This window comes from Periplaneta americana, chromosome 4, assembly GCF_040183065.1.
Source record: "Periplaneta americana isolate PAMFEO1 chromosome 4, P.americana_PAMFEO1_priV1, whole genome shotgun sequence".
Lineage (NCBI taxonomy): Eukaryota > Metazoa > Arthropoda > Insecta > Blattodea > Blattidae > Periplaneta > Periplaneta americana.
The window spans coordinates 14977-293139 of NC_091120.1; the positions used below are offsets into that span (position 1 = coordinate 14977).

Sequence of the window (278163 nt, forward strand, 5' to 3'; positions counted from 1 at the left end):
ACCTAACCTAACCTAACCTAACCTAACCTAACCTAACCTAACCTAACCTAACCTAACCTAACCTAACCTAACCTAACCTAACCTAACCTAACCTAACCTAACCTAACCTAACCTAACCTAACCTAACCTAACCTAACCTAACCTAACCTAACCTAACCTAACCTAACCTAACCTAACCTAACCTAACCTAACCTAACCTAACCTAACCTAACCTAACCTAACCTAACCTAACCTAACCTAACCTAACCTAACCTAACCTAACCTAACCTAACCTAACCTAACCTAACCTAACCTAACCTAACCTAACCTAACCTAACCTAACCTAACCTAACCTAACCTAACCTAACCTAACCTAACCTAACCTAACCTAACCTAACCTAACCTAACCTAACCTAACCTAACCTAACCTAACCTAACCTAACCTAACCTAACCTAACCTAACCTAACCTAACCTAACCTAACCTAACCTAACCTAACCTAACCTAACCTAACCTAACCTAACCTAACCTAACCTAACCTAACCTAACCTAACCTAACCTAACCTAACCTAACCTAACCTAACCTAACCTAACCTAACCTAACCTAACCTAACCTAACCTAACCTAACCTAACCTAACCTAACCTAACCTAACCTAACCTAACCTAACCTAACCTAACCTAACCTAACCTAACCTAACCTAACCTAACCTAACCTAACCTAACCTAACCTAACCTAACCTAACCTAACCTAACCTAACCTAACCTAACCTAACCTAACCTAACCTAACCTAACCTAACCTAACCTAACCTAACCTAACCTAACCTAACCTAACCTAACCTAACCTAACCTAACCTAACCTAACCTAACCTAACCTAACCTAACCTAACCTAACCTAACCTAACCTAACCTAACCTAACCTAACCTAACCTAACCTAACCTAACCTAACCTAACCTAACCTAACCTAACCTAACCTAACCTAACCTAACCTAACCTAACCTAACCTAACCTAACCTAACCTAACCTAACCTAACCTAACCTAACCTAACCTAACCTAACCTAACCTAACCTAACCTAACCTAACCTAACCTAACCTAACCTAACCTAACCTAACCTAACCTAACCTAACCTAACCTAACCTAACCTAACCTAACCTAACCTAACCTAACCTAACCTAACCTAACCTAACCTAACCTAACCTAACCTAACCTAACCTAACCTAACCTAACCTAACCTAACCTAACCTAACCTAACCTAACCTAACCTAACCTAACCTAACCTAACCTAACCTAACCTAACCTAACCTAACCTAACCTAACCTAACCTAACCTAACCTAACCTAACCTAACCTAACCTAACCTAACCTAACCTAACCTAACCTAACCTAACCTAACCTAACCTAACCTAACCTAACCTAACCTAACCTAACCTAACCTAACCTAACCTAACCTAACCTAACCTAACCTAACCTAACCTAACCTAACCTAACCTAACCTAACCTAACCTAACCTAACCTAACCTAACCTAACCTAACCTAACCTAACCTAACCTAACCTAACCTAACCTAACCTAACCTAACCTAACCTAACCTAACCTAACCTAACCTAACCTAACCTAACCTAACCTAACCTAACCTAACCTAACCTAACCTAACCTAACCTAACCTAACCTAACCTAACCTAACCTAACCTAACCTAACCTAACCTAACCTAACCTAACCTAACCTAACCTAACCTAACCTAACCTAACCTAACCTAACCTAACCTAACCTAACCTAACCTAACCTAACCTAACCTAACCTAACCTAACCTAACCTAACCTAACCTAACCTAACCTAACCTAACCTAACCTAACCTAACCTAACCTAACCTAACCTAACCTAACCTAACCTAACCTAACCTAACCTAACCTAACCTAACCTAACCTAACCTAACCTAACCTAACCTAACCTAACCTAACCTAACCTAACCTAACCTAACCTAACCTAACCTAACCTAACCTAACCTAACCTAACCTAACCTAACCTAACCTAACCTAACCTAACCTAACCTAACCTAACCTAACCTAACCTAACCTAACCTAACCTAACCTAACCTAACCTAACCTAACCTAACCTAACCTAACCTAACCTAACCTAACCTAACCTAACCTAACCTAACCTAACCTAACCTAACCTAACCTAACCTAACCTAACCTAACCTAACCTAACCTAACCTAACCTAACCTAACCTAACCTAACCTAACCTAACCTAACCTAACCTAACCTAACCTAACCTAACCTAACCTAACCTAACCTAACCTAACCTAACCTAACCTAACCTAACCTAACCTAACCTAACCTAACCTAACCTAACCTAACCTAACCTAACCTAACCTAACCTAACCTAACCTAACCTAACCTAACCTAACCTAACCTAACCTAACCTAACCTAACCTAACCTAACCTAACCTAACCTAACCTAACCTAACCTAACCTAACCTAACCTAACCTAACCTAACCTAACCTAACCTAACCTAACCTAACCTAACCTAACCTAACCTAACCTAACCTAACCTAACCCAAGACCCAGACCCAGACCCGGACACAGACCCCCGGCCCCGACCAGACCCATACCCAGACCCGACCCGGACCCCGACCCCGACCAGACCTAACCTCACCTGGCCAGGCCCGGCCCGACTGCACTGTTGCAGTTATTAACTAATTACATATATTAATACTAAGTATATACTATAATACGTTAAAAGGATTTGCAATAGATTTGGGATCCTCCACTTTATTATCTTCGGTTTTTATGAGACAATTTCATAGGATGTCTACAAGTTTAACTTTAATAATATTACGAATAGGTTTAATTGCATTATCTGAATTTTGTACTTTTCTATTCAAATATATTCCATTTACCAATTTTTTATAAATTACACTGTGCTTCCTGCAGTATTTATTAACATGAGGATCTTTACATTGCAACTCATTACATATAGTCTCTTCTTTTTACTACACGAGATTTTGAATGTCCCTGCGTTATCTACATGTTTTTACTTTTCAATTTTTTTCACAACATTGAGTGGAGAACATCCACTGAAATGATTATGAAATTAACTGATAAATGCAATACATTTACTCTTAATATCAGTAATACTAGTATCATATATATTTTTCCAACATTCATTTTGTAGACATTAATGTAAATAATCACTAGATACAGCTTTTATGATCCTTTCTTAGTTTTTAAATTAATATTTTGAAATTGTTCAGTGATATTGGGAACACTTAGGATTTGTTTATCATGTTCTGACAAGCCATTGATTATAGGTTCTGTCGAATAGGAATTCAGTCTAATTCTGTGTACAAAACATTTTTCATTGGCTGTGCTACTTCAGCTTAGATTTAATTTGATTAGTTCCGCAACTATCTGCCTTCCTATTATATCCTGTTATTTAGATATTTAATTTAGGGTTGATTTATTAATTCTTACTATGGAAGATACCTCTTATTTCAATTATACTATATCACGTTAAATAGCCATTGTCTACACTGAAGTATTATCGTCATCCCTCACTTCTCATCGTAATGGCGAACCGACGTGGCATGAGACAGCGAGTTATAGCTTTAGTTGAGCTGGACATGGGGCTACATCTCCTGGCCGTTTGGTCAGTGTTCCTGGAAGTACAGCCGCGAGGTAGGTTCGTTACCAAAATTTAGGGGAGGTCGAAAATCGCCCTATTCCTGGGCGTCCGCGGATTTCTTCATTGGAAGAGGATGCTCTCTTATTCCAGACAGTTCGATACGACCCCTTTCTGACTGCTAACGCAATAATAACAGCATCTAACTTTTCCGACTCTTCACAGACTCTGATCAGCAGGTTTAGGAACCGCAGTATTAGGTGCCGGAGGGCTGTGCAAATGGAAATATTGGGGGAGGCATAAGCTGTCGACCGTCTCGCCTTTGCTACAAATCGAGTAGATTTCGATTGGACGAAACTACCATCTCGATTGATTACGAAGGTCCTGTCCGTGTCTATCGCGAGGATGGTCTCCGACATGACCAGCGCTATGTGCACCGACGTGTAAGATCGGGGCGCTTTACCATATCGTGTTGGGGGTGGATGTCTTACGATGGACCTAGCGTTATAGAACGCATCGATGGCCGGTTTAATGCGGGAACTTACGAGCACATTCTGGAAAATATATTCCTTCCCTCAGCCAGGCAACGTTTTCCCCAATGAACATTGCAGTTCCAGCAGGATTACCATCCCGTGCACTATACTGCAAGCATTCAATAATGGTTTCAAAGGAGACCCGAGATCCAAGTCATTAATTAACCTCCAAAGTCACCTGATTTGAATGTCATCGAAAATTTATGGGCGGAATTGACAAAGAGAAGGATAGTCACCTATGCCCACCGACGCCATCGAAATCGAGACGAATTGTGGCATCAAGTTGACACCTGGGAAGATCTCGCCGGGGATCAGAACTTATTCAACAATCTCGTGACATCCATGCCGGATCGACTTAGAGCTGTAATAGAAGCTGATGGCATGTGGACAAGATTTTAAGTTAACAGGTCTCTCTGTTTCTTATGATTTTTGTCAGAAATTGGGCATAAATTATTCCATATTTTTTCGACAAATTAGACAGTCGAGGAAATCTGAACTAATTAATGACACCTCAATAAAAAAAAAGTTTTACCCGGGATCGAACACGAGACGTTTCGGTTATACAGTGGATCCAACACGCTGCTATATGATCTACAGAGACAGGACAGTGACAGCAGCAGTCCAGAATGTAGATCCCTTAGCAGGCATTTCCCATTCAGTACAGTTAAGCAATGATATTTTGTGACTCGAGCTATGTTGTGAAATCCTGGTCTTAAATGGCAGTCTTCTTCGTGATCCTTATTCTGGTCCTTGTAAGAATTCTTGACTATTTGTCATGGTATGTATCGTTACGTCGATATCGAGTGTACCGCACTGTAGAACTTTAACTTCCAACGACCAAGAATCATCTCATTCTTTTTAGGGGTAACTGTACATCTTGTAATTTAATTTATATTCGAATATTTTTTACCCCTTGACCCCTGTTCGCCTGTTTATATCACAATAAGTTTTTTAAATATGACTTTAGAAATTGTATCTCAGAAATTAAGAACATATTATATTATATCTTATTTTGGATACAATATGATACAATATATAAATTCCCAATAAGTCACTTTTTAACATATAATAATATTGTGGGATACATATATTTTTGAAAATAAGACATTGTTCTTTCCTCAATGCTTAATTGATTGGCAACGTGATTTTATAGTTAGAATCTCGCAGTAACACATTTTCGGACATGAACAACAATATTTATGGAGACCTATAATTTAGAATTATTACAATTTTATTTTCACTGGGCTTACGTACATTCACATACTACCATTAGTAACATAACAAAAATATCACTGAGTTGCTTTTTGGTATGTGTAAAATGCTTTGTTTTCCCCTCCTTTGCATAAATATATGTATATAAAATATGTATAGGTGTGCCCACTCGAAGGCAAGCTGCATAGTTGGGAATGTGAAAAACACGGAGTTGAGCAACTGTCCCTAAGCTTTGTTTTAATACGGCCATTACAAATGCTAGTACCACTGAAATAAAATAGCAGTTGCAAGTTAGTAGGTATCATAGGAATATGTGAAGTAAAAACATCTTTTGTTTTACCACTTAATATTGTCACATATTACTTTTTTTTTCTCGCACCAATTCTTGTTCCATTGCATAATTTTGGCATGTAAATATTTTGCAATAATTCCGGTACTATTGGTGATTCAATTTTTAGTAGGCTATTAAATTATGTGGTTTCAAAGAATTCAAGAATTCATTTGGATAAAATACAGCTTGCTCACTATCTACAACTGTTTATTTAGAATAAAATAGCACTATTCACTAGTGTTTCTCACTGTATCCACCGATGCTTATTTACAATCAAATTCACTACAGTTTCTCACTGTATCCACTGATCTTTATTTAGATTAATATAGCACTATTCACTGCTGTTTCTCACTGTATCCACTGATGCTTATTTCGAATAAAATAGCACTATTCACTACAGTTTCTCACTGTATCCACTGATCTTTATTTAGATTAAAATAGCACTATTCACTGGTGTTTCTCACTGTATCCACTGATGCTTATTTCGAATAAAATAGCACTATTCACTATAGTTTCTCACTGTATCCACTGATCTTTATTTACAATAAAATAGCACTATTCACTGGTGTTTCTCACTGTATCCACTGATGTTTATTTCGTATAATATAGCACTATTCACTATAGTTTCTCACTGTATCCACTGATCTTTATTTAGAATAAAATAGCACTATTCACTGGTGTTTCTCACTGTATCCACTGATGGTTATTTAGAATAAAATAGCACTATTCAATATAGTTTCTCACTGTATCCTCTGATGCTTATTTACAATAAAATAGCACTATTCACTATAGTTTCTCACTGTATCCACTGATGTTTATTTAGAATAATATAGCACTATTCACTGGTGTTTCTCACTGTATCCACTGATCTTTATTTTGTATAAAATAGAACTATTCACTATAGTTTCTCACTGTATCCACTGATCTTTATTTACAATAAAATAGCACTATTCCCTGGTGTTTCTCACTGTATCCACTGATGTTTATTTAGAATAAAATATCACTATTCACTATAGTTTCTCACTGTATCCACTGATCTTTATTTAGATTAAAATAGCACTATTCACTGCTGTTTCTCACTGTATCCACTGATGCTTATTTCGAATAAAATAGCACTATTCACTATAGTTTCTCACTGTATCCACTGATCTTTATTTAGAATAAAATAGCACTATTCACTGGTGTTTCTCACTGTATCCACTGATGTTTATTTCGTATAATATAGCACTATTCACTATAGTTTCTCACTGTATCCACTGATCTTTATTTAGAATAAAATAGCACTATTCACTGGTGTTTCTCACTGTATCCACTGATGGTTATTTAGAATAAAATAGCACTATTCAATATAGTTTCTCACTGTATCCTCTGATGCTTATTTACAATAAAATAGCACTATTCACTATAGTTTCTCACTGTAATCCACTTATGCTTATTTAGAATGAAATGGCACTATGCACTATAATATACCACTGTTTCCACTGATGCTTATTTACAATCAAATAGCAATATTCACCATAACATCTCACTGTATCACTGATGCTTATGTAGAATCTACTGATACATTAACAAGAAATTAGATAGGCTCCAAAACTAGACACGATTAGGATTTTACAGCTTGGAGAGCACAGCAGCCTACTTTTTTTTAACTTGGAACACTTGCAATGGGTTTCATTCTTAACCTTCAGTGCCTGCTTTTCATTTTGGACCTTTAGTAATTATTAATGAATATGTTGGCCAATACCTTGCTGCTAATAACTCATACTCCTTGTAAGGTTTCAACTTTCGTAGGAAAACTTAATTAATTTGGAAATGAAAATGGAAATTTAGGCTATCTTCTCTGATAACGAAATAACAACGACTTTGTTTGGTGGGGTCAAATGTTCACGGTGGATGCTTCTTGTCCACTTACAGTATATCTTAAATCTTTATCTTTCGGAAAAAAACAATACATGTACAGTTGTAAAAAAAAAAAGTGGCCACACTCGTGAACAGCGAATATTTTCTAAGTCCACTTCGGGTCACGGTGATGTTACACGATGCATGTGCTTTTAGAAGCAGTTCCGGAACTATGAAATCATTCCATATCTGCGCCTTGTAGACCAGCGGTAGAGAGTTCGCTTAATGATTTGAAGGTTGTGAGTTCGGGCCTTGTTCTGGTTTTCATTTTATTTTTAATTGTTCTTTAGCGATAGGTATAAATACTGCATTATTCAAATTATCATTTATATTCTGTTATCGTTCTTTATCGATATCAATAATATTCAAGTTATTTATATTTTTTCGTTCCTTTAGCGATATATATAATATTCAAGTTATATTTTGTTATATTGTTATCGTTCTTTAGCGACGTGAATAATATTCAAATTATCATTTGTATTCTGTTATCGTTCGTTAGTGATATAATATAAATTTAATGTTAGGTTTAGAACAATACAGCTGCCTAATACGAGTGTTAGTTTTTTCTTCTTATACCGTTATATTATTACTTTATACTATCCTGTAACATAATAAATTGGAAAGGTGTCACGAGCCTGATACGTTGACATTTCAATTCCCAATTTCGCGACGTCCGACATTCCTACGTTCTTCTGACTGGGCTATATCATTTACCTGGTATTAACGTAATTCAGCGCATTGTCAGAAACACTACAACTGAACATTCATTTAGATTATATTCTGAATATTTAATAATGATATGAAAAGATTACGTTTGTGACAATAATATTTGTAGTTGTAATACCAACTGCAACAGCAGCAGTGTTAACAGCAGCAATGATTAAGGACGTATTGCGTGGATACAGTTCAATACAGATTTTTCGAAAACAAATTACGCCCCTGAGGTCGAGATTATAAAATAATTATATTCTTCTTAACTCTGTGGACTTCATGTTTGAAAATGATACAGTTATTAATAAGACTAACAAGTATTTATATTTTTATTTCCTAATTGAAGAATATATATTTTTAGTATAATGAATGTTTTGCTGTTATTTTAAGACCTAGGTAGACGCTAATTCTCTGAGGAAACCACGACGCCATTTCAGCCTGCGACTTTGACTGACATGACTCCACATAGAGGTGCAGGAACGAATGAAAGTATAATACGTGCTGTGGTTCATCTTGGTTTTTCGGCATCCGAGACAGGTAGGCGTTTCAACGTTTCAGAAAGGACAGCCCGGAGATGGGTGCAAAATTATTAACGCTCGGCAATTTTTGGCCGAAAAGCTGGAAGTGGTAGAACGAAAATTTCAACACCACAACAGGACGCCTGATTAGTGGCAGAGCTTGAAAGGAATCCCTGTCATACCGCTGCTATTTTGAAGGCAGTTGTTAATTTCCCTGGCCACGACCAGACCGTGAGAAATCGTTTAAGGGCCGCCAATTTGAGATCTCGACATGCCATTCCTACGAAAGTTCATAAGGAAGAGGATATAGGGGAGCGTTTAGTCTTTGCAGTGGGAAATGGTGATCGTGATTGGAAAAGAGTAATCTTTTCTGATGAAGTCACCTTTTCTACTGCAAAGGAAGGACCCACTCTTGTATATCGTACTCCTGGTATCCGATTCGACCACAGATACACTGCTACGCGTGCCCGCAATGGTAGAGTATCTGTGTCATGTTGGAATTCTTCAGTTTCAGCAGGATAATCATCCAGTCCACACATCTCATTTGATTCGGGACTAGTTTGCGAGGAGACAGGATATTGAATTGATAGACTGGCCTCGTCGTTCTCCGAACTTGAACCCTTTAGAGTATATGTGGGGTCAAGTAAAGAAGCATATGCGGAAAAATTGGCCCAATCCCCCTCCAAGAATCCCTGATGATTTGTGGAAACTCGTCCGTGGTCCCTGGGATGCCTTGTCTGAGAACAGTCGTATTTGAAAACTCTAGTCGATTCCATACCCACTTAACTGCAAGATGTGATCGAGATGGGAGGAAGATGGACTAAATACTGATTCGTGGCTTTTTTTTTAAGGCAGATGCCTGTAAGTTTGTTTTGTTTATGCCACGAAAGATATTTTTGTTGAGAATATAATCTTTCTTTCAGTGGCGGCTCCTGCATATTTCTTAAGACGAGGAAAGAAATTAACAGCACTAAATGACACCTTCTTGAATGAAACATGCTACAAATTAGTCTACATGCATACATGTAAGACCAGATAGAGTTGGGGTTGGCCTTCCCTTCTTTATAGCAATAATCTGTTGTTGTAAACTGAGTTTCCTAAATTGTTCAAAATATATTATGATTTCACTTCCATTCATTGTTGAATAATTGCACAAATTAACAATTACAAGGAAATTCACAACCTCGTAGCATTTTTCGAGCACACTACAGCATCACACGTGTTGGAAGAGACTAGCTACTAACTCATAACCGGAACCGTTTTACAGAAATGGATATGGGAAATAATCTGAGGAAAGTAAGAACATCGCACCCACCCACGTGGTCTGTGTTGCCACATGTGCATTTTACAAGTTCAGTATCACATGCTTTTGAAGAATGTCAGTTCTTGTAAAGTCATACTATCATTATTGTTCAAAGCTGCCAGTGGCCGATTAATTTTTTAAGTTAAAAATAATGTAGTTTGGAGTACCTACTTTCAGTTTCAAATATATTTGTACAAAACTGACAACTTGGCTGTTGCCCTGTCTAGTAAACAATGAATATAAGTGAATTTCAGGGGCCAACTACGTAAAACTATTTCCTCTTTGCCTTACATAAACCCGATTAACTTTCAAATATCCACGATAGTTTCAAACCATGAATAGTAGCCTATATAAAGTGCAATGAATAATATTTTTTATTTTTAATTTTAAAAAAAGTTTACTTGGTGTCTTTCATAGCATTGCATTAAAACTGTTTTTGTTGTGCCTCCTCCTAGATGTGTTATAGTCCAGTTGAATGCAACATCGTTAGGTGGCAGTGGTAGCGAGCTTGCTGCACAACCAGTCAGTTTCTATTTCCCGCCCATGACTGATTCAGAGGAGGATCTCCTCCCTCTCCGTTCATTTACTTGCTTTAAAACTCAGCTTCCTTCTCTCGCCGCTAGTGCGCTGTTGTCTGTGTGTGTTAACTGCAGTAGAGGAGGAATGGAGTGCCTTTCCTCCACACAGACAATCTCGCTTCTTTCTCAGTTTTCTAGCGGCACATGAGTGCGCGTCGTTTAAAACTCAATCAACCGAGTTTTTCTTATAGCTCTGAACTTAAAAATTATCGAATCTTCCTCGAATTTCAAGGCACATATTTTATTTGGTATTTACTTTCAAAAGAAGAAAATGTGAGGAGGACGTTCCTCCCTTCCCTCCCCCGAGGAACCGCCACTGCTTTCTTTCCATTTGCAGCCATAATGTCATAATAAATAATGACAGAGTCATGGCATAATACATTCATGAACCTGATGTTAATTACTAAAACAAGTCATAACAGAAACAGAAACAATTATATTTTCTCCTCTCCTAAACAAAACAAAGAGCATTAGGTTGTGTTGGAACGCATGACCTTACAAACACTTGCTGAAAACGCTTCCATTACGCTACAGATTAACACGCATAATCTTTCATTCTGACTGTAGATATCAGGCCACGTGGTCCAACAACATGTAACATCACCTATCTCCGAATTGTAGCAGAGATACCCGAAGGGAACTTTGTTTCTAGAGAGCGGCCACTTTTTCTTTTGACAACTGTACCAACGGACTTTCTTAATGATAATTCCATTTACAATCTGGGACATTACACGTCCGAAGCATTTCAATGTTTAGTCTAGTAATAACATAACTCTTTCTTCACTACCAAAAACAATAATACCAAATATAAGGTTGCAATTCTGTTATTATATGCTAACTTATAAACCTCTCAACAATTACACTAGAAGTCAATGATACAAGAAACAAACAGTTACATCAAGTAAACATGCCTCCACAATTATTGCGATACCTGCTACACTGTCAAACATTCTAATCACTTCCGCTTCCAGTAGCAGTTCCGGTACTATTTAGAAGGTCCTGCTATCACCATCCTGTCAAGATCTGTTAACCTTAGCGAATAAAAAATATTTTGCACTGTAAAAGCACAAACCATTATTTGTATGTAAGACTGCTAGAAAACGAAATGTGAAAAAATCTGTAATTACTGAAGAAAAATATTTTTTATGGACCCAATAGTGAATAAAAATTAACTATCCAAAAAATTAAATTATGCAACAAAAATATTGACATTACAACTCTATTTCGTTGTCTCTTATCTGGCAGAATATAATTTTTGAACATAAATAGAGTTTTTAATAGAGTTTAAGTTTGCAAAAACGAATAAGACATGTAGATAACGCATTTTCCAAATACATGGTGATACTTTAAACCTTGATTATTACCAGACATCGGATTCTAGGGCAAATGCCTATTTTGTTTCTTTAGGAGAAAAGTAAAAATAATTATTAATATTTGTGTTTCATGGAAATTGCAGGGTATTCAAAGAGTTTTATAGTGCCCTAAAATGCCCTAAAACGGTTATTAGAGCCTAATTTATTAATATTCGCCTAAAAATGCCTAACTCACTGTAAAGTTTCGCATTTTACTCTTACTTTTTATAATTTATACATGCATTCACTGCGAAATTTAAGGCATTTAAAAAGTGGAAAGTTTGCTTCACACCGGCCATGAAACCATTGATAAAGGAAACAAAATGTTTTGAATCTCACGACACTCGCAATAGATTTCACCGAATTTAACATGTTTGGAGGCATAAATGCCGACAAAGAACCAACCTTATTTTTGAAGCAGGCAACAATCACAACATGTGCTGCTACTGATTCAGAGATATACTATACTATAAAAATGACTGTTTTCCGTCTGAAACCGATTAGCTGTACTGCCCTTCAGAGTCTCATAAAATCACAATTTTTGGAGGAAGAGTGTTTTTGAAATATTTATGAATAGTCATAAAACTGCGAATTAGTAGGGTAAACCGTTACAAATTATATTTAAAAGAATGGCCCTCCTAGTGTTAACACTACCAGGAAATGCAACAATAAGTGGAACTTTGTATTTTTGTCCAATTGAATCTCAATAACAACGGTTCATATGAATGCTCGTTAACAGTTGCTCTTTCCCTCACCTTATTTGTGTTGAGAAGTTTTGAGCGGTAGGACGTTTTCCTGTGAAGTTTAACGCGATAATGCGGAAAAATATAAGTGCAAAATCTACATTGATCCGGCAATGGCTAACAGAATATTCAGAATTCACTTATGATGGAAAAATAATATTCTGCAAGATTTGTAGCATACAGGTATGTAACAATAGTTGAAATATATAAATTCTATTAATTTCAATGAGTAGGCCTATAATATTTATACATTGACTGAGCTATCCTGAGGTATAATTCTTTTTAAGACCACTACACTTTAACCTCTTAAATTCCGATAGTTAAAGTATTTGCAGGTCATTAAAATTTTGATTGTTCGAACCCACTAACTTTGTGATAGAAATACGGCAATACAACAATTAGGATTTTATTTTAATTCAGTTTACTTCACATTTTTAGATTTCGCAAGAAACGAAGTGCCACCTAAAGCAGCATGTGCAAGGAGCGGCTCATAAGGCTAAAGCTCAGCAGAAAAATCAACTGCAACAAACTTTACTAACACAGCCTACTTCATCCAATCTCAGCAGCAATTTCTATGCTGATTTAACCAGAGCGTTTGTTGCTGCTAACATTCCCTGGAATGCAATTGAAAATCCGGTTTTAAGACAGTTTTTACAAAAATACTGCAAACAAAATATCCCATCTGAGTCGACCCTAAGAAAAAATTACTTACACAGAATATACAATGAAACTTTAGCTTCCATTCGGGAGGATATAGGTGATTCTTACATATGGGTCTCTGTGGATGAAACCTCAGATCCTATGAATAGGTATATAGCAAATATGGTAGTAGGAAAACTTAGTCCAGATGGACCTTCGATTCCAACCTCGTATGTGTTAAGGAACTTTCGAAAGTGAATAGCCAAGCCATTGCTTATTTTGTAAATAAAGGCCTACAGTCTTTATACTCAGGTAATATAGACGATTCTAAAGTTCTTTTGTTTTGTACTGATGCTGCCTCATACATGGTTGCTGCAGCTCCACTTCTTAAAACATTTTATCCTAACCTCACGCATGTAACCTGTCTAGCACATGGCCTTCACAGGGTTTCTGAAACAATCCGGAATGAATTTCCTCTTGTCAATTCGTTTATTTCTAACACAAAAAAATGTTTTGTAAAGCCCCATCCAGGATTTCAATATTCAGAGAGAACTTTCCAGATATCCCACTCCCACCTCAGCCGGTTGTTACACGATGGGGAACCTGGATTCAGTCAGTGGTGTATTATTCTAAGTACTTTAAAGAAGTGGTCACAGTTATTGATAAATTACCTGAAACTGATAGTGCAGCGTGTGTGAAAGCAGTGAAAGATTGTCTGAATGACTCACGAGTGAAAAACGATATTGCCTACATAACATCAAACTTTTCTTTCATACCTGCAAGCATTGAACAATTAGAACGTGAAAAACAATCTCTTTGTAGCCAAATAGCAATAGTAAAGGAAGCTCAAGTGAACATACATTCTGCTTTGGGCGAAACTGGGAAAAAAGTTAAAAATAAGTGGGACAACGTATTAAATAAGAATGTAGGATTTTCATTGTTGGAAAAAGTATCAAGAGTGATATCGGGGGAAAGTGTAAATGTTCCAGTAAGTATTGATGTTTCTATTGTACCTAATTTAAAATTTGCGCCTCTCACATCAGTTTCGGTTGAAAGAAGTTTTTCTGCTTTCAAAATGATTCTCAGTGACAAAAGGCAAAGGTTAACTGTGGAGAATTTAGAAAAAATTCTGGTGGTGTACTGTGCAGATAATTATAATAAAGTCTGAGCATGGAACTGAATTTCAATAACTTAGAATGAGTAATCTTGATATCAATAATCATTATTTCATTAGTTTCAATATATTAAATTTGTGCAGCTCTGTTTATAAATATAATACAGTATTCTTTTTTAATGTTTAAACATACTTTTTTGTGCGTATTTTAGTGTATAACTAAAAATTTCAGTGAAAGAAATAAGTATGATACCTTGATGTGCCTAAAATGCCTATTTTCATTAAAATAGAGCCTAATTTTACAAATTTTAAGCTTATTTTAGGTGCCTAAAACTGCAATTTTTTGAGCCTAAAAATCCGATGTCTAATTATTACTAAAGGTAATTCTTATTCACAACAATGATAAATGCATTCGGTCAAAACTCATAACTGCCATGTCACGCTTGAACAACTACATCTCTCTGGTCAATTGTGGACTCCTCCATACCTGAACTTGTTGAAAGGTTGTGTGGTCCAGGGGTAGGTGTGCAGCTACAGCATGCAATCCTCCGTGACAGAGGCGTGGCTATTTATGCAGAGCACAGCCTGCAGGTTCGATGCGGAGGCCAGCCCCAGTCACGCAGCAACCACTTCAAACGGATGCACCTCATGTTCCCCAGGTAGAAGCTCTGAAGCTTGCTTCGGCAATCTGGATGGCTTGGAGCAGTCGCGTTCCTCCTGCTAGGGCAACGGACATACGTAAGGGTCTAGGCACCAGAGAATATACTAAACCCAATGTAGGAGTCAATGGGCTCTAATAAATGAACGGAAGAAAGACATCTATAAACTCCAGTTTAACTGAACATAGTGGGCTGCGAGTTCATAAGGGCTCTTTCAACAAAGTGACTAGAATAATAATGTCCTGCGAGATGTCTTTAATACTGTTAATTGCATCTTATCCATACATTTCAAGCTTGGAAGAGTCTTTGCATAAAGAAGTGTACATTAGGTACATCTATAAATTTTGAAAATGAGTTAAGCGATGATAGTTCAGATTCTGAACCAACAGCTGTAATGGTTATGTTTCTTAGTCCGAATTGTCTATAATTTCAATATTATGTCTACTTCATTTTAATTCGTATCCTTAATTGGTATTTATTATTTCAATTCACTAATTTATAATTGTAACACTTTACTATTTCAAGATTTGGTGAAACTAGCATTGAGCGGCTTCCGCCGATTTTGGAAGTCACCGACGCACTTGAACTCCCAACATAGAAAACAAAAAGTCACACTCAATCGCTTTCACCTTCATCTTGACGGGATAATAAAAGCCTAAACTAACCTAACCTAAGTGTGTCGGTGTCTATTCCAAAATCGGCAGAAGTCGCTCAACACTCGTTTAACCCTAAATTTTACTTTAGCCCCAACCTCTACCATTTCTTACATATTAAAAACTAACCTTTTTGCTTCACACAATTGAACTTCGGCAATTCTGACATCCATCGTTATTGTCTATTTCAATAAACAGATGCATTAGTCCCTCTAGCCCCTGCCATCGTGATCTAGACCAGGCCGTAATGCAGGATGTGTGACGTCACTCGATAGGTCGGGCTTTTCTATTTGAGTATACGGAGCTGAGTGAAATATATTACTTTAATGCGTGTCGGTGCTCAATTTTATTTAGTGTAAAGTGTGTATAAGATATCTTCATTTCTTATTGCATAATATGTTGCAGAAATTATTACAAAACTGTGTTATTTTAATGTGAACGGAGTTTTACATGTTAACATAACCTGTTTGCATCAACATTTTAAGTTTGGAATGGAAGCTATTTTGAGATTTAATAAAGAAGAATTATTTATATTGTGATTTTAATTTAGCACCTCTATCTTCCTTACTTGTAGGTAGAAAAATTTACCACAGTCCCTCCTATGACATTAGTGTAGGTACGTACAGTTGTGTGTTACTTCATCTGGTAGGTTAGATAAATAGAATTAAATACGACCCAGTATAGTAGGGAACAAATAAATAAAACAATTAAATTGTTATTCAATGTAATGTGTGCATAAGTTCCATTTATTTGTTGTATAATGTGGCAGGATTATAAAACTGTGTTATTTTTATGTGAAGAGAATTCAGCATGTTAACATAACCTATTTGCGTCAACATTTTAAGTTGAGAACGAAAGCTATTTTGAGATTTAATAAAGAAGAATACATTTAGGATAAACTTCAGAACACGGTTATCTTCCTTACTTAAGAGTAGAAAATTCACCACACTCCTTCCTATGAAATGTACATACGGTTATATTACTTACTAGCGCTGAGGTATAGTTCCGGTAATTTCTGAACTGAAAACAGTTGAATTTATTTTTTGTGGAGATGCATTTAATCCTCTAAGCAAGGCATAATAAAATCATGAACTAACCGAACTAATTAGTATATGCAAGGTGTATGAATACGAAGGGAACTACCTCAGCGCTAGTTCAGGCCTGGTAACATATTAAACTAATCAGACTGGAGTACCGTATGAAACGAATAAACACAATTGAAATGTAGACAAATTGCATTTACAAGTTATACGTAGTGTTATGCTTAATTATGATGCATAATTGCGAATCTATATTAATAATAAATCTGTAGCCGAAATTTTTCTGGTAATTTTCGATTTTCCAAAAATAATTGGTCCTAACATATATAATTAACCACCCTGAAGCCGAAAATCGCATTTTTTTAATTTTTGTTTGTATGTCTGTCTGTTACCTTTTCAGGCGATAATGGCTGGACCGATTTATATGAGAATTGGAATATAAATTAAGTTCGTTGTAACTTAGATTTTAGGCTATATGGCATTCAAAATACTTTATTTAAAAGGGGGGGTTATAAGGGGGCCTGAATTAAATAAATCGAAATATCTCGCTTATTATTGATTTTTGTGAAAAATGTTACATAACAAAAGTTTCTTTAAAAATGATTTCCGATATGTTTTATTCTTTACAAAATTTTGATAGGACTGATATTTAATGAGATAAATGAGTTTTAAAATTAAAATAACGCCATCTGAGATAGTGCAATGAATTAAGAACAAATGACTTCGTCTATAAGGGGCCTTGGACAAAAACAATCGAAACAGGGGCCTTGGACATCAACAATCGAAAGCTATTAAACATAGCCTACAGAGAATGTTTCTGTGTTTGTATGAAGTAATATCAGAAGTTAAATTAACCGATTTGTATAGTTAATTATTATTTCGCCATTGGAAAGTGTAGTTTCTCTAGATGGACATAATGTTATTACAGTAACGTTTGAGTATATCAAGGACATGTAAGATTAAAATAGTTTCTTATGCACAAAAAATTTGATAGGCAATTTTGTACATTCGTTTTCTGTATTTCTTAAAATAATATTTATGTACACTCATTTTAATCTCAGAGAATTAACAAACAACGAGAGTATATTGATTTAGTATGCAGTAATAGTACGTTAGCTTAGCAATCCATTATTTTATAATTCAAATTTTAACTATGCTCAATTGAAACGTGTTAAAATACATATGCAATAAATGCAATGCAAAAAAAATTGGGTAATGAGCGACACAGATTATCTTGCGCTGTTGTAAAAGTTGTTCCCTGGATCAAACATCCTATTTTAATTATGTATTTACTTTATATTTATTTCTAACAGGTGCAGCGGAGCGCACGGGCACGGCTAGTATAGAAATAAGGAAAGTACTGATAGAGTAAACATAACCTATATTTTCAACACATCAAAATATGCGTGCGATGCAACTGAAAATTGTTGAAACATGCTTAAATGAATGTGCAAGAATTTCGTTATGAAGTGAGCATGCTTTAGTTCAATTAATTACAATACTAGATACTGTAACAATAATGAAAACTATAAAGTATAATTTTTCACAATATACTGTATGTATCTCGCTTTTAGTTCAAATTGTGTATATTATCTAACTTCGTATTATTTATAATGTAGATTATTTACACATAAAAAGGGCGCTATAATTTAAATTTAATAAAACAAATACGGTAAACTAACAATAATGGATTAGACCGACGAGAGTAACATCAGTAACGCTGCACTTGTACTTAGGCCTAATCATAATTTACTTTACATCCGAGTCAATGTTTCACTTTCACGTGTATATTATTACACTTATTTACTAACACCAAAAATTCACTTAACCACATAAGGGCGCAATGTTTAATCGAAATAAAGGCAGGTATTACACATACGAACTTTGCCTGCAACAACGTAATTTTTACTCCAAAAATAATATTATACCTTACGTTGCAAATGAATTGTGTCTCACAATCACTGTTTAAAATTTTACTGACGCAATTACACGCATTTCAGAGAAATATATGTTATTTTTCATGTACTGCAACTAATTGACATGGTTGAAAGACCACCCTTCGTGATCAGCTGTTAAGCGAGTCACGTGGTCTGCCTTACGGCCTGTATTAGATCACGATGGCAGTGCTCTAGCACACATGAAACAGTTGACTCTAATCTGAGGACGTTGAGAAAGCGATCAAATTTGCAGTACACTCAAAGACAGCATTTTCAAATCCAGTGTTGCCAATTGCATGTTGCATAAATATTACAAGTTTCCAATACATTACACGCAAAATGAACGTGTTTTATGAAAGCAACAATTTTGTCTCAAGTTTACTTTATTACATTCTAGATGGCACTCCAATGTGCATGCGATTATCGACATTAAAATTGATGCACAAAAACTATTCCACTTCTGCAATAGGACTAATATATTTCGTATCCTTGAAGAAAAAAAAAAAAAGCAAACATCGCAATCCAGAATACCTTGTAAAACTTCGGAACAACTCTGATCCATTGAGCTAATGTTGAGATCACTTCTCCGATCTAAACAATGGCTCCATCTATCAGAGTCTTTAGACATCATTACGCTCGCTATAGTAGCGCCGCCAGTCCATCTATTCCGAATTTGGCCAGGTAATTTATGCTCGGAACAGTAAAATAAATTCAGGAAAACTATCTCACAAGAATATATTTTTCCATTTCAATAATTAGTTTCTTCCTTTTGAAGTCTTGCGAATAATTTTTAAATGTTACAATTATTCGTGAGGTGAAATTGGTTACATCACTACACTTCCATATACATCTTTTGAGCAATCTCCAGCGACTCGCAGGTTGGTTCAGTTGGTTGCGGCGCTGTACTACTAATCCCAACTTCGCAGGTTCGAATCTCGCCCAGGTAAGGTATTAAAATTAATTCAATAAATGTACAACAATTGTAGTAGTAGAAAATATAGAATAAAGAAAGCCCAAGGGCAAATTATATAGAGTGTTTATGCGGGGCGGGATATGGGGGGGTAAACAAATCACATAGGGGAGAGAATCGCAATTTTTACGTCAACCGAACTCACTCTCTTCATGCATAAAAAATGAGAAGGAAGCGTAGACGGTATGATTCTATTTTAGAAGCAAACTTTCAAAACCTGATTTGTACATTTTCAGAAGATTCTACAAATTCTCTAAAAATTGACAGGTTTTCAAAGTTTGCCCCTCACACGAATGCTTCCTTCACTATTAAGGGTGTACAGTCAACATCCAATTAATTATTTCACTGTTTAACATAATAAGAATTGGAAATTTTTCGTTCTTAAGAGTGGAAAAATTCAAATATCAACAATAACATATAAATGACACTCGAGAGGAAATTAGACGCAAAATAAATATGGGATACATTAAAAAGAAATACATGTCTTATACCAATAACGTATGTCTCCATGCCCGCCTCTAGATATTCCGTTAAAGGTAAACCAACATATCAGTTCTTACAATCAATCGTTCTAATAGAAAAAAAAAGTTAAGAATAGAACATGGGTCATTCCATAGTGACACACGTAACATTTTTAAGGACCTAACTATCATCTTCACAGGATATTTAATTAAATACTTAGTAAGTCATGAAAAAGACATTACTGTCTTTTAACATAAGTATTCCTAAATATAAACAAAAATTCTTAATGAAAAAGGAATAATTAATAATGCAAAAAATATTAAATATTGTATGGTGTGACACACGAACATTTTCTTGCCACTAGATTTATTACCAAAATGGAAAATGTTCATATTATTGTGCCAAATGACATTAATGCATTCAGTTGTTTTCCAAATAATTAAGACACTTGTGTAGTACGTGTAACTGCTAAATCACGAACTTAAAAAAAAATTAACAGTGCCATTAGGAAACAAAATATTGAAAATGTGTTGTGACACACGAACATTTCTGTCATGTTGGTTACTAATTGTTTTAAATGCACTATAAATACATCACTTCTTGTGGAAGACATACACTATGCCTACAGTTCTTACAATACATAAAACCACTAAAATACACTTTTAAATTTAAAATATCCACGGTTGTTTACAACCATATGTGGTGATATTTTCTGTGTAATGTCATGTGACGAATATGCCAATATGTCAACCATTCCCTTCCTTGGACATCACAGATACTTTAAATTCTTCGCTATCACAAGATTTTGTAACTTCATATGTAGCCTATATTTGACATCTTTTTTTTACTTGGTCATTTAACGACACTGTATCAACCACTAGGTTATTTAGTGTCAATGGGATTGGTGATAGCGAAATGGTATTTGGCGAGATGAGGCCGAGAATTCGCCATAGATTACCTGACATTCGCCTTATGGTTGGAGAAAACCTCGGAAAAAACCCAACCAAGGAATCAGCCCAACTCAAATTCTTGAAAATACTATCAAAAAATGTTCAAAATGTATTAATATTTATATCAATAGAAAAACTAATATAGATTTTAAAAGGCCTAACTTTTAGAATTGCTACATGATACCTAGGGTATATTAATTAATGTTATTAAATAAAATTATTTTAAATTAATATCAGAAATTTAGTACCATTTACCTAATGTGCAACTAATTACACCAATTTATTTATACACAGCTCTAGTATGGTGGCTACCTGTTTACGATATAAATGTACTGCATAAGCTTGTTTTTAATATGAAATAAATTAACATAAACCAATTTTTTAAGTTTTTAATTCAAGGAATTAAAAAAATAATAAATATTTTATACGAACTTCAGGCATAAATTGTCTTATGCTAATTTTAGACCTACACACTATATTTTTACAACAGTTGTTGTTTAGTCTGTCCAAAGACAGGTGTCAACCTCACAATTGATACCAAGAAGGCACCACTTATGAGGCAACTAGGCCAGGAGATAATGGAATAGCGTGGCCAGTTCCTTTCCACCTTATAACAGTGTTATGGAACACATATTTTCAAGAGTGTTTAACTTACAGTTTATTTACATTGAAAAAAACGTATACAGGTGCGTGTGCACGCACACACAATTATCTAAATCAACAATAAGTATTTGAAATTCCACTACTAATTATGTTTAAGCGTAAAAACTTCCAATAATAACAAAATTTGTAACTGGATTTTAGGATAAACTTCAGTGACACACGAACATAACATTTTTGTTCGTGTGTCACAGTCATTGTGTTACATGTGTCATGTTTTTTTCTTGTAGAATACGTACATAAATCAAAATGTTGTCCATATAAGAAGTTGATTGTTATGTGATTTTTCTCACTTTTACATTTATGAAACATGAAAAAATTAAATGGTTTTGAAGAAATATAAACAAATGTCCATTTGAGCGTGACACACGAACTCTCAACCTTTCCTTGTTATAATTGCAATCAAGCACGAAATAATCATTGTATTACGGTTTCTATGCATTGTAATTATTAACAAAGGTCCGCACTTCATTATTAATTGCATTTAACATACCGAAGTAATGATTTATTTGCCTTAAAAATTCAAATATGTGATTTCTAATAGGTAATTTCGCGCTCTTAAACCACAGAGTTCTTGGTGCTTTTTCTCCCACATACGTGTTGTTACACAATCAGTGTTATCAGATTCAAAAAATTCGGATCATAACGAAAAAAATTACATATAACAAGCAGAGTTTCGTGAGATTTTTATTTTTCGTGAAAATGTCGCATTTTCGTGGAATTACCCACATGCAATAACTAAAACATTTCTACACAATGGTTAGTACAATAATCAAGTTAAACAAATCAATCTAGAGAATATTAAAACTCTACTGCGATTTAATTGATTATTACACGATTAGAAGACAGTATGCTGGCATAAAGAGCACCTTCACCAAAACGTTTCAACGGAGCCGCCATATTCAGTTGGCAGTCTATGCTCTAAACAAATAACGATCCCAAAGCATGTTTTATAGTACCGTAAGGAATTTGCAGTTTAAAATTTTGGCAAAAGAAAAACAAGGCTAGGTCAGTGATCAATTAAACAAATGCTAGGGAAGTGATAAAATTATGCGATATAACGTCTATTAAACTATAAGTCGGCTTCACTTCAAATTGGGTATAACTGAGTCAATTTACCACAGAATGACAGACATCAAATATATGAATTTTAATACTTGTGCAGCCCTGTATACCTGAACTTGTTGAAGGGCTCTATGCTCCAGAGGCAGCACGCAGTGATGGAGGCAGGTCAGAGCAGAGCACGCAGCTTCCACTTCAGACGGATTGCACCTCATCAAGCCCAGATAGAAGCTCTGGGCCGACTGAACATGATGGAGCACTCCTGTTCGTCCTGCGAGGCAAATAGATACAGGTACTCACTCAATAAGGGTCTAGGTGCCGAAGAATATATTAAACTCAAAACAGGAGTCAATGGGCTCTGAAAAATTAAAGGGATAAAAGACATCTAAAAATACAGTACCATAGAACCTGGTTTATACCTAATTGCAGTTTTACAGAACATTGTAGGCTGGGAACCCAAAAGGGCTCTTTTAACTCGTCTAAATTCGTTTTAAGCATTACAAAGTGACTATCGAAGAATGTTATTTCCTTTTGGAGTTTTTTAGTTTTATTAGGCCTAGTTGTTTCTGAAGTGGAATAACTATGTGCATATAGGTTTGGTCCTTCGATAATATTCAACAAATTTCAACTGTCGATATAAATTCATCGTTTCATGTAGGCTAACAGAGTTTTATTACTTCAAAACAGCACATTGGCAATTCAATGAAGACAGCAAATCAGATATAAGAAGAGTACTAAACTTAACATTACCTATATTTGTGTATTAATGCTTTCTCTACCTGCAAAGACGATAGCCATTGATATGGCCGGCGGTTTATAGCGGGAGGCAAACCCTCCGCTGCCTCCCCAAAATACCTTCGCCATAACCTTTCTACATTATTCCTGAACTGTCAAAAACCAGCATAATGTATGTATAACAAACATGATAACAGTATCAGAGTTAACAGTAATGCCTACGTGATGTAAGAGTACTTAAAAAGTGGCAATATGAACAGCTGGCGTCTTCTGCGCAATTACCATACCCCCGCTCCGGTGTTGTGCACGCCGAAAACAGAACTACCGGTATTATAGATACAGTGATAATTCAGGTCTACAATTTTCTTGATCTCTGTCAGTCTCGCAAATGTCGGGTTTAACGTCAGTGCGATCCAAAGAAGTTTTATAGTTTAACGATCTAAGGCTAGACTACAGTGTGTTTACGAATAGTACAATACAACATACTTACGGAATTACGGAATCTATGTAGCAAACACCGGTAGGCCTACATGGAATCCATCAGTTTGCGCTAAGATCCCAAAGCTCTGATCTGTTATATAGACTACATGTTGATTAAATAGAGAATTAATAGTGTCTTCCGAATGTTTCCTGCATTTCAATAAATGGCCTTTAATTGTGCAATTTATTTTGAGGGAATGTGCGTAACTGTATTAAAGTTTACTTGTTGCATTGTGAGATAATTTCAGTGTAGTTAATGCTATTTCAGGGGTATGTGTGGAGACTTCTTTCTTATTAACATTATCTTTATTCCAATTCCCATTTTTTTCAAAAGATGTATTAGATTAAGTCAGATTTGAATTATTTAGTTCTAAGCACGCCATTATTCTTTCAGACGCCAGAGACAAAACTCCCCGTGGAAACGAGCTCGTGAAGGTAAACTATTAAAGAAAAGTGTTTGTTGTCAGTATTTATATAGCACAAAATGAAGAAAAATTAACGGAAATCGGAAGTTATAATTACCTATATCAACTTACGTTCACCAGGTCTTGATGCGTCTATAGAACACGTCCAACTCATGTGACGCTACATTTCAAATGACGGAGTGACGCCTGTATCCGGTAACGTCTGCAATCTACAACGGTCGTCTTCTAATGACGTAATTTGGGCGTGTTCTAAAGATGACCGATACATCTCAATCTGATAAGCGAGGGCTTGATGTCAAAGAACACTAACTCCATTCTATCAGTCTGACATATGGCCTCTCTGTAAACCAACTCATGACCTCGGCACATGTGTGAACACAACGATTATCCTGTTGGGATACGATCTCAGCATCATCAGGATATATCATCCGTACAGAGGGAAGCAAAACATTTTCCAATACGATCTTATATTGTTGGGCATTAAGATTTCCGTCGAGTCGCCATAGAACACCCAGGCCATCACTGGACATCCAGCCCCAACATGGAACAGATACATGGCCACTGCAAATGTGAGTTGCCACATGCATAGGATCGTATCGGGATCCCCATGAACGGTAGACTATTTGCCGCCCATACTTGACAGAGGAAAAAGTAACTTCGTCTGAACATATTACCTTATTCCAATCGAAATTAACATTTTCTTCTGCAAATGCAAGGCGGAATAATCTGTGATCATCAGTAATGCACCCTTTCATTGTTGCCACTCTTGGATAACGTCCTACGTCCCGTAGACGCCTTATGACAGTGCGAGAAGATCCAGGGAAACGGGCATTTGCTTTAATTGAAGAAGCAGATTGATGCGGGTTTGCTTCTACTTCTGCAACTAAAGCAGCGTCCTGTGCAGGAGTTGAAATACGTATTCTACCAGAACCTGGTTGACGATGTTCAATTCCTTCCCTGGATAATCTCACCCATCTTCTAGCTGTGGAATCGTGCACTCCTAGTCGCCTACCTGCCTCAGTAGCAGAAAATCCGGCCTCCCTCACAAGAGAAAGAAGAGCTTGGCTACACGTATCTGGCCTATGTCTTCTGTCAACCATGTTACCCCTGATAATGACAAGCAGTGTTGCCAACTCCATTGTTAAAAACTCGCTATGAGACCGTGCAGAAACCACTAAATTGCTATTTTATCAATGTAAAATTAGATTATTTTGCCGCTTTGAGTGCTAAAAATGCCCGCTAAATCCCTATATCAGCAATATAAATTTCATAAATTTTACCCGCTAAACTAACACTGAAAAACGCTAGATCTAGCGGAAAAACCGCTGAATTGGCAACACTGATGACAAGAGAGAATGGTTGTTTCATGTTTAATATGCGCAGTTATATGTGCGCAGAACTATGTTTTCAGTTCCAGATGTCTCTGAATAAAATACACATCAATATAGAAATAAACATCTGACGTCCTTATGGGGTACACGACCTTGAATCGCCTAGACAAGAAGCAAGGTTGTTACATAGCAGAGCAGATATGTAACGGCACTATTTAGGAGTGTAGCCTATATCTGGAAATCACTGGTCTCGTCTTTAACATTATTCATCTCGTTTTTGCAACACTATTAAAATTATGATGATGATGATGATTATTATTATTATTATTATTATTATTATTATTATTATTATTATTACTGCTACTACTACTACTACTACTACTAATACTAATTTTAGTAACTGAACAATACTCCTTATGGAGAAGGGAAAAGATCCAAGAACTGAGCATCTATTTTAATTGAATGGTAATTAGGAAGAAGTCTCCGATATTACTGAATGTTTTTATTTAATTTTTCAACTAATCCAAACTCCTGTGCACGTTAATAAATGTATCATTTTTTATAGCTAGAGAAAAAATAAAACGAAACAAATATATAAGAAGGCAGATAGGAACCCGGGTTTTCTGCGTGCGAAGCAGAGTTTTACCACGGAGCTATGACACACACACAGTTCAAACCGTTGTTTGTCGATATAAGAGTATGTTCTTGGATCTCGCTGGTTTCGTCCTTACTATTCTGACTTTAGTCTTTGTATCAGGTGCACAGCCGAACGGAACTTAGACAAATTTACGCTTCAAGAGTTCGGTCATTTTTTTTGTCTAAGAATGTACTAATTTATTTTGAAAATTTTTAGATTTATAAAAAAATTGTAATTTTGAATTTTTTTTTAATTTTTGAGAAATTTTGAAGTTTTTTTAAGTTTTTGAAAATTTTTAAGTTTGTTAAAATTTTTTTTAATTTTACATTTTTTTTAATTTTGCAAAATTTTAAAAATAATTTAATTTTCTTTTAATGTTGAAGAATTTTGAAAAAATTTGAAAATTTGAAAATTTTTTTTTAATTTTGAAAAATATTGAAACTTTTGAAAATTTTGAAAAATGTTGAAATTCTTTTGAATTAAAAAAATTCAAAATGTTGAAATTTTTGGATTTTAAGGATTTTTTTAAATTTTGATAGTTTTTGAATTTTGAAAAATTTTGAAATTTTTTTGAATCTTGAAAATTTTTAAATCTTTTGTTTTGTTTGGGTTGTTAAAGATTTAACCGTCAAAAACAGCATCCAGTCTCAGACGCTGTGTTTTATGCCATTTATGAGAAATAAATAAACCCTGTCTTACTTCAGAAGGCAGGTCAAAAATTCAGTGGGAAAAGCTACATAACTCACACTTGTATGAGACTCGGAAGGTTCCAGTCTTTACACGACTATCCTGCCGCATCAAATAATTTCAAGACTGCCTAATCACATGGCACATGATTTGAACACTATCGTAGTTTATTTATTTATATTTTTCGATCGGTTGCCTTTTTTCGGTAGACTCAGTCTCGAAGTCTCCCCTAACGCTACGCCACTGGTTCCTACATGGATATTTAGGCTATCTTCTCTGATAACGAAATCATGATCAAAATATTTTATACAAAACAACGAACTTGTTTGGTGCGGTAAAATGTTCACGGTGGATGTTTCTTATCCACTTATATCTTAAACCTTTATCACGCTTGTACAATTACATCTCTCTGGTCAATTGTGGAGTCCTCCATACCTGAACTTGTTGAAAGGCTGTGTGGTCCAGGGGTAGGTGAGCAGCTACAGCATGACTCCTCCGTGATAGAAGCGTGGCCACTCAGGCAGAGTAGAGCCTGCGAGTTCGATGCGGAGCCCAGCCCCCAGTCACGCAGCAACCACTTCAGACGGATGCACCTCATGTTCCCCAGGTAGAAGCTCTGAAGCTTGCTTCGGCAATCTGGATGGCTTGGAGCAGTCGCGTTCCTCCTGCTAGGGCAACGGACATACGTAAGGGTCTAGGCACCAGAGAATATACTAAACCCAATGTAGGAGTCATTGGGCTCTAATAAGTAAACGGAAGAAAGACATCTAACAACTCCAGTTTAACTCAACATAGTGGGCTGGGAGCTCATAAGGGCTCTTTCAACAAAGTGACTAGAATATTAATGGCTCGCGAGTAGACTAATCAAGATGTCTTTAATACTGTTAATTGCATCTGATTCATACATTTCAAGCATGGAACAATCTTTGCATAAAGAAGTGTACATTAGGTACATCTATAGGCCTAATTTTGAAAATGAGTTAAGCGATGATAGTTCAGATTCTGACTGACAACTGTAATGGTTGTTTCTTAGTCCGAATTGTCTATGATTTCAACATTGTCTACTTCATTGTAATTCGTATCCTTAATTGGTATTTATTATTTCAATTCACTCATTTATAATTGTAACACTTACTATTTCAAGATTTGACGTTAGCCCCAATCTCTACCATTACTTATATATTAAAACTAACCTTTTTGCTTCGTACAATTGAACTTCGGCAATTCTGACATCCGTCGTCATTGTATATTTCAATAAACAGATACATTAGTCCCCTTGCCTCTAGCACACATGAAACAGTTGACTGTAATCTGAGGGCTTTCAGAAAGCGATCAAATTCGAAAGCATTTTCAAATGCACTGTTGCCAATAGCATATATGTCATGTTGCATAAATATTACAAGTTTCCAATATATTACACGCAAAATGAACGTTCTTATGAAAGCAACATTTTTGTCTCAAGTTTACTTTATTACATTCTAGATGGCACTGAAATGTGCATGCGATTATCGACTTCTACATTGAAATTGTTGCACAAAAGCACTGCCATCGTGATCTAATACAGGCCGTAAGGTAGACCACGTGACCTGCTTAACAGCTGATCGCGAAGGGCGGCCTTTCAACCATATGAATTAGTTGGAGTGCATGAAGAATAACATATATTTCTCTGAAATGTAGTGTAATTGCATCAGTAAAATTTTAAACAGTGATTGTAAGACACTTGAGACATAATTCACTTGCAACTTAAGGTATAATATTATTTTTGGTGTAAAAATTACGTTGTTCCAGGCAAAGTTCGTATGTGTAATACCTGCCTTTATTTCGATTAAATATTGCGCCCTTTGTGGTTAAGTGAATTTTTGGTGGTATTTTTGTGAAATTAATATTATTTTCTCCCTCCTAGTTTTCAATAAATTTTCACATCGGAGATGTGTATTCGACAAAACATGTTTCTAAAAATAGTTTCACACGACGTAATGTGTATGTTACAATGTTGCCTAAATGTTTAATGATATATTACCAATGAATCGGACTACAGATCTGAAAACTAATAAAAACAGCTTATAATCAAAATTGCAGTTACATCAGTGTTCCACTCACAGTTTCTGATGCGCATTTTCCCGGCACAAAATACCCTTTCCTACTTATATATGGCTTCCCAGCATTCCTTAAGGCTTTATTCTTATTATACTTCCATTCATGAATGTTTATTTTGCGCTTCCGGCCGTTATTTAATTGTTTTTAGCACTAATACTCACAGCTTGTTTCACTACTTCACTTCCGGGTTAACGACACTTCTGCCTACTTAAAAGGCTACTGTGTCATAATTTCAATATAAAATAGCTCCTAGTTTAATATCGTAGTGCTTAATACTATTGAAAATATTTAAATACTTAAAAATTCCTAACAGTATTGTTAAAAGTATAATAAATTGAAAATAATCTAATGTAGTATTGTTCCCCACCCGCACTTCACCGAAACGGACAAGGGAATGGTTTCACTACTTGCGCCATTTTAGAACAAATAGATCACTATTCGCCGGAATACCAATATTGAAACAAAAAAAACTAGCCTTTGAGAGAGAAATTATGTCACTTTACGTCCGCTAGGCGGTGACATTTCTTCGATAGATCACTATTCCACTAAGAACTCAACTTTCGATTTTTTGTTGGTTAGATCCAAAGAGTTTGTAATATATAACTAGAGACACCAACGGCGCTAGTTTCGCGTACAAAATTGAACCGCTCTTCGGCCGCCATTAAAGGGAGTTGATGCTTCGCCGGGAGTGCAAGCAGTTCATGCTTATTGAGGAGTACGAATAAATATAAGTACACTTGAAGGGAAATAATAAGAAAATGGTGAAATACTGCGCCGCAAATATTTGTTCGAACATAGCTATTATTATAGGATGCCCAGGAAAGCATGCATATCTTAATATTTGGAAGAATGTTCCAAATGCAGTTCCTCCTTTGAATGTGTTTACAGAATGTCGGAATATTTCATGGATAAAAGTTTTTCCAGAAACACATTAATCAGGTTTATAAGACTGATTTCAACAATGTATGTAAGGGTTAGGTGCCATCACATTACAGTGGATTATAATAGCAGAGTGCATAAGAAAATCCACACACTATATCTGTCTAAAACTGTTTTGTTTCACAATAAATTAATTAATCATGTAATTTCCGTTTTGTACAGCATGTACTTCTAATTTTTGGTTATATTAAGTGCAAAGAAATTAGTAAAAATATAGCTGATGGCCTAGCTAGGCCTATTATTACCACTGCTACTAGGTCTACTATGGCCACTAATAGGCCTACTATTACCACTACTACTAGGTCTATTATTACCACTAGCACTGACTAGGTCTCACTACTACTAGGCCTACTATTACCACTACTACTAGGCCTATTATTACGACTACTACTAGGCCTACTATCCTTGCGTTTTTTTTAAAGCGCTGCAGTAAAGTGCTTCATGCCTTTGCTGCAGCAAAATGAGGGTCGAAAAAAAACGTAAGTAGGTCAACTGGCTGCAAAATGGTGGACATTTAATATTGGCTTCTATTTCTGCCGTAATAAATTTAACCCTAAAAGAACCGAACATGTTAAATAATTTCGACTTCCATGATAATGACATGGAATTATTATTACTAGACGATTTTGACAATAATAAACGTTGCAAAAGACCAAAACACACATTCCGCCATGATCGATCGTGCAGCAAACTCGGAAAGCGAAGTTTTGATTTGCTGCACGCTTGCTACAGCGCTGCTGCAGCGACGGTGAAGCAAATGTAATAAAAGAACGGTCTTGCTGCAGCGCTTTACGTCTTGCTTTAAAAAAAACGCACGGTATTACCACAAAAACTAAGCCTACTACTACCACTAATACTAGGCCTACTATTACTACCACTACTACTAGGTATATTATTACCACTACTACTAGGCCTACTATTACCGCTACTAATTGTATTAAAAAGTCTGTACTGACCTCTAACTTGGTGGTCATCAATTACACAATGAATAGATTGTTTTATGATAAAATTTATTCTCATATTTTAAATCAGTTTCCAGAATTTTTATGACCTCATGTTTCACCACTAAATATTTTCTAGATCATATAGATATTTATTACAGTAAATATCCATTATTATGTCTTTAAAACAATACTAGTAATACTGAAAATTAATGTTGACATTGCTATTATTCAATATTTCACATACTTATCCCGAGTGTATATGGTGATTTAATTTATTTTTTAGAATATCGCCATTATAATACTTTGATAAATATAGCGCTCCTCTGCCATTCACGTTTATTTCAACACAACTCGTCCTTTGTAAAAGATGTTTAAAACAGTGTCTATCACCAGGCTACGTCAATGTATTGTGGTACTGTTTTAGAATTTCGCACCGCAAACACTCCCTTTAATGGCGGAAGCTAGCCGGTTCAATTTGTGACATTTTTCTTGCCTGCCACTCACAGGTATGTGTCTCTAGTAAGTATTACAAACTCTTTGGTTAGATCTCTTTTCGGGGTAATTATTTATTTATTTATTTATTTATTCATTTATACAATCTTTCAGTGTTCCCACGGAAATGTCTCATGGACAAAGCATAACTATAAACAGAGCAAAAATAAAATTAAAGATGAGAACGGAAAAGATCACGAAAGAGAAACATACATAATAAAATATAATAAACATAGTAAACAAACAGATTTAAAATGCAAACCAAAGCTTTTCCAGGACACAAAGTATGGTTTTTTTTTTTTTTTTTTTTTTTTTTTTTTTTTAGATGGGACATGACCACCAGAGGACCAACGAGTAATACTTATTACAAACTCTTTGCTGTCAGCTGATGGAAGCTGATACCAACACCACCTACAAAGAAAGCGTTGCAACAAAATCTGACTATGTTGTGACGTCATGCTGTTTGGGATTTGGCCTAGTGTTTAAAGCTCAGGCGGGAAGCTGGCATTTTCCACATGATTTTAGTTGAGATTATTTTATGTTTTAAATGAATGTGCATGTAAAATTACATTAAAGTGGTGCAATATTAACACATTATAAGGCATAATGCCTCAAAAGTGCAGTGTGCCGAACTGTAGAGGCAATTACTTGAATGGACCGAAAGTGAGTGTGTTTTCTCTTTTCCCACCAAGGAAGACCAAAGTTTAAAATGGATTAGAGCTATTCATCGGAAAGATTTTATTCTTACGAAAAACTCCAAGGTATGTGTAATGTTAGCTTACTGGTACCGAATTCTTTTCATACTAAAATAACATTAAAGGATAAGAGCATATTTTGCAAACGTAACCTAACCTCTCCTTTCATTGGTCATTCACGGTCCAGTTTGAATTGTCTTGTAGGTGTGTGAACTTCATTTTAGAGAACATGAGATTGAAAGAACTACATGCCTGTTTGATGAAAAGATTGGAAAGTTACTCACTGCACCTTTGTCAAACCCAAGATTGATAAAAGGTTAATTCTATATTTCATTTCTAGATAGGGCAGGTCTGCAATGCTGTAAATAAATAGCCTATTCATTAATTATTCATTTATTAATAGAATATTAATTACAAAATTTTAAAAAATTTAGATGCAGTTCCATCACAGTTCCCAAACTGCCCTGAATATCTCTTTGACACCACTGCTATCTGCCGTGAAGATCCAGAAGACAAGAGACGTAGAATAGAAAACCAGTGTTTAGCAAAGGCAATTGCTAACAGTTTATGTACATACAATGAACATATTGAGGCAATTACATTTAAAGATTTTGATGAATTGAAGTTGAAACTGGATGGCAATAGGCTTAATAGTGAATGGGACTTGATAAAAAAAAGAAACATGCATGTATTTCATTCTAATGAACGAGGATCCTAACCCTCATATTTCTTGCTGTGTTAGAATAACACAAGATTTGTATGCTTCATTATTTGTCAATAATGTAGAAATCAAATGCTGTAAAGAGATGTCATTACCAAAGCATGTTAATACTCTTACAGAAATTGAAACATTGATACATAATGCACATTCTGTATATGCGTCTTCCACCATGTATAACAGCAAAGATATTGATGAAACTTTGGCGGTTCTTGATGGTTTGTTCCAACATTTAGAGAGTGTTTCCTGAGAAGAATCGTATGTTGAGCTTCTTAAAAGAACAGCTACATTTGCTAACTAAGAAAAGGGTAAAAAACTATTCCTGGGAATTATTGATCTTCTCTTCATTGGTTCATTCGATATCTCCCCACTGTTACAAATTCACACGTGGGTCCAGTAACTTAACTCTTCCTGCTCCACGTACTTTGAAAATAGTGTGTTCAAACCCTCTGCAGGAGCAAAATGACAATTTTCTGCAGTATGTGACAAGTAGGCTAAATTTTCATTGCTCTCTCCAGAAGACAAGTTAGTTCTATTGTCAATGGATGAGGTCCACATTAAACCCCAATTGGATTTTAAGCAGGACAGGGTAGTAGGTACTGCAATGAACAGTGATGAATGTGCCACAAGTGCATATGTTCTCATGATTCACAGTGTACTTTCACATTATAAAGATGTTGTCCATATTCTGCCTGTCAGTAATATTCATGGTGATGCATTATTCATCATTCTGAAAAATGTAATTCTTGAATTACAAGAAATTGGTTTTGAAGTAACAACACTTATTTCAGATAACAGCGATCCACCTGAACTGAAGCAAGACAAGACTAGAAAGCTCTTTTTCATTATAGACAGTCCACATTTTGAACTGTATCCGAAATAACTGGCTAAATGTAAGGAACAAGCAGTTGTATTTCCCAGACATGGTTGAGTGTGAGAGAATGCATGTTGCATCATTTAATGTACTGAAAGACCTACACTTGCTAGAAAAATATGGTTTCTCTCTCACATTGAAAGCATTGTATCCAACAAATATGGAACGTCAAAATGTTTCTTTGGCATAATTAGAAACATTAAATCCAGACGTTTGAGATGGGCAAGACATGTAGGACTTATGGGCGAATCCAGAAATGTATATAGACTGTTAGTTGGGATGCTGGAGGGAAAAGACCTTTGGGGAAGCCGAGACATTGATGGGAGGGTAATATTAAAATGGATTTGAAGGAGGTGGGATATGATTACTGTAGAGACTGGATTAATCTTGCTCAGGATAGGGACCGTTGGCAGGCTTATGTGAGGGCGGCAGTGAACCTCCAGGTTTCTTAAAAGTCGTAAGTAAGTAAGTAAGACATTTCTCTTTTGCCTCTTAATCGCAACAAACAACCACTGACCTTATTATCTCCCTCTCCTTACTGTGTACGCTATATTAAAATTAAATTATGGTTTATTTAACGACGCTCGCAACTGCAGAGGTTATATCAGCGTTGCCGGTTTGCCGGAATTTTGTCCCGCAGGAGTACTTTTACATGCCAGTAAATCTACTGACATGAGCTTGTCGCCATCGACCTCGGCCGGGATCGAACCAGCAATCTCGAGTGTAGAAGGCGGATATAACCTTGTTGCATCTCGTATTACTACCGGCCATTGCATAAATATGTCTTCACAGAACGCAAAATTACTGTAAGTACAGATCACACTAAGCAAGTAAATGTATTTTACCCGCCTCGTAGACCATCCTTCCCTCCCCTGCCCCTCTACACCCCGCGCCACTCTTTTAGCTGCCCAGATAAGTTGCGCGGACAGTAGATGAACATAAGCTAATTATTATGCAAAGCTGGTATTAATGTAGACTACTTATATAGGCCTACGTGATTTATTTAAACTTACCTGTAGGCTTTAACATTCTCGGTCGTTTCGGCTTTATTTTCATTAAAGCTTCTCGAAAAATCTGTATCAAAATCGTCATCTTTAAATTGATCAAAGCATAATCTGCTTGTATAAGGATTGAATCTATCCTGGTTTTTGCACACAATTACCCATTTTTTCTAATTCCTAAATCTTTAGGAATGATAAAGAAAGACAACTCTTTATTTTCATCGTTGCATACCGCAACAGCACACCTTTGACCTGGCATAATGCAATCAAAACAACATAAACAAGAAAAAACCACGAGATACTGCTTTGAAGCATTTTAGCTTTGGCGCCCTCAGCTATCTTGTGACGTCAGAATCGCTCTCTTTTCTCCCTCGATCCCTCGCCAACAAGTTCGATACTAATGCAATCTAGGGCTGCCATTTACCAATGTCGTTTACGTTGCTCGGTCGTTTACGTCTTCCCGCTTTATATTCAAATCGATTCAGTACTTCAGTAGAGAGTAAATTGTTGCGAACTTGAGTACGTTAGGGATATACTGTACGTAGTTTCAGTTCTTGTGTTAACAGCCGGGAAAAATGTACATATTGTGCATTATGACCATAGTTTTAAGTTGATATTTTTAAGTGCCTGTTTATTTTCTTAGTTTTAAATTACTGATATTTTTAAGCGTGTGTTTATTTTATTGGTACAATGAGTTATCCTGAAGAAGGACAGTTCACGCCGAAAAAAAACGTGAAATCAGGAAAGAGTTATCTAAAAGTGAAAAATCTTGGCGGAAACAATCATTCGTTGAATCATGGTTCGAGGAACCTCATTTTAAAGGTTGGTTGGCTAAATCTAATGATCCCTATAAAATAATTTTTTTTTTTTTTTTTTTTTTTTTTTTTTTTTTGCAAATAGGAACTATCGGTCGGTAAAAGTGAATTAGGAAGACACAGCTCCACGCTCTCTCATAAAAAATGCTTTACAGTTGGAAAATGTCCCCAGAATTACCATTCTTTTTTACAAGAAAGCCATCTGATGATAAAGTAAAAGTTCAGATTACGATGTTTGGAGTTCTATCAAGTACCTTTCAATGAATCCTTGAAAAGATTGCCCCTTCAACAAGATGTTATAAGTATTCGTAATTTGACTTCTAGATCCAAAAATTGCATTAGGTGTCAGTAAGATTGTAGAAAGGTCTAGTATCACACTTACGTCACTAGTCGATAAATATAAGACAAAAGTAAACCAAGAATTGGTATTAAATGGAGTCTTTTACTCAATTACTTCTCTTCTGAAGAGAAAACTGCTTATCTAAATTTTCCTGTACTAGAATTTTGGAAGCAAATAGAAGAATGTCACAATTTCAATTCTGAATTTTTGTTAAAAAATTTAGGAAAACTATCCAAAATTTGCCTTTCTTTGCCTCATTCTAATGCAGCTGTAGAGTGCATAAGTTATTTTCAATGGTTAGTGATATAAAAACGAATAAAAGAAAAACTATCAGCAAAACAGTGTTGTCTCTAGTGCGGGTGAAACTTGACATGAGCAACATGAACAAAAAGTGTTACAACTGTCCAATCATCGACGAAATATTGATACTGTTCAATGAAAATATGTACCGGTAGCTTACAACAAGGGTTCAAGAGACAAAATATCTGGGCTGCTGGTTGCGGAAGAAGAATGTGAACAGAATCAGCAATAATATGCCGATCTGAGGGTGAGTACCGTACTCTGTTGCACTGTAATATTTATTAGGAACATTGTCTTGTTCTAATTTATTATTTTAATTCGTTTTTAAAATGTGTATTTCGGAGTTTAGACCATACCACCCCAAGGGGGATTGTTTCTAAATATGGGGGATTTTTCACCCCATCTGATGCTCTATGCATTTTCATTCAGTAACCTGTTCCCACTGTGAAGTGTTGCCTCTATTTTTTCATGCTGAATAGGTTATCTTACCTGATTGTCCATGCACCTCAAACTTGCAGGTCAATGACGAATGTTGCACTCTAATAACAAAGGTACGCTATTGAAGTTTGAATTACCAATATAAATATAATTACAATAATTCATATTACAAAGTGATATATTCCTGACAGGCCAACTCATCACACACAACATAGCATTAATTCACTGTTATCCACGAGAATGTTTTGTAAAGGAACAATGCATTGTTCAAATAACTTATTAACCTACAGGTGTGAGTGTTGGTAATTTAAATTTAGGACATGAATTATTATTTCTTACCTATAGGCCCCATAACTTTGTACTGTAATGAGAAATAATTTACACTTTTAAATAAAGACATCTCAGAAGATGTTATGAACTTTTTCGAGGTATTGTCTAAACAATTCACAATAAGGAGAACGATCAAATATGCCCGAACTAGACAATTAAACAGTGGTATTAGATTATGTTTTTAGAAATAAACCTACTTTTTTTTATGATGATATGTGAATAAATGATGGCGAAGTGAGTCCTAGGTCCAACACCGAAGTTACCCAGCAATTCTGCTTCAATTGGTTTAGGGAAAAACCCCGAAAAAAAATTCCAACCAGTTAACTTGTCCCAACCAGGATAGTTTTATATGTATTTACTCCTCAAAGTTCTAAATTGGATTTTATAAAGTCCTAAATCTCTATCTTTTTAGGTTAGGGTTCCATCTTAGGACTTTTCTTATTCCTAATTATTGTAAATGATTTAAGTTACAACATTATGGCCAAATCAAGATTATATGCAGATGACAATTCTTTCATAACATGTTCGACTACTGCAGTAGAACTGCGTCAGCTAACCTCAAATACAGTTGTGGAAGCAGCAGAATGGTTCAGAGCAAATAAGTTAATTTTAAACGAGGAGAAGACTCAAAAATTAATTTTGACATTGAAAAAAGAAGAAAAGACAGTAAAATTACTTGGTATCCATCTTGGTACAAAACTAACCTGGGATTGCCACATTGAATATATCTCTCGGAGACTGTCCAGAGTCCTGTACCTCTTAAGAGTAATTAGAGACAAAATACCCGGGCAGTGCCTAAGAAGTGTTTATTTTGCTTTTTTTCATAGCATATTAAAGTATGCAATCCTGGTGTGGGGAAACAGTCCTACTGATTCAGAAGAAAGCAATAAGAATTATCACAGAAGTACCAAGCAAATCACATTCTAACTACTGTTCATACAGGAGTCCATCTTAACAGTTGTTAATGAATATATTCTGGAACTTCTTCTTTACATCAAGAAAAAATCTTTATGGCTTCACCAGTAGGATGGATAAACATGAGTATAATACTCGTAATAAAGAAAAACTGGACATACCATTTTGCAGACTATCCAAAGTTAAAAGTAGTGCTAACATGTTGGGCTGTAGGATGTTCAACATGTTATCACAGGAAGTGTCACTAGACATATTCAAAGTCAAAGTGAAAACGTGGCTTCTTAGAAACCCATTCTATTCTGTGCAAGAATATTTTGAGTTAGAAAATCAAATTGTAGATATTTTTTAGGATTCTTTCTCTGAGTTTTATTATTATTTTGTAATATATTATGAAATTATCATAAATTGTTAAGTTAGACCCTAATTCTTATTTTATTATATATAGACAGAGCTTATGAAATAATATTTGTGATCAGTGTGTTACATTTTTCATCTAGATATTAACCTATTTTTGGTAATCTTGACTCTCAATTGTAAAATCTAAGGAGTATTTGTGATCATTTTGTTTTATCTTTAGTGTTGTAATAGAATATTTTTCATTTTAGTACGATAATTTCATACTTGTAATTTGGCAATGTCATTAGCTTTTACTATAACGACAGCTAATAAATACTATACTATACTACTGTACACCTAGAAATCCGTTCCCTAGTCATTAAAAATAAAGCTTGGATTCCTTCTTTAAAAGAGAGGTTAGTGAAGTGTGCTTGCCCGCCATCAGTGGAAAAGCCTATCGAGTTTTCTTTACAGGGGTGCTGTTAGCATTAAAGCACTTTATTACGCCCTCGTAAAGATTAACAGAATTAACTTCTCTAACTGGAATAAGATCTAAAAATGCAGCAACTATTTTTCCTTGCCCTGATTCTATCCTAACAACAATGTCCAGTTGTATTGTTTGTCATCTATCGATTCATTTATGGTCACTGAAAATTTCTTTTCACGAAGCAATTCACATACCCTTCGTTAGCTTTACTGCTCCAGATAAAAATGAAGTTAAGGCTTTCCGACCCACTACCCTTTTAGAACATTGCAAATCTGTTTACGTTTCTACATGTCTTTCTAATGTGGTTTTCCTTCCCAACGAAATGTTTGTCACAGCCACACGTTCACAAAAAGCAAAATTAGCACCTTTTTTACCTGGTTGCAACTAGACTTAAATTTGTTCACAGAAGTTAAAAACTTCGAAATCAAAAATTAAATATTACTCTAGCCTACGTCTAATATTAATATAAGTACAGTAACAATATCTGCAAGTACACATAGCACTTACTGCCTTCAGTGTTGGCTAGACTAACAGAAATAACTGAACTGATTATTGTAACAGACAGATTGCAATGATTTGAAATCGGATACACAACACTTGTTTCCAATTTCAACATGAAATGTCTGCAGGTGGTGATATTAATCAAATTAATACTTGTACATGAGTGACGATGAAACTCCTCATCTAAGTTAATTGAACGACTGTGCAGTTCTGTTTTGGATTCAAGTCCCAATTATAACAAAAAAAAAAAAAAAACGTGAAAGTGAAAAAGATGAGATTATACAAATTATTATACTTTTAGCTCAAGGACAGTAGATTTAAAAAAAAAAAAAGGAGATATTTGCAAAACTAGGAGATCTGGCAACACTGGGTGAGCAGTGAAATGTTTTCGTTATGCATAACATAATATATTTTCCAGATTTATAACAATACATCTATTCATATAATACGGTACTCTATTGCAGTCAATATTTTCAGTGTCCATACAATAATTACCCATGTGTTGGTCACATTATTGTCGTTTTCCTTTTCACACGGAACACAGTAACAAGCTTAATATACACATTTGTTAACAGCAGAGGAATTGCCAGTGATGTTTTCTTATATCTACTGTTCTGAAATTTAAATTGTCGCACTTCCAATATGCATACAGCAGTGATATGTTTCCTGTCGAACTGAATTAAGAGTCTTCAACTTTACATTACAGGACCTTCATTAAGAAAAACTCTAAACTCCTACACATGCATAATTTTCACCAAATTGAACCAATTTACTTTATGTACTTGTCTGAAAATTTACTTAAGCAAATTATTTCGCGTCGATAATTCAAGTAAAATGGATATAAGCAAATTATTTCGCGTCGATAATTCAAGTAAAATGGATATTTCACAGAGTGGAAAAGTAACAAATCAGATAATATTAAGGTAATCTTCAAAATGTTAATTAAGTAAATATCTTGCAGGTTCTTCATCAGTTATCTTTCAAATTGTCTGAACTTAATTTAAATTTATCTGGAGTAAAATACCTTCGCTGTGTGCTGGCAGTGCTAATACATAATTACTCAGGCATCGCCTGAATCTTCTGTGGGTTCTGTATGACAGTGGCTTAAGATAGCATCAGGTTTCAGAGTTCAGATTCCTTTAAAATTGACATAGAAGAGTCCATACAGTTCCAAACCTGCTACGTTTACATTCTTACGGATGCAAAAGCTGCCAGCTTCACAACCTGGTAGGCACCATATAAGAATACATATCATATTATTAGACTCCTCTCTGTCAAAAAAAAATTACACCGGTGCTTTGATATCTATTTCAGTAGGGATACTTCATCGGCTATAAATAGACTGTGAAATTCTATCTCCAGTTCTCTCACTCTTGCGGCTGCCACATTGTAGGGATGCCATTACCCTACTTTCTTCTTCAAGGACCTCGTAACATTGGAAAGATCGGAGTAGTTTCCTTTCTAGGAAAATATTCATTCATCTCGCCATATCACATATTATGAACAGAAAGCAAGAGAGAGTTCAACATTCTGTGCCATTGGGAACTGGAAAGAGTATTTGAAAGTTATGAAGAGAGATAAACCAGGAACACATCTAAGAGAAAACTCTCATGTGAAAGACTGGAAGACTTATTCCAGTGTTGCCATTTTCAATTTCAGAAAGCGAAGGAAATTGTAATCACTCAAAGCAATGGCATAAATGTATTTCAGCTAGAGACTTTTAATACAATTTTGAAGCTGGCGAACCAAACATTTGTGCAAGATGAGGCAAATTTCAAGAATGTTTACCATCCCTGATACTTGAAGAGAGATGTGGAACCGAGATAAGATATGGCAAAGGATTTCCTAAGGAAACATGGGGCAGAAATTAAGCAAAAAATTGAATGTATTTGAAGAAGTGAACCCTGCTCCTTCAGATTTAAATGGAGGAAGGCTTGTTAAACTGCAGGTTTCAATGTATGGTTCACTTCTTTTTTTATATATATATATATAAGAATTTATTGTTAATTTCATTCATAATCCAGATGAAATAAATGGAAAATTTGATATTATTAAAAAAATGCTCTATTTCATCTATAAAATAAAAAACTGCACACAAAAATTGCTTACGATATTGATACAGCTGTTTTTGCAAACGAAAATGAAATCCAAATAGCTGCCATCAGGATTACAAAACGTAAATTTCAACAGTACATTTGCAAAACCTGCTACCTGCAAAGAAAATATCATCAGAACTTACTTTCTACTATCGCAACAAGATTTACAATCATTCACAGTGTTACAACTCTTATTTTGTCTGTGTACAAGAAGTAGGCTAGCCCTTGAGCTATGAAACAGCAGTCATGGCGTGTGCATATCCATTTATTATTTGTTAGGAATATCTGACGCCGAAAATATCCATAATGGAGACAGAGATCCGTGTTTTCTTAATCTTGGCACTACAATGAGGTTATGTACCAGTAGTCAGCATTGCACTCTGATCGCTTTTTACGCAAGCTGAGTGGACCTCGGGATCATTCTGGAATTTGAGGATGTGGGGTACATGTGCGGTTGTAAGTATTAAATGTATTATTAATGTGACTAAATACATCACACGACCTATGACATCCGTCATCTTGCTGCTGACTTCTTAAAATGCTACTTTGCTGTTAATCAAAATATTGTCCTGCAGCACGTGTTACATTCAGTTGGAAGGGTTACCTTAGTCCTACTCAGCTTGACATTGATGTTATAAAAATAATTGCTGAAACTGTTAAAGTTGTCGGTACATTAAGAAAGGTTAAAATATTCTAATTCTTCTATGTAAGAAATGTATTTCTGAAATCTCGGTTCATAATTCTATAATTTTAGTTAACTATGTCTATGTTAGGTAGTACGAAAGTGGCCCCTTGTTTGTTGCAGTCTCAAAGAGAAAATTATGATTTCTAAAAATTCAGGAAGTACCTATAAAATGCAATGTCAACACAATTTTCACTGTAACACAACACAAAAACATAATTACGGGTTCAGAGAAACTCGTAACAGTCATCCTTAAATATCTGACATAAATTACAACCCTATGGTCCTTGTAAATGTTACAGAATATTGCTTGCTACATACAACAAAGCTTCTCAAAATGGCTGTACACTCAGTCGATTGCTATTGTATTGCATACATTCTTGTATGTGCAGTTTATAAATTATAATCACGCCTCCCATGCAATTTTCTTTCTGCCATACAGATTATTTGATTGTAAAATGCAAGTCATAATAAGTTTAATGTGCTGGTGGCAGATTTCAGTCAAAGTTAAGCCAATTAGTAGGAGACTCATAGCATCCCTAGTTACACAGTTGGCTTAGCTTTGACCTCTTGTAACACACGAGGTTCGTATACATACAAATATTACTGCATATACTCCACAATTTATAAAAAGAAACACATTCGTTCTCGTGACTCCAAATGTGAACTTCTGCTTGAACAGTATGTGGGTACCAGTATGCAGGTGGGCTGATTGGAGTAAACGTTTTTCTTTACGTCTTAAAAATAAAGGTCCCTTCAAATAAATGACTGAAAATTAAAACAGTACGTGATGAACTTGATGATGCTGAATATTATATTATTATTATTAATATTGCTGTTAAATTTGAGTCGAGCCCACTGAAAATATTCCTCCTAGAATCCCATCAAGCCACGATTGTTTCATTGTTCTGTCGATGTTATGTAATTGCAACAGTAAACGAACAAGACTGTCAAAATATAATGTTGGAAAGAAAAAAGTCTGATCTTCAGTCAAAACTAAATCTTTTATCCAATTATGCCGCCCGTTTATAGTTACAGTAGTAATCAGTGGCATGCGGTGCAAATTTATGTGAGGGTAGCGATAATACAAATTTTTATATGTGTATTACAAAACTGATAGCAGCCAATCGCCTAAATATATTTTAAGACCAAAGCAATTCTCCTCTCTTTAGCAGCAAAATCATTGATGACCTGGGCATAGATATCCTCATTACTGTGAATGGTTTCCAGTAATTTCTTCTCAATAGAATATGAATAACGAATCTGTCTTGACCAGGACAGAATTGTGGCATTTTAAGATTAGAGAATTTATAGTTCTCACAATTAAAATACAATTTCTGTGATAAATTTCTTTTTTGCTTTGTGAACAGGGGAATCAATTCTGTATTTGAGACTGTAAAAGCTTGTTCCTTATTGACTCTATACAGGACATATAAAATCCTGTATTTACGGACTAGTAAAAGAATAAAAATAATGTCCATTTTTCATTCTCTTTTAATATTCCATATCTACAGATATCTTGTACCAGTATGTCGAATCATCGCATTACAGATAAAATGAAAGAATATCAAGTGACAAGTACTGCACATGGCATTGTTTCTGGATTTCAGTTAGAAAAATGAGTGCAGGGAAGAAAGGAACAGATTTTCCACAGATCTTACAAAGTTGAGTCCAAGTTAACTTGAATTTTACCATTCATTTTATATTAATTATGACAGATTCAACTTTGCTAGCTAATGCTAAAAAGGAAACGAAATATAAATAATCACAAGATACTTTGTACTATACAGTAACGTCATAAATTCAGCTTGTAAAAGTATGGTTTTCATTAGAAATCAGCAATTTTATTGAATAATTTAGTACCACAAATTATTTTCAATATACTGGTAACCTGCTCATTATTAATTCAGTGTGAGTGTTTTGGATGCAGTGATATGGTATGGTATGCTTAGGGGCTTCTCTGAAATCACGTGAATTTCTTTCCGATAAACATCACACCTTGAGGCTCGACCTCATCCCATCTCATATTCCGAAAAAACCTGGTAACCTTAATCACTGATCTATTGTTGTCGGTTTATAATATTGTATTCCTCTTTTAGCTACTGAAAATTAAAAGCTAATAAATGCAGAGATTGGAAAATGATCGTGGAAATAGCATTCACCATCACCATTGCTCAAGTAGTACTGATTTTAACATATAGCGGTATCTTACCTATGATTAAGGTTCTGGCTGATATGTACATCTGTTATCACTTGACGATATGCGTCAGAGGAAGAACAATTGTTTGTATGCATCTGAAGTCTGATTAGTGTAATACATACCTAGTCAGCGATGTATGTAATGGAGAGGGAAAGGAACTGGTTACACTACCCCATTATCTCCTGGCTTAGTTGTCTCATGAGTGATGCCTTATTGGTGTCATTTATAAGGTTCATACCTGTCTTCGGACAGTTGGCTAAACAACAATACCGGTACCGTTATCTAATATCAAATTATTCATGACATTGATTGATTAGATTGAAAATGTGTTTATAAATTTTAAAATCCACCAGTGAAGGGATTTTAAGCAATTCAAAGACAGTCGGGTCATGAGTATTTGTAGGGTAAATGTCCATTTATTCTGAAGAAATTCTTTTTAGTGAAATACATGTGTGGCACCAATATTCTACAGCAGCAGTTCCTTGGACATAGTGCTTAGGACTTCACAAGAAAGACATGATCATTTAAAGTGAAATACAGTAATTGCTGTGTAAACAGGAAATGAACAGAAATCAAACCTGTTCAGAGTGTTATTTTCTAGAATGCATTTTTGACTTCTTACCTTAATGCTATCGACTGTAACGATTGCTCTTGTTCCAAGATTTAGTTTTAATGTTATTTTGCATAAAGGACTTGGGCCCACCCGCTGGCTACGCCACTGAAGTAAAACAATACCGGCACTTAAATTATATACTAGGTCTGTTGTGTTCTTTTCTCTGTCACCTCTTGCAGTGTATGCAGCCTCTGTGATTCCTGCTCTTCTTTAAGTATATTTCGGCCAGTTTATAATGTGCCTGAGTATAGGCCTACAGTTACTCATACTGTAGTCCGCAAAATGAAGTATGATTTTAGAACATGCAAGAACGAAGACGTCAGTCATTACAAATGTTTAGCGGATATACTTTAATACTAAGCTGTGTACTAAAATATGCAGAAGTTCCTTCATCTACCAACTTACAACAATATTTTGAACAAGAATTTTTCAATGTCGAATACATTTCTTTTTCATGAACTACTACCAACTTTGGATGTTAGAAATACGTCTGGAAAGTATAACTCTGCCATATAAGTTTTTTACAAGGACTGCATGAATAGCCATTTTAAAGAGAGAACATTGTTATACACATAAGTGCATTATGTTACTTTAAATTTGGAAACTTCTTCTTCTTCTTTCTCTTCACTCCTACAGAATAAAAAAAAATGAAATGATGTTCGACATAAACCAGATTACTCAGTTCAATGTGCGACATTCTCAGTCTTTCAAAATGTGCAAGGATCTAGACTAGTTAAAATCAATTTCATTTAATTTTTATATACTAATGTGAGAGCTCTATTTCATGTTTGTATCAATTTCAGATTACCTATATTGCACTTGAATAGACATTATTTGTGATTTATGCAAAATGTTAAGATGTTATTCACAATTCTGAAACTATTAGCATAATAAAATAAAACATGTTCCAGGATTTAAAGCAGTGTTGAATTTTTAATTTCCTTTTCACATTTGTATCTCCAGAAAGCCTTTGTCGAATATTTCACCATTTGAGTAAATTAACTTAGATGATTAACTCAGTTTTAATAATTTCTGTGAAGATGATTACATTGCACAGTTAAATTTAAAAAAATGTACTTTGTAAGATGATGAAGTTAGTGACAGTCCACAAAATGATGCACACCGCGAAGTGGATGAAACTCACTCTAGTGGAGAAATTCTATTCATGGATGTTGGTAGGCTGACTTACTTATCCTCGATTTCATATTTATAGGGAAGAAAAGAGAACTTAACCTTCTTGTGAAAAGCAGATCAATATCACTGCAAGGGAACATTACAAGGACCCCATAGGGAATATTACAACAGATGGAATCAGTCCTTTGGTCCATTTCCTCTTGAAATTGATAGAACATGTGCTAAATGCAAGAAATTCTTCCAGGTACTTTCCTGTTAAAAGTACTTTACAATGTTTTCGGACAGATTGATACGTTGCCTCCTGCACTTGTGGAAAAAGATTGTTAGGTACAGACATACTGAAATTACGGCAGGAAAAAAGGAAGCTTCTCACTGGAAATCCATGTGCTTTCACCGAAATTTGAATCTGAACTCTTTATCATGGAAAGTGGATGCTCTAACCATTTGACCACTCTCATAAACTTATTTTTATCATTTCAGCTTACTGTTCTGTTGATACAGAATTGTTCAAAACGAAATATCTTTTCTTTCTTCTCCCACAACTTCATGAAACGTAGTACCTGCAATGCTTATTATGTAAAATGACTGCAGTTGTTTAACACACTAATATTTTAACATGTCTACCAAGTAACTCCAGTTCCATCGAACCCACCCAATGTGTACCATACAGCTAGTCTTCCGACAATGAGAGACATAACCTCGAAACTAGTCAGCCAGGTATTTTTATAATATTAACATTGTAAAGAAATTATTTTTAATCACTGTTAAAAGAGTGTACCAGATAATGAAAAAATCGTCATTTACGCAAAAAAGCAAGAACCTGTCCGCAAAGAACACCTTAGCTTCTTCATGCAGGCAGTGACCACTTTGGTTTGGGAGCTCTCGACTGCCATACCATCATTACAGTGAAATCAAAATTATTCCCCAGCCATTCTGTCATAGCTGCAGCCTCACATTACTGGAGCAATGAATGTCAGAACACTCATTGATCTATTTATCCCTTATACTTGCAGGTTCTTTTGGAATATTTTCAATCCGACAATTTATAATAATTTGGTTAGAGACTGTGATCTTAATTGAGAGAAGTATTGACCAGTGTAAACAGTGGGTAGGCTGAAAAAATCTGCTTACTCTTGTATCTTTTTATACCTACAACATGTCTCTCGGTTTTTGTGATACAGACCCACAAGAAGATGATGACATTAATTTTCACCCCCAAACACAATACAGGTATAACAATATAACTTATTTGTTAGGCAAAGATACTCGTATTTCTCATACCACGACAATTGAAAATTTCTATTTCGTCTTCCTCCATCCACTATTTTAATATGTAAATGTGGTGTTTATCTCCTATCTTTGTAAGCACATTTTGTTTCATACATCCAACTTGAAAATGGTTCCTTAATATTACTGTATTTCAATAATTTCTTGATGATTTTTAAGTAATGTAAATACTGTTTATTATTCTCCGTCAAAATTACGTATTATTATGATGAAACTGTACATAATCTGTGGCTGATATGTCCTTATTTTACCGAAAAAAATTAATGTATACTGTTATTTAGTATAAATGAGGGGCGGGAACAGGGAGTTCAGCTTCTCCCGCTGTCTTACGTTGATTGCAGCTATTCCTGCTGACTGCTCTGTTCCCAGTCTCTGGTATAATCAGTTTTAAATAGAAGAATAAAATAGACCCAATTTAAAAATTCGACATTTCTGGTCATATTTACAAAAAAAATGTAATTATGCAAACAGCAATTCTAAATATTGTATTCCATGTTTATATTCTGGATGTCACAAACACTGTTTCAATAGTTGTGCTGTAAGAATAGGTTAAAATGCACATTCCTAAATCAGATCCTTAAAACCTTAAATAATTCACAATAAGGTTTTCATACACACTTTTGAGAAGTGAAATAATTATTGTTAATATCAGTGCGTCAAAAATAGTTGGCAATGACAACAGATCCACCAAGGTGGTTTCTGTATAATATGGGGCATTGTGTTACCCTCGTGGTTTATTGTTCCAATGTAATTACTGACACTGAAGCTTCTTCCCAGCCGAACTTATGAACTTACAATCATCACCACATTAAGAATAAAATTTATCTTGGTACCAGTATTTATGTTTTTGTTTTTGTGTAGTACACAGCTCTTTACGAAAGCCACCCTTAAACAGAAGCCCTTTATAAGCTTCATAAACATCAAATAACTATAACATGAGTTTCAAAGCAGCTTCTTTCACAGCTCCTGCCATCATTAGGTGAGTGTCTGCCTTCATATCGATTTTTAAACCCAACAAATATTTCTGTTAACATATTGGATACAATCTGTTACCCCATACTCCGAAAAACAACTATCTGTGTAAACTGCAACCTGGCTCTTGATAAATGTGGGAATATATAACGAAAATAATTACAGGGAAATGAATAAAATTAGAACTAAACGTGTTAAAAATATACTGTAGATATTCAAGATATGATAAAATCAATGGCTCTTGCATGTATAAAAGATGAAAAATTTTCTCGTTCTCTCATTTCAAAGTCTGCTTTAAGATGTAACCAATGCCAAGAAAGATATGAGAAAATGAGAAAGAGATTTTTAAATCCTCAAAAGATAACCAAAAAAGACAGAATGCCAGAGGCATGAAAATATATACCAGTGGCGCAGCCAGAATTTGACTGTGAGGGAGGGAGGGTTTGAAATTTTATTAAAAAACTGACTATAAAACAAACACTACATAATATAAGATATTAAAAAAAATCAGAATGGACAAATACGTAAGGAACTATTCATCTTGAACCAGTATGAACAATACATTTCGAACAAGACATCCTGTTAAAATAAAATAAAGTGAAAGTGAGATGAAATGACCGACATCCCTTCTGCATTTCTTAGCTACTTCCTTGAGCACATTACTTTCATTCAAAGGAACTTTCTCATGTAGACCTATGAATGTACCCTTAACGGAAAAAAGAATGGGCCACCGACAATTTCTAAGTTCCAGATACATAACATTGCACATGCTCATCTCGTCAAAGCCGTAGTTCACCAGGTAACACATAATTAAACCATTTAAATTTGCTGCATTTTGTTTAAGAGTCTAAAATATGTTATAAAATCGAATAGAGAGTTAATTCTAGATACATCAGGACTTCTGAAGAGTAAAATAATAATAAAATTGATAAATACAAAATCAACCGAAGTGAATATGAACAGGAAAACCTCATATTATGCCGAAACGATATTAACGGTCTCAGTAGCGTAAGTCGTTACAGCATTGGTCTATTGAACGAGTTAATAGTAGCTCAAGGTTCGAATCTCCCACAATATTTTTTTTTTTAATAACAATTTTGACATCATATATGTCTCGCAAAGCTGCATTTATATCGCGATATCTCTTAGAAAATGCCCAAACTCTAATAAATAATAAACCTCCTACTCTCTTTGAAGCAATATTCCTGTCAGTAATAAAACGTTCTGTCTCATCATTACGCTTGAAGATGGCAGAGAGACAACTCCGTCAACAAGGCCCTGGTTTGCGTAGGTTATTCTGCATCGATGGCAGCCAGAGAGATTGGAGTCCCATTGTCAACTGCTAAGCAGTGGGCTAAATTTTTTTATTGAGAATGGTGAAGTTGTGAATTGTCCCATTCCTGGTCGACCACGCATCTTTACAAAGGAAGAGGATCCCATGTTATTGAGAGAAGTTGAGAACTACCCCTTTAGAACTGCCTCTCAACTCAAGATGGCGTCCAACTTTACAGGTTTCCCACACACCGTGAGGAGACGTTTTAGAGAGCATAGCATACAGCATCATCGAGCTGTGAGAAGAGAAAATTTTGACGATGGAGCATGCCGTGGACCTTCTAGGGTACGCTACTCTCCAACAGGACTTCGATTGGAGAAATGTCATTTTCTCCGACAAGGTAAATGTCCTGCCCTAGTTTATCATAAGGATGGCCACTGATACGATGAACACTTTGTGAGACGACTTAACAGGTCGGGTCGCGTCGCGTGTTGGGGGTGGATGTCATACGTTGGGGCAGGATTTCTGGAATGCATCCACGGTCGGTTTACGGCAGAAGTCTGCGAACACATTTAGGCAAATATGATCCATTCTGCCGGAGAACAATATCCAGAAGAAACACTTTTCTTCCAGCAGAATAATCACCAGGTACACAGCGCCAACCGGATTCAAAGATAGTTAATGACAAGGCGGTCGACTGGCCTCTAAAATCACCAGATATGAATCTGATTGAAAATTTGTGGGCTACAGTCAAATGGATCCTAAGTTCTAATTTGGCAGAACAACCACCCGCTCGGACAGCTGACGAATTGTGGGACAGAGTTCTAGATACGTGGGAGGAGGTGGCCATGAATTTCACCTGTTCCATAATCTTGTGGACTCCATGCCGCGCAGAATGAGGGCAGTTGTCGACACAGGTGGTTTGTGGACGAGATATTAGTCCCCACCACAGGCCTTTTATTTTTGTTAATATTAATAAATTGTTTGTTTTTTGTTTATTTAATTATTTATTTATGTTTGATATGCATCCGGTTTTTTTAGGGTGTGAAACAAGTATTTTTGTTTATACAGGCCAGGTCTCGCCTATTAATACCCCACAATTGATGGGCAATAATATTTTTTTCATTACCATCAATCACTCAATCTTCTTAATGTATCCAGCTGTTTGCTGACAACATAAAGTCCACTGTAGCCTATTCATTTGTTGTTTTTCACGAGAAATGAGGTGTATTTTGATCGGTGTTCATTATAGATGCCTGTTGCTAGTAGCCAGAGTTGGGGTGTAGTCAATATATACTGCAGGGCTGTGTCTTCTGCAACTGGTACTGATGATTTTAATTTACTTCTTTTGTGGTTTTATTATTATGAACAAATGCCATATCACATTTAAACTAATAAATTCATTACAAACCAAAATTTAAAAAATAATAATTTTACCATACCGGGAGACGAACTCACAACCTCTGGTACGTATGTCAGACATCCTACCACTGAGCCACACATAGCTCATAAGGTTGACAACATTGTAGACAGACGACACCACAGCAGTGCTTTGAAGTGCAGTTTGTTTACACAAGTGAACCACGCGATAGAACTTAGCATTTCTATCGACCAAGAGTCGGCCCATTCTTTTTGCCATTAAGTGTACGTTATGGCGCACGTTATGTGCACGTTACATTTCCTTACTACGAGTAGTTACAAAGAGAGTTGCCATTATTGTGAGCAGGTTGTGTATTACTGGAAGTAAGTCACTGTTACAATGTTGCAGAGTTTCAACAGCATTTCTTTCTTTTTTTTTTTTTTTCCTGAGGGCTTTGAGGAGGTTTTTACCACCAAAATCCCCTCTCGCTGCGCCAGTGTATATACAAAATAAGCAGAAGAGAATTACAGTCCATGGTTTAGGCTTGTGAGATATTTAGCACTTTGGTCCTGCATTCTGTAGTGGAATGAGCATTTGACTAGGTAATTCATGAGTCCACACTTAAATTAGACACCATCAGAATTCCCTGCTATATACCAGTAGTAATTTGTGTCAGAACGACCCAATTTAATTCCTAGATTGCTATCTGACCTAATTTCTCTAATTAAGAACTGAAGGTTCAAATAATGTATTTGTTACCGTATTATATTAGTTATTCATATATATTATAAATTTTAACACAAATTTACTACTAATTTTAACACGTGAAAGAAATACAGTATATATTCCGAAATATAAATAATCTTTCCTAATATCTGTATCGGGAACTCCTTGTAGGCCTACACAGTGAGTTTGTTAATAAAATTCCAATTCTTTGTCAGCAACAACTGAACTAATCATCTTTCTAACGTGAAAACATTTTAAAGTAATGCCAAAGCACGACAGTAGGCATTCCTTTGTTCTGAATTACAAGTAATAGAGAAAAGGCAGAAATATGTTGACACCAGCCAGTAACATAATGCACATGTCTGTAGAGGACATTATAATTGATTGTAGGTACAGTATTTTGGGGTATATCTAGGATTGCCAACTCTGATAAATAAAATTACCGGCCATTTTACACATCGCACCTTGCAAGAAGACTGTAACTTAAAAAATTCCATTTTGAGATTTTCACATATTTTTAAGCTAATAGTGTCACTTATCGGCAGAAACAGAGTTTCATTTGTAGCAAAATTGCACTGTTGTGTCTGTGAGTGTTTCTTGAAAAAATAGCCGCGCAAGATTGCTTAGAGATCCCTGGTTCAAACCTCTGGCTGGCCAGCTGACTGGTGCTTTTCATGGTTTCTCTCAGTCACAAAGGCAAATATTGATTCATCAGTGTCTTACATATAAAATAAGAATGCAAGCCATCTACAAAACACAATAGAAATAGGAACTCAACAATAGTAGAAATGGCCCACTGATATACGGTACCCAAAGATCCTACACATACGATATGACCACAGATGTTAAAGCATGTATAAATAAACTTAAAATAAATAATAACGAGAAAATATCGCATTGGTGTAGGTCAGGAAGAGTCTTGGTATTAGCACAGTCACGAAGCTCAATATGTAGGAAATATACAACCATAGATAGTTTCTAGCCACTAGGATCGCTACTATCGCCTCATCACAGACAATGTGAAATAGTACCTGCACAGTCTATTGTTTCTAGTACCCTCATCAACTTAAGCTTCGTGACTGTATATACTAGACTGTGGTATTAGCCTCAACATCTCACCATCTAACTTATTTATTGCTCATACTTAATAATAATTCTTAAAGTGTATAATAAATAACTCAAGTTTGCTTGCTTCTGACATTCGACATAGGCCTGCTGGACAAAAAATGTGTAATTGTGTGTGTTTGTGCTGATTTTAAAGATTTCACAAATCTCGTTAACATCTTTAATGTTATGCTCTAATAATATAAACTATTTAAGTTTAAATTATTAATATAAATAATATTACATTATTGACCCTATAAAAACAAAAATTTGAGAGAAACTGAATGGATAAGTTAAAAAAAAAAGCTTTAAAGAAAAGTAGCCTATATGTTTCAAAATGGTAAGACTGTCCACTGGAGAGAGATCATGGAACACAGGATTGAGATGCTGGCTGATATGTACATACATCTATTATCAGGCAGTACATCCACTTGCAGCAGTGGCCGGTGAGGCCAGTTTAAGTGCCTCCGATAGAAAATGTTTATTTATATTAATTGTTATTGTTATTATATTATTATTATTATTATTATTATTATTACTAGTAATGAAAAATAATAATTTCACTCACCAAATAAGCTGTTATGCTGCGAGTTTCAGTGATTGTTTCAGTGTGATAAAGCAACCCACATTATGTGTTGAAATTTCCCTTTCTTTCTTTTCTTTTTATTTTTTTCTTTGACAGCAACAAACAAGGCCAACAGAGAAGTTTATTTTGCACCACATTACCACTTAACCATTTATGTTGCCCATACCAGGATGCAATAGAAACTCGCGTTTTAAGATTATCTGTCAGAAAAATTGTCAGCGATGTCGTAGGTATCTCGGTAGGCTCTCTCTTTATTTAAAACTTCCTTTCTTTCAATGTTATTTCTTCTCGAAAAAGGACACTCTGACAATGAATTAACTGCACCAGCATTATTTCTCGTATTTGTTTCTGTTTATATTTTCCCGAAATACATAACAGCATTGGTCCAGATTCACTACTGTACTACGAAGTACAATAGTACAACGCCTCACTTAAGTCATAAACTAAGACATAAGGGGAGAGAATAGTGTGGGTCTCTGCCTGCCAAAGAGGTGGAATTTTTGTTATATGTGACCTATTTAAGAAGACAAGTCACCACTGCTATTCCCACCCCACTCTACCCTTGAGGCCGGCCCATGGATGGGAGGAGTGAAACCTGACCAGGCCACGAGGCCAGACGAATTGTGCCTCAGCTACAACGTTTTAAGTGCAAGCTCAAAAGCCAGTGAAGACACACGAAATGCAGAAGCAGACCGGGCCTGAGCAATCCTGGCCTTAGGAACAAATTTTACTGCAAAACAGGTCTATCTACATCACAAAGTTTTCAAATGCTTTTACAGCGATATATGCCTCATTCAGATAACTTATACATCACATAAAAACACAAAATTTGATTTCAGTTAAGCCAAGTGACTGAGGCCCGGCCTCACTTGCCTCAGTCAATCAGCCGCCACTGCTCACTTGACAATATGTGTCAGAGGAAGAACAATATTGTTTTTATGCAACTGAAGTCTGATTAGTGTAATATGTAACTAATCCGTGATGTATACAATGGAGGGGGAAAGGAACTGGCCACCCTACCTCATTTTCTGGTCTAGTTGCCTCATAAGTGATGCCTTGTTGGTCTCACGTGTGAGCTTCAGACCTGTTTCTGGACTGACTAAAGAACACCAACACAAGATGGGTAAGGTTTTCTATAAAATAATACGGATTTGATTATGATTTCTCTATTCTAAACACAGAAGAACGCAACAGAGGGCGTCATTCAGTGCTTTCTTTCAATTACAGCAGACTTCCGGGTATAGCGTCAAATAAAAAGAAAAATCTGATGTCTCTGTGTGAATAGCACCTCATCCTTGTACTTCACAATGTCTGTTCAGCTCTTCTATAATGGTGATAATATGATGATATAAAAAGAATTGTTTGCCGAACATACTGAGTTACATTATTTCGTGTAGCAGTGGTCTAAGTAAATTGTTTAACAAACTCATTGAGTTAGTTACAACAGTTTTCAAATTATTTTGTTTAATACAGACAAAAAAGTTCGTACCTTGCTCTTGTTAGTTATTGCTTATTATAAATGTTAATTTTTCTTAGCATATATTGATTACTTAATATCATTTAGGCTATAATGGACTAAATAGTAGGCTGTATCATTTTGATAATATTTTTTGGCAGCTATATTCATTTTGGATTTTCTCTCTGTGCAAAATATTGAATACCTACATTATAATTACTTAATAATATAATAAGATTATTTTTATTTGTATTTCCTTCCCGTTCTGTTCCAACTCAAATTTTTGTTCATATTATTTCCTAGAACACCGAAATAACTAAAAGTACGCTATAAAATTGGAAAATTACCAGAATCAGAATATACAGCTTCATTGTACATTTAATTTTAAGTAACTAACGGTTCACATTTTCTTCTGTGATTTATTTATGAGTAGTCAACTGTAGTCAAAACTTTGAAGCATGTTTTTTCCGAAACTAGGTTTTTGAGTTGTTTCAGTCGTCTCGCCAAAATGCGACATGCAAGTTTGGTTGAAACAATATGTACCAGTATGCAGAATATGCTAAGGGAACAGTTCCTTTTCATTGAAATGTATGCATATGGACGACATTTGGCATGAGCAATAAAACGGTTTGACAAATGGCAATTTTGCTTTAGTATTCCAAATTAGTTTTTTAATTAGTGTTTGAATATTCATTTCAAAACTTTAAGAGCTATTTTCTACTGTAAACTGATAAAATTCTGCACAACTAAATTAAAGGTTTTCCCTGATACAAAGTTCAGCTTTTACTATCTCCACACTTAAACGATTCCTCTCATAGTCGCCACAGTGGCCTAGTGGCTAAAGTGCTGGACTTCCAATCCTGTGGACCTAGGTTTGATCCGAGCATACCCGATTTATAACTTGTGTTGGACAAACCCATGGTCCAGGTTTTTCTCCAGGATTTCCAGTTCCCTGTGGCATCGCATCTTGTGTGCACCCTGAGCAGTAAATTGGTCTTTACAACAGGCCAACAATGTGGCCATTGGAAACCAAAAACGATTCCTCTCATAATTCCATAAGATATTCGTAATATACTATACTCTCTCCAAGAAGCACTGCTTGGAGAAATAGCAAACACATGTTAAACTACCATCTCATTTGCGGAGGTTTCTCCGAGGCACCTTTATCCTGAAAATATTTACACCGTTTCCAACACTTGTCAAATGTTCATGTTTGACTAGAAAGAAGCCACTTCATTTAATAAGCACAGTCATCATAGAGTCTGCTGGGAGTCCTAGTTTTTGTCAGTACTTAAATTTCTTATAGCCTATTTGATGAAAGCTCTTACACAAGTCCTTAAACTCATTTGATAAAATTACAGGTCACAAACAGAGCTGTACGGAGTGGATACTGGCCATCAGTTTTATGTTGAGACCACCGAAATATCTGGCCAGGTTAATGTAATACCGGCTAGTTGGCAACCCTAGGTATATCTGGAATTGACAGATATCAATAACATGCTGTATATGTATGAGCATAAACTTGTAATAACAAAATGGACATTCAACTTTATTACAATAATTAGGCCTGTATCGAAATAATAATACTTAATCATAAATATTGCTATATCTATACAGTTGACAAGACCTTCGCAGTATATAATATTCAGCTCTGATGTTGCATTAGATTAACATTTAAGATCACGTAATATGAATCCGAACAAGATTCAACTGACTTGACAGATCCGAGATAACAGGAGTTGGTATTCATCAAGCATAATTTTACATTCACCCATAGAGCACAAACAGTGATACAGAATTTTCACTTGTATAAATTGAAATAAATGACATTACCAAATTTAAATACAAAGTCGATTTACACAAAAATAGTTTCTCGTATTACTACAAGACTTAACATAATTTGGTATTGGTAGGTAACTGTAAACAGTAACAAAATATGGCGGGAACTTAGAGCGTGACTCATATGCACTAAACATACTTATTAGTTCTTGCACATGTGAGACAATGAACACTACCGAATTCTGTCCATACAAATTTAATAACCGTATTAATTTTATAAAAGATAATAACTATTTTAATTAATAAGTATCCGGTATCACCTCTTAAGTGATCGAAATCTTTAAACTATAGAGAAAAACTCACTTTTTCTGAACTAGAAGATAACACATATAAAAATACATTGGCAGTTCACATTGAACAGTGTAGCACTGATGTCATCTCCAAGTCTTATATGTACAAAAACATCAATAACAACCCTCACAATTCAGCAAGGGAATATTTCTCTGGAAGAGATCTCTGATTTCATTTGGTGCTTCCCAAACTATATGCTGTGGAACCTGAAGATTCTCATTAGATTTTTCTACTGACAAAATTTAAGTTTACACATGTTGTTACGTCATTCTGAGCAGTTAATAGTTTCGATGTTGCTATGCAGAACAGCTGCGTTATTATAAAATGACGGACTTTTAAATGAAATTCAACAAGATATTCTTTGTTGTGCCAGTGGTATTTTCTTTTACTTTCTGTGAAAATCTGTTGGTTTTGGTTTTGTAGATTCACTTAGCATCCCGTCTCTCTTGCATGGAGAGAACCGCAAGTTTGAGAAACACTTGAGGGGACATCTTACAGTAGTTAATATACCTTTCATGACGATGAACAGCAAATATTTAGCTTTTAATCCACTGCTCCTAACAACCAGATTATAGATATGACATAATCGTTTAACTATACATACCATACTGAAACACTGATTAACATGATTTGTTATCCTTTATCACATCATTTATTTATGTAACGACATTGTATTGTCAGATTACATGTAATTGCAACATTGTAACTTGTCTGAAGAGAGTAACTTATATTTAAAAATTTCACCTTTGTATTGTTATGTTAATTTTCACATTAGAGATTTAAACAGACTTGTAACCATTACCGAGTGCACCCCCAAGTGACAAACAGAAGATTCCATCAGATATGATGGGTTGGTCCGATAGGGAGTTGATCCCTTGGGGCTGACGAGATACGAAAACAAGGGAGAAGATCTAGACGACTGGGAACTACAAGAGCAGCTCAGGACATTCGACTGTTATTACGAAAGCTGGAAAATAATTTAATTTTAGTGGGAATGTATACTTAGGTAGTTTCTGAATTCTACCAATGCATTTTAAGAGTGTGTGATAGGAATCCATGGGTGGTAAAGCTTCCTTACTACATGGTCAGATGGAATGATGGATACATGTTGATAGCACTTCACCATTGCTCTAGCATCTCGGAGATTGTGCTCAACTGATGGGGAGGCTTGTAAGGTTCTATTACCAACTCATGTATGAGATTACAGACTTCTGCTCCGCTACTCATCTCACACGCCATTTGAGTTACTAAAATAAATAATTATGTACATTCACGCTTCCTCAGTACTATTGGCGATTTGCTTTTCTTACACACACTTTCATGTAAGAAATACACATTTTAAAAAATATGAACACGTGAAACACTTCAGTGATAATTTAATCACTTCTGACAACTTCAAAATATTAAACAAAAAGTACTTGCATATCAACTCTGTGTTCATTAAAATGGCAATATATTTTAATACATTATTAAATAGTTTCAAGAGATGGAATGTCTCTTCAGGCAAGTTTCTTCTTCCACAATGCAGGTTGAACTCCTTTATTTTCGTCTGCTTCACTAGTTCATACTTGTGCAGGCTTCTCTTTTCCCACAACCATCATGATCTTCTGCAGACAGCGGGTTGCTGCTACTGCAAGAATATGAAAACATGTCATCAATTTTCAGGGATAACTATACTCATTAATTGAATAAAATAACGAAGCTGCTGTAAAAATAACTTGTAACATATTTAGTTGCATTTTTTTAATATCCATTTCATACCACTATTAGACGAGGTGCATGTACAATGCTGTGATTTCTCTGGATTGTTTCATTGTCTTATGTTTAACTTTTTCATTTGAAGTAGCTTCATTACAAAGCAGAAACATTATTGAACCTTAGAATTAATTAAAAAAAATTACCGCAATATTAACAGCTATTGAACTGCCTGTACTTTTCCAGAGTTATATAAAAGTGCACATTGCTGGAAAAAGAGCCATTTTATGACGCTTTTAAAAAATACGTTCTGATCTGAAAATAATAACAAAACTACTATCAAAATGATGAAACTATCAGAACAATACGAATTTTAAATCTGTGTTTGAGCTTCACCAGTTTCAAATACAGGAATTTTGAAAACAACTTTCTGTCATATTAAAACATATCACCCGATAATAGAGCTGTAATCAGGGTTACTACATGCGTTATGCAATTTTAGTGATTAATAAATTGTTACGACATAAGATGTTCTACAGTACGTGTGATTTTAATTTTAAAAACAATAAGTCATAAACAAGTTATACTCATTGTTACAGTGTGTTTCATAACAGGCTGTTAATTTAAATTCTTGTATAAAACAGCACACCGGTACTAAAAAAATACAACTTTTTGATAAAACCGAATTAATTTCTCACGTAGTTTGAAAAGGGAGGTTTAAAATTGTGCGGTCTGTATTATGATTAATGACACATGTAAAATTTAAAGTACTTCTTACAATAAAATGTCTCATTTTAATAAGGGCACACGTTTTTGTAGTCAATTTTAATTCCTATTTGATAATATGAAACATGTTTAAAAATCATACTGCGAATCACAAAAAATCTTTCCAAGTAGGCCTAAATCTATGATGCTGAAAGTGTGCACAAGGAATAACATACCGGTACGGTACTGTTGTAAACAACATGGAAACATAAAATGTATTTTCTTTTGTTTCAATTTCATATTCACAGATAGGTCCAGAAACATGCAAGCAGAACCTGGCACATAATTTCCAAGGTTTATGCCATTGCTGAGAACCCATATCTTTCGCAATTACATTTTATATTACAGCTTTGTTCAAAGATTTACTTTGCACAAATTTCATAACATGGTTATAAGAGCCTGTGACAGAGTGAGTGATATTTCATCTTGAGTAAACTTTAAAACAATTGAAATTAAGCACAATATTCTATATTAAATTGATATTTATCCTCGCATATACATAGCACATTAAGCTGAAGCGATTCTAATGTACTAGAGATGTGAATATAAGATAAAGTGCAAAGCAAACGAATTCCCTAAGTTTGTGGAAATGTGAGGTTAACTTATTATTATTATTATTATTATTATTATTATTATTATTATTATAAGAGAGCTTTTTTCCCACAGGTGTATGATATAGAATAGCTGTTCCTTTTTCAATTCTATGATGTTAAAGAAAACTTTATTTCTGCAGTTTTGTGATGCTAGGAGAGGTTTCTATTTTGTAGTTCTATGATGCTACAAGTATTTCTTGCGGTTCTACTATACTACTACAGAACGATCAGATGAGATGTGGACACAAGTGATGGGGTTTGCACTGTGTGCTGCTGATGCACTCGTGGTGAGGAACGGTGGATTGGCAGAGGCAATGATGCAAGCATGTACGTGTTCATCGTGTCAAGGTTTGTGAATCAGTCTCCAAGTGGCGAGTGACACAGTATAATGTTCACTACTGAACAACATGTATATATTTGTGATTCATATGTGTTAACCCTGTTTGCCAGCCAGTATAAAGGCAGTTTAAAACACGATTTCCAGGTGTAAAAATTCCATCACGTACAACAGTCTATAATTTTTCTATTAAATTTCAGGCAACACGAAGTGTTCAGTCTAAAAACAAAACAGACAGCGTAAGGTTCTGACAGAAGAAACATTAGATGACATTTGTTATCGATTGGAACAGTGTCCTAAAAAATCACTTTAGATGCCTTTCACAACAAGTACGAATTTCTTATGGCTCTGTGTAAATAAGTTAAAGTTGCAGCCATGTAAAATAACTAAGACACACGCTCTTCAACTGGTGATCCTGAATGTAGGCGTGCTGATGCTGAATAATATTCACAGTGGACTAATAGACCCACATTGTTTTTAATTTTTCTCACACGAGGCATGGTTCCACCTCCATGATTATGTGTGTTCACAAAACAATCGTTATTGAAGTGCTGAGAAACCTGATATCGTTCATGAAGTACTCCTCCATGACGAACAGTTGGTATATGGTGCGCCATGAGTGGAGACGGAATTATACGGCCCATTTTTTTCCAGAATACAGTTGATTCCCTCACATACGTGCATACCATTCTTTACAGAATTAACCAGCAGGGAGCGTGAGTTCGTATTCTTCCAACAAAATCTCAGCCACAGCTCACACAGCCGATAGTTTGATGTGAAAAATTGAACTTGTGTTTCAGCAGGACAGAATTAGTAGGTATTTGTGTCCTCCGACCTAACCCCCTGCGATTTTTATCTCTGGGATACATTAAAAATGCTGATACAAGACAAACCCATGCACCCTGGAAGAACTGAAACGTAATATCCATCACGAAATTAACAGGATTAATCAACCAGAACTACAGCGAGTTATGGGACATTTTATAAAGAGGTGCCAAAAATGTGTGGATAATGAAGGCGGCCAGTTTCAGCACTTCCATCAATAAAGTTGGTAAGTAAAACACTTTTTAAAATAATTACTGAAACTTGTATATTTGTATCACTGTTACTCTACATTGCAAGTGCGTCAGCAGCACACAGTGAAAACTCTGCCGCTCTTATCCAGACCTCAGCTGACCTCTCTGTATAACAAACTGCTTCATGCAATTTATGAGCTTTTATTAATTTCTTTGTCTTTCATGATGTTAAGAGGGCAGTATTTGTAGTTGTGTAATACTAGGACACCTGTTTTTTTTTTTTTTTTTTTGCAGTTTTTTACATTAGGAGAGCTGTACTTTGCAGTTTACATTAGGAGAGCCGTTTTTTTTTTTTGCAATTTTTATATTAGGAGGGCTCTTTATTGCAATTTTTTTACATTAGGAGAGCTGTTTTTTTTTGCAATTTTTATATTAGGAGGGCTCTTTATTGCAATTTTTTTACATTAGGATAGCTGTTTTTTTTTTTGCAATTTTTATATTAGGAGAGCTATTACTTGTAATTTTTTTACATTAGGTGAGTTTTTTTTTTTTGCAATTTTTTATATTAAGAGGGCTATTTCTGGCAATTTTTTTTACATTAGAAGAGTTTTTTTAATTCTTTACATTAGGAGGGCTGTTCTTTGCAGTTCTTTCAACAACCCAAAAAAGCTGCTTTTTTACATTTCTAGGATGCTGTTTTTTATGCTAGGAGAAAAGTATTTACCAATTTTATGAACTGTATTTCTTGATAACATCTTCAATATTGCCTGTTCCCAATAATTAGAGATATAAGCTTATTATGTCCGTAATCATAATTTCAAAACTATCTGCACAACAACCCACTACCAGTATGTGATTATCTTACATGTATTTGTACAGATTTCGAAGCATTTTTAATTGGTAGCACTTTCATGACACTTCAACATATTTTTTATTTGACCTCACAATATCCACAATCCATATTATCTAATGTGCAGGAAAGTAGCAACCAGGGCAGGCAATGTATATAAAATGTAGCTGAGTTGAGGATGGTGGCTCATGTTTCTTACCACAATTGAACAAAGCATTTACTTTCTTCAAATTAGCTTTAAATAAGACTTTTAAATACTTTGTTACTCCTATCATCATCATCATCATCATCATCATTGTTACCGTTATTACACAATGTGTCAACAATTCTGTTCAAGTGGGCAGATTACTGAAACATCATGAATGCTCCACAACGAATTTTTCTGCAAACAAAAGTTATTAACAGGCATTTTGAATGTTTCATGCAGGAAGTTTCCAAAGTAATGAACATAAATGTAATAAAGTTGATTATACAGTAATTTGTCAGTGGACACTATTTCATTGCTTAACAGTAACCAGCCTCACTCTCAGGATGATGACGAACACCTGAGCCACCATTCTCATGACAGGCACGGAGAAGATGACGTGTTTCCATGACATGGTGAAAACATTCCTTGTGAAAAGAAGAGTTGCATGTTAGTGGTCAGTAGGTGACATGGACTTTAAGAAACAAAACTAAACCTTTGTTTGGGGTCGTACAACCATCATTAGCTTTTGAAGACTGTGCGTCGCTGCTCCTGCAATGAAAACAACACAAAAACGACTTCCGTAGAAAAAGATAAATTTAAACAAAAGACTACAACTATTTTAGTAAGAAAAATACTGAATTGATGTGAATAGAGAACATTAATAACAGAATTAAAATTTTTATCAAGCAAAATTAATGAAATCAGTACAATAATATCAGGTTATAATATAATACATACAGGACAAAATTAAAGTAAGTTTGTTAATGACAACAACAATTAAATAAAATTGTTGAAATTACATAAATAGAAAATTATTAGTTATAATATTTAAACACTTCATTGTATTCTGTACAAGATAAACTACAATAGTGTCCTTCCTTACCTACTTTATGCAGTTCCATTTCTTTGAATTGAAACACAAATTAGCTACATTTTCTGTTTTAATTAGTATATCGGCATATTCTTACCGAGAGCACGTTGAATGGGTTTGGGTTTATTCTTCCAAGCAATAAATATCAGGTACACAGGAACACTGGAGAAGATCATAAGACAGCCATACCCTGCAAGTCAGAAACAGAATCTAAGACAAGTCAAGGATTGCTACACATACAATGTTTACAGTAAATTTTACTAAATTCCTCAAAATCGAATACCTGCCTCTCCGGTCAAAAAATTACTACCATACCTTAAATACATTTCATTTCAAATTCATGGACACTCAATTTTATCTTATGTGAGTCTTTACATAAAAGAAAAGTGTGTCCTATTCAATCCTGATTGATTCATAACTCCAGTTAGAAACAGATCATTCTAGCTTAATAAAGGGCAATGAGTGAGGTTCACTGTTTATGGTGAAACGTGTGATGTGAGATACTTGCCATCTGTGACTTACAACAAGTGGCATTGTCATTAACAACTCTGAAATCATAAGTATATCTTCTCTGAGCGAGTGAACGTCAAAGCAAAGGGAGGAAAAAAATATTACAGTAGATACTGAACTCTGTAATCACATGTCAGATGAGGGAACCTATTAATTAGCTGTGGTGTGAATTCATGCAGGTTAAAAAGAGAACTTGAAACATTACCATGTAATTGATTTGTTTTTTGTAAAAATCGAGTGAAGTGGCTCAGTGATAGTTCATTAGACCCACATTTGTGAGGTCCTGGGTTGAAATCCTGTGGCAGGCCAATCTGAGGTTTTCTCATGGTTTTTCTCAGTCACAAAAGCAAATGCCGGATTAAAAATTTACATACCATGATTCACCACCACCTTAATCACCAATATCATAATCATTAAAAAAAATCGAAATCAGTTATAATGAATACAAGCCATATATTGCATAACTCAATTCTACAGCATGTTATTAGAAAACGACAAGTTACTTTTTTTTTTTTTTTTTTTTTTTTTTTGCTGTTATTTATTAATACCTGCTTTAACATCTCTGGTCATATCGCGAGTTAATCTTTTTTGGGTGAAATCCGGAGGCCTGTGTACTATTGTTGTGAACTAGATGGCTTCTGTAGATGCATTACTGATTTGTAGGGACCGGATTTTTATGTAATGTAAGGTGTGAAATATGTACATATTTATGTAAGAAAAATAAGCTGAATATGTACCAAAATATGACTGTAAAATCATGAAAATATTTAATATCAATATCTGGCAGATATAGGATAGGTAAGACTTTCCAGTTGTGATTTCATAGAGCAACCTACTTTTTTACCGCACACTTGACACATTACAATTTTTCCATCTGTAGTGAAAGCTTCGTCCATCGCAATCTATGATTTCATTTTTGTCGTTAGGGTTGAAGATACAGGGGCCATTTTAGTTAGTTCAAAGCAGTAGATATACTCACTTGCACTTTATATTGAAAGTACTAAAACTAGAGAACTGAGTGAAGTGAATGACACAACAGTACTGCAAGCACTGTTTCGCTTTACTGGATTAGGAGAAAATAAGAAGAGATGTGGAACACATGCATTTTAGCTGCTCCCTGTAAGAAACAAAGTACCTACTATAATAAATAGAGAATGCGCACAAGTGTGCATAGATGATAATTCAGTTTTCAGCACTGAGTTGCTGCAGTTCAGAACGTGGTATTTGTCGCAATGTGTATCACGCACTTGTCATTGAGACCTACTAAAACCTCAAACTATAGGCATTTACAAACTGTTGTTTGAAATGCGACATTCCTGTCTCATTCAGAAGGGTAGGATTATTCTAGCCGAGAACCATACTTTCTAATTGCTTGGAAAATCCCATTTCAGTATAGGTCTACTAAATTTAAAGTAAAGAGGTCAAGCAGTAGCCTGAAAAGCTATTATTTTAATCTTTCAAGATCTTTCCAGTTTGTTCCTTCACTCCAGCTTCTTTTCAAAAGTCGGCTACTTTATTGCAGCTCATTCCAGACTTGACACGGGTTTTCCCTGGAAGGATTAGGAAGAGGGTGGGTAAGGTTGCAAATTGCATGGGAACGGCTTTTTAAGACGTGTGCAGAACAATTATAGTTTGAGACAAATCATGTCGCCGTCGTCCCACTCCACCGCATGAAAGCAACGCTACTTTCTGAATTAATTTTACAATACAAAGTAGTTGTATGAGAAAGGTTGCCTTTTGTTCACTCATATTTACAGTGGTCGGTATGAGGTGAGTGCCTCCATTACTTCCTAGAACTAAGGACGTTATGTTTCGACCCGAAATATAGGCTAGCCTATCTTGGGTAAGTAAAAAGGCTTTTTAAATCTGTGTATTTCAAATTGTAAACTTCACCAACAGAAGTTTCTTTTTTTTTTTTTTTTTAAAGAGAAGTAAAAATGAATAAAACCCCTAACTATGTAGATTTCTGTAATACCAAGCCATAATATGTAATGTGGGGTAAATATGTAGTATCAAATTTTAATATATTAATGGTGATTACAAGATTCGCAAAGATTTATTTATATACGTTTAGGTTGAAAGGAATATAATATGTAATTACATACAAATCCAGTCCCTACTGATTTGTTATGAATATGATTTTGGTGTTGAATCAAGCCGGTGATATTCAGGGATGTTATGACCCGGATTTCCTGGCATTTGGCTTATGGTTGAGGGAAAAACCCTGAAAACCCTCAACCAGGAAATTCAACACGACCGGGAATCAAACCTGAACCCTCTGTGTAAGAGACCAGCATCCTGACCCTTACACCACAGAAGTTACTCTTGTAGCGACATAAAGAAAATTAGCATGACCTATGAAGACGAACTTTATCATTGATCGCATTTCAATTTCGTTGTTGTAGCTACTCTATTAGCTGCAATAATTGCAAAGTGTTGTAGTAAAATTTTTCTGTTGTAAATAAATTGTAGCACATTTAGTGCTTTTGGCAGTTTGCTCTGGAATACATTTTACAATCCCTGATCCACTATCGGAACAAACTAATAGTACTTCTTAACGGTGAAGAGTTCACCATCTTGGCTAAGTTCTAATACTGTGCTGGGAACAATGATGAAGAACTTCGCAAAAGTAACTGGACCCAGTTTGTTAGCTGCCTAGGAGGCACTGGTTCATACTTTTTTCTTCTTCCCTTTATTTATTATTTTTATTGAATTTCTTTTAATTACCCCCTCCCCTTTTGTTTGCAAGGAGAGATTACTTACTAATAGCAAACTGGATGCACATACATTTTGAGAGGTACCGGTAAACAAAAACAAACAAAGAAAAGAATTGAGCTTAGCAGCCCATCTACAAAGTTACGTCTGCCTGAAGCATCACGTGTAATGGTGAATATGCTTACCTGTCTCCACCGGACTGGCTATCATGGGCACGATCGTCACGAAGAGACTGGCAATGATGTAGATGATGGGGAAGACGAGATTCACCTTGATTGGTCTGGGCAGGCTGGGCTGCGTCCACCGCAACACCGGCAGGCAGAGTACGGCCACGCCAATGCTTAGCTGCAGTACATTTGAGTTATCATGTCTACATCTGGGTACATTTCAGTTTGTCGTAATTGACAAGTGCTAAATAAGTGTAATTAATATTTTACAATCCATTTTTGGTTTTCCGATAAGTCAGTTACAAGATTACAATAATATATTTATTTAAAATTTTCAATCATATGACTTATCATTCTTATTACAAATTAACATTTGCTAATACATGTTAATTATGAAGAAAAATATGAACGTTTTCGCCTATGTGGCATCATCAGATCATAGTTCTTAATATGATGTCTAACATAGGTTGCAATGTTGAATGTGTTGACTCTTATAATAAATCATTAATTCATATGTATAACACTAAGATGTTAAGTCATGAGTTTTATGTAGTAAGTGCTTAATATAATTTGAAAGGGATTGTGTTAATTCCAATTAATAAACTTTAACATAACAATACATAAAACATGCAAATTTGAAATTTAGTTTATAAAGGAACTCTTCAATCCCCCTTTTTTTTTTTTTCAGATTAATATGAGATCATAGTAAATAATTACTTTTCTTCTCTCAAGAATTATAAAAATCATCGAAATGTAACATGTAAGTTTGTTAACAATTTACATTAATATTATGCCTTTGAACATTAAATTAAATAATTATGTACATCTTATCTCCTAAGTCACATCTCATTTAAACATATGTAGCTATATATTTTACAGATTATAGAGAAACCTGAAAAAACACTTATCTGCAATAAGATACGAAACAACCACACATAGACGAAGTTTTAACCTTCATTCAAACATAATATTAGTATACGGGGTGAGTAAAAACTATGGAATAATGCTTGTAACTTTCTTATTTCTAATTTTATGAAGAAACTATTTATACAAAAGTTGTAGGGTATCAAGGAAGGAATATTTTGTACGTGTTTTCACGTACTATACTTTTCATTTATAATGGGTGTGCCAAGGAGCCTATTTTTTTTAAAATGGCACCATGTACTTATTTCCCCATTTTTGGATTCTTCAGGTCTCAGTACGTATAAAATCATATTTTTTATTGCCATTTCTAAACCATTGTTTTGTAAAAATTACCTCTTTTGATGACTATACATATGTACTGAATAAATGGAAATTTTAATGCTTCAGTAGGCTACACCAATTTGAGGAGGCTTTGGATTAAACAATTGCAAACAAAAGCTAATAGAAACAAGTGAATAAAACTAATAAAAACTATTGAATAACAATGGTTAAACATTAAACAATTTCAAAGACAGATTTATGCATTATTTGGTAGTAAATGGGAGCCATTTTGAGCACCTTTTGTAAACTGAAATCAACATATGATATAACACAACAATGCTAATTTTGGTTTTAATGGGTTTTCTTGCTTTAAAATCCATGTATTGCATTACTATTGCAGTTAAATTTCAAGGGTGCATACCCTACAATGTGTCTTCTTTAAATAATAAATTTAAATAATATTAATATTGTTGGGCGGCCGGGTAGCTCAGTTGGTAGAGCAGCTGGCTACGGACTGGAAGGTCCGGGGTTCGATCCCAGGTGGTGAAAGGGTTTTTTCTAGTTGCCAAACTTTCAGAACGGCCCCGAGGTTCACTCAGCCTCCTATAAAATTGAGTACCGGGTTCCTTCCTGGGGGTAATAGGCAGTCAGAGCGTGGTGCCGACCACACCACCTCATTCTAGTGCCGAGGTCATGGAAAGCATGGGGCTCTACCTCCATGCCCCCCAAGTGCCTTCATGGCATGTTACGGGGATACCTTTACCTTTTTTTTTTATTAATATTGTTATTCAATTGTTTTTATTAGCCTTACTCATTGTCTTTACCAGCTTTTGTCTGCAATTGTTTAATCCAAAGCCTCCTCAAATTGGTGTACTGAAGCATTCAAATTTCCCTTTATTCAGTACACATACATTGTCATCAAAAGAGATAATTAAAAAAAAAAAAAACAATAGTTTATAAATGATAAAAAAAAATATGATTTTGTATGTACTGAGACGGAAGGATCCAAAAATGGGGAAATAAGTACATGGTGCCATTTAAAAAAAACAGACTCCTTGGCACACCATTTATAAATGAAAAAGCATAATATTTGAAAACATGTTCAAAATATTTCTTCTTTGATACCTTACAACTTTTTGTATAAATAGTTTCTTCATAAAATTAGAAATAAGAAAGTTACAAGCACTGTTCCACACTTTTTACTCACCTGTGTATACACTAAGACGTCATCATAACTTTACAAATTATTTATGTGTAATTAACTATAATATTGACCAACTTTACATGAATTTTAAATCTCTATCAAATTTTAACATATATAATCATGACAATGTTTTTTCATCATTTTTAACTATTAACAATATTTCAATAAACACATGTAACACATATAACGAATTTTATATCTAAATATACCATCTCACATATAAAGCTGACAAAAAATATTTCAAATGTAAATCATTAATTGAAATTAATATAATCCTCTTAAATTACATTAAGCACTTATTACATAAAACTCATGACTTAACATCTTACTGTTATATATATAAATGAAAGATTTACGGTACTATAAGCGTGAACATATTCCACATTCTAACTTATGTTAAATATCATGTATCTGATGATGCCATATAGGCGAAAACGTTCATACTTTTCTTTATAATTAACATGCATTAGCAAATGTTAATTTGTAATAAGAGTGATAAGTTATGATTTAAAATTTTAAATAAATATATTATTGTAAGTAAAATGAAGCTGATGCATTCCTGGATCATGACTGTGCTCTGTGCAAGCATTCTACATTTACATGTTTTACACAGCATTTATTATACACTGGTCAAAAAAAAGTTAAGCATATTTCCAATTTACCCAATAATACCTGATATTTATGTTTCTTTTGGTTTTATGTGGCACGTATTATGTTTACCAATTCAAACTCTTTCATTTATTTTATTCTGCATCACTAGGTAATGTCCAAATCACGGCTAATAAACAAAGCTTGTAATTCGAGCAAAGTTCAATCAGTGTCGTTTTGCTTCATAGTGCAGTACAATGGCTCTGAACACCCTTACAATGGCAGACCGCATCAAAATCATCACTTTGATGGAACAAAACATGAGACAAGTTGATGTTGCTAACATCCTTCATGTGAATCAGAGTATTGTCTCCAGACTGTGGAGAAAGTTCCAGGAAACTAAGTCAATAGCAGATCGACCTCGCGAGGGCCGTCCACGCAAAACAACACCAGGTCAGGACCGGTATGTAAGGTTATCTGCACGTAGGAACCCTATAGCCTCAGCTACAACTCTGAGCCATGACCTGCGCGAAGCCACTGGTGTTGTAAGTAGCCAAACTGTGCGCAAAAGACTTCATGACATAGGGTTGTATGCTCGAAGACCACTCAAGACTCCAGCACTCCGTCCACATCACAGGGGTGCTCGTGCAAGATGGGCTAGAGCACATGAGAATTGGACACGAGACCAATGGACCAGAACTTTATTCTCAGACGAAGTGAGAATGGGCCTACACCCTGACAACAACTCTATTCACGTATGGAGACGAACAGGGGAACGAAATCATCCCTCAATGACCGTGGAACGTCACCAACAGTTTGGTGGTTCAATCTTGTTTTGGGCAGGTGTCATGTTTGGCTGCCTCACACCACTGGTTTCAATAGAGGGAAACATGGCTGCTGCCATGTATGAGAACAACATCCTCCAACCCATAGTAAGTGGTTTTGCAGAGACTGTAGGAGAAGGGTTCACTCTACAGGACGATAATGCTCGGCCTCATCGTGCTCATAGTGTGCAGCGGTATCTGGTAGAACATGGGATCCGAAGAATGGATTGGCCAGCATGCTCACCGGATATGAACTGCATAGAGCATGCATGGAGCTTTCTCAGGAGAGCCATTTCCAATCGTCCACATCACCCATTAACGATTCAAGAACTCAGGAATGCTGCCTTGGAAGAATGGGACAATTTGCCTCAGGAGATCTTAGATGCGTTGGTACTGAGTATGCCCCGTCGCATACAAGAGTGCCTCAGGGTTCGTGGAGGACCAACACGTTATTAAACAGGGTACTGAAAGCACCATTTCCTTTTCTTTGATGATGTACGAATTTCAACTTCCCTTATCTTTTCAGTTGTTTCCAAACAATGCAACTTTTTCATTTCATATTGAGAACATTGTTAACAAATAGTGTATTTCTACTTTTAAGTTTATTCTGTGGAACCAAGAAACCCAATTATAATTTATCTATTTTATTTTAATTAATAAAAACCGTTATATGCCTAATTATGCTTAACTTTTTTTTACCAGTGTAATATGCAATTGTTTTGTGAATATTGAAAAAATGAACACTTTTTAATTAGTGTGTGATCATTAATAATTTATTAACCAGAAAATGTTAAAAAATTAAAATTACATGTAAAAAAATTACTTAAAATATTATCCAAGCAACCAGTAACGTTGAATCTCGAGGGTTAAATTGATTAAGTTCAGACTACATTTAAAAACATTAGAAATAACTTTGCTGTTCTTAATCAAAGTTTACAAAGGTAGACACTGTTGAGGTGACAACAGTGCTCTGAGAGAAATGCTGTGCAGGAGCACGAACTAGGCTACTTCAACACCATTCAGTGATAGATTGCATAATACTAACAACAATCAGCAGACTTTGGAAAAGAATAGCAATATGTCGAGTGCAGCAACTGTTAATTTCGAGAAAATTCCTTCTTCATACACCATGATTCAAAAGATCAGTTCCTATGATCTATGCACACATTTGTATACTTTGTTTGTAGAAACACCGGAACAACATTACAAACTGGGACAGCTGTGTACCATTACAGCAATTATGGCTTTCTTTCTGTCGATCTCAACCCAAACTCGAAAGAAAGTTCAAAGTTTTTTTTTTTTCTTTTACTAATTGAGTATATTGACCAGGAAAAAACCAATGCACCATTTCATTATAGGGAGTTTTAGCTTAATTTTAAGCTTTTAGGAAATTAATTATCTTTATGTGAGGCCCAGTAAATGTTTACTAAAAATATGAATTATTTTAAAATAATTTTTTCTGGACATATTTTGCAAGATAAACATTTTAGCAATGTCTAACTAATGAAAATGTTCGAGGAGATATGATGAAGATTGTAGAAATTAAAAAACTCAGGAGCATGTCACCTTAATACAGGAAGTAAAGAGTTACTATGGCAACCAATGATGATGCTAACAGGTGTCGTAATGCTCAACTTAAGCCAACAGCAGCATAATATTATGAGGGATATTGTAATTCGATAAAATGACTTGTAGGTGAATTTCTCAACTATGAAATGTATTTTCCAGGAAAATATATTGCATAGAATAAAAATGAAACCCTTGCTCTGCAGCTTTGCGAATGTGAATTGCATTACATATACAAACGTCACATTAATACAATGTTTGAATCTTTTGCTTTCCTATCCACAAACCCAGTTTCGATCCTCGGTAGGGAAATGATCTGGCCTTCATGTCCCTTTCATAGGGACTCGACTTGTGATGCTGACCCTATGACCAGAAAAATCTGTTTGTAATGCAGTTTCACAGAACTCTTGACATATAATTATTGTTTTCAACTTCAATACGTAATTTTATTGCCACCCCTCCCTCAAATTGAAGTGTTGTGCATTTCGTTCTTCCTTATGAGGTAAAGGTCGGTCCCCAGCAGTCATCTAGTAATAGTAGGCAATGAGCAGTTTGATTGCTCTCTAAATTGCTTTCCTCGACTTACCAATAATTTCTGCATAACGTACGTGTTGAGAATTTAGAAATCTTACCCATGTGGCAAATCCCACGTAGTTAATGAGGGCAAAGATGTCAGACACCGTGAGATACAGCAAGGACAACAGAGCCTGCAATACAGAGGCCAAATATTAATACATACTACGGTATATTACAAAATACATATAGTTGTCATGGCATCTTTTGATATTTAATTAGATAATTCGAAGAAATTGAAAACTTCTCAACAAAGTTACAGTGTAGGCCTACTTCCTTCATTGATCAATGTCTGGAATAACAATGTGTCGTATTTTCAGAAGAAATGTTTCTCTAATAATATGATACCTGTCCTTAGAAAATTAAATTTTATTAAATGTTCCAAGGGTTATAAATAATGTTGGTAGACCACATGGAAAAAAATGTTCAAGGAGAATGTTGCATTTTAGCAGTTGGCTACACTTGCAGATAATTGTTTACTGTGTCCCGAGGGACGAATTTCCCCTAAATGAGATTCTGAATTCATCACTGCATACTCGCTTGAAGCTTGTAGCAGTTTCCTGTCCCTGAGCTCTTCCCCATCTGCGACTCAATTGATATCTTGAGTTGGCGCACATTTGTTTTGTGTATATTATGATACGTATCGGTAGTACTTGTCGGAAACTTGAAAATAAATTAATTTCATTTCACTGGCAACTGCTGAGAAGTTGATGGTACTCTCAAAATGGAGTTTACAGATTAACATACATGGGCTATGTGCATGGCTTGAATACAATTTCAGGGCTAGGTAATTCATAAGATTCGACTTCATACTGACCATGCAGAGCACAGCAGGGGTGGGCGTGAGCTTGCTTATCTGAATCATTGTCAGGATCTCTGGCATTTGTCCCTCACACGCTCCTGCATAGAACAGTCTGAAATGAAGACAAGCATTCATCTTATCAATTAATTATAATCCATTTATATATAATGTGTTTATTTATGTATTCATTCATTTCTGTATGATAACCTATGATTAATACTTGATTATAGTTAGCAAGTAGTAATTGAAATAGAACATAAGATATTAGTTAACTGTCGAATTTTATCAACATAATAATAACCTAGTTATTCTAAATAAAGATGTCGTTAAACTAAATGACCATTTTTGTAGATACTAGGTATCACTTCTTACCCATCGAATCTGTTCTCAGCAGATTAACTAAGATAGCATTGGCTGCTAGATTGGAAAGCTGAGTTCTGATATCGCCTCAAAAACATATTTCAATTGTAGCAGACAATTGACTAGAACCAAGTGGTGGTGGTGGTGGTGGTGGTGGTCTGTTTCATTATTTAATTAATTTAACAATGTAACAAATTTAGATAAATATTATAGTTAGGTTAATAATATTTAAAAGTATTGAAATAAATTTTACAATTTTATAACTGATATTTCTGTAACTTCCACTAAAGTCCATTTGTCGACTTTAGAGCCTTATCTGAAAAATAATCAGTGATGGCGCAGGCCTGCTGTTGCCACACTCTTTTTATTAGTTTTCGATAAGGCTTATATGGGTCATTCTCACGAAACCAGTCACTTTTGGAGCCCAAATTGGAAATTGTTAGGAGATTAATTTTTTGCTAGGTATTGGTTATAGGTGTGAAAGATAAGTCAGGTATGTTAGTGACCATGTCTAAATCTTCGTGTGCTGCGAACAATAAGACAAATTCAATTTTCAGATTCCACAGTTTGAATCCGGGAATTATTCCTATGGCTTGGTAAAGACAATTTGATTTACACACGGACTTCAAACCAATATTCTAAATGAAATAAGTCACAAAATTATGACTCAGAATAATATTAACTGATTTCTATTAGATATAATGCTTTTGAGCCATATTACAAATGAACAAAGTATTTTTCAATTAGTAATGTGAATGGTATCACTAACAATGATACACACATTAATTTATATGTTTATAAATAGTAATACAGTCTAGATTACACTGATTCCATGAAGATATTTAAATAGAAATAAAAAATGATTCACAGTATTGGTGTCTGAAACATAATTGTTTCAAGTACCGGTAACAGAAATATTATTCTTTTTTTGCATTAATAGACAGCGTTTTATACATAAATGTTATAATAATAGTAATAATAACAATATTGATAGATAGACAGAGCCTATTTTCAGATCTTCAAATGCAAGCTTTTAATCTTGATATGGGCAACCCTAAACTGTTGGTTGACTTGAAACCACAATTAAAAGTTAACAGTATAGTGTACACTCCATGTTGAGTCATTGACATCTTGTCAAGCCACTTGAGGTATGTGTATATAAAGGGAATAATTGACCCGGGGTCTGGTACATTACCTGGATAGCTCAATGGTAGAGCATTGGTGAGCTTAGCCAAAGGTCCTGGGTTCGATACCTGGTCCCGAAACGATTTATAAAAATTAAACAGTTACTGAAACAAACTCACAGCATATGTATGTATGTGTATGTATGTATTTATTGGGTATACACCCGGTGGCAGTGATATATAATATACAATAATATTACAATAAATAATAAATATTAATAAAATTTTCAAGTAGAGGTAACCTACTTAAACTAGTTACATCAGGCCTCACCAGCCACTACTGCCCAGTAGGTGCTGCCGTCTTCAGTCCGAATAGTAAAATACCACCATTTGAAACTTCTTCACATCAAGTTCTCAGTCTTACATGCTCACTCTTCGTTTGCAAAAGAAGAAACGAGTTGCAAGTCTGCAGACATGGGCATCATTTCGGGGGGGGGGGGGGGGGGGAGTACTGCCGTCACCTGAGTTCAGGATTAAATAAATTAATAATTGAATAGTGCTACTAAAGAAATAAATGTGAGAATTGTACTTTTAATATTAAAATATTTCACTTTTATAAAATAAATGCTTGAAGAAGTAAAAGACGAACTACTTAATGACTTTGCTGGAATGAAACCAAGGTGTTGTTACCCTTTGCTACATTACTGCTTGTTAGGCATCGTTAATACAATTTATATATATATATAATTGAAGTTAAAATTTCTTTATCAATAAAATTGTGTTCATTTGACCGTCATATTAACAGCAAGTGCATGTCATATCGTACAAGTGGGATAAGAGGTTAAAACTAGGCCTATGTGTAAAAAGTGCAAATGTACTAAGACGAAAGATAAATGTAAACCTGATATCAGCTCTGTTGGTGACTTCAAATATTTATCTACCTCGTCTTCTATTTCTTAAGCATTTATAAAAGTGGAATGGTACAGTTCTCAAATTCTTTCTTTAGTAATAGTACCAGTACTCAATTATTAATTTCTTTAATCTTAAACTTTGGGGGGGGGGGTCATTGCCCCTCTCTGTCCCTCTAATTAATTTCTCTGATTTACAAGGACTTTTCATCAGGCACTGTATAAATATCCTGTGTGGATGTGATGAAAAACATACATTGTATTGTTTTCCATGCCTGTTGTTCGGTGCAGAGGACCTATCCACAAAACCAGGAGTAACTCATGTAAACCGTTTGACGGACAGAATAAAGAAGCTCGACTCTTCAAAGAGCCACATAAAAATGTATGAGCTTTACATAATTATTTTACCATTATATCCAATGTAAAACTGGATATTTTAAGAATTTTTGATGTAAAATTAAATGAAAGTGTTACTTCATGTGTCTCAGTGTAATGTTTAAGATAAATTAAAAAATCTGCTACAGCTTCCACTGTGTAGTTTAATAAATAGGTCATTAGTAAAGGTAGGAGGATATTAGGTTAGTTGTGCTTAGACTATGAAAGACGTGAAGTCTGAGGTTACAACTGAAATGTGTTTTGTATCGCAGCAGTTGAATGGGGAAATGTTTGTGTGTACAACTAACACTCTCTGCATACCTAGCCTTGTAGTTTCTGTGGGTAAATTCATTAGTTAAGTCCAACTATATGACTTGACAACCACCTGCTTACATTGTCATGAACTGCTACTGATTGGTTTATAGTTACCTGGACGAAGTGAGAAGTATTCCATTTACAGCTCCAAATGTAGACAGTGCTACAAACACTGGAATGATCCAGGCCATGTAGCCGTACAGACGGTTGGCAAATGTCTGTGAACACAGAATACAGTATAAATTCTGCTTGTAATGCGGTGATACGCAAGGGGGGAGGGGAGAGGTTACAAGGTTTGAACTCCCCCCCCCCTCCCAACTTAAAAAAATACATGTTTAAATTTGAGTATTTTTTTTAATCTATAATCGTTTTGTCTTCTCTAATTGTTCACTGTCAGAGTAACAAAATCTACATCGACATAAGGCATAGTCCTCCTACCCCTCCTTCAATATAATCCCTGTGCTTGGTGCTGTGAATTACAACAATGCTATCTTTATTATACCACCTAGTACCGACCTTGTAATAAAATGAAGCCGACATGATATGGAATTTAACTTGTGAAACAAACTGAGAAAGTTGTTTGACAGTTCTGCAGTGCAGATGTTAAATATTGTGCATTGTCGATTTTGAACTCATTTTAATGTCGATATTCACCCATTCGTTAGTTTGAGTTCTGACTTTATTACGTTTTGTGCATTTGACAGTTCATACTTTTAATAATAATAATAATAATAATAATAATAATAATAATAATACACAAATTTAAAATACCGATAATGTAAATTGTACACAGTTTAAATAATGCGTGATGTCTTATTTGTGTTACCTGTCTTGTCGATAATTCGCTAAATGAATGCACTTAACTCAAAATGAAGTGTAAAGGCCCGCTCGCACTTAGCTGAATCGAATCGAACAGAATTTCTCTTCACAATATGTTTGTTCACAATCGATTCTGAATTGCCTGCTCGTGCGCAGTATCTCAATGTGCGTTCTTACAAGACTAGGACTGATTCTCAACTCTCAGTTTCCTGTTCCAGCATGCTTCGGAACTCGTTCGGAACTATTGAAATTGGTTCTCATTAAGAGTTCTGTATTATTCTGAGTGAAGAGAAGAAGAAAATAGACTGCAGCTTTAATGCGGTAGCTGTGATACGGTGTCGCGGAACTGAGCGCGAGAAGCGGCATAAGTAACATCGTATTTCGTAAACGAGGAAAATGCGAAACGAAAGACTACCACCACGTTCCTTAACGAACGAGAATTAGCTTAAATATGCATTTTCATTAAATTCAAGCTACACGACCTGGGACGGTTCCCTTGTAAGTGGAAGCGGGCCTTTACTTACAACCTCAGATATTTGTTTAATTTTGCTCTTTCACTAATCATACTGTAATTCCTACAGCTATTGTCAAATGTTTACCCATGAATTTCATATTGCAGGGGGCCAAGGCCATGCCGGCCAATAATTATTAACTTATCTTATTAATAGTGATGTAATTGTGTTACTTTATGATTAGGATTAAGGATGGCACAAACCACGTCGAAATTTGTCAATCAGGTACTTTATAATATTAACACAGTGAAATAGTTACTACTTATTCATCGGTGATTATGTAAGTGTTAAAAGAGTTATCCAAGAATGGAAAATTTATTTATTATTACTCGCGAAATAGTCTTATTCAAAGACCACGCGAATTATCGACAACATGAGAATCTAGTTATATTACCCATCACAAATGCATTCAGTCCAGTTAATTTTATTGACGCTGTATCAACTGGAGCTATTACAGTGAAGTTTTGAACTTACCACGGCGACGGCCTCGGATCCCAGCACCTCCTCCGTGGATAGCGTCGTGTAGAACGCCACGTTGGTCATGACGTAGACGACGGTGACGAGCGTGCAGGAGATGGCGATTGCGCGGGGCAGGTTCCTGATGGGGTCCTTCAGCTCCTCGATGATGAAGTTGAGGTAGTTCCTGTACAGTTCGCCATTCAAATTCCATGCGTTCACATTGTGCATTATTTTATACAGGAGACATGAAAATTAACTGTCACATTGTTTACCGAGGAAAGAAACGGGAAAGCTTGAAATGTAAGAGTATTATCACGTGACTGTGCTTCTTAATATCCACGAGTAATGAACCCAGTATTTCTGCTCAATTTCAGAAAACAGTTCTGACACACATACGACAGAAAATGAATCGCCATCGCAATTCAACAATGCGGGTCTGATCCGAACGTCTTTCTGACTCCTTTGGGATTTGAGCACAAGTAATGAGCAGTATCGTAGCAACAGAAGCTCAACTTCATGCTGCCCTAAATAATGAAGAGAAACTTCCTGACATTCTGGAGAAGAACAAGTTAATTATTTCGTCTTCAGTAAGTTCTCTTTACGAACACGATTCATTCGGATCCGAACTTAATTGAACGTGTGCGGGCCTACTTTGAGTATATTGCGAGAGTAAGGGCGCTTAGAGACGGGGGTGTATGCCTTATACCACTATGAACCACATTTACTGTTTCTTGAACCTTTGACTTTAAGAACGTCCCAACTCCAAAGAGATAACTTTTTCAGGATGAACAAAAAACGTAACTGTTAATAATCTGTTTTATGGAAATTATTTTTATTGTAAAATAAGTATTATTATCTAACATTAAGTTACAGTATATAACTCATTTGAACGATATTCAGTACAGATAAGTGGAATTGGGGCATTCTTGAAATAGATCTGTGAAAGCTATGAATAAGTAACACTTTTTACACAAGTATGGAGGAAATATATTTGAAATTTATTTTTGTTCATTTTTGCTAATGTAACTTAAAGCTAACATCTCCTATTGTACACCACTGTAAAAAGGAACCTCATCATGGTGTAGTTTTGGTTGTGGCCCCTACGGACATCTGGAAAACATTTTACCAAGATAATTTTCAGTGTAATGATGCATGGCATTACTCATTCGAACCCCTACGCCACGTGCTACTGTTTCTGGCCACATATGCATGTGAGCCACTTTGGCCTTGCAACTGGGATGCTGAAGTTATAAAACCATTATTGTCTAGAATGAAAAATTTCACCGACTGCAATATTCTGCTGAAAATCAAAACGTAAGGTTGCTTTCCATTCTATCAACCCTGCGCTTCATTCTTTCAATAATGGCAAGGTAATGTCATTGCTTAGAAGGTCACAGCTTTCTACCTTGCGGTACCATATTATATTTGAAGAATGACCCAACTCCATTCTTCAACAGTAGCCTATAGTGCGTATTTTCAGACAGCTGTTTCATATGTTAGGAAACGGAATAGAGCCGTTCTTTTCGCGTAGTTGATGCGCACTAGGTAAAGCTACAAAAATCTCATTTTGGCCACAAAGCAACAGGTTTAACAGGACCGGCAGTTGGTTGTGACGGATTTCAGCCTGCTGTTTAGAAATATGGCTTGAACAACGCAATTTCTTGGCATGTCATTACGGCTCACTTCGACTAATCCACTCGCTATATCTTACCCGGAATTTGTTTAAGACTTTGAGCGTTCTATAGCGAAAGTTTAATTACTCATAAATAAATGAAACATGTCTGCAATGTAAATGTGATGTTCTAGATAACGTCAATTTAAAATTAGTGATACATACCAGCCATTATATGCAAACAGCCCCGAGTAGAAGGACAGGGCGATCTTGGTCACATCTGCATTCGTGTTCTCAAACGTGAAGTACTGCGTCTGTCCTGAAAGCAACAGCGGACAGCGATATGGCGATGCGCTTGGAATTACAAAACCGTAAACCGTTGTATGCTCATCCACTGCAATACTTACAAACGGCTTTTAGAGAACCCGGAGGTTCATTGCCACACTCACACAAGCTCCTATTGGTCCCTATCCTGAGCAAGATTAATTCAGTCCCTACCGTCATATCCCATCTTCCTCAAATCCATTTCAATATTATTCTCCCATCTACATCCCGGCCTCTCCAAAGGTCTTTTTCTGTCAGGTCTTCCAACTAACACACGAGTATATCTCTGGCCTACTGGGATTTAAATGTGAAAAATACTGTTTTTCGTAACGAACGCCGCTCCTTGTATGAAAAAGGCAGTCATGGAAATTAAGAAGTCATTTACAAACTTAACTTACGTAACATATCTCGCCCATGATCTCCATAGAGCACGTATCTTAAGAAATTCGAGAGTTTTAAGGAACGTGTTTAAGGAGGTGAACATGTTCATTTCAAATGTTTTTTTTTTTTTGTTAAGTTAATTGTCCGAAGGCAGGTTTGAACCTCATAAGTGACACTAATAAAGCATCACTCACAGGCAACTAAGCCAGAAGATAATGGGGTAGGGTGGCCAGTTCCTTTCCCCGCATTTCAAATGTAAAGAAAATAATTCTGAAAGCACCACATCAGCTAAAATGGCGCCAGAGATTCCACTACTTCCTTAACACGGTGAGGAACATGGCTATTTATTACGCCAAATATTATAATAAAATAAATTGAAATAATTGACATCCTTAAAGAAGATAAATATTATTAGGATATAAAAAAGTAGTGAATACGTGGAAACATACAATACAACACTTGTCATAACAGTAAGTTAAATATGGTGGGATTGCTAGTATAAGGAAGAAAGTGCTAGCTACAAAGAGGAGGCAGGGGTGGTCAGTGAAAGAGATGGAGGTCAGTGATGATAACGATTTTTTTTTTACTAAGGTAAAAAAAAAGACTAGCGAATAGTATTTTTCGAGTTAATAAGTACCAACATTAGTGAACTAGTAAAATATCAAGAAAAGAGTAAATGAAAAGATTAATATCAAGGCATCAGAGTAACGAAGGCGTGAATAGTAGAAATTATTGATGGTGCACACAAAATAGTAAACTGGATCACGAATCGGCTGTAGAAGTGAACTGGTATAAACATTAAGGTATATGTGAACTAGTGAATAAATAATGAATAGCACAAACAAGATAGGATAAGTATGAAATAGACCAGCGGTCATCAGAACACTGCACTCTCGGGCTAGCGTCTCTTACCCGCGGACAAGACATTGTCCTAGCGTGCATTCGTGGCTGCTGGCGGGTATGCTGTCTCTCTATCCCTTGTGCACGACGGAGCATATTTCCTTACCCTCCATGCACTCTACCCATTTCAGCGAGTGCTGACGACCACGATGGACTGAGCAGCAAGAGGGGAGATAGCTAATGGGGTTAGGGTAGTTTTATTAACGTATACTGCAAAGAAGTGTTATTTGTAATGATTGTTAATGGTGGCACCGTATACGTGAAAATGTGAGGTCCACCATTATATGTAAAGGCTGGTTCACAATAAATCGGCAACCGTTGTCGTTTCGGTTCCCAGTTTATTGTGAACCAGCCTTTAGAAATGCTGTGACGAAATACTATATATAATATCATATCGAAAAACATATTCTTCATGTTGCACAAGAGTATCATTACTCTTTTCTTTAATTTTCTCGTAAATTTCTTCGCAACTAGCACGTAAATTCATTTTTACACACTATTTTATGCACACATTATACAATGACCTGAAACCAACAAAAGCGTTTTGGAAATGTAACAATTCAAGAGCTTTTGTTGTTTACTTCCAACAAATCACTCCTCAGTCCCTAAGTCTGCTTATCGCGCGACACGTGTTGGCGGACTACAGTAGGCGCTAGACAAGATTCACGCCCGTAACTGCTTGGGTTCCGGTGAAGCTACAAAGTTAAAAGTTAAGACTGACCATTCAGCCCGGGTTTTATAAGCTCAGTCCAGGCGGGATCCGAGAAAGCCTGCCTGTGTGCTCGTATTGTACAGTACAGTGACTTGCATTCATGGAAGCCAGTCTACGCTGGTTAAGATGAAACAGTGCTAGTTTGAAATCTAAGTTCGCTGGCTATTTAATCACTTAAAAAAATCTGTATTCTTTGGTCCAACACGGCAGAAAATTCTTGGTTAAATAAACATAAATGAGGTAGTTTTACAATTTATTGCACTACAGAATTGCATAAATAATAAGATAATTATTATACATGTCATTTTCTTGAAAGTGTATCTGACTCAAGAAATAACGGCTGATAATTCTTGATTAAAGAAACACAGTTTTACAATTTATTGCGCTACAGAATTTCATAAAATAATAAGACAATATTATACATTTCATATTCCTGCAAAATGTATCTGACTCAACAAAATAGTAACATTTCGCAACTTGAGACTAGTTAAAAAGAGATAGGAGAGGAGAGGAGGAGATAAGATATTGAAAACAATATTATGAATATCAACAACTATTATAGGAAAATATTCCATTTTAACTTTTTCCTTATTAACAATTAAAAGCTTCATGAAGACGTGTAAAATGTAAAAAAGTTTTTCGTTCTTCAGAATATTGATTTGCTATTTAACTTCTGAGGGACAGATTTCTTTTTATTTATGAAGCTGAAAGTTTGGAGGGTTTGCATTAAATTTATAATAACTGTTGGGATTTAATGAATATTATGCTGACGAGAAATAGTTTTCATTGTATTTATTAACGGTAATTTTGAGAAGACAACAAATTAAGTTTGCAGTAGTTTCTCTATATCTGTATGCTTCCTATCAGGTTTGAATGACTTGATATTTATCATGCACCTGAAGCAGCACAGTCCGGCGTAGGTCGGCGAAACACAACAGTCCTTTCGGGTCACTATTGACGCCACATGCAACCACACTGCGTGTCTGCTTGTGAGAGAAGGTTGAAGGCAGGCGAGCTATACCGTGCGTAAGCCCACTCACGAAGTTATACGGTTATGGGCAGGCCTGGAAGAGGTTTTGCCGGTCTCTGGTAGCGCATGGATATGATTTAGAGGGCATAGTTCGCAGTATTGCGGGGTGTTGCAGCTGGAACATTAGTGATAAACTTGGAAATATACATTATGTAAGTTTCATGGTGTACGCTTAGCATTTTTTAAACTCTACATCCATTTTTTTTCCAAAGACGAGCAATAAAAACTGAATTTATTGCCAATACTTAGAAACAAAAAAAAAAAAAAAAAAAAACAGTGAAAATTGTAATGGTCCCCTATGCATAAGACCATAACATCTTCACAAAGAAAATATACTTAGCATTTTACTTTGCACGATTAAGTCAGACACAATGTTCAGAAATCATTACAAAATACAGAATTAATCAGAAAAAATTTGTGTCACTTTTGCCTGTAAATATTGACCAGAACCATTGAAGTATTCTTGGTTTAATCAGAATGACGTCTGAGGATTATTATTGAGGTAATTTTATTCCTTTTTGAGTTTCGAAACGATACAGGTAGCAAAGAGGTGCATATAACAAAAGAAACGAACTGACCAGAGATGAATTGTTTTACTTTTAATTTCCTTCCTAACCGTAAATAACACTTAGAAAATTTTCAGCTCATGGCTTCATTTTAACAATAGGCCTAACTTTTAACAAATAATGTTTTCCCTAAGTTCAGGCAATTTTGAGGGCATTTACTTATAGAGAAGTCGATACTTACATCTAATGGAATATTAACATTCGTTGATCAGGACGGAGACATGGTCCTGGATTCATGAAGTCTATGTTTGTTCGTTTTAATAAATATGAAGGATTGAGGCTTTCTGGTCTCAGTGCAGTCAGTTGCGTTTCAAAATATAGACTTCTCACCCACAAGAGTCGGCCCGTCCTGTCTTTGGAGAAGAATACATTGTTTTACATCACTAGGTTCACAACAGTCAACGTCTTGAGTGACGTTTGACAGCAGTGAATGCGGGGACAGGCAGGTCAAGTTCTAGAAATCTAGAATTTTTCTTTAACGACGCCCTACCAGTGACTCTAATTAAATTAAAAACTGCCTACCAAAGAGATTGGGCACATTACAAATCAGATGTTAACTCTGGTGAGAACTGATAGAGCACCAAGTCTGAACGCAACCCAAACCCAGAACTTCGTAATCTTGTCAGCAAGCCTGTGGAGCGCAGATAAAATTATAGACCGCTGCATGAACGCACATCGCCGGAGACGGTCTTAATTCTGCAATTGACTTCGTCCAAGCTCTCCTGTCAGTGGCAAAATAGTCGGAAAAAGTCCGCCAGAACAGAATATGCTGTGGCTGCGATGTCTACAAGCATTTATTTTAAAATGTGTTATATTTTGTGTGGATCAGAAAAAAGGCACGATTTACAATAATTTTATTGCATAACATTACGAAAACGTTTTCGTTTTAGATAAATTTTAGCCTATATTTTTAATATCAGTGATTTGTTAATTTATTCCTATCTTAAAAGACAAATATTAATTACATAACTTGAATAAGACTTTCTTGTTGAATTAAATTCAAAAATTTTAATCTGGCGAAAAACATGTTGTTTCCGTTTTCACAATATTTATATTCATGGTTCAATCTTTGTTCCTACATTAGGATTTGTGAAATGAACGTTTGAAAATGGCCTTTAACAGAAACTTTTAAATCTCTTGCATTCATGTCTGCCATCGAGAAGTTATTTATTTTCTTTCGACAGCGCGTATAAAGCTCCCAGGAAACTCGAACGTTAACAAAATGTGTCCGATATTGAATTTCATTACACATACAAGTTGATGCTTCTGTTCACCGAAAGTTGTTTTCTCTCATGATATTTCCAGGAACTCTATTAAAGCTTCATTTTAGAACAAAAGCATGGACTGAATTTTGAGGACAAAATTATAGGAGCAATTGGAAACATATTCGTAAAGATTATTTCTTTTGGTCCTACAGAATTATCTATTATGGTTAACTTTGGTTATTAATGGACAAGAAATCGCTCCAGCGCATAGTGTGCAGTAACGCAAATCTAGCTGGACAAAATTCAAAACTTCTCTGCATTCCGACGAATTGTTATGAAACTTTGTACAGATCTTATAGATAGCACATATTCTTTGTGTACAAACTCTGACTACGATTGTGTAAGAGAAATTACCCCTTTATGCGGGATGGTTTTAGACAAAAATAGTAACTTCTCTCCTATCTAACAGATTTTTATGAAAAATTGTACGGAAGTTACAGGTAGGATATATTTTTTGTGTACAAACTATATTTACGGTTCCAAAAAAGGAAGTACCCCTTTACAGGGGGTGCATTTACACAAGATTAACTTCTCTTCTACATAACAGATTTTATGAAACTTTGTACAGGAGTTACAGGTAGCATATAAGTTACTTTTTGTGTACAAATTCTGATTACATCTGTAGGCCTAGTAGTTGTACAAAGTTGCATAAATATACATTACCCCATAGGAGAGAAGTTGATTTTTGTCTAAATTCACCACTATAAAGAGGTAGTTCCTCTTATAAAACGTAATTAGACTTTGTAGACAAAAAATATCTTCCACCTGAAACTTCTGTATAAAGTTTCATAAAAATGTGTTAGATGGGAGAGAATGTATTAATTTTGTTTAAATGCATGCCTAAAAGGAGTAGTTCCACTTACGGAACCGTAAATATAGTTCGTGCACAAAAAATATATACCCTATATGATACCTGTAACTTCCGTACAATGCTTCATAAAAATCTTTTAGATAGGAGAGAAGTTATTAATTCTGTCTAAATGCACCCGCTATAAAGGGGTAGTTTTTCTTGTGCAAACGTAATCAGAGTTTGTACAAAAATCATATGTGTCACCTGTATGGCATGTACAAAGTTTCATAACAATGCGTTAGATTGCAGAGAAGTTATTAATTTTGTCCAGCTAATGATTTGCATTCTGATTCACTTCGAGTTTGTTAAGGTTAGATAAAAATGTGTCCAACTGATATTCCATATCATGTGAATAATTTTGTAGATCTAAAACACACTCACAGTGATTAAAACTTCTTTAGTCAATGATTCTTTCCTGCTGTTAAGCCAAACATGGAACAGTTATCAGTTAATTACTGATAAATGCGCAAACTTTAAAACGAGGATTCAACACTCTAAATGATGTTGTATTAATGGTAAAAGAGTTGTGACCGGCTATGCTGAAATTCACATTATACTCGAATTTCGAGAACTTTAAAAACATACGTTTTTCAATTGTAATATTTAAACCCTACTGTAAGAAGGAAAATACTTTATAAACTTGTAATTGAAGTTACATTAGTAACAACGTACCTATATGAACAAATTCCATGTTCCAGAACACAATAAATCACTAACAATTGGCTCTTTTTCATCCACTAGTAAGCCTCTCTACGACTGAACCGGAGCGAGAAATGTTAGGAAGAACTCGAAGTTTATACAGTTCTACAGTAAATATAGTTTGCAGCTGATAAATCAGTAAAATCTATTACTCACAATATTCTTCAAATGTTAAAGAACACGAATTCATATTCACCTATGCGTAACTAAACAAGTCGAAATTTGATTTTTGTCCACCTAGATTGAGAAAATTGCACACTGTGCAGCGCCGGGGATCGAATCCGGGTCCCCAGTTCTACACACTGGGTGCTCTAACCACTGAGCTACTGGATCGAATGTTTCTCCCTTAGGGACCTTACTCCATGTTCGACATACACAGACGTATGTGTATATTAAGTCGAAAGTCATCACGGGGCTAAGAACTGTATGCCGTTACATTGCGCCTCTGACTTTACAGTGGTGGCCAAAAGTTTAGAGCACCCCTTTAAAAATTGATACTTTTTAAAATATAATGTTTATATGGAAAGTATTTCCTGAATATTTATTAGTATTGAAAATATACTGGTTCCAACTGAATATGTATAAAGTTTTAATTTTTTATTTTCAAAAATGATTATTTTAAAAATATTTTTGTGTTTTTTAATTTTTTACATTTTTTCAGATAAATGAATTTCTTAATAATGTAAATTAATTTCAAAAGCAACGGAAATATGGTTACGAAACAGTTTAAGGATGGATCTGTTGTAATATCGAGAAAAAATAGAGGTTTCTTATGTTTTCTTCAAGCCACAGAGTGACAACTGTGTTTTATTGCCTGCAATAAACTGTTATTGTTAGGAGTGGTCCCTTTTATTAGGGTTGGATGACTGCAGTTTGGGTGGAAGATGTTTTGTTTATATGCTTCTTCACGCTGCTTGTGTGTATTATAAATATAGATAGATGAAAGGAACTTGTAAAAATATTTGAGAACTTCAGTTGATTAGATGTGTTCGTCAGAATAAGTTGTTATCCGAGTGCTTAAAAGACATTACACAATGGGAAAGAAAGCAGTATCTGAAGCAGTGAAATGGCAAATCATAGGGATGCATAAATCCGGTAGAAATCAAACTTGCATAGCAAAATCACTCGGTGTGAGCAGACATTGCGTCCAGAATACTTTGGCCACTTTCGGAAAGACACAATCGGTAACCGAGAAACTACGTACTGGTCGTCCTCGAGTGACGTCTTCACGTGTGGACAAAACGATTGTGAAACTGGCTAAGAAAAACCGTAGATTAAGTGCAATAGACATTAGTGGTGAATTAAAATCGAACTTGAATATAGAAGTGAGCAGGCGAACTGTCTCCAGACGCCTCACATCTGCTGGGATGCTGTCTCGTATTGCTACGAGGAAACCCCTCCTCACTCCGCAGAATCGCCAAGCCCGCTACGACTGGTGTAAAGATCATCTGGATTGGACTGTGGAGAAGTGGAGCACCGTAATTTTCAGTGATGAATCGTCATTTCAACTCTTCCCCAGCAGCCCTACAAGAATCCGGAGACAGGCTGACGAAAAGTACAGTCCAGGTTGTGTTGCACCTCGAGTTCAGAAGGGAGGAGGTTCAGTGATGGTGTGGGGTTGTTTTTGTGCAAAGGGAATGGGAGAACTGGCATTTGTGGAAGGTACTGTCAACTCAGACACTTATATTCAATTGATGCAAAACTATTTGCTCCCTTCCAAGAGAAAACTACTTGGAAGGAGACAGATTTGGTTATATCAGCAAGATAATGCCCCCTGTCACACTTCTCGGAAAACCAAGGCATGGTTCTCCGAGAATGGTATACCCCTACTGTCTTGGCCTGCTAGGAGTCCAGATTTGAACCCCATTGAGAATATCTGGGAGGTTCTAGGGAAGGAAGTACACAAAAAGAACGTTAAAAATCTTCAAGAACTGAAATTGCAGTTAGCAGCATGTTGGACAACCCTGAAAAAGGGTTATATACAGAATCTAATAAAGTCAATGCCAAAGAGGATACATGCCTGTTACAATGCAAGAGGTGGTCCTACAAAGTTCTAAGTGGATTTCGGAGAGAAACATTGTGTTATTAATAAAAATATAACTTTTAACCCTTTATTTTTTAATAGGAAAATTGTGTTAATTTGTGTGTTGTTTGAAAGAATTGCGACAATTAATTCAGATTTCTTTTTTAAATTGTCTCTTTGCATTTAAGGAACATTTGCAATTAATATTTATTATTAGAAGCGCAAATTACAATTTACAGAAATTGTTATAGCACTGGATTTGTGTTTTTTACAAAAAAATAAAAATGTGCAATTTTGCCCATTCCATGACTTATAACTTTTGATTTCTACATATCGATCTTAAAAAAGACTATTCTTTTCAGCTCTACTAAAATCATATAATTATTTAAAGTTGTGACATGATATATTGACTAAAATTATGTTTTTCAAGGGGGTGCTCTAAACTTTTGGCCACTACTGTAGGTACCGGTACGTAATGCGTTGGGGTGGGGGACTTCAGTGCGTTTCGTTCAGCAGGGAACTTCAGTTGATCGGTTACGTTACGACCGAATACTGCTATTCGTAACAGGCAGCATTCAGCGTCTTGTAAAGAAGAACAATAGCAAGATGCCGAGGACGAAAATTGTGACAATTTCAGATGAGGGAATTTGTAATAATGATACAGATTTTGAGATAAATAATGCTTATATAAAATATTTCAAATATGTCTTCATTGTTTCTGCAGAAGTGGAATGAAGTTTCTCTAAATATAAGGTTGTGTTTTCTAGCAACAGGCAACCATTCTCCTTTGAAAATTTGGTTTGTTATTCACTGCAACAATATATGAAATGAAAAATTATGTAAAACAAAAACGTAATACACTGTGATATTAACATAGTGAAATAATAAGACTGATACTTGTCAATGTCATATTAGGTGTATTTTCTACAGACAGAAAATAAGTAGATAACATGTTGTGACGAAACTGAATACGAGCAGTTTGGAACACGAATGTAGCAAACAAGTTTTAAAAAATGCTGATAAACATTATGGATACTTAGCTCCAACCTCCTGACGTTCGGAGAGCGCCAGTAACATGCGAGCGAGCGCGACTAGTCACGACTACTCTCTCCGCCTCTGCTTGTCAGCGGCAGTAGTTTAAAACTGTGGAGCACGACCCTTCATCTGAGATCGGTTTGATAGGGAGATGCAGAAAGATGTTTAATAATGATAATAATAATAATAATAATAATAATAATAATAATAATATCACATTGCATCGAATGAAATTAAAAGTCACAAAATAAGAAAAATTAGTTGAGTCAGACGTAAATAATCGTACTCACTGAATTTATATAGCCTAAGTTTTTTTAACAGTTTTACTTTTATTAGGGTTAATAAAGTTGTCGAATAACACAAAGGCGCAGTGTAATGAAATAAACTGAATGATAGGCTTAATCTGTACAAATGAATTGACATGGCCCTAAATAGCATGTCCTGCTGTCAAAGCGGTTATTATATGCCTGCACATTTCATATACAGAGTGTCCCATTTATCTTGTGCCCCTATTATAACTTTTTTGTTTGGATAGGTATTGGAATTTTTGTTTTTGAGCGTTATATTGGAACGAGGGGCTAACATGAGTGTGGAGATTTGGTGCATGTAACTACATTATGCTACAAGATACACGTGACGTCATCAATTTTTCAAAGAGCACTACATACTTTAATCATGTTACATTGATTACACACATTAAGACGAGTTCAAAAATGTATCACAATGTCATCTTCCTAAATAATAAAAACAACAAAAGGAAACAAAAACGTACTTCCAATGTGATAACGTTATGCGTTGAGAGTCACAGAAGATGTTCCAAATGGTGACCATTCACATTAATGCACATTCGAAGGCGTTCCCCGAAAGACCGTATGACTGCCCGGCATGTTGCTGATTGGATGGGCACACAAGCCTGTCGAATGTGCTGCTGCATGTCGTCTGGTGTTTTTAGTGGGTTATTTTACGACGCTTTATCAACATCTAGGTTATTTAGCGTCTGAATGATATGAAGGTGATAATGCCGGTGAAATGAGTCCGGAGTCCAACACCGAAAGTTACCCAGCATTTGCTTATATTGGGTTGAGGGAAACCCCTGGAAAAAACCTCAAGTCCCGCATAATACGCTTTTTTGTGTAATATTTTCGATGTAATTTTTAGCAATGTACTGTAACAGCAATGAAACATTTTGGCCATTGATTGGAATTTTTTGCTGGTCAGTTTGTTATCCTTTAGTATATTGAAGTGACTGTGAATGTGATTACAATGAGTGTTAAAAGAAAAGCGATTTCTATGTCGGAAAAATTGGAAGTCTTACGAAAATACAAAGAAAAAAGTATCTTAATCAGAAACATCTTTCTGATTCATTAAGAATCCCATCATCGACATTAAGAATGATAATAAAAAATCGCGACTCAATCACTGCAGCTGCGACGTCGGGAGGCTGTATGCGCAGGAAAGAGAAGTGTGGAGAACACGCACACGGCAAACAACTATAAATTACTTTTTTTTTTTTTTTTTTCGAAAGAATTAAGTACAGTACATATTGTAAATGTCTTTGACATACAGTACAGTAATTACATAATGGAGTAATACTGTATTGCCTTTCATGAATCATGTATTTCAATAAATAAAAATGCTAATAGACACTGTATAGCCTATAAGTCAAACTTAGTATTCTCGCCTAATACGCGGTCCCTTGAACAGCGTCTTATCGGGGTTTTACTGTATTAACCCGTAAAATTAGAACCACTGGTGGTAGAAATGTGATTTTTATTTCTGTGTGTTCAGAAAACATTAAACATTCATCACATATGCATGCAGGGTCCCTACAACATACCAATTATTCGAGCGCGCTTGTTATTTGATCTTGAGACTTTCTAAGCTGCGAGTATGCGTACCCATCCATATGTTGCAACGCAGCTCTGCCGCTATTGGCTATCGCCGATAAGCGGACACGCCTGCAAACGTCAGGAGATTTGAGCGCGACTGTATTAAAATTTGTGGCAATTTAAAATGAGGAAATTTATGATAATGATACAGAGTTTGAGAGAGATAATGCTTGTGTAATATATTTCAAATATGTCCTCATTGTTTCTGCAGAAGTGGAACGGGGGTTTTCTGTATTTAAGACTGTGTTTTCTAGCAACAGATAATCGTTCTCATTTGAAAATGTGGTTTGTTATTCACTGTAACAATGTATGAAATGAAAAATTATGTAAAACAAAAACGTAATACACCATCCTATTAACAGTGAAATAAAAAGGCTTATACTTGTCAATGATATATTAGGTGTATTTTCTACAGACAGAAAATAAAATGTATTTAAAATAGTGCACTTTTTCTTTAACAAAGAAAATGATGTCTTTAAACTTTTCTTTAGCAGATAGTTGTTTTTGGAAGTCAGGAGTGGCTCCCAAATGTTGAGGACTAACTTACCGTGATGATAAGCATGAGTTCAAACGAACGAAAGACACTGCCTTAACTCTGAGGTGCGCACTGGTGGCATAACGGCATGACTAGGAGCACACTGATCAGAGTACAGTGTCTGCACTGCTGGGCGAATGATCTGTGTCAATACAGAATTTGGAGGAAGGTCACTAAGGGAAATATTAGATCCGGTGCTGTGGATCGAGCCTCGCGTAGCTCAGTGGTTAGAGCGCTCAGAGTGTGTAGAACTGGGGACCCGGGTTCGATCCCCGTTGCCGGAAAAATTGTTCTCCATTAATAACTAATGGAAACATCTTGTTGACAGAAAATCTAACCAAATTAATACTGCACTACAGCCTGAAATGACGCAGGAATTAGGACGAGACAGCATCAGACTAGCAAGGACTAATAGCTACTTGAATATAATCATAATGAAAGCGGAGAAGAAATTCATCACTCTCATTTGGTTTTTAGAAATTACATTTCCTCTCCTTCAATGAATTGATGAATAATGAGCGAGGAGAGTGGTGGAACTCTTGCTAGTTTAGTGATAGTCTTTACAATATAATAAATAAATCCACTCAATCTCTCGTACGTCGAAATAGTTCAAATTATTGTGTCACAATTCTTGTAGTTTTGAACTACTTTGATTTTGTATACGAGTAATAAAAGATACAAATTATAGAACTGATTTTAATTGAAAATCGATTTGCAACTTCGATTTCCCTGTGACCACTCGCCGTCCGTTGTATTCCCAGCAGTCAGCTCGACCTATCTGTTTCAGCGAAGTAGTGGCTATTGAAACAGATTATGTTTGATTGCCTACGTTGCAGTTACCTTCGAGTTTGGTCTTTTTTTTTTACTTCGTTATTTAACGATACTGTATAAACTACTAGGTTCTTTAGCGTTGATGGGATTGGTGATAGCAAGATTGTATTTGGCGAGATGAGGCCGAGGATTCAGCATAGATTACCTGACATTCGCCTTACGAACCAGGTAATCAGCCCAAGCAGGGATCGAGCGCAACTCCAGATCGGCAGGCAAGCGACTCAGCCGCCGGTGGCTGGTTTGGTATTTGAGTAAAGACAAGAAGACCAGCTATTGGACAACACTGATGAAAGCACTATTGTGCTGCTATAGGGACAATTGCATATTGCCTGTGAAGCAAGAAAGAATATGAAACACCATTACATAGGAGGCCATCCAGTAATCGAACATTTTTAAGTGATTCTCCAGTTACATGTGAAGAGTCTTTAAACTTTCAATTATTAAAGGTGAACGTCCAGTTCGTCTTACTGAGCCTCATACTCGTATATTCATGTGTTACCGTTATTATTTACAACTTGTACAGAAAACGGACATAATGTGTGTTTATCATTCCTGAAGAGAAGGGAATGTATGCACAAGCTCTGTCACAATATTGACGAGTAGGCTGGGGACTGACCCGTGGCACTTGTCTTCGGTTAGAAAGAGCCGTCTGCTCCGGGTACGGGCGGCTGAATTCGCCGGTTCTTTGCACACATTAGCGTTTGAAATCCCGCACCATCGCACAGTCGCGCGTTAGAAGGAAACTGAAAAATCATTTTGATAGCAGAGAGCGCTTAATGTCGATTTCTTTTATTGCCCTGACAAATGTGATATTAGACGTTGCCATTGTGTTGCAGACATCGCACAAGTGCAGTTTGTGGTGCTCAGACAGACTGAGGCCAATTAACAAAAGAAATAAAGATCTATAGTGAAATCTTTATCCATTAACAAGAACAAAGTACTCTGCAGAGACAAGATATGACATTCTGTTGCCATGGAGTCGACTCTTACCAATCTGGACACTTCTTTAGGTTGTGCCTATTATGTACTGCCACAGTCTGTATCTTGTCTAAGAACAGCCATATTGGTCTACTCTCTGTTTATTTGACAAAAAGTGTTTCGTTTCTTTTCTGCCGAATATTAAGGTTATATTTAAATACAGTACATTGTAACGATTAGCATGTCAAATCCTGGTTGGAGGAAGTTATCTGCTCAACAAATTGAAGCAGAATTGCTGGTAACTATCGGAGTTGGATCTCGAACTCATTTCCCCATCGCTAATTTAAATGTCAATGTCATCAATGCCATAGCCCCACAGTGCAGCGTGCTGTATACGTACCAGAGAGCGGCCGTTCGCTGAACAAAGTGAAAGCACAGTGCCAGCTTAGACCCCTAGGACGTCGAAAAAATACAGAGCATGACAAGGAAAGTTAAACTGTATTGATGCACAGTAAGAGATTAATTTTCAACCACTGATAATGACACTTTCATCTTCCCTTTGTTAAGCAATCTCTTTTTACCTGAATCTTTTATTGCTGAGTTTCAATTCCTCTACACAGTTCGGCCAGTATTCTTCTCCACAACTTCAGGAGGTTGTAATAATTTTATAAATTCTATAATTTTTTTTTGTGACTGTGATCAGAATTAAGTTTTTGGGTACTCCACCGTGTTCTAGAACATTATAATCTGTAGGAATTTTTAGGCTTTCATGGTGACTGTGATCAGAATTAAGTTTTTGGGTACTCCACCGTGTTCTAGAACATTATAATCTGTAGGAATTTTTAGGCTTTCATGGTGACTGTGATCAGAATTAAGTTTTTGGGTACTCCACCGTGTTCTAGAACATTATAATCTGTAGGAATTTTTAGGCTTTCACGGTGACTGTGATCAGAATTAAGTTTTTGGGTACTCCACCGTGTTCTAGAACATTATAATCTGTAGGAATTTTTAGGCTTTCACAGTGACTGTGATCAGAATTAAGTTTTTGGGTAGTACTCCACCGTGTTCTAGAGCTTTATAATCTGTAGGAATTTTTAGGCTTTCACTGTGACTGTGATCAGAATTAAGTTTTTTGGTACTCCACCGTGTTCTAGAACTTTATAATCTGTAGGAATTTTTAGGCTTTCATGGTGACTGTGATCAGATTTAGGCTTTTGGGTACTCCACCCTGTCCTGGAACTTTATAATCTGTATGAAGTTTTAGGCTTTCGCGGTGACTGATCAGAATTAGGCTTTTGGGTACTACCGTGTCCTGGAACTTTATAATCTGTATGAACTTTTAGGCTTTCACGGTAACTGTGATCAGAATTAGGCTTGTGGGTACTTCACCGTGTCCTGGAACTTTATAATCTGTATGAAGTTTTAGGCTTTCATGGTGACTGTGTTCAGAATTAGGCTTTTGGGTACTACCGTGTCCTGGAACTTTATAATCTGTATGAAGTTTTAGGCTTTCATGGTGACTGTGTTCAGAATTAGGTTTTTGGGTACTATCGTGTCCTGGAACTTTATAATCTGTATGAAGTTTTAGGCTTTCACGGTGACTGTGATCAGAATTAGGCTTTTGGGTACTACCGTGTCCTAGAACTTCATAATTTGTATGAAGTTTTAGGCTTTCGCGGTGACTGTGATCAGAATTAGGCTTTTGGGTACTCCACCGTGTCCTGGAACTTTATAATCTGTAGGAATTTTTAGGCTTTCACGGTGACTGTGATCAGAATTAGGCTTTTGGGTACTACCGTGTCCTGGAACGTTATATTGTTTTCATTTCTCCGGAATTGGATCCATTCTACGGTGTGAGAAGAGACAGAACCTCCTGTGGAATTCTAACCTCTCGGTTTTGTGGGGAGACGGGCACGGGTCGTCGCGTCAGCACAGAACAAAGCGTCGGGCCACGCACAATGAAAACAACCGACGTCTATATCGCGCACTTGACGAAACTCCAATTTTCCAATTAAATATTTCTATGGGAAGCTTTCAGCCTCACACCACTGGAAATAACTGGTTCATCGCTATGAGTCACGGCTGCGAGTCTTTGTTCAGCAATCGAGTCATGAATTTAGTGGATGTCCTGACTTTATTTCAAGAATGACGCAAGTAATCCCTCAAAGCACCCTAATCCACTGTTCTAGAAACTTAATAGCAAGTATACAAAACCATGTGAATATTATATTCAAACATACCTTATGCATTCAAGAGATACACTGTTATTGTATTCGTGAAATTCATTTGAGGAATACTCCGGTGCGTACGTACTTATACATAAAACACGCTTACTCTTCTACGTCATACCTAGAGAAATCAGTACACATAATTATGTCTACATGAATATAATTTACGCATAGTTCGTTTTCTGACAAGAAGGCCTTTCTTTTTGTTGTCCATAACTTAAAATTAATACGAATTAATTATTTATTGCATTACGAAGGGGCAGATATCCGGCGATATTGGTGGCACAATAAGAAAGGGAAGCAAAATGCAATTTATACAAAACACAACAAAATACAACACAAAGAACACAACAAAATACAAACAGAAAACGGAACAAAATATAACACGCCATAGAAAACAAATCAAACATCACAATTACAAAACAATAACATAAATATAAAATCACAAATGAACACGACTCATAACACAAATACAGGAATGCAACACAAAGACTTTAGATGAAGAAACTACGGGACACAAATCTTAACCAATTTTAAACTACACATATCCAAAACCTTTCGCAACACTTTCAGTAAACACAAATGAATCAGCAGGATGTAAAAAAACACAAACAGAACACAGGAAAATGGTAAAGCAACCTAAGAAACTCTGACGCAATAATTAAATATTCATTACACAATAAAACCTATATAACATTCAGCTAATAATAAAAATGATTTTATAACTACTAGTATTCTTATTAAAACGGCCTATCTAAGTTATTTTTAATATATTAATTGTCAGAAAAGAGCCCTTAAAATCCACTGCAGGTAGCTGGTTCCAGTCTATTGTTGTCCTATTCAAAAACAGAAAGTTTCCTTTACCAGTTCTCTGTTTCCTGCTTTAATAAGTATTTCTGGACACGTTGCACACACCGTGCTATTACGTTCCATATGTATGACGCCGAATAAATTTAGGCGGAAACAATTCTTTGTACTGAAATCACACGCTGTGAAGCAATCTGCACAGTTCATAATCGGTGTCTTTCGTCTTCTCCTACATAGCGATTCTCCTCTCCACTTTATGGAAACATTCGGGCTTGTTAACAATCTCTTTTTGTCGGTAATAACTGACATGTGGAGCGGTCATGCGCATTAACTTGTATGCTGCATCAACGCTTGTAAACAATTCGGACATTCTACACGATTTCCGCTTTCTGTGTTCGCATTTTCTCTCCTCTCCTATCACCTTGTGATGTTCTTAATCATTGCTGACCTTGACTGTTGGGAACTACCAGGTAACTGTTTATTTGCAGAATTGGTCTTCAGTTACTCAGTCTCCTGCCAATGAGAAAAGAAATTACAAGAGCTTTCTTGTTCTGGAGCGGAGAATACACATGTCTACGGCATGATGCTGTAGCAGACACTTCATGAATGGGCTGTGAATGCCTCGTTAAACAACCTGAATTCATGAAGGACAGAACTGGGCACCACAAAGGCCTTGTGGTCGCTATTTATTTGTACTTATTTTTGTGAATATTGTCTACGATTTAAAGTATGTAATAGTCTATATAATCCTACATAGATATACACGTATATACGTTCGTTGTAGAAGTCTGGCTTTCGAATCGCCTAACCATTAGGCACAACATCTATCACTGGTGTTACGTAAGTTGCCGCTCAGTTGTATTCAAGACTCTGACGTACGATTGTAAAAAGAAAGAATATTTACTCGTACATAACCGTGGAAATTGACAGACGGTAACGTTTGAGACTTGTATTCGGAAGGTCCTGGGTTTAAACCCCGTGGCTGACCAATCTGACTGGGTTTTTTCATGGTTTCCCTCAGTCACAAGGGCAAATGTCGGATTGGAAATTAAATATCATGATTCATCACTGCCTTAATCACCAATATCATAAACATTAAAGCAAAACCTAAATCAGTTACATGCACACAAACCATCTATAACACACGACAATATAAATAAACTAAACAAAAATATTTATATGATCTATATCAATTTGTACCCAAGAATATAAGACGTTAACATGTATTAAAACACACCGTGCTCATAATCAATTTAGGAGTTACATTAACTGGACGGGGATGCCGATGATGATAGTCTGGTTCAAATGTAAAGGAGCTTGTAGAAGTAGAGTCGAGTGTGAATGGGGCATGTTAGAATCAATGTTCAACAAATGTTCTTTTTCTTGAGCATAGATTACACTCTTCAATTTGTTCCATTATCCTGATGTATAGTCGTCATCGGTAATCTTCCTGGCCTTTGGATCCGCGGTTCGAGGGTTCAAACCCGGGAGGGGGCGATGGAATGGCGATAAAATACTAGAATAAATTCCTCCGGAATGGAAGTAAGCCATCGTAGATCCATGCCATGTAACAACGCTGTCTCTGGTAGATGACTTCAGGCAAAATTAGCCGATAATTTCTCATTTAAATTTCGCCCCTGAATAACCCCGCAGTTGAAAACATGAAGCTGCTGCTGTTTTACTTCCCTTGAGGAACAAGCCTGCTGGCATTGCCTCAACATGAAGAGAGAAGCTTCACCTCTAAAAAGTACATGTATCACCATCACATACATGAAGTGAGAGTCAATAAGAGAGAAGCTTCACCTCTAAAAGTACGTGTATCACCATCACATACATGAAGTGAGAGTCAATAAGAGAGAAGCTTCACCTCTAAAAGTACATGTATCACCATCACATACATGAAGTGAGAGTCAATACGAGAGAAGCTTCACACATGTCTGCACTGCCGTGTTGTCTACCGCACCGCAAAATAGGATAGTTTCAGTGATCATGCTTTGATATTTTTGTTTTTTTATTATTATTATTTTATTTTATTGGCTTATTTTACGACGCTGTATCAACATCTAGGTTATTTAGCGTCTGAATGAAATGAAGGTGATAATGCCGGTGAAATGAGTCCGGGATCCAGCACCGAAAGTTACCCAGCATTTGCTCGTATTGGGTTGAGGGAAACCCCCGGAAAAAAACCTCAACCAGGTAACTTGCCCCGACCGGGATTCGAACCCGGGCCACCTGATTTCGCAGCCAGACGCGCTGACCGTTACTCCACAGGTGTGGACGATATTTTTGTTCTAAGAAGATGGGTGGGGTATAAAATATTTGCAAACAACTTACTTAACGGAACTTTACTGATATAACTTTCTTAATGACTGTTTAAAATGCAAAAGGTCACTTATCTAATAAAAGACTGCACTGTTTCGTTGCCATCTGCCTTCTCGACACTTAGCTATGTCCTAGTCATAGCCCCTGTTTCACACGACGTATTCGGTAGTTTCATTTCGCTTTAGTAAATTGTCGTTTCCCGAGTCTGTCACGTTTAATATAGTGTGGGTTCTATCCTAGAAGAATTGTTAGGCTTGGTTTTCGACCTCGTCTCTGTTAAAATTTTCTAGGGGAACACGCCCACGAACCTGACACCGCATGACCTTTTCCCGCCATATCGCGGTCCATCCGCTGAACGTGGGCGTTGCCGACACAGAGCATTAAGAAGCGAGCGAAGTGATCGATCGATTCAGTGTCGTTAGATGCTGCGAGTGTGATGACTCATTACGATAATCGCCAGCTCCTTCATTGTCGTCGATGCATCACTTCTTGGGAAGCTACATAATTATAATTGTTATCAGCGCCGTTGTTCTTTTGTGCTTTTGTTGTTGTTCCCTTGACAACGCTTGTTTCGGAATGTGACAAATGAAAACGTAACAAGCTTTCTTTTAGATTGTTATTATGGGATTTTTTGCACATTTATTCTGCGAATTAATAGGTTGTGGCTCTGCAAATACAAATGTACTTTTATACATATTGCGCTTATTATAATTACAATAGATTATTTATCTGTCGACGACCTGAGAAATTTTAACTAAACGATTTGCGGTATACATTTTGTAATGTCTGTTGGAAAAGTAAAAAGGACCGGCTGTGCGTCTGACAGAAACATCGTGTTGCACAAAATCCAAGAATACGATGTGGAATATAAAACATGCACAGCGACGGCTGCATGTAGATGGGTGACAGTTGGAGTTGTGAAAATGATTTTCGAACTCAAAGACCCCGAGAAACTGACATCGCAGAACGTGGGCTAGACTGCTGCGAAGGGATAGCAGCGAGCTCTATTTAGTACATCTGTACGCTTTACAAGCCAACGATTGACTATCACGGCACGGGCCTGACATTGACCGTGGGCGAGATTGAAATCCTCCTCATCATCATTATTTAGTTTTTCATATTACAAGAGTTGCAACTTTTTCTGAAACTACACAGTCCTTCACAAAACATCAGATTAAAAATTCTTTCGTTTCCGTCAAATAAAGAAATGCTTGCTAGGTTGCAACAGGCCTAGGGATGTGACAGCACTTCCGGCTAATTCGTTGCATGCACTCTTGAGCATTGCAAAGTGTTTATAACGTAATTCCCATAAATTATCTCTCTTCGTTTAAATTACAGCCTTATGTTCGATTTCCCTTCCAGCGATCTCGTGCGCTGGGTTGCATACCATGTAGGGACTCCAGTTTAAAATTAAGAATAACTACGATACTTTCATTACAGTTATTCTTAAAAACACACGACTTCCTTTTCTCAGATGAAGATGCGCTGTAACCTATTCCTTGTGCCAAACTTTCCTTCAAATAGGAACAACGCTGTTTAGTCCCACACGATATAACATGTTATTCTTGTTGACTTGTACTTCAGTATCCCGGGATCAAGGAATTCTTAATTTGTCGCACTCAGACTACTAGTGGAGAAGGAATGTCCAGTAGAAATTACTTTAGTCTCTCGAAAGATAAAAGCTATCAGTTCAATGAGGAACAGGAATGGAATTACTACATCGTATAAGTGTGCAGCATAACACAAGATCCTGCGCGTGCTGTGAAGGAATATTTACATCTCGCTTCATTAAAAGAGATGCGTGTCATCTTTCTAGCTGATAAGTGTTCTTCGTCAGAAAATACAGTTAACAACAAGCTTCGATTGCAGTGCTCTTGACAAGCAACCAAGACCACTCAATCTTGCTATCAGCAATGAAGTCAGCCAGTCACTCTCTTTATGGAAATAACTGCGAATTGCTGAAATACAAATATGGCTGCAATCTTGGAACACAATTCTTGCAAGCATGACCTCCCGTACGTAACATATTCAAGTAAATGCGGAATAACTCACCTGAGAAGAGTTGAACCAGCCCTGTGATGATTATGATGAAGAGGGCTAGGAGCTTGGCGTACGTGAAGACGTCCTGCACCCGAGTGGCCCACTTGACTTCCCAGCAGTTGACGAATGTCAGAACCACTGCAACACAAAAGGAAACATACAGCACGCTAAAAAACAACAGCTCTGCAAAACAAGATTATTTATTTATTTATTCATTTATTTATTTATTCTGATTTTTCGGTTTAGACACTTTTGTCTCTTTCCGTTCACTGTTCTAGCCATCTTATTTGTGGTCTTCTCTGATCTCTTCGTCCTGTTGGTCTGTAGGATAGAGTTCCTTTTGGACAACGGGAATTATTCACTTACTTGTTTACTTATTTATTTTATTTACTTCTTTTTCACTGAGATATTTGTCTATTTATTTATTTATTTACGTATTTACTTATTTATTTTATGGACTTATTGACTTCTCTTTCACTTATTTACTTCTTTTTCACTTATTTATTTATTCGCTTATTTGTTTATTTATTTATTTACTTGTTTGTTTTATTTGGTTATTGCTTTATTATTATTTTATTGTTATTTATTATTTATTTATGTATTCATTCATTCATAGTTAATACAGAACGGTGATGTTGGAGATCAAAGACTGGAAAGTACAAAATCTCGTTCGACACAGTGAGTTGTATTCGGTAGTGACCTGTCTGTGCATCATTCTTGTTGACAGTCCGCACTGTCGCTGTGACCCGACCTTAACGATTAACAGTTTCCCCTTCCAAACTAAAACACGAAGCCCACCGCAGACATGCTCCACGTCCTGCTACATTCGTTACTTCTTCGTTTTCTTTATTTCTTTGGTTTACATCTTAAAAGAGTAATGCCTTCTCTTAAAGCATAGGCCTATATCGTCCTCTCATCATTTAACATTAATTTTAATCAGGGCTTTAAATGAACCGGAAGCTGTTACTTTCGCGGACTCGATGCTGTTAATAACGAGAACGAAATTAATATTATCAGTGGGCTGACGCCGAGCGTTACGGGAAATATTTATATACACATAAAATAATATATAAATTCTGGAAATGTTATCATTGTATCATATTTACAGAGACGGAAACCACAAACGGTTGTCATTTCATTCAGCTGAAAAAAAAAAAATAGATTGTATAAAATGCACAAGTCTTTAATATTTTACATCGACGCGTATTATTACTAGCGAAAGGAAATGATTCCCGGTTCTGTACTTGTGGCTGAACCTCCGTATCGCAGTCGTTGAAACTGATACTCAGGTCGCAGTTAAAAAACAATAAGAAATCTTAGCAGTGGCCTATGACATCGGATCAAGTGTTGCCGAGTCCGGCCCTTTTAATTTATTTAACTCCGCACTACTGCACTCCAACTACGAGAAATGACACGAAGCGGGGTGATGCTGTGAATGAATGTTTATGTCATAAGGTCACACACGTGGGTACTCTTATCTCTGTTGGCTAGCTCTCACAGCACAAACCATAACATTAATGCACACATATTGATACTACCCTAGTTACAAAATTAGATCACAGTTAATCTCCTGGTCTTTTAATCCCTTCATACAGGAAATAACATATGTAGGAGAGCGCATGGTTTTTAAACTGACGTTATAACGGTAATATTATCTATCTACTTCGTTCCAATAGATGACGCAATAGTAAACACATTCCTTTCACGGTTGATCTCCTGGTTGGAGAACAGTATAGGCCTACTCAGTGCACATCAAAGGCATGTTGCAAGTGTATAGCGAATGCTATAATGCAATATGTCGCTGTCAGTATTTAATTGAAAAAGTGTATTGAAATATCGTATATAATTAAAACGATCCAGAACAGACAACATCCATTTCTTATGAGACGGAACGGAAAGGTTCCTGAAATTTATGAACCAGGACGGTTGGAGTCCTGTTTGTTCTTCAACACCGGATTGTTTTCCTAACATAGAGAAGTAATTTACAGTCCGGCGAAGAACATGTTCATTGAAAACAGAAGACATTTTATACTATAGCCAGCACCCCTTCCTCAGCGTGTCACCGATGGAGTGCCCTCACATGTCTTGTGATGTCACGTGAGGACAGCCATGCCAGCAATTTGCTTGCTGTCCACAAAACTTGAGATAACTGTTCAAAACAGCCTCTTTGACCCGGAGGGCGAACACATATCACAATGTCACAATTAATTATGGGTCAGCTGTATGTTGTTGTTAAGTGCTGTGTGACGATAATACCAGCGTTGGCCAACCAAGCCATAAATTATAACTTTTTGCGATATTTTTAACCCTGATACGAAATGCGATAACACTTATGAGATAATGCGATAATGTTCGTTAATCATATCATTCATTCCACTTTGCTTTCTTTATTAAGAAATGAAACACTTTGACTTTATTCTTTTCTTTTGCTTTTCTCTGGGTAAATGTTTTAAATCTCTCACGATTCTCAGGAATGAGACCTCGTTCTTCTCCAGTCAGTAGTAAGCTTGCTGATCAGTTAATCAGAATAGTCTGTTTGTAGCTGTCGTTGGTGAGAAGTGAATGGAAGTTTATTTAGTATTGTGTAAAATTTTGATAGTATGGCATTATTATTAATATTGTATGTTTGCAATAATTTTGTGGAAAATTCGGTAATTTTTAGGCTACAATTCCATAATTTTGTGTTTAAAGGCTGGCAACGCTGGATAATACGATAATGATAACGATAACGTGTTTGAAAAGGATAGGGCTTGCTGTTAACCTTGATGCGGTTATTCTCACTTCCTGCCTTGGTTTCAACTATTTTCTCGTGTAATCACAAAGACAGTCCTAGCTTGTACTGTACAAACTGTTTTTATTTTTAGAACAGACGAGGCTTGTACAAATACCTCAAATTACTAATAATTTTTTCACAATTCTATGTTTTCTCGCCCAAGGAAAGGAAAAAGCTAGAATTTACTTTTTGTTTGTTTGTTCTCCCCCTACCGGTAGGCCGAACTAGTTAGAAGCTGAATTGTGAACGTGGAATCGCCTGCATCTGCTTCTCATACGAAGCATCCCGCGTCACTGCTTACAGCTCAACAATGTGTGGCTCTATTACGTATGTGTGTATATTTTAGCATGCAACATTATTCATTACACAGCGTAATATTACATGCCTTGGTTTTTTTTATTAGGAATTTATAAATATTTTTCTTAATTATGTACTATGCACTAATAATAGTTAATGTACTGAAAGTTTGGGCAATTTTATAGTTTATGTTGATAAATACTATTGTTTTGTTTTCTTGTACGCATGATTGTATGTAAGCGAGTATGTATGTGTGTAGCTTTTGCTAAGCGAATAAAATCATTGAATGTTCGTTCCCCACTGATTCTGAGGACATCCTGGAGCCATTTTGTATTCCTACACTTCATTGTTGGATTCAGATTATCGAATACATTTTGGATGTTGTACTGATTTCGCGCTTTTGGCCGGGCGCCTCATTGATTTCGATTCTGCGGGCTCATTATGATGACGTCAGCTGACTGGGGCAGCGCGCTAGACTTGTTGGCGTCTGAAATTTGTTCCCGCAGGAATCGCGCCGGCTGCGATTTCTAAGGTGAGGAAAAACTAAGCAGTTGTTTAGAATTGTTGATTTAAATGAATGTTTGAACTCAAGGAGACTTAAATTGAAAAATAAATTACATAAATATGACTACATGTATACGTTAACACTAATAAGGAAATTGATGAGTTCGTGTCGAAACCTCCCCTCAAACTACGTACACAGGCACCTCTGTCAGCAGATAGACAAGTATAAAAAAGCTGCTCATGATTGTGAAGGTGTCCAAAAGGACAACTCACTTTTACCTGCGCAAGTTTTGGACCATCGGACCACAGAGAGACACCCTACAAGGTGATCTACCCTGTCATTGCGCGTCAGTGCCCACTAATTTGTTTGTGTACACGTGACGTTCGGTGACTGCTGGCCGCAGACAAGAATGCTATTAAATAATGCAATGATTATGGCCTTGGGTCTTATTATACGTAAATCAACGACCGCGTCAAGTATGATGTAACTAATGTGTCAAACCTGAGAGCTTGTTCATCTCGTGCGATCCACTTCCTCGCATTATCTTTCCGCTGTGCCGACTTCAATTGCAGGATTCGGCGGAATTTAATGCTGTATTTGTTCTAATAAAACTTTCAGTGAAATTGTGTTTTCTTTCTTAAACGGCCCCAGGGAAGATTACTTTCTGTATGGCCCTCGTAATTGCGCTCGAGTGGCCAAAATTTAAGTACTTGTTTTGATATTATTAACATAGTGGAAGAAAAAAATAACTCTTCTATCTGCCCCAATGAGAATTTTTGCTTGTAAGTTATGTAATGAGGTAAGTTGATAATGTAATTAAGGTGACTTATAATTCCTTAAGTTAACAATAGTTTGGTTTAATAGAAATAGGTTTAATTTTGCTTTATTTGTAGTACTCGTATTTTAATAGGATTTATTTATAGCATAGTCCTTATTTATAGTCATATATTTATTTATTTATAATTAATTAATTTTACGTTTATTTTAGCTACGTAATTTTATTGTTGTAATTATGTAATGTTATTAGTTGGGAGGCCGGAAGGAACAAGACCTTTGGGGAGGTCGTGACGTAGATGGGAGGATAATATTGAAATGGATTTAAGGAAGGTGGGATATGACGGTAGAGACTGAAATAATCTTGCACAGGATAGGCACCGATGGCGGGATTATGTGAGGGCGGCAATGAACCTGCGGGTTCTTTAGAAAAAAAATAAAAGCCATTTCTAAGTAAGTAAGTACTGTATATTATACATAGTATATCACTGCCAGGCAATTGCAGTGCTAATATACATAATAGACAGCATTGACCGAACTCTATACCACGAGGTCAAACAAATTAGTGAGCAGCATATTTAAAAATAAGAAAGATAAACGGATCCGCAGCAGATGTAAACGAAGAGCAGCTTCTGACAACACTAACACATCCACATCATCACGCTGCCTGTGGTTTACTGTTTATAATTTATTTCCTGCAATATTATTATTTAATGCAGAAGTACAGCTGCCTTCACTCATATTAATAAACTTCTGTTCATTATCTGTAATCCGAAAAATGAGGTGCTAGGCTGCATTATAACTTGTACGGACGCGGTCTGCATATTGCATATTACTCGTCTACATTTTCCAGAAGTGAAATGAATGCTTGGACTCCATCAGCCCACAAGAAGTGCTGATCCTGTAACAAAGAGGCGTTAGCCTGGAGGCTGTTCGAACTCTCGATGGAAACGAGAAGTAAGCCATTCTGCACGATGCGCGATGTGTAGACTATGTGACTCTGGGCATGCGGGGACATGGCACATTCACATTTGCTACATCAAGAAGCTCTTGCAGGACGAACGCCCAGGATACGAGCCATACTACTTTCGGGGTTCTAACTGCAGTTCGCTAAATTTCCGTATTCGCACGTTCTATGTCGTTCAAATGAATAATTACTGTATATTTACAATATGACCGCGATCAGCAAGGCAAATCAGTCTGTTGCTGCTTGTTCGACGTGGCCTAACGCATGTCCCGCGCTGGTCCGAGTCCTCATGCGGAAGGAATTTTCTCATGAAATTTCGACCAGTGTATGGGACCGGTGTACACCCAGCAACGTGAAGAATTTGGGAAGCAACGATAGGTAGCAAAATGCGATTACGGAAACCACCTATACCGGCTGGGGGATCATCCTGCTAATCCGTTCTGGATGGATGATCGTTCACCTCTTCTGCTGGGGCATGTGTACGTGAGGCCAACAGACGGCCGGTCGCCTGAGCACTTCTTGGGATCTCGAGCCACGGATTTAATTCGACTATTGTTGAGTAGATTTCGATAGCGACATCTTCCTGCACTTGAGACTGAATTTTAAAAGATGTGAGGATTATTCGTTCCCTTCAATTGTGAATAATCGGCTTCCATCGAGGCACACCGTCTACTCATCCTACCGCAATGTTGCGCGCAGTTGCATCAGCTGGTCGCTATAGGTAAGCTTTCGTCGTTTTTATTGCTGTAATCGTGCGCACCACAACCTAGGGCGCGCGTGCTGGCTGTAGCCCGCGACTTGTTAGCAGAAATCATTCTTTTAATCTAAACAAACAAGTCATGTAAAATAAGCCATTTTGAATAATGGTTGGTGAAATGGATATTCTTGCAAACTGTGTTATTCCTAACACGAAGTAGTTATTTTGCAATGTGAAAATCAGTAGAGGCTCGAACAGAATCGGGTGAGCTGCTTTGAATCTAGCACATAATGTAACAATTCATTGTGAATCGCTTTACAGGTCCTCTGAAATCCTTCCTTTACTGCACTGTCTGCACTCGACATGAAATGCACAGATCACAAGAAATATTTAAATACTTCGGGAACTTGAGTGCCACGATACCCCCCCCCCCCTCATAGCGGGCTCAGACGAGCCACAAAACATACTGCAAACATTTTCCCCGAGAAACATTGCAGAAGTGTAATCATTATTATGTAGTTGTCTTCCTCACGGCACTGATTGCTTAATTCCCAGGTAGCCTTTATTTTAAACTTATGAAAATGAAAATTCGTTTTTGAATGGGCTGTCCACTAGATGTAATGTTTGTTCGGTAAATAGAGCCCAGTACGTTGCCTACACTATGTAGGCCTACATGACTAGCTACAGTGTCAAGCTAATTTTCCACGTTAAGTAAAATCACGCACAAAAAGAAATGGCACTTTATTCAACGAAACAATATAGCGGCCGCCACTGGGAAGTTCAATTTTTTCCGGGTTCACTTAAAAAAGTTTATAGAGTCAAAGCGCTAAACTGTAGTCTACTTCAGTGACAGGAAAAGCTTTTAACATTGCAACACTTCCTATAGGTGAGGAGGCAAAACTTAGTTTGTCATCAGCTGTAGCCCTACGAGAAGGGAAAGAATGAGCTATTAGAAAGAGTTTCTTTCAGGATGGTTAATATTATACGAATCTGCTGATGAAGCATTCCATGTTAAGTCGAACACTGATTTCCCAAGTGGGAAATCGAACCCCGGCCCGTTGGGTTCGGGAGCGAACACGCTAGCCTTCAGATTGTGTGGCATTTTTTTTTTCTACATTCTATGAGGAAATTCATTAGACTCGTACTTTTTTATTTACGAAATTGCGACTATATTTTCGAAGTTAAGCTCATAGATTGGAGCGCACCATAACATTTAAATGACCGTAACTCGTTCTATCCATCGCAGAAAAACGAATGGTAGCTCATTTTGAAGGAAATTAAACAGTCTTTCTTTCCGACTTAACCACATTTTCATACCGATATTTGTTTTTGTGTTATTACTTCTTTTTTTTTTCCTTTCAGAAAAACGTTTAAGCGTAATTTTCATAATTTTTTTTATACATATCAAACAACCCTCATATGTAGGACAGTTATGTTAATTTGCCTCTCTCAAAACAATTTTTTTTTTTTTTTATTAATTTGACATCACACAGAATGAAATGTATCTAATTTTTATGTTTTTCTTATGTTAATTTATCAATCAAATAAGTATATAGAAGATGTATTAAAGTTACATTATATTACTGAGAACTTTAACAAATGTATAGCATATTTTGGAACAGAATTAATGAATCTTTCTATACCATATTTTGGAACAGAAGGAATACTTTCCATTAAAAAATGATGACCATAATTTGAGAATGATAGCAAAACGGTCCACAACATGAGGATGACTTTTTCGTTTCTTTCCTTCCCCGCTCCGACTGAAAATAAAAACCATTTTCATGAACTGCCAATTAATGAAATAGATACAACTGGACCTGTTGAGAATGCTACCAAATATACTGTATATACACGAATAAGATTTTTTTTTTTAAATTTTGTGGAGAACTAGTAATTGAATGTAGATTCGTTTAAACGTAGCGCTATTCATTGTTTATAATAATGGGGCAGAATTCGACTCGCCAAGGAATGCATCCGACAGTTCCCCGGTACCGCACCATTGCGTCAGTGTGGTCTTATTTTTCTTACATCAAGCACTTTCCATCAACAGTACAATGTGATACTGTTACGAAAAAAAGTCTCTTTCGACGTAGGCTACGTCCAGTATTGGGGCTGGCACTTCGGGTTATGCAGTAGGCCTACTGTATTTCAAAGACTATTTTCTTGGGATTGGACTCTTTCTGAGGATCCTATAAACAAGCGGTTCCCAACCTATGGTCCGCGGACCATATCACGTTCTCTACCTCTATCACCTTTCCGGAATGTAGTTTATCTCATTCCTACTGAATTCTGTGTCTCAAAAGTTTGAGTTTGCCTGATGGACTTCTCTTCGCTTGCAAGTCTATCCTTTGTTTTTAGTTTTTCAAAGTCTAATCTTCAGGGTCCAATTTTTGCCCATCAAAAAAAGAAGGGGAGACTATTAGAGTTACTCGTATTAGAATTATCTTCTGAATCGGACTTAAAAATCGTATTTTCATCCCTGTTTGTTCCATGCACCACCCATATATCCCGATGTTTCCTGAATTGCAATACACCGACGTAGATCATGTGGTAGAGAAGGTTGGATTTTTTTCCGAGGTTCTCCTCAAACGCAAGGCGAATGTGAGATAATCCGTGGAGAATCCTCACCGCTCTAAACTACACGACTTCACTGCGTCATTTAGTCCGTGGACCTCGCCTTATAAACTGTTGACAATGGTCATATCCGAGTAAGTTGCATTAAAATATATTTGCTCTCAATTTAAATTTCTTGTCCTACTCATATGAGTTGGCCCTTGAGTCCTTGTTTAACTTCAGCCGTCATTTCTGTTTATTATTATTATTATTATTATTATTATTATTATTATTATTATTATTATTATTATACTTCCAATTCTAGCTAAGCTTCTTGAAGACTCGAGAATTCCAGGATGCAAATCAGAAAGTCTGTCTAGTCACTAAATGAGCTCTCAAGTTTTCCGTGAAGTTCAAAGAAACGAAACAGCGATACAAACACGACCTGCCAGATGACGTACTTCGCTTTGTTCCGTCAAGGCCACGGGCAGCTCGCACTTCAGGAAGTGGCTGCATTGACTCGATCCTTGGATAGCGTAACACTCGATGAAAATCGCGAACTGTAATGAGTTACTGAATGTCAAGAAGCTGGAACGCTTAGCTTCAGGCTGCTTCCCGTGAAGACAAGCTAATGAACGTGTTGAAATCAAGGCAACATTTTCTTCTTACTGCATGACTGTTCAGTAATGGAATGGGGTGAAATAAAAATTGAACCCATGCACAAAAAAATGAGTGCTGTGTAAAATACCGTATAGCACACATATTTATGAGTTGTTATTTTGTGTGTGTGTGTGTGTGTGTGTGTGTGTGTGTGTGTGTGTGTGTGTGTGTGTGTGTGTGTGTGTGTGCAGACCTTCACAGTACTTGTGAACCGCAGTTCATTAATAAAATAAACATAGCGGAGTTGCTTTTGATGCGGAGAAGTAATTTGCAAATTTTGTCCCAAGCACTCTCTTTCAGGGACTACGTTTTTTTTTTCTGAAACTCCTTTTTGATTATATTAGAAAGTTCTTTGTACAGGGACATCACTTTATTTTTACTAACATTTTTAATATTAACCTGGCTATACTTTTGGATTAACGGTTGAGAACCGGAAACACAGTTTGCTCCTCCTTCCACGACTGGAGTTCGATGGCATAAAATACAAACAAATCACTTTACTCGGTATAGGAGGGAAGAAAAGTAGTTCATCCATTTACGTAAACTAGGAAATATCGCGATTTTGAGTTTGATAATTTTCATTAGGTTTCTGTTTAATCAAAATACAGTACTGTATTAACAATGAGTGTTTTTTACTCACGAACTGAGCTACCCATTCGGACGTTTCATTATGCAGTGTATATTGTAGTGTTACAGCACATTAGCGTACAATATAGAGAATGAAGTTAAATTGAAAAATAATCATAATATGGATAATTAAACACATTTTTGAAAATGGTGGCCGTTCATTTCGATACAGGCTTCAGTTCTTTTGTGCATATTATCGCACTATAGACTATTGTACCTAATTCCAATTACCAGTTTCGTCCTTCGTACTAGTAACTCATGTTGAAATAATTCTGTACCTACTCTATAATAGAGTACCTTACGTACTGTAAACTCAATCTTCACTTCTGCCCTATCCGAAAAGATAAAATTACTCAGACATGCTATCTACTGTCCAAGTGATTTTGTCGCAGGGTCTTAGAACCTGGGGAAATCACGTGATAGTTAATTACTTAACGAGGCCCTTTTATTTAAGTTATTTTAAACAGTTGTATAATATTACGTAGACAGCCAATTCCTAACAGAAATTAATGTTTTCAGAAAAAAGCTAAGACAGCCCAGCCACTAGCCTTTACAGAGGGGCGAGCAAAAGCGGGTGGGGAAAACCGGGATGCGACGTAGGCAATCGGACGACATTACCTGTGCGAAAATATGATTCAATATTGAAAGCTCTTTCGTCACTGCAAAACGCGAACATATTTCTGGAACGTACTATACTCACTAACTCAGTACTGTTTATTATGACCGTAAGGCGACTTTCACTGCATACGCGGCCTTGGTTCTGTGTGGAAGTTTACTAGTAGAGGGGGTAGGAGTGAAGTACAGTTTCCCTGGAAAAGGATGAGACGATTGAATATTCCTAAGTCTCAGATGTAAGACACTGCGCATGATCGGAGACCAGAGCACCGATACACAAGATAACGAATATTGAGTTACTTAAATTCAGGCTATTTGGTTTGTTACTAGCATCGTTCCGAAATTCAATTAAAAGACTGCAAAAAATATGATAATATTACGTAAATAAAAGATAAATATATACATAAATCGTGTAGTTAAATCGACAATGGACCTTCATGACTAGATCGACACTCCGCACAGAAAGGAAAGCTTTCATGTCGTTTCCATAGCTCAGACGGTAAGACTTCTGCGTGTTGTGTAGAAGAGTGCGAGTTCGATTCTTAGTCTACACAACAATTTTTTTTTTTTTGTCTAAATAACGTTGAAATAGCTAAGTCACGTTGAAATATAGTTTTACAAAGTCCTGAGATTAAGTGTTAATGATCGCAAACAATACAAAATTACAAGTTATAATATTATAAACGTTAATCTAATGAATGCATTTATACACACACATATATACAATGTAAATGCATATATATTAAAAACTAACAATTAAAATGAAATTAAAAAAATATATATAATAATAGACAAACTTTTACAAAGGTTTAGAGTCCTTAGGCTATGTCATTTGTTGAGTAATTATTACAATAATTTATTAATAGCTTTCCCATATGTGTAAGAAATGCACTCGCAAAAAAACAATTTTTGTTAAAAGTATGGCTTTGGATTATTCCATTCTCACCCCTGCAGTTAATTTTAACTATTTTATCTACGCGTTTGCATTCAATTTTATTCATGCTATGATTGAATGTATAAGCACTGTTGCAATTATTGACTAATTACATATATTAATAATAATTATTAAATACATCTGTTAAGTAACCAATTGCAGTATCTTTTGCAAAATCTTGAATGTTTAAGTTGTCTAATATTTCTGTACTATATACTATAATACGTTAAAAGAATTTGCAATAGATTTGGGATCCTCTACTTTATAATCATTGGTTTTAATGAAAAAATATTTTCTTTCTTAGGATATCTACAAGTTTAAATTTAATAATATTACGAATAGGTTTAATTGCATTATCTGAATTTTGTACTTTTCTACTCAAATATATTCTATTTCCCTCTTTCATAATTTTTGATAAATTACACTGTACTTCTTGCAGTATTTAAGAACATGAAGATCATTACATTGCAACTCATTACATATAGATTCTTCTTTTTAATACACGAGATTTTGAAGACCCTGCGTTATCTACATGTTTTAACTTTTGAATTTTTTCACAACATTGAGTGGAGAACATCCACTGAAGTGATTATGAAATTAAGTGAAAAATTCAATATATTTACTCTTAATATCAGTAGTACCAGTATCATATATGTTTTTCCAAGATTCATTTTGTAGACATAAAAGTAAATAATTACTAGATACAGCAATTACGATCCTTTCTTAGTTTTTAAATTAATATTTTGAAATTGTTCAGTGACATTGGAAACACATAGGATTTGTTTATCATGGTCAGACAAGCCATTGATTATAGGTTCTGTCGAATAGGAATTCAGTCTAATTCTGTGTACAAAACATTTATCAATGGCTGTGCTACTTCAGCTTAGATTTAATTTGATTAGTTTCGCAACAGTTGGATTTCCTGTTATATCCTGTTATTTAGATATTTAATTTAGGGTTGATTTATTAACTCTTACTATGCAAGATGCCTCTTATTTCAATAATTCTATATCACGTTAAATAGTCATTGTCTACACTAAAGTATTATCGTCATCCCTCATTTCTCATTGTAATGGCGAACCGACGTGACATGAGACAGCGAGTTATAGCTCTAGTTGAGGCTGGATATGAGGCTAGATCTGCTGCCGTTTGGTCGGTGTTCCTGGAAGTACAGCCGCGAGGTGGGTTATCGTTACCAAAATTTAGGGGAGGTCGAAAATCGCCCTATTCCTGGGCGTCCGCGGATTTCTTCATTGGAAGAGGATGCTCTCTTATTCGAGACAGTTCGACAGGACCCCTTTCTGACTGCTAACGAAATAAGAGCAGTATCTAACTTTCCCGGCTCTTCACAGAATGTGATCAGCAGGTTGAGGAACCGCGGTATTAGGAGCCGGAGGGCTGCGCAAATGGAAATATTGGGGGAAGCACAAGCTGTCGACCGTCTTGCCTTCGCTACCAATCGAGTGGATTTCGATTGGAGAAATGTAATTTTCTCCGACGAAACAACCATCTCGAGTGATTACGAAGGTCCTGTCCGTGTCTATCGTGAGGATGGTCTCCGACATGACCAGCGCTATGTGCACCGACGTGAAAGATCGGGGCGCTTTAGCATATCGTGTTGGGAGTGGATGTCTTACGATGGACCTGGCGTTATAGAACGCATCGATGGCCGGTTTAATGCGGAAACTTACGAGCACATTCTGGAAAATATATTCCTTCCCTCCGCCCGAGAACGTTTTCCCGAAGGAACATTGCTGTTCCAGCAGGATAACCATCCCGTGCACTATGCTGCAAGCATTCAAAGATGGTTTCAAAGGAGACCCGAGATCGAAATCATTAATTGGCCTCCGAAGTCACCTGATTTGAATGTCATCGAAAATTTATGGGCGGAATTGAAAAAGAGAAGGATAGCCACCTATGCCCACCGACGCCCTCGAAATCGAGACGAATTGTGGGATCAAGTTGTTGACACCTGGGAAGATCTCGCCGGGGATCAGAACTTATTCCACAATCTCGTGACATCCATGCCGGATCGACTTAGAGCTGTAATAGAAGCTGATGGCATGTGGACAAGATTTTAAGTTAACAGGTCTCTTTTTGTTTCTTATGATTTTTGTTTGAGGAAGAATACTTTTAACTTCCAAGTAAGATTTATTTTTTTTGACGAGGTTCAGCCCACTTGTAAGACCCAGAAATTGGGCATAAATTATTCCATATTTTTCGACAAATTAGACAGTCGAGGAACTCTGAACAAATTAATTACACCTCAATAAAAAAAAAGTTTTACCTGGGATCGAACACGAGACGTTTCGGTTATACAATGGAACCGGCACGCTACTATATGAGCTACCGAGACAAGACAGTGATAGCAGCAGTCCAGAATGTAGATCCCTTAGCAGGCATTTGCCATTCGGTACAGTGAAGCAATGATATTTTGGGACTCGAGCTATGTTGTGAAATCCTGGCCTTAAATGGCAGTCTTCTTCGTGATCCTTATTCTGGTCCTTGTCCTTGTTGTGGTCCTTGTAACAATTCTTGTACTATCTGTCATGTTATGTATCCCTACGTCGATATCGAGTGAACCGCGCTGTAGAACTTTAACTTCCGACGACCAAGAATCGTCTCATTCTTTTTCAGGGTAACTGTACATTCAAAAACTCAGGTACAATAAAAATTGAAGTAAAAATAAAATGATGTCCCTGTATAATTATGTCCACACACTGTACTTGTGTAAACTACTACTGCTGCTGCTGCTAGCAGTAGCTACTACTACTACCCACCACCCACCACCCACCACCACCACCACTACCACTACTACTACTCTTGCTATATCCCGTCTTCGCGCATATAATGACAAATTAATAGGGATAACCATTCGACATTGACAAGGAAATCTACCAAAATCGTCAGATTGAAGCCTCGGGCAATCATTGTGAATAAATTTTTAAATACAAAATACGATGAAGTATGAAGTGTATGGTTGTCAAAAACAGCTTGAGTTGTCTAGTCTGACAAGGGAAGATCCTACGCCACCTTCCAGTGTTGAACGTTCCCTTGTAGTGACAGTTCACGTTTCTTCATTGCCGAGATATGTAATCGAAATACAAACATTCTGCTAGTCCTTCTATTTTTTATTTTAGTGGGTTATTTAACGACGCTGTATCAACTACTAGGTTATTTAGCGTCGATGAGTTTGGTGATAGCGATATGATATTTGGAGAGATGAGGCCGAGGATTCGCCATAGATTACCTTGCATTCACATTACAGTTGGGGAAAACCTCGGAAAAAACCCAACCAGGTAATCAGCCCAAGCGGGGATCGAACCCGCGCCCGAACGCAACTTCAGACCGGCAGGCAAGCGCCTTAACCGACTGAGCCACGCCGGTGGCTGCTAGTCCTTCTATAATATGCTGGATTCTATTTCCAGGGATAGTGAGGATACAACACGCAGTTCATTTTTGACATTGGTCTAGTTAAATAGTGACCACTATGGCATACTATACTTCGTTCCGTAATGTGACAGGAGATGTAAACATTGCCGGCAGAAGAGTAGAGAAGTATGACTGATATTCAACCAATGACAGAGGTCTCATTCCACACTTGACTTGAAGTTGAGCGGTCCGAAGAGTCCTACACCCGCCAAACTTCAAGACAAGCGTGGAACGAAGTGTAGAGACAGACGGCCTGTGTCTCTTGTTATTTGTAGTAGACACCAGTGTGCAAACTTCGAATGGGATTCATGATGTGGAAGTTTTCCTTTAAGGACGACGCAGGACAAGTTTCTTGTTTCGCGGTATTTAGTATTATTCAGAAGTCGACAAACAAGTCCATGTTTTAAAGGCACATTTTCGTTCTGTGCACACCGGAAAGCGAGCAATGAAGCGGACTGTACGTACACGACAATGCGATTTGCATCCCAATGTTGTCGTCGCAGCATCCCTTACACAGGGACGGCGCATATGCTGGGGATGATGCAGCTTGACGCATCTGCTTGCGTCACCCGGAGCAATCCTGTGACGTAGAGTAGTGGGCGGGATCAATACGTACATAGTAGAGAGAATTTCGGGAGAGCTGCGGAATCCACATGGTCTGACAGCGCCAAAACTTCCACCCAGACTCCCGTGACGTCATCAGAGGTAGAATCAATACCAACATCGCTGAGGTTGAGGACCTCCCGTCCACACAACGAGTTGGTTAGTTGGAACGCCTGATCAAGGCACAAAACAAGAAGTAATTTCTTTGCTATAAACCTAATGTGGTTGGACCTCAAGAAACTTTCTCCGTCATGCTCCAGTGACGCATGGCATTGTGGCGATAGACTCCAAGCTCGGAGTTGCAACACGCAGGGACAAAAAATGGAATTCCCGTATCAGAAGGCTTGTTAAACATTAGGGGAGCGGTAATTGTAAAGTGGCGAGGCAATGTTATCTAAGTGCCAAAAATTTTTTTTAGGGAAAAGTGAAAGTTACGTCTGTGGACCACTGTTGAAACAAAATGTTATTGTAAAAAACAGAAGACACTAGGGAAATAAGAATAAAATGAGTTGCATAAGGAAATTTGTGAAAAAATCATACATATTTTCCAAAATATATTTGAAAAGTTGGAAAAGATCTATGTCCACTAGTGATTATCCAACAGATCTAAGTCCTTGTTCACAGGATTCTTAAAAACATTGTTTGTTTTCCTCGCCCATAAAATCACGCATCTGGCGTATGTCTTGTTTAATTCATTGAGAGGTAGGCCTATGTCATGGGGCAGTCTTCGAAGTTTTGCATCTGGCTTCATCAGACAAGTTTCCCAAGATATAATATCACTATACTTTCTTTTGTAGAGAACCGTCTCTGGTGATTCGCAGCCACGTGGCTTGGTAATACTTAGTTTGGATGTGTCAATGTACTTAGGTACGACATGATCGAAATAAAAAAAAATTCCCCCCCCCATGTCCAGCACTTTGAAGGGTCGCAAACGTCTTGCGGTAGCAATAGCAATTTTCACGTTCTCCACATTTTGCAATCTACAATGTCTTTCGGAGAGATGACGGTGCACAACTTCTAATCACTAGTTTGTGCACCAATATGCCTGGGTTGAATCCCAAATCTCTCCGCAGTGCATATGAAGAGAAGGCATATGTCACTGTTGATAGTGATTCGTCCGTCGGAGGAGGACGTTAAGCCTGGCGGCCCCCTTGGTGCGGAGTAGGCTACGTGCCGGCACCGTGTTTCCTCTTCTCCCTTCCTCACCATCATCATCCTCATCCTTCCCTACAATACACTTACGCGAACACTCACCCTAGTGCACGACATAGCCCTTCACAGATACACATCATGTATAACGTGGCCCTCCGAAGTGGTGTGGAACTTGAAAATGGGTCACAGTCCTGCCATCTATCCGCAGTATGCGGAACCCAAATCACGTAAGTGAAGTCATCATGCACCGTCTAGTGACGCTTCTTTCAACTAGAAAGAGCATTAATTTGGAGATAGATCAAACAGCAATGATTTGGCGATGGAACATAGATCACTTTGGATGGCACATAGATCACTTTGCCCCGCCACTCTGCAATTGTATTGAAAGTCCATTCATAATGCGAGCTAAAAGAGATTTTGTTCTAGAGACTGTTGAATATTCACTCTTGCTTACTGGGTGTTTCTTAAGAATATCTATCTGATGTATCCGTCCATCCATCAGACCCGTAGATATTTGAAAGAGGAGACATGTTCTACTATCCCGTCATCTGTAACAATCTTTGGTCAAAACTAGCTTTTTCAGTTTTAATTATACGAATATTAGCATTAGTGGAGCTTTGTTGTAACTCGCTTACAGCTGGAACCCGTCAAGCCCATATCCGGAGCTAATTCGTAGGCCTATATTACTCATTGCGACTACTCAGGTGATCTTGTCACGTGACAGTATTGAGCTTCTATCATCCAGTCTGCTTTAAAAAGAGTTCGAATTTATAAAATAGTTATATTACCGGTTGTTCTGTATGGTTGAGAAACTTGGACTCTCACTTTGAGAGAAGAACAGAGGTGTTCGAGAATAAGTTGCTTAGAAAAATATTTAGGGCTAAGAGAGATGAAGTCACAGGAAAATGGAGAAAGTTACACAACGCAGAACTGCACGCATTGTATTCTTCACCTAATAGAATTAGGAATATTAAATCCAGACGTTTGAGATGGGCAGGGCATGTAGCACGTATGAGTGAATCCAGAAATGCATATAGAGTTAATTGGGAGACCTGGGGGAAAAGAACTTTGGGGAGACCGAGACGTAGATGGGAGGATAATATAAAAATGGATTTGAGAGAGGTTGGATGTGATGGTAGAGATTGGATTAATCTTGCTCAGAATAGGGACCGTTGGCGGGCTTATGTGAGGGCGGCAATGAAACTCTGGTTTCTCTAAAAGTCTTTTGTAAGCAAGTATAGAAATTTGAAATAGCTTTGTTGGTCATTGCCTGGTCTATCCATCCAAGTCTTGTCTTTCTTTTTTCCTTCGTCCCATCAGTTTGTAGTTTAACATTTGTTTGGCAACGAATATTTGTAGGTCGTTCTGATATCTTGACTTCTTCTCTGCTCTCGCCGATCACCGATGTAGACTTACAGATGGCCGATATTTTGTCACAGCTATTTTTTGTCACAGATAAACCTGTGACTAATGACGCGAAATATCTGTGAAAAAATATCGCTACCGAAATCTGCTCCGTATTCAGTTGTGATCGATTCAGTAGGCCTACTCTTATTTCTTAGGACAATGAGTCTGTGTCGTTCTCACAAGTTTTTCTACGTCGTGGATTTGCGCATGCGCATGATACAATAACAGTAATCGGGCGGTGATATTTGACTATTTTTTCGTGATATTTTGTTCAATATTATTTTTTGCAAAGTAATGATTTGTTGCAAAGTTATTAGCGGCATTATAATACATAATCATGAGTCTGACATTTTGTTTTCATAGTTAGTCTGTACATATGTCTTATAAATATTTTATGTATTCTTCGAGATCTCTACATTTTCATATAGGCCTAACTGTGAATTTATATTAACTTATAGGTATGTATTTTCCATTCAATTTTTACGCAGTTATGTTTTTAATTACAAAGTGAATAGCTAAAGGAACCTACAACATTATTTTCATAACTTTACCTGTACTTCTGTTATTTATGAATGATCCAATTTTAATGTATAGCTCTAACACAAACAATGCATGGCAGTATTAATTAAAATAATTAAACTTAAAATAAAATTATTTGAATAAGTTCATTATGTTGTTTATGGTTATTAACTCTTAGGAAATCGCGCATTGCTTCCTAACATTGGTACACGTGTGGGGAGTTATTCCACCCCAATTAATAGGCCTAATCAATGTTCTAAACTTGATATCTAGTGATATTTGCCTAGATATTGTTAAAATCATCAACTTACAAGTAATTTTCAACTTTTAAGTATAATAATATGGGGTAAACTAGTTAGCAAAAATTGGCAATTTTATAAATTCAAAAAAGATCGTTCTCATTGCCCTTGAACACTTAAAATAGGCCTACACTTACACATAAACAGGATAATTAATTACATTTGAAAATAAGGGGTATCAAACGTAATTCATGTTAGTTCATTGTGTGTCACTGAACGTTATGCTTTTCCGAACTTTCGAAGCATTTCTCACAAGCCGACAACAGTGCCTATAGTATTAAACCGAACGAGACAAAACTGGCTAATATGGTGCGTGGGCAACTTATTTGGCTAAACTAACCTTGAGGTAGTTCCCTTCGTACTCCCCTTATAAACCTTGCATATAGCCTACGAATCTGTGGCAGGTTATGTTTGGTTAGTTTAAGCTTTTATTATACCTAGACATATACGATCAACGACTAAACTAGCGTTGAGGTAGTTCCCTTCGTACTCCGCGTATGCACCTTGCATATACGAATCTGTGACAGGTTATGTTTGGTTAGTTTAAGCTTTTATTATACCTAGACATCGATCAACGACTAAACTAGCGTTGAGGTAGTTCCCTTCGTGCTCCGCGTATGCACCTTGCATATACGAATCTGTGACAGGTTAGGTTTGGTTAGTTTAGGCTTTGTTATTCCTTGCATATATGATCAACTGCATCTCCACAAAAAATCAAATTCAACGATTTTCACTTCCGAAATCACTGAAACTACCTCAGCGCTAGTTTAACCCGATTAAACTGCATCTCCACAAAAAAAAAAATCCTTATAAATGCAACGATTTTCACGTCCGAAATCGCCGAAACTACTTCATCGCTAGTTTTACCAACTTATTATAAATGATATCGTGATTAAACGATTTAAATAATAATACCATTGGTTACCATTACTTTATCTCGTGTAAAATCCTGTCTGAACAAGTATTTTGTTTTATAATTATTTTCTAATGTTTTTCCGAATATTTATATTTCGTTAATTTTTATTCTATGGCTCAATATTATAATGTTAATGCGCGACTTAAAATAATTTATCCATTATATTATATACAATAAAAAGAATCAATTTTTAAAACTATTATGATAATCGCATAACCTCAATTTCTCCATATCCAACTACCGTACATTTAAAAATGATCAACTGATTCAATATCTACAATATACCTCTAGGTAGCCTACATGAAGTTAACTTTTGACATGTTACTGTTCAGTTAGGTAAATATTTATTTATTAATGATACATGTACATAATTTATTTGTTGGATTTGCCCATAGAAATCACTGATGTGTGGCGTGTATAGAGAAATCGTATTCACATTTCACTGCTCTTCAATATTTTGTGTTAATTTTTATCGGTGTAATTCATGCATATTGTGCTTGCTTATCGATATAAAAATATCGGTGTGACAAAATCACCAATAAAAATCACAGATATTTAATTGTCACAGATACTTAAAAATATCGTTTAAGCTCATCTCTATGTAGACTCAATCTTATATTTATTGGCCTTTGTTAAGGTCTAAGTTTCTGCTTTGTGTGTCAGTGCAGAGACCGCCACTGTCTTGTAGAACACTTTAGTTGATAGTAAGAAATATTAAGAATGAACAAAAAGTTGCTGTTTTGTGTAATTGGAAACAAGTGAGGGATGGTTTGCTAGAAAATGAGAAGCTTTCAAGTCGACGTAAGATTTACGAGGCTATTTTTCATCATTCATTACAGAGCCGTTCGGAAGCCCCAGGGACGGCTGAATATTGCGACGCTGGGGCTCAATTAAAATCATCTTAAGCTGCACAACACGAGATTTCATCTGGCAAAAATGCTCAGAAAACATCGAATAGTGTAAAATCAAGTACTGACACTATTACCAATTATGTGTAATATCTGAAAATGACATGTTGGAATTACGAATGCTGTAGATATTTCCTGACACAAGAACTGACGTGTCTGTAATATATTTCGTTTATCAAACGTGACGAACTTTCTCCGCATGTCCAAGATGTTCTCTTTATCCTACGTTACATGATGTCGGTTAACATGTCATGTTTTCGCTGGTAGTAAATGTTAGTGACGGCTACGACAACTTTTGCACCGTTTCGCAACGGCAAGTAATGACTGTTGTGAACGACATTCAACTGTTAAGGCCTGCTGTTCATATGATTAATAATTCGTACCTTTTCATTGCAACAGTTCCTTGTTTCTGTATTTGTTAATTAGTTTCTTGAACGTTGTTTGTCATTATCACCTGCACAGTTCGCAGTTATACTGCTTGGTGTGGCATTCCACCGCTTCGTAGTGCTGCTGCTGCTTGGCGAAGATCCTGCAATGGAACCCGCCGGGAATGAATGAAAGCTGCAACGAGACTCAAGTCTAGATAGTGAATGGATCCATTGTGGCTTGCGAAGGAAAATAACGGCAACAGTTACAGGAGGTCTTCATGGGACGAATCGTACTCATCATTCATGCTTTAGATATTTTCTCCTGTTTTAGCATCTACAAACTGATATGGTTATCATAGTTGCGTGTTGTATCCAGTTGGATTTATGGACATTTTCTTTTATTTGTTTAGTGCATTTTTCTTTTCTTTTTGCTCCTATTACTTCCCCTCTTTCGCGTCGCTGAGCTGTCAGGGTCTGTATATTATTTCCATCCCACCGCTTGTGGTGCACTCTGGATATAATAATAATAATAATAATAATAATAATAATAATGATTTATTTTAGCTGGCAGAGTTAAGGCCGTAAGGCCTTCTCTTCCACACAACCAGCAAAAAGTGTATATACATATGCATGAACTTACAAAGAATTCAACAATTTGATTTAGATGAGAGTTACATGTATACAAGAGTTATTTACGAATTAAACAACAAAATACTATGAACTATTAATTAAACACTGAAATAAACTGGGTAGCAGAATTAAACTAAAATACATAGAATGTTAATATATTTCAAATTATATTAGATAATAGAAAGAGATTATTATGAGACAATTTTGAAAATGCAGCACAATCAGGATGATGTCTAAAGAAAAAAAGCAACAGTGTAGATAGTCTCTGACGAGCTAAGAGATCCACGCTTTTCAGCACTAGCGACATCTGCGAACCATGCACGTAGACTCGGAGAGAATAACGGCAAGATAAGGGCCGTGTCATTGCAGAAAAAATATTTTCATTAGTCTATTTGCAATCATGACTTAGTTGCCAACATAGAAGACAGTAATAAACACTCCATTTCTTAACCCTTTGAGGCGCTGTGGTTTCATTGGAATCCACCACGCTTTCTATTTTGTTTTAATGTTGTGAAGTTGTGCCACCTCCCAATTTGTATTCAAATGGATGAAAATACAAATTGTTTACAAATTTCTTATGCGTTTCATTTCATTTGACCAATATACACCTCAGACTTGTTAATTAAGAGTTCAGAGTTCTGTTCCTCAAAGAGTTAAGTAGGTGACTGATACTATGCTTTATTTTTTACCCCACTTTGCAGTACATTTCAGACTCAGGCCTAGTTTCAGCCTATCCTACTTACATGATACGTAATTACGTAGGTATAAACAAATGAAGACACAATTTCGATAAAGAAATTTTAATTTCAATTGAGGGCATCAGAGCCAGACTGGTCTAAGAAGCATGGGAGATGTTTCGAGATATTATTTAAATTTGAAAGCTGGGAGACGAGACACCTTCAGTTAACGTAGTAAACTTCTTGCCCAACATAATCCAAGTAGGTGATGGAGTTCAGTAGATACAACATTTTGGTTACGCTAGTGAACTTTTCTCACTTTTCGTAAATTTGTTACTTAGATCACAGTGGTTCTAACGGTCTCAATTAAGAAAAAAAATGCAGTAGCTAACAACCACAAAATATGTAGAAAAGGGTAACGACTTGGTTTCATTTGAGCAAAGTCATTAAGCAGCTTGTCTTCTATTTCGTAAGCGATTATAAAAATGCTTCCCCTCAATGGCATAAGCTGGTGTACGCTCTTCAGGCAAGTCCTGTACGATAATGTACAGGCAGCTGTTTTAATCCTGGCTGCGAGTTGAGACAAGCAACAACAATACATAGGCCTATTACACAGATCAAAACACGTGCATGAATAAGAGGCAGCCCAGACTGCGGTTTAAGATTGTACCATTTTTTAACCTGATAATTTAGGAAGGTTTCCGGATTTTGTGGACACCTGAAATCAAAAATTCCGAAGAGCATTTTAAATTGGCAAGAAGTAGGACAAAGAAGACAGGGATGAAGATGGAGAAATACAATTGCTATTGGATGAATAAAATCTATCTGACTATCGGAATTGCTTAAACAAGGCTTTGTTGTACTGGACGCTCTGCTCCGTGCGTGCTAAAGGATAATCCCAGCTCAGCGCTGTCCAATAAGAGAAGGAAGCGTTCACCAGACAGAATTACGACTACGACGACTCAATATCGTGAAATGGACGATCAGATGACTGTCGTCTGCAGCCTCATGGAAGTCGTTAAGCCAGTCGCAGCAGATCCATGACCGGAAACTGAAGGGACGCTGTAACAAGTTAACCATAAATCATGATATGCCCTCCGCCTGTAAACTGTTGAACGGATTTTGTTCATACCTGCCAATTTAAACACGAATAATGTACATGAAGATTATTTTGGTTAAAAGAGTTGAAATCAGAAATACGAAATGGCGACCATCTCTAAATCCATTGCTCTTTTTCCCAGTCTATGTCTTCCATAAAATAAAGAGATAGCTGAACTGAGCATCTTCATCTGTCCCAGGCCCTGCTCCATGCTTCGGAGAAATTATTATATTGTGCAGAATTGTTTCTACTTTTCTAAGATTTGTTTTGAAGCCCAACGGTAAACCGGCATAACTGGCTATTCCCTCATTGGTAAGAGAAATTTCAGCTCGCTTGTAAAAGCATTTTTACACATTAGTCAAGAAATGAAGAAAAGTGACCCTTATTATCCTAGCGATGCCGTATTGCATCGCTTAGTGTAGGAGATAAAAATGTTAAGTTGGCTGCCTCGTAATTTCCTGCAAGCAATTATAATTGGCCAGCTGCATAGTCTGATTGTTGATTGTTGTGATACAAGAGGTTTCCATACCACACTCTTATTTCAAGTGCCACAGTTCAGTATTACTTAATGGAGTAACCTGTTTGATGCAAAACATGACTGTCCGATTTTCGCAAATAATTAACTGTGGTTAAATGTATTGTGTTAATTTTATGATTTTTATAATGACCGTTAGCCTATAATGTTGCACTCATTTTGCGAGTAATGAAAACTCTACTTCTTTTCATTTATGGAAGCAGCATTGAAGTAAATCTGCGTGATGCCGTTTGGATCTCTAGGCTTATATGTTGGCACTCTTTGTTGTTCGAAATAGTAATGAGGTAGAGGGATAAAGCACGCTCCTTTGCAAATTTATCACAATATTTCCATATTTTCTGCCGTTTGGCCCTAACTGGTAGCCTTACACTGTCTACCAAAAAGTAATTGGGAACTGTTTTTGTCCCTTTACAACCTCTTGTTGCTATAACAGCAGCCACCCTGTCAGGCATGCTCTCCACTAGTTTGTGTAGGATATCCACTGGAATGCGTCGCCATTCCTCTTGCAACATGGCACTCAGTTGGACAGCGGAAGTTGGCCGCATAATCGCCGGTCCAATTCGTCCCAATGGTGCTCAGTGGGATTGAGATCAGGACTCTGTGCAGGCCAGTCCAACCGTGAACATTATTGTCCGCATACCACTGCATAGTAGCCGCCGAAACATGGGGCCAACTTCCATTGTCCAACTGAGTGCCATGTTGCAAGAGGAATGGCGACGCATTCCAGTGGATATCCCACACAAACTAGTGGAGAGCATGCCTGACAGGATCGCTGTTGTTATAGCAACAAGAGGTGGTACCACGAGGTTCTAAAGGGGCAAAAACAGTGCCCAATTACTTTTTGGCAGATAGTGTATTTTAGGGCAATAACTCTTGAAGAAGCTCTTGATATTGTTTGTGAAAATGAAAGTACAGTAATGTTCAACAAATATACTGTACATAGAAACTCCAGATGCTGCCGTTCTAACAGATGGAGGTTAACTGTTGAGGATGAGGGTGGCTTACTTGATTGTACGTGGAAAACAGATCAGGCCAAGTGCTGAAATGGTTTTTGTGCCAAATGAAGAAATAAACAACGATAAACATAGAAGATTCCTCATACTTTCGGAATAAGTCACCCATATAAGTTTTCGAAAAGTTTTTTGATGACAAAATTATTGAATTTCTTGTAAATCGTATTCATCGTTACGCACTTTAAAAAATAAAGTCAAGTTATGAAAAAATGGGAGTATTCATTGGTAGGCGTATACTATTCCTGAGTGAATATATTATTTTACCTGAGAAAAGCAGATATTGGAAATTCTCTACATACATGAGAAATGAAATGGTTGTAAACAGTTTGAAGGTAAAATGTGAAAATTGAAATACTTTATGGGTATCTTGTAACTCAAGTTTTCAGACAATTTCAGAGCCGAGGAAAATTATGCAAATTATTGCTTATGATGAATGCATGGTACCCTGTTATGGTACTATAGTTACAAACAATGTAACAGAGGAAAGCCTCTGCTTTGGTTACGAAGTTTGTGCCTAAATACATAAAATGGTTGCCTAGTAAATTCTGATGTGGATCAAGGAAAAAAGTCGCAGCAGAATGATATTTGTGAAAATGATTTTGGAAAAGCAGCAGCCTCATTGGCACAAATGATAGACAACCTGCCTGACAATGTGAGAAAATTGCCATTCAAGTTTTAAGTTGATAAATTGGTTACTTTTTCAAATATTGAAACTATATAGTTGGTATGCATATTCAAAATAAAACGTTTATTTTCCCCATTATGAGGACCACCCTACTATCCGTGGAATATTACAAGGAGGACATTTTCATCGACTCTTGTAAGGAACAACTAGGGCAATGTTACGAGTGATCCAGGTTCACAGCTGAGGCAGTTAGAGTTCAGGAGTGATTTCTTTCAGACATGTCTGGTCAGGAACGGAACTCCGAAAGATCTGGCAGATCACCAATGGCTCTCTGCACAGGAACCAACTCAAGGGCGTTAAAAACATCAGATGCTATAATAGGCTGGATCATCTTGTCGCCCCAACCAAGGATAAGAAGAGATACTGTTGTGCATATGAACATTGCGAAAGACAGACTAGGCTCTGATGCAAGAAGTGTGATGTTGGAATATGTATTAGTTTATTTCAAAATGAAAATTGTATTCATATCACGTTTTGTTAAGTTTTTCTTCAATTGTTATATATTGCCTTGTAATATTTTCAATTTCTAACAAAAACTACACGAAGGTATGTAATGCTAACATAAGAGCCTAGCGATGCCATATGGCATCGGGCATTTTTCGCAAAATATGCCATGTTTGGTGAAAATGCCGGTGTTGTTACGTTATTAAGGCCAAGTGTAATGGAATGAAGCAAAGATTTTAAAAATCTTTAATAAAAAATAATTCAGGCTTTGCAGGGTGAAGTTCGTTCGTGATCTTGTATATTGCGCGCTGTGCACTGATGTCCATAATAACCATTAGCTTGCACAGCACCGCTCTCGTATCTCAACCCCCTTTCCACTCATTCTCTTTTCTAACAAGTAGCTCTTGAGATTCAAGCCAGGGTTTTACTTCAGTTTGTCATGCTACGATCATAATACACCGTGTTCCGCTTATAAGTATAATAAAAGAAATAGTTATAATTTCATAACAATGCATGCAAATGGGTTAAGATTGGTACCATTGTAAAGAGGAAATTGGGAAGTTTTAATCCATTGTTGTTACTTATTTTTAGAAGACTCACGCATGCGCAGATCATTAAATAAGAGAATTCGTATCGTATCTTTAGTCAGTCAGCATGTGGACGCCACAGCAGAAAGCCTTTTGTGTGCTGTCATTAGCAGAACATAGATCCATAATTCGTGTACAGCGCTTGTTTCGCCGTCAGTACAATCTTAGACCGAGGGAAGCTGTACCGACGTACGTCTCAATAATGAAATGGGATAGGCAGCTCAGAGAAACAGGAAGTTTGTTGTCTAATGCAGGTAAACATTCCAAGCGTAAAGTGTCTGACGAAAATGTCGAACGCATTCGCGAGGCATTTCAGAGAAGCCCGCGGAAATCCATTCGACAGGCTAGTGTGCAGTTGAACATCCCACCAACAACAGTGCATACAGTGCTCCATAAAAGATTGCGTTTGCGAGCGTACAAGCTGCAACTTCATCAGATGATTACGCCGAATGATAAACTGGAACGAAAACGCTTTGCAGAAACAATGTTGGATAAAGTGGACGATGACGACACATTTCTAACTCGAGTCTGTTTCTCAGATGAGGCAACCTTCCACGTCAGTGGAAAAGTAAACCGACACAATTGTCGCATCTGGGGGTCGGAAAATCCAAGTGTCGTAATTGAACACCAACGGGATTCCCCTAAATGGAATGTTTGGTGTGGGATCATGCGTGACAGAATCATTGGTCCCTATTTCTTTGCTGAAAAGATAGTCACTGCAAACACGTACCTGGATATGTTGCAACTGTATGCTGTGCCACAACTCCCAGATGGAGCAATTTTCCAGCAAGATGGGGCTCCACCACACTTTGCCAACATGGTTCGCACATTCTTAGACGAACAATTCCCTGCAAGATGGATCGGAAGAAGATCACCGTACATCACATGGCCTGCCAGATCACCAGATCTAACACCACCTGATTTTTTCCTGTGGGGGTTTGTTAAGGACCAGGTCTACAGGACGCCAGTACGTGATTTGGCAGACTTACAAGAAAGAATTTATGCTGCTGTCAACAATGTTACACCACAGATGCTTCATAACACTTGGGTCGAGGTTGAATACCGGTTGGATATTTCCCGTGCCACCAATGGAAGCCATGTTGAGGTTTATGGAACATAAGGTAACAAAAATTCCCAGTTTTCATTCTTTGTAGCAGTTGGTTTCAATTATATACTTGTATTAATTCAGAAGTTATAGCTATTTCTTTTGTTATACTTATAAGCGGAACACTCTGTATATGGGCAATATATAATATGTTAAATGGAGTGCTCAAATCGATTTGAAACTTTACGGGGATTGAAAACGATCTCCGTCTCAAGGTCGATACACCTAAAAAGTGGGATCGGATCGTATTCAATACGGATTGAGTTGCATGAAAACGGGTATCGTATTCTTCAAAACGATGTCATTACGCTAAGCGCGTCAACGATCGCCATTTGTTTGATGTGTCAGCTGTTGTACCAACAGCGAGCGCAATATGTATGTTGAAAAGTCAGTGTTACCATTGTTCAGTAACAGCCAGAATATGAAGTTTTCATGCGCCTCATTGGAAAGCGTAGCTAAGGCCTATAGGGTGACCAACAAGCTAACATATCGATGACATGTTCGCCATGATAACCAACATAACTAACTTTTGAAACTTCAGCTTCCGTATTCAGACCGTTTTAAACACGTACTGAGCATTAAAACAGGGTTCGGGGGGATCGTATTGAGTACGGTAAATGTATTTAATCGATTTGAATACTCCGTCAGAACGTAGTAATAATGAAGAGAAATATTCTACAATGGAGCCACCAGGACGACAAAAGAAGGGGAGAAATGCAACACCTGCACGACTGGATGCGCTGTGAATAACTGCCAGCTGAAATTCATGTACAAGCCACACAACATTGTATTTAAGCTATAACTAGACGAATGCTATAATAAGCACAGAAAAAGCTCCCGAGTTAAGTGTTTGTTAGCAAATCCAGAATTACAATTAATCCTGCTCTTCTTTATTCAGAGTACCTTGGTCTGTCTGTGAGAGCAGTTCTGAAGATCTTTTGTCCCTCTCCCTAGTTCTGTGATGGTGTGTTTCATGGCTACTAGTACGAGTACTATTCTGTTACTACTACTGATTGAGATTGCCTCATAAGTGATGCCTTCTTGGTATCACAAGGGGCAGATCACATCCAGTCAGTATAACATTACTTTAAAGTAATGCCAGATGCTCAGTAAGCAGACCAAGAGACCCGTGCGGTGGCTGAATGGTCGGACCTCCAGCCTGTCAAGCAGCAGCTCGGGTTCGAGTCCTGCGACATTTGTGGCGGATAAGATCACATTTGGGGGTTTTCTCGGGGCTCTCCCCTTTTCCCCATATTAGGCATAGCATTCCCCGATCGATCGCAGACTGACGACGCAAGGAGGGGGCTGGACTAGGTATGAGAGCATTGCGCCTAGCTTGAAGGTTAGCGAAATAGATCGTAACAGGTCGCAGTGCAATTCCATTTCATTTCAAGAAGTAGTCTGCGCCACTGACTGCAAGTGTTAGGTCTGTGTTTACTGTACTGTCGTAGGAGTCTTGTTAGCACAGATGGTAGGAGTAAATAAATACTGCTGACAAGGTCGGCCTCGGCCTCGCACTGGGGGAAGGGCTCGACCCACGATGGGTTAAACGCATTAATTTTTTTACGACGTCTGTGAACTGCCCAGGTTATTCAGCATCAAGAGCCAGCATGTAGGCACGCAGGCGTATTCAAGACTTGTGGTATTCAAAATTATGTTCTAAATAGCATACGTTGACAATAATGTACAGTACGTCAGAGTTGTGGCGCAGTTTGAATTGTTCCATGTTGTTTCAGGTGCAACTAAAAGACACGAGAATCCCATACACGAACGACATCGAGAGAGAAATTCAGAGGCTCCAAACGAGTAGTGGGCCGCGACCGAGCACTTCATTCACTGAATTTAGATATACGGACATGTTTCAATATGCAGGGTTGCCAGTTCATTACGCTTATGTTGACTCGCGACTTTACATTGAAATATTTCCATAGACTTTACGCAGAACAGGGCTGGAATAGCGAGGGCTGTAATTATGACGATAGAGTGTTGTAATGCTGTTTATATTTCTATATTTTCACGGAAATTAATTTTTAGGTTCGTGGTAACGAAAAACCTGTTTTGGGCACGCCGCTAATACTAGAAGCTGTTCCTCCGCGCCGCATACTGTCTGAAATGTTTCAGCTTATTGTTAATAACTATTAACCGAAATCATGCAGCATGCGTCTTATCGAACCTCAACACTTGATGTAAAATAGACAGTACGTATGTCACTGTCCTTAAAAAGTTTAAAATGCCCTGAGTAATTCTTGACAGTGAAATCGTCTTACTTCGACATTCTTGCCTAGTGCAAGCGATACGAGAAGCGGAATTGTTTAGATAAAGTATCAGCAGTCGTTTGGGCTTCAAGGCTGAATGTGCGATAGATAACGTTAAGGTATAATGAGTGAGTCCATTTCGACAGCAACAGACCTGCAGTACGTGGAACAGCCCCAGTATCATCCTACAAATTATGACAAACTACGTTTATTCAGGGTCAAACAACAAATTCGCTTAAAATATTAATGAAAAACACAGGTCACATTCGCGTTGAAGCATATGGTTGAATGAGAACATTGAAAAGATACGCGGGGAGACGGGATCTGTGAACAAGTTTCTATGTGAGCTCCAAGTCTGTTGGCCACTTGACTCACTTCGATTTTCACAGTTTCATATATAGGAATATTAGGGAATTTCAATGGCTACCACATGAGGTGGAGGAGCATGGCAACAGCAGCAGGGCAGGATTGCCTGGACAGAGATGCAAACTTAGCGCTGTGCAAGTGACATTCAAGTAATCTCGTCTGCAGTACCGAAGGCATAAAGCCAAGGCTCTAATTTCAGAAGGTTTTAATTTGCAAAGTGTCGGAAGATGTAGGCCCGTGGCCCTTTTCTTTTAGGGCTCATCCTGACATCTGTCTCACCCTTAGGAAAACCAACTTACAAGCCAGTGCGGTGTGTCCTAGACATATTCACAGTGAGGGCTCCTCTGACCGTGTGGTGAGCGCGACGCAGGATCTGAGCGAAGACATCACATTACAGTGGAACGGCTGCCCATGCCGGGAATCGGACCACGGACCGCTTGATTGGGAAGTGCGTACGCTACCATAACATGCGGAACAAAATGCTTAGCAGTTCGCTTGGAGCAATGCGAGTGCGAGCCTGGATCGCGTGCACTCACAGAAAGAAATTGTTCTCAAGATTGCCTAATCTGTAGGCGCTCTTCACTTCCTTGTCTCTCTGCAGTCGGTGATCGACAAACATCGACTGAGATGTATTGTGAGTCGGTTGCAGTTTGCTAGCGCGAGTGATGTCAAACGACACTCAGGATCTGAATTAAATCCCTTGTGGGGAAATTGAGCATTTTCGAAAGTAGAATATGGAGCATAGTGCCTAGTTTGCGGAACAGTGATTGAAAGATTCCATCGTATGCAGATGCAGTAGGATGGATCGTGATGCCCTTCTGTATGATCATGACATTGACTACGACGTGGCGCACTCGTTCAGCTAAGATACGCATATCCTCGCTAATTTCCCGCACTTTCAGTTGACAGTCATTCAACACCATATCGTGATTTCTTCACTTGTTGCTGTTACTAGACGACCACTGCGGGATCGTCGTCCACTCTCTCTCGACCATGTTTAACTAGTGCCGCTCAGTTTTTCACAGTCGAAAACGCTGGAGCGCATTCCTCCAGTGTAGCAGTCATGTCTGCTTTAATTTCTGTTGGACTTATCTCATTTTTTAGAAAATATTTCATGACAGCACGAAGCTTGACATATTCCATGTTTGCCAATCTGCTTGGCGCACTAAGTTCAAAATTAAACTACACAAAATATAGGCAACAGAAAATTATTATTTTATGAGTTAATGTGAAATGGCCGCTAACAGTGTTCGTTTCACGCCACAGGACGCTAGCCTTGCATATTTAAAGAGCGGGAGGTCACAAGCAGTTGCACCCTCCAAAACTTGAGTAATTTTACATGTTGTTTTATTTCCACTGGTTTTTATGATTTAATTTTAGGCATTTGTAATTTTTAACCTGGTACTGAGTTCAGAGGGCTGCATCTCCCTCACCGTTTCGTAAAGGAGGTTTGTGGATGTTTCTAGTTCTTTTATTATCCCACACAAAGCCTGGATTTGAAAATATGAACGTCAAATCATTTTTTAAGCAATCGTCTTTCAGTAAATCATGAAGTATCTCAACGTACGATGCATCGTTTCTGTCCAATCTATTTACAGCAGACGCAAAGCTTTCAAAATGCTTGGCATAGTGCGTTGCGGCAATTCGCCTGTTACTGCTGGCAGAGGAGAAAGAACAGCTTCGGATTGTCCTTTTTAACATAATTTATCGGTTCTTGAAGGAGAGCAGTTTATCCTCTTTTCATTCTAACTTATCTATGTTGGGAAACAGGATTCGGCTATTTTCGCATATCATGAACGGTACAAACAACATGACTGTATCGTTTTTAAAAGCCTACTGAAAAACCTTTTGGTGCTTTGTTTTCATACATGCGCACATATTATGCTCTCTCATTTACGGTATATGTATATATACACTCACACCTGTTAGATAGTAAATTATTTAGTAGCATTGTTAATTATTAATTTAACAGTTTTGGTGTGCAACTTGAAAACGGGTCCTGCCATCTATCCGCAATATGCGGAACCCGAATCACGTAGGCTAAGTGAAATGGGTAGGCATTAAATACATACGCACACATTAAACGAAATATATAGGGGACTTAATCTTTTTATTCCAAATTGATATAATATTTTGAAATACATAAAAATGTGAAAATTATATTTTTTAGTTTATTTCTTTTTCATATATTTATTTAAATATAAAAAATTGTAAAATATTTAAATATGTAGGCCTACTATTGTGTGAAATGAAATTTGGTTTAAACAGTCAATAGGTATTTGCAGAATTTTGAACTAATTCAGGGACTCTTTCGTACAAAAAAATATTAATTATACATAAGAATCCGCTCCCTAACAATTACACGAACTCCATTTAGACAAATGCAGTGGTGATGGTGATAGTAAGTTCCAGTTCTGATAGACGAGTACAATGCATACACGATATGTAGTAACCCTTGTGATTGTGAGGAAGTGGCGTACCTACATGCAGCAGCTCGCAATTATCCAATGACGCGTGTCTCGTTTCGCTACTTGGCCAAGTCTTACTCGCGTAATTACAGTCCATCAGCGCTTCCGTCCCCCACAACCTCGTGTAACTAGCTTATCGTGTGCCTTAGCGATTCTGGTTATTCAGGAGGATCTTGAAAATACCAACTATAATCGTTAGCTCTCTCATCTGGGCATTCATTGTTCAGTACAGCGAAATATCAACTATCTTATCGCTAGTTTTACCCTCGATGTTCCTGGATATTCATTAGGCTACATTCCGCAAGTACTGTAATGGGATTCAGAGTTAATTTCGCAATGATAGTAAAAACAGCAAACCTGCCAACTGATTGCTACGATTTTGTCCGATCGTGCGATGGTATATTGGTTCTTCCGAGCTGCTTTAAAGACCAGTCTCCATTTAGTTCACGTAGTATTTATTTACTTATTTATTTATTTATTTATTTACTTATTTAACCTGGTAGAGATAAGGCCGTCAGGCTTCTCTGCCCCTCTACCAGGGGATTACAACTACAATATGAAGAATAAAATTACAGTTAATGATACATATTATGTGACGAAGTAGCATTCATTCTATTTTTGACTTAAAACGGCTGAAAACAAACGAAGTTTTTCTAGGACCGGTTGGTGATTGCTAAGAGAAGATATTGGTGGCCATGACAACAGAGACAAGAACTGCCACTAACGAAGTACAACACCTACTAGTACTGTTATCAATGTCATCGTATTAAACTTCTCGTGTTTCAGATGGATTTACGGCCGGCAGCAAAAAAAAAAAAATAAAAAATAAAATGATACATTGATGTTAAACTTCAAATGAGAGCAGAGAAGTTCAGAAAATTCGCTGCTCATACCGCGATCAAGGGTTTTCTCCACGTCATCATCACTGTATTGCGGACATATTATTTGTACTTCTTCCAAATGTTTGCTTGTTTATTTTGTATGTTGCTACTGCAAGTTGTACTCGGAATAGCTTAGACGTAATGTATGTTTGACCTCCTTGTTTATGAATAGGGCCTACGATATCTTGTAAGCGTGTTATCTCTGTAATAACTAGACCACGGATTATTGAAAAAAAAAGTTTAAAATCTTTGAATATTGACATTTTTCCATGAATGAGTATTTTTTAGGCTCTCCCCAATAGTGCATATATATGCATTTTATTTTCACATTTAACTCTTTATATGGATCATATGCGGAGACAAAGAGGAAGGCATAAAATAGGAACGACTGGAGAATGCTGGGTTTGCAGTGAAAGACGTGCCTTGGGCAGAACACTATGAATGAATGAATTTAACTCTTTACTTCAGCACATTATTTCATATTCTATGAAATTATTAAGAAACCACATAATTATATAATAAGAAATGTAAAATAATATGTTCAGTTACTGAAATGGTAACCTATGTGTACTAAAGCTGACAGCAGATACAATTCTGACATGGAAGGTGTTCGTATTTTGCCATAATAATTATAAACTAAAATATTATGATTGAAGTTTAATTAAATCGTAGACGCTTAAAATAAGATGTGTAGGTATTTAAAGAAAAACATAATCTGAATGAATAACATTTTAGTAAATATATTTATAATTAATTATAACTGGTGATATTAGATAAGCCCGAAAATTCTGTATTATGCAAGGGCCTCCTATTTGATGGCAGAAACCCAACGAGGTGAGCTAATCCCCGTGACTTGCTTCCTCTAACTTGGTCTTGTAATCGGTTTAGTCACATTCACGCCTTGCGTCCAAACATAGCTGTAGATAGGCCTACTTATTCTCGGTTGAATTTGTTTCCTGCAATTCTAGTCCATTGTGAACCAACCACTATTGACCGCCTTATGTCGGACACCCTTTGCTTATTTTTCCTGTCCTTGGGTCCCAAACTGATGTGGTGTAATTCCAGCTATCCCGTGACCTCTCCATCTGGATATGCTGCGTCCTTCTTGCCGCTTCTCCTCAATTCTTCGTTCCGCACTTTGTCTTGGTCTTTCTTCTATCTCCATTTTGCGCTGAAATATTTATTTCTTCCTTCTTAATCTGGTTCTTTGATGATATTGTTAAAGTAAATAAATCTCTGTTATATTTCACTACTTATTGTACTTACAGTAGGAAGTTTGTGCTTCCAAATTATTGTGGCCATGTAACGCATTCTTCGTCTTGGCTACGCTCGCCATCTTTAGAGTTCGTGCCCCACATCCTGCTGTAATATGCTGAATTGCTGGTATCGCCTACAACAGTAATTTCGCCATTATTATCTTTCTTTATGAACATCATCTTTTTTTCTCGTAACATCAGATCTTGTATTACTACCATGAACCTGTTGTCTCCTTGAGAGCCGCTTGGTCGATGCCAATGCGTGGATCAAGTGCCATCTGTAACATGTTTCCTTCTGTTACCTTGCTCGTATATCAAGCAGCATGCATAGCGGTTGTGAAGTTCAGATTAATTTATGTTTTCCATTTCACTCTCGTGGGATTATACAGAAGATGGCGGCGAAAATTGTGATGGGGCTGCGGAGCGCCCTTCTACGAATACAATTATTTAAGACTTTTCTATTGGAGTGAAAACTTAGATGTGTGACGAAGAGCATGTTCTCATTATGCATGATGTCATTGAATCCCAACCTTTTCACTAGATATTTCATCTTTCTTAACATGAGTCCTTGCACACTGAATCCACTCAAGGTTCACAACATATTTTTCTCCAAGTCATAATTTTTCCGTCGGTAGTTAGGCCTATTCGTATTTATGTATATAAAAATCACTATTGTGTGATTTTCTTCAATTCTGTGTTGTATTTGACCATAATACGTCCCAAAGCTTGATGTTCAAGGAACGGACCGACAAGTGCTGAATGGCAACCACTGTCGAAGGTTACACATTCGGAACGTACTTTGTTAATCTTACACATTTTATTGCGTACCCTAGTCCTAATCCATGAAGTTTTGGAGTTTTCTCGAATTTTAGCAAAGTTTTCAATTTCTCGAATTTTAGCGAAGTTTTCAATATTTTCATTTTCATATGAAAATTGTGAAAAATTTCCCTGAGACAGGGACAGTTCATTCGACTTAAAATCACTGACCAGAAATCCCTGTTCATGTTGTCAGAATAACGAAGAGGACAAACCTAACCCGTGCCCGCTAGACATCGGCAAATCAGACAAGACTCACGCCCGTAACTGCCTGCCGTCAGGCTTGGGTTTCGGTGCAGCTACAAAGCAAGTTAAGAGTTAAGACTGGCCCATTCAGCCCGGGTTTTGTAAGTCCAGTCCAGTCGGGACCCGAGAAAGCCTGCCTGTGTGCTCGTATTGTACAGTACAATGACTTGCATTCACGGAAGCAGTCTACACTGGTTGAGATGAAACAGTACTAGTTTGAAATCTAAGTTCGTTGGCTATTTAGTCACTTCAAAAAAATTTTATTTTCTGGTCCAACACGGTAGAAAATTCTTGATTAAAAAAATATAGTTTCACAATTTATTGGACTACAGAATTTCATAAAATAATAAACTAAATATTATACATTTAATTTTTCTGCGCAGTGTATCTGACTCAAGAAATAGCGGCAGATAATTCTTGATTAAAGAAATACAGTTTTACAATTTATTGCGCTACAGAATATCATAAAATAATAAGATAAATTATATATATTTCATTTTTCTGCAAATTGTATTTGACTCAAGAAATAACGGCAGATAATTCCACTCAACCAGAGGATAAAAAGGAAATACATGATAATATAATGTTAGTACAGCAGAAAGTTAAAGATATACCTAAGACAAGATCTAAACAGAAAAAATATGCGTAAGCCAGAAGATTATCGAACTTAACTACCTACTTAAACTAGATGACAAATTAAATTATATGATTACTTTATAAATTAGTTACAATTGTGAATTTTAGTATATACCCTGGCACACTGTGCATTCTGAAATAAGATGTTTCACTTTGGACTTGAAAGCGTTTAAGATAAGAGCAGTCCCTAACAGCTGTAGGTAATGAATTCCAAGAATGGATAGTGACTATTGTAAAAGACGAAGAATACGCGGAAGTTCTGAGGAGAGGGACTGACAATAGAGTGTCGTGTCTTGACCGGGTATACAGATTATGATATGTGGATAGATTATGAAATCGTGATGCAAGGTATTCAGGGGTTGATGTATGCAAAATCTGAAAGAGAAGAGAAAGGCAGTGCAAACTGCGTCTGTCGCCAGCCGGAGTCAAGACAATTCATTGAAAGACGGTGAGATATGATCATAGACAGATATTACATATAAACTGCGTCTGTCCGCCAGCCGGAGTAAAGACAATTCATTGAAAGACGGTGAGATATGATCATAGACAGATATTACATATGAACTGCGTCTGTCCGCCAGCCGGAGTCAAGACAATTCATTGAAAGACGGTGAGATATGATCATAGACAGATATTACATAGGCTATGAACTGCGTCTGTCCGCCAGCCGGAGTAAAGACAATTCATTGAAAGACGGTGAGATGATCATAGACAGATATTACATATGAACTGCGTCTGTCCGCCAGCCGGAGTCAAGACAATTCATTGACAGGCGGTGAGATATGATCATAGACACAGATATTACATGTAAACTGCATCTGTCGCCAGCCGGAGTAAAGACAATTCATTGACAGGCGGTGAGATATGATCATAGACAGATATTACATATGAACTACGTCTGTCCGCCAGCCGGAGTCAAGACAATTCATTGAAAGACGGTGAGATATGATCAGACAGATATTACATATGAACTGCGTCTGTCCGCCAGCCGGAGTAAAGACAATTCATTGACAGGCGGTGAGATATGATCATAGACACAGATATTACATGTAAACTGCATCTGTCGCCAGCCGGAGTAAAGACAATTCATTGACAGGCGGTGAGATATGATCATAGACACAGATATTACATATGAACCGAACGTAGGCACGCTGTAATTTTTAGTCAGATCATGGCTGAGATCCCTTAATAGAACGTCCAGAACAAATAAAGCATTATTACATAAACTGGGAATGGCATAACGAAATTAAAGTTTTCCGAGTGCTAAACACGATGGGCATGCGGCCCGCCTACAACTCTGCATACAGAACAAGAGCCCCGTCAGCTCAAGATAAAGGAAGTGGGCCAGAGCCACGGGTCAGCTGCCTCAGAACTGGAGCAGCTCGAGTCCTTGAGTCTGTCGCCACCAACTGGAAGAAGACCGATGGATTCCAATTAAGTGTGATACCGACTTCAAATTCCCTTTCTGATGGCCTGGAAGAAATCACGAGACAAATAAAATTAAGAACATATCTTTCCAACTACGGAGGCTGTTCAGATAGAGTACCGACAGAGCCTGTGGGATTACCATGAGAGGTATTACAGAAACGGGTACTCCTGCAGAAATGAGGCTACAACCAACAAAAGCAACAGTAAGCTGCCGGACGTGTTGTCTTCACAGGTCACACAATCTCCATAGAGCAGGTAATCAGACGTACTGTGTGAATCTTTAAGCGCACGCCAAATGTTCCTTCTTTGAACATGAAGAAAGAAGGCTTAAGAGTATAGGACACGTGACATTTTATTGTTTTTATTTTTTATATACAGATACGGTGTAACCTGTTGTTAAATAAATTTGACTTCTTTCCGCGTTTTGTCCTTAGTGGATTTCATATCTCTTGAAGAAAAACTCGGTTTCAAAAGATTTCAAGATTAGTTGAATCACTTTTTATTGTTGATCGGATGATCACTTTATATAAACGATATATAATTATATTTACAGATCATTATGTTCTTTGTAGAGAAAGAAACCAAAATTGAAGAATGTGATCCCAAAACTCGGTCAGCCTATTTATGATTTATACATGTACGGTATATGATTAAGTTTGAGCCCTGTAATTATATTTCAAAGATGTTTTCAATTCTTGTCTAAAGGGTTGTGTTATTATGCATGTCGTTCGCAGGGAACTGTATCAGGTCGTGGTGCTTGAATTGAATGAAAATGCATATTTAAGCTAATTTTCGTTCGCTAAGAAACGTGGTGATAGTCGTTCGTTTCGCTTTTTCCTCGTTTACGAAATACGCTATAATGACTTGAAAATCGATGCTACTTATACCGCTTCTTGCGCGCACTCGCATCCTCATAGTTTCGCTACACCGTATCGCAGCTCTCGCATTAACGCTGTAGTCAATTTTTTCTCTTAACTCACATTAATACAGTAGTACTGCAATCCATGGAATCTGTCACTCATTCGTACACCGTCCAAATCCATAGGTATGCAGCTGGAAGTCTAGGAACACGACTGTACATCAAGAACCGAAAGGGGAATTTGGACCTAAAGTAAAACAACCTGTAGACAAAGATAAGCCATTTAATGTCGTGGTCGATGCTAGTAGTTTCGGTAAACTAAAAAAAAAATTATTGAGAGATATATTTCTCCCAGATGTTAAGGAAGACACACAATTTACTATTAGATTTCTGGAGTGATCAGATAGATGACATATTTACTGATGAAGGAGTAAACAATACTTTATATGGTAAGACAATTAAAACTCAAATTATCCTTCCAAAAACTACAAGATTTGTGCAACCCTTTGATGTGTATTTTTTTCAGGCAATAGAAAATATTCTAATTCGAAGGCTAGAAGAGTATTTCAGACATAAAATTACCTGTGAAAACATTCCAGACACATTGCATGAGAGGGGCTTCATGATGATATTGCATTCTGTTTCACTCATCAGTCCTCAAAGACATACGAGTGGCAGAGGTGTGGATATGTGACGGAGAAACATGTCAGAACGTTCTTGTAACAATGTTGCATGTTAAAAACAGTGTGTGTGTTACAGAAGAGCGTGAAAAACCAGCCTATATAAAATGTTTGTACTGTTGAGTGGCTCTTTATTTCGACGACTTCATTTCGAATCCACATTATCATATTTAAGATGAGTCACAAAGTTCATACATATTTTAAATTCAAATTTAATTTGTATTTGAGCAAGAGTACTGTATTAATGTGAGTTAAGAAAATAGACTAGAGCATTAATGCGGGAGCTGTGACACGGTGTGAATCAGAGTGCGCGCAAGAAGCGGTATAAGTAGCATCGATTTTGAAGTCATTATAGCGTATTTCGTAAACGAAGAAAAAGCGAAATGAACGACTATCACCACGTTTCTTAACTAGCTATCCTTAATCATGAGAAAATATAAAATGACGTTGGTTCAAAAATTGGAAAAAGAGTGACTATCTATCGTTATTATTTGTTGTGTTTTGTGTTCAGAAAAGAATAAAGTTCTGCTTCAAAAATTACAATGCAAACAGAAAGTGATCATTGATCGTGTTTCGGTACTGATTCTCAATTTGTTTGTCTCTGATTTCTCTTACATTATTAATCTTGATGAATTTGCTTTAGTGTAAGATTCTTTGGAAATAAATAACAAAATATACATTTTATTCCCTGAGCGCCCCTTTACCGACCGACGATCGCTCTTCCAAGTACTTCCTTGTAATAATATATAAACCATACGGTTTAAATGTATTTATCTTTTTTCTGTGATTGTACTTTAATAAGTTTTCATGACGCGTACGAGATTCTGTCAAGCAAGAAACTGTTAAAGGAACCTTTCAAGCGAAAATTATTTATCCTCAGAAGCGTTGTCCGGTGCTCTACACGGGCCATGTGACCTGCTTTATTTACTCAACAATAGGTGATCACATTACTTACAACAAAACTTTTTTTAATCAAAAGTGTACAGCAGAAAAACACCGTTCCTATTGTTCTGAACAACTTTCCATATCGAAGCCTTGGTTGTGGTTTCTGTTTGTAATATTAACGTACTAAATGTAAGAAATAGTAACATACCGACCGGTACCTAACCTCAACTCCTGAGCGGTTTACATCAGCCGTTTCCAAGCTGTGGTCCGCGGAACAGGTGTTTTTCAAATGCTACTTCAATTAAGCTTAATTTTATCATCTGATTTTATGTTCTGTTGTATATCTGAGGCCATTGAGACACGAATGAGGTCCACTGAAGGATGTCTTACCTGTCTGCCGTTTTTAGCTTTTTTAATTCTCTAAATTTCAGTCTTCAGGTTCCAACTTGGACAGTGTTCATCACTACGAAGAAAAAATTAAACGTATGGCCTTATCCAGTTCACCGAAGAATTCGATTCACTGCCTACTTTCAGCAACCGTTGGGAATATATATATATAGAATATATCCAGTGTTAAGCGATTTAAGAGTATCTGTAAGTTAATTGAGTCAGATTTTGTAAAGCAAAAGCAACGCTCCCGATCGCTACTGTATTGTAAGTCTAAAAACTACACTGCCGAGCAAAAAAAAAACGCAACACATGAATAGATTTGTAATATCAATCTGGAATACAAATTCTAACATTTCTGTTTGCTTCTATGGACCTGTTTGTGTTAGGCAAGTGTTAATTCATGTTTTGGGAAGAAAAGTATACCCATTGGGTCGTTTGTGACACCCTCTTTGCCACTTTCTGTCTGGTACTGTATATTTATTGCTGTTCCATTAAAATTTACAATCCTAAACCCAAGCAGCTAAAACAAAGTTACTACTCTATAGTTTTTTTTTTTTTTTCTTATAATGGAATTCTGTGATATTGAACTCATTTTTCAACAACATGTAAGAAAGTTAAGATGACGTTAAGCCCCATGAACGCCGCTATAGCAGTCGCGTTGGTAGAGGATGACCGCAGCTTACGTTATGTGGCTCAGGTGTTGCATACAACCCCGTCGACGGTTTCACGTACAGTGCAGAGGTACAAGGAACTTGGTTCATATTCTCGAAGACCGAGATATGGTAGGAAAAGGTCAACTTCTTGCTATAGATGACCAGTTCTTGCGCCTTCAAGTGCTGCGTAACCGCCACACCACTGCGGTCGAAGCCAGAAATCGACTAGACTGAGTGCGAGATGTGAATGTCAGTGAGTGGACTGTGAGGAGGAGGTTACATGATGCTGGCCTGCTCTCCAGAAGATCTGGCCTTGGCTCAGAACTTACAAGACAACATTGTCAAGTTCGCTTACAATTTTCAAGGGAACATCAAGAATGGGCTGACAAACAGTGGGGAACAGTTTTGTCCTCAGATGAGTCCCGATTCTGCCTCAGATTCCAACATGGAAGAGAAAGAGTGTGGAGGACTGGAGAAAGGTATTCTCCATGCAACTTTTCATCAAGGACAGCATTTCAGGGCGGTTCAGTGATGGTGTGGACAGACGTCAGTTTGACTGCATGAACGAATCTTGTTTTGTGGAAGATGGGTTTCTTACTGCCCATCGCTACATTGAAGAAATTCTTGGGCAACATGTTCTTGCTTTTGCATCATTTATTGGTGACAAATTCGTGCTCATGCAGGACAGTACACGTCCTTGCGTGGCGCGATACGTCCTCCAGTACCTCAATGAAGTAGGGATCCAACTCATGCAATGGCCGTCACGCAGTCTGGATCTTAACCCAATTGATCATCTGTGGGACATTTTAGGAAGGAATGTCCGTCAACATGCTCCAGATACTCTTCAAGAGCTACGGGGCCATGTATGCGACACCTGAGCCACATAACATAAGCTGCGGTCATCTTTTTCCAACATGACTACTCTAGCGGCGTTCTCGGAGGTTAACGGTATCTTAACTCTCTTAAATGTTGTTTAAAACTGAGTTCAATATCACAGAATTCCATTATAAGCAAAAAAAAAAAAAAAAAAAAAAAAAAAAAAAAAAAAAAAAAAACTATAGTGCAGTAACTTTGATTTAGCTGCTTGGGTTTAGGGTTGTAAATTTTAATGGCACACCAATAAATATACAGTACAGGACAGAAAGTGGCAAAGAGGGTTTCACAAACGACCCAATGGGTATAATTTTCTTCCCAAAACATGAATTACCACTTGCCTAACACAAACAGGTCCATAGAAGCATATACAAATGTTATAATTTGTATTACTGATTGATATTTCAAATTTATTCAAGTGTTGCGTTTTTTTTTGCTCGGCAGTGTACTTCATTTGGCAGCAGAGAGATCTTATAATAACTTTCTATTTGATTATTTTCAAAAACCAAAATTAAATTTTATATCCCTTTCAATTATTAAGGATGTGTCATTCACTATACAATGCGATGCAATCAATACATAGTATTCTGCTCAAGGGCAGGTCTGTCACTGCAAACCCAGCTTTCTCCAATCTTTCCTATTTTCTGCCTTCCTTTTGTCTCATCATATGATCCATATATCTTAATGCCGTCTATCATCTGATTGATATCTTCTGCCACGAACTTCCCGTTCACCATTCCTTCCAGTGCATCCTTCAGTAGGCAGTTTCTTCTCAGCCAGTAATCCAGCCAATTCCTTTTCCTCTTCCAGATCAGTTTCAGCATCATTCTTTCTTCACCCACTCTTTCCAATACAGCTTCATTCCTTATTCTGTCTATCCACTTCACACGTTCCATTCTTCTCCATATCTACATTTAAAAGTGATTCTATTCGCTTCTCTTCTAATGTCCATGTTTCTGCCTCATACAATGCCACACTCCACACAAAACACTTCACTAGTGTCTTCTTAGTTCTTTTTTAGAGGTTCGCAGAAGATGCTCCTTTTCGTGTTGAAATCTTCCTTTGTCATTTCTATTCTCCTTTTCATTTCCTGGCAGCAGCTTATATTACTGCTTATAGCGCACTCCAAGTATTTGAAGCTGTCCACTTGCTCTACTGCCTCATTTCGAATTCGCATGTTTACCTTCTTTATTTCCTTCCGACAATCATGGTCTCCGTCTTGCTTGCGTTTATCTTCATCCCATACTGTAATTCACTGTTAGGCAAATATTTAATTAGCAGGCCTACATGTTTACCAGTCGAAATTATACAAGACATTTTAAGGATCCGTCAACTGGAGCATGAGCCACTGTCAGGCCTATTATTTCTTCTTGAAAACCCGTAAGTTATGCATCTCAAGTCTGATCAGTGTCTTATGTAGCTAGTCGGAATGTATACAGTGGAGGAGGAAGGAACTAGCCATTATCTCCTGGTCTAGTTTTCTCAGGAGTGACGCCTTTTTGGTGTCACTTGTAGAGTCCAGACCTGTCTTCGATCAGTTGAGTAAACAACAAACAACACAATAATTATTTCAGATAAGGTTCTAGAAAGCAGATCAGTAAATCAACGGACATTTTCTTTGGATACTTTTTTATTTAACCGGAGCATGGTGCACAAATAAAGAATTTCGTAACTGAGTTTCAAGTTCCAAGACATAGAAGGATACCCAAACGGGATACAGTTTCAAAATGAGCTAGCAATTTCCGTGTCCATGGCAGTGTTCATTCATTTAAACTTAAGATCTTTCATAATCGTTCGGGTACTGCAGAAGAGCTTAAAAAAGAAATAAGAAAAATTGATTGTGAGATATTGTAGAGTGCAATGCATAACTTAGTCACTTAGTGGAACATTACATTGTAATGGGGAACATTTAACCCACGTTATTAAAAAAATAAACAAGTTACTAAATTGCACACTTCGGAGTTTTTTTTCTCAGTTCGCATTACTGTGCTCTTACAGACCGTGGCCAGCCTATGTACTGTTCAACAACTTCAAAAAACTATATTTAAGACAGTATTAAAATGTATCTGTTTGTCTTATCTTTTTTTGCAACAGAATTCATCCCTTTGATGCAGTAGCAAATTCCTAGCTACCCAACGTGTGCTCTCAATATTTCAGTTGGCAACACTGTTGTAGGGATCATTGTGCACGTGGTATGAATAGCCGCCTTATTCATTATTGTGCCTCAGGTATTAGAAGTCATTGCTGTTCATTTAAAACGATGATGCAACCAACAACCATATTGCATAAGGATTTGCTAGAGGAAATGCTGCAAATCGTGAAAAAAAAAAAAAAATGCAAGTCACAAATTTATTTACTTGATGTAAAATGTCAGTCGTCGTCCACTGCGGTCATCTCGGGCCCGGATAACAGTATGACCAACCTCCAGTCCAACGATTTACCTCACTAGACCGTTTCGTCCAGCTTTTTCTCGGATGTGACGTTACTCGGGATTCACAGGATGACTAACTCGAATTTCAGCTAGGCGAAGGAGGCAGTCCAGTCTCCAGTGTGTGCTTGACCTTGGCCAGCACGAACATTTCCGTTCCAGGATGTTTCAGTTCCGCAGAAACAATTGCGGGGTTTTCCTAAATAAGATGATGTCCGATAAATGCCACATTGCATCATTACGTCTACGGAGTGTGGAGAAATGATCATTACACTCGTAATGTATCCCTGACTCTTGCTCGAAAATGCCATATTCGGGGAACCCATCTGTGCTACGTTGCATGTCATGGGGATTGTATGTGTTGGTGGTTCTAGGAGACACTATCACATCCAGAGACAGATTTAAAATTAACTTTACATACATACATATCTATATATCAAGGGACCGCGTCTATGGCACTGGTCTTCCATCCAGGCGGCCCGAGATCGATCCCCGGCTAAGTCATAATGAACTTTGTGGTGGAAAAACATACGTTGCAGAGGGTTTTCTCGAGGTACTCCCGTTTCCCTCTATCATTTCACCAACACTCTTTTCATCTATCATTTGCAATATAGTAAAAATAGGCTGGGGTGAAGTCTTGGGGGTAGTACGGGTTTTCAGTGCTAATATATGAAGGAAGGGCTTGGGGCTTACCAGGCTGTATCAGGAGCTGAGGCAGGATCTCCCACCTGTGAGCATCGGATTCACGATTGCCACCTAGGTCACGTATCGGACTTGGACGAACATCACATATAAGGGCGCACAAAGGACCAAACTGTGCCTGTACAGAACCCGGCCTCGTCTAGCCAAGTCAGGTTTATTAAGGGGGCAAAGTAATTACGATTACAAATTAGTGTTTTTAAAGAGAAATGCAAAGTGTCTGAAAGATAAAGCCAACTTATTGGAAGTCAAATAAATACAAGCATAAACTTTGATGAATACCCTGTCCGCTGTACTGACAGTGGTTAGGGCCAGCAGAATTTCTTTTAATTTGATAGTGGAATTTTATTAAAATTGTAAATTATTAAAATATAATCTGTTATGCATTTTGTTTATGTACAACATTTTGAATTTAATATTCAAACTCTACTTGAATACAAAATTTCTAATCAGATATTCATATCTTCTTTCGTGGCTTTGTTTTTAAATAAAAAGTAGATATAGCCTGAATGTTACGTTATTCACACAGAATGGAAGACTTACACAACAGTTCAGTGCAGATAGAAAACTAAGTATTAAAATGTACAAATAACCCTAGAATTCCCTTGGTGATATAGAGCTGTACACTTTCTAGGGATATTCAATAATATATTGTATTTTACACGATGAGAGTAAAAAAAATGTTTTTTAACTATGAAATAACACCGAAATTAACAAAAGTTTCGTACCGAAATTTAATATTTTTATTCACCTTAAATGGGATCCCAAGTTACTAATAAAAACAGGAAACAAACATAGACGTAACAACATTACAGTTTAAGTGTTCGCGTAGGCTTCCGCGGCTGGCGTACATGGTTTGTGGATAAGCTTCAGGGCTTCTACCGCGTTGTCTTGGTGTTATTGGCTGACGTTTCGACCGCTGTGTTGTGGCCATCTTCAGAGCAGTTGTTGGATAAGGAAATAGTCTCACCAAGACAACGCGGTAGAAGCCCTGAAGCTTATCCACACACCAACATTACAGTTTGTTCTGACAGTGTCACTGATTAGTATTAAAGTGCGAGATACAAAATGATCAGTAATGTATTACAATAGAACATAAGTTTCATAAAGATTAATCGTGTTTGCTGCTTCAGTAGGAGTCGTGTTTAATACGTGCAATGCAGTAAACGGCTGACATAGGAGATGAAACAGATCTGGGGCCGACCTATTCCCTGCTGAACCCCAAAGTCGCAAGGAAAAGCAGAAAACTATATAATTAATTATACATAGTAATAATATTATATTATTATTATTGTTGTTGTTGATGATGATGAAAATGTTGCTGGAATAACAATCGACTGCTGCACGCAATTTGGTAAATGTATTGTACTGACTGACAGGGGAGTACTGATGTTAACGTCCCATTTCCTTTAAAAATTCAGTGTCAATATTGTCTGTTATTTCAACTGGGTTGTGGACTTAGACATTTCACAGTCGTTAACTCTAAGCGAAGCTGTGGAAGCTGAGAACGCGAACAGGTTCAGTGCTGTGATTCACAGAAGGAATTCTCTTGTAAAGCGTGCGAACAAGGAGTCTACCTTTTAGCGAGAGATTTTAACGCTTCTCGCTTGGATTATTGATGTTCATTTTCAGAAAATTCGTGCAACACGAGCTTGGGTAGCAGACCGAAGAAATGTTGGAAGGACTAGCTGATCCGGGAGGTGGAATGGTTCAACGGCGGGGAGCAAGATGCTGCGAGTAGGTGTCGCTCTGATGATGCGTTCATTGATTTTCCATGGGAGGCTGGCTTTTTCATCACGACAGGGTGCTAATGGTTTGTGCCGTCGTCGCAACTCGAGTAGCATGCAAAATAAAGATGCCGTCAGCGCGTACGTGAATTCTTACCGTTTAAAAAACTCCATTTTCCATTACATGACTTTAGAGATCTCTTTTTGTAAAAAAAATATATAGAAATATCCTTGACGCTCTTCTTGTATGATATGGTAGTTTTTCTTCTAAAATTAGGACAAAGGATTGTGTAAGCGAAAGCACAGCGTATAAAAAATTTCAGTATCGGAAATTATTATAGAAATAATATTTCTGTGAAAATCTCACAATCAACTTTTCCTTTTTTCATGTCTCATATAATAAGCCAGATATAATGTTTAAGCTTTCACTAAAGCCTTGATTTTCTGAACCGACGCGTGAGGTGCGAGGTGCGCCTCACACAAATCCGGACTACACGAGAGATAGTGAGTGGCTGGTTTCTGCAGTTGCGGGTGCGCCGATGTCGCATCTCGCAGTTACAGAAACCACTCACTAACTCTCCTGTAGTCCGGATTTGTGCGTCGGCTTACGTTGACCCGTGACAAACATCGTGTACTGAAAGAACCTCACAACAGCAGAATTCTGTCGTCGTAAATACCTTTCCCGGAGCCTTCGTGTCCCCCATTCCATTATCTGACTTCACGTGCGTTTCCAGGTATAAATGAAGGCAATAGCACGGCATTATCTGGCCAATATTCACAACTCAACTGTATTCTGATGTGAATAATGAACATGACTGTTGTGCAACCTACCATAATTGACACTGCAAATAGTTTCATACGATTGGCAATAAAATGCTCGTGATTCGATGCCCGACAGATTATGTTGTGTCCAGAGCAACTTCGTTTTTCCTGTTCCCTGTCGCTCCATTACCTCGTCTCTGCTTACAAACCAGACAGAAGAGGCATAAGATCCCGAGAAAAAGTTCGTAACGTCCTAGACAGCTGACAGTTCCAAATAATTCCTAACAAACCAAACATCGTGTGAGACTGAAAATCTCGAGAAATACGAGGATCGTTCAGATCTTAAATACTTGTACTGTTTCCTTAACAGTACAGAGGACATGATATTGTGTGATGGCCGTGCTGGCAAATGTAAGTATAGGGTAAAGGTTGGTAATATTGTGATAGTTTTTTTTTATCACAATTTTACTAAGTGAGAGGAAGATTTGTTTTTTGCGTCAACGTATTAAGGGAATGTTCGTGGACAAGTTGCTACACAAAAGCGGTCCTTCTCTCGCTCAGTAAAGCTGTAATAAATTCTCAAAAAGAACGATCACAGTATTACTCACATCACAGTATCACCAACCTTTCTCTAAATGTATTCATTTATAATATAAATCTGTTTCTGTACTATTCGCAAAATAGTCTTATTCAAATATCAGAAGATTTCTCATCTCGCCTATACTTCACTAAATGAAAGGTCTACCTAGTTCAGAATAAAATGTTATAACCTCAAATATTTGTTTAATTTTGCGAGTTCACTAATCATAATTTCTACAGCTCTTGCTAAATGTTTACCCTTGAATTTCATATCGAGGAGGCCGTGAAATAATATGTCTTAGCAACCTACTAAATATTTTATTCATAGTAATACAAGCAAACTGTGCCCTTTTTATTAATATTATTTATTTATTATTCGCGAAATAGTCCTATTTAAATACGACACGGCTTCCCACCTCTTTGGATAGGAATGCGAGGGCCGTTGGAAGTATGGCCGGTCGAACATCAAACAGGAATGAAAAGTATAACAGGCGGTTTATCATGATGTTAGGTTTTGGTTTACTTTAAGTCTTGTCTTTAAATTCTAATACTGTATTTTAAAACTTTCATACGTCTCACTATAGTGGAGTGAAATACATAAATTGTATGTAACCTAAAAACACTAAGAGTGACGCCAGAGCATAAAGTTATGTAAGCCATTTGCTTTTGGCATTATAAAAATTGATTCAACCTTTAAATGCCTAATTTTGCCACAAACTAAAACGATCTAAATAATTGGTTTAACTGCAAGCTTCCCCTCCACATTCTTCGGGCTATTTGTCTGAACAGAAAAATATCGAGTGCCATATTAAAAAAAAATCAATACACCTACACACATGCACCCATAAATCTACATAAGGCACTGTTTCAACTTTGGGCTTCGTGTGGCTGAATTCGTTTTCGCACCATAGCTTTGATGTAGATTCCCGCGTCGTAAAAATGCTTACCTAGGGGTTGGAGACAATTCTATTATAATTAATTCATTCATTGATTTAGTGTTCTGCCCAACGGCAGGTCTTTCACTGCAAACCCAGCTTTCTCCAATCTTTCCTATTTTCTACCTTCTATCCATATATCTTAATGTCGTCTATCATCTGATATCTTCTTCTGCCCCGAACTCTTCTCCCGTTCACCATTCCTTCAGTAGGCAGTTTCTTCTCAGCCAGTGACCCAGCCAATTCCTTTTCCTCTTCTTGATCAGTTTCAGCATCATTCTTTCTTCACCCACTCTTTCCAACACAGCTTCATTTCTTATTCTCCCTGTCCATTTCACATGTTCCATTCTTCTCCATATTCACATTTCAAATCCTTCTATTCGCTTCTCTTCAATTCGTCGTAATGTCGATGTTTCTGCCACATACAATACCACACTCCATACAAAGCACTTCACTAGTCTCGTCCTTAGTTCTTTTTCCAGAGGTCCGCAGAAAGTGCTCTTTTTTCTATTAAATTATTATAATTGGTGGTACACTACCGACGTTGATTCACGTGGCCATAAGTGATGGTAATTCCTGGGACCAGCGAAAAGTCTCACTTCGAACGTCGAAGCTGTCAAAGTTTTGTGGCATGAAGACAAACGTTTCAGTGCAGGAGAACACAAGTTAACAGAGTACGTATTCCATGTGCCATAACACTTCACAGCCGCCGGGATTCTGTTTTCATTTCCAGCCAATATTCTACGACGACAAATAATCACACGATCTCACATGTGGCACACGATCATCCTCTTTACAGACGTGTGTCCTCCTCGTACGTTACTTTACTACGTAGAGTATGTTCCCTCTTGCAGGCATAACAGGAATAATTTTTACTTCTAGAAAACGAGGACGCTAGCACCTCATGAAGACGGCGACGAGGAGAGATGGGTTACTTATGTTGCGTCACGGGATGAGAGCGGAGAAGTGCAGATGTGAGAAGCTACAATGCACAAAAGTAAGATTTAAGGTACGTCAGAAAGGATTGAGGTTGAATTATCGCGTACGAAGTGGAGCATTGGGGAATTGTGCAACAAGAGAATAACGTTCGTAAGATGACTGATGTTAGAGCATTACATCCTGACATCATTCAGAGCGGAAGATTAGGCAGGAGGATTCACAGTGCACTCACGCCAATGTGATCTCAGTTGTGCGTACATAAGGAATTGTCTTCCGCGTTTCATACGGTAGTAACTTAGATTTTAGAGCAACAAATATGCGGCTTCTCTTTCGTTTGATTTCTGACGGAAACTTAAGCATACCTTTTCTTGTCCAATGTTCTTCCAAGTTCGAGGTTGGTTATCTACAAAATGTCAGTTTCAGAAAACACGAAATTTCTCTCCGTCCATTAATTTGTTTTCTGGTTTTAAAATGTAATCACATACATTGTTATTATTATTATTATTATTATTATTATTATTATTATTATTATTATATTCCGTTTCACCTTCTCGGACGAGAATGATATAATACTTTGGTTGCGTTCCATGTGTTGTATTGTGAATTAGTTCTGCGCATCTTCACCGTGACATCAGAGGAGGACTAGAGAACAGCTCTCGGTAATGAATGAAGGAGACAGCGGTAAACTCCCGTTTTCTTGCTTTGACCGATGACGGAGCCATACATTGGATGTTTCTAGATCTGCGCGCAATGTAGGCCTTACGGAGGTTTCATCTGATTCCTGATTTCAAATGAGAGATTATAAGAGACGTACGGTAGCTTAGTTTAAAATTAAGTGACAATGAAAAATTGTATGCAAACTTACATTGTCTGTTTTGTGTTTACATATAGAGTTTTGGTCATGTGAAGTAGTTCACTGCAAGTTTTGAAGAAGTTTTAAAATTTGAGATATTGAAAATAACCATTTTATAATACGATGTTGCACTTATACATCTTGTGTTCTAAAGTATTTTACAGATTTAATATCGGTAGGCCTACAGGCTAAATGTAAAAAATTTAATGTGCAAATTATAAAATACAATCTAAATTCAAACAATTTTACGAATATAAAAAGGTCAAAGTCTTGAAACTTACAGTTTCTCCCATTAAGCTTGCTCACCCAAAATAGTTTTTTTTTTCTTTCTTTCTCAGGCCCCAAATGAAAAATACCCAGCATTGTTAAACAAGTCGAAAACTCCTGCCGCAAGAAATTATAAAGAGAAAACCATCCAGACTATGTAAGTTGAGGAGGAAGTTTACAACAAGAAAAAAATTGACGAAAAGCAAATTATGGAGAAAATTGATAACATGAAAAGTACTAAAGTAAAGTAAAACTCTGACATAAATCAGACAAGCCTAAAATGCTAGTCGTTAAATTTATATGTAACCTAAAATATTGTACGCACACGGAGTTTCTTCACGTAAATTAAATATATAATAAAATACATCATAGAATCATTTTGCTAAAAATATATTATTTTAAATAGCAATAACAAAAATAAACTGACAGAATTCCAGTTATCTCAGAATCAACATTTGAATAGTCCATTACAAAAATTGATCATGTAACATTTTGTATTTGTAAAACGTATACAACTCCTTACAATCAAGTTCTCATGGATCTCGTCTTTCCTCGTAGGATTTTCTAGCGCGAATTTGCATAAATTCTGTCGTATTAAACCGTACAAATAATTACGCTGAGCTAACGAAGCCTCAAACAGGGCAGACTACGATTTTTCTTAGTTTACACTTTGAAGTAAAAGTATATACTTCTTGTTTTGCATATAAATAGTGGTTTATACTACGAATTCTATCACAAACTAAACACGGCCTTCCAGATCAACTTTCTGCTACGCAGAAAAGAATTTACTATGGGTTTTTATACATAAAGACTCTAGTATAGCATTTACTTCAACTTACCAGCATACCAGCCTATGTTTTTCCCAAAACAGCTAGGAAATGTTTCATATAAAACAATTTTTATCTAGAAAAGGAATATCTTGAGCAGTAGTATAGACCACAACAGGAAGGAATAAGTACAGTACATCTGTAGTGGTTGTTGACTGATAAAGAACGTACTTTGTACTAAATGGCCTTCATAAGTTGCAAAAACAAGCTATTAAAATAAATGAGAAGCACTTCATGTCCTGCTGTAGCATTACATTATTGCTGTTACTGTCAATGATGATGCGCCACTGTTGAAACAAATTTAATATATTTTTATACAAAGGAAAGTAGAGTTTTAGTAATAAATACACTGTATTGCATGTATTGGTATCGGAAGCATTCTTACACAAAACAGCATTGTTGCGAACGAACAACAGCACAAGCGCGCTGGTCGCCCATTCAGGCGGATCGGGTTCGATGAAATTTATGGCAGACGTTGCAGAGGGTTTTTCTCGGGGTACTTTCGTTTCCCTCTATCATTCCACCAACCCTATCCACCTCCCCCTCATTTCATGTATCATCTACAATAGTAAAAATAGGCTGGGGTGAAGCTTTGGGGGTAGTAGGGGTTTCCGATGCTGACATAGCAAGGGCTGGGGGCTCTAGGCCCCTGGGGTTGCTTTTTCTTGCTGGTTTGTGTTACAGACTTTTAAAATGTCACTGTTCAGTATTGGAGCAGACAGAGCAGTATCTTAGGGGGGGTCATGAAGAAATCTTGTTTGGTCCCCATCAATTACACTTCTTATGCTAATCCACGGCATCATATGAAATAGGATTCGTTTGTAAAATAAATATTTTAAGTTAACTTATGCTTAGTGCGCAAGTTTAAGCAACTGCTATGTAAAACATAGTGATAATGTTTTATTGCTTTATTTCGCACATTTGGCATATCTTCAGTTTTCCCTGCCATATTATATTTTCATAGCTTATTTAGCATCTTTGTCGTGCTGTCAGTGTTTACCTTCTGATCCTACAGCTCGTTCGCACTTGGAACTGGACCGTCTCAAGTTTAAACAGCCGCCTGATTTATTAGTATGTTGGCTTCCCCCTCAACAACAATGCAGCCAATCAAACGCAGAAGTCACTTCGTTGATACTTCATTCGTTTTATTTTGACTGGCAACACTGATATGACTGGATAAACGTGTGCTTTCTATTTCACTGTATCAGTTTTGTCCCGTGACTGGAAATATCCCGCACAACGAAAATTTTAGACACATGACAGGAATACTTTATAGCTAAGAGTCGAATTCGACATTTTTATATTGTGTAAGTATTCTTTGCTATTTCGTACACTACGATACTACTGCAATATAAATTATCACGTCTAGACCTTTTAAATGTTATTATGTATAATCTTTAAATAGTAAATCCCGAAAAGCTTCTTGTATCTGTATTTTAAGTGACAACGAAAGAGAAAAGAACAGGTCTTGTTTTGATTTTTCATGACGATCAGCTCTGAAATACGAATCATTCAAGGAAACATTGCGGATGAAGAATTGGTTCTTACAAGCTGCAGTGCCGCGCTGCTTCATGCAGTGAGAATGTTGAAACGTGCAGCCCAGTACTAAGTTATGTTTTACAATACAAATCTCTGCTCAAAATTATTATTATTATTATTATTATTATTAGCAGATATTATTACATACATACATACAGTCCACAGCTGTGGAGTAACGGTCAGCGCTTCTGGCCGCGAAACCAGCTGGCCCGGGTTCGAATTCCGGTCGGGGCAAGTTACCTGGTTGAGGTTTTTTTTCCGGAGTTTTCCCTCAACCCAACACGAACAAATGCTGGGTAACTTCGGTGCTGGACCCCGGACTCATTTCACCGGCATTATCACCTTCACATCATTCAGACGCTAAATAACCTAGATGTTGATACAGCGTCGTAAAATAACCCAATAAATATATATATATATATATATATATATATATATATATATATATATATATACATACATACATGTGTTCTGCCCAAGGGCAGGTCTTTCACTGCAAACCCAGCATTCTCCAATCTTTCCTATTTTCTGCCTTCCTCTTAGTCTCCGCATATGATCCACTTAATGTCGTCTATCATCTGATATCTTCTTCTGCCTCGAACTCTTCTCCCGTTCACCATTCCTTCCAGTGCATCCTTCAGTAGGCAGTTTGTCCTCAGCCAATTACCTAACCAATTCCTTTTATATTATTATTATTATTATTATTATTGGTCATTATTATTATTATTAGCAGGTATTATTAGCCATTATTATTATTACCACTACTACTGGCAGTTCTGGCAGTGGTAGATAGGAGTGGTTGTATGTTGAGTGCAGTTGTGTTGGTTGTAAATGTTGTGGTTGTGTTGGCGACCGTGACGTCTGCGTTGGTGGTTTTGTGGTTGTGGTGGCGGTGTTAACGATTGTGATAGTGCTGAAAGATGGGATGGGTTCGTACGTAACTCACATGGAGGATCAAGTAATTAGAACTGCATACACCTGGTGCAGCACGTCGGGCTTCCGGATAATCCACCACGAAACCCTTTGAAGGAAATCAATAGCGGCCGTTTTCAAAAGGGTGCCTGCCATTGTCTTCAACCGGTCTGCAGCATCACCAGCATAAGTCACTCTGGCGATGAGACTGGTTTGGTGGGAAATTTGCACATTGAGGAAGCCCAGTCCAAGGAGACACGACTCGATCCTGGGAATGAAGATACTGTGGAGAACATTTCCTTCCGTTTCTTGATTGACTCTGTCTGGTACTGAGTGGCATGCTCCAAGTTGGCCCTGGGACAGATGCGCATTTCCTCTCTCGATGTGCCAACTCTACCCCTTAACTGAACACAGGTAGCCTACTTGTTCTTCAATGGTGGAAGGCGAGAGTTCTCGCTGTGTATTTTAAAATGTGCGCGCAGCTTTACTTCAGCAATGCATGGGAGGAGAAACATGTTTTGTGCTAAGTGAAGGCCCTCATGACATATGTAACAGATTTCTCAGCCTTATAGGCTTTGACGGCAACAACTTCGATCAATTTCACTATGCTGCCATCTAGCTACTACATAAGAAGTCTCGTTTATAACTCTCATTTGAATTGCATGGAGCAACTGTACTTCCATCTAGTGGCCGTTCCCAATCGACGGTGGCGATCCTGGTGGTTGTTCTCTTTCACATGTTACCGTTTTAACATAGAACAATTAATTTATTTTCATTATCACGTCCTAATAATTATTATCATAATTTTAATAGTTGTATCATACGTGATAATTGCAATAGTCTTTAATAAATATATTAATCGATTGTATTGGATGGCCAATCTGTTATATATGTGATCAGGGGTGAAGGGAAGACACAATGCTTAATATGCCTAAGCCAGATTGGGTTACGTAGTCATTTTCAAAAACCACATCAACAAGATTATGGTGATCATATACTCTCTGGCGCAAAATGTATGTATGCATGCATGTTCAGTCTGTGCTGTTCATACTCAGCAGTGCATCTCCCCTTCACACAACACGCAATATTTCTCCTCCCAGTCACTATTTAAATAATGCAGCGCTCACTGCACTTGGCACGCCACTGGGAACTGCACACTCGACCGACGCGGCTCGCCTTACATTCAACAGAAGACAAGCAGCTGTTTTCAGTAGGACAGAGAAAAGGAATTGCTATCTCTGCCCTAGGAAACAGGCTTCAATCCTGTCCTTCAGGTTATTCTGCCAACTTCATTCCATCCCTGCTACTGACTGATGCGATCCTTATGCATATTTCATTCTACCAATATTCATACTAATCTTCTCTTCGATTAACATCCTGTCATGTAAACATTTGGTTTCAAGGTAATGTGTACGAGCTTTGAAGATGTTCGATGGAAATGCTAAAGACCGTGCGGTGCGGCGGAGGCGATTGTCGCTCTTACACAAGCGTATTCTCTTTACTAGACAAAGGGCGCCTTGTGGCGATATTCGCTAGCATTAGGGAAATAGTCCTGGTGTCAAGTAGCAAACGGCTGATATATAAGAAGTAATATGTAATATATATGATAAATATATTGCTTACATTTCAACACATTGCAACCCAAAAACAGCGAGTGTTCATATTGAAGTCAATCAAGAATAACTGAACGGTGCTACTCGTGATTCACTGAAGTGTAGTGCATTAAAGTAGTTATATTCCTACATTCATCTTTCTTATTATATTTCTGTCAGCACGATAGCTACATCATTAATTTGTCAAGAAAGGAAACTTGACGTTCTGCAAGAATTTAAAATTAAACCAGTAACATCGATAAAATAAATAGATTGAATTGAGGAAACATGCCTAGATCACGTCCAGCTCTGAGTTACCAGCACAGCGACTGACTGCCAGGCGGCATCAGAGTGCTGCTCAAGACCGCGCGACTTACGACGAGTCGAAAGGAGCGCATTCTGTTGTTAAATAACATCCTCCGAGCACAGAGTGAAGATTCATTCATCTTTTTTTTTTTCAGTACATATAATCTTTTCGCTGTAAGAAAAATCCTAATGTAAACAATAGCACGTGATTGAAGTGAGGCTTCATTGGCCACCGTTTGGCGCCATAGATTCTCAGTACGTGTTCCCGCCTACTGCTGTACATTCTGTTTCATGTTAAACATTTCCCGTTACTCATCAAGTAGGCCTAACCTCACTACTACGCATTCGTTTGCTTAGGAAACATTTACTTTATAATTACTACAATTAAATTATTTTCAAGTCTTATGTCTTCACAATGGACAGTTGATGATACAGAAGCCATACTTCGGTACTACGTGCTTACGTCAGCATCTACGAGCTCAAGTGACGCCAGCTTGTTACAAGAACAGACTACCTCGGTATTACTGTTGGTATTCATCCGCGTTCATAGTACATAACAAAATATAAAAGTAGCTTTTCTTTTACACAGCGTTTTACACATGAGTGAAGTTAAATGTTTCATCGTATTTAACAACTAGAATTCAATTTTTTATTTCCAAATAATACAAGATTATGGTTTCCAAATACGAACTATATTTTCCTGCGTCATGTAAGTGTTTCGACTGGGAGCCAATCACGGGTATGACAGCAACGTGCTTATGTTTACATTAGGATTTTTCTTACAGCGAAAACAGTATAGGTGGCATACCGGAAGCCTGGTCCACAATAAACCGGGAACGGAAACGACAACGAGAACGGAAAAATTGTTAAAATAAATGTATTTAAATGTGAGCATTCACAATTAACGAGAAGCTTATCGGGAACGGGAACGTGAGAGTTGGCGAAATTTTAACTTTGCCGTTCTCGGACCCGATCACAGCCTATTAGATTTTTTATGTTGTCATCATAAAGCTATTTGGTCGTCGTATATTTTGTAACAAGGAGGCCGTGATATAATTTCTTCTTCATCGTTTGAATCACTGCCTGCTGGATCGCGTCCTATAGCTGCGTAAACTGCCTGTTCAATCAAAGTTATTTTGCCGTTAGGTGGCACGCAGTGCTCACCACTATCAGAGCAGTGTAAAGTTACTACTTCCACCTAGCGGCTACTCGCGCATAAGCGTTGATTCGGCAGGCAGTGTAAGCAGCCATAGGATGTGATTCAGCAGGCAGTGGTTTGAACTCTATTTATTTGTCTATGGATTGAAGTAATCCAGAAATCTCTTGTCCTTCAGTAAAGAAAAAAGCTGGAATTTGTAATAAGAAGTACTCTCTTGATTCTTGAACTTATTTTTACAGTGTATTTTTTTTCCTTTTCCTGCAAACTTCAAATAGAATGTTCATTAATATTTCATCGTGGTCGCCGTCTATTTATGCTCGTTGTCTTTGAACTTTGTGATCCGTATGTTACACGAAACAAGAAGCAGCAGGACATTTTCCTGAAGCGTTTGCCTCGTGGTTCCATTTCATATCGTGCAGTAATATTTTATATACTTGTTTTTGTCGGTTTTTAACGACGCTTTATCATTTAGTAGGCTATTTAGTGTTGATGGAACTTATGGTAGTAGCGAGATAGTACTTTGCGAGATGAGGCCGAGAATTTATCATGTAATGATCTGACTTTCCCTTTACAGTTGAGGGCAATTTCAGAAAACAAACTCAACCAGGTTATCAAAGCAAGCGGGAATCGAACCCACTTCGAAGCGCTGCTTCGGATCAGTAGGTAAAAAAAGATTATCGCCTGAGTTACGTTGCTCCGATGGCATTTAATTCTTACAGTATTCTGTCGATGGTTGAAGTTGACTGAATGATTTTGATTTTTTTAGTTCTGATTTGTATTTCATATGCTCGATTAGTTTGGAATTGACTTTGGAATACTAGTGATTGCTGTAAAGACAAACGCCGCACTCCTGCCAAGCAAACGGCATACAGGACAGAGTGCTGCACGTTAGCCCACCGCGCCACACTGCCAGCTCGCGCGCGTCAACAGGACCAACACTTCTGACGCGGCCGCTTCATAGCCCATAGCACTGGGCTTCGAAGTCCACCGCACTGCACTGACATCAACTCACCAGGTGATTGCATTCTACTATTATTTTGAATGCACGCATTGGTTGTGTTTTCGCTTGGCGTGTGGCCAGTGGATCGGAGACCAACTACACGTACCTTCGTGTTGTATTTCTGGCAGCCTTGACTGATCCACGCGTTTTGTAATGTCCACTGGAAATCCCTGCGATGGCTGAGTAGTCAGACCTTCAGCCTCTCACGCGGGCTGTACGGGTTCGAATCTCGGTCAATTCTGGGATTTTTATTGAAAAATGGTCCGGTTTCGAGTCCCGGTCGGACCTGGGATTTTTCATTGAAAAATCACACTTGCGGCGGACAGGGTCGCAGTTGGGGTTCTCCCGTTTCCCCATATTGTGTCTAGATTCCATCAACATTACTCGCCGGCTGGCGACGCACGGAGAGGACTGGCCTAGGGACGAGTGAGGTTATCCGTTCGAAATCTGAGTATGCACTTTCTAAACCCAATGATAATAAATTAATTTCTAATCCTATTCATGCCCCTAATCATGAATTAGATGAAATTGAAATTAATATACCTCTTATTGTGAGCAATATACAGAATTCTTGGACCTGTATTGTAACGCCTAACACAATGTTAGTAAGAGCTCTCGATTGCAAGACAGTGAACTATGATCGCTGCTAAGACGGAAGGTTATCCGTGATCAAAACATTTTCTTCCCTCAACAATAAAATCGTAATTCAGAGACATTGCTGAAACTGTAGAATTTGATTTATTTCTGCCTGGAACCATAATTGGTCCTGTAGAAAGTTTTTGCCAGTGAACAAAATATGGATATCGGAAGAAAAACAATTGGAGGTTGACACATTGAAGACATTAAGTTACTTTTAAATACTGATGTGTTGAAGGAGAATAAAAGACTTCTTATTGACAATCATTCATCAGAGAAAGATACCCATAACAGTGTTATCAGTTGGTTAATGCAACTGCATTATAACCAAGTAATGAATTAACAGTTAAAGCCACTCACTGATGCAGCAGACGGCCAGCAGGCGCACGGGCTCGTCGGGGGGCTGGCACTCGGGGAAGAAGGGCTTCAGCACGTACACGCTGAAGGTGAGGGCCACGATGGCCTGCGAGCACGGCCGCACGATCATGCACTCGATCCACAGGCGGATGAACGCCATGAACGGGCCGAACGTCTCCATGATGTAGGCGTAATCCGCGCCGCTCTTGGAGATCATGCAGCCTAGCTCCGCGTAGCAGTACGCGCCCACCTGCAACAGACAGACGTTACATCAGTTTCTACTAAAATAGAATTTGGTCATTTAATTTTATTGTTTGTTACTATTTTTAAGTTCTATCAGATTTAATCATTCTTATTCATTCAAAACTATGTCATGTTAATGGGATGATATTTCTTGTCATAGTATCTTTACAGTTATAAACAAGGTGTTTGTGCGATAAACGAGATACCATTGGTAATATCACAGAGTTATCGTCTTGTTGATAATTTGCAAGCGCTTAGTGACTGAATTATCCAAAGAGATGGAAACTCGCGTAACATCTGAATAAGGCTATTTCGCGAATAATAATAATAATAATAATAATAATAATAATAATAATAATAATAATAATAATAATACAGACGATGACTATGCCTCCTCTATGCTTTTTCTTAATATTCGCTCAGACTTTATAACACCATTTCAAGCGATTTTGTGCATCAATCATATTATGGCGATTCCGTTAAACTTTCAATAGCAGATACTGATTATTCCCGACACATATCTTTCTTCTGAAGTCAGTTTCAGGCCTATATCCGCACCATTAGGGCCAGTAAAATAAATAAGCCTATACCACGCATCCAACCAACATAGTGCACAATTCTCCCATATTTCACCAACAATTTGCTCTTGCAACTTCTTTTGAACTTGAAAGTGTTACGTGACTATTCAGTTTTAGCTCAACTCAGAATTCTAAAATATGTACAACATGGAACAGTTGGGAACTAGTACGAGATTTTGTATTGATTGTATAAGATCATACCTTGCTGCGTTTTTTTTTTTAAGATGACTTCTCTGAACTTTGCGATAACCGATAATAATAATAATAGTAATAATAATAATAATAATAATAAACTCCCAACAACTAAATCGATAACAGGAATATAAAGTTGTCACGCAAACCTGCGGCAGATAAATGTGGAGTGTTAATTTTGGCTGCACAGCCAGCTTCCGTCGGAAGGTCATTGTGAACGGCGCGTGAGGAAATAAGGCTGACAATAAACTGCTGTGCAAAGTGCAAATAAAAACGTAAGCCTGCCGCCACTGGCTCGCTGGCTATCTGACAGTCAAAAGGTAGGCAGGCCGATCAGCAAGGTTAACGGAGCCAGCGCGAAGCGATAAGAAAGCCGTGTGCGAGCGTCACGCGGGTCGTGACTTCAACGTCCGATATTTGAACGTACGGAACCTGGATCAGAGGCAGAATCAGTCTGAATCATGTTGTGATGGTGACGAGACAAACAGACAACAAAATAATTAAATGCAACTATACGTCGAGGGTCATTCGTTCCGAAGTACATAAAATAGACAGGAAGTCTATGAAATGCGAAGATAATGCAGCAAGAGGAAGATTGTGGGACAGGGAAGGCAGAACGACGTCCACATTACAGTCCATCAAGACTGGGCAGAGTTAATTGATTACGTTGAAGCCGTGGGCGACACAGCAGAAAAATCACCATCAATAAATTACAAGAATCCAGGTGCTTGCATCATCTTCAGGGTCCTTGGGCACACCAGACACCGGCGTATGCATACATACATACATACATACATACATACATACATACATACATACATACATACGGTCCACACCGGTGGAGTAACGGTTAGTGCGTCTGGCCGCGAAAACAGGTGGTCCTGGTTCGATTCCCAGTCGGGGCAAGTTACCTGGTTGAGGTTATTTCCGGGGTTTTCCCTCAACCCAATATGAGCAAATGGGGATAACTTTCGGTGCTGGACCTCGGACTCATTTCACCGGCATTATCACCATCTCATTCAGAAGCTAAATAACCTAAGATGTTGATAAAGCGTCATAAAATAACCTACTGAAAATACATATATATTGTATATTGTTAGTTTATTTAACCTATTTACTTTTTAAAGCTTAAACTAACGTAGCCTAACGTAAAATTCCTTAGAAATTGTTAAATAGTATTTACATTCCAGTGAGGTATGAATTTGTCTTTTGCTTCCAAGCTTGATTATTTTGAAATTTAATTGGTTTTATGAATTTACACAACTCTTCAGTGCATGTGGTCATCTGCCTTCTCGTCGTCTTACGCTGCAGCTTAATATATTCATTTCGGTCTATTTTGCTATAATTTAACGGAATGTGAAGCCACCGGCGTGGCTCAGTCGGTTAAGGAGTTAGGTACAGCTTACAGCAGTAAAATTTTGGAAATATTCAACATTTTTTCCTCCATTACTGTATCGTCTACAATAATGAAAATTAGTATGTGTAAAACACTGTCCTTCTGTTATATCAAAAAATATTTTTACGGTTAAAAAAATTAGATTTTTTTTTTTCAAAATTCAGTTTACTGTGCAGTGATGAAGCGTTTCCCACATAACTCAAAGACTATCCAACATTCTGTGATGAAATTTTTGTGTGTATTTATGGATGTCATATCTACAATATGATGCAAGATCACTTCTCTATCTTTGATAGATTGTCGGATAAAAAATAAATTCATTTAAAAATGGTCCAAATATCAGTATTTTCACCTAACACAAAATAAAAAAAGTTATTTATTAAGGAATATAGCTGAAAGAGCATGATATTGTAAACATGAGTTTCAGCAATAAAATAAAAGAGAGAGAACATGAAAAAGTTAACAAGTTTATGAGTTATGAGGGAAACGCTTCATCACTGCACAATGAACACCACCATTATGAATTTTGAAAAAAAAAAAAATATATATATATATAATTTTTTTAATCGTAAAAATATTTTTGTCACATAGCAGAAGGACAGTGTTTTACACATAGGCCTACCAATTTTCATTATTGTACAAGATGCAGTAATGGAGGAAAAAAATGTTGAATATTTCTAAAAAATTTTGCTGCTGTAAGCTGTACCTAGCCCTTTAAGGCGCTTGCCAGCCGGTCTGAAGTTGCGCTCGGACGCGGGTTCGATCCCCGTTTCGGATGATTACTTGGTTGATTTTTTCCGAGGTTTTCCCCAACCGTAAGGTGAATCCCAGGTAATCTATGGCGAATCCTCGGCCTTATCTCGCCAAATACCATCTCGCTATCACCAATCTCATCGATGCTAAATAACCTCATAGTTGATACAGCGTCGTTAAATAACCAACTAAAAAAACAGAATGTGGTCCACTGTTCGATCCCCTTTTGTAGATATAAACATTGGATCTTCTGTTACGTGAAATACAGTATATGAAAGTAAGCCTTTAACCTTCCATGACCTGTCAGCATAGATTACTGCCCCGGGTTGGATTGTAAAAGCGTCTGTGGGGTGAACGAGGGTGGTTCTCTGCTGTATTTGAAGTAGCCAGTATGCTGCCTACAAACTAAATGTACCGCATGTAATTTACGAGGGTGGGGGTATGTCACTACAACTTTCTTTTTTATGAGAATACGGGGTGCGGTTAAAAATTTGAAGTATGCGAAAGAAAGGAAGATATGTGTACTGGTAGGATCTAACGACACAACATCATGCTACGGTAGTTGGAATACATACACATAGCCACCTTAAAAGCCCACGAGTCACAACTGCATTATGCATTACGCGTAATGCGATAACTGCCTCACACTGGCATCCCCGTGCCGTGGTGATGCGACCACATACTCTTACTATGAATCCATGGCACAGCGACAACTCGCATCTGAGTTCATATTGCTCCCTGTGCGATAACCATACATCTAATGATGCGACCACATAATATGGATGTCACTTCGTAACAGAAATAGTTGTTATTTATGCCCAACCCTGTTGTTAATTGAACTGAATCCAACCGTCCGTCGTCGCCCACAATGAGGCGCAAAGCTTCACGGGGATGACGTATACTTCCCGTTATGCATTGCACCCGTCTGGTATCTGTATCATTTTGCCAATGGTATTACCATTTAAAAAGTTGAAATAATTTTATTCTGTATGGAAATTAGAACAGCAACTTCGGTTTTCTGACTTGGCATTGTTCGTAGTCTCAGTTAATATTATGAGAACAGCCATTTCGTAGTAATAGTACCTGAAAAGATACTATAAATGCTATGAAGAGATTCTAGGAATGCTGCTTACTTCTGAAACACCCGCACTGCTTGTCAACCAGATCGTTGTAGAATTAATTGCTTCTGTGGAAAATGTATCAAGCAAAAGCGGGGTTTACAACTAAAGCCGTTAATCTTTGACGAAGAGGAACCCTTGCATAGCTGGTCCGTCTTACTTGCTGGGATACGAAGAGTGGGACTATCCTGCTAATAATGCGGAGACTTCAACTGAACCGTCACTGTGTGTTTCAGATTTTTTACCAACAATTGTTATATTTCATAGTCATCATTCCCGTATAATTTGTCTCGCAGACACAAAAACGACCGAACTCCGTTCAATAATTGGGAAGAAATCGCTGTACACACACAGGCCGACGACGAATCCAAAATCACTTCTTCAGTATTATCAAAGCTGCAAATGAGGATTTCTATGTTATCATCATAATACTGTACTTTACGCTTCGTAGGGCAACAAAGGGTTAAAAAGAACTTTCAGCTCTCTCATCTTTATTTACTTACTTAGTTGCTTACTTACAAATGGCTTTTAAGGAACCCGCAGGTTCATTGCCGTCCTCACATAAGCCCGCCATCGGTCCCTCTTCTGTGCAAGATTAATCCAGTCTCTATCATCATATCCCACATCCCTCAAATCCATTTTAATATTATCCCCCCATCTACATCTCCGCTCCCCAAAGGTCTTTTTCCCTCCGGTCTCCCAACCAACACTCTATATGCATCTCTGTCTTCGCCCATAAGTTCACGAGACATAATCGTATACTTTGTCTTTTCGAGATTTACTTCCAAATCAATCGCGTTACTTGCTTCAAGTAAAATTTCCGTGTTTTCCCAAATCGTTCGTGGATTTTCTCCTGACATTCACGTCATCCGCATAGACAAAAAGCTAATGTAACCCGTTCAATTCCAAACCTTCTCTGTTATCCTGAACTTCCCTAATGGCATATTCTAGAGAGAAGTTAAAAAGTAAAGGTGATAGTGCATCTCCTTGCTTTAGCCCGCAGTGAATTGGAAAAGCATCAGATAGAAACTGGCCTCTACGGACTCTGCTGTAAGTTTCACTGAGACACATTTTAATTAATCGAACTAGTTTCTTGGGAATACCAAATTCAATAAGAATATTATATAAAACTTCTCTCTTAACCGAGTCACATGCCTTTTTGAAATCTATGAATAACTGATGTACTGCACCCTTATACTTCCATTTTTTCTCCAATATCTGTCGAATACAAAAAAATTGATTAATAGTCGATCTATTACGCCTAAACACGCACTGATGATCCCCAATAATTTCGTCTACGTACTGTAAAGAATATTGAACAAAATTTTGTACGACATCAACAAAAGTGATATTCTTCGAAAGTTACCACAGTTAGTATTGTCCCCCTTCTTAAAAATAGGTACAATTATGGACTGCTTCCATTGTTCTGGTACAATTTCCTTTTCCCAAATTGCAAGTACAAGTTTATAGATTTCGCTATATAATGCACTTCCACCCTCTTGTATTAATTCTGCTGGAATTTGATCGATACCTGGAGACTTGTACCTTTTTCAGATTTTCTGTTGCAACTTCGACTTCAGAAAGTGTGGGTTCGGGTATAAATGGCTCAGCAGTTTGTATTTGAATTTCGTCCCGATCATTTCTGTTTGGCCTATGTACATTTAGTAGCTGCCCAAAATAGCTTTTACATGCCGAAATTCTGAAACCTGAACACCATTTCGAAAGAAAACAAGCTAAATATTTTATTGCTCTTAAAAGTCCGTAATCTTCTGTCGGTTTTGAACCCCCGATTTCCGTATGAAATGCTAAGTGTGACGTACTACCGCACAGAACGCCTTTTAATATCATGATAGAGCACCCTGCTGCCTCCATATGAGCAATCACAAAAATCCAGCCAGCACACGTGTGGTTGCGTTCCGTTGCAGAGATAACCCGAGCGCAGTGTTGTTTCATGATGGCGCGGACACGTGTGCAATAATCGAACACGGTACACATGCAGAATTGTGACATTATTTACTATACGAGCTGATTGCAAAATATCAATGCCTGGTATTTAACCCCGTCCCCTTCCTGATAGCTCTTATTTGGTCGGTCACATCAGGTATTTCCTTCTTCCCGGTCAAGTATGCTACGCAGGAAAGCTGACATCAGACGGAATATCATTGACTCAGTGAAAAGTATTCTTTTTAGAACATTTTCTGGTGCGTTTATTCCTAAAATGTGGCGTTGGAACAGCTATAGCGATCCAGCTATAGTGTGTACTTTGGCAGTTTTAACACAAATTTCTTCACAATAAAATACAAGTTTTTACTGTACAATTTTTGCATTGTATTTTTGAGCTAGGCAAAATACTTGTCTTTTACGAAAACATTCATCTTTTATTCACCGATTGCTTCCAATGTTGAAAAAGACGATTATTTTCATAAACATCTGAATAAAGTGCAATTAAAATGGACGAACAGTGGCGGAGATTACCAAAGAAGCCTCTAACATTATAAAAGACAGAAATTATGAGTCGGTGATAATTCCTTATGAAACGTTTCGCAACAATTAACACATTTGCTTTAACATTTCCGTATAAAATACACACTCAGTTTATTTCTCGAACTATGCTTCAAGAGTCGCACACGACATCACACAAAAGGCACATTTATTCATGTCATTATGTATTCCACATAAAGCAGTTGTGTCTAATATTTCTTTTTCCACTTACAAATTTAGTACTTGAAAGTGATTGACATAAATGTAAAAAAATATATCTTGTAATGAGATTGTTCATGTGTACATCCACCCACCCATAAGTAGATTTACAGCTAGTGACACTTAATTCATTAAGAAAGAGAGATCCTTGCTTCCTCCGTAGTTTTCCGCGTCGAAGGTCGTAAAAGTGAGTGACAACGTACTAAGTATAGACAGTGTGGATATAATTATGCATTTGTATGATACATTGTTGCGTTTGATCAGGGTTGTCATGCATCCCGGTTTTCCTGGGACAGTCCCAATTTGGACTTCGTTGTCTTGTGCCCCGCCATAATATCAGCCGGGACGCTGTCTACATTTTTTGGAATTTCATAATCAACACACGAAAATAATGTTTCCTGTTTTCTCAGTATTGTAACATGTGAGGGGCACATGCACTCATAAGTAGAAGCAAAGCTGACTCTAACGTTATAACAGTAAGTTTAATGAAAATTTTATCTTCTGTGTTCAAAAAAACTTCGATTATCGTACTCTGAAAAAACTGTTTACAGAAATTTGAATCATTACGATTAAAAGGAAAGCCAAATTTCTTTGAAGAAGCAGCTACTCATGCCTTGTAGAGAGAAGTGGACTAATGTGGGAACAGACTTAATAAAAACGAAACTTCTCAGCAATGTGAACATTATTATGATTTGTTCAGCATCTGTATAAAAGTTAAAAAAAATAGAAACAGCTGTTGGAATGTCCCGAGATCAACAAGAAATATAAATCTAGCAGTCTTAAATTAATATAATATTATTGTCTCATAAAGTTCTTTGTATTATCTGCTGTCTTCATTGGGGTTTACTATATGACTTTTATTTCAATCGTTCATTTATGTTCCTAAGACTAAATCAGTTTCGTTAGATTATGTAGAGCCTATTATAGCCTGCTGAATTTTACGGTACTAAGATAAGATTACTTAAGTTACGTTTTGTGTAAAACGGTAGGCAGCTATTAAGGGTTAAAAAAAACTTGGAGCTTTTAGGCGAAGAGTCCCCAAATTTTTTCCCCTCTTCTGATTTCAAGCGTGAGTTTATTGTAATGCAAAAACTTGGATTGAACAGAGATACGTTACCATGGAGAAGACGCCGGACACCACCCAGACGATGAGCGACAGGTTGACGGAGCCGGTGTTGAGCAGGACCCCTGTGGGGGACACGAAGATGCCGGAGCCGATGATGCTGCCCACGATCACGGTGATGCCGTTCAGCAGGCTCATCTTCGCCTTCAGGCAGATTTCGTCGGCATCCTTCGCGGGCACCTCGGCGTACCGGGCCGCCTTCTCGCGCGGAGACGCCGGCATCTTGTCCAGAACAAGGACCACGGCACGTAAAGGGAAAATAGCAAGCGTGTGTTTTTTCCTCAGTAATAACCAATGCGACGAAAGTATGTTACAGGTCCGAGGCGTTGTTCAGCATTTCACACGAGGAACAAAAAGCGAATGAAGATTAAGAACTGAAATGGACCAGGCTGCCCGCACGCACGTCACATGCTTTCCGACCTCATTGAGCGGTGGAAAGAAACTGGAAGCCTCCCCTGACGACATCCTTCGCTCGGCTTTATACTCCCCATCACCCTCGGCGAAGGGGCCAAGGGGTCTGGTGGGCCCTGCTCTTCCGCGCGCCACTGCTACCGTTCAATGCATTAGTTCGCTGGTCCACCACTAGAAGGCGTTGTTCATGCCGTGCTACAGTTCAGCATTTATTTCTGGACCCTTAGTGATCAGTTTGTCGTCTTTCTTTTGTCATACTTTTTTGAAAATAAAAACGAGGACCTCTAAACAATAACAAAGTGTACAGACCACCATGAACCACCGATCTATACAAAGGATTTTTTATAATGTTTGCGTTATTTATTTTATTCGAGAATGTAAGTTACATATTCAAAACAGTGAACCACTTATATTCGAAATAACTTGAAATTGTTACGTCATCGTGGGCAGTTTGAACGGTAAACTAGACTTGTGTCGTTTGCGTCATCACCCCGCCTTTGTTATCAGCAGCAGTTTCCGCATTGTAATAAATTGGTGTCGACGTGGAGCCGTCGTTTGGTGGATAATTCCACTCCGAATTCGAGTGATGGCGGAATCGTACAAAGAGACATTTCGAGGTTCTCCCGTTTCCTCCATCAACGTTATCACAGGAAATAAGACTATTTCGTGAATAATAAGTTACAAATAAATAATAAAAGGAGGCCAACATTTATATTACTATTATCCCGTATACAGAAATGTTGTGGTATACCATAACTAATATAAATGTTGATGACAATACAAATAAATAAATATACCATTATTACTATTACTTAATATATTTAAGTTGCTATTCCATTGGCCGGCGTGATCTTGGCCTCCTGCAATATGAAATTCATTGGTAAACAATTGACAATAGCTGTAGAAATTACGATTAATTAGTGAAACAACAGAATTAAACAAGTTATTACATTTTATTTTGAAGTGGGTACTTGCATTCAGTGAATTATGGACATGGCGAGAACTGTCGTATTATTTCAATAGGTTAGGCTATTTCGCGAGTAATTTATGACAAAGAGAAACAAATTATATTGTAAATTAAGATATTTAAATAATACTTGCATTTGCTAGTACGGCCATCACACAATATCACGTCCACTGTATTGTTAAGAAAACAATGAAAATATTTAACATCTGAACATGACGTGCGACAAGTTTGCTGTTGACGGTTGCCTCTGATTTTCTGTAATTCAATATACAGTATTCTCAATCTCGTACTCCATTGGGGTTGCAGTCAGATATCTACAGGACCGCCACCGTTCGGACTTGAAGCATCATTCCAGTGACGGGAGTGGCAAGCCCACTCCGTAATAAAAAGAACAGAGTAATTGCAGTCGGTTGTGCACATGTTCACAGGCGGCTCGTAGTTCAAATTCCCTGACAGTGCCGGAAACGACAAGGGTCGCGATTTACTGAAATCAGCAGACAATGTGAAAATAAATTTCTCCTTGGGTGTCGCTCTCCCACGAAACAGATCCGAGCCTGTTCGCGAATCGTGAAAGTTTGCACACTTAAAATATAAGAATTTCAGTCCATCAACCAAAATGAATTGATATTTGTACATAGTAATGATTTTTACTCTAAGTAACTGCAGAGCTGCTGGATACACATCTTTAGAAATGAGAAGACGTCTTCAAAGATTAAAATCTTAGCTTGAATTTTTGGGAAAACCAGAGGGGTCCTAAACGTAAGATATAAATTTAAAAAAATTGATTATAAACCCAGTTAACTTCATCATCCTTTGACACAAATGCATGTTCTCGAGCTCAGATGAAAGCTTATGAACCGCGTAACAAGTCTAAGTGACTAAATTTTGAAAACACTTCATTGAGAATTAAAATAATATATCGAATATCATTTTAATATCTTATATTTTTTAATTAAAAATTTTGGATTTCGTATAAAAATGAAGATAAGATAAAAAAAAAAGTCCTCACTTGGAATTATTCATTAAGTTACGCCATACGTATCACGATAATTTCAAGTGAATATCTTTAAAAGTACCAAATTTTTGCATTTTGAAGACTGAAAAATGTAGAAAATTTTGTTCTGCAGAAATGAGAAAGTTCCTACAGTTCATTATCTTGAGAGTACTCACGATCAGTTAAAAGAACAACATATCAGCTGTTTGGCATCGTATTATGATGCGATTTTCTTTCATGATATCAACATAGATGAAGGGATTCTTTAATATAAAAACGAATTTGTCAACTACCGTACAGGCTGCAGGCCTCACCACAGCGCGGCTGCTGTTCCCAGTTCACGTGGCGCTCAGAGCCCAGACTATTTCATGCAGCCTTCTTGTTTAAAACATGCCGCTCCTTTGTTCAGCCAAATGTCGATAAAACGGATATGACCTTTTCTTATAGGGTACGTTTATTTCGTCACAATGGTAGATATGATACAATGTCATTAAATAATAATAATTATAAAGTATATACCAGGTTTGTAAAAAGTTACGTCCGATTTCTATTCATGCAAACATAGGCTGTCACGTGTACGATTATTATTATTATTATTATTATTATTATTATTATTATTATTATTATTATTATGGAGGGTAGCTGCGAATACATTGAATAATCAGTCGTGGACAGCCGATAAGGATGGTCCTCCATCTTGGGGTTTGGGCGGAGGACTAACAACACATCACCGTAAAAAAAAAAAAAGCTTGTTACGAATCCATACAATAAGCCTCGGAATGGGACTGATTCTCTGGCACGACCACAGCAAAGGAATAAAGTTATGAAATTTAGTACGTGGAACGTAACTAGTCTTTATAGAACAGGAGGGGTAACATTAGCAGCTAAAGAACTAGCTAGATATAGAATAGACTTCGTGGGAGTACAGGAGGTTACGTTAGATGGGAATGGCATATTACAAATAGGAGATTACTTGTTGTATTATGGGGAAGGAAACAATAATCACTAATGAGGAACAAGATTCTTTGTTCATAAAAGAATAAAATCAGCATTGAAAAAGGTCGAATTTATCAGTGACAGGTCATCGTATGTAGTACTTAAGGATAGATGGTGCGATATCGTAGCTATAAATGCTTACGCCCCTACAGAAGAGAAAGACGTCCATATAAAGGATAACTTCTATGAGGAATTGGAACTCACTTTTGATCACTTATCTAGATACCACATGAAAATTTTATTTGGGGATGTCAACGCTAAAGAGGACGGGAGGATATTTTTAAACCAGCTATTGGAAAAGAGAGCCTACACATAACTAGTAATGACAATGGAGTTAGGTTAGTCAACTTTGCCACATCAAAAAATGTTATTGTCAAAAGTACAACATTCCCCCATAAGGATATACATAAATATACTTGGACTTCTCCAGATGGATCGACACACAACCAAATAGATCACATCTTGATAGATAAACGAAGACATACTAGTATAGCAGACATCCGAACTTTCGGGGCGGGGGGTGCAGACTGTAATTCTAACCATTCTTTGGAGAATTAAGACAAAGACTATTAGTAGCCAAGCGAGTAGAGCAACAAGTTAATATTAGTAAATTCAATATTGTGAAATTAAAGGACGAGGAAACTAAGCAACATTATCAGGTCGAAATTTCGAATAGGTTTGCAACTTTAGGAAGTTCCGACAAAGTTGAGAAAGAGTTAGATGTTAATAGCGTGTGGGAAAATATCAGAGATAGTATCAAAATTCCAGCTGAGCAGAGCATAGGTTATTATAAACTAAGAAAAAGAAACCGTGAAGATTGTTTCATGATAGTAGAAAGAAGGAAAGAGGCAAATTGAAATTCTTATAGAGATAATTATTTCGGCGAAAGACAGGAAGCAAGTCGTACACTTAGGAATAAAAAGAGAGGTTACTTGAAGGAAAAACTGAATGAGATAGAAACAAATAGTAGGAATAAAAACATTCCAGATTTATATAAGGTGTAAAGGAATTTAAGAACGCCTATCAGGCAAGGGTGAACGTGATCAAGGATGAGAATGGTAACTTGCTTGCAGACTCTCATTCAATCATGAACAGATGGAAAAACTATTTTGGGCAACAATTAAATGGCTATGGAGTGGAAGATCCTGGGTTCGATTCCAGGTGATTACAGGATTTTTTTTCTCGTTGCCAAACTTTCAGAACGGCCACGAGGTTCACTCAGTCTCCTATAAAATTGAGTACCGGGTCTTTCCCGGGGGGTAAAAGGCGGTCAGAGCGTGGCGCCGACCACACCACCTAATTCTAGTGCCGAGGTCATGGAAAGCATGGGGCTCTACCTCCATGCCCCCCAAGTGCCTTCATGGCATGTTACGGGGGATACCTTACTTTACCTTTTTACCCACACATTCAGAAGTCGAAATTCTGATAGAAAATCTGAAAAAGTACAAGTCTCCAGGTATCGATCAAATTCCAGCAGAATTAATACAAGAGAGTGGAGCGCAATATCTAGCGAAATTTATAAACTTGTACTTGCTATTTGGGACAAGGAAATGGTACCAGAACAATGGAAGGAGTTCATAATTGTACCTATTTTTAAGAAGGGAACAATACTAACTGTGGTAACTTTCGAGGAATTTCACTTTTGTTGACGTCGTACAAAATTTTGTTCAATATTCTTTTAAGAAGATTAACTCCGTACGTAGACGAAATTATTGGAGATCATCAGTGCGGGCTTACGCGTAATAGATCGACTATTAATCAGATTTTTTGTATTTGACAGATATTGGAGAAAAATGGGAGTATAAGGGTACAGTACATCAGTTATTCATAGATTAAAAAAAAACATGACTCGATCAAAAGAGAAGTTTTATATAATATTCTTATTGAATTTGGTATTCCCAAGAAACTAGTTCGATTAATTAAAATGTGTCTCAGTGAAACTTACAGCAGAGTCCGTATAGGCCAGTTTCTATCTGATGCTTTTCCAATTCACTGCGGGCTAAAGCAAGGAAGGAGATGCACTATCACCTTTACTTTTTAACTTTTCTCTAGAATATGCCATTAGGGAAGTCCAGGATAACAGAGAGGGTTTGGAATTGCACGGGTTACATTAGCTTCTTGTCTATGCGGATGACGTGAATATGTTAGGAGAAAATCCACAAACGATTAAGGAAAACACGGGAATTTTACTTGAAGCAAGTAAAGAGGTAGGTTTGGAAGTAAATCCCGAAAATATAAAGTATATGATTATGTCTCGTGACCAGAATATTGTACGAAATGGAAACATAAAAATTGGAAATTTATCTTTCGCAGAGGTGGAAAAATTCAAATATCTTGGAGCAACAGTAACGACTATAAATGACACTCGGGAGGAAATTAAACGCAGAATAAATATGGGAAATGCCTGTTATTAATCGGTTGAGAAGATTTTATCATCTAGTCTGCTGTCAAAAAATCTGAACGTTAAAATTTATAAAACAATTATATTACCGGTTGTTCTGTATGGTTGTGAAACTTGGACTCTCACTTTGAGAGAGGAACAGAGATTAAGGGTGTTTGAGAATAAGGTTCTTAGGAAAATATTTGGGGCTAAGAGGGATAAAGTTACAGGAGAATGGAGAAAGTTACACAATGCAGAACTGCACGCATTGTATTCTTCACCTGAAATAATTAGGAACATTAAATCCAGACGTTTGATATGGGCAGGGCATGTAGCACGTATGCGCAAATTCAGAAATGCATATAGAGTGTTAGTTGTGAGACGGAGGCAAAAATACCTTTGGGGATGCCGAGGCGTAGATGAGAGGATAATATTAACATGGATTTGAGGGAGGTAGGATATGATGATAGAAACTGGATTAATCTTGCACTGAATAGGGACCGATGGCTGGTTTCTGTGAGGGCGGCAATGAACATACGGGTTCCTTAAAAGTCATTTGTAAGTTATTATTATTATTATTATTATTATTATTATTATTATTATTATTATTATTATTATTATTATTATTATTATGTTAAGCTGTTACTAGTATGAGTGGAATTACTGCATCATGGTGATGGTTACTGTACGATGTTGAAGCAAATAAATACGTATTACTTCTTGCCTTCAAAATCGGGCGTAACTTTTACACACTCGATATATAGGCCTAAGCAGTCCTTGCATCATACTTCCTACGGAAGAACTTGTAGGCCTAACCACAGTCACTTCCTGTTCACTAGGACAAACCATATGCTGTACTTCCCAAATAATGTAATTGTGTAATTTGCCTTCGACCTATTTTTTTTTACAAACATTCACTTCAAAGATACTTCGTATGATCGACACTATGTGGTTAGCATAGCATAAAGTAGGTAACATTGCATTCCATGAAGTAGATGTTTATCCAACTTAATTTCCATAATCATAGACATTCTTAACGCGGGCTTCCGGTGGATGATCAGCGAACTAACGTTTTTCGTATTCATAAACCAGTATTAGCGATATGATATGATATGAATCCTGTACAAGTAGTCACTCGATAGCCGGGGTTAGTTTAGCACGCTCGTAGCGCGGGCTAGCGAAATGTCTATGCATAGCACCCTTTAATTTTAGCGAAACCATTAGCCAAATAAAATACCGGTGATATAATAGACATTATTGTCCAAAATGACATCCCCTATTACTCTTCAGCCTAAGGACACTCATTACCTGTGTAGAGAACAGCTCGAATAGACTGGCTGCACATCGTATTGTCTCAGCATCGTAGCCTTAAGATATGGAGCAAATCAGAAGTGACAGCGGATGTGAAGAAATGCCAATGATTGCTTCCAAATTTATACTCGAAATGCAGTAATAAAATACAACATGTAGCCTGCTTTTTAACATTCTACTCTAATTGTATTTCATATACAGTATACAGTACATCAACCATATAGGCGTACTCAATATTTCCATGACTAAACATCCGGTAACAGAGTGAAATGAAAAAACCACTTGCAGTTCTGTTACCATGGTACCGCGTGTGACGCCGTCGTATTACAAGAAAATGAGAATTTACTGCAAAGGTTTCCGCTCAAACGTTTGGCGTTAAAGGAAATGTAACACACATCATTATCATCAGAGCTGCTGCGCTGTGCTTGGAAAGTCGTAAAACGAATGGAACTGCTTGGCCGTTATACTCGGAATTTCGTATTAAACCGACTTTATAACCGCGTGAGTTATTCGACAGAAATTTAATTTCTATTGCTATTGCGGATGTCTAAAAGCTTGCATTGCTATTATGACGGTAGATAATTATTTTTAAGTCTCAGTCGAAAAAACTAACGTGAAGTCCCTCTGCTGTAAATTGTAACAAAAGCAACTTGAATGTGCCTCCATGGCACCGAGAAGTTTGAACGGGCAACCATGCAAGTCGAACTTATCTCCCACTTGGGTTCGATCCCCGATGGTAATTGTAGATAATGAGGGGTCCTCTCTTTCCCAGAAATCCTGATAGTCTCTATTTTCATATTTTATCATCAAACAATATGGTACTAGTAGATGGTGTACGAGGCCGTATGATAGACGTAGATGAGGAACCACATACAACTCTCTCATTGTAATGCTCACATCTCGGCGCCTAGGGCGAGACCAGATTTCTAGCCTGGATTAGTCTTTCAATCCGTTGGCGTGGAAAACTCCTCGCATGTAACTGCATCATATCCATCATATGCAAATTCTCCTGTAGACGTTGACTCATTTCATCCCTCCCAGAAGTACAGTAGACATTCCCTTAGTTGAAGATGCATGTCGGAAAGCAAATGAACTAAACAGCAGTCAGAATTAAATAAATGAAAGCAATGCGCTGGAAAACTAACTAACGAGCAGGTTACTAATGATAAAATAAATGGTTGAAAAATGAACTTTCAAGACCAACTGAAATATGCTTTGAAGAAATTTAATTCTCAGAACTTGACGAAACTGAAAGAAGCTTAGAACATGAAAATGATAATAATGCTAATTTGTTTATCTGTTTTTGAATTGACAGATTTATTTACCGCTTTACTTATTTGTACATTTATTTATGTAGTTCATTCATAGTGTTCTGCTCAGAGCAGGTATTTCACTGCAAACCCAGCATTCTCCAATCTTTCCTGTTGCATTTCACTGCAAACCCAGCATTCTCCAATCCCTAATATTGTCTTTTACTGCAAACCCAACATTCTCCAATCGTTCCTGTTGTATTTCACTGCAAACCTAGCATTCTTCAATTTTTCCTGTTGTCTTTCAAATCTTTGCCTATCCCTAATATTGTCTTTTACTGCAAACCCAACATTCTCCAATCGTTCCTGTTGTATTTCACTGCAAACCTAGCATTCTTCAATTTTTCCTGTTGTCTTTCAAATCTTTGCCTATTTTCTGCCTCCACTGTAATCCATATAGGTCTATCTTAATGTCGACTATCATCTGATATTTTACAATTCATTTTGTTTTCATATAAATCTCATTCAATATAATAAAATGTTTCAAGTTCAATCTATAAGATTTATCTATTTTGCAAATGTTTATTTGCTATAACATTGTATATGGAATATTAACGTTTTCGCCTTTTCGGCATCATCAGATATTGTTAAGAAACACGAAATCTAAACCTTGAACAAATTAAAATGTACAGCTGTCAAAAGAAAAAGTGGCCGCTCTCCTGAAATTAAGTTCCCTTCGGGTATCTTCGCTATAATTCGGAGACAGGCGATGTTACATGTTGTTGGACCACGTTGCCTGATATCTACAGTTATAATTGAAGTATTCTCTCTGTGATTCGATAGCGTAATTGTAGCGTTCAGGCCTCTTATTCATGAGGTCCTGCGTTCGACTATAACCTCGTGCTTTTTATGTTCTTTTTTGTTATGTTTTTGAGAGAGACAAACTATACATAATGGCGCCTTTCTCTTTTACGATTATTTTAGTAATTAACATCAGGTTCATTAATATATTATGCCATGACTTTATCATTATGATATTGTGGCTGCAAATGGAAAGAAAAAAGATTTTATTCTCAATAAAAATATCTTTCGTGGCATAAACAAAACAAATTTACTGGCGTCGACCTTAAAACATTCAAACAATTAAGCGTTCAAAAAACAAAACAAAAAGCCACAATTCAATATTTAGTCTATCTTCCTCTTATCTCGATCATCTTGCAGTCGAGTGGGCATGGAATCGACTAGTCTTTGCAAATAGCGACTGTTCTTAGACACGATATTCCAGGCATTCTGAACATACCCACATACATAAGTGTTCTGTCCATGGGCAGGTCTTTCATTGCAAACCCAGCAATCTCCAATCTTTCCTATTTTCTGCCTTCCTCTTAGTCTCCGCATATGATCCACATATCCTAATGTCGTCTATTATTCTTTTCAACCAGAGACCCAACAAATTCCTTTTTCTCTTTCTAATCAGTTTCAGCATCATTCTTTCTTCACTCACTTTTTCAAACACAATTTTATTTCTTATTCTATCTGTCCACTTCACACGCACCGTTCTTCACCACATCCACATTTCAAATGCTTCAATTCGTTTCTCTTCATTTCGTCGTAATGTCCATGTTCCTTCCCCATACAATGCCACACTCCATACAAAGCACTTCACTAGTCTCTTCCTTAGTTCTTATTCCAGAGGTCCGCAGAATATCCTTCTTCTTCTATTAAAAGCTTCCTTTGTTCATGTTTGCAGTTTTTCTTGGGAAGGATAGGCCTAAATGCGGTAACATCCCGTTGCTTTCCGCACACCACTATCTCTTTCGCATCTTATTAAATTCCAGGGGACCCAAGCGTGGAGATGAGGAGAGTGGATTTGACTAATTGGGCCCTCCGGACTTCACCGAAAGTCACGGCAAGGGTTAAATATTAATTCTATCAGGATGTTTGACCCGATCAGAGACCGGGAAATCTCAATTAGCCTTTGCCCCCCGCATCCTGGACTAGCTTCTACGAATCATCAGAAAATCTTAGAGTGTGATTGGGCCAATTTTTCCGAACATGTTTCCACACTTTTGCCCTCGTAGCTCAGCGGACGAACGTCGAAATTTAGATGTCAACGTCTCAGGTTCAATTCCTCGTTACTCCTTTTCATTTTATTGTGGTTCAAGATAATATAATGTAATAATACAAAAAGAAAAACTAATAGCAGTATTATGCAACTGGATTTTTCCAAACCTAATATTAAATTTATGTTATTTATATCGCTAAAGAACGATTACAATATAACTAACTTGAATATTATTTATACAGTACCACTAAAGAACGATAACAGGATATAAATGATAAATATCGGTTTGTTTAATTAATATAAGATATTATATAATACTTATTTAATTATCTAAATAAAAGAACCTATTTTACAAAGAAAAATGGTTATTTGTGTTATAATAATTACTTACATAAAATACAGATTATTTATATTGCGAAAGAACAATAACAATATAAATAACTTGAATATTATTTTATAATGCTAATGAAGGAAAACAGAATATAAATGATAACTTGAATATTATCTATATCGCTAAAGAATGATGACAATATAAAAAAACGTGAATATTATTCATATCGGAATTTCACAGATTTATTACAGATGTATTTAAGAAATTGTAGAAGAATAGTAATCAGTAACAGTGTCCTATTTATTCTTCTTGGAGCCAAATTTATAACTTTTAAAAGTGTGGTTACTATGTTGAAGTGTATGTGTTGTAACGGATGCTTGATTTGTTATGTATGTGAGTCAGTTATGTGATGCTTGATGTCGCAATGTCGTAATTATAGTTTGTGTTTGTGTGACTATTGTGTATTAATTTATGATGTATGGTACGGAAAGCTGCGTATTTGTGTTATAGAAGTGTTACGTATGTGTGTTGTTAATGTTTTTGTATGTTTCAAATTGATAACTGATATTTGTTTTGCAATCGCAATGCCTAATTTACGAATTGTTTATGTTTTGTTTACATCGCGTAAGCTAATTTAATTTTCTTTTCTATTTCTCTTTATGCCTATCTATTTTGTGTATGAAACTATAGCCCTAACATACATATTATGTAAAATAGGGCTAACCTCCATTGGAGATACAATAATAATAATAATAATTATTATTATTATTATTCATATCGTTATAAAACGATAACAGATTACAAATGATGACTTTAATTTTATTCATATCTCTAAAGAACGATAACAAAATATAAATAACGTGATATCCATAAAGAACGATAACTGGATATAAATGATAATTTGAATAGCATTTACATCGCTAAAGAACGATTAAAAAATAAAATGAAAACTTGAAGAAGGCCCGAACCCACAACCTTTGAATCATTAAACAAGCACTCTACCGCTGGTCTGCGAGGAGCAGATATGGAACACTTTCATAGTTCCGGAACTGCTTGTACAAGCACATGCATCGTGTAACATCGCCGCGACCCGAAGTGGACTTTGAAAATATTCGCTGTTCACGAGTGCGGCCACTTTTTTTTTTTTTGACAGCTGTACATAAATATTATTTTAAGAAATACAGAAAACGAATGTACAAAATAGTCTATCAAACTTTCTATGCATAAGAAGCTATCTTAATCTTACTCAGACGTTACTGTAATAACATAGCATTATGTCCATCTAGAGAAACTACACTTTCCAATGGTGAAATAATAATTAATTATACAAATCGGTTAATTTAGCTTGTGATATGACTTCATATAAACACAGAAACATTCTCTGTAGGCTACGTTTAATAGCTTTCGATTGTTGATGTCCAAGGCCCCTTATAGACGAAGTCATTTGTTCTTAATTCATTGCACCGTCTTAGATGGCGTTATTTTAATTTTAAAAGTCATTTATCTCATTAAATATCAGTCCTATCAAAATTTTGTAAAGAATTAGACTTATCGGAAATCATTTTTAAAGAAACTTTTCTTATGTAACATTTTTCACAAAAATCAATAATAAGCGAGATATTTCGATTTATTTAATTCAGGCCCCCTTATAACCCCCCTTTTAAATAAAGTATTTTGAATGTCATATAGCCTAAAATCTAAGTTACAACGAACTTAATTTATATTCCAATTTTCATATAAATCCGTTCAGCCATTGTCGCGTGAAAAGGTAACAAACATACAGACAGACATACAAACAAAAATTTCAAAAATGCGATTTTCGGTTTCAGGGTGGTTAATTATATATGTTAGGACCAATTATTTTTGGAAAATCGAAAATTACCAGAAAAATTTCGGCTACAGATTTACTATTATTATAGATATTTTTTTTTTAGGATATACTGAGTCCGTAAGGGCTACCCTCAATGGGGACAGTTTAATATTATTATTATTTTTTTTAATTGATTACTTTACAAATTTAATTCAATTGCATTAATCACTAAATTTTATAGCATGATTCTTCTTTTCATTTATATTATTGTAGTTTTATTATGATTTTTATGTTTATTTATTTTATTGTATTTGTATTTCTGGTGGTGTGATGGCCTTAACTTCACCAGAATAAATGAATAATAGACTAAATAAATAAATAAAATGTTCTACAATACTTTCCTTCTCTGAGTGCGTAAATACGAATGGTTGTATCTCTATCTCGCCAAAAATACGTTAGAAAACTAATAGGCATACTGCTCTCGTAAACTGGGCGAATCTTTTCAGTATAGGTGCGTACACACTTAGCGAACGAACGACAAACGATTGCATTCGTTGATTGAAATCGGTACGTGTGTACGTCGCAGCAAAGGCAAACCGATCGTTTGGTTTGCCTTCGGAAGTGATCCGTCGCTTGTCGGTACATCAAAGGAAGTTGGTATTCGTTGTGGACGGGATTTGCCACTAGCTTGTAGTTCGTAGCAGAACGCAGCGCTTAGTTCAATTTCACTAACAGGATGTCGAAACTGGAGTGGACGGAAGACGCTGTTATAAATCTTATTAATGCATATAGGGAGCAGGAAACTTCATGGAATCCCAAGTATCCTACTTACCACAATAAAATAAGAAAACCTGATGTTTGGGAACCTATTGGAAAGATGTTTAGCTGCAAGATAGGCGAGTCAAACACGTGCAAAATTTGAAAATTATTTTTGTTTATTTATTTTCAGTGGATATATGTTTTTTGTTTATTGTAGGGAGCAGAAGTCAAAAAGAAAATTGAATCCCTACTGACATCATTCTGGAGTGAAAGACAGAATTCCATAAAAAGTTCTGGAATGGGGAGTGATGAAGTGTACGAGTCAACTTGGTTCGCGTATAAACATATGTCGTTCCTTTTGGACAAATTCACGCCCAGAAAAAACAAAGTTCCAACCTTGTGCACACAAAATAAATTATTGGCATTGAAAAGTGTCTTTTCGTAAGCATGATGCGCATACGACAAACACAGACAAATCTCTCTTTTTAATATTTTAAGATAATTATTGTCAGTGAGGTATCCGTGTACTGAAACTTTCCCCTGGGGGCCTATTTCATAAAAGTAATATTACTAAAAAGGTAATAATATTATTACTGTTCTGTTTCATAAAAGTAATATTTAATAATATTATTTATTACTGTAAACGCTCATATTATTACTAAAATAAATAATAATATTACTAAAGTGTTTCATAAAGCAGCAAAGATAATTAAATTTATTAATAATATTAACGTTAGTTCCATGACTGTATTTTAAGTAATAGTTTAATAATTTGTAAAAAGTAAATGCCAATGTAGGGTTAGATTTTGAAGATAAAACCATGAAACCATTTGAAATGGATAATTCTGACTCAAATAGTGATGAAGAGGGAGTGTTTGTCCGACGTCCAAGAAATTTTAGACAACGAATATCCTACAACCATATGCAAGAAAGTTACGAATATAATGAAATAGTTGACCTTTCAATTCGAGAACTTTTCGCAAAAAACTCTGTTTCTTCAAGTTATTTTCACGTCTTTTCCCCATTTTAAAAAGCATAAGAGACAAAATGAATGACTAACAAAGTCCCTCTCCATACTTACAAATACTTACAAACTGTCATAGACGCCAATGTAGGTGGACCAGGCTGAAATTGAAAACTATCTTATCTAATTGTAAAAGAGGAACAATTGGAAAGGATGAAACCTAAATTAAATTCAATTACAGTATAGAACTGTTAGAAAGTAATTACTGTATATTTTACATTATTTTATGTTATTTGAATGATTGAACTTAACGTTTTTCCCTCCTTTCTCGTCATTTTTTAAATTATAATAATTGTTCAGAAATATATGCCTATGGGACATCTACATAACAAAATACAGTAATATTAATATTTTCTGTACCTATTGAAATGTTTTTTCAGTGTATACTTGTGACAACCTGAATCTATATACTCTTCACTAATTAACATTGTGAAGATCTTGGTGAGCCAAAATCTTTTGCAGACATATATCAACAAGTAGATCTATTACAAAATATGTGGACTACTTTAAACCATCCCTATTGAGGGCATAAACTAAAATTAACTTACGAGATTTATAGGTACCGTATCCACAATTCCACATCACAATCTCTAATTAGAACATATGTATTTGCATTTTGTATAGTCAGGTAACTTCTTGAAAATACTACTTACAACATAATCAGCAATAAAAACCCATTAAGACAATTTCAGTATTTTTATTAATTTCGTCATAACATTAATCTTCTGCAACATCCACACCTTCAAACTCAAACACTATATTTTCTAGGAACGACTTCACCGCGTAAGTACTTATGTCGTTATTGCATTACTTATTTATTTTTGGTAAAAGAGTAATTTTTATGTGTATTTATTTACGCTTGCACCAATAATTTTTAAGCCTTTTTATATAAGTACTTGCGCAGTATTCCGAATTATAACGGAACTTGAAATATCTTACATAAGACGCTTTGCAGGGTCCACTAACCCTGTCGTTAAACACTGTCCTTAAGGCTGGTACAATATTGTCATCAAAAGTTTTCACTGCTTAACATTTTCATATGGTACTTCTTTAGATAACGAGGTCCAATTTTTACACACGCTTCTGTCACTGATACACTGTTTTTGGAATTGCAAACTTTACAACAGCAGAGACGTGAACAATTAGGAATGATAAATATCTGTTCACAATATTTTAGATTTATCATATTGTTTCTTTTACTCGTAAATCAACTGAATCAAATAACAGAAACAATAACTTCGAGTTGCAGTGATTTACAATCTTATCTGAAATAAATTGTCTCCCAAACCTTCACACATATTACGATTTACTCTATTGTTGCTATTAAAGATAGTACTTCAAAACTTATTTCATTCAACAACTGTTAACAGAGAGAATAATATCAATAGCTGTAGAGTGCAGACCAACTTGGTTATGTTTGTCAGCCTTAACCTCAAATCATCTGGCTACTGTACGTATTTTATGACTCGTGCAAAACGTTTATGAAACAGAATTTAGTCGGTTAATAAAATTGTTTTCATGACTGCAATACTATTACTTAATATTATTACTTGTGTTTATGAAACAGGCCTGCACTTGCTATAATTATATTTTCGTCTGCCTTTATAGCGGATAATCAGCGAATGTGAATGTTTTCTGACAATTTGCTGATGATTTGTACGTCGCTTCAAACAGCGAACGAACAACGAAGTTTTGCTTCATCATTCGTTCGTTGTTCGTTCGCTAAGTGTGTACGCACCTTATGATTGTACTTCCTTCCTGACTGCCGCTGTCACTGTTCCCTCCCACTCCAGTACCGCGCTAGACTAGTCGGAACCGCACTCCTCTCAGCACTAAACTCCTCAGAGTATGACAGTAGATGTGATGTATCTTGTCTCACTGTGAAAAGAGAGAGAAAGGAGATATGTCTTACCTCGTCCGTATTGTTATGGTGATGGGGGGGGGGGGGAATGGAGCGATGCCGTCCATACATCCAGTGGCGGAAGGGCCTGCTTCCATGAAAATAGAGATGTCGTCATTCTCCTCACACTCGTCTATATCTGTACCTGTATCCGATTCTTCTAAATTTATCACAAAACTGTCCAAGAGCTCATCCACGATACCATCTTTGCTCCTATAAAAATCTTCAATAACCTATACCGAACATGTTCACACGCACTATTCCAATTTTCAGGAGTTATTTTTTCCAACGCGGCTTCAAACAGTTCCTTAGTTTTGCTAATTTTCAAATCAGTGTTGTGTTTTGCTACGTCACTTTTTACTTGCGCCCATATCAACTCTATTGGATTAAAGTCACAATGATATGGTGGCAAACGCAGTACGGTGTGTCCATGTTGAACAGCAACTGTGTCGATTTCGTATGTTCTGAATCTGTCTTTTGATCTATTAACAATATCATATAAAACTGTTTTAGTATAACACGGATCGTACGGAATATCGTGATAGCGTAACCATGCTTGCATTTCTTTTTTTTTTCTTTTAGTGGAAGAAACGGGAGCTTTATTTAGTTCAACTGAATGGTAAGATGCATTGTCCATTACTATCACTGAATTCTGTGGTATATTAGGCAGTTCTTAAAAACATTCCCGTCCATTTCTTCATGGTAGTCTCGTGTAGATTTGGATTTGAAACACAATAAACCATTAGGTACAAACCTAGTCCGCGATCCATCGTGAAGCACGATAAATCGTTGGCCTTTGCCTATGGGGACTCGTAGTGGTGATTCTAGGTCGCCCTCAGAATTTTCACACATCCATATTTTATCTTTAGTGTGATTTACGTTGATCCAGGTCCCATCCAAATAGATAATGGGGCGGTTAGAAGATCGATATTCTCTTATTTTCCTCAAAAAATGAAATCTCTTTACTACTACTATTAGCATTTTCCGTCCTTGATTATTTTTGATGTAGCGAAATTTAATTTTCTTCAATATCTGCCGAAGAGTCCATTTGCTACCATCAAACAATTTCGCCTCTTTTAGAGCCTCCCTCATATTATCTAAACTTGGCAAAAACCTTGATTGGTACAAATTGTAAATTGTACGGCGAATATCAGAACCGGTAAACGAATCTATAACAGTTTTATTTGGTGTTCTGTTGGGCCTCTTCTTTCCTGGTGTTGACAAAACGTTTCCACTTTCTTCCGCCTGTTGTTTTTGATTTAAAATACGAGAAACTGTTCGCCTAGCTACACCAGTCGCAACCGCCGTTCTACCCAATACATTTGCTACTGATATTGTTTCTCTTCCGTTTTTCAGTGCGTCTAATTCTTCTTCAAAGAACTTATGCACCACACATACGATTTCCCTAGCGTCTGACTGTAACGGTTTCCCTTGTTTGTCTACACCAGCTAGGAGCACCAAAATCGAAAGCAAATAAATTAAAAGGGATGTAAACATCACTTACAAGTTGATACATTCTGTAGCACAAAATAAAATACTCAGTAACAAAATATCTCTCTTCGTACTGTGTAGTTCCGTCACTGAGCTTGTCTTTCAAGAAACTGAGTTCCGGCAGCCTGCACAATAACAAGGTTTTGAAAGGAATCCTGAAAATTTACAACCCTCCTATAATCTCCACCCTCATTTGAAGGGACTTGGTTTTATTGCTACCGAGACAAGATAAACCTTACCAGGTATAGCAGACGTTGCAAGGCCACCCCATCCCAAGGCAGGGTAGGTCATTCATCCCTTACATTCCGTTTTCCACCAACTCTAAACTTCCATCGTCATTCTTCGTCAGTGCTGCACTGTTCGCGCGAGAAACTGTAAATTCGTCCGATGGAAATAATTACCTATAATCTGACATGTAGACTCGTCCGCATTCCTACTAAATATCGGTATCATAGAAGTGTAGACTCGTCCGCATACCTACTTCATGTCAGCATCATGGAAATGTAAACTCGTCCGAATGCTAAAGAGAACATTTTCCTTCCCGTTTTATCAGGCTTAGGACTGGCAAGTGGCATGGTTTAAAATGTTTCTCATGAAAAGAAGTACTTTTAATAAAATCCACCATGGACAAATAATAATAAAAAAAATCTCGGTCAGGTATCTGAACCGTCTGCGGCACCCAGGCCGGCGGAACAAACTTGTACAAACACGTACAAATTGCCTGCTTTATAATTTTCTAGAGTTTTGCATGTACGCAGTTGCTTATTCCTGGTAGCTCGTTTAATTATCCTCTGTGTATTTATACTTTGTACCTTGATGTACGTTTCTGTCTGAAATTCTTATAAAAGTTTATAAAATCGTTCATCTTTGGATGAGCAGTATTAAAATGCTTGTTGAAATTTGCTTGAAAAGATCCACATGCGTTAGTTGTGTGGCAAATGCTAATGGAGTTAGCCCACATGTAAGGAGAGAATGTAGCATCTTCTGATATATCAGAAAGTTTTACTAGTCGTTCATCTTCTGGTCGTGTTGATGACAGCTCAATCCCAAACCTTCGCCCACTTCCTCAGGTTCCAAGTAGACAAGGCCAAAGCAATATCCTAACCATTTCCCTATATCATATTCCACACCTAATCGGAGATGTTGAATATTTCGCCACCAAGCTTGTGAAATGTGAATCGACAACCTAGGAGTTCGGTATACGGCCATACGAACGTAATTGCAGAGTGTATTGCTATTTCAAAATCTGCTGCAATAATCTTTGGAGAGAATTTGAATCCTAGTTTATCACACTCAAGTTGAATGATCTGAAAAATCTCTTTGTAAATATTAGTAAGATAAATACGAGAGGTACATAGTGTCCATTTAAATGTGCATGAATTGTAAACGGTACAGTATTTAAATGTTCCATCTACAAGCACTGTTTCTGATTGACACAAATACTCTAAATTATTTTTACATGGAAATATAAAAAATGTTAATGTTTTATTATTCACTAACAAAAATTGTTCTTTTCGGTTGGTTATTATGGGTTGAAGTACCATTTTAATGTGAACTTCTTCTTGTGTTTTAGGAAGGATTGGTAGTAATTTTCTCCTAGCATTGTGCATATTTCGCTTAATGCACAACAGATCTTCATTTGTCAGTCCTTCCGTTGGTACGTTTTCCAGTCCGGTTCGTAACACTCGACGGCCTAACGAATGTGTTATTCACCGCTTTCAGTTTCAATTTTGCCGATAAATCATCTCGTAATTTTAATGAGTCAGTGCGTGGTTGATTATGCAGACTACATTATCATCTCCAACTGTATATACACTGGCTCGACATTTGGAGTTGACCCTACATTTCCATTTACTTTCTCCATTGGACAACGTCGAATGAAAAGAATACTTACGTAAAGAAATAAACGCTAAGCGGACGAGTTTATATGTTCGATTAAAATGTCACACCTCCGAAATGCGATGTGTTCGCCAGTTTCGGACGAATTTGCATTTTCCCGTTCGTGCGGTAGTGTGGTGCGAGGTTTACTGAAGTGCAAAATATTTTCGAAACGACGCAAAGTCGATAGTGTGTAATGAATCTTAGCTCGGTAATTATTTTGTGAAAGAGCATGGAAACAAAGCGATTTCTGTTATTTCCAATGAAGGAATACAATATTAAAAGACATTGCTAGATAAAACACTCTCATGATTTTGACAAATTCAAGGGAAACGAACGTGAAAAACCAAGCTCGGCGTTTGATCTCCATGTTTTCTTCAGCATGTGTAGGTGAACAAACATTTTCGAAAGTGAAAATTCAGAAATCAAGATTAAGATCAAGCTTAAATGACGAGCGTCTCCAAGACGTGTTACCACAGAGCAGAGACCGGATATAGACCATTTATTATCTAGTTGAATAATTATGCATGTCCTTTTATTTAAGTATTTTTGAAAATTAAGTAATCCAAATTTTATAGAATTAATTAATTACTTTAATTATAGTCTGTTTTGTCATAATATTAACAAAAAATTAGACGTACGTTTCTTAAATATTAAGTACACTGTAACGTGGCCCGAGATCAATCACTAGAGTCATTATTGACCCCTCATTGTAGAAAGTTTGGGCGCCCCTGGTCTAGACATTCCTTCAAATAAGAGGACGAAGGTTATGTGGGTGACAGTAATACAATTGGGGCAGTGGCGGATTTTTGTGCAGCGCATTTTTTGATCCACACCGTGCTGCATATTCAAATGAAACAACGCGACTAATACAGTCAAGCATACGTTGTCCTGCACTGCAGGAAGGAACTAAGAAGAAGAGCTGGCAGTTCCCACAAAAATAAGCAAGTTATGGCTTGATTAATAATTATATATAATAATTTTCAGTCAAATACACTTTTCAATTTGTGAGGTCAGATAATCTGTTACATCACAATATTTAATACAATGTCACTAATATTTTCGACTTTAAAAAGTCATCTTCAGGTGCATGAGATGCAAACAATTTAAAAAATTAGGTGATAAGTTGATCTAACAATTAATATAGTAAGTAATGCACGTGCTGGCATTTACAATTATATAAGTTTTGTGCCTCTTGAGGTAAACTGTACATGGTAAAGCTGAACACTGATGCTAGATTCTCGTATATATAAAACAAGGATAAGGCACAACATGGTATTAACCTTATACAATTAAAGGCTAAGTATTTTCATTAGGTCATATCATTAAAATTAAATTAAAATTAAATTTGTACAGTTTGATATTAACTATGTTAAAATGTTAAATATAATATATAAATTTGAAAAGGAATGGAAAAAGCTGTGATGCAAATACTGTTGGTAGGAGAGCACGCAGTCTAATTTGTCGTGGTGAATGCCATATTTGTCTGAAAATATTTAAGTTAATAGCTTGTTATTAATTTTGAAAAGGTTGTGAGAGCTGATATCAGCGGTTTTTTTTTTTTTTATACTTACATAGTTGTTCAGTTGTTTGCGTCCAGACGAAGGAGGCGTGTTTCACCCGACGTTACATGTTTTAGACTGAGTGATGATGTATGGATAGATAACTGAGAGGGAATGCCAGGAGTGACTGTTCGATAACATTTTATTTTATTAAGTGATATAGGGGATTACGTAAATTTGGTATTTGCTCATTTAATAATGGATTATTAGGGTCTTGATTTTTTACAATAAAAAACTCTTCTGCAGTATTGATAAGGTGTGAATTATTTATTACTTTTAAAATTTTTAAGGTGTTTTGTATACTATTAATTTCATGGCCTGAATCAACAAGATGAGTAGCAAATTTAGATTTATTCCTGTTGTTATGGAAATCTGATTTACGTTCTTTAAATCTAATGTGGAAATTCCGTTTGGTTTGTCCTATGTACTTTCTATTGCAATTTTTGCATTTTAATTGATAAATACCACTTTGTGAGAATTTATTCGTTTTGCGCAATTTGTTGGGAATGATGCTATTTATTTTGTTGTTAGTTCTGAAAGTGATATGTATATTTTCTTTTTTAAAAAATGAAGTTAAATGATTATTAATTTTTCCAAAATATGTCATTGGGTATCTAATTATATCTTTCTTTGTTCAGCTTTACCATGTACAATTTACCTCAAGAGGCACAAAACTTATATAATTGTAAATGCCAGCACGTGCATTACTTACTATATTAATTGTTAGATCAACTTATCACCTAATTTTTAAAATTGTTTGCATCTCATGCACCTGAAGATGACTTTTTAAAGTCGAAAATATTAGTGACCTTGTATTAAATATTGTGATGTAATAGATTATCTGACCTCACAAATTGAAAAGTGTATTTGACTGAAAATTATTATATATAATTATTAATTGTATTCACACCTTTCTGAACCAACATGTCTTTCAAAGTTATGGCTTGGCTTTTCGAGGGACGGATTCCCGCTTTGGCCCATTGTGCATCCTAAATACGCGATGATTGTCAAAATTCGACAAGTGGTCTCGGTGGCATTCCTAAATCCAATGCTGACAGGTGGGCCATCCTGCCTGAGCCCTAACAGAGACAGGCGCCATCCCCAGATGATAAACCCCAAGGCATGTAGCCCCAACCCCTCAGCATCGGAAGCCCATAGTGCCTACACGACGGAGCCACGCTATGACAGGTTTTCAGCTTCATCCCAGTGTATAGCATGGTGGGGAGTATGACTTTGAGAACCGGCTAAAATAATGCCGGAGATCTTGAGAGGGTTAAAAATGAAATTGGTGGTAAAATTATTGAACATGTGGCCAACTTCATTTAGGAAATAACATTTCGGAATACAGCATGACGCTACAAGAAAACAGTAAATTAAATAAAGAGATACTTTCGTCAACAGATAAGAATACCCAAAATCAAGAATATGTATTCTCATTTCAAAGTCACCCTAACGTTTGGATGTAAAACTTGGATTTTATACACAAAAAAATGTTGGAAGCGGTATAGTTGAGTTCTCTTAGCCTCTTCTAGGATTCACTCGTTTAGGTAGAAAAAAGAAATGAGGATATTTGAAATGCTTAAAAAACCAAGAATAAAGAAAATATTATTTCTTTTGCATTAAATATTTTTACGTGAATTCAAAAGTCAATTTTTCTCCATTAATAAATGATCTTTAGTCCGTTTTTGCAGCACCCACTCAATTAATTTATCCGTATAAGGGTAAAAAAGTCTTTCCTTTAAACAACAACGTCGCCAGAGTTCGAAGTGCTATTGGGACGCACCCCGGCTGATGTAACATGTACCGTTCCGCTGTCATGCTTGTGCAGCAAATAGTTGCGTCGTTGCTCGCTAGATAGTGCTGCCCTCACTTCTCTAAAGTTCGACCATTTCTTCCTTACCCCTGAGCATTTTGAAACGACAACACAACTACCGAAACTTTCTACATTGGCCTCGTGTGCGAACTTCGTTGCAAGTTTCAATTCCTAGTAAACGCTTTAGGAAGTGAAGGCTCTATAAAGTCTAGGTAAATAGTATCGTTCTCCATTTTTATTCTTTCGTTGCCGAGCTGCCAGACGAGGAATCTATTTGCCACACCGTTAAACATTATCACGTCGTAGCTCCTATGATAATAAATCAAACGCACTGTAATTGAGCGGCAAATAACGCCCTCTTGTGCTTTCTGCGAACGCCAACGAAAGAACCAAAATGTCGGGCGATTATATTAAGTATTTATCGAGCCTTAGGAAGTGCATAACGTCATCAGCAGCGAATGACAAAACGCACACGTTTAAATGTAGCCGACCTGCAACGTGATTGGCTGCCGGAAATAAGAGCAACGCACGACGGGACTATATATCTGGACATTTTGAGTACTACAGTGAGGTTCATATAAGATTATTTCCTAAAAATCTAATATGGTCTATTTTTTTTTCAATATTGCCAGCTGTTACCAGATATCACCAATTAGGTAAAGTCACAATGCTACGTGTATGCACTGAAACAATAATAATAAATTGTTTGTTTAATTATGGTTCAGTGTTTAGACAGACAGACAGATAGATTGTTAGATTGACTGATTGATCGTTAGATTGACGTTAGATTGTTGGATTGATTGATTGATTGTTAGATTGATTGATGGATGGATAGGTCGATTGATTGGATAGATTGATTGATTGCTAGACTGTTAGATTGATTGATGGGTAGATAGGTGGATTGATTGGATAGATTGATCGATTGTATGAATGGATAGATATATTGAGTGAGTGAGTGAGTGAGTGAGTGAGTGAGTGAGTGAGTGAGTGAGTGAGTGAGTGAGTGATTAGTTTGGATTGAGTGATAGGGTTGATTGCTTGATGTAATATTAAAGTATATTTTGTCTGGCAATATGAAATGATTAGTGCGAACTTCGAAAACCGAATGCACTTTAAAATGTAAGTATGCTGTTCAGTTCTTAATTTTTTACTGTAACTTATTATTTAATATAATTCGAAAGAAAAGTAAAGAAGATAAAACGTACGAATACTAAATGATGCAGTAGAGCAAGTGGACAATTCAAATACTTGGGGCGTAACAAGGATAGCAATGGCAAAGAAAGTTTTTAATAGAAAAAAGAGCATTTTCTGCGGACCTTTGGAAAAAGAACTAACGAAGAGACTAGTAAAGTGCTTTGTGTGGAGTGTGGCATTGTATGGGGCAGAAACATGGACAATACGACGAAGTGAATAGAAGCGAATAGCATTTGAAATGTGGATATGGAGAAGGATGGAGCGTGTGAAATGGAAAGACAGGATAAGAAATGAAGCTGTGTTGGAAAGATTGGGCGAAGAAAGAATGATGCTGAAACTGATCAGGAAGAGAAAAAGGAATTGGTTGGGTCACTGGCTGAGAAGAAACTGTCTACTGAAGGATGCACTGGAAGGAATGGTGAACGGGAGAAGAGTTCGAAGCAGGAGATATCAGATGATAGACGACATTAAGATATATGGATCATATGAGGAGACTAAGAGGAAGACAGAAAATAAAAAAGATTGGAGAATGTTGGGCTTGCAGTGAAAGACCTGTTCTTGGGCAGAATACCATGTGTGTAGCCTATTTATTAATATTACTGATATTGATTATTAATTACATTCAAATTTCAAATAACAGTCGCTAGGAACGTTGACATTTCACCCCTTTTTGGTATCGGACTGTACTTAGACTTAGGTTTCCCGTGTAATCCTGAATGCAAATCTAATGGGAACTCTTGAGCAAAGGTTTCGTGCGCCTCTCTGCAAGTTTTCATCTATGACAAACGTTAAGTCTGGACAGTTCAAATATTAGGCCTAATGTTGTGGGAAGGCTGAAAGGAAGAAACAAGAAGTAGTTTTATGGAGGGGAGCGCCATAGTTGGGTTGTATTGGTCGGATCATTTTTTCAGTTTTATTTCAATAATTCCAGCGATACCACGAGTTCCAGAGTGTTCTCAGAATGTCCCATTACCAACGAATGATAAATAATTAACTCATAGCTTAATATTTGCTCACGTTTCCCGTTCTTTAATCCATTTGAATCCAACAGTTTGACACACAGGAACGGGCTGGACATCGGGAGCATTCATGTATGAAAAGTAAGATTGATTAAGAAAGGCTCCACATCTGCGTGGGAAATCCGCACAGACAGCAGTGCCATCTTATTCTATCGTGGGGAAATCATTCTGACACTGGATGGGAAAACCACTGACTGGAATGTGAATGGCGGCCCATAGCTTCAGTCCGCCGAATAACATTCTCAGATAAGGGACCGAGTTGTTATGTGTTCAAAGGGATGTTGGGCAGCTACAGATCTCCGAGGGGCGGCGATTTGAGGGACATGGAGCTCGCTAGACGCAAACGAGAGCCGCATTTGTGCGAAAAATGTCCCAGCCGTGAAGTTTCTTCACTTACTAGGCAAGGCTGCAGTGCTGACCACAAGTTGTTCGTGCCAAGAAAAATATGGGATTACGGTCGGAAACTGTCGGATATTACTGCCGTTCATAGGAAAGTGTCGGATAAAAGTAGGGACTTCCTGGAAGATCAAGATCCTTCAGCATCTAGCAACACTTCAGATCGTAACCGAAGATCGTGGATCGTTCCTTCAGTTCCAGGAGAATGGGAAGTTCCATCGGTACCGAAAACAAACAGGTAAGATACAAACAGTGGCGTAGCGTCAATGTAAGCTAAAAAGCTCAGCTTCCCCAGTTAATAATAATTTGATAATAAACCTGTAGTCTATGGACAAAATTATTTATTAATTTTAATTGAATTTATATTTACGCGTTAAATATTGTGATGCGGCAGCTCAGGATGATTTGTGATGCAGCAGTAAACAAGAAGCCTGCATACACCATCTTCCAAGCAGACTGGTTTCTTACACTCATTCTTCTGTGTAACCCACCCCACAGATTTTCCATCCCTTTCTAACTAAACTACCCTGGTCGCAAGGCTATCAAGAAGCTAGCTTTGACATTGAAAATAAGTAGTTTCCGAGTTATCCCTTTTCGTCAGTTGTGTTCAGTTGAAGTGTTAGTGTGCATTGTGGCTGATATAATAAATAATGAGCGAAATAACAGTTCCTAACACTAATTTACATGAATTTTTTAGGACAATTCTATTATCAAGACTGACTTACGAACAAAAGTGTGATCTAAAAAACAAATGACCGACTACCTTGCAGTCAATGAAGGACACAACCAAAAGATAGACGCATAGTTACGTAATGATACTAATACTGTATCTATTGACCGTTAATATTGTGATTTCTCTAAGTATGACAGGGAGTGTGCTAGTGTTATACTATACGTGTCTATTTGATGTGTAAACCGTGAAATCATATTTTACTACATACCATTTGAGGTCATGCCTTATTGGTGTTACTTACGAGGTTCCAACCAATCTTCGACTGCTGACTTGACATTGACTATTATTTATTTTAAGACTGTATTTTTGTAATACTTTTTCTCATACTGCATGAAAGACAACTTGAATTAGCTTCCCCTGCTCAAAATTTCATGCTACGCCACTTGATACAAAATGCGCTTGTCCAGGCATGGCTTCGGCCTCAGCGTTGCATTTCCATCGCAGTTTTATATGGCCTACTTCCCCTCAGCGATTGCCAAGAACTTGCTTTCGTCTTATCTATGCCCGTCTATTCGATCGCTGCCAAATCTGAAGATGGGATATAGACCTCTTCATATCTAGCTGAGTGATACTTCAACTATCACGCAATCGGCCATATTGAATATACTGGAGTAAACAGTGGTTTTTAAAACTGTAAAATACCTATAAATTTCATAATATTTTAGTGAAACATCTACTGTAATTATTTCTGTATATAGGTGATATACTAGGAACCAGAGGCCGTATTATTTAATGGATAATTATACACCTACAATACGAAGTAATCTGTCGAAACAGCTACTGTATATTAAAAATCTGGATAATATTTAACAAGAACTATCATAATTCTACTGTAGAAATTAAGTATTAACTATTCCGTAAGGTACATAATTTCTTTCCTGCATTTCGTCAAATATTTTTTTCTAGGATAGTGCGTAAAGTTGTATTTTACCTACTGTTATCAGTGCGTAAAGTGAGCCTATAAAATGCCAGTGCGTAAAAAAATAAGTAATCACTTCACAGTTTACACACTGCTATTATACCTCTGATTGAGGTTCTGGCTGATCAGGCAGTACATCTCACTTGACGATATGTGTCAGAGGAAGAACAAATACATCTGAAGTCTGACTAGTGGAATATGTAGCTAATCGGCGATGTATACATTGGAGGGGGAAAAGAACTGGGCACTCTACCCCATTATCTCCTGGCCTAGTTGCCTCATGAGTGATGCCTTATTGGTGTTACTTATAAGGTTCAAATCGTCTTCGGACAGTTGACTAAACAACAACGACAACACACATTTTACGCACTGCCAAAGAAAATACAATATTCAGTATACAAACTTCATTGAAATTAATGCATTACCTCAATCTTTCATTACGTAAATATTACACATAACACAAATAAACAACAAATTTAACATTCATATCTACATTTTAGCCCGTATTATTCTGAACTGACAGTGATTGTAGAAAGTATTGATACACTTAACAATATTACAGACAAGTAATTAATATAATATTAGTTATTCACTATATACAGTAACAAAAATACGCACCATAAATTGTACTCTACAAAGTGAAGTAAACGCAGTTTCCTCTGTTTTAACACAAAAAATAACACGTAAAAAATTATACATTAACAACAAAAATCAACGAATAAAAAATATTGATACAGTCCTATATTATAGCTGTTTTTTGTCTTTACATTCGAAGTTCAGTACTTGATTGGGAGCCCTTTCGATTTCAAGATGGCTTCCAAACGGCGTGGCATCGACTCGACTAACTTTGAAGTTACTGAAGCAGGGATGTCTCCATTCTTCTTCCAAAGCGTATTTCAGATCTTGCTTGTTCCAAATTTGCCTTGAACTAATTCTTTTCAGACGTTCCCATAAATTCGCCATGGGGTTAATGTCCGGAGACTGTGGGGGCCATGCGGTGTGCTTGGGGTCATTATCTTGCATAAATATAACATCTTGTCTGATCCCCATTTTCTCTGCAGATGTATGAAGATTGATCTTTAGTATGTTTAGGCCTACTATATACTTTTGGTGATCCATGACGCCATCGGTAAAATGCAAAGTCCTTACCCCAGAGGCACTCATGCAGCCCCATGCCACTACAGAACCACCATTATGTTTCAGAGTGGGTTGGAGATTTTGCTTTTGCTGCTTTGTATTCTTCGTCCTCCAAACTTTTCTTCTTCCATCTGAAGAAAAAATATTGAATTTAGATTCGTCAGTGAAAATGACTTTGTTCCAAAATTCTTGGTGGTGTTAATGTGTGTTTTAGAGAAGTGTAGTCTCTTCTTTCTGTTTTTTCCCCCCCGCATAGAAAACATTTTCTGCGGGCTGTTTTCCCATGTAGTTCGTTAGCTCTTACTTACGAACACTGCTTTGAGGATTTTGCTTTGCTGTCCTAGTTAATGCTCTCTCAGTATATACAGTATACACCCAGTTTTGTTGGACGTCCTTATCTGTGGCTATTTTCCAACGATTTTCGTTCGCCGACTCTATCAATTATATGCCGAATGGTTGCTCTTGGTCTTCCAATTATTTTACTAATTTCATTTAGCGATTACACTCCTTATGTAAGCGAATTTATTATCTTTCTCTCTTCTACTGTAGTCTCTCTTCCTTTGCGCCCCATTACAACGTTGATTTGCACAGCCACGTGGCAAACTTTGCGCAGCCAGGATCACGCAACTGCTTCTAATGTGTAGGCATATTGTACACTTATTTCCAAATCAGCATGAAATTGTGGCACCAGTATAATCGGTAGCGACAGAAGCTACCGGCGCACAGTGGTCTAGAATGCAAATTTAGCGGGACATATCAATAACTTTTCAGCTACCTAACAGATTTTTATGAAATTCTACACAATAGTTACAGGTAGCATATATGTTTTGTATGCAAGCTCTCGTTACGTTGGTATAAGGGAAACTACCCCTTATAGGGGGGCGCATTTAGACAAAATTAGAAACTTTTCTCCTATCTGACAGATTTTTATGAAATTTTACAAAGCAGTTACAGGTAGCATGTATGTTTTGTATACAAGCTCTCGTTACGTTGGTATAAGGGGAACTACCCCTTATAGGGGGGGGGCGCAATTAAACAAAATTAGTAACGTTTCTTCTATTTGATAGATTTGTATGAAATTTTACAAAACAGTTATAAGGAACATATATGTTTTGTATACAAGTTCTGATTACGTTGGTATAAGGAGAACTACCCCTTTGAGGGGGCACAATTAGACAAAATTAGTAACTTTTCTACTATTTAACAGATTTTTATGAAATTTTACAAAGTAGTTACAGGTAGCATGTATATTTTGTATACAAGCTCTCATTACGCTGGTCTAAGTGTAACTACCCCTTATAGGGAGGCGCAATTAGACAAAATTAGTAACTTTTGTCCTAACAGATTTTTATAAAATTTTATACAGTAGTTACACTTGGTACATTTGTTTTGTGTACAAACTCTGTTTACGTTGGTATGAACAGAAGTGCCCCTTACAGGGGGATGCATTTAGACAAAATCTTATGGGGGGGGAATGTAACATTTTAGGTACAATTGCACCTTTTGGACACTCGGGAAGCTTATTTGGTACATAATTAACAAGCTGTCATCTTGAAATCCCTGAATTATACTGTGGAAGCAGTTTCGGTTCACAGATATTGAAGTAACTGCAACCGAGAAAAATTGCACTACTGCACCTCGAAAGAATAGTGCTCATAAATTATTACTTCCGCAAATCTGCGCACCTTAAGACTAGATTTAAAATAGAGGTAAATAGTGGAGAAAGTGAAAAAAAATCATTTTTGGACGAACCAAGGGTTTTTTTTTCTCTACCTTAGAAAAGTCTGCACTCAATGGTTATATTTATATTTTGTCCCGTGTCCATTCATGCTAATTTTACATACTATAATAACGTTAAATGTAACAAAAACAAACAGTGTTACATACCTAAAGAACTACTTGACATGTTGGTACCAAATATGAATGGAATCGACCACTTACAACAGAGTTACAGCACAAGGAAAACGGCAGACTCGCGGCGCTTGCTGAGTAAGAATGCTGGGTGGCGAAATGTGGCATGTTACCGGCTTCTTATCTCGCTATGCAGCCACCTCCGCTGATTAAGATTTTCAATTCAGTGTTACTCAGTTATGTAGGGAAAATAATTTAAGGGTTTAATTTCATTTTTTTACATGTCATTTTTCTGCATTTGTCCTCCTAAATAGTCCACACTTGTGGAGTAACGGTCAGCGCGTCTGGCTGCGAAACCAGGTGGCCCGGGTTCGAATCCCGGTCGGGGCAAGTTACCTGGTTGAGGTTTTTTCCGGGGTTTTCCCTCAACCCAATACGAGCAAATGCTGGGTAACTTTCGGTGCTGGACCCCGGACTCATTTCACCGGCATTATCACCTTCATATCATTCAGACGCTAAATAACCTAGATGTTGATACAGCGTCGTAAAATAACCAAATAATAATAATCCTCCTAAATATGGATTTTAGACCACTGTGCGGCGGCGGCGTCCTCGAAAGATGTGCGCGAAGGATTCTAGGCCACGTCTGTGGCTGGTCTTCCACCCGAGTGATCTGGATTCGATCCCCGACCTGGTCGTGGTGGACAATGGAGATGTTGCAGAGGGGTATTCTCAGGTACTCCCGTCTGCAGGAGTAGCATCTGGCCCTGTGGCATGGGATCTGAGTAAACAAAATGTATATCAATTCTATGTTGACATGATAATTTCTCGTAAGTGGATGGCAAAATGTGTTCAGGTTAGTTACGTCTTCTTCCACAGTAGAATACATCGCTGACGCACGCTGTTTCTCTCCCTAAGACGTCAGGGGGCTCTCTGAATCCTCATGAAGCTGTGACTTAACTGTTATGTACATAGATATCGGCTAATGTAATGATAATTTCACTTGAGTTCTCCGGGCTTTGAACCCTGGTCTCATTGTCAGTGCGCCCAGTCGGACTCTTGGTCACGTATACTGTTTTTTTTTTTTTTTTTTTTTTCTCCCCCCCCCCCCCCCCATGGAGTGCAGTTTCATAGAAAGGACTTTGCCGACAGACCTTCTACTGCCCACTACTAATTGATTGTCATAAATAAATGTCTTCCTTACTGTGACGGAAATCTTGTCTTCTCCTGTCAGTAACCAATCACAACCCTCGTTCAGAAGAATTGACAGACTCCCGTCAAATCCACGTGGAGGCAGAGTTTCCGCGTCTTTTCCGAATTCCAAGAATGCCGTCGAGGGTCACCAGGATTGTGGCAATTGTGCAATGTTGGGACGAGGGGACAGGATGGAATTGTCAGAGGTGATTATGTAGGAAGTCATAAATCTGTAAGTGGGTGTTCAAAGGAGCCACCGAACTGCACTCCTTGAAATAAAATAAGGTATACTCGAGATGCGAGTGACAGTGAATTGTTCTGAGGAATCCTGCCACAATCTGTCCGGTAAAAAGCACTTTGCTTAGATTCCCACTTGGGCGATTACCTGGTTGGATTTTTCTGAGGTTTTCCCCCAACTGTAAGGCAAAATGTCACGTAATCTATGAAGAATCCTCAAATCCTCAATCTCACTTCATCTAGTAGCTAAAAAATTGTGTACGAAACTCTTGACTTGTCCCATATCGTAAAGCTTCAGTGCTAATGTAATATATATATATATATATATATATATATATATATATATATATATATGGAATATAGTAAATGAAATGAAAAATGAATAGGAAAACAAATTGGTCCATGACCGCATCCCAATACATCATTGTTCTCTCCTAGTCTGGAGTGCGTGTGCGAACGTGCGAACTCTGTGATCAGCTCTGCGAAAGATATCATATAATAAAATGCAAGAACAGAATCAAATCAATTAGCGAATATAGCAAAGAATAATAACAAATCAACTCTTGCACACTTGTGCGCATTTCTTCTTATTATTAATACATCATTGTTTCAGCCGCCTCTCTTCTTAAGATATCGGTGTTCAGTTTTATTGTTTTTGCACGTACTAGTTTGTGAAAAGTGCTAAAGTAATGTCACAGTCTACTATATACATTCGCGAAGCTTGAGGTGTTTTTTGCAAATCTTGTGATAAAGCGCTCCAAGCGGTTAGCAACTAGAAACAATAGACTGTCCATGGTCGACTTTGGACTGTGTCGTATTTCTATCGAGTGCTAGCTCGTTGCGTATTTCACATTGATGCTTGTGAAATGTTCGTTATTGGTTATAATAAAAATGTTAATGGCCAAAATATAATAATTGGAATAATAATATGGGACAAGGAGGAGACGTTTGTAGTGCTATAAATTGTAGCAACAGTAAGAGAAAGAGGCCACAGTTATCCTTTTTCCGATTTCCGAAAGATTCAGAAAGGTTCCTGGGTTTCCACAAGAATGCTGTGCAGAAACAAAACTGTTAATTTGAAGTTCTTTGTGACTGTTAGAATACATTATATCCTTAAATTCCACAATGAAATGTTTCCGTCTAACCGAAAGGACATTAGATACCGGTTAAAGTTCTGTCACTTAGGCTGCTAAATTTCCAGAGAAATAAAGGTTAGGTCTACTTTTTTTTTTTCAGAGGATATATTTTTAATTGTAGCTATTAATTTTGTTATTATTTTTATGTTATTTTACTGAAGACGTAGAAACATTAAGTTTGTTTTAATGAAATTTATTGATCACGTTTTATTTTCAATTCTGGTGGGATTACTATTGCTTAGGCCTACTTTTTTCTTCAAAGGATATGTTCTTAATTATAGCTGTTAATTTTGTTGTTATTTTTATTTGTTGCTTTACTAGAGACGTAGAAAAAGTGTTACAATAAAATTTATTGATCACGTTTTATTTCCAATTCTGGTGTGATTATTATTGCTTAACCTCATCCCACTTTGTTAACTACGTAAGCATACACTACAAGTACCGGTACACGTAAGTTACTCCGTTAATTCATATTTACATTATTATTGTTGTAAAGAGAAATGCAAATTAATATTTATTGGTTTCATGGTTAATTATCGCTATAATCTTGAATGAGTGAAGCTGTTATAGTAAATTTCAGTTCGTTTTGCACAAACAAGAATTATATTAACTTATTTCTTGCAGGTATCTTCGAGTTTATGGTGGAATTTAATATACTTCATTAAAATAATAAATTAACTTTATGCATTTAATATTTCAATAATGGAAGGAAGGTGTTAATTTTTCCAAAAGAACACGACAACGAAAGTGTAACATATTTTGTCGGCTGCTAGGAGAGAGATCTGCGATGATGAGGCGATAGTAGCGATCCTAGTGGTGGGGAACTACCCATGTTTGCATTTTTACTACATATTGAGCTTCGCGACTGTATATAGTAGACTGTGGTAATGTGGAAGTCGTTGCTTACGGTGGAAGTGCATATAGTGGGCCGAATTTTGTCCCAGTCCGTCCCTGGTTGTATAGATCACAGAATGCGAAAATAAAATTGATGTGATGCCTTGCAATATAATGGCGCGTTAGATATTTAATCTAGTTCCATTAGTACCACCATACAACACAGATGGCTCTGAAATCGCGTAAACAACCAAATCGTACAAAAAAACTCCAGTCATTGGTGAAGAAACGTAGGAAAAATAACAAGTACTAAGTTGCAACTTTTTTTATGTGCAAAAATTGTGTGTTTTATTAAATATAATGTGAAATTATGGCGTGAGAAGTCTTCGTTAAATATTTCATACTGTAATGTTCCTGGTAATACAATATGCATTGGAATTAAGCCTAAGAAGTAAGCATTTTTGCTTTGTTTACTATAATCAGCTGTCAAGATTCTTTATTGTGTAATCGTTGAAAGGTCACTTTGTGACAAAGACCAGGTGTAATTATTATTATGTTACGATTAATTTAATGAGTAGATGAAAGAGAACTAGTCTGTCAAAAGATTAAATGTGGAAGTAATTGTTTTTGTAAAATGGGGTTCAGAGTTTTCGAAGTTGTGAGCTGTTACCGACCTCTTTAATAATGTATAACTATGTATTTATAAGTAAGATTCAGGTTTATAGATGCATTTTGCTGCAACATACTGAAATAAAATACGTTCTGCAACACAATAAAATGTACTTTCGTTGTTATTGCGTATTGGTACTATATTTCCATTTTAATTTATTTTTAAGTTTCCACAGTACCTGCACTTCACGAATTAAACACCATATTTTTAAGAATGCAAATATTGTCAACTATAATGATTCGCCTCTAAAACTTTAATCTAAGGAACGAAAGTACATTTAGGCCTAAATCCATATTCGCAAGTAGAATAGCCTATAAAAAATAAATGTAGGCCTAATCCTACCTGATGTAGTAATGGAAAGTTTGCTATCATCTTTAATTATTTGTTGTGAAACAGTTACGAAAAAATGCTTGTGCAGCAGTAATCTAAATATAGTTGTTTTTAATTTAAGAAAAAAAAAAATCACTTGACAGATGGGCTACTTTGTACAGATGCTGAGACTATGTAGGCCCTAATAAATATTTAAGAATGTGTCATTATGCCTACTACTTTTGGTCTGTCATAGGATTCGCATCGTTTTCTGTAAAGACCAAGACATTTAATATAAATGACTGTCATGTGTGATGTAGACTTACAACAACATTTCAGCAACAGTTGTATTATCAGTGCAGGGCTATATAGGCTAGTGTCTTAGATTGCTCTATTATTCATTATTTGTAATTGGCCGATTAAGTATGTAGAGTGGAAGTGATATAACTGTGCAAATCGAAGAGGGCAATAGAATACATTGAATAAATAAGGAAACCTAATATGAGTTTTGTAATTAAGTGCATGGTTAATTAGAAATTTAGGCCGAAATCTGCACAGTTTAACAACTCATCACCGGCTCATCTACGCACTCGGTCTGAATGCCAGCATTCTATCTCTTCGCTGCAGTAGGCTTACCAGGCAATAATGATACGTGCAGAATCGTATGGATAATACTTATCGAGTAAACAGTGTTCATTCATTCATTTATTATATTCCATAGATCTTACATGAGCAATGAAGCTTTAAGATGTGGAACAAGTCACCGGTAACATTTAAGGGGTGGGGAACTATTTTTTCCTGAGAAAAGTATTCATTTAAGACTAATATATTAGAATTTTTGTTCTATTTTATCCAAGAAATAAACTGTTAAAATCCGCACATTTAGCTTTACTTTCTCCCTGTATAGGCCTATACGAAATGTGTTAATGTAAAGGGCAGACATTGTTTTATAATAATAATAGAAAAGCCACTCTTAAGTTTATAATAGAGTTGATTTAAACTGTAGCTTTCGGTTTTTTAATAGCAATAAAATCTTGCTTTCAGCTGAAATGTAATTTTTATATGAAACATAGACCTATATATTTAGGTGTAACATTGTTATGTAGACTAGCCTATAGATTGAGTCACAGTAGACCAGTTAGTAGTTTGAGTGCTGCAGAAATTATGATACCGCACCTAATAGCATTGGACTCAATACGCTCTTCTATAAAACTTTGTGTTTGTGGGTTAGGATTATTACTGTGATGTACCGAAGTACGTATGTTATTTCCGTGCAGGAATTCTGCATTGCCATATGATGGAGGGTGGAGTGGAGAAAAAGTCTCTCCGGCACCGGGACTCGAACCTGGGTTTTCAGCTCTATGTGGTGACTCTTTACCTACTAAGCCACACCAGATTCCAGTTCCGATGTCGGGTTGAATCCTTCCAGTTTAAGTTCCACCTCTTAGTTTCCATTAGGATTATGATTCTCCCCTTCAATTCTTTAATTGTGGAAAAAACTTATCATTCTACAGGGAAATGGCTGCGACTTTAGAGGCAAGTTACCAACCATTGCAGCCCTATGGGCCCGAGTTGGGCGAGCCAGAAGAAACGCCCCAGGACAGTGGAGTAATGATTCACGTAGTTCCTGAAAATAACAGAGGTGAGCTTGGTAATATTAACAGTTTAATAATTAAATGGTGCCGTGTCTCCCACAGAATGAGAACAATTTTATTAGAAAACTCCATCCAAAAACGAAACATTTCCATATTGCTCCCCTCCTTCCACGATTTGCAGTGATTTGATAGTACATCAATATTACCAGGTTGGAATTAAAACATTTCATCTCACCTCCCAAAATGAAGAACACTGTGCAGCTCCAAGATTTGCTTGTGGGGAATCTGTTGCACGCCACAGTACTGTTCGTAAGTTAGATGAAAGATAGTCATCAACAAAAAAGCTAGTCTTGGGGCTCCATTCACAGCGATTAGGGGAGAAGAAGGCACATTTGAACAGATTGAATTTCCCAACTCAACACACAATTTTCTTGAAACTGTATTAGTTGAAGTGATAACGTGAACAAGAAACAATGACTTCATTTTCATTAAGGTGCCGGTACTGACAGTAGAAGGGAGCCCTTCTGATGTATTGGCTACCATTTTCTTTCCATTTAATTTATTGGTGTGAACCCAGTGGATGAACTTATGATGATGTGCTTAGAAAGTATTATTATTATTATTAGTAGTAGTAGTAGTAGTAGTAGTAGTAGTAGTAGTAGTAGTAGTAGTAGTAGTAGTCTTTCCCGGGGGTAAAAGGCGGTCAGAGCGTGGTGCTGACCACACCACCTCATTCTAGTGCCGAGGTCATGGAAAGCATGGGGCTCTACCTCCATGCCCCCCCAAGTGCCTTCATTTCATGTTATGGGGATACCTTTACCTTTTTATTATTATTATTATTATTATTATTATTATTATTATATAATATTTTTTTTTTTTTCTCTAGAATTTCTTAAGGATATTCTGACAACATGAAGTTTCAGAGGTGATTTTTATTATGTAGGCTAATATTAGAGCCTAATGAATTCATTTTTCGAAAATTATTGCAGATCTATAATATTTATTTCTTATTCCTTTGGATAAATGGTGCTACTGTATCTCTTTTTGCTGCTTGTGAGTACTTGTTCCATATCTGTTCCCATGGTTTATTCTTCACGCGGTTTTCTGTTTTTGTTCAATACTATTTTTTTTTTTTTTAGTAGGTTATTTTGCGATGCTTTATCAACATCTTTGGAATACTATTTCGAGATTTCCTTTGCATAAGTGTTTCGAGGCTACGGTATGATAGTTCGATATGTTTTTGTTGTAGGGTTGTTCCTTACTTCGCCAGTCCGTCTGCTGTTTCGTTCCCTTGAGATATTATCCACCATAATGCTGTTTTATTCCCTGTTTTATAAGTTATGTATTTACAATATTGTGTTATTTTTTGAGAAGTTATTTCTTTGATGCTATTTTACAATAGCAGATTTTGAGTCCACCAGTAAAGCTGCTCTTTGAAATTCACTTGTTCTGAACATAAGACTTTTCAATGTAGGTTAAATTCTGTAGCTATTACTTCGGCATCAAAATCTGTAGTACTTTGGTTGACTAGTAGGTAATGAGAGAAGAGTTTGCAGTGTGTAGGAACTGGTGCCTGCTCCTTCTGATCAATTTATTTTGGAACCATCTATACAAAATATGCAGGCAGGAAGTTTCTGGGAATCTGTTATGAAATGTTTCTGTGTTCAATAAGCTGAGTCTCTTTTTCCTTACTTTTTCTAATGGATGAAGGTCTGACTCATATTCAATGTATTCTAGCACAGGCGTTCTCAACCTGGTGCTCTTTCAATGACATTTGGTGCCCTCGTCATGCGATTTAAAAAGTACTCGTGAGCACAGACGCTCCTGAGATCCATTTTTCAATTCAAACTTTGTTGTATGAGCCAGAACTTCTCATCCACTGATAGGCCTTCTCGTATTTGATGGTACGTAACTCCTTTTAATTCAGTGTGGACTAAATCAGAAAAATTAATATTATTGAAGAGAATAATATGGCCCGTCATGCAGAGCTTCAATTGATAGATCTCCAGTCCTCCCCAGCTCTGAAATATTTGCTTAACCCTCCTGCCACCAAGGTTTATTACAACTTACTAATACCAAGATGGGTAATGCAATTATCCTCATCAAAATCATATACCGATCTTTCTAAGAATTTGGAATATTTAACAATTTATGTATTATCGACTGTAGATCTCCAGAAAATGTAAAAATATAAAATAATCGTCATATTTTAAAAAATACGGGATCGTTAAAAAGTCCGGTTTCATATTGCTGAAAAAGTATACCAAAATTAAAAAACTTCAGATATGTTACTGGTGACACCATAAGATAACATACTGGTGTACAGTAAATTTAAACTCTCCTCACTTCCATTTCAAGACAAACTCTTCAGAGCAATATAGTTTTGACATAGTAGACAACACAGCTATAAGCTATGAATGTCACCGTATTATAACATAAATTGGAAATCATTTAAGTTATTCGTTGACATTTAAATATTGGAAAACAATCTATACAACTATAAACATCTTCAAAGGAGTTGTTTATAAAAAATAAAATTGTAAAAAATCTATAAAAACGTCTAAAAATAAATAAATAAAAATACAAATCCAATAAAACAATATTTAGTTGTTTGTTGAAATTCAGATATTCGAAGACCACCCATACTACAATGGCCATCTCGAAAAAAAGTGTCCACTGATAATGATTTCTAATAAAATCGCTTTTAGAATAACCATAACACGCAAAAATAAAAAAATGTTGAAACCAAAGTTCATGATAATATAAATAACAATATGAATAATGACATACATAACATGAAGGAAAATACCGGTAATTTGGAACTAGACAAACTCGTAAAAGAAGAAAATTAAGCCACAGATTGAATTTAATCTCCTGGCATTTTCATGACACGGACTGCCTACGGGGGTAACCAGATCACCTCACATGAATAAAGCGAATTAAGTTACTTCCTAAAGTAGATGAATTATTTGCGTTATTCTTATTTCAAAATGTTAGTAGACATATAACAGAGAAATACAAGGAATTTAAAAAATAAATATGGATAAAAATGGAAACAATACTCAAAAATCATCAGTGGAGTAATCCTATTAAAAAAACTTTCACAATTCTGAAATAACTTACCCCAAGAACAAAGCACGATCACGATTAACTAATTCACATCTGCATGCAGCTACAAGAGACTTCTCCTTGGACATCTGAGTAACAGTCAGGTTCAAGTTATCATTCCCCTGATAAGTGTTTTAAGAATCCTTTTGTTTGTTTAATTATTTTATTTGCATTTTCATGTGTATGCATATAGAGTATTAGTTGGGAGGCCGGAGGGAAAAAGACCTTTGGAGATGCCGAAATGTAGATGGGAGGATAATATTAAAATGGATTTGAGGAAGGTGGGATATGATGATAGAGACTGGATTAATCTTGCACAGGATAGGGACTGATGGCGGGCTTATGTGAGGGTGGCAATGAACCTCTGGGTTCCTTAAAAGCCATAAGTAAGTATATTCGTATAGGCTTACTAAAACTCACTCGTATACTATTACATGTAGGTGGTGCTCACAATCTTGAACAGGTTGGGAATTCCTATTCTAGCGGATTTGTAAGCTTTATTGCAGTTTCTGCTTCAAAGTTCAGTTGTTTATATTGTAAGTGATTTTCTGTTTTCTGTACTGGAGGTGTTCATGTTTTCAACCTCATAAGAGTATCGTATATTACTTACTTAGCTACTTACTGGCTTTTAAGAAACCCGGAAGTTCATTGCCGCCCTCACATAGGCCCACCATTGGTCTCTATCCTGAGCAAGATTAATCCAGTCCCTACCATCATATTCCATCTCCCTCAAATCCATTTTTATATTATCCTCTTACCTACATCTCGGCCTCCCCAAAGGTCTTTTTCCCTCTGGCCTTCCAACTAACACTCTATATGCATTTCTGGATTCACCCATACGTGCTACATGTCCTGCCTATCTCATACGTCTGGATTTAATATTCCTAATTATGTCAGGTGAAGAATACAATGCGTGCAGTTATACGTTGTGCAACTTTATCGATTCTCCAGTAACTTCATCCCCTTAGCCCCAAATATTTTCCTAAGCACCTTATTCTCAAACACCCTTAGTCTCTGTTTGTATCATATATAACACATAGTTTTAAAGTATAATTTGTTTTGTCGATAAGAGACAAGTCATTACTATTATCCTCAGACATGGAACTGCATTCCTTGAAGAATAATGACTAATGCAGACGTGGAGAAATGTTGAAAATGACGTCACTATGACACAAAGCAGTGCAGCACTCGCCATACAGTACGCTTTTCTTTTTCTTTCAGCTCGCTGGAACCACATAGAGGATTTAGACTCATTCTTTGCTAGAATGTATCATTATCATCAGAAGCACGGCTTCACATGTATGATGCTGCAAGAAATGCTGGAACTGCTGCAGTTTATCTTCGTAGTTGTGTTCTCCACATTTCTTTTCCACTGTGTGGACTATCCAATACTCTTTAGGTAAGTAAATACTTGAGGGCTTCTTGGGCTGGGCAATTAGAGCAAGAACTAAGTATTTTTACTTGCCTTTTCTCAGACTGTGATGGCTTTTTTCTTTTTGACAAAAAACATGTTTATAGTAATCTTTACTAGAAATAATAAAAAATTGAAAATCTTTGTTCTGCACCTCTGTATGGCATATTTTATTTTACATACATACATCGTACACATTGAGTGACAACTGGATCAGCAATTGCCAGTGAGTCTGCCCAGCAGATAGGGTTACCTGTTCGTCTGCATATAGTGCCAGGACATTGAATATTGTTCTTTATATGCTTCAAGTTTTGGCTGGCTCGGGTAATACTTTCGAAAACCATCCCGGGTTGGGGTCTGGCTCAGAGGTGCAGTGATTTACACTGATGTTGTTTTGTCTTATAGGGATAAAGTAAACAATCAGACTGGCTCTGCTCCTAATCAGAAGATCTCCCTAAGTGATGCTGTCTTGCCGACCAGTGAGTGTGTAGCAAGCCTGGGTCCACTGACCTGGATCTGCATCCTGGTGGCTGTGATATTCTGGTCCCTCCGTGCAATAAAAGTCATGTACCATCTGTTCCAGTTCTGGGACATCAAGCAGTTCTTTAACACTGCACTGAAGATAAATGATGTGAGTATCATGTCTCACTGATGAGCAAATAGAAAATTAAGATGATGTTGGCATGTGGTGTACTTCTGAATTACTACTACAATAAAAAATTAATTGACCTGAAGATCTTGGTCGTCATCAGATTGGTATTAAAAGGATAGTGTAGATAATTATAAATAAAAAATTACATTATTGACCCTCCTTCCGTTGATATAGGAACTCAAGCCCACAGTGTGTTTAAACTTTTCGATAAATAACTGCAAGTTTTGTGTTGAGAAATGTTATAATGTTTCATTTAAACTTCATGGTGCTGGAACATCACGTACATCAGCTGTTGTAGATCCATAGACTAAAAAGTTACTTCGATTTCTTGCATTATGTTAATAAGAAGAATTAAAAATTGGCATATTGACAAAAGTTATTGAAGTAAGCATGTTTTCCAGCAGTTAAAAGAGACATGTTCCATTCTGAAATTATAAATTAACTCACAAATATGCATATGCATTAATAACTTAGGTTTTGCTAACGAATTAAAATTGGGAATGGTATCTAATGCCTCTGGTACATGGCAAAAGAATTGTGTGCATCTCTAGTCTTGAATATGTAACATTCTTTCCTAACATAATAAAAAATTTTGGAGCTTACACGTCCTATGCTATAATTTATTAAAATAATACATATGCGCATATTTCTTTTGTGTAGGCTCTTTCTTTGAGTTGCTGGAGTCCTTAATAACATTAGAATAATTGTTTTTGCTTGTTGCATTGCAGAGTGATTTAGACAATTTGACGTGGCACGAGATTCAGCGGAGAGTGCGGGAAGTGCAGCTGGAGCAACAGATGTGCATCCACAAGCGAGACCTCACCGAGCTGGACATCTACCACAGAATACTCAGGTATTGATCCTCCGAGGGGTGCATTTGAAAATAGATTAAATTACATTACATTTTTACTTCACATAAATCACAATTTTACATAAAAGTATGAATTCTCTTTTACGAGGAAAATTACAATTTCAGATTAAATGCCAGTTATTTTTTATAAAAATATGAGAATTCCATAAAAAGGGGAAAAAAAAATACATTTACGAAAAAAACTTTCAGATTGATTGCTAATTACTATTTTATCCCAATTTCACATAAGATACAAATTATCTTTTCTGAAGAAATTATTAAAATTTCAGGCTAAATCGAATTATTATTATTAACAAACAATATTTTGCTAATTTCGTCACTCCTTCTTTCTCTGCACATTTGCCCAGCCTTAGAAAAAGTCCTATCACAAGTAATGCTAGTAGCTGGATAGTCACAAGTATGGCACGTTGCCTAACTCTGCTAGCTTTGCCTCAGTGGTAGGATTGTGTTCTGCTTGCAATAAACTGAGTTTGTGGTATTGATTGTTGTAAACAGCCATTCTGACCTTGCCAACAAGCATTTGGTAGGTTGATATGTATTTCACTTCTTCGCCAAATTCTTGTTTTTAAACCTCGGATCCAGAATAATACATTGACTCGACTCCCTGTCTTTAAGCCACCTGTGAGTTGCTTGATTAATTTAGAATCTCTTTCGGGAATATCAGGGGTGCTTTTCAGACATTGTTTGACCTCTCTTGATATTAATCTTGACAGTATAGTGGTTTTTGACAAATAACATTAGTTTATTTCTTGGAGTTTTTTGCCATTTTTTGTCCGATAAGTCTTCCCCCCCCCCCGTCATTAGTAATTTTCTCTGATTCTTGTTGATTTTCATAGCATTTTTTTTAGATTTTCGTTTTATTTCCCAGCAATGTTACATTCAAATCATAGTTGATGCTTTTCCACTGCTTCATATTTTTCTTTGTTATTGAAAGTAACCTTCAGTCAGTGGTCACAGTGATCTGGTAAAATGCCAAAGAATGTGAGGAGGATAGATTTTGGTCCAGGATGAGGAACAAAACAAAATAAGAATTAATTATTAATATATGTTAATGTTTTATGTTATTAATTGAAAATGGCACATAATTAAATAATAGAAACATTAATGTATTACATAATGTGTAGCAATAACAGGTCTATGTTGTACATGCATTTATCCAATACAATTTATATTTAAAAGAAAATAATTGAATACCTCCCCCCCCCCAGAATAAGGGTCTATGGTGCATGGTTCCCTATATACTTATACCCTTATTCCAGGGGGCTATTCAATTATTGAAACCATCAATGAAGGTATATTCTATCCCACTGCAAACACTAACACTATAGTGTAAGTTCCTTCTAAAGCAGGATTTTTTCACATATCTTCAGTCTTCATGCATGATTTGAACACCACAAATTAAAAGAAGTAAAAATGGTTATAGCAAGTTCTGTTATTTTGGTTGCTTCAGTTTAAAATCGTAACTATTGTCCTGTGTCGCAGTATACAAGCATGCTCATCCGTGAATTCGTATTAATTAAGAATTAATTTTTAAATACAAGAAAAGCAGAAACAAAAAAAAGTAATTTTGATTTATTTTAAAACTGTCCAGTCTTCTGTGTTTTTATCAGTTCATATATAATTTCCCTGTCATGTTTTTATAAACTTTTAAAGTAACTTTTTGGCCATCTTTATGACATTTAGTGGTCATTTTTTCAGGTATTTTTATCTCATTAACATCCTCCCCCTGATATTAACTACGAAGAATGAAGTCGTAGATGAAATGACGTGAATTGCTTGCATTGCATTTCCTTCCAACTGCTTTTGATTTCAGTCAAGTCTCTTCTTAATTTAATTTTGGTGAATACACAGTAGGCCTATATATCAAGATGCTTAATCCGAGATTGCAATGTGTGTGACAGATTCTTACCCCAGATATAGAAGAATAGAGAGCTGCAACTTTCTAGTTCCTAAATGTATTTCACAAATGTGGGTGATTTGTTGTTATTCATCTGTTGATGCGTAAATATTTTGCTGTTGAAGGTTTAAGAACTACATGGTGGCCATGGTGAACAAATCTTTGCTGCCTGTGAGACTGCGTTTGCCTTTCCTTGGAGAAGTTGTCTTCCTCACGAGGGGCCTGAAGTATAACATCGAGTTGCTTCTTTTCTGTAAGCAAGTACCATACTTATCAAGTTAGAGCTAGATTTGTTATGCAGCTTTATTTGAAAGTATTTTAGCATTCTTTATTAGTGTAGTTATCGAAATAACTGCTGGAATTGTATTGTGAACAGCACTGTTGTTGAAATTCTATTAGTGAATGAGAAATGCGGTCAGTATTGAGTGATTTTATTAAAGTGTTGTGTCAACTTTGTTTCGAGCACACCTTAGGTTGGGATTACAGTTCTATACAATGCACATATAGAATACATAATTATGTATAATATACTTGAATTGAAGAGTTTAGCAGCATTAAATTGTGTCATTTAGCTTCAGTTTTAAATATGCGTAAGATTATTATTGAAAATAGAACAACTCATTTCTGTAAAATTATACCTATTTCAGACTTTTGCACGTGTGCACGGGGGGGGGGGGGGGGGGGTTCGCCCGCGCGTACGTTTTTTTATGTCTCAACTATAAGTAGACAGCAGTGGTAGCAAACCAATACAAGATAAATTGATTTATATTTAATATGATCCCTAAACTACTGCCATGTAATATAATAGTTGAATATGTTTGCAGGGGGACCCTGGGCTCCATTTGAAAATAACTGGCATCTGAAAGAAGATTACAAGAAAGTTGGCAAAAGAAAAGAATTGGCCCAGCTTCTGTCGAAGCACATCCTTTGGGTTGGAATTGCGAACTTTTTATTGTGTCCACTTATTTTGTTATGGCAAATTTTATATTCGTTCTTCAATTATGCAGAGGTTCGTATACAAGGCTTAATGTTTAATTTGAAAGTGTATAGAAAATAGAAATATAATGAGAATCTAAAACTAATTCTAGGAAAATTAAATGTTGACTGTCCATTGTAATAGTTAATCTGTTTGTATTAATCCTTAAGCAGTTGTGCCTAACTTTGTAACTTAAGAGTCGTGCGGGGCATTGCTGGCACCCCAAATATAATGGGTTGATAGGGGCTATTTTTTTTAGCGAACAGTTAAAATATCACTTTTTTTTATTTATACAACTATATGGAATACTTCAATAGTTATCACAATGTTATAATTAATGTACAGTGATGGTAATATTTCAGTATTGGTTCACATGTAATATTCGAACGTCTGTTCACTCCTAATCATAATTTACTTTTTATTTTCCTTTCCAGACCACTTTCTCTCGATCAGCCTCATGGGCTAGTAGTTAGAGCTTCTGACTACAGTTCATGAGGTTCCAGGTTCGATTCCCAGTGAGAACACAGGAATTTTTCCTTAAAGATGATGTTCTTGTGTTCGTCCATGGTGTGCCCCAGCCTCAGAAGTGGGTTATACATAAGCCATTGCCAGGAGAGTCCAGAAATGTCAAATGACAACCTGGTGGCGTTAAAAAAAACTACTTTCTTGATTTTTCTGTGCACACAGTCAATACTTAACATCCATTGCTATTATTTGTTACACTAGTATGGTCACTATTTACAATAGGAGCGCTGTTGTAAGACTTAGTCACCCGACACCACTTATCTGGAGTATGGGAATTCCGATTTCAAACATGTTCATGGTTATTGTTGCCTTGCAATTCTGAGAAAGGGACTGAAAGTTTCAGAAGTAGACACGACTACTTAAGGGTTAAGAATCAGACTTCAACTGCTTGCACAGTATTCGTTCTATTGTTATTAATAAAAGAAATGCATTAAATTATAAATACATAACATTAAATGAAGTACATCATTGCCAAAATATGCAAGGTCATAATGTTGTGAATGGCTTGGTTTCTGTGCTTCTGGATGACTCAATAGACATTAGCCTCAAAAATTAAAATATGAAGGCTCTTCATAAACTAAAAAACATTTGGATGTAAAAATGTTTTATTATAATTTCTGAGTATGTTATAACTGGAACTTGGAAAATTTAGGTGGCCCAAATTTTGTTTCTGGGTCTGCACAAGTTTTAGCTCGTACCCTAAGCCATTGAGATAATTTGTCATATCTTAGGACAGATTTGAGAATCTGTTCCTCATAGAGTTCACTCAGGAAGTATTGCCTGCCCAGAAGTGTCAGTTAATGTAATTAGTCTTACGGTCATCGTCATGGAGAAGAACATGCGTAGCAGTTGCACAGTGGGCGCTGACGAAGTTTGTTTGAATGTTTGCTTTTTCATTGATGGTCTGTTTTGTTCTTGTGGATATAGTGCAAACCCACGTTTCATCCCCTGCATCTTCTTTATAACGTCAGCGGAGCACCATTGCACAGATTTTGTCTTCAGCACGATATTTACTAATCATGAAGTGCCTGTTCTCTTTCATGATTTCAACAACCTTTTTCTGAGTCTGGTGCAGGTGCACCCAGCTGAAGCTCCCCCACACCCCATTTTTTCAATAAACATTTTAGAATTTAAAGCATGAAGAAACAATCCGTCACTGTTATTGCGAATGTGACAACGGAAGAAAAGAAACTTCACTAGACTCTCACTAATCTGGCCTTCTTATAGTGTATTTCTTATCACTCCTGCTGTAATATTTTTCCAGTTTTCATACACGTATATGCCACGTGAGAACATTCTAGTTTCGATTTAGAAGTGCAAGTAACTAGACCTTGGATTTTAGGTTAAATGCCTATTTTCTTCTGTAGGGATAAACTAAAACTAGTGAAATATCTTCACATTTTATATAAAATATGAACATTTGAAAGCTGTTTTATGGTACCTAAAAATGCCTGTTTTGCCCATTGAGACCTATTTTCAAGGTTTTAAGGCCTAAAATTGCCTATTTCTGTTCGTTACTTATATATTTTTAAATTTTCGTGTAACAGTGAAAAACAGGACTGCGTTTGGTTCAAATATCGTATAATAGTTTGGTTGTAGGAATGAAGAAATTCCTGGAAGGTGTCTGGCTTTGTTGAGCACTAGAGCAGACAGTAGGAATCAGGAGGATGTAGTTCTCCCTATAGAAATCGGCATTCAAATATGCATCCATTTGCTTCGGTATTATTGGGAAGAATTTTTTTTCACTTATAAAATGGTTCTGTCTTAGAAAAGGCAAAGTTTCACAATATAAAATTATAGAAAAACATTGTTATGTATTGCAGTGCCAATTATGAATAATGTGTTAATTGTAAATCTATTGGTAAATTAATTAACTTAACTGTAATATGAACACTTATGTATTAGCAGCCTTAGAGCAATGAGGCCAATGAATTCATGAAAAATTACGTACCGATATTCATAATTTAAGACTTTTTAATTCAGGGTACATTTTAGGTGCCTAAAAGTTAGTTTCTAAGTGCCTAAAAATCCGAGGTCTACGTATAACATCAAATTTAATGACATTTTTGAGCACCACCCCTCTGTGCAAGGAATGATGGGAGTAGCAAGAGTCCACTGTATATCTTTATTTTAAACTAGTGGGCTATGCAGCCAGTTGCATGCATAGGCTAACTTACCGACAGTTAATTTAATTTGGATTCTTGCATTGCTGCATTATTTTGAATTTAATTGCGTTAGTAGGCGGCTCTGTGTATTGTATTGTATTTATTAACATTGCTTGGTATTCATACATTCCTTCATAGCTAGAATATGGAACAAGTCAAAAAACTTATTACTACTATAAAGTCTTAATTTATAGTCACAGTGTAGTTGAAATATATACAGACGAAGTTTACAATGTAGTCTACTAGTACAACACAAAGTTTTAGTGTCAATTTCATGAAGCATTGTTGAATGTTATAAATTCACCTACAGAATAGAAGGTATGAGAAATTAGGCACTTCTTTAATTTGGCCCTAAACAATCTTATGTTTTGCATTTCATTTTTTTATATCGATAGGGAGGCTATTAAAAATTTGTACTGCCATATAACACACTCCTTTTTGGTAGCACGATAGACTTGCCGATTAATATGAAAATCATTTTTTTATGCGTATTTATGCTATGAACTGTTGAATTAGTTACAAAGTTTTTACAATTACATACAAAGGAGATTATTAATGAAAAAATATACTGACAACCTGTGGACATTATTTGTAGTTTTTTTAAAAATACTCCACAATTCCCAAGATTTGGCACCTACTATTATTCTAATTACTCTTTTTTTTGTAGTAGGAATATACTGTTACTGTGTGTGTGGAATTTCCCCAGAATATTATTCCAAAACTCATTACAGAGTGGAAGTAGCAAAGTATATTGTTTTTAAGGTATTGATATTTACTATCGTTTGCATAGATCTAATAGCAAAACATACTGAATTTAGTTTGTGGGGTAATTTCTTTAATATGATTTTTCCAATTTAACACATTATCGATTTTTAAGACAAGGAATTTGAAATTTGCGAGGTTGAATTTGGACAGGATTTCAATTGAATTATGTTAGTTTTGTTACAATATAATACTAATTTATTGACTGAGAACCAGTCACATATTTTGAAGAGAATTTCCTCTGTTGAAGATTGGAATGTGTTGGAGTTATTGGCTGTAATTACTATACTTGTGTCATCTGCAAACAATATGGGATGACCTACATCTTTTATTGGGGGGGGGGGGGGGGGGAAGAACATTAGAAAAAGTAGGGGACCTAATATTGATCCTTGAGGAAATCCATTATTAATAGTTCCCCATGTCGAGGTAGATTTCATAGTTGTATTGATTTCGACTTTCTGTTTCCTATCTATGAGATATGAGTGAAACCATTGATGTGCAGTGCCTTTAATTCTATAATAATCTAGTTTGTCTAACAGCATTTTATGATTTATGCAGTCAAATGCTTTGGATAAATCACAGAAAATCCCTCCAACTTGTAATTTTTTATTAACTGCCTCCAGAATTTTGTTAAACTAAATGTTGCATTTTTCGTGCCTTTATTTTTTCTAAATCCAAACTGTTCTGGGACTAAAATGTTTTATCTTTCTAGATGATGATATAACCTTTTATACATTACTTTTTCAAAGATTTTGGAGAAGACTGGTAGAAGTGATATGGGTCTGTAATTTTCTGGAGACGTTGTTTCTCTCTTTTTGAAGCTAGGAATAACCACTGAATATTTTAATCTCTCGGGGAATATACCATTGAATATTGAGTAGTTACATAAATAACTTAGTTGCCTAGCTATAATATGTGAACTCGCTTTTAATATTTTACTTGTTATTTCATCATACCCTGAGGAGTTTTTTGACTTTAGATTTTTAATAATTGCAATTATTTCTTGTTTGTTTGTTTGTTGGAAATATTTGAATATTTGGGAATTTTGTCGGAAAATATTGTGTTAAAAAGTCTAAACTGTTAGCAACATTATCTTGGGGGATGTTGAGGTTATCAGTTATTGTAAGAAAATATTTGTTAAGTACTGTATATTTGCAATTTCATTTAAGTCTGACGTTTTTGTATTGTTAGATAGAAGGGTATGCTTTGTTACTTTACTTTTTGATCATCCACTTTCCTTTTTAATTATATTCCAAGTTGTTTTGATTTTATTATCAGAGTTTCGTATTGTTGTATTATAGTGTAATTCTTTAGCATTTTGGATTACTTTGTGTAATATTTTTGAATAATTTTTGTAGTGTTGTTTTAAGTTTGTATCATTATTATTTCTGCTCTGTATGTATAATGATCTCTTGGTTTTGCATGAGATTTTAATACTCGTACCTTGTGTAGACTTGATCAGTTTGCTTGGTGTATGTAAAAAGGAAAAGCATAATGTATAGTGAAGCCTATGTTATACAGGCTTTTTAATTTGCACAACTTTAGTTTCGAGTAGTGGGGAACTAATTTTTATTACAAACATTGCAGGTTATAAAACGAGAACCAGGAAGCTTAGGCTCCCGCTGTTGGTCTCTGTATGGCAGGCTTTATCTTCGACATTTCAACGAATTGGATCATGAACTGAATGCACGCTTGAACCGAGCCTACAGGCCTGCTTCTAAGTACATGAACATCTTCACATCTCCTCTCATGACTGTTCTAGCACAGTAAGTAGTGCTAGCTTGTGTTTGAGATAACTGAAATTAAACTAATACTCTTTAAAATGTAATTTCAGGAACAGCAGTCTTCATAATATCGTCTCTTTGCAGAGCTTTTAAGAGCCCCTTCTGCATACATTGTGTCCGGGAAAAACAGTGAAAAAGAAAAAAAAAAATCATATCTCAGAAACTTCTATATTTATTCTCTCGATATTTACACATTTAGAGAAAGAAACTCGGAAAGTTTTGTTGGCTGCACTCACAGCAAGCTGTGCGCGTGTGCATACGCTTGCATGAGAGGAAACAGTGCATCACGATTGTTGCTGTGAGTCTTGCTTTAATCTCAGTGGAGTGTGGCCCGTACAGCAGAAGGCCCAGTGCATCTTGTGATATGCAGTGTAACATTATTTTGAGGCAGAACTCTCCAACATGCGGCAGCAGCCTACACTGAACAAGCAATTTTGGAGACAGAAAAAGCAGAAAAGCAAGGAAACAACACCTTCCTGACTCTTGGATCAGTTGAGGGAGATCTACACTATGGCCACCATTATCGCCGGTCTCCTTTGTGTAGGATTTATCAAGGATCGAGTGTATCACATCCCTGTGGCAGATTTACCTCACTGAATCGTGGAAGCAATAACACTGGTGACACCAGAAATGCTGTCCCACATGTGGCAGGAGATTGAGTTTCACCTCAATGTAGTCCACACCACAAATGACACTCATATCGAGATGTATTAGAATTAAACAAAGCTTCGAGTTTCTTTTTCTAAACTTGTAAACATCGATAAAATAAAATACATTATTTTTTTTATATAATATTTCTTCTTTACTAGGTTTATCCTGGACACTGCATATTTCTCATTTTTTTGGAGAATGTTTTAAAAAGATTAAAGCTGCATTGCTTATAGGCCATGAAGTCCCAAGGAGTTTGGGGGAGAGCATGTAGATAGAGATCATCACTCCTTCAAAAAGTCATGATATTCATTTCATAGGAATCTGAGGGGAACCCTAATTCTCTGGGATCAAATCTGCACTCTTTCAAGCTCTGTTGACTTTGCCAACTCTACTCGACCCTGGATAATTCAGTGTTTGAAGAGCAGTTCCATCTTCTGATCTGCAGCTTCATTACTTTCGGAAAGTAGTACCAAACGAGAACAGAGTGGAGGCAGTTTTGCAATATTTAAAATGAAGGAAGGATTATTTCTTTGCTTGGTCGTTTGTCACGAGTATGCAACAACAGTTCTTGCCGATTTCTCTTACAAATTGTGACTCTATGAAACAATTTTTAATTGCAATATCCAGTACAATAGTAGTAGTGAAGGTAGTTTCATGCATGTTAACATGTCACTTGTTTGTAAGTGAGTAATCCGTCAATTGTGTGTGTTTGCATTGCAGGAACGTAGCATTTGTAGCAGGAGCGTGTCTGGCTGTGCTGCTGATCCTGTCCGTGTACGATGAAGACGTCATCACAGTCGAGCACGTACTGACAGCTATTACAGTGCTTGGAGCCATCGTAGCTGGGAGCAGGTAATGTTATGGTAGTTAGTCTGAGGCCAAGGCTCATCTCTGCTGGTAAATTTTAATCCCTCTTTCCAATATTCTTGAACTTCGTTTTTTATCCAATTTTTTCGGTGTGCAATGACATTCTGTTTTTGATTACTCTGTATAGTATCTGTCCATTTTTTGGCTAAGAAATCAGTATTGTTATTTCCAGCAATTCCACAGTGTGAAAGGGTCCACTGATCTGAATCTCGCAGAAAATCTCTTTTTCTTCTTCTCGTCCCAGTTTGTTTTGTATTCCTGTCACAAGTCACTCCATCTGTAGTGTGCTATACCAACATTCCATTTTCCTTTTGGTTTAAAGGTTAGAATTTCTTTCGGTAATATTCCTGCACTAATTCTTTGCAGTTTTCTTTACTCTAGTTGATTGTATTAACAATGGAATATGCAGTACATTTGTTTCCTTATGCTTTGTTTAACTATTTTGGAGCGGTGATCTGAGTAGTAAGGACCTCTGAGGGTAATACCATGCTCAGGATCATTTGATGAAGACTAATAATCAGGGTTGGCATGTTTTAAACAAAGTGTTCAGAATTGTTTAAAATAATATTCATTGATTAAACATATTTTAAACACAACTTTTTAAACTATATGATGAAATAAATTTTTAAGCAACACCATTCTCTATTATGTTTATTATTTATTTCTCCGTTAATAATAAACAGTGTTTAAAATTATATCATCAAAACATGGTTTTTATTTTTATACATGTTTCATACAAATTATTTCTCCTGTTTTCTGGTGGTTTTATTTTATCCTAACTGTTTATAATATAAAATCATTTTTGCCTTTATAAAATGTACAGTTATGAATTTACAGTAATGCTCCTGGCTTTATGGAGCCAAACTTTGACTTTGTCCAAACAAATATTATTATTATTAAGGCATTTTTGTAGAATGTAAAGAGCATACAATATGAATGCTGTTATCTGCATATAGGCTTATTGTCTAAAGCAGGTTTTGTTATATTTATAAGAAATCCACTGAAAAGAACTGTAAGATGCTTTTATAGAATATTCTAGTCTTTTTTTATTTCACTTTCTACCCTACTGCTGTAATGAGCTAATCTGTTTTAAACATTCAGTTGTCAATAATAGGCTAGTTCTTTGGAATCAGGTGTACATATCAAATTTTCTTCACCCCTACAGTTTCTGCTAATCACATCCAGGAATGAAAGTCAGGGCCAATTAAACAGTCATAAATACTTGACAATTGTACATATTGGCAATAGTTGTTTTTTCAACAAAATCTGAATTCAGAATACCAGTATATGATTAATTTATAAAGCAAAGTTTGGGACTAGGTATTACTGGTGTGTGTAATGAAGACTTTTCTCCCAACAGAGTATTTATACCAGATGAAAACTTGGTGTGGTGTCCAGAAAAACTAGTGACAGCTGTGTTGGCGCATGTGCACTACCTGCCTGACAGCTGGAGGGGACAAGCCCACACCAACAGAGTCCGCGAAGAGTTCTCCCAGCTGTTCCACTATAAAGCCGTGAGTCAATTGTATGTTGTTATGCTTTGCTCTAGTAGTGATGATTCCACAGCAGCTGCAATTAATTTTCAAAACAGTGATTTGAAGTCTGATGAATAGGAAACTTGCAAATGCTGCCACTGGCCGTGTAAAATCTGTTCACTGTATTAACAAATGCAAAGGAACTAACTCCCTCGGTAGATTGATATCTGTCTGTGATGTGCACATGCTGACATAGCCAGTGCAGGACACTTCTTTGTATCGCATGCTGACAGGTTTACCTGTTGGAGGAACTGCTGTCGCCAGTCGTGACTCCGTTCATCCTGTGTTTCCACTTGCGTTCCAAGTCACTGGACATCGTGGATTTCTATCGCAACTTTACAGTCGAAGTGGTAGGCGTCGGTGATGTGTGTTCATTTGCACAAATGGACGTCCGACGCCATGGAAACCCAGCCTGGCAGACTAGTGTGACGTCACCAATTAAGCTGCCATCTGGCCCGGGTGAACCTGTGCAGCACACCGTTGCCAATCAGTACACACAGGTGAGATTCCAGCTTCCATACATACTTTGCTGTATACCAGCGCACAGTGGCCCAAAACGCCATTCTAGCGGGACAAAATTAGCTTTGGTCACCCTCGTGATGACATAGTATTGTAAACATACTGAATCTTATAATCTGTAATCTGAACTACAGTAAACAGCGGTGTATGCTATCATGCAGGCGGCTGGCCTGGTATGTAGTGCGAGATAGTTATTCAGTGTGAAAGGAAGAAGGGCATGTGTTCGATGGTATGGAGGACTAAATGTTAAATTTATATTGCAAGTTTTAGCTTAAGACATGTTGGATACAGAAACTCGTACATGTGCACGCTGATGACTGACAGTTGATAAAGAAAAAATAATAATTTTGTATTAATTATGAATATTGACAAGGACTTTTAAAAGGAACGGGTCGACGAAATTTTTTTTATACTTTATAGCAACCTTTGAACTCTAAAACATTTAAGATCCTGCAGATTTGTAAAAGATACAATATGCCGTTCTTCATAGTGTTGTCAACACTTGCTAGACTAGACGCCAGTTCGGAAGGTGGTCGGCTGCTGCGTTTGCGTCGAGAGAGACAGATAGTGAGAGAAAGGCAGTGTACAGCACTGCCACATCGTACTTCACGCGCGCGTGCAATACAAGTAGCTGAGGAGAGAATTTCAATTTTAAAAAGACAATAATGGCCTTAGCTGTTGATTACTGCAAGCATGACAAACCTTTTATCAGAACATTATCAAATCTTACGTTCTATTAATAATGATTATACCAAGTTTTAAGATTTGTATATGCGGTATTATTATTATTATTATTATTATTATTATTATTATTATTATTATTATTATTATTATTATTATTATGTTATCACACAGTTTTAATACGAAATGTATACAGTGTATTACTAGAAAAAATGATACACTATTTAAGTAGAAACTGTATTTAGGTCTATTTCTAGGCGCAAATTATTTTAGCTAGTTAAATACCCTAAAACAATAACTACGAGTACCATGTTATATTGTCACATTTAATATAAATTAGGATTTAATGAATATTCAGTACCTGGTTTTAATCGAAGTCGCTGATTCCCTCATCAGTCCTGTCAGATTCTTCAGAGTCGGATTCTCGAAGGTACATATCTAATACTGTACGTCGCAGCATACTTTTATTAAAATCATCTAATTCAGAGACTGTTTTTACACGACGAGGATGTTTTCCAGCAGAACGAAACATGGCAGTTCCGCTCACATTAAAAGATTTCTTTCCTTCACTAACAATTCTTTGCACGGTTTGCAAACCCACACCACATGCTTCTGCAGTCGTCTCCTGCGCATTGCCAATGTTGCGGCCAGCACCATGATGCCCGGCAGAGTTCTGCTCAATGTTTTTAAAGTAATTATACACCTTAAACACTATTTCCCGCGCCTGCCTGTGCAGTACTTGTCTTTTTATAGCATCTCCTTCCATTTATCTATCTTACACATACACAGTATATGTTAGTTTTACTAATTCGATGTTTTAAACACTCACACGTGAGCAAAGTAACTCGAGAAGCACTTGTTACTGACTCATTCTGATTGGTTCTCCTGTTCAAGCTTGTGACGTCATATGCCATACAGGCTACGGCGCATCCACCTTCCAAATTGCCGTCTAGTCTAGTGAGATGTAATTTAAGCTAATATACCATTATAATAACAATAATTGTACTAAATCCCATGGATCTATAAACATTTCAAGTTCGTTCTCAATATTTTTAATTTTTGCATCCAATTTATTCATATAATATGGAAATATTAATTTCTTTGATGTGAGATTATGTCGCTCAGAGGAAAGGTGATTTACTGGGCACAACACTCGTGAAACTATCTGAAGTGCTGCGGGGAAAAAAAATTGACATTGAATGAACTGTGTGATTATGTACAGGACTGCAGTATTGCCACTTGTAAAGCTATCACAAAGACAATTAACTATTTTAAATATTATTTTGGGGATTTTTGAAAACAGTTGAATTTGGATTTTACATTGTTGTTGACTGCTGTGTATACATGGCTGGCTGTTTTTCTATATCCCTTCGTGTTGAAGTATTTTAAATTTTCCGTAGTGATATTGGCTTGTTTATAATAAATTATTGCATTCACTTTCTTCGTTTTCATTCTGCGTGTTTTTGTGTGGACAGACCTCCTGCACTCCATTGGAAGATTTTAACTTGTTCTGTTCTTTCTTTGGACTGCTCTGTCTAAGCCTGGCGTTGTAGATCATTAGCACCAGTGGAGGTGATCTGCTTTGCTATCAATCTCTAAAATTAGTGGAGTCCATGTCCTGATTTCAGATTGGACTTTAGTATTAGCAGAGCACAAAACCAGTCTCTCCCTACTGCAAATTATAATAACTAGTCTAAAAGTCTTTTCTAAAGCTGTAGTCACACCAACTTCATCTGGAGACCCAAAGATTGCAGTTATGTTTCATCAACAGATGTTTTCAACTGGAAGCCTTGATGTTTCATTGGCATACACAACATTCTTCTTCATCTCCGTATACTTCCGGTATCTTGCCACAATGTTTTTGTAGTTGTTTAATCAACTGTCTGAAGACAGGTTTGAACCTCAGAAGTGATATCAATAAGGCAGCACTCATGAGGCAACTAAGCCAGGAGATAATAGAGTAGTGTGGTCAGTTCCTTTTCCCTTCCGTTGCATACATCGCTGACTAATAGTTTCTCCTGGTTTGGCATTTCTTCCATCAGAATTATAATTTCCGTGTAAGCCTTGAAATTGTTATTCTGCTTTCCTTGAGGCATGCATTTGATTTCCCCATAGTTTGTACTGTTCACTGTATTATATACTTTTCATGAATTTTTCGTCTGATTTGACTCCCGAAAAACCGACGACAATAATCTTCTTATGGTGGTAAACATTTAGTAAACGAGCAACGAATCCATAACCTGCATTTTTGTCATGTTTTTTCAGATTATTGCATCCGTCTATTTTTCAGGCTGAGGATGGAAAAACGGAGCTCTCTCTAGTGCATTTCACTTTAACCAATCCTGAATGGCAGCCTCCAGCAGATGCTGAAGATTTTGTTACGGCTCTTCGAACACAGGCACGACGGGATGCCAATCAGCTCTTTGGGAACGCAGGAGCAAGTGGAGTTAACCCTCTCTATTCGTCCCTGCATTCTGTGTCATCTCTTGGAGCAGGGGTATGTATCAGTATGCAGCTCATGGTTGGAATCCAGGTACGGTGAAATAATTTGGATTCCTGCGGAATTTCTTACCTTTGCTGACATTAGATTTAGGTTTAGATTTATTGAAATTCAAAAAAGGCAAATACAAATGTATGAAAAATAAAATATAGCACAAAAGCACATCACAATAGTAATGAAAATGAAAGGGAATACACGTTCCTTTCTGTTAAGGTTGCAAATCATTCGGACTTTCTTACAATATGCATTACAATATTTATTTATTTCCCAATGGCGAGAATTGACGATAAGCCATTTTCTCTTCTAGCTTCCCAGTACAAGCTAACAATCAAACATGTAGCCATATTTCTGTCTCACCCTGTACTTCGTACTGGAGATGTAAGTTCTGTAAAACACTTCGTTCATGAATTATTGATCACTAACGGCAAGATCTGGGTTCACTAATGATTATGGAGGCCTCTGGTATAAAGAGTGTCAATGTGCTGGTGTACATACACAGTTGTCATAAATGGAATATGAATATTGAATAAGCTGAAATCAGTAAAAAGGAATCGATGATATAGTTGTCATGTACTGATCAGAAATGAACCTACTTTAATTGATATTAGACATATTCCTTGTAAGAAATCACCCCTAAAAATAATGTAAGTAGTTATTACACTAACAGGCATTTTAAACATATTCAGATTAGTCATCGCTCTTCTATATGAAACAGAGAACAGCATTATATGTCAGGATTTCGATGCCCTTGCAGTTCAGCAGTCTGGTGGCAAGCATATTCAGGGGCAACGCAGCAGTGGGCCTGATGGATTCGTCGGCGGGCATAATGCCCCCCTTTCAGCCCCTGTTTGCTACCGGCTCTGGAGACAGACATGCTGCCCTTGCAGAGCCCGTGGTGCCTGCCCCCACTGTGCGCGGCGGTATCAGTCGAGCTGAAGGCCCCATCCACTCCTCTGACAGGGGCTTACTCTACAGGTACATTCTGATGTTTTGCTCTTGCTGTCCACAGTTCATACCCAGTATCTGCAAGTCAATTTATTTGGAATGTTGCACACGAAATGTAATAAAATAGTATTATGAAGATGTCCTTGTCGTGTTGCTGTTTATTTTGCTAAACTAAGTTGGAGGTTTGCTGCTCCATAAAACAGAATATGTAATGAGAGTTTGGAGAGAGAGTGGGAAGCAAGCCTGTTGCAGTGGATGAGGTCATGTAACTTCATGGTGTTATTTTACCTTATTGACTAGTTTCTGTTATTTGCATCATCTTCTGAATCCTAGTGAGTTCTTGCGCTGTCTTCTGATTTCCTGTTGTGGTAGGGTGTATTCACGATTTTGTCTCGAAAAGGGTGTGCATTCTGAAATTCAGTTGAGTATTGAGAGTGTGTTTTTGTGTGTCTGAATTTGGTATTGTTCTAGCGTATTGAGTTTCTGGTTTTTCGGTTGAATGTGTACTATTTTCATGTCAGTGTCTATGTTGCTGTAGTAGTTTGTGATGTGTTCTGTGTAGGTTGAATTGTTGTGTGGTTTTGTTATGGCCGTTCTTAAAATGATCTTCCAGTCTGTCCAGTGTCTTTGCAAGTATGCATGATAGTTTGTATGCACGTCTTAGGTTGTATTTGTTCATGTCTTATCTGTATGTTGAGATGTTTTTGTAGTGTGTTCTGTATGCAATGTTGTATTTTAGTTTCTTGAAAGAGGATGCAATCTGGTATGCGTTTTATTTTCGTTTGTTAGTGTGATGCAGGGACGTATGCAAGTTATTGTCACCTATATATGAAAATCCAAACCTAATATAATTATCATCGTACTTTCTTTTCTTTACACACGGTTCACTTTTGTCGGATTGACACACATCACTAGAAGCTGAATGACCTTTTGACACAACACTAACTTGCTATTTTGTTAAACCCTGCTTCCCTTTCAAACTTCCACTTTTCAACCAGTTATCCATTTTAATGTGAACGGAAATGATTCTGATACACAACTGACAACTTAACTGCATTTGCCACAAGGAAAGAAGAAGTAGGTTATTGTTGAAAATACAAAATTAAATATAAGTTTGTTGAAATTCCACATTAGCATCTAAAATAAAAGGCCTGACCGCCATGTAACTGTTCCTTAGTCAGGTCGTGGTACTGTTGTTAGTATTGTTAGAACACAAAGAAGCTGGCAGACTAAATTTCCATTGTAGCAAAATCAAATGCATTCCTAACGTTGTTACATAACTGTAAATCAGGCATTCGTGGTAAATATTAATTTATTGTGGAAATAATGTGATAAATTCCCGATGTTACACATATGTAACAAGGGACATTATAGGGTTGATTTAATTTTAAAATTATTATTATTATTAAGACAATGCCGCAGAAATGAAGGAAACAATAAAAGGCCTAACCTCGAAACCTGCCATTACGGAAAAGTTTTGGTGAACCCCCCAGGAGGTTGGAAAAAGATGTATTAGAACATAGTATAATATTAATAAATATATCGTAACATAATAATAGTAATAAGAATATATAATATAAAATACTGATAATGTAAATTGTAAACAATTTTAATAATGACAATCCCCCCGAGCAGAATTCTGCAGACGCGACTGGTGTGATTGATTTATTTATTGTGTTCCTGTGTTGCGTTTCTTTATGTTTAGTCTTTCTTACGATATTGTCTATTACGTTGGTATTGTATCCATTCTCCTGTACTATGTATATGATAGTGTCGTCTTCCTTGAAGTCTTGTTGACTCATAGGAATTGCGATTAGTCTGTGCATCATGTATCGAAATGCTATGTGTTTGTTGTGTGGGGTAATTGGAGGTGTTGTGTATGTGTGTTACCATGATAATGAGTTTCCTCTATATTTTGAAGTTATGCTTGATGTCCTCACTTTCTAGTGTGTAGTGTAGTAGAGAGAAGGTTTCAGGTTCGAGATAGTGAAAGGTGAACAAATGAGATGCTAGATAAGCGGGTGTCAAGGTGTGGATGATTTTAAATAGTAATAAGAGGAAATTGAAAAGTCTTCTATCTTTAAGTCACTGGCACAGCGAGGGGGAGTTGGGGTTTAACCCCCCCCCCCAGTGGCCCCCAGAAAAAAAAACGAAATGCTGTTGAAGCTCTGCAACATTATAACAATCACTTACTTCCAGTAATACACACTCTGTTCAGAAAAGTAAGGAACTATACAACCACGATGTCTCTTGCAACATCACAACTGAACAATACACAGAACAAAGCTAACCATACCCACATATCGACCAAATAAAGTAAACTGGAAGCAGTGCTGGTAACTTTTGAATAGAATGTTTCAATTATGCATTCTCCAACCAACCAATATTAAATGTAAGTACAAGAAAAATATTGCAGTATTGTGTTGTAGAGTAGGTTGTGTCTGTTTTTGAAGTGTTATAAGTTATAATATGCCCAAAAGAAAGTGTGTATTTACTGACAATTTGCGGAAGGAGTTTCATTTCGTGAAGTCCGTCACTAGACGTGCAGTGCGTGATTTGTAATTGTCATCTGATGTTAGTAATAGCCTAGATTATATATGTAACAGATTGCTCATCCCAATGTTAAAATCAGCAGCACTTTGAAGAGCACAATGCTACCCGTCTGCTGTAAACAAACACGAGATGGCAGTACAGTCGCTAATGCAATTCAAATGGGAGTTATGACGTGACTTCTTATGTAACAACTAGATAGCAGCATAGTTCCTTAAAAGCCATTTATAAGTAAGTGACATGATCGAATTTTCTAATATTACAAATGAAACGAACGCAGATATTGTGAACACACTGTATTCTGTGTGGACAAGATTGGTATTTAGGTTCGTGAATGGAGAATCTAAATGAGTATCACTAACATTTGAATGAAATTCTCTTTGAGGCCTTAAGAAACAAATACACCATACGACAAGATGACACGAAATATTTCCTTGCTATGCTGTGCATGTGGTATCTTCATGAAATATTCTGTACATTGAAAGTTGCTGTAATATTAATAATAATACTACTTATATTTTCTCTGGCAGAGTTAAGGCCATGAGGCACATTCAGGAAAATACATATACAAGTATTAATTTAAGAAAAAAGATTGAATGCATATGAATAAAATCACAAAATGAAAGGAAGAGTACAATATCGGTCTTGTTTTTCTTTGTAGCTTGCAACAAGGCTTGCCAGGAAATTCGTTAGGAGCTTCTGTATTCGGCCCAGGACCAGACATGGCTCCAGAGACGGATCCTCTGGAGTTCACTGCGGCAGACATGAGTTTGAGCACGCTGTATTTACACGAACTACATCATCGGCAGGTCAGTTAACTGTTCATTTAAGTTTAGCTAGGAGAGCTGTGATACCGAAGTATAGGAAGATGTAATGTTGCAGGTTCGTCGTCGGGGCTACCAAGAGTCTAGCTTGAACAGGTCTGTGTGGCAGAGACCGCATCAGGACATGCCTGGGATAAGGGAGTTGGGTGACGAATCGAGTGACTTGACGCGCCATGCAGAGAGAACTCCACTGTTAGATGCTGCTGTCAAACCTCCGAGAACTTCATAGCGAATCATGATATTTTGGAGGTAGTTTGGCAGCTAGGTGACAAATGTGTTAAAACATGACAAGAGAAGGTTCAGTGACTACACCAGCCAGGATAAAGTCAGAAATATGCAATGTTACCTGAAGTGAATCTGTAAAGCTTTCCAATTCATACCAGATTCCACATGTCTTTCAAATAGAAGTAATGAAGTTCTACCAATTGTATCACGTAACAACTGTTCAAGTTGGGTTGCCACTGAAACTTGCTTGTACACTATTTACCATATTTTCGTGCATAATTTACACACCTTAGTGTAAAATTCTGATGTTGGTATACGTGGATATTTTTTCTACTTTATACAGAGGAGCCCAAGGAAATGCATATGCACTTCAACGTGCAAAATATCTGCATAAAAACTTGATTAGTAATCTGACACACACATCAAGATGTGTTTAACAACTTCTATCACAACACTTGCTCGAAGTGCTCCCCATTAGCATCCAGGTTCTACACTATGACTGCACATAAAGATGTGTTTAACAACTTCTATCACAACACTTGCTCGAAGTGCTCCCCATTAGCATCCAGGTTCTACACTATGACTGCACATCAAGATGTGTTTAACAACTTCTATCACAACACTTGCTCGAAGTGCTCCCCATTAGCATCCAGGTTCTACACTATGACTGCACATCAAGATGTGTTTAACAACTTCTATCACAACACTTGCTCGAAGTGCTCCCCATTAGCATCCAGGTTCTACACTATGACTGCACATAAAGATGTGTTTAACAACTTCTATCACAACACTTGCTCGAAGTGCTCCCCATTAGCATCCAGGTTCTACACTATGACTGCACATCAAGATGTGTTTAACAACTTCTATCACAACACATGCTCGAAGTGCTCCCCATTAGCATCCAGGTTCTACACTATGACTGCACATAAAGATGTGTTTAACAACTTCTATCACAACACTTGCTCGAAGTGCTCCCCATTAGCATCCAGGTTCTACACTATGACTGCACATCAAGATGTGTTTAACAACTTCTATCACAACACTTGCTCGAAGTGCTCCCCATTAGCATCCAGGTTCTACACTATGACTGCACATCAAGATGTGTTTAACAACTTCTATCACAACACATGCTCGAAGTGCTCCCCATTAGCATCCAGGTTCTACACTATGACTGCAGTGCAGCGTGGAGGGTACTTGTTCATTCTATCCACTGACCTGGCAGTTCTCACGTCTTGGTGGTGTGTCATCTTGTTGAAGATAAGGTCACTCATGCCCACAGAGTGCACAATGGCGAGTGTGATACATGTAGAGGTACAGCAACTGTTAATGGTTGAATTAAACTCCACACAGAGATTGAGTCCTTATGCACATGGATGTGTGAATTTTCTGGAACCCATCACACAACTGACTGTACCATTCAGCTTAAATTATTTTGATCACAAACTCCTCTTCTTGTACCTTGTGTACTACATTCATGTCTTGAGGTGTAGGCATTCTTCCTTAATCCAGCTCACAGGCACATGTCAGCTGTCCCAGCAGGACTTGTTGTTCATCGCACATAACACATGGTGCCATCACGTATGCTGAAGGCTCTGTTTCAGATTCACAGTGCTGTTGTCATTGTACTTAACACGTTATTTTAGAATGGGCTTCCATTGCTCAAGTGACAACCATCCAGCCATTCTGTTTGGCTGTCATGCCAGGCATGATATCTATCGACATTAGACTTGTGAACAAACTTTCCTATTGGTCAGTTCTGTGATGCAATTGTACCAAGTTGTTTCCTGCTATGATAACATCTGTTCTGATTCTGCTGCTTATCTCTGGCCAGCAGTGTTTTAGAGTAATAAGCAGTATTTAAGTTCAATAAAAGTTTGGTCCCCCAACATTTATACATTCTTTCTTCACCCGCTCTTTCCAACACAACTTCATTTCTTATTCTGTCTGTCTATTACACACGCTCTATTCTTCTTCATATCCACATTTCAAATGCTTCTATTCGCTTTTCTTCATTTCATCGTAATGTCCATGTTTCTGCCCCATACAATGCTACACTGCGTACAAAGCACTTCACTAGTCTCTTCCTTAGTTCTTTTGAGCCAAAAAAATTTACCAATAATTACTGACGAAAGAGTAGCATGACGTTAATCATTGTCATCAATGTACTGACACCAACCAGACCTGTAGTTCCAGTTCTGATACTGCAAATGAGGATGAATGTGATGAAGGCAATGCCTTTGTGACCTGTCTTGATAATATGGTTTTAATCTTGAGTGGTTTCAACACAGGTGCGTATTATATTTGATGATGTAAATAGGTACATTTTCACATCAAACCTAATTTCGAGCAAAATTTTAATTAGAATGTACTTGTTGTTCAGTTTGTCATCTGCAATATAGGGTAGTACTTCACATTACATTACACCGTCGTAATTGCTTCGTTGTTTGCTGTCTAATAGTGAGAGACCAAACTTTTAGGATGAAATAATCTGCACAAATGCTGATGATCACCTTTCACAGTCTTATGATTGTTGTCCATAAGGTAATGCGAAAAACACTGTAAAGCTTGAAATTTATACAACAATAAAATTTACTCTCGAAATACCAATCACAGACTGTTTATTTTTGGTGCACCGTTGTCAGTCATTATAAATTTTGGGCTAAAGTTATCTATTCCATTCATATCCTTGAAGAATGCAATTCCTTCTGTGATGTTACTTTCAGCCTTTGAAAAGATTATCACAATCCCAAACTGATGGGTAGAGGGAGACAAACAAATGTTTTGTTATTTCTTGATGGGTCAGCAAACATGATCTCTTGCGATGACTTGACTCCGTAAACTCTCTTCATAAGTGGACTTCTTCTTTTTTATTCCTCTTCTACTTCTTGCTCTAAATTAAAGGTATAGACTTCTATTATAGCACTTAGGCACATAAACAGGAAATCAACCCAGAAAACTGCAATGTGACACAGCCTTGCAATACTGCTGAGTTTAATTTCCTGAAATTCCTCAGCCGATAGCATTGTTTTCCGAGATAACGATGCCTGACTGGCTTAGACCTGACAATGCAGCAAAATATGAAGTCATGCCACATTTCCTACTAGTCTGGTCATCACTAAGGCCCAGTATGTGTAGTGAGAAGTCCCATTACCGGAGTAGTTGGGTTCAGCCTGTCTCCCAGTGAACCTCTTCTCTTAGAGGTGCCAACACAGGGTTCCAGGTCATAGCACTGGATGTAGGTTCCATGCTTGGCCAATAGGTCGGCTTGTTCATTGTCGTACACTGTACTGTGTGCTGAGAGCCAAATGAATTGTATGTATGTATTTATTTACACTGCAAGTGGGCAAGCACCCGGTGGCAGTGGTATACACAATATAAACAATACACAATACAATTTAACACAATAATTACAATTAATAATAATAATACATAAAATAACCTACATACATATTTCGTCAGGGTAGTTGTGCATTCTACAACCAGCCTGTGTGTGCACTTAGTACAACAGCTATAATGATGAGTCTGCATTTCTTTTTAGTGCAGCATGTCTTTGATTTTCTTCCTTGTTGTTTTCTTGTATTGCTTTGTCTAAACATATCATTTCTTTACCAGGTGGACCACCATAATGTTTTTTTTTTTTTTTAATGTTTAGGAATAGAAGTCATAACATAATTTTCTGGTAGGACGCTGTGATCCATCTGCAATAACTTTATAAAACTTATTTCCACGTTGCATTTCCAGATTTATTTTCAAAGATTTCAAAGCTGAGGATGGAGAATGCTCCTTTGAAAAGTAAGCAAGACACCGGAACTGTTTATACTGTGAAACTTAAGTCCAAGCTTTGGTGCTGCAATTAGAAAGCAATGGAAAGTGTAATATCATTACTTCTAATTGAAAAAAAATGCATCCATAAGATATTGGAAATATGTGCCCTGTGTAATCACACCTACTTTTTGATGAGGTTGCTTAACAGTAATGCTTGTTTATCTTGGTATTGCAACTTCTGTGTCTTTTGTGTGGGTTTACTAGTATTATGATGACATTGGTAGTGCTTCTGCAAAACAAACATTCATAGTACCCAAAATGCAATGAAAAATTTAATGTTAATTTTCAATATTGAGGTTTTTCAAATTTTTGAATGCTTAAAAAAAATGGCAACAGCTACACTACAGTGTGTCAAGCAGACCTTTCTAAATGAAGATCAGGTATTAATCTTGGAATAGAGGGGCAAGGAATATGAAACTTTTTTGGGTTACATTACATAAGGAGTGTCCTAAAATACCCCCTTGGTACTGAAATCAGAAAAGTGATGACAAGGAACCTTACCTTGAGTATAATTATTTGTGTGTTTTTTGTAAAAGTAAACTAAAAAACTCCAAAAGGAAATAACATTTCAATGGATACCTAGTCATTGTGGTACACCTGGAAACAAGAAAGTCGATCATATTGCAAAACAGGCAACATATTTGCAACTAAGACCTCTTCAAGTGATATCTCTATCCAGTACCTTTGCTTCAATAACTCTCATTTTACAAACCTATGGATCAACAATTGGTTTTCCGCTGACAAAGGAAAAATTTTACAGTCTGTTCAAAAGAAACCAAATGACCTGGAAATGTACAAAAACTTGCCCAGACATGTTCAAACATTTTTAACAAGAGCCAGAACAGGTCATATTGTCACACAGTTGTACCTACACCGATTTCACATTTCTGATAATCCTACTTGTCTGTGGTGTAATAATCATGATAAAGATCTGGAACACATTCTTCTATACTGTCCATCCGTAAATCACAAAAGAGGTAAATTAAAATCATCAGTACCAATTGCAGAAGACACAGCCCTGCAGTATATATTGACTACACCCCAACTCTGGCTACTAGCAACAGGTATCTGTAATGAACACCGATCAAAATACCCCTCATTTCTCGTGAAAAACAACTGAATAGACTACAGTGGACTCTATGTTGTCAGCAAACAGCTGGATACATTAAGAGGATTGATTTTGTAAACGTACAATGAACATGATGATGTCATTAATCTTCTATTTTCAAAACTCTTTTCGTCTGTTGAAAATAATGGCAGTCTGAACACAGAGCACGGTCCATTATCAACTTCACTGGCAGACAAAATCAGGAAGGATAGCAGAGAGCTGAAAAGGCAATAATTATTATGTTAATGCAATATAGCAAGTCGACTGAATTAAATTATCCACAGTGTATCAGCTTTGATTGTGTATCTGGTGGAGCTAGAGCTACTGTACAGATGAATACGATTGCTAATAGCCCAGTCAGAAACTTCCTGTTTGACTGCATATGACTCTGCTGTTGGTTCTGGCATTTATATAACTAGTACCATCTTTTGATAGAATATCACACTACACATTCCCGTCAGAATTCAGTCTATATTATAACCTTCATGAAAGTGTGTATACATTTTTTGGGTTCCTCTGAATGTTGACATAACTATTGCATTAATAAAGGTTACTCCACGCATTTATTTCTTTACATTTTGTAAATATGTACAAAAAATATATTAAAACATAAATTTAAATGTTATTGCAATGTGAAGTAGGAGTTAAGGACATGAGTTGCAATTTTGTTTCTTAGAGCCACAGACACTCGGCAAATTGCGTATCATGGGTGTTCTCATTGCAGGGATGTAATTTCTTTAACTACTTCATGAGACTTATATTGTTACAATATTTTCTAAAAACGAAAGTAAAGTGAGCAGTATTTCTAACCCTCTTCATTTTTGGTTTAGGTGTAAGTTACTAAGCTCATGAAAAGTATTCAATGTTCATTCATCTTCGTCATTATAGAAAGGTGATTGATATCTGGAGTGCAAGTGCACTAATACGAAAGACTTTCTTTTTTCTTACCTGGAATTTGTTAATACTAATAAATGTCACAGCATGTGATAGTAGTTAGTAATAAAAAATAACATTATTTCTTAGAAAATGTTTTAACAAAAAATGATTTACTCACACAATTGTTGAGTAGGAATATCTAAGTTCGGGAATAAAGATAGTCTTTCATGTCCAGTACACAAGCATTACAGTCCTGAATATCTGCACGCATATATCTGGTAGTAACGAGAAATTGGATGTTTTAGTACATTCGTCATTCTTCGGAGGTCGTAGAACGAGACTTTGGGAACACAAGTCCATGCATGGTTTACCAGCTCTAGGCCGGTAACCTATAATGGGGAAATTTTCCATATACTCAAAATTTTAGCGTAATTTAATTCATTTATACTTAAAAAATTTCTCGCTGAAAATAAATAAACATCATGAAGTTAAAGGACACGGAGATTGGAGGAAGAAAGGAAGGATATATACTCTTGGTTTCGTAGTTTGAGACTTGTACCTGCCTTGATGTGACTGAAATCCTGCCATACCCGAATTTGTTTGATTTACTACTTCCGAACAAATACAATTAATTGAGGTTATTACATATACAATGTATTGATTACAATTGCAATAATTATTAAGATACATTAAGTGATTTACAATGTGTCTCACTTGTGTGAAATTATGCTAGAAAATATGGTTACAGTTACAGATCATTGGTGTATTGTTACATACACTGTTGTTAGTGTTGTAACATTCCACATACTATTTCATTGTATTGTCATAGCTTGGATGCTCACAGGTTTGACATGACATGAAAGTCTCCAAATACTAAATAATAATTTTGATCACTTAGGTAGGCGTGCACTCCTAGAAGCGTTGTTGTTCCCTACCTGTGGAGAGACATACTCAGTTTCGTATGTTTGTTGTGATAAAATGTTGCTTTTGTCCCTTTCAGTGATTTTCTTCCCCAACCGGAATTTTCTTGCTTCCAGTTGAGACTTCAAACTCTCCTAAAATTTTCACAATGGTACCCAGATATTAAAACGTTGTCTAGGAAATGATGGTGTACATTTCGAACTAACAGAATAGTAATATAATATACAAATAGGACACGTTTATGAAGCCAGATAGCACAATCTCAGGTACAGCCAACGGAGCTCATGTCAAATACAGCGAAACAATTTTCGTCTTTTACATTGATTGTGTTCGTCATATTCTGCCTCCTTCATGCACTTCCTATCCGTTTGCAACGTTTAAGACCAAGTTTAGCAAACTGGTTTAATTCGGATTTTATATACCCAGAATGAAGCATCAAGTTTCGAAAGATTCAGTTGTTCATTTTTACAATAGAAATTAGACGTTTCTGAATATAAGCACATGAAAGTGTATTCATGCACAGGGTTAAGTGTTCAGAGAAAAGAAAACGAATGAAGTTGTACTCACTACAATTGGAGAGAATTGAAGGAAGGGTTGAACTCTTAAAATGAAGATGAATATTAGTGCATGATGCAGCATTGCTGTGAATTGTAACTCAAAGTGATAAACATCTGACTGTGGAATCAAGCACCACTTATATCCACCCTTTTTGTAAACAAATGCACTTGTTACAGTTAATCGTAATCAGTTGCTGACCAAAGCTTGTCAGGTATTTCGAAGTAAACAGTTTGAATTTCTGAGGCTTTAAATTATGTTTGCGAAGAAATAAAAGTAGAAGGACATCTCCATGACAGAGAGGAGAGACATACCAACAGGATATTGCTGGTGTTGACTGACTGCTGTACCTCATAGACGCTTGAATTCTGTCATCTTTCGACGGCACTACGTCAAACCATCACAAGCTGTGGCTACAGGAGTGGGGTTGTTATTTTTGCGAGATTTTCAGAAAACTCGTTGCTAATGCTATTGCTGATGATGAGTACGGTCATTTGGTACCTGAAACAACTGGCTTGATCAGTTATAAGGAAGTATGTACACCTTGTCTCTAAAGTAAGTTTTTATTCGAATACTATTTTACCTTTTACTCTTTTAATGCACAAGGTGCCCAGGTTTTGTTTCATTAGAGTGACTTGATGTGACGCAATAATCCAACTTCTGCCAGACTGGATACTCTGATATCTGGTGTTACCATGGCTGCAGCTTCTGCAATCCTCATTCGGAGTTTTGCAGATATCGTGGTAGAGGTGGCACATAGACTCTGCCCTTTATGTAACCCCAGAAGAAAAAAATTGCATGGGTTTAATGACAAGGAGGCTATTTCATGAAACAATTGTCAAATTCCCCCCACGTGCTACTCAACGTTTTGGAAGTGAACACTGAGATGGTCACAGAAGTGCTCCAACTTGCTGGTACAGTTAATCATCAAGCACGACTGGAGCACATTGAGATAGGATGCGAGTGGCATGGTACAAAGGACATTAAGTTGATGTTGAGTGGTAGTGTGTGGATTCTCAGTAACCCACATTCGGCAATTGTTAGATTCACCTTTCACTTACGTGCAATGTTGCCTATCGCTGAATATGAGATGCTTCATAAACGCCGCTTCCTCCCCAAACTCGAGGCAAAGCAGTATCTGTCTATCTTTATTGGCGTGTGTGGGATTCTGATGAAGTTGTAATTGATACAGCTTCATCTGTAAATGTTTTGCACACTGTCTGGTGTAGTATTCCCAGATCATGAGAGAACACGTTCATTGGAAACTCCAGGACATGTGGCACAATCAGTTGTGATGTCACTTTGTTATCTGGTACCTCCTTTCATATTTAGTTCGAAAAGAGCATTGCACAACCATTTTTATCAAATTGCCAGATGCAAAAAGATTTTTCGGCATCATTAAGTGCCATTGTTCTATTGTTGCAGTCTACTAGAGAAACTGTAAGGGCTATTCTTACACATGTCACTGACTCCTCATATTTTATCCTCAAGACTGTTGCTATAAATGGGACTTACTTTAGAGACAGGGTATAATTGTTGCTTTTGTTGTTATCGACTGTGGTATTAATTTCAGATTTGGTTCATGTTTATGCATATTCATTAGGTCTTCAGTTCACAACGTGTACTACCAGGGCATTTCGCTGTTCATGGTAGTTTTTCTGAGTGTTACATTTTCACAAGCCAGGTTGTAAATAATAAGAAGAGATTCTCTCCTCTGTTTAAACTACTGTAGTATTTGTTTATATACAGTACTGACTGAATGATGTGATAATATTCAGTGCATCATAATATTCTCAAGGAATTTCTTCCAACAAACTTATTGGTGTGTCGTACATTGCATAAATCTGTTGGCTGAAAGTGCACGTGTGAGTGCTGAGTGAATGTGACTTGTCAACAATGTACAGAAGCAAAGCAAACTAATGTAACTCTAGTCATTCGTATTTTACTAACCTCTGTAGAAGATTGAGAGTTTCTGAAGTTATTTATGGATGGAAATGCTTTAGAACATTTTTTCTTGTTTTTTTGGATATTTTTAATCTTGTATACATAATAATGTGTAGAAATGACATTTGAAACATTTTTATTTGTATTTAATTTAATTGTATTTTTGTGCTTAAAAACCACAATATTGCACAAATTAAAATTGAAACAATATGCATACACTAACATTGCTTAAAATTTTACATTTGTAACTTGATGTTTGCGGATTATGACCTCAAAACTTTGTATTTTGTATTGGTGCCAGTAACTGGAAAGGAATTCGCAACTGTTAGCTGAACTGAATGTCGTACATCACAATTTAAATCTCTGTTTATGATGTAGTGACAGTCACGCATTCTTAGCACGTGAAAATTTAATTTAAAGTTTTTACTTTGTACAATTGCAGAAGTACAAACTATTTTTAAAAGTTGTAGTAAAGAGATATATGTATAAATACTTATGTAGATGTTTATTTGAAGTATCTGCTTTGCATATTACGGAAATCAACACTATAAATTAAATATGAATTACAGTTAATTATTACCTATTAAATGATTGAATGCATCATAATTAAAGCAGAATTTGTATATGGCTTTGGTATTTATTTCTCTTACATCTGTCATCAGTATAAGAATGAACTAATTATGTTGCATTATTAAACGTCTGTGATTTCACTTGAACGTCTTCTTTCTTTTTTTACTTACAACTTTCACCTAACATTTTACTGTCATTGAAAATGTAGATACACCATAAGTGCATTTACATTTTCATGAGGAAGAAAGTTCGGGTACATCCTCGGAACGTAATTTCAGAAGATTGACAAAATTAGAAGACTCATCAACATGACCACAGTAAGGCCAATCCTTGGCAAACCAAGAACAATGCTGAAGTAAAAATTTTCCTTAAACAAACAGTAGTGGCCTGCATTTCTTTTGCTGTAGAATGAGTAATTGATGACAGAATATTACTCCTTTTTTCATAGAATTATTTGTACTGACTGAACACATATGCAAATTACTTTTTTCATGAGATATTAATCGTTTTAGAGCAACGGACCAGTTCTTAAAGCCGTATTTAACGAATGCATTATAGGAATCCTTCTTCACAGTAATAGTTTTTGGAGGCAATCTCTTGTTTTCACACATAGACCTACACAAAAAAACAATAAACTCTGTCATCTCTGAATCCATGTATATGTTTTTACCCAATGTTTTTGAAAAGTCCTGCCCCTGCAGCTGCCACTTTCAGTACCAGTATCATTTTTTGTGGAATTACCAGAAATTGTAACAGGGATTTTATTGCCACAAGCTGCCGAAGATGGATCACTTTTACTGCTACATGCTGTTGATTCGATATCACCATCACGATTATCAGTTGAAGTCCTTTTGTATTTCACTATATACTTATCCATTTCAATGATTTTGACACGCAAGACATGAAGACATAATATAATTTCAAGCATAAGTGACACAGGTCAAACAGAACACAAACTAACGGCTAGCGGTCTACACGTTCTGACTTCTGACTACTTCGTTCAATTGTTGAAGTCTGGAAATTCAAATTCAGTATAAGTTACACTATATCCAACATGATTTCACAAAAGAAAATCTCTCGCTGGCTGTTGCGTTTCATGGTTGTTGCAGAGCTGCCAATTAAAGCACAAAGAACTTCGCAAGTTGTTATAAGTACTGTCCATTTACTGAATGTTTTATCTAGGAGGGATGGGGCACTCTTCGCAGCAGGTATGTCGGCTCACTGCTAACGTATATTTAGAAAACGGTCGCCACTTATATGTCAAAGTGGATTTGAATTACTACGAATTCAATTAGCCGTTTGTTTTAAGATAACCTTTTTACAGGGTGTATTACAAAAGCCAGCCGCCCATCAATGCGATGAGTGAGTCGATTTTAATTACGGTCAAGAAGCAAACCTTTATAGTGCCGGTTGAGTACGATGAAAACAATTTTTTTTTTTTTTTTTTTTTTTTTTACAGAACACTAATATAAAGAAAAAATAATAATACTACAATTTTCAATGAGGTGTGCTGCGCATACCCACTCAAATTTTGGGGTTTGCTTGAGTGACCGAGCATACCCGTAGTCGACGCCTATGATATATATATATATGATTATTGTGTAAGTGTAATAACAACAAGCAATTTTTATTATACAAAATTTAATACAAGTTAAAGTTTGTTAAAAATAGGATGGCTGTGAAAAAATTAAATTTAAAAGATTTTATAAGGATATTCATGAATATATTCCATTGTAACATAGTATAATATTAATAAATATACCGTAACATAATTAATAATAATAATAATAATAATAATAACAAAGTACAAGTCTCCAGGTATTGATCAAATTCCAGCAGAATTAATACAATAGGATGGAAGTGCATTATCTAGTGAAATTTATAAACTTGTACTTGCAATTTGGAAAAAGGAAATTGTACCAGAACAATGGAAGGAGTCCATAATCGTACCTATTTTTAAGAAGGGGGACAAGACTAACTGTAGTAACTTTCGAAGAATATCACTTTTGTTGACGTCGTACAAAATTTTGTCGAATATCCTTTTGAGAAGATTAACTCCATATGTAGATGAAATTATTGGGGATCATCAGTGTTGTTTTAGGCGTAATAGATCGACTATTGATCAGATTTTTTCTATTCGACAGATATTGGAGAAAAAATGGTAGTATAAGGGTACAGTACATCAGTTATTCATAGATTTCAAAAAGGCGTATGACTCGGTTAAGAGAGAAGTTTTATATAATATTCTTATTGAATTTGGTATTCCCAAGAAACTAGTTCGATTAATTAAAATGTGTCTCAGTGAAACATACAGCAGAGTCTGTATAGGCCAGTTTCTATCTGATGCTTTTCCAATTCACTGCGGGCTAAAGCAAGGAGATGCACTATCACCTTTACTTTTTAACTTCGCTCTAGAATATGCCATTAGGAAAGTTCAGGATAACAGGGAGGGTTTGGAATTGAACGGGTTACATCAGCTGCTTGTCTATGCGGATGACGTGAATATGTTAGGAGAAAATCCACAAACGATTAGGGAAAACGCGGAAATTCTACTTGAAGCAAGTAAAGCGATAGGGTTAGAAGTAAATCCCGAAAAGACTAAGTATATTATATGTCTCATGACGAGAATATTGTATGAAATGGAACTATAAAAATTGGAGATTTATCCTTCGAAGAGGTGGAAAAATTCAAATATCTTGGAGCAACAGTAACAAAAATATAAATGACACTCTGGAGGAAATTAAACGCAGAATAAATATGGGAAATGCCTGTTATTATTCGGTGGAGAAGCTTTTGTCATCTAGTCTGTCAAAAAATGTGAAAGTTAGAATTTATAAAACAGTTATATTACCGGTTGTTCTGTATGGCTGTGAAACTTGGACTCTACTTTGAGAGAGGAACAGAGATTAAGGGTGTTTGAGAATAAGGTTCTTAGGAAAATATTTGGGGCTAAGAGGGATGAAGTTACAGGAGAATGGAGAAAGTTACACAACGCAGAGCTGCACGCATTGTATTCTTCACCTGACATAATTAGGAACATTAAATCCAGACGTTTGAGATGGGCAGGATATGTAGCACGTATGGGCGAATCCAGAAATGCATATAGAGTGTTAGTTGGGAGTCCGGAGGGAAAACGATCTTGGGGAGGCTGAGACGTAGATGGAAAGATAATATTAAAATGGATTTCAGGGAGGTGGGATATGATGATAGAGACTGGATTAATCTTGCTCAGGATAGGGACCAATGGTGGGCTTATGTAAGGGCGGCAATGAAACACTGGGTTCCTTAAAAGCCAGTAAGTAAGTAATAATAACAACAATAATAATGATATCAGCAATGTAGTGATCCGAGTGATCATATGTGGACCTCACCGGTGTCCCAGGATTTCAGGTAAGAAATCTGGTAACCTATACCACTTTTTTTTTTTTTTTTTTAAAGATGGGACATGTCATTAGCGCTGCGATCGGAAAAACAACTGAATGTTACATAGCGTGGTAGGTCTATTGCCATGATAACAAAGGTTGAGTTGCCAAAGTTACAGTTTTCACGTGGTGGCGACATTTATTGTGCACACAATGTCAGCATTGATACGTTTCGTCTTTCATTCTTTGTCGATTTTTGTATTATTTTTTTTTTTTACCTTCACGTAAATTGTCAATGAATGTTTCAACGTCAGCCATCTAACGTTAATCCCTTCAGCTGACAGCGTGGTAGTTAACACTGGCAACATTGGGCTCTAGTTCCAAGCTCAGCCGCACAACTGTCATGTCCCATCTTTCATAAAAACAGATATAAACTTAAGTATAAATAGTAAGTGGGCAAGTGTTATTAAATATGGTTTCTATAAATTTTATTAGTGGAATATGAAATTTACAACACAAAATTGTGACATTTGTCTTTTTTTCGAAGTTCTCGTAGAGATCGATTATTTAGTCCTGACAGCTCGGCGACGCGAAAGAGGGGAAGTAATAGGAGTAGTGGGAAGAGCTTCGGAGTAGAGATAAGGGCGAGTGGTCAGTAAAGAAATGCAGTACAGCTTAACTGTACTGGAAACACACCGCTCTACTGCACGTGTGACATCCGATCACTTTGGATGCAAGTGACTAACCCGAACATCCCTTGGCGTAACTTAATGGACTCGTTTGACCCAGGCGCACATTTCCGGCGACTGTCACAACTAATCGCACTGTACGTGCAGTTCACGTCAAGAGGACTAATAATATAACACATTTTATATATATATATATATATATATATATATATATATATATATATATATATATAGAGAGAGAGAGAGAGAGAGAGAGAGAGAGAGAGACCTCTTGGTTCACATGTGCGGTATAGTGAAGCAAGCTGAGCGCAAGGTTAAACTTCAACAGCAAGGGCAGCATCGCCGGGCTGTGGTATAGATCACGATGGCAAGAGAAATTCTGTTCGATTTCGCTACGTGGGACACCGTTTAGACCTGCCAACCAATGAACGATAAAATGTGAGAGTTGGAAATTTAGTGCGACTCGTCCCTTGGCCATACAGTAATTATTTGTTGTAGCCTAGATTGTCACATTCCATCTTAAAAAAAAAAGGTATAGGCTGTAATCAACAAGTTAGAAGCCCGCAGAGTTGGTGACACTGGTATGTAGTGATGAGTCCAACCGGCTCTTAGGCGAGCTAGCTCGTCAGCTCACGGTCCCAAGAGAGAATCAGTTCGTTCACGAGCTGGTTGCCAGTTGCCAGCTTTTTCGTTCGCGAACTGTCTAATCTAATGACCAGGGAACGGATTTATATGGACTAAAAATATATGAAATATGTAAATATATATGTAGTTATTTTTACCAAAATATGGAATTAAATATGGATTTTTACCAAAATATGGAATTAAATATGGACTTAAAATTATAAAAAAATGACTATGTACGTTAAATATTGGTACATTTTAATCAAACTAAACAAAAAATATAATGGACGTACCTTATCTTCCAATGTAGTTTCAACAAAACACAATTTTTATTGTCTGTTACCATAACAATAGGTTACAAACATTTCTTTCGAGTGCTGAAAAGTGAATCTTCTTCTATTGTCTCTGAGGATAGATTTATACTGACTAAAAGAGCGTTCGACGTCACAAGAAGTAACTGGTACATAATTCAATTTCACAATGTCTGCTGGGGATAAGTCCAAGTTAATCTTCACTGTTGATTCACCACTCATCACAGCAACAACCTTTTGTAGTTCTTCATATCCAGGGTTTTTTGAAAGTACAGTGTCCACCTTAGCTCTTACTGCATCTGCAACTTTACCTCTACCACGATTCAGTTGTTCCACAGTACTATTTATAATTTCAAAACTTTCAGATAGTGAAAGGTGCCTATTTTGGAGACTTTTGAGCGTTTTTATGATGCATGAAAATGTATGCTGAATGTGAGCTAAGTCATTCTTCACACTTATGTCACAGGTAACTGTTTTCGCAGTATCAATTGAGACTGCATCTTCAGAGTCCAATGCAAGGAGAACATTGTTAATAGAGTCTATATGTTCGGCATAATATTCAACTGCTTCTAGCCATGTACCCCATCTAGTTAAAATTGGCTTTGGTGGCAATGGAATTTCAGGGTACATTTCTTTCAACACGTTAACTCTACTGGGAGCTTTGAGAAATACTTTTTTCACTGATGAAATCAACAAATCTACTTTAGGGAAATTGTCTCTGACCACTTCTGCCACACGATGAAATGCATGCGCCACACAAGTAAAATGAGTCAATTTAGGATATACAACAGATAATGCTTGTCCAGCTTTGACCATATAAGGGGCAGCATCGCTAATAAAGAATAACACATTATCGTACATAATACCCTTTGGCCACAGGATACCCATAGCTTCGTTGAACAGTTTAACTATAGTTTTGTTATTGCACTTTTCTAGAACATCACAATGTAAAAGAATTCGTTCAGAATATTGTTCACTTAACAAACCGATAACTACATTACCAACAAGTCTACCTTCTTTGTCGGGAGTCTCATCAATGGAAACCCAAATTGAACTATCTTTAATTTCATCTCTTATCTTCTGTATTGTCTCATCGTAGATGGATGGAGCATACGTCTTCCTAAGTGTTGACTCATCCGGGATTGTATGTTGAGTATATTTTTCAAGGAATTCCCTGAAGACCTTATTCTTTAGTTTGTAGAGAGGAATATCAGCAGAGATGAGAGAACGGCACAGGTCGATGTTAAACTCAGATCTTACATTCGATGTTGTTGGTTGTGTTAAAAACAATTGTCTCTGCTTGGAATTTAGTTGTTTGTTGGCCTGATGTTTACTAGTTGTAATGTGTTGTTGCACCAGGAACTTTTGTGTAGATGATACTGCACACTGACACAAATTACAAAATAATATTTTATTGTCAGTTGATAAACCATCTTCTTTAAATTCTGAAATGTAACTTGTTAGTTTTGATTTTAAATTGACTGAATGACGTACTTTTGGCATATTTACCGTCTTTATAGTATGATTTACAAAACTGAACCTATGTGTACTCTGACTGGCATTTAACCGTTGAGCTGCACAACTGAAGTCTGTTAAAAATTTTAAATTAAATTAATACAGTTTTGTAACTTACTTTCCCATTGTTGATAGGACTGCTAATTTTCAAATAACTCTGATGTTAAAGGGATTACTGAACATGTGTTTAAATCTCTATTGTTGAAATGTATTTTTAAAAGTTAATGGAATTTTGTTTTGTTTTATTGTTAAACCTAATATAATATGGACTGTTTTATATGAAATATGGAAAATATATGGAAATTAACGAAAATATGTACTAAACTCTAAAATATGGAAAAATATTGAAAATAAAAGTAGGATTTTTCAACCCTACACATTGTGAAACATAAAGATAATGCAAAATATAAATTATATTAGCTTTATAAGTAAATATGTATTTACATATAAATCCTTTCCCTGCTAATGACATTAGGAATCGGAAGGATAACAGGGACAATCGTATTATGTTAAACAAAAAATATGAAAAAACAAAGTCTGCAACATAAACGTTATAGCCTACGTATATTTTTCTACACACATCAGCTGATAAAAAGCCGCACATCCGTCCGCAACTGACGTATGGCGCGGTCTCACCTTCTCTGGCTTGTCCACACCTGTGGAGTAACGGTCAGCGCGTCTGGCCGCGAAACCAGGTGGCCCTGGTTCGAATCCCGGTTGGGGCAAGTTACCTGGTGGAGGTTTTCCCTCAACCCAATACGAGCAAATGCTGGGTAGTTTTCGGTGCTGGACCCCGGACTCATTTCACCGGCATTATCACCTTCATATCATTCAGACGCTAAATAACCTAATGTTGATACAGCGTCGTAAAATAACCCAATTAAAAAATTCTCTGTCATTCTCAGGAACTACAAATGTCACGTGATCATGCATTGAATGCCATTGGTTATTCAAGAGCGGGAGTTGTGAGACGAGCTGTGAGCTGCAGTGTTGCCAAACGGCGGGTAATAACCCGATTTTCGGGTAAAATTGTGGTCGGAGGGTATTTGAGCGGATATTGACAGTTCGGGTAATTTAATACTTTTAGAATTTCCAAATTTGAATTAGTACCATAATTTAATGTATCCATTATGCAGTATGTTATGTATTTCTTTCTAACTTTATTCTGTACAATTTATACGAAAATAAACACGTGTCGACGCAATTTTAGCTCGCGTCGCTGCATAATCTCTTGACCATTGCGATCGGAGGGAGGACTGCAGTGCAACTAAAGCCTGGTTCAGACGGTGCGTGTTTCTGTGATGGATTCCAAGGTGGCTGCGCTGATGGCTGCCCTGCGTGCTCAATGGCTGGCTCCCGTGTTGCCTACGGTGATGGTAGTTTTTCACACGGAGCTGGCTCTTTTCACAGTTCAAATTGGAAAATCATCTGCTGTTTTATCTGTTGCCAACACTCATGGTCAGAAAGAAACTAAATCGTGAGTGGAAAACAACTAAAGTCCTGCATTAACATTAGTAAATGTCGTAATAAAGTAATTAAGCCATAAGTGCAAAACAGCTAAGTCCGATATTTAATTGCTGTTTCTTAGAAACTAAAGAATATAGAAAAAACAGGTTTAGTTGGAAAACAACGAACATGGCGACATGGTTTCAGTGGTGATATTATATGATCATCTTTGGTTTTCAGCCTGCAAACCATCACGAAAAATAGCGAGGAAACTACCCTCGAAATCCAGGAAGTTAACCATCCAAGGAGCCACCAGAGCGGATTACTTCCGGTGAGTGACCACGCAGGCGACCCATCCGCGCAGCCACCTTGGAATCCATCACAGAAACACGCACCGTCTGAACCGGGCTTAATTCTATAGGTAATTCACTAATTCAATGTTTGCCAGATTGAGGAATTAATCCCTCGGTGCAGGAATATTTTGGCCCGAAAGAGATTGAGGGATTTTTCGCTTAATTTTAAGAAAATGTAGAGATTTCTCATAATATGAAAATATTAATAAATAAATGCATGTGGGCTCCTCAATACTACTCGTACAAAGTAATGACATGGGTCATGATCAGTGTCGCCAACACATAAATTGTATCCCCGTCAGTATAACAGCTGGAAATTCGTCAGAATCCGTCAAAATAAAAAAGATCCACTCAATATATCTATATACAAATGAAAACAAAATTATAACACAACTTACTTATAACTTTTAATTAAAATAATTAATAATTCGTCAACCTTTCACTTGATTACAAGGAAATCTGAAACAGGGGATTCTTCATTATGTTAGCCTATGGCACAGCCAGGGCACAGTCTACTATATACAGTCGCGAAGCTTGAGGTGTTTTTTTTGCAAATCTCGTGATAAAGCGCTCCAAGCGGTTAGCAACTAGAAACAATAGACTGTCCATGGTCGACTTTGGACTGCGTCGTATTTCTATCGAGTGCTAGCTCGTTGCGTATTTCACATTGATGCTTGTGAAACGTTCGTTATTGGTTATAATTAAAATGTTAATGGCTAAAATATAATAAATGGAATAATAATATGGGACAAGGAGGAGACGTTTGTAGTGCTATAAATTGTAGCAACAGTAAGAGAAAGAGGCCACAGTTATCCTTTTTCCGATTTCCGAAAGATTCAGAAAGGTTCCTGGGTTTCCACAAGAATGCTGTGCAGAAACAAAACTGTTAATTTGAAGTTCTTTGTGACTGTTAGAATACATTATATCCTTAAATTTCACAATGAAATGTTTCAGTCTAACCGAAAGGACATTAGATACCTGTTAAAGTTCTGTCACTTAGGCTGCTAAATTTCCAGAGAAATAAAGGTTAGGTATACTTTTTTTTTTTCAGAGGATATATTTTTAATTGTAGCTATTAATTTTGTTATTATTTTTATGTTATTTTACTGAAGACGTAGAAAAATTAAGTTTGTTTTAATGAAATTTATTGATCATGTTTTATTTTCAATTCTGGTGGGATTATTATTGCTTAGGCCTACTTTTTTTTTTTCAAAGGATATGTTTTTAATTATAGCTGTTAATTTTGTTGTTATTTTTATTTGTTACTTTACTAGAGACATAGAAAAAGTCTGTTACAATAAAATTTGTTGATCACGTTTTATTTCCAATTCTGGTGTGATTATTATTGCTTAACCTCATCCCACTTTGTTAACTACGTAAGCCTACACTACAAGTACCGGTACACGTAAGTTACTCCTTTAATTCATATTTCCATTATTATTGTTGCAAAGGGAAATGCAAATTAATATTTATTGGTTTCATGGTTAATTATCGCTATAATCTTGAATGAGTGAAGCTATTATAGTAAATTTCACAAACAAGAATTATATTAACTTATTTCTTGCAGGTATCTTCGAGTTTATGGTGGAATTTAATATAATTAATAAAATAACAAATTAACTTTATGCATTTAATATTTCAATAATGGAAGGAAGGTGTTAATTTTTCCAAAAGAACACAACGAAAGTGTTAACATATTTTGTCGGCTGCTAGGAGAGAGATCTGCGATGATGAGACGATAGTAGCGATCCTAGTGGTGGGGAACTACCCATGTTTGCATTTTTACTACATATTGAGCTTCGCGACTGTATATAATAGACTGTGGCCAGGGTTCAAAGAAAAAGTGAAATCCCCCAAAATTAAACAATTAAAATGACAGCAGCTAAAAAAAAGTCAAAAGACGATGTAAATCGTAAATTCCGCCAGAAAATCCGTCACCCGTCAAAGCCATTCTTTTCCCGTCTGCTACGTTGAAATTCCGTCAGTTTTGACGTGAGCATTGCATGATGATTTCACAATATGATGTAATGATCACGTGGCTAGGTAATTCCCCTTGCTTTTTGAGTTACTTTTGCACCAACGATGATTTTCCAATTTGAACTGTCAGCAAATGGATTCTGAATGGAAAAATCATTCTTTGCTTGAACATAAAAAAAACTCGGCCTTGATTCATCTAAACCTGCGGAAGAATACTGGAGAAAAGTTTTTGAAATGAAATCTCCAACAAATATTCCCATTTTCCCAAATTTACAGAAAACCGTTTTCCTCATCCTTAAGTCTCCCCTTTTCTAATGCCTCGGTTGAAAGAGTGTTTAGTGTCTTGAAGAACTTGAAAATCGCACATAGGAACAGACTGAAAACAGAAACAGTGGTAGCATTGATGGCTGGAAAGGAGACGATAGAAGCCAAGGGAGGATGTGTTTCCTTTGAACCAACTAAAGACATGATGAGGAGCAGTGTGTGGTAGCTACGGTACAATGCCAGATACTTGTGTTTATACTTTATTATTATTATTATTTTTTTTTTGAAGATGGGACATGACAGTTAAGCCAGCGTATAGGTAATTAAGTATGGACACTTCGCGTCGGTACCTTTGATGTAGCAGGACTGATTTCAATGACCTTCAAGCCAGCTAGAGCGTGAGATTTTGCTTTCTCCCTAGAATTGGCACTGACATCACACCATTGAGCTCTATACTAAATAATAAAGTCCAATAATTAATTATTGTTTCTTAGAAACTAGAGAATATAGAAAAAACAGCTTTAGTTGGAAAACAACGAACATGGCGACATGGTTTCAGTGGATATATTATATGATCATCTTTGGTTTCCAGCCTGCACATCATCACGGAAAATAGCAAGGAACCTACCCTCGAAATCCAGGAAGCTAGCCATCCACGGAGCCACCAGAGCGCATTACTTCCGGCGAGTGACCACGCTGGCTACCCATCCGTGCAGCCACCTTGGAATCCATCACAGAAACATGCACCGTCTGAACCGGGCTTTTTGGCAACTCAACCGTTGTTACCATACAACGAGCTATAGGTAGACCATTTACAAAAACAGTTATGGCGGAATCCTTACCTTATTTCCTTCTCCCACACTCGCTGTGCGAACCCCTCCGTGCATTCCCCTCCGTCGATCACCAATCAGAGTCTGTTTCTGAACTCAGGTCGGCAGCACTAGACCCGCTACTATCGTCACTCCCATTGGATAACGATATGATTACGCTGTCTACTGCTGCATCAACCGTACACTCCTGGTCAAGATATTTGTCTTCTATTTTCCTCACATGCTCACAACATTTCCTCCATTTTTCGGACGGATATTCATTCATAAGTTTTATGACTAAACTTTTTTTCTCGCCTAAGGATGTGCCAATACTCTGGCTAGCTACTTGACCTTTTATGTCACCCCAAACCAGCTCGATCGAATTTAAGTCGGGATGATATGGGGGAAGCCGAAGGGGTATGTGACCATATTTCATGATGAGTTCATCAACTACGTATCTTCGTTTGTGATGAACTCCTTTCACTATCTGAAGAAGCTGGGATCTCGTGTCTGACTCAATGAAGTCAATTTCATGTTTCCTCAGCCACTCCACTATTTTGTGTCGAGGAGTTGCTGTGGTAGGCCTCTTATCTATCTCCACATTGTGATATTTAGCGTTATCCATCACAATAACGCTAGGAGATTCTAATTTAGGGAGGAGTTCATTTTCCATCCATCTACAATAATTTTCCGCGTTCATGGAGGTATGATAATCGCCATGTTTTTGTCCACTTTTGAACACCAACAATGCACCTTCCACGAATCCATCTTCCCCTCCTCCATGTAGCACTATTAGTCTTTCCCCTTTTCCTATTTTCGTTAGAATGCCTAATTCCTCCTCTGCCTGCCAGCATGATTTTACAGAGTGTGATTCTTGAATGTAGGTTTCGTCTACATAAACAATATATTTGCCTTCCCTCCTATGTTTTCTTATTTCTTTCAAATAACGTGTTCTCCACACTGCAATATCTGGTCTTTCTACCAATATTTTTCTATTATTTTGGCACTTTTTCCATTTGAAACCAATTTTCTTTAATGTCTGACGTAGAAATTCTCGTCCACAGTCAATAACCTGAACTTCCTTCAAAGCCGTTAACAGTTTTCCAACTGTTGGACATTCTCTTTCCACGGCATAAAATCCACGAATTTTTTGCCTTATGGCACAGACTGTAAAATTGTCCACTTCTACTCATTTCTTTCTTTCCCCCTTTTTCCATTGGGTGTAGAGAAAGATAGAGATCCCTTTGCTAAACTCTCTATTCCTTCCTTCACAATTCTGGTGATCACTCTTTCCGAAACTCCAGTGGCTTCACTTGTTACACGTGCAACATTAATGTCCATCTTGTGTTCTTCTTTCTGCCTTTTAAAGAACTGATGCACATTGTATACTATTTCGCGGGCCTGGCCTCTTAGCGGCGTGCCAGATTTAGATGTCGAAGGCATCCTAACCTAAAAGTACTAAAACTTAAATGCAAAGCACTATTACTTTTATGTATTTATTTTACACTTCACTTGGTCGCGACTGTACGTACTCACTACGAAATCAGCACTGACTTCCGCCCACGTGTTCATCATGATCACGAGTTGCGGGAGGGGAGACTCGCGCATGCGCATTGGAACTGCATTTACAAAGTGGTAGACCTATGAAATATGAAATGCGCACAAACTGTGCAGGAGTGTGTTAGTGGATTCCACTTTAGTTCTTGCTGTATTCGATTATTGGTTTGTCAAGCTTCTTGCACTGGGTGATGTGATATCGATCGCAGGTTAGGTCGCACAGTTCACATATACACTCTGGATTGGGATCGTGGTAAATGTTTGATTTGCAGAGCTTGTGGTGGTAGCCATGTACCGCCATGGAGGTGACAAAGTGGCGAAGTTCTTGATCCGTGTCCGTCCATGATCGGTTTACTATTGCTTCCGTTGAGTAGAACTCCAGCCATATCTCATTTCGTTTCTCTTCCCTTTCTTCCAATAATTTTGCCCAACAGTTTGTGGCAGGCAGGGAGAACTCTAGACGCAGGTCTTCTATCAGAAATGTCTCTTTTGCGAGCTCGTAGACTAGTCTGGAGCGTGTGTATTTAGACACACCCAGTGCGGCTTTCAGGAATCGTGCTTTCACTGCTTCTAAGGTACGAAGGTCGGTCTTATTCAGTTTTTCCCATATTAACTCGATCCCGTAGGTGAGGATGGGGACTATTTTCGTTCTGAAGAGTGCCATAGCTGAACTTAGGGAGAGTCTACTCAGTGATCTGATATCGTATATAGCCTTTGTAGCTGCTGCCGCTTTGGATTTGACGTGGATTCTGAAAGACGTCATTGTTGTCTGTAGGGTCATGCCGAGGTATTTGAATGAATTTGTCATGTGTATTGGTTCGTTCTTCAGCAGTATTCTGTCATTAGTTGATATTCGTCCGCCTTTTCGGAAAGTCATCTGCACGGTTTTCTCTAGGTTGATCTGTAGTTCGTTTTCCTCGGCCCATTCCTCCAGTGCCTTAGTTGCTTTTTGCAGCTCGTTTGCGTCATGTGATCCAATGACCATGTCGTCGGCATAGATGTATATTTTCACTTCCTCCGCTTCCTGTCGTATTCTGCTGACTGAATCACATGTGGCAATGTTGAACAACAGGGGACTGAGTGGATCTCCCTGCAACACTCCGTTGGTCTGGGTAATTTCTTCTGATATGCTGATGTTGTCAGAGACTCGGACCGTGTTATTCCTTAGTATATTCTGAATCAGTGTTATTAGTGCTTTGTTCTCTCCTGTCATTGCCTCAAGTTTTGATGAGATGACGTTCCTATTGAGTGTGTCAAAGGCTTTGGTATAGTCAATAAAGACCGTCTGGAATTTGCCACGGGGAAATCTTAGAGCATCTTCTATGTCTCCGATCAGGTTTCGAACTGCTTGTAGTGTGTTTCGTCCTGCTCTGAAACCGAACTGTTCGTCGGGAATTTTGTGGTCTGTTTCTCTTGTGAGACGTTTTGTTATTAGTTTGGTCAGGATTTTGAAAATGTTGTTTTCCAAGGCTATTCCTCTGTATTGGTTCGGGTCGCCTGGATCGCCTTTTCCTTTGTGTAGCACCTTCAAGGTCGACGATCTCCATCCAGTTGGTATGTTGCTCATTCTTAGGCAGAGGTTTAAAAGATCTGTGATGACTTGGAGAAGTAGATTGGCTGAAGTTTTGATGTGCTCGTTGAAGATCCCGTCCGGGCCGGCCGCCTTGTTGTTCTTTAGGTTCCTTATGGTGTCCTGTACTTCGTCTGTTGTAAAAGGGTGTGTGTTAGTATGCTCTCTGTCTATAGTCTTCGTTGTGTATGCAGCTGCGTTCTTCCCTTGATTAAGTATGTTAGCGAAGTGCTCCTCCCAGGTGGCCATGTCTATTTGTCCTATGGTTTGAGATTTTCTGGGCTTCAAAGCCACGTGGGGGTCTCTCTTGGCTTCCTCCACCATCCTAACTGCTTCGGATTCGATGAAGTCCTTCCGTTTCTGTTTCAGTAGGGTTTTGTATTTTCTTCTGGATTCGCAGTAGGTTCTTAGAGCCACTTGGTTATCTGTGGTTTTTGCGATGTGCAACTTCTCTAATACTTTTCTCCTCTCATGGTAGCATTCCCCGTCGAACTACTTTTGGGCTCTTCTTTTTGACCTGGGCACGGTGGCATCTTTGATGAGCTCTTCTAGGGTTTTTGCGGCAGCGTTTAGGTTGTGTTCTCTTAATCGCGTTCTCGTCTAGTTTCCTTGAATAGGGTGTCTCCGGAATGGGATGGTTTGTGGGCTTTGTCTGACCGTGAATAGAGAAGCTTGCTATTATTGGGCAGTGCTTTTTTAGCGGTGTTCCTGCTGTGTTGTAACACACCCTGTGTTCTGTAAGGTTGAGTTCAGGGCCTTTGTAGAAGATGAGGTCTATGGTACTGCTGCCATTGTGCGCGAAGTGGTAGACCTATAGATACTAGCCTAGATCATATATACTAACAGATAGCTCTTTTATATAGGCTTTAGGGTTTGCAGTCGAGGCCGGCTTGATGTAGTTCAATAATCGTCAACAGATGGCATAATGACCAACACCATCACGAGACACGAACTCTGAACCGGTCTGGTCGGTCTAAATCGATTATTTCTTGCTTACGAGATATTCTCGTAAGCAACGGTATGTACTGTCGACAATTGATGACCATGGATAAATATTATTGGCCTATATGACCTAGGCAAGTTCGGAACGAGGGAGTTCTAATTATAGTTGTCACGTGGGCGAAGCGGAGAGATAAGATAAAGTACGCCTTTGTATTGAATAGAATACAATGCAGAGTCTCGCGCAAAGCCTATCTACCTAGAATTTTTAGACCATGTTATAAAGTTATCGGTGGGCTAAATTATGATTCGTTATCTCTTCTGTTTTTATATATTTGTCGTGAATATTATTTATATTATCAACTGAGTGTATAACATAATTTATCCGTTAATTGATATTTCACTAATGATAAATCCAAAGAACAATGGGAAATAAGGGACTAAACACTGAAAAATAAATAAAATAAGAGAATTTGACGTTCATAATTATAATGTTGTCGGAGTTTTGTTATACTTTACTTTGAATTATTTTAATTTGCACCACAAAAACTTATGAAAATTAATGTTAACATTACCTATTTAGTTATGATAGTAGTATATTGGAAAATTTGTGCATATAGCCTGATTACAATATATAAGTAATCCTATCCTAACCTAACCAATGGTAGTCTTGTTTATTTCAGACTTGTTCGTATAATTATACAAAAACAAGAATAATCTAGTTTGCAGCCCGTGATATTGTCTCGTTTACAGTATTATATAATATACATATTACGATATTTACTAGGTACTTTAACAATATATAGTTAATAATATTATAAAATATACAGGCCTAATCCATTACCAAGAAATAGCCCTTCCCTCACATGTTCAATACTGTTTACCTCAAAAGGCCTTCAAACCTTAAAAACTATTAGAAACTGGATTAAAATAGTCATGTTGATGTAGGCCTACAACATTACATTTTTTGTCACTACTCCTGATCCCATTCTAACAGTTTCAGGTTTTGTAATTTGTAACAATACTAACAATACTGATGGGTCATTCCATAGTCACACACGTAACATTTTCGAACTATGATCTTCACAGGATACTTAATCAAATACTTAGGAGTTCATGAAAGACACATCACTGTTTTTTTAACGTAAGCATTCCAAAATATAAACAGAAAATCATAATGAAAAGGAATAATTAATAATGTAAAAAATATTAAATATTATATGGTGTGACACATGAACATTTTCTTGCCACTTAATTTATTACCAAACTGGAAAATGTTCATATTATTGTGCCAAATGTCATAAATGCATTTAATTGTTTTTTAAACAATTGAGACATTTGTGAAGTACATGTAACTGCTAAATCGCATACTTTAATAAAAATAAGAGTGCCATTAACAAATAAAATATTACAAATTATATTGTGACACACGAACATTTCTGTCAAGTTGATTACTAATCTTTTCAAATGCATATAGAGATTTACCGTATACACTGTGTCTACAGTTCTTATTATACAAAGCAACACTTGATTACACACCTGTGGAGTAACGGTCAGCGCGTCTGACTGCGAAACCAGGTGGCCCGGGTTCGAATCCCGGTCGGGGCAAGTTACCTGGTTGAGGTTTTTTCCGGGGTTTTCCCTCAACCCAATACGAGCAAATGCTGGGTAACTTTCGGTGCTGGACCCCGGACTCATTTCACCTTCATATCATTCAGATGCTAAATAATTTAGATGTTGATACAGCGTCGTAAAATAACCCAATAAAAAAAATTACACTAAAGTACACTTTCAGATTTAAAATATCCACGGTTGTTTACAACTATATGTGGTGATATCTCCTGTGTAATGTCACGTAACAAATACATCAATATAAGCTATCCACTTTTTCTGCCATTTGTAGTACTTCCCTTTTTTTTTAACAACACAGACGCTTTAAATTCTTCGCCACTACAAGCTTTTGTAACTTCCTCTGCTTATCTGACGTCTTTTTTTAAATTGATTATTTAACGATGTTGTATCAACTACTAGGTTATTTAGCCTCGATGGAATTGATGATAGTGAAATGATATTTGGCGAGATGAGGTTGAGGATTCGCCATAGATTACATGACATTCGCCTTACAATTGGGGAAAACCTCGGAAAAACCTCAACCAGGTAACTTGCCCCAATCAGGATTTGAACCCGGGCCCACTCATTTCACGGTCAGATGTGCCTACCATTACTCCACAGCAGTGGACCGAACATGGGTTATGTACATTAATTCTTTTGACTTTCGGTTAGCTTTCTTAAGAATACGCATAAAGAAATGTAGTGTTTTCCAGGCTATCCTTGTAATATTAGTGACTTATTTCAACCAGTTTGTTACTAAAATATATACAGTACCTAAGTGTTTACTTGTGACACTGGTGATCCATTTAATTGGTATATGAGACGAATTTAATTTTGTGTTTTGCAGAAGGATACATATTGATTTACTTTTGCTCACATTGATTTTAATTTTATTTGTTGTAGTCCAGTTTTCAATAACGTCAAGCTAGTTTTGCCAGGCGGTGATGTAAGATTTATCACTAATTTTTTCTGTATATTATACAGTCATCCACGAATAACCTTGCCTGAGAAGTGACATTTCTAGTCAAATCCTACAATAATTTTCAGTAAATATTTTGCACCGAGAAGCTATTATACATTTAATTTTACTTCTGAGACCAGTGAAATATATGCCAATTTTATTAGAAAGGTGCATGTATAATTATCCAATAGCATGATATTATCTGCAACAAAAACTAAAGGGCATGAAAGAAAAGAAGAAAACATTAATGCTGTGGTTCTTAGAGTTCCATTAGAGTTACACGTTCATTGTCCACTGAAAGTTGTATTTCTCTATTGAAGTGTAAAAGAGAAACTCTCATAAATTATGTCAGAAACAAAGAAAGGCACCACCCAAATATGTGGGATAATTAATTTAATAATGTTATTACCGGGACTTGAAAAAAGCAATCATATGTAATGGGTGGGGAAAAAATTACTTTTTAATCGCGCTTCTATAGTTCGACAATGCTGACTATTCAGAGTTTTGCCTGACAGGTGAGCTACCATAAATTCCTTGAAGTCCTAGTTATTACTGAAGCCAAATGTGTGTCTCTTGTCAAGAGTCCATTTTATTTATACTTGTTAAGACATCATTCATAGACTAGTTACTGCTTTCAGTTTTGTTACTACATACACTGAAATTAATCTATTATTATTCGTCCTATTTATACATTTATATTGAATGATTCGGTCTACCTTCATAACACATCTCATCAACAATACTCGATAAGAGTTGAATTAGCTTCCATGCTGCGTTGTATTTATTTTGTCATGTTCCTATAGCAGGAATATTAAATAGGAATTCCTTAAAACAGATTTATATTCACTCCTATGCCTTTATATAGAATACCAGTACATATACTGTATTTCTTAAGATTTGGTTACTTTATAAACAGTATGTTAGTGCAAGAATTCTTTTTTTCATATTTAATAATTCTGGCATGTGTCAATAAATATGCTTGAGACCTCTGTCTCTCTGAATTACTCTTTACTAACTGGAAACATATTCCAAATTTATATTTTAAAAAAGTATTAAAATATCCTCACAATTTAGAGCATAACAATTCCCGAAATAATCATCCTACATTAAATTATTAAGATAAAAATGATTCAATCTATCGCTTGTAACAATACCTTTATGGTCCTAATAAATTAAGAAATAATTTACATCCAACAGATTTATTTTAAAATGGCCTGCAGTTATTATTTTGAATTTTATTGTACCTTAATAAATTGAGTTAAGGTACAATAAAATTTCATCAAGTTTCAAACAAAGTAATTCCATCTTTCCAACAGGGGGACAATAAATACTTAAAGTAATGCTAAACTCGAAAAACTTATTGATGCAACTTAATTTCATATTCTATACCACTAACACCAAAAAAAAGTGTCCTATTGTTCATACTGATCCAAGATGAATAGTTTCTTAGTGTTTGTCCATTCCACTTTTTTTATTGTCCTTCCCATTTCTATGTCTCTCATTTTTAGTAGGTACTTCACATGTAGTATATGTTTTATTTTAATACATATAATGACCATGAAGATATTTGGATATGTCTTACAAAATTCTTGCTGAAGACCATTGTGGTAATATTCTGCCGCATCTGTAGTTTGTACATTTCGAAATTTTCGTGCTTCAGCCCAGAATTCAGGCGGGGGGAGGGGAGGTTGATGTGCCAATGTAGTTTTCCAGAATATAATAATATTCAAAACATTCTCTAATAGGAGGGGCCTCTGATATTAGCTCTGCAAAAAATCTGATATCGGTACTTCTGTTGCTGGTAAATAAGAAAGAACGAAATATAAAAATGTTTAACCACTTTCGAATTTCAGGTGCTTTGTGTCTCAGCTACTGGTTTGATATACTGTTTGTTTCCTTTAATTTTCCAGAGCAAAAACTGTCCTAAGCGAAATTTACACTCTGTAATTTTAACACTGGGAACATTTATTTTGGCAGCATTGTGTGATGCTATTTCATAATATAACAAGAGCTTTGAAATGATTAACTGCTAACTACTTACCTGGGTGAAGCGGTTCCTGTGATTTCTGAAGTGAAAACCGTTCAATTTATAAGGAATTTTTTTTGTGGAGATGCATTTGATTGTACATGCAAGGTGTAAAAGTGCCTAAACTAACTGACCCCAGTGCTGTCATGGAGGCCACACGAGGCCATATATCGTATGGAACCTACAATTTTTTTTAATTAATCGTATGGGGAAATGAAAATTTTGTCTGTAAGGAGCCATACGGCATATGGGTGCCTAAGTTGTGTACGTGGAGATCTATACAGATCTTAGATCATCTCTTCCTGTTCCTACTGTACCTACCGCCTATTTTGTTTGATGTTCATAAACAAAAATTATCCACCTCTTCAGCACTGGAATCCAGAATTATATAAAATAATGGTTGAAAAACAAGAAGTGCTGCAAATATACACTCCAAGATTCATCGAGACAAGTGTGCATCTATGGTGGTGCTACATGGTGTATTCTTTAAATCAAACTTGTACAATTAAATTGTAAAGCAAAACAATTTCTTTACTTCTTCTTTAGTATTAAAAAAATAATTAAATGACAATTGGAGAAATAGAGAGGGGAGAGTAAAATATATTTCAAGGGAGAAAACAAGGGGTGGGGTGTATGGCCAAGAAAAAAATTACCATGACAGCACTGACCAAACCTAACCTGTTACAGACTCATGTATGTAAGGTGAATAAGCTGAGTATGAAGGAAACTACCTCAGCGCTAATTTAACTCTTATAGATGAACTACATAAAGAACTTCAAGTGTCAATATTGTCTCAAAGGTTTCTGTGTAACAAACTTCATTTAGAAATGCCCATCTGCGATTATGTTAACTGTAGAAGAAGGAAGAAATATTGTCGTCATATGAAGTTACTCAAATTTCCAATTAAGGACAAGGAAAGGCTACAAAAGTTATTTTTGATTTCACCCTTATAAATTGAACGATTTTCACTTCAGAAATCACCGTAACTACCTCAGCACTAGTTTCAGTAATTTAAGGACCAGTATAAAGTAAATTTAATTAAAGTGAGAAAGAAATTCGTAAGGGAGGCGGTAGGAGGGATTGAGGTTGTCTACTAATTCGTTGCAAACAACTATTATAGGCTATTTCATTTGACTAACGATGATTTGTAGAGAGCAAAATACCTACAGTAGGGTAAAGAATCTAAATCAGCACGTTTGAGAACGGATATAAAAGTGTCAGGAAAATAACAGAATTACCGTATATTGCAATTAACTCTGCATTGGCAGAGAAACCGCACAGGGTATCGTAAATCTGCTGAAAATTAGAAAATTGTGTAAAAAAATGCATTCAGAGCGAATTTTCCAGCCTAATAATATCTCGCCCACGTTATGGACATAATTCAATACCGTAAGACTGATATAAAACGAATACTAGAAACAATTTGTTAACCAAAGACGATGTTCAGTAGTTATTTAACAACATACAGAGCAAATAAAAACACAAACGCATATTCTAGCAATAGTTCAGATGAAAAGAAAATGATTAGTACGACCGCTTATTCGTAAAAAGAACACTGCCAGCTGTGTAGCCTACATGAAGCAATATATCAGGTCTACGTTATGAACACGTTGAATTTAATGTGGACGAGAAACGTACAGTTATTATTTATCTGCTTCCATATCGCATCATATAATACACCTGTAAAATGAAAACATATAGGCCTAGAAAAAGAGGAAACAAGTTTGGGGAGAGGGAGTTGTAATTCTTCCCCTTTCGGATAAATTTCAGAAGAGGGATACCTGCTTTTCCTTCATATTCAAAAATTGTAATCTTGTTCACACAAAATAAATTAGTGCCTTTTCGTGAGCATCATGATGTGCATTCAACAAACGCAGACAAATCTGATCTTTTTAGTATTTTGTGATAATTGTTGCTAGGGAGGTATTGTATACTGAAAATTAAAAACAATTAGATTTCGTACATCAAATGATGACAGATTATATATTGAACGCAAAAAACATTATATCAGCCATGTACCAAAATGTCATCTATGTGTGTTGATGAATTTGGATAAAACAAGCTTCTGTATACTACAATTTAGCGACACATCAGTGTCTTATTGTAACATAACCTCACATTACAAAGAGAAAGAAATTTGGAGGTGGCATGACGTAAAAAAAGTCATCCCAAGTCGTATTACTCTATGTACTGTTCAGGTACTCTGCCATCTAGTGTTTGTTATTGCAAGCTCATTTCTGGACACTAGCGACGCATAGCGTCCGTTATTTTCCAGTTGCGTCTAAATTTAATATAAGCTTGGTCAATCTGTTTTATATATGATCTAGGATACTAGATACCATAGCAACAGGCCTACCACGCTATGTGACATTCAGTTATTTTTCCGATCGCAACGCTCCTGTCATGTCCCATCTTAAAAAGAAAAAAAAAACAAGTATAGTTAATAGACTTAAATTTTAACTTAATATGCAATTTGGTGTTCATTTATTTTATATTTCTGATGTTTATATTTAATTATAATTATTTTTGGAACGTTGGGGGGGGGGTATTTTGGAGGGTAATTTCAATATTATATGTGGGTATTTTGGAGCAAAATCGGATAATTTCAGGATTTCATGTGAGTAATTTCATTAACAAGCATTGGCAACACTAGTGAGTTGTTAGCCTGTTTGAGAGTCGCGAGCTGAAAGAGTTGGAAGTTCCTCGCGAACGATCGATCACTATTAAATTAAAGAGATATTAGATAGGGAAGTGGTCATGAGGTTAAACGATGGAAGTTTAATGAATAATATTTTTGTATGTTTCATAGAAGTAAAAATGTTGTGCCTATATTGAACTTTAGCCGGCAACAATTTTGCTGTTCTAGTATAATGCACAGACAAAATTTCAGCAAGAAGAAAGTAAAAGTTGTAAGTACCCATTTGCTAAAATTAAGTAATAGTCGCCGTCTTGAAAGGAATACACACTGTATTGCTACCCTAGATCATAGTATATACACAGTCTAATATATACAGTCGCGAAGCTTGGGATGATTTTTTGCATTTCTCGCGATAGTTGCTAGCCGCTTGGAGCGCTGTGAGTAATAGGAACAATAGACTGTGCCATTGCCATTGTGATCTAATCATCTAATACAGGCCGTAAGGCTGGCAGGCCATGTGACTCCCTTAACCCGATCACGAAGGGCTGCTTTTCAACAATATAAATTAGTTGGAATGCATAAAGAGTAACCTATATTTCTTTCAAATGTAATGTAATTGCATTAATAAAATTTAAAACAATGATTATGAGGCATTTCAGACAATTCACTTGCGAGTTAAGGCGTATCATTATTTTTGGTGTGAAAATTACGTTGTTCGTATGTGTAATACCTGCTTTTATTTCGAGTAAATATTGCGAAATTCTTGTACATTCATTTATGCACGATTCAATAATTTTCAGTTGCACTGCACGGGTATTTAGATATGCTGAAATTATAGGTTATGTTTACTGTACCAGTTGCCCCTTTCTGTCTAATTTTAGTGGTTCCAATGCCCTGCCATTACATATGTACCGATATATTATGTCGTATGAAAATTATAGGTTATGTTTACTATATTTAACTTATATTCCTATATTCGCAAGTATACATTATAATTAAACATAATGTCATGTATGATACCCCTCACATTCAATTTGTCTGCATAGGTGTACATGTTAAATGATATTTGGATTTGTCCTAACTCGTATCTTAGGATAAATATCTGGTAGCAGGATTTCACTGGAATTTTCCGTATAGGCCTACCGCTTGGCTAAATCTTGTAATGCTTCATTAATTTCTTGTGATAATTTTAACCCATCTGTCTTCTTGCATGAAATCCTTACGACTAAATCATTTGCAAAGAGAGCAATTTTTAGGTTTCTGTTTTCTGGAAGCAAGGTGGTACTGGAAACTGATCCTTGTGGGAGGCCTATGTAGTGTGGGCTTGTTTGATTTTTAAGTATTTGTGGCCATATTTATTAGTTATAAATTCCTGGATAAGGAAGCTTTGGAACTCTCAGCATAGACCTATTTACAAGAAATGTCATTTTTTGGGGGTAGTTTCTGCCTCCATACTGAATTACTAGCATATTGACTTTTTGAAATCAATGAATACCAGTACTGATAGTGTAATTCTGTTTTATTCAGAGAATCGAATATCTAGGTTCAGCATTGCAACTTGCTGAAACTTTCTAAATCATAATTCTTGTCCTTCTAAAAACCAGTTTAACCTTGTGCATATCATTTGTTTCATAATTTTTGCGACAGTGCTTGTCAGTGCAATTTGTCGAAAATTGTCTACTTTTGTTGAATCTTTGCTTGCTTTTAATATTTGTATTATAATGGCTTTTCTACAACTTTCTGGGACACTGGCGTTCCAAATCAAATTAAAAAGCTTTGAAAGGGCATTATAGCATTTTCTTATGAGTGTTTGATGAATTGAGATATTAGTTTATCCTACACATCTCTTTTTTCCAGGCCTTATATGCTTTTGTGAGCTCTTCCGTGGAGAAATTGTTATTGAAAAATATCTTCTTTGTTACTTGTGGTAGGTTTACAGTTAGTAGAAGAAAAATTAAGTTTTCCTTCTTCTTTTGGGGTAATGGATCTGAAGAAGCATACTGGCAATATGCTTATTTGGTGAAGCATTCTGCAATTTCTTGGCCTCCAGTGTGGATTTTGTTTTTGTGTTTCAGAAGTTTTTTAATGATGATACAAATCTGTGAGCTTTTATGTAGACTAATATATGGCACCGGTACGTACGCATCCATCTTTGCTTTTGTTATTTTCTTTTTGGTTGCTGTTTTTTTTTTTTGTCTCCAAATGGTTTACATCTTGTTTTCCTTTGTCACGCTGTCCTTGAGATTCGATGAAGCTTTTGTCAAAAGGGTTTGTGTCTTGGTATCCATTTCCTACCAAAGGAGATTATGGCAAGCAAAAGTCCTTACATGCTTTATGTGGACTGTTCTTATATTCTTTTAAGTTTGTCAGTGGTAGGGAGTTTTTTCAAGTTTATTTTTGAGTGTAAAATGGTAGAAATTAAACCAATTTGAATTAAAAAAAATTGAATGGCATCATTGGGCTAATCTACTCTTACATCACTTTTTATTGCAGGAAACAAAACAGATAGAAGAGAAAACTGCTGAGTCAGCTGTATTTACTGACAAACAGGGAAATGTAACCATTAGAATCCAAGCGAAACCTAGTGCCAAGCAGAATGCTGTAACAGGTAAGCTTATGTCCTTTCTGGACTGTTATGTAGATTGAGCTATTTGCAGCAACATTTTCTCTCTTTTATTTTCAAAGTGTTGAGAAGGTATTGTTATACTGTAATTAATTGTTAGGGTAGGCTGCTCAGGCTTTTGGTATTCACTTAGGCTAGGTACTAGGAAACACGCAGGTCAGATTTCGTAATTTTTAGTCCATGAGAAGATTAACTCCATATGTAGATGAAATTATTGGGGATCATCAGTGTGGTTTTAGGCGTAATAGATCAACTATTGACCAGATATTTTGTATTCGACAGATAATGGAGAAAAAATGGGAGTATAAGGGTACAGTGCATCAGTTATTCATAGATTTCAAAAAGGCATATGACTCGGTTAAGAGAGAAGTTTTATATGATATTCTTACTGAATTTGGTATTCCCAAGAAACTAGTTAGATTAATTAAAATGTGTCTCAGTGAAACGTACAGCAGAGTTCGTATAGGTCAGTTTCTGTCAGATGCGTTTCCAATTCACTGTGGGCTAAAGCAAGGAGATGCACTATCACCTTTACTTTTTAACTTTGCTCTAGAGTATGCCATTAGGAAAGTCCAGGATAACAGAGAGGGTTTGGAATTGAACGGGTTACATCAGCTGCTTGTCTATGCCGATGACGTGAATATGTTAGGAGAAAATCCACAAACCATTAGGGAAAACACGGAAATTTTACTGGAAGCAAGTAAAGAGATAGGTTTGGAAGTAAATCCCGAAAAGACAAAGTATATGATTATGTCTCGTGACCAGAATATTGTACGAAGTGGAACTATAAAAATTGGAAATTTTTCTTTTGAAGAGGTGGAGAAGTTCAAATATCTGGGAGCAACAGTAACAAATATAAATGATACTCGGGAGGAAATTAAACACAGAATAAATATGGGAAATGCCTGTTATTATTCGGTTGAGATACTTTTATCATCCAGTCTGCTGTCGAAAAATGTGAAAGTTAGAATTTATAAAACAGTTATATTACCGGTTGTTCTGTATGGTTGTGAAACTTGGACTCTCACTTTGAGAGAGGAACAGAGACTACGGGTGTTTGAGAATAAGATTCTTAGGAAAATATTTGGAGCTAAGAGGGATGAAGTTACAGGAGAATGGAGAAAGTTACACAACACAGAACTGCACGCATTGTATTCTTCACCTGACATAATTAGGAACATTAAATCCAGACGTTTGAGATGGGCAGGGCATGTAGCACGTATGGGCGAATCCAGAAATGCATATAGAGTGTTAGTTGGGAGGCTGGAGGGAAAAAGACCTTTAGGGAGGCCGAGACATAGATGGGAAGATAATATTAAAATGGATTTGAGGGAGGTGGGATATGATGATAGAGAATGGATTAATCTTGCTCAGGATAGGGACCAATAGCGGGCTTATGTGAGGGTGACAATGAACCTCCGGGTTCCTTAAAAGCCAGTAAGTAAGTAAGTATAAGGACAAAAAGCAAAATCACTGTTACGCACTTGTAACAGTGGTCTGCAGAACGAAGTAATATAAAAGAAGCCACCAAGAACAGGAATACAGATGGAAACAGGAGTCAGTAACAGTATACTAATATTTATAAACCACGAAATCACACGTAAATTACAATATAAATTACTTACCAGATGTTCAAGTACGCATTTATCTTTCACTGTCTATAGTTCTCGTCATAGTTAAATTTCTGCAATTTATTTATTTATTTAATTTACACAGTATGACAAGCAGTATTGAAATTATATTAAAGCAAAGGAATACAAAGCAAAAACTATTAAATACATTAAACAATACTGAACATATTAAATATTAAAACATAAAATTAAGTATAGCGATCGAAATAGTTCTCTAAGTCCATATTGACACTATATCTCACTGCTTATAGTTACTCCATGTCTTATTCTTTATTGTAGTGATAAAGTACAACTATAACATACACATTGTATGCTACGCCTATGCAATTTGGAGATTTAATTATATGTAATTCTTATTTCCATATACTTAAACTTGGTTTTAAAAAGTCTACAGCTGTGCCACTTATCACTCACTTTACATCAGTATAATTCCTTAGAAATAACACGCTGCAGATAACCACCTTCTCTTTGTATGCTTTTCTCCATTCTTCGTGAACACACGGTGATTGTAACTCCCTGCAACATCTCAATGGAAATTGCTTCAGTCTCGTCATGCAACCTGGCCTTCAGTTCATTAATGTTTTGAGGAGGATGACCAAACACTCATATTTTTAAGAATTGTCATAAAAATAAATCACACTGTGATATCTGATGATGCCACAGGCCAGATGACATGAAAGTTCTCGTAAAGCAGTGATCAATATTCTAGCAGTCTGAACTATAGCTCTATCCTGTGGATATGGATCATTGTCTAGTTCATGTTTGAATCTTGGTGATGTAAATCACAGTTAGCTGCATGGACACACATACACAGGACTGCACACCACGCAGTCAGTCACTGGTCACACTACATCTTTAATGAGCTGGTATTTCTATCGCAGTAGTACACTTGCTAACACTTCAACACAAAACTGCTTTTTTCACCACCAAGAATACCTATAAATAGGGGTGTGATTTTATGGTAATTATTTTACTTTGATTTTTGGTGATTAAAATAGTTTGATTGCAGTGAATATTTTGTAGAAAAACAGCAATTTTGTGCATATTTCGCACCCTATTGAAACAGTCCCTTTGAAAATAACAGAAAATTGCTTGCATCATTATTCGACGATGGGGAGGTGACGGCACTGCCTGCATGTCCTGGCACCCTTCAGTTGAACTGTGTTATGTAACATGAGGCACTCCAGTACCAGTTTTGATTTAACCAAGGGGGCCTCAAATGCCTTGAGTGCTGCTCGGCTATCTGAAAGTGTAAAAATGTAAGATGGTAAGTCGCTTCTTTGTCTGGTACCTCCACCATGACCTCTCTTGTATGAGTAACTCTGCCAGTACAGCTCTCGGTTTCATTGGATACACACAAGCCCCCACCAGCTTCAAGGTCATGTGGCTTGTAGGGGGGAGGGAAGATAAAGTAAAACGAAATTAGTGTTATTAACTTCCAAAATCATCTCATACATGATTAGACCTCGAATTTTGTGATAAATGTCTATTTTTGCCTGAACCCATAAAGTAAAGTATATTCAAATTTCATGTAAAATGCATGTAATGGAAGCGTAGAAATGCCCATGTAGAGCTATATATGTCTGGCGTACAAATGGATCAGCTGAGAAGGTATATTATGCTCTCGGGTGGTGAAAGGGCGCTCCAGTGGGACTTCAGCTACATGGCTGATTCAACAGATAGCACCACCACAAGTTGTGGTAAGGCACAATAAACCTGCTGGAAGCTGTGGACCCTTCTCCACACAAAGAAAAAGTTGCTTTAAATTAATCAGAAAGGACTGAAGGCTTGTTGTTACTCCATTAGTGTTGTAGGTGGATGAACAGTTTTGCGTTTTTACATGTAGAAATGTCCAAAGTTTTGGAGCTGTATATTCACCGCATTATCAGACAAGGCAATGAGAGAAGGATTGATTGGTCCTAGAGAACAGCTTTTAGTAACAGGTCCAGTGGGTGTATATTCAAAAGATTGGATCTTCTGCTTCTGTACATAAACGCGAAAGCCTCCTGACATCCGAGGCCTAGTGATGATAGTCATCCAGTGCAAATTAAAATGTAATTTTTGCATGATTATTCTGGTTACTATGCAGAAAATGAAAATTTCTTGCACTTTGTTCATTTAAATATTTGATTTAAGTTAGACAGTGACATTGTACAGTGTTGCAACTTAATGAATTCGAATCACCTTCAGAGATTGGCAGTGAAGCAATTGGGGTACAGATCAATGCACCCCCTGTCGAAGGCGAGGCAAACACGGAGCTTGTGAAGTTCCTGGCAGCTGTGCTGGGTGTGAGGAAAAGTGACATTTCCTTAGAGAAGGTAATTATACTTGTTTATGTCGAAGTAGTCACAGCTAGAGCCATCTATCAGCATAGCACCGCTGTATGTAGTTGTGAGACAAGTGGCCAACAGCTTCAGTTTTCTCAGCTCCAAACTCTCGCAATGTTTCTCCTCTTTCATTCGTAGACAGTGAAGCAAATTATTGCTTGGGCATTAATATCACTTCCAGCCTATACTGTGGCTTTGATTAAAGAGGAGCTATTTAATTTGTTACAGGGATCTCGATCCAGACTCAAGACTGTGGTGGTTGCTGAAGGTACCTTGACCGCAGATCAAGTGATGGTCAAGTTGAAGGAAACCGCGAGAACTGGTTAATTAAATAACATGATAAGGTTTGAAGCCAGGAGAGAAGAAACTTATTAAACGTGGACTGTGTACGACCAATGGAGTCTTGAATTGTATTCAAGAAGAAAATTTCAGATAGATAAAATCAGAATTAACTCTCAGTGGTGACAAAATAATATGAGGAAATTTTACAATAGTATTGTAATAACCGAAGTAATAAAGTCATCACTAGTACATCTGCAATCTGATCATTGTCACAGAACCATGGCACATTTCTGTTTACACCATCCGTCAATGGCAGTCCTGTTACATTTCTGTACTCGCCTTAACAAAATGTTTACTACGAACATATATTATTCATTTTAGCTAGTCCTTATGCTTTAAGTTTAAAAATTACACCATGCTTTTAGAATTGACTCTTTAAAGAATATTTTCCTTTTACATCATTCTCCAGACAAAATAATAGAGTGTGCCTAGTATCTTCTTTTTGTCTGCAGAATGTTTCCCCTTCTATTTCATAACCTTCAAATTCCTAATCTTCACAATGCTGGACCCATCCATTTCTTCTGGTGTTAATTCTTACGTATTCCTCATAGAACCATGACGTGTCCATGGGACATTGGTACAGTATATACTTACCAGTATTTCAGATCCCGTGCATTTGAGCTGAGATAAGGTTTAAACTCGGAAAAAATGACTTTTTACGAGAACAAACTTGTGGCAAAATGTTCTGTGAAACCATGGACAGTAAGCTTTATTATTATTATTATTATTATTATTATTATTATTATTATTATTATTATTATTATTGTTATATTATTATTATTATTATTATTATTATTATTATTATTATTATTATTAATGTATTAGTAATAAAAATAATTTATCATCTCTGTGAGATGATAAAATAATATTCAACTTAATCTTCTGATTAAATCAGCCTATAACATACATCTAATCTATGTAATGTACTCAGAGTATTCGCAAATACTTTGGTGACATCATGCTGCCTTTCAACCAGAAAATTCAACAGTTCTGTTTTTTAATACAGTCGCAAGGGTTTCAGAATATCCAGTTAAAGTGGGAAAGGTCATGTATGTACTACCTGTCAGTGACATATTCTTCAGATAATGTGAAAGCAACACTCTTTTGAAGTGCACAAGCCACAGTTTGAGAAGCATTTACTGCAGTTCATAAAGATTTGTTCCCGCAGTTCAACATTAAGCACATTTAATATTTGTTAAGAAAGCTAACCAACAACTGTCTGTTGTCAGCACTGCACTAACTAATTAAGGAATTTTTCAGTTTCATTAGGAAGGATACAAATTGGTTTGAGTTCTTTCCCTCTACTAAGTCCCCTTATTTCAGCATAAAGAATTTCATTCAGTTATTCAGCATCTACTTCAAGAGTTTTGGGGATCCGAAGATACATACATTTCGGGTCACTACTTCATGATCTAAATTTAACACCTTGGCATATAGAACTTCTTGATGGAAAATGCAATAGAATAAACATTTTTGGTATTGTCAATCTTTTATGCCCAAAAATATGTATATGAAATCATTTCAAATTGTTTTCTTATAGCTGTAGAAAAGAGATTTGGAAGTACCTGTACTTCGTTTTCCATATTCTCTGCAACTTCACTTCGTAACAAGTCTGGTATAGTACAGACAATGACAATGCAGCGAGTTAGCTGGACTTACTGCAAGGCACAGAACACACTGTAACTTTTTTAACTATATCCCCATCACATTAAGGCTCCGTTTAGATGTACTTGCTTTTACAAGTGCTGTTGCTTAAAAATAATGAACTAGTGACTTGTGCAGCAAATGCTGCAGATAAGTTCATTGGAAGTTCAAATACATTTTTTTCAGTTTTATTTTCAGTGAAGTATACCAGATAGTTGAGGGGTTCGGAAGTAAAAAATGGTAAGGGACGTTTTATTGATTTGAAGTTACAGGTAGACAAACATTTGTACATGCATTAGTTTGTATAGTTACCAGGAAAGTAAAATCTATATACCTCTGCAATATGTAGAGATGTTGGAAAACTAACTACTGCATTAGACGCACAATGTAAGATACTATATTATATCCTATATCCTATATTCCCGATTTACCACGAAAATCGTCTGTAGCTGCATTTAGATTGGCAACAGGCCATGATTGTTTGGCCAAACACCTGCATAGAATTGGAATATATCAGTCTCCTATCTGTCCATTGTGCAACTCAAACCAAGAAATGAATTCGGAACACCTCAAAATCTGTGCTTCAGTGGCTGGTCATGATAATATCTTTGAAAAATATTGGAGTGCAAGAGGTCAAATGACTTTATTGTCAAACGCCTGGCATTAGAAAACAACAACATATTATATCCTATATATCTCATTTTAACCAAAATGTGCGTTACCATTTTTTACGCCTGAGCAACTCATTTTGAAAGTTATTTCCTTCCATAATAATTAAACATACTCCCTCTTAATGATTTTTTTTTTTTTTTTTTTTTGCAAAATACTTTTTCTTGAACCTACCCATCATCAGTTCTTGAGTTTCAGTACGAAAATGCAAGTCAGGACGATCATTGTGTTTTTCTTATGGGAGTAAAACAGTAGCTATTTCAGATCACTGAGGATTGTAGGTGAGAGTTATGAAAATATCAGGTTTGTTATGCTTTCCAACAATAGACATAGCATCTTGGTATAGCTGCTGCATTTTTCGTGAAGTACCTTGAAATATAGAGGACAGAATCACTTTTTCTTGCTAAGAGATCTTGCTGAGGTAAACAGGAGACTACAAAATCTTGTAGGCTTCTTATTTTATTAGTGGTAATATCTTTTAGTCTTCCTTAGGAATTGTCATTTTTGCACTTCCTCCAGACAATATTGGTCTACCAAATATAGCTGGATTAACTTGTGTGACTAATGAATGTTGTTGTTGTTTTCTAATGCCAGGCGTTTGACAAAGTCATTTGACCTCTTGCACTCCAATATTTTTCAAAGATATTATCATGACCAGCCACTGAAGCACAGATTTTGAGGTGTTCCGAATCCATTTCTTGGTCTGAGTTGCACAATGGACAGTTAGGGGACTGATATATTCCAATTCTATGCAGGTGTTTGGCCAAACAATCATGGCCTGTTGCCAATCTAAATGCAGCTACAGACGATATTCGTGGTAAATCGGGAATTAACTGTGGATTTTGATGCAGAGAGTTCCATTTTTTCCCTTGGGATTGTGTTATCAAATTTTGTTTGTTGAATGAATGAATGTATGTTAGTATATGTTGAATCAGTGACGTATAACAAAATTGGCCATCAGCTCGTAATAAATTGTTAACGGCGGGAAATCAGAGACGTAAGTTATTTATGTATTTCATTTCATTCATTTACTGTTCTGCCCAAAGACAAGTCTTTCACTGCAAACCCAGCTTTCTCCAATTCCATATATTTTCAACTGTTGTAAAGAATCCAATTCTGAGATGTGGAAAATGAGGCAAATGCTATATCAGAGTTATAGAATCTTATATGCGCTCTAAATAAAATTATTCATCACAAATCATTAGCAGTTTCAGTGTTTCATTCATTGCTTGTTGCGAGAAATAAACTAACTCATCACGGCAGCAGGAAGTGAAATGACCTGCAATTCTCCCTACAACAAAATGATATCCTTGGTAGCGATCACAAATCTGATCGGTTAAACCAAAAGAATATGAAATTAATTTTGATGTAGTTTAAAAAACGCAACTAAAATAGGAAGCATGACTCAATTAGGCTTACTAATGACTCTTCCATAATACTGCATTCCTACCAAATTGGAGAATCATACATTTAAATATCTACATCGCATCGCTTGATTAATAACTATAAAAATATTTAATTTTTAATAACAATATTGTTATCTTACTTAAGGTAAGTTTTGTAGTTTTCAGTAACATACATGTATATAGTATATAGCCGTTACTCAGTAAATTATAGAATTGAAGATCTAATTTAAGATATTCTCTAAGTCTACTTATATAATCCCAAAAGGTTTCAGTTTCACATTATCAATATAGCATTAATGTGTATAATTATTAGTGACAAATACGTCATGGCATTAACTATAATAATATTTAATTTTTAATCGTACTAATGTTATCAAACATTCTTAAGTTTTGTAGTTCGTAATATCCAATACACAGCTGTACTCAGAAAATTACACGTGATTCAAACCTATAAATTCTTTTTAGTAAGTCTTGGAGTTTTTAGTAATCAGTATATATGAAAAAATTACACAAATTAAGATCGACATATTGGCATTATGATGTTAGAGAATCTAAATATGTCAGCAATCCTGCAGATCATGGCCTTCGTGTAATATTGTTTATTGTAGTGTCTGATTTGTTTTATTCTGAAATGCAATTAGTTCTCGAAACTGACAAAAGATGAATTTTAGAAAATATGAAAATTATGTAGGAAAACTAACGCTTCACTGAAAGTTACAATTTTTCTGAAAATCCTTGGATGCCAAGCTTCAAAATGAAGGGTCACTCATTAAAATCTGTTCAGCCATTTTTCCGTAATTTCCATTACCAGTTCAAGATGTAAATGAGGGCCTTCACATGCAGCCACTACCACAGAACAGTGGCGCTGCCAAGTGGCCTCGTCTGAAGGAGCCCTAAATGTTTAAGCTGAACCCTATATGGATAAAATGATCCCTTTTCTTGTAATATGATGTCACTCGTGGTACTTTAGAAACAGAAGTGTAGATGGTTTTCCACTCCGTTCTGTGTTTAATATATCTGGATGTTTTCCTCATAAATAATATTCCTGAAGTTATTGAATATATGGGTTGTTTGTATTTACCCGAATGTAACACGAAGTTTTTTCCTGAATTCTCGAATACAAAAACCTGGGGTCGTCTTAAAATTGCAGATTGAAGGCTATTGTTACACCCGTTCAAAGTCAGTGTTTTTAGATTGCGTAGTATATAGCCAGGCTTCCAAGTAAAAAAATAGTACTGGTAAGTTATAAAGAACATTCTTAGAAGTATTGAGTAAATACAGTATGTATATACATAAATATTAAATGAAATATACTGTTAAAGAACATGTTGTATTTTATTACTTCATTTCGAATGTACACGTTCTACACAATCATTGGGATTTCCTGTCGCTTGTCTCTTTTAGCAAGTCATAATTACATTGCTTGATTACCGAACATATTTTGCAAATATACTTTGTTATAATGACAATTTTGACAATTCTTTCACATGTTTGCTAGGGTTGCCAAATCTTTTGTATTTTACCCACATTTTCTCCAGTTTCCCATCTCACGTACAGCTTGATTCAGGGATTTTGGCCCCTGCAAAAAGTAAGTAGATAGACTAAGAGCTAGTTACTCATCACTACTGGCTGGCTGGGTCACATAGGTCAGGCCGCGCAGTCATAACACCTAACACTTCCATCTTACCATATTGCAGTACACCCTGCCTTAAAAGCACAATATTCTTCCACACGTCCCATTACATCTGTTGACTAAGCAATGTCATGATGACTTATATTTTCTTGACATGATGTCCCTCAGCTACGAGCACTGATATTATTTTCATTCTTCCTCTTCCCTCTTCCCCTCCTGTGCACGTTTGTGATTAAATTTCTTTCTTATGACGCAACACACAGCTCGCTCACTAGCCAAACAACCAAGGACAAGGGCCAATAATGTTGAATCGAGCTGTATATGGTAATATTTTCTACCATATTTCATGAAGTCTTATTTATTTATTTATTCATTCATTCATTAATTACACTTTATCCCTAAAATTTCTGTTACACATGGCCTTCCATAAATTGTCAGTAGGCTTGCAGCAATACTTGCCAGCAATTTGCTTCGAAAGCAATCCCTGATGTTCTCTGCCGCATCCAGCTATTTCTGCTGGTGATAATTGCTGTAAAGAAACCTTGGCGAAGATTGCTGTAGTGGAACTGTAGCTTAACAATGCAATCAGAGCCATATTTAGGAAGTGGGTTCTTGCCCAGGGCAGAAAATTTCTGGAAACTTGTACAAAAACTTCGGTGAAATGGAATGTATCTCTGGTACAGTGGATAAGTTTAAAATTCAGATGTTTTGTCTGCCCACATGGGAATTTTTGTCGTCACTAACTTGTGTGGTAGCTTGTCTGACTGTGAAACGAGCAGGCCTTGGTTCAAATTCCAGTTGAGACAAGTTACTTGGTTCAGGTTTTCTCCGGGGTCTTCCATCAACCCATTAAGGATAAGTGCTGGATAACTTCCGTTGCTGGATCCTGGACACATTTTGCTTGCATTGTCACCATTTCACTCTGACGCTAGATGATCATCGCAGTTGATAAAGCATTGCAAAATAAACCGATTAAACAAACAAATGCAAGAAGTCTGAAATAAATCCTGAGGAGACGCCATTTTTTTTTACCCAGGGATGTGAGGGCCCCTTCGAGGATTGATACCTATGCGGTTGCCCTGATCTATTTCTAGTTGAACTAAAATTTCTATTTTGTGGCACATGCCAAGTTGCAAGTCTATACATGTCCGTGTTGGCTCATAGCAGATGTTAAGAATGGCCAGAGTTGCTGCGTCAGTGAAGAAATAGAGCCTGTCTAGCAAAGAACTGTGATTAAATACCTGCAAAAGAAGGGAATGTCTCCATCTCAAGTTCACCAAGATATGACAAATACCTTGCAACAGTCTACTGTATCTTACGGTATAGTAAAAAAGGTGATGTCGAATGTTTAAATGTGGGAGAACATCGTGTGATAATGAAATGATGGCAGACCTTCGAGAACTGTCAAAACGCCAGAAAACAGCAATACAGTTCATTATTTAGTGCTGCATGATCAATGAGTCACCATCAAGGATATAGTAGAGGAAACAGGCTTCTTATACCACAGTGTGCACAATATTTTGGCAAACGAATTGGGCATGAAAAAAATAACTGCAAGGTGGGTGCCTTGAATGTTAACACTGATGCAGAAATGACAGAGAGCAGTGCTTTGCAAGCAGCATTTAATTTTAGAGCAAACAGACAAAAAAAAAAGTTCTTGAAGCGACTAGAAGCATTTGAAACGTGTTTATGGAGAAGAATGGAATGTGTGAAGTAGACAGACAATAAGAAATGAAGCTGTGTTGGAAAGAGTGGGTGAAAAAAGAATGATGCTGAAACTGATCAGAAAGAGGAAAAGAAATTGGCTGGGTCACTGGCTGAGAAGAAACTGTCTACTGAGAGATGCAGTGGAAGGAATAGTGAACGGAGAAGAAGATATCAGATGATAGTCGACATTAAGATATATGGATCATATGAGGAGAAAAATTGCAGGATGTTGTGAAGGAGAAACGTGGCAAGTTGAGGCGAAAGGTTCTTTTCCACCAAGACAATGTTCCAAGTCACAAATCCTTAGTTGCAATGGCTGCAATTTCAACGGCAGGATTTGAATTGCTGAGCCAGCCATCCTATTCACCAGATCTGGTACCCAGTGACTTCAGGCTATTCACATCTGTGTGGGAAGAAATTTTCATCCAATTATGAAGTCCGTAAGTCAGTGGTTTGCAGAAGAAATTTCCATATATTAGAGCAAGAGGGCCCTATAACTCTCTTGATTTAGAAGTTTTTTTTTTTTTTCAGAAAAATTTCCTTTTTTGCATCGTAAATTTTACGTATAATCGGTGTTTTCCAACGCCGAGGGAAATCTGCCACTATTCTGTAACTTTTCTTGTTTTTGTTTCGTTATATGACGTGATACCGAGAAACTATTTTTTTTTT

At 36.7% G+C, this 278163-nt stretch overlaps 4 protein-coding genes and 1 long non-coding RNA gene across 10 annotated transcripts; 3 read left to right on the forward strand and 2 right to left on the reverse strand.

The window, feature by feature from the left end:
* Nucleotides 1–21802: 21802 nt before the first annotated feature.
* Nucleotides 21803–28672, reverse strand: LOC138698786 (uncharacterized). Its single transcript, XM_069825010.1, has 3 exons — nt 28417–28672; nt 27659–27888; nt 21803–23286 (listed from the first exon to the last, which is right to left on the reverse strand). The coding sequence occupies exons 1-3, from the start codon at nt 28464–28466 to the stop codon at nt 23240–23242; spliced, it is 327 nt and encodes a 108-aa protein (XP_069681111.1). The 5' UTR covers nt 28467–28672; the 3' UTR covers nt 21803–23239.
* Nucleotides 28673–32028: 3356 nt separating this feature from the next.
* Nucleotides 32029–35847, forward strand: LOC138697497 (uncharacterized). Its single transcript, XR_011331579.1, has 3 exons — nt 32029–32456; nt 32595–32706; nt 32825–35847. It is a non-coding gene; the product is annotated as an uncharacterized lncRNA (long non-coding RNA).
* Nucleotides 35848–36186: 339 nt separating this feature from the next.
* Nucleotides 36187–241006, forward strand: Atg9 (autophagy-related protein 9). Of its 4 annotated transcripts, XR_011331578.1 has the most exons (16): nt 203266–203490; nt 205533–205660; nt 209943–210120; nt 210538–210763; nt 211513–211637; nt 213678–213805; nt 214377–214561; nt 219568–219746; nt 221136–221267; nt 222643–222796; nt 223051–223317; nt 226308–226514; nt 227272–227492; nt 230674–230821; nt 230877–231546; nt 232219–241006. XR_011331578.1 is itself a non-coding variant. In XM_069822783.1 (15 exons), the coding sequence occupies exons 2-15, from the start codon at nt 205537–205539 to the stop codon at nt 231063–231065; spliced, it is 2463 nt and encodes an 820-aa protein (XP_069678884.1). In that variant the 5' UTR covers nt 36187–36685; nt 205533–205536; the 3' UTR covers nt 231066–241006. The 4 variants fall into 4 exon arrangements, 3 of the variants coding, with proteins under 3 accessions (XP_069678884.1, XP_069678883.1, XP_069678885.1); XM_069822783.1 differs by lacking the exon at nt 203266–203490 and adding an exon at nt 36187–36685 and having other exon boundaries at nt 230877–241006; XM_069822782.1 differs by having other exon boundaries at nt 230877–241006.
* LOC138697496 (large neutral amino acids transporter small subunit 1) lies at nt 58424–170003 on the reverse strand. Of its 3 annotated transcripts, XM_069822788.1 has the most exons (12): nt 169442–170002; nt 161348–161594; nt 101364–101489; nt 80222–80315; nt 78400–78568; nt 76709–76812; nt 73528–73624; nt 72770–72844; nt 66789–66948; nt 63476–63568; nt 63001–63056; nt 58424–58694 (listed from the first exon to the last, which is right to left on the reverse strand). In XM_069822788.1, the coding sequence occupies exons 1-12, from the start codon at nt 169667–169669 to the stop codon at nt 58692–58694; spliced, it is 1452 nt and encodes a 483-aa protein (XP_069678889.1). In that variant the 5' UTR covers nt 169670–170002; the 3' UTR covers nt 58424–58691. The 3 variants fall into 3 exon arrangements, with proteins under 3 accessions (XP_069678889.1, XP_069678886.1, XP_069678887.1); XM_069822785.1 differs by lacking the exon at nt 63001–63056 and having other exon boundaries at nt 169442–170003; XM_069822786.1 differs by lacking the exon at nt 58424–58694 and having other exon boundaries at nt 62995–63056.
* A 24412-nt stretch (nt 241007–265418) lies between the features above and the next one.
* Nucleotides 265419–270624, forward strand: LOC138698769 (UPF0235 protein C15orf40 homolog; the record flags this gene model as incomplete). Its single annotated transcript, XM_069824991.1, has 4 exons — nt 265419–265439; nt 266006–266120; nt 269957–270084; nt 270322–270624. Coding segments are annotated over 4 exons (363 nt in total), but the record flags the coding sequence as incomplete, so codon positions are not given.
* Nucleotides 270625–278163: the final 7539 nt, after the last annotated feature.

Excerpts from the sequence above, each read along its gene's own strand:
- LOC138698786 (XM_069825010.1), bottom strand. The coding sequence starts at position 28,466 with ATGACGACGGATGTCAGAATTGCCGAAGTTCAATTGTACGAAGCAAAA. Across the intron at positions 27,889-28,416 it reads CAATTGTACGAAGCAAAAAG|GAGGAACGCGACTGCTCCAA; the intron begins GTTAGTTTTAAT and ends TTGCCCTAGCAG. Across the intron at positions 23,287-27,658 it reads CAGCCTTTCAACAAGTTCAG|AGCCCATTGACTCCTGTTTT; the intron begins GTATGGAGGACT and ends TTAATTTTTCAG.
- LOC138697496 (XM_069822785.1), bottom strand. The coding sequence starts at position 169,669 with ATGCCGGCGTCTCCGCGCGAGAAGGCGGCCCGGTACGCCGAGGTGCCC. Across the intron at positions 66,949-72,769 it reads ACGTGGGATTTGCCACATGG|CTAAGCATTGGCGTGGCCGT; the intron begins GTAAGATTTCTA and ends AATGTACTGCAG. Across the intron at positions 63,569-66,788 it reads AGCCAGTCCGGTGGAGACAG|GGTATGGCTGTCTTATGATC; the intron begins GTAAGCATATTC and ends TCTGACTTGCAG.
- Atg9 (XM_069822783.1), top strand. The coding sequence starts at position 205,537 with ATGGCTGCGACTTTAGAGGCAAGTTACCAACCATTGCAGCCCTATGGG. Across the intron at positions 210,121-210,537 it reads GACTATCCAATACTCTTTAG|GGATAAAGTAAACAATCAGA; the intron begins GTAAGTAAATAC and ends TTTGTCTTATAG. Across the intron at positions 213,806-214,376 it reads CATCGAGTTGCTTCTTTTCT|GGGGACCCTGGGCTCCATTT; the intron begins GTAAGCAAGTAC and ends ATATGTTTGCAG.